The following is a 223657-nucleotide window of genomic DNA, read 5'->3' as shown; positions in this document are numbered from 1 at the left end:
ATGGCCTGTGATCCAACCCAGCAGATCCTGAATCCCTGTAAGAATTTGGACAAGCTCTGCTACAGGGTTCGCCTGGTCAGTTCTTTCTGCCACTGGAGGTGTACCAGGGCCCTTACAGACCATTATGAGTCCATCCAAGAACTGTTCACCATCTGGCTGTGGTGGACCAGGCTTTACATCACATGGGGGTGGAGGACATCACTTCTTTCATGACTTTCATGCCTTTTTTCGGCCTAGAACATAATACCAGGTGGACTTCAAAGTCTGTGAATCAGCTTCCCAAACCACACAGAGACTTTTTTGAAATGTAATACTTCACCTGAAACAATTATGAAACCAAATCTCTGCCATGTTCTGCTAGACAATTCAGGTATCTTAATTATCTATCAGCCTTTTGGAATTTAAGTGAATAGGCCTCTTTAAACTACTAAATGCTTGCCTACTTCTAAACTCAAAATGAGGTTTATAAAGTTTGTTTCAAAGGAGTTTTAAAAGGGGAAACCATATATTTTTACTTAATAGTTTTTAGACAGTCCCTACTTACATACATACTTCATTTCATAATTCTAATTCCCTCAAACAATGTTATTTCTTATACCAAGCCTGGCTGACTCTCTGACATGTAGTGCAGATATTTCCACTTGGTATCTGCTGTGTTTGTCCTTCACTGCGGCTGCCAAATGCTGACTAAACAAATCATGTTAGTCAGCTCCCAGCGGGGTTCTCCTCTTGCGTTCAGACTGGAGAGCTATCGCCATCTTTCCATCATATTTAGTTAACATCTTTTGTGCTTTGTGTAACTGTAAACAGTATTTTATTTAGAACTTTATAAATCATAAACAATGACATAATTTTAAACATACAGCTAATAACACATGAAAATAGAGTCAGGAAAAGAAAAAGCAAAAATATCTGTTTTTTGGAGTCATTTCTTTCTTTCTTCTTCTTCTTTTTATTCCTTTGCAGGGTGAGAGTACAGATGATTTCTAATGAAGCTCTCTCGTGCAACTGGAAAATTCCCACAGCTGAAAGGCTGCTGTCTCAGCCACAGAGCTGACAAAGGTTTCCTTGCACTGAGAGAAAATGGGAATGTGAGGAAAGTCAAGGAAGAATGAAGCCCTACTTCTTTCCTGCTTGATATTATGCAGGTCTTAAAAAGATGTCATCAAAGAAAAATTTGGCAAGGACTTCTGGGTTCTGCTGTTGATGTAAATCTCAGCAGTTAGGCCTCAGACAGGACCTTAGTGTGATTTCACGAGTTCCTTCTTCTGATGAAATTCATTGCCACCTCTGGGGTGCCAGTCTCAGTGCGCCACACTTGGGACCCAAAGTTGAATTGGACATGGTCCCCGTCCTCAGAGAATCTTCATGCCCCCTTACTGAGGCCTGTGCAACCCACAGGCTTCAAATTAGGTAGAAGAAATTCGTCTGGGAATGTTGGTTCTATGGAGAGTTGACTCATCCTAAAAGAATCACTACAGAGTATAAATCAGAATATGTATGAGCTGGCCCAACACCCCTAAAAACTCCTTCACTATTCACCAGCCAGGGCAATCCTCTCATCCTGGTCAGTATCCCCACTTCCACCATGAGCCCTCCCCAGCTCATTACATATGTGTGCATATATATGTATACATATTTCTTCTAAGTATATATATATATACTTATATATCTAAGTATAGAGTTGACTCTTGAACAACATGGGTTTGAACTGCACAGGTCCACTTATACACAGTTGTTTCCCAGTAGATACTATAGTACTACACGATCCACAATTGGTTCAGTCCTTGCATGCGGATACCAGGAACCACGGTTACAACTATAAATTATACAGGAAGTTTCAACTCCTCGGAGGGTTGTTGCCCTTAACCCCCACGTTGTTTGAGGGTCAACTGTGTGTGTGTGTGTGTGTGTGTGTGTGTGTGTGTGTGTGTGTATGTGTATATATATATATATATAAAATACACACCACGTATATATGTTAAATATAAGTACATATATGTATTAGTGGGAAGAAATGTGTGTGTGTGTATATATATGTATGTATATACACGCATATATATATATTCTAAGTAAGTACTTGCTATGCATGGAAGATGCTAACATCTAAACTGCTGTGCCCAGCATTGAGATAGATGTAGTTATCTCACCCAATATAGACTACATATTGATCTTATAAGACAGGTATTACTGTACTAATTTTGTCTGATGTAGAAACAGAAGCTGGCAGATGGTAAGTTGCTCAAGGTCACACTGCCAGCAAGGGGTGAAGCCCAGATTCCAGCAGGCCTGCCTGATTTCACAGCCCTTCCAATTCAATGAAACTGATCTCATTTAAATGATATTAAAGTCTAACTTTGCCTCTTAGGTCAGTAGCACTTTATTCTTTCTGTTTATTCCAAATGTCAACCACTTCTTTTTTTAATTTTTATTTTATATTGGAGTATAGTTGATTACAATGTTGTGTTAGTTTCAAGTGTACAGCAAAGTTATTTAGTTATACGTATACATATATCTATTCTTTATCAGATTATTTTCCCATATGGGTTAATTACAGAATTTTGAGTAGAGTTTGCTGTGCTGTATAGTAGGTCCTTGTTGATTATCTGTTTTATATATAGTAGTGTGTATATGTTAATCCCAAACTCCTAATTTACCCCTCCCCCCAACCTTTCCCCTTTGGTAACCATAAGTTTGTTTTCTAAGTCTGTGAGTCTGTTTCTGTTTTGTAAATAAGTTCATTTGTACCATTTTTTTAGATTCCACATATAAGTGATATCATATGATATTTGTCTTTCTCTGACTCACTTCACTTATTATGATGATCTCTGGGTCCATCCATGTTGCTGCAAATGGCATTATTTCATTTTTTTATGGCTGAGTAATATTCCATTGTATATATGTACCACATCTTCTTTATCCACTCCTCTGTCAATAGACATTTAGGTTGCTTCCATGTCTTGGCTATCGTAAGTAGTGCTTCAATGAACATTGTGGTACATGTATCTTTTCAAAGTATGGTTTTCTCTGGATATATGCCCAGGAGTGGGATTGCTGGATCATATGGCAACTCTATTTTTTAGTTTTTTTAAGGAACCTCCATACTGTTCTCCCTAGTGGCTGCACCAATTGACATTCCCACCAACAGTGTAGGAGGGTTTCCTTTCTCCACACCCTCTCCAGCATTTATTGTTTGTAGACTTTTTGATGATCGCCATTCTGACCAGTGTGAGGTGATACTTCACTGTAGTTTCGATTTGCATTTCTCTAATAATTAGTGATGTTGAGCATCTTTTCATGTGCTTCTTAGACATCTGTATGTCTTCTTTGTAGAAATGTCTATTTAGATCTTCTGCCCATTTTTTGATTGGGTTGTTAGTTTTTTTGATATTGAGCTGCACGAGCTGTTTGTATTTTGGAAATCAATCCCTTGTCGGTCGCATCATTTGCAAATATTTTCTCCCATTCTGTGGATTGTCTTTTCGTTTTGTTTATGGTTTCCTTTGTTCTGCAAAATCTTTTAACTTTAATTAGGTACCATTTGTTTATTTTTCTTTTTATTTCCATTACTCAAGGAGGTGGATCCAAAAAGATATTGCTGCAATTTATGTCAAAGAGTGTTCTGCCTATGTTTTGCTCTAGGAGTGATAGTATCTGGTCTTTCATTTAGGTCTATAATCCATTTTGAGTTCATTTTTGTGTATGGTATCAACAACTTCTTTACAGTCATATAATCTACTTTTCCCAAACAATTTTTCTAGAAAATTTGGATGCAATTTCTTCCACTTGGTTTCTTAACCATGGATGGAACAGAAATTTTCCCAATTTGGGGAATAATCTGCTAGGATCTAAACACAGGACAGGTTGGTTATTTCATCATGGTCTCATTGAGGAAAAAGGAAGAAACTGTAACATTTTTCCTTCTTTCCTTCCTCTTCCTTTCCCTCCCTTCTTCTTTTCTTTCTTATTGTCTCCTTTCCTTTCTTCTATTTATTTTTAATTTAAAAGCACCATATATTAAGCCCAATGCACTCCTATGTTACTGAGAAGAAACATATATGTACAGGTAATTATCAGGAAATATAATATGTACAATGATAGAAATATATTGAAAATATAGTTCCAGACCAGAAGAGGGTGTGATTAACTCCGTCCTGAAGATGGTGGTGCCGGTGTATCTAAGTGTTGAAGAATGAATAGGCAAGAGAAAGGGCATTTCAGGGACAGCACAGAGTATGAAAGGCCCAGGGGCATCTTTGTTGGGTACAGATTCCTATACCAGTGACTACTACATGCAATAATAAGAGGAATGAAGATGTAGAAAGGTCAGAGCTAAACAAATATTGTATTGATATTGGCAAAGTGTGTGCTGTTTCCAAAGACAAGGGTCCTGCTGCTCTCAGCATTGTTATAGTGAAAGGTGAAGCAGCTGCAGGGATGGCTCCAAGCCAGTCCATGTTGATGGAATGACTTCTCTCTCCTGGAAATTATGATACTAGATGTTTAATTTTTATCAGTATCATTTCTATTCATTATAAAAGCCATTTGACATGGTACAAATTAGAGCCAGGCTGTATTCAAAGCATTTATTTTCTCACAAATATTTAGTGCAAGGAGAATGGGATTTCATGATGAGTCAGAATAATCCCTGATGATGGGGTTGAGGCCTAGCTCCCCTGAAGCACATGGCTGCACAAGATCAGAGTTCTGTCAACAAGGAGAGAGAAATGGCTGTTGGGCAGGCATTCAACAATGTCCACTACAGAGTGAATAAGAATATGAAGGGACTATCAGGTTAACATTTGCAGTTAGTACAAATGAGGTACCTGTGTTCTAATGAAGACAGAGCATTGCATATTTTTTCTCTTCTTTGGCATCATGCAGGTCATTATAGGTCACATGTAATGCTTTGCAGAGGACTTTTTATTGGTTTTCACTTTGTTTTACTATATCTTTATCTATAATCTTCAAAACAGTACTTTATAAATATTAGTGCTTTTAAATTTCTATTTGTCATCTGCAAGATGCAGGAGATGTAAATTTGCCTCAATTTATTCAATATCTGAATATCTGCAGGAGGCAAAAAATTTGTTTTTTGGTGTAGGTAGTCATTTCTTTAATCAAAAATGTTAAATAAAAATGTTTCTTTTGGAACAAAAAATTAGAAGCCACCAGGTTCCTGGAGGACCTCAGATAGAGCCACCTATTCAGTTTGGATCACCTGCTCATCTCTGGACTATTATGTGAGAAAGAAAGAAATTTCTATCTTCTTTGAGGGACTATATTTTAGAGTCTATTTATTACAATAGCCTGCCTTAATTAGCAGACTTGTTGCTTTTTTGGAACGGGGGTGCAAATCTTCCAATTTTGTCATAAGAAACTACAATTTAGAATTTTGGACAAAATCTACAAGTCTTTTAAAAGAAAGGTTGATTGTTAATTCAATATTATTTGAAGCTCTGTTTAGGCCAAAACCACATGTCAGTGGATTACCACTGCCTGTTTTGGCATTGACTCTTGTCTCTGAGATTTCTTGACTGTATGACTAGATGCTTCTATGTTTGTGCCTTATGTTTTCCCTCTACCACAGGCACCACAAAATTTGCAGGAAGGCAGAGAGAGAATCCCTGGCTAACCTTTGAAAGGAGGGGTGAAATGTAGGTTGTGGACTCTCTATGTCACTTAATTGGTATTTTATAAAGAGACTAATTTATCAGGTGAAAGTACTACAGAGCATCCAGCTCCTCAAATCAAGGGTGTAGTAGATCATGGCAGATAGAAAGATATCCTACAGATAGAGGAATGCTGAGTGGATTAGATGAGTTAACATGTGTAAGGACTTAGTACTGGCAAACAGTAAATGCACATTTAAGGTTGGATATTAGTACCGTGCAGCTTGCCCAAGGTCACAACTAGTAAGTGGAGGAATATATGAACCTCCTACACTGAACTTCCATGTTTCAGTTTGTTTACACATTTTTGTCTGCCTTTTTGCTCTGCACCTTTGAGATTTCCTTTATTTTTACCTTCTATTCGACTAATTCTATCTTTAATCATGTTTATTACTCAAGTCAGTTTTTAGTAATTAAAAAAAATTTTGGCAATCATATTTTTAATTTTGAATAATTTTTATATTGCCCTAATGGCTCATTTTTTCATGGTGACCTATTCTTGTATTATGGATGTAATATCCTTTCTCTCTCTGAGGACACTAAATACAATTATTTTTTTAAAGTTCTCTTTGGTTTTCTGCATTATTTCTATTTTTCCCAGAGTCATCTGTTCTGTTTGCTTAACCCTTTGCTTAATCCTGGTCCTTTTCCTTTCTTCTACTGGCTTTTCTCAAATATCTGATGATGCTGCATTGGCCATTCATATTTATGAGTAAAAATTTAGGTCACTGTTTTGGGAGTTACCATGGTTTTCCAGCATGGTTTTCCCCTGCAGTTGCGTGGGTCTTTTCCCCCAGCAGGTCTTCTCCTGAGGGCTGACTGCATACTTTGTGTCAGTGTGCTGGTTGTGTTGACAGACTTCACTTTGGGGTTCATGGACAGACAGGCAGCCTGAAGACATCCTCCCATTACTGCAAAGGAGGAGTGACTGCAAAGGAGTGGAAGCCTTTAGTGTATTTCTTTCCTGAACAGATCTACTTCCCTCTCCAGTCTCTCTCCATATCTTTTTCCAGCCAGGAGGTGAGAGAGAGTGGTCCTAGGGCATTTCCAGCTCTCCTTCTCTTTCTGGTCCCAGTTTAAAAGCCTTTTCCAGGCAGATAACTCACATTCTTAAAGGACAACTGTCAGCATTTATCCTGTGGCTAAATGTTACTGTTCCACATGCAGTTTTTTCATTAATATGTGATGATTGCCCATGTTACCTATATTTATTGACCCCAAGCTTCCTCTCTACCATGCTTTACTCCACTCTTATTGTTTAGATCCCTTCTCTTTTTTATCTTCTTGTGAGTCCTCATAGTTTCTTGTCCAATTATGGCAGATACATGAAGATAACTTTCTAATGTATAATGTCTATATTTTAAACATCTATGTTTAAAATTTTTCTCTTTGTACAACTTTTTAATCATTTGAATGGATTTGGAAGTGTGTGCTTGGCCTGTTATTTTGATTAGTCTTTCCTACAAGTAATTTTAAAATATCTGTTCTCTATTGCCTTCTTAAAGTTTCTATTTAGGATTGACTATCTACACAGATTTATTTCGAAAAGCTGACAGTGAAGAAGTATGTTTGCTGATATAACTGATATGTGTAATATACAGAAAAACATGCTAGTAGTTTCACCTAATTTTGCCAATAACATGTAAATCCAGGTTTTGGAGTTCCTGGGAGAGCGTCAAGCTCCCATTAAATCGAGAAATAATCAAATGATCAGATGTGGAAGGCTGATTCTTTCTTGATTTACCTTCTACCACTCTCATATGGTTACCCCACTGGATCTCTGAGACAATGAGAGGGATCCTATATTCTGATCCTTCCATCTTCTTCAAGCCCAGTCACTCTGGGTCTTCACTGAGAAATTAGGGAGTGGTTTTAATGGCCCTGGTACTGATGCAAATGTTCAGGGAGCCCCGAAACTGGTCTAGGATTTCCCACCTGAAGGTCACTAGGTGCTGTTGTTATTTAAAGCTGAAGATCAATGTCTGAGCTTCAACACCTGATTCTCACATGCCAGTTGTGAATGCCAGGGGGATAAGGGGCATGCGTGTGTGTGTGTGTGTGTGTGTGTGTGTGTGCACACGCACTCATAAATCTGTCTGTTGGGAGGCAAGAAGTGTTTGTAGTTCTACAGTAAGAAGTTAGTTAATATTCATTGAATATTGTGGGCAGGCCTCTGAAGTCATGTATGTGGGAATACAAAGAGCTCGTAGATATTTTTTCCTCAATGCCTCACTGAGGAGCTGAATTTGGATGAAAACTCCCTTCCATCTTTGCAAATACAATCTGTTATGGACTGAATATTTGTGTTCTCCCAAATTCATATGTTGTAATCCCCCCAGTGTGATGATGATAGGAAGTAGGCCCTGTGGGGAGCGATTAGGTCATGAGGGAGCCCTCATGAATGGGATTAGCGCCCTTATAAAAGAGAGCCCAGACAGCCCCTCACCCTCTTTCCACTGTGTGAGGACAGTGAGAAGTCAGCAGTCTGCAACCCGGAAGAGGACTCTCACCAGAACCTATCATGCTAGTACCCTGATCTCGGAAGTCTACCTTCCAGAACTGTGACAAGAGATTTCTGTTGTGTATAAGCCACTAGTCTATGATATTTTGTATAGCAGCCCAAACTAAGACACAATCTAATTGCATTTTTAGAAATAGAAATAAGAAAGTAAGAAAAATGGTATAGAAGAGAACATCTGTACAGTTGAGAAGTAATGAGTAAAATGACTGTTTGGTTCTCTTTAAATGACAGTGTCATTTTCACATACGTCCAGCCTTCTTTCTCTGCCACAGAGGTTTCTGAATTTGATGATCATGGCCCAGATATTTAAGAATGTACCCCAGTGTGGTTTTCTTTGTTTGTTTATAAATTGTATTCTTGTACTACTATATGAATACATTATGAATATTAACATTTCCTATATTTGTATATGTTTTATAATATGTGGAGTAAAAAATGGGAAATTTGAAGAGTTTCTCTCCACATCCTAATAAATTTAGCACATTGCCTATTTCTTGTACCCTTTCAATTAGATTCATTGAGTAATTATAAAACTTTTTATAGTGGAAATGTTAAAAAAAAAAAGTAGACATGACAGCATAATAAATCCCATGTACCCATCACTTAGTTTTAATAAGTATCAATTTATGACCAATGTTATTTCATCTATATCCCCCATATCTCTCACTTAAATTATTTTTGAAACAAATCCCAGATATAGAATAATTAAATTAATTAATTTATATATTTATATTATATTATATATTTTATATTTTATTTTATATATTATATATTTATAATATATTTATATTATTAATTAATTTATTATATTCCACCTAGCTAACATAAAAGAAATGAGTGAAAGAAGAAATAGAGAAAGAAAAAAAGAGAGAAAATGAATAAATGAAGGAAGGAAGGAAGAAAGGAAAGAAGGAGGGAGGGAGAGGATGAGGAACATAGTTTAGTTATTATTTTATTCTTATAAATGTAAATTCAAATGAAGTAACAAGAGTTTGACCTGGTGCAAGTTAGTTTGCTTTATTTTGGAAATGATGCCAGTTAATGAGTATTTACCTTCAAAGATTTCAGTTCTTCTGCAAACCTGCTGACCCTGATTCCTGGGTACTTCAAACACTTTTAGATGGAATTCAGGCTCTGCAGGAACATTTGCTCTTACCCAGATGGTGGACATTATGGAACCAGAACCACTGTACTCTGTGTTTCCTTGCCACTTAATACAAACGAACGAACAAATTAAAACTCGGTATTTTTCTGATCTTTGGTTTTATTTTGTTGTGTTTTCACTTTGGCTAAAAGACTTCAATAAAGATAGGGAAATGTAAAGCTACAGAGATTAAATATCAGCACATAGCAATGATCAAATCACACCCATAATCAGGTAACTTTCCTACAATCTCACATACAGATAATCATTTCCTAAGCTCACAAATATAAGACCTCATTCTTGTGGGTGCTGGATGAAAAAACATGGGTTTATCCTGAGGCCAAGGCTATTTTACTAACTGACCTTGGACTCTGCTGACCTCCAGAGGGAGCCCTATGGCAGCCAAATCTGAGGCTGCCGTGAAAGATCCAAAATTAGTTTGAACTGCCAAGGCAATGTTCATGGAGTGTGGCAATATTTCTGATAACCAAAACTCAAATGTTGGCATTCAATGGTAGCAATTTCAGAATGGTGAGCAACTTTGATAAATAAGCAGTTTGGTGCTATGCCAGTGTAGCCTCCTGAATCTATTGACAGGAGTAAGTATTCAAGCAAAACAATCTCTAATACAACCATCTGTAACTCTTTTGTTTCTACAAATAGCAATCATGGGAGTCCAGCTAACTGTACTACTTGGGAAATTCTTTGAGCTAATAACATACAGTAACTTAGAGTAACACAACTCTGAACAGCTTCAAAAGCCTGCCTTGATGGTATTTTGTGATATACATGTTACATGAGTCATTGTGAGATTTTGAAACTCAACATTCTCATCTATAATGTCTTTGGTGGAAGGAAGAGGATTTCAAAAAAAAAAATCTACCACTGGCTGATACAGAGGAGCAAGGGATCTGTTATTTAAAATCAACAGAAAACCTAAAGTCTTAACACTAGTTCACCAGTCTTGAACTGCAATAACCATTTAATAATTCCTGCAGTGCTTTGGGCTCAGCCCAGGGCCTCATAGTTTTGTGTTTGGATTCTATTAAGGGTCTTTTACCTTATGCTCTAGGAATGAGAGTGATGAATGCAATACTACTGCTTTGCATTTATATAATACTTGTCATTCAAAACAGTCTTAAGACCCCCAAAGAGTAGGTAAACTTGTCAACTAGGTATCATACATACTTTTGAAACAAGGCAAGTTATTATTAAACAAGTAACTCACTTGTGAACTAATGTACAATGCATGTGTAACGTACAATACTTTTTAAACATGGTTCAATTGAACAAAGAAAATTCTCCTATAAACCGAGAACCATTTAGATTATAAAACTGATATCTTATGATTAGAATTCATAACTTTCTGAGAATTCTAATCATCAAATATCAATTTTTCCAGTATCACGCCAAAAGCACCAGCTGATAAGATCAACTGTTTACCTGTAACATGCCATTCTACTCTACTCTTGTGGGAGTACAAAGACACAGGTTAAGCAGAAAGGATATGGGAGGGAAGGAAGAACCTAGACCAAGGAAACTGGTGGCATCGTTTTGGCATCAGAGAGAGCTGATAAGAGAAAAAGCTTGGCTTTCAGAGGATTCTAACTCATTTTTAAACAAACTGCAAGCCAAGGTATTATTCACCTGTTTCTTGACCCAAGCAGACTTCACCTTTTGTATTCTGACTTTTTGCTTTTATTTACAAGCAAAAAGCAAAGTACAACATGCCCATCGTGTACTACTAACTTGGTGGTGTGTCTGAAAAGTAACGGCTATGGCTTATTATAGCTGATACTTACTATGGTTGATACATCTGATGTCATTTCACATACAGTACTCAGGTAACATACTGCTTTCGGCTACACTGGCTTATTTCCAATGGAAGCTGGTGACTCAAAACAGAGAGTCCTCCGAGAGCAGAAGTGTAACGGAACATGCAGTGTAAGAGCCTGCTCTTGTCTCAGTCACAGGGTCGCTGCCCAGGGCTCACTCAATGACACACAACAGTGGGACACAGAGGAACCAGGCAGTAAGCTTTCCCCGGTACTGTCCCTATACTCTTAGGTCGTGGACTGGGAACTACTATGTTTAGGGAGTGCTTGTTTGGTTTCATCAGTCCTCAGGAAAGATATAACGAATGAAGTAGTGGAGCCAACCAGATCTGTTTAAGCAGGTTATGCTTGTTTACTTTGATAAGAGGACTTTATACTGATGCCATCTAAAAAGAGCCAAACTCTGAGAAACAGAGTAGAGTGGTGGTTGCCAGGGGTTGTCGAGCATTATTGGTCAAGGAGTACAAACTTCCAGTTAGAAGATTAACAAGTTTGAGGATCTAATGTACAGCATGGTGACTATAGCTAATAGTGCTATATCATATACTTGAATATGGCTAAGACAGAGTAAACCTTAAAAGCTCCCACCACAAAAAAGAAATGGTAACTGTGTGACAAGATGGAGATGGTAGCTAATGCTGTGGTGATAATCATTTTGCAATATAAAATATGTGTCAAATCAACACGTGTACCACCTTAAACTTAGACAATGTTATGTTCAACTGCATCTCAATAATGCTGGCATGGGGGGGGGGTGGGAGTTACTTAAAAATTATACATATATAGATTTTTACTATATATATCCCATACCCCAGACTCTGAAATTGGGGCTCAAAACTCTCTAACTTTATCACATTCCCTGGGTAATTATGGTAGTCAGCCAAGTTTGAGACTTGAAGGCCTAGATTTTCAAATACACTCCCAAATTCTACTCAGATTCTCAGTTTTAAATCTATTTTTTCTTCTCAGGCTTTAGCCAAAGACAAAACAGGATACCCCTTCCCTTTCCAGGCCTTCATATCCACAGAGCGAGTGTTGAATACTTTCTTGCATTGCTTACTAAACATTTGTTTCATTTGACAAATGAAGACACAAACCCAGAGATGTTAAGTTCCTAGTTCAAGGTTACACAGTACACTAGTGGGAGTGCTGGGGCTAGAAAGCTGGCTCTATGGTCAGCTGACCATTCCTTTCCTTCTCTTTTCTCCCAGCTTTACATCCATTCCTGAGTAAGAAAAATGGAGGCATCTAGGGGACTTCTTTGAAACACTAGACCCTGCATTAGGGTAAATGTAGACGCTAATTTCCAAGCAACATTTCCTCTCAGAGAGAAACCTACAGAATAAAAAAGACTTAAAGAGACATAGCAACCAAATACAATGTGTGGACTTCGGGGTCCCAATTTGAGCAAAATACCACCTGGATGTTTAATCACATTAAGGAATCATGCTTAACTGTTAAAAAGGTGACACTTTTATTATGGTTCTATTTTTCAAAGTCCTTGCATTTTAGAAATACATATTGAAATATTTATGAATGCAATGATTTCTGGGATGCTTCAAATCCAGTGGTGGAGTGAGGGGGGAAAGTGGTTGCGATGAAACACACATTAGAAACGAGATTATCCATGAGCTAATAATGACTGAATCCAAGTGATGGGTGCATAGGGCTTATTATGCTATGCTCTCTTCTTATTCATATATACATATATACATATTTTTCTCATTGTAAAACACTTTTTAAAACATTCATTTCTCTCAAGGCCTGGCTTACAGTTGTGTGGGGTATTTGATTTACCTATATGATAATACGTTTAGTGAGGTCCACAACTAGATAGAATATATATTTTTTTAATATAGAGCACAATTATTTTATTTCACTAATGAATCAGAAGACATTTTGGATATTATAATAAGCGTTTCAATGAAAACAAACCCAATAAGCTATATGAATACTTTTTAATGTTGTTAGATTCTGTGATACCAACAAATGTGGGGAACACATAGTGTTGGTGCCCTCTTTCACTCTTACTTAATGCCAACATAGGCATCTTCTTTTTTCTTTTATATTTAAAATCTTTTTAATTTTTTAATTTTTAACACCTTTATTGGAGTATAATTGCTTTAGACAGAATATTGATAGCTTTATGTAATTCAGCAAGAAAATACCTCAGCCTCCTACCATGACCATTGTGAAGCAGGAGATAAATGCCAGCCATTTAAAGCAGAAACTATGGTTCTCTAGTAACAGGAATCTGTTTCAATGTAGCCAAACACTTCTATAACCTGTTACACTCTGAGGGACCTAAAAAACTGCAATAGGTAAACTATTTATTAAAATAGTAAAAGCAGTTTGATAAAAATCTTAAGAATTATGAAACAGCAGTTACATTCCATAAGAGTTTTCATAGCTCGGAGTATGCTTGGGGAACTGTTAATTGCCTCAAAGTGAAATGAGGATGCCCACCAGGATCTGGCTAGGAGGTAAATTTCTAGTTAGGGTGTCAAGCTTAGCACCAGTTTCCAAATGTGCACAGGAAGCTGTGATAACAGATTTTGAGGCTAAACAGCTCTGCCTTTCTCCTTGTCCTTGCCCACCACCTCATTTCTGAATCTACAAGAGCTGTGAATCTTTTTTTTTTTTTTAATTAATTTATTTATTTATGGTTGTGTTGGGTCTTCGTTTCTGTGCGAGGGCTTTCTCTAGTTGCGGCGAGCGGGGGCCACTCTTCATCGCGGTGCGCGGGCCTCTCACTGTCGCGGCCTCTCCTGTTGCGGAGCACAGGCTCCAGACGCGCAGGCTCAGTAGTTGTGGCTCACGGGCCTAGTCGCTCCGCGGCATGTGGGATTTTCCCAGACCAGGGCTCGAACCCGTGTCCCCTGCATTGGCAGGCAGATTCTCAACCACTGCGCCACCAGGGAAGCCCAGAAGCTGTGAATCTTGAAGGGTAGGATCTACCAGCATTCATTACAACTTCAGAGGTAGCAGGTTCCTAAGTTCAATGAAAGGTGTTTGGGGTTTGTCTTTAATCAGTAATGAAATACGTTATTATTTCAATGAAATATAAATGATTTTCAGTATTTCAATGAAGTATGCTATGTCAGCACAAGAAAACACTGGAAAGAGCTTTGTCTTATGACCTAGAAGTAGTAATAGATAATCTAAGGGGAAACAGATACAGCTCTCTGGAAAGATAATGTTTTGTGTTTTTATTTTTCTTCCAGGACTCCAAATAATTGCCTTGACAGCAGTCTCCTCTAAAACCGCCCCCTTCTGAAGACTCAAAGGTGTTTACAGAAACTGAAAGTTCCAGCAGTAGATTTCCATGAGCTCATTAGCAGTTCCTTTAGATGTCGGGTATACATGTCAATATCCATGCGGTATAAACCCCTGCTGTGAGCTTTCGTTTTAATTACAAACAAAGTAGCAGAAGGCAGATATGTGATGACTGCAAGGTTGGGGCATCTTTTTAGAATCCCTGCTTTGGTCACTATTATTCAAAGCAATTCCAACGCCATTTCTTGCCTGCCTCTATATGCTAATCAGCCTAGCCCACTCGGCTCCTCCCCCTTCCAGCCTCCTTTAAGAACTGTTCACTTTCAGCTGTTACGGAGGGTAATTCAGACCAGGCTTAGAAATCACTTGATTTAACTCAGCAGCATTTTTTTTTTTTTCCTTTGTGTATGTATTACTCTAGCAGTCGTCTCTAAATACTCGGGACATTAGACTTCATGTCAGCAGAAGGAGTCGATCATTGCAAAACTGCAATCTGTTAGAAATAGTTACTTTACTGGATTTTACACTATAAGGGGGGAAGCTTCAATGTGCTTTGAAATGAAAGAAGAATTAAGTTGTGTTTTTATCCAAATGAATTGGCATCTTTATATGTAGGAGAAACTACAAGTTGGTAAATACTTATTTCAAGAATCATGACTAGGAAACACTTGGAAGTTTATTAGAGAAGTAAATGTTTTTCCATGCAAGGACAGGATCTGCCTGTACCTCTGTGGTTCCGGGTATCGTGTGAAGACCATTCTAGGTGACTGGCCAAGGGAAGGAATACCCTACTGATACTGGAGCCACAGCCGTACTGCCAGTACCATGTCTACCATACAAAGAAAGGGCGGCAGCCACCTGTTCAACAGTTTGCACACCTGTAGACTGAAGATTCCAGAGGACCAGCTACATGAAGGTGAGTCAGTCAGGCTAATGGGTTGTGTGTTCTGTGATCTCCTGTCCATTTGCATTCCCGGAAGGATGGTGGGCTGGGGAATCTCTGCTGTGAAATGCTTTGCAATCTTCCATTTTAAAACTCTGAGAATAGACATAATAGTGATGTACAAGGGTGAGTCAACTTGCATTCACTATTGGTTTAGGACCAATAGTCCTTTAGTATAAGGACTATAGAAGACTACTGAGAATGCATATTCCTTGGAGTTGTCATTCTGAAACTTATGTGTTTACACTTCTAGCCACTGTCATTTTTCCAGAGTACTCTGGATTTCGTGTAATTCAAAACACCCATCTAGGCAAGGCTGAATCTGCTACAGGGGAAATTTGCTGAGAGTGGCTTTAAGTTAGTCTACAACGTTCTCCCTTGTCCTACCACTAATGGTATCATCTTGGACTTAAAGTTTAAGCCTAAATTTGTCTGGATCTCTGGCTCATTCATTTGTGGGAGAAATAAATATATTCTTGGCTCTTTCTCTTTTATGGTTCTGGAACAGATGGAGACAGACAGGGAAAAGTGTCGCATTTCACATGATGGGCACTCATTCAGACTGAACTATCTACCTTGCAGCCATTTTCACCATCAGTCTTAAAATTTCAAATCCACTACTCAGCCAGCTGCATCAATTAGCGGCAGATGGTTGACATGAATAGACAGGATGATCCCTTCAATCCATTCTGTCAGGGACACCAAGGACACTTGTAGAAAAGGCTGGGTGTCGGGGATGACGTCACCCCCAAGAGGTTAAGGATTTACCCCAGACATTTCTAACTTCTCCTCAACACCCTCAATAGACAGATGGATCTGTCTATGCATGGATCTAGGCTACAAGCGCTTTGTTTATTTTTCCATAGACACAGTTTTAGATTTCAGTGGCATGAAAAGTGTTGGCTGAAGGGCTGAAACCTCCCATTTCCAAGGTGGCATCTGTGTGCTAACATTTGTGTGAATGTGTCAGGCCACCTCCCTGCTTCAGTTCCTGGACTTCATGCTGTACAAGGCTTAGCAGAGTGTGGATATAAAATACTTCCTATTAAGTGAAAACAGCAAAAACTACTAAGACCCTTTTGTACCATCAGGGCTCATATAAATTATTTTGAACTAACTGCCTTAGAACGTAAAGTCCTAGAATGTGCCAGGGTTTAATCACAGCACTGTCAAATGTACTTGCTTCTCTATTAATAGACAATCTAATTCATCATAGGTTTTTTTTGTTTGCTGTTCATTTTGTTTGAAATGTTTAAAGCTACCTTCCCTCTCCCACAATGGTTGATGTAATATTTATTATGGTAACCTTGCTAGGGGGAGCATAAAGGAGATGGTAAAAATCACCTGTAAAAATCACCACCCAAAGATAGTTGCTAGCCTTCTAGCCTTTTCTTATATGCACATGTACAACTTATTCTTTTGCTTGATCTTTTAAAGCAAATATAGACTTATTTTGTACATAGAGTTTGCAAACTGCTTTTTAACTCAACAATAGATTATGAACAAATTCCCTTGTCATTATATGTTCTTCTACAACCTTATTTTTAACAGTTGTATACTATTCCTTCATATGGATGTAGCAAAATTCTTTTAGGCAATTTACTGCGGCTGGACATTTCATTGATTTCTAATTTTTCACTATTACAAGCAACACTGTGTTTAACGTACACTAATGGATAAATCATTACCGAGATAAGATTATTTTCTTGGAATACATTCTTAGAGATGGAATTGTGGAGTCAAAGGATATGCATGTTTTTAAAGATTTTTCAGGGTGGGGGAGGCAGATGGTCCTCTAATCAGCAGTGGAGAGATAGAGAGTCTCAGTAATACTGGGTATTATTTTTAAATTTTTTTTTCCAATTTTATAAGTGGAAAATAGTATCCCACTGTTGCTTTAATTTAAGGCAGGCTGTGTTGATGGTCTCTGCCTTACTGGCCATATCCAGAGCAGCCTGGAAATATCATTGTGATGACATACTTCCCAAAATATCAACAAGATTAGAAGTCTGGTCTCCTCTTGCAGACCAAAGCTTTGGCCTAGAATGTTTTGAAAGCAACCACACTCTTCCACAACTGAGTCTCAAAATATCTGCCCACATAAACCACAATCCATAAAGCTGTGAAGCATGCTAATGCAATCCAGACTGGCCACTGACTGCTACAAGAGATGGCATCTAGAGACCTGAGTTGACAAGTGACACTGGGCAGTGTTTGCATTCCAGTTACTGTCCTAGGGTTTAAAAGTATTCATTCAATGCAATGGTTCTGACTTTTCCACCGAGCTATATTTGTACCTTGTTATTATGCAAAGTTCAGCAAAGGTCCAAGGAAGCAAAGCCATTTGTTTCAGAGAGTGAGGGCTGGCTGTGGATTTATTCACTGAGGTACTCTGAGTTTGTGGCTTTGGCCTACCACCAGCCAGACTAAGATTCCAGCATACAGGTCAGGATTAATTGACATTTAACTCTTCTGAGGCATAACCAGGTTCATCACATGCGTACTTTCCAGTCCTCCATGCTAGATGCTGAAGTGCTTTATGTGAAGTCTGAGGTATTTAACTCTTTCCACCTAGTCACTCACAAAATGTGCTTTTCGGGTGACCACATAGATAACAGTCACTTCTTCTTCAGCAATTAGCTGGACAATGAGTATGAAAACACTGTGCCATTTGCTGGGTGTGTACGCTGAGCCAAGCCAGCTAAGCCGCATGCTTTCCTGTCCACAGAGACTTTACACTCTATGGCAACAGGTGCTACACTAGTCCAGAAGTCCAGAAGGCTAATCTTTCTACTGTTGCTTCTTCTGTGACATTTCAAATCCATTTGTCTATAACATTGATCTGAGACCACATTTGTAGACATTAATTTATATGTCTATAAAGCCTCAGCACAAAGTTCAGTACACATTACATGTACTAGGCAGACTTAATGATCCTTACATTTTACAGTGCTTTGAAGTTCACAAAGTAGTTTCACAGACATTATCTTACTTACTTATACAGATGTGTATACATATATACATGTGTGTATACATGTATGTAACGTGTCTACATACATGTAGGTATGTATGCCTGTGTGTGTACACATGTATGTATACATCCTATTGTTCTCTTTCTCTGCAGAAACTTGACTAATACACTACTTCACCTGGTTGTTATGAGAATTAAATAAGATAATGTATGTGAAACTATTTGTTAACCTCAAAGCATGTACATATATACATACTCTATATGTATATACGTGTGTGTGTATATTGAAATATATAGATACATATAGATAAAGATATAGAGAGAGGGAGAGAGGTTATTTTAAGGGACTGATCACATGATTATGGAAGCTAGCAAGTCCAAAGTCTGTTGTGTGGGCCAGCAGGTTGGAGACCCACGTGAAGATCCTACCGATGTTGCAGTTGAAGTCCAAAGGTTGTCTGCCGGCAGAATTCCGTCCTCCTTGGGAGAGGTCAATCTTTTGTTCTAGCCAGGCTTTCAACTGACTGGATGAGGCCCACCAACATTATGGAGGGCAATCTACTTTACTCAAAGTTCACCAATTTAATGTAAATCTCATTCAAAACACTCTCACAGAAACATCCAGAATAATGTGTGACCAAATATCTGGCACTGTGGTGCAGCCAAGTTGACACATAAAATTACCTATTACAGGTAAGCATCCTTAGCCTCATTTTTAAAGATGTGGACACTAGGAATCTTCAAGGTCAAGTGATTTTTCCAAGGTTACATAGTTATCAAAATCTACATTCAAGGCACTTTCTGTTATATATAGCTGTCTCATAAAATCCACGATTCTTAGTGTTACCATGATTAATTTTCTTCATTGGTCCATATTAGAAAACCTCTGCAGACCCAAGATGCATTGGGATTCCTCCTGATTTTCTTTGTGTGTTCTGACACCAATTTTTTGACACCAACTGGGTGTCCTACAATTCAATTCAATTCTAACACTACTTAGAGTTAGCAAAGACCCCAAAAGTTAAGGGCTCAGTCTCACAAGACTGCCCCCCTTAAAATGCCAGTTACAACTTTCAGGTGTCTCCAAGATACCTACATTTCTGCCTGGACAACTACAAATTCAAGGCTTCTCACAACCCTCTCAGGTTTTAAAATTTGCTAGAACAATTCATAGAACTCAAGAAAGCTCTATACTCACAATTGCCATTTTATTATAAAGGATACAAACGAACAGCCAGATGAAGGGATACATAGGGCAAGGTCTAGGCAAGTCCTGAGCACAGGAGCTTCTGTCCCCATGGAGTCTGGGTACACCACTCTCCCAGTACATCAATGAGTTCACCGACCAGGAAGCTCCATTGAGCTTGGTGTCTGGAGTTTTTATATGGGATTTCATTATGTGGGCATGATTGATTAAATTGTTGACCATTATTAAACTCAATCTCCAGAAGACCTACACACACTTCTGTTTTTCTTTCACCAAAAGGGAGCTTCAGAGAGATAGTTTTGTTCTATCTGCAAAGCATTTAAAGTCACAGATTGGTAGAAACAAATATAGATCATTTAAAAATTATTAGAAAGGGGAGAACTCATATTCTATTCATTTATCACGTCCAACCTCACACCCAGGATGGGAATCCTTTCCATAATAAGCCTTCCTAATGGATGGCACATATGTGAGGATTTGGAAAATAAATGTAATTATTTAAACTTCACTTTCCCACCTTACACTTGTTAGGATGGTTACTATTAAAAAAAGAAAACAGAAAATAACAAGTGTTGATAAGAGAGTGGAGAAATGAGAACCCTTGTGTTTTGTTGGTGGGAAAGTAAAATCATGCATCTGCTGTGGAAAATAGTATGGTAGTTCCTTACTATTTAAAATTTTAAAATAGAATTATTCTATGAACCAGATATTCTACTTCTGGGTATATACTCCCAAAGAAGTGAAAGCAGGGACTCAAACAGATACTTGCACACACAATAGCCAAAAATGGTAGGCAACCTATGTGCTCATCAACAAATGAATGGATAAACAAAATACATAACTGGATTATTATTCAGCTTTAAAAAGGAAGGAAATTCTGATACAGGCTACAACATGGGTGATTCTTGAGGATACTATGTTAAGTGAAATAAGCCAGTCACAAAAGACAAATGCTGCATGATTCCACTAATATGAGATATGTAGAACTGTTAAATTCATAGAGACAGAAAGTAGAATGGGAATTGCCAGAGGCTTGGGCAGGGGCAGGAGGAAGGGTGAGTGGGTAGTCATTGTTTAATGGTATATAGTTTCAGTTTTACAAGGTGAAAGAGTTCTGGAGATTGAACAACAATGTGAACAAAGTTAAAACTACTGTGCTGTACACTTAAAAATGGTTAAGATGGTACATTTTATGGTATGTGTATTTTACCACAATTTTTTTTACAGCTATGGCTGTCCAAAGCCATCCTTAATTACATTTCTGAAGTTAGACTTAAAAAAACAAAAATGAAAGTAAAAATAAACAAAAAAACTCTTTCATTTTCCTACTTCTAAAACCAAAGCTAGGAGGAAATATTCTACTCATCCCTGATTCCCAAAAGCTATTTCTTTGAAAACATTAATAAAATCCTAACTAGATTTATCAATAAAAAAGAGACAAAACAGGGATTACCCTGGCGGTCCAGTGGTTAAGATGCCACGCTTCCACTGCTCCACTGCAGGGGGCATGGGTTTGATCTCTGGTCGAGAAACTAAGATCCCGCATGCTGCGCAGTGCAGCCAAAAAAAAAAGAGGGAGAGACAAAACACATAATCCATTATCAGGAATGATATAGAGTGCCATTATAGATCCTTCAAATATTAGGATAACAAGGGAATATTATAAACAACACTGTGCCAGAAAGATGCAGAAAAAAAATCAACAAAATTCAACATTCAGTCATGAAAAATTTTAAAAGGATTTGGGATGGAAAGGAACTTACTCAACCTGATAAAGAACTTTACAAAAACCAGCATCTAACATCGTACTTTTAGTATCAAGTGAGAGGGTGAACACTTTCCTGCTAAGATCGGAAGATAACAAAGATGTCCGCTGTAATTCCTTCTACTCAGCATCATACTGGAGGTCCTAGCCAGTGTACTAAGTTAAGAAAAAGAAATCAAAAGGCTTACGTATTGGAAAGAAAGAGATAAAACTGTTGTTATTCACAGACAAGTGATAGTCTATGTAGAAAAATCCTTAGGAATCTACGTCCACTTCCCAAAACACTAGAACTAATAATAATAAATAACAAAATATGTGCCAAACCTGTACACTTAAGACAGACATTGCAGAGAGAAGCTAAAGAAAATGGAACTAAATACATGAAATGGAAGTCTCAATATTATTAAGGTATCAATCCTCCTCAATTGATCTAGAGAGCCAAGGCCATCCCAATCAAAATTCTAGCAGACTTTTATTTTTGGACAAGCTGATATAAAATTTATAAGGAAATGCAAAGGATCTAGAATAGTTAATCAACCTTGAAAAAGAAATATAGAGTTGACAACTTATACTTTGGATTTTAAGGTATAATAATCAAGATGGTATAATAATGGTGTAAGGATAGAAAATCAACCATTGCAACAGAAGAGGGAGCCAAGAAATTGAAATATTCATATGTGGTCAATTGATTTTGGACAAAGATACCAAGATAATTCGAAAGAGAAAAAGATAGTCTTTTCTGTAATAATCCTGGAACAAATAGATAAACATATTACTAAAAATGAACCTTAATACCTACCTCATACAAAAATTAACTTGAGATGAAATATACTAAAATGCAAAAGCAAATCTATAAAGCTTCTGAAAGAAAACAGAAAACTATCTTCACAACGTTGGAATAGGCAAGGTTTTAGGCAGACAGAAAAAGTGATAACCATAAAAATTAGACAAATCAGACTACCAACACTAAACGTATCTGCTCTTTAAAGCATAACATTAGGAAAAGAAAAGAGAAGACTGGGAGAAAATATTTGCAAAAAATGTACCTGAAAAAGGACTTGTAATCAGACTATATACAGAACTCAATGTAAACAATTTGACTAAAAAACGGAAAAATGATCTTGCAGGCACTTCAAAAAGAATATACAAATGGCCAGTAAGCACATCAAAAGATGCTCAACGTAATGATTCATCAGGAAAATGCAGTTAAAATCACTGTGAGATATTGTTTCACATTCACTAGAATGGCTAAAATTAAAAACACTGTTGATACTATGTGTTGGGGAGAATGTGGAGAAACAAGACTCCTAATCATTGCCGTGAAGTGGTATAACAACTTTGGAAAACAGTTTGGCGGTTTCTTATATAGTTAAATCTACACCTACCCTATGATCTAGCAATTATATTCTTAGGCATTTCCCCCAAGAGAAATGAAAATAATGCGTCCACAAAAAGCTTGAGCAAGAATGTTCATAGCAGATTTTACTCCTGTGAGCTTCAACATGTGAACAACCCAAGTGTATATAAACAAGGTAAATGGATAAGCAAATTGTGGTATATTCATACACTGGATAACTACACAGTAGTAGCAAGAAATGAATTACTGAAACATGTATCACAGAGATGAATCTCAAATGTGTATAACAGCTTGGGGGTAAAAACAGGAGGCTGACCCTGCGGGATGAAGGACCGAGATCTTGGCACACATGTTAACGCATACACCAGAATGCTGCCACACGTGGTGGGAAGCTCAGGCAACAGGATACCTTTTAACACTTATTGATATGCCGTGTTATGGAAGGCCATCTACTGAGGACACTCTAGACACCTTAGATGGTGAGTTCCACTAGGGGACCTATAGGACCCCTTTCAAAACTAAGATTCTATGATTTGTCCATAATTATTTCATTCATGTTAATGTTGTCTCCTTAACTGTGTTGTACAAGTTCTTTGAGAGCAGTAAACTGAGTTTATACCCTGGACTACACCACAGTGCTAACATGTCACTTATAAACAAATCACATTTACAGAGTGTTTGTCACAGGCCAGACACTGTTTTAAGTGCTTTTCATGTGTTAGCTCGTTTCTTTGCAAAAGCCTCATGAGATTGGTAATGGCCAAGACTTCACAGCAGGGGTGTAGAGGCAAGATCCTAACCCAAGAACCCTGACTCCAGAGCCTCTGCTTTAATCCACGCTCACTGCCTCTTATCGGGCACAAAAATAGATGCTCAGCTAAGCAATTACGAAGGGCCTGAGTGATGGCTGGCCCTTGAACTCAATTTGTGGTTCAGTTGTTCAAAATGTGTTGCTTTTGAAGTCACCGGTTAATTTCTATATAAACTACTAACCACATCCAACTGACTCAGAAGGGGGTATTTGTCCCTAAGAGAAAGAGGTGAGAAAATGCAGCTGTATCAATGCAAACACATCAGCCCAGAAAAAGTGACCTGCTTGCTGGGCTAGCAGTTTTCTTTTAACCAACAGCACAGTCCGTATCTCTCACACTGCATGAAGTGTGAAAGACAGCAATGCACTGTTTTTGGAACTGGACTGATATGGCCTTGGAGAAATCCTTTGTGCTTTTGACAAAATAAACAAGCAGTGTCCAAAACTCCAAATTAAAAAGGGCTAAATAATAGTCATTGTTATAATTCACTTTTTATTTAAATTGAGGATTCTGTTTAAAAAGTGCTGGCTCAACCACTATATTAAATCATTAACTTGACTTGAAATCTTAAACAACATTTCGGCAAGGTAAGTTTCACACCTGAGTTGCTTTTTAATGAAGTCTGTTGGCAAATCTAGTACAATATCCAAAAGTCAGGATTTAATATGCAATCAATACCTGTATTCAGTAGGAAGCTGCATTCCTTCTACCCAAATGTCAGATAGCTCACCCACTGTGGATGGCAATAAACAAGCAAGGCAGAAGTCATAGGTATAAGATCTAGACTGCTAACAAGTGATGATGGTCTGAAGATATATTTTGAAACTAACTAAAATAACATCAAAAGAGCATAAAACATGCATGTGTGAGCTGAGCCAGAAGGAGGACAGGGTTTAAACTGGAACTGAGGAGATGGGACCTGATCTCACAGGAGAGAGAAGGAAGAAATTTTTTAAGTGGCCTATATCGCCACAGAATGGGTTCAGGTCCTAAAAGAATGTAATGCTAACAGGACATAAATTCTTTTCCCTTAGCAGATCCAGAGAAACTACCAGACCTCTAGAAACTACAACTCAGTAACTTGATCACGCTTCTAGAGTAGTGATGCACCTAAGTGAAAAAACCATACTTCAGATCTATATAATGACTGGCTTAAGTAACTGGCACCAAATCCTTTCTCGTCCTGATTAAAGGAGGTAATTTGTAACAAAGAGGGATGCTGCCATCTAGAGACAGAGTGTAAAGTAAGGAGAAAGTTTCTGAATGTTGGAAATGGACTATTTTGGTCTAAGGTTGGCTGTGTTAAACTTTAGTTGTCTGCAGAGAAATGAAATTGCAGATCAAGATTTGTGTGCATGTGTGTTTTTATAAGCTGAGCATGGGTAAGACATATACCGGTGCTACAGATTATGAGGTTCTGTTTGTTCAACAAGACCAACTTTGTTATAAGGAGCTTCATTCTCAAGCTTTGGTGTTATTTGCCATTTTTCTTTTTGAAAATTGAGTAAGCTAAAATTAATTAGTAGAAGTGATTGTTTTGATAGTGGGATGAAGCAAAGTAGGTTTAGAGGGGTTTGTAGAAAACAACTAGCTACAAATTTAAAGATAAGAAAAAACCAAAAAGATAGAGAAAACAAATCTTCAAAAAGAACCCCACCATAGGGACTTCCCTAGTGGTCCAGTGGGTAAGACTCCCCGCTCCCAACGCAGGGGGCCTGGGTTTGATTCCTGGTCGGGGAACTAGATCCCGCACGCATGCCACAACTAAGAGTCTGCATGCCAGAACTAAGAAGTCCCCATGCTGCAACTAAAGATCCCGCATACTGCAATTAAGACCTGGTGCAGCCAAAAATAAATAAATAAAATAATAAATAAATAAATATTCTTTAAAAACCCCACCATAATAGATGTGCCAAACTTCTTTCTATCTTTGTGAACGTTTCTCACATTTTAAGGCTTAAACTCAAGATATTATTGTTCATTATCTTGCTCATAGCATGCAATTAACGCTTACCAAATAAATCAATATTTTTCTTCCCCAAAATTTCCTCCGAGTGATTGATATTCATAAATCATTGAATGTTGGGGCTTCAAAGATCACGTAGTACAACTGAATTTACATATTAGAAAACTGAAACCAGAGGAGCTAAGTCATCTACTCAAAGTTAGTAGTTAGTGCAGAGAGCTGGGACTACATGTCCATCTACATCTATCTAAGAATTTTATGATATGAGGACCATCATTATTAAAAGTATATAACATGGTTAAAAAATTAAGATGAGATAAACTTGAGTTTTACCTCTTTAAAAAAATACCCATAAGAAGAGTATTTACTTGGTATGTAATATTAATACATATTAAGCATGTAGAGAAAATGATGAGTATGTCAGGGAGGGAGGAAGGAGAAATGGGAAGAGTAGAGGGAGGGAAACGTGTAGGGAGACAAGGAAGATGGGTGTTAGAGAGAAATATGGAGCCAAATGGAAGCAAAGAAAGGACGAGGAGACAAATGAGGGAAAGCTGATTTTAAAAAAAGATCCAAAATGTGGTATACACATACAATGGAATATTACTCAGCCTTTACAAGGAATAAAATTCTAACATATGCTATAACACAGATGGACCTTGAAGACATTATGCTAAGTGAAATAAGTCAGACCCAAAAAGACAAATATTGTCTGATCCCACTTACATTAGGTACCTAGTCAGATTCAAGGAATCGGAAAGTCGAACAGTGGTTACCAAGGGCTGGCGGGAGAGTGGAATGGGGAGTTCATGTTTAATAGGTAGAGAATATCAGTTTGGAATGATGAAAAATTTCTCGAGATGGATGGTGTTGATAGTTATGTATTGTGAAAATACCTAATACCACTGAACTGTATTTAAAATGGTAAAATTTATGTTATGTATATTTTCACACAATAAAAAATGCTTTAAAAAAAGATATCACATAATTACAATATCTCCTCTGATCCTTTCATCTTGACTTGTCATAATAGCTCAATGATCATAAAAGCTTGAAGGAAAGAAGATGAATAAATACAAAGGATTGTTCTCAGGTTTTTTTGGGTTCTTTTTGAGACTTTCAAGTCATATACATTTGAAAACTGATTAAGTTTTTATCCTGTAATCTTCTTTAGCATGGTGAACAAATGTTTCTGGTAAGGTTTACAAATTGCTACCTGGCCTTTACTTCTCTCAAACTAGTGCTAACGCAGAGCAGTGAGACGTGTGTGCAGGACCATCTGTGGCAGGTGGCACAGTACCCCTGATCCATTTCTGTGCCCCGAGGGCGAGCAGGGCATTTCAGTTCTCACACACGTAAGGTGAGGATGAATGTTGACCTCCGGGGGCTTCTGCGAGTTCCCAAGAGGAGAATGGGGTCCAGGCCTTCCGGGCTCGTGAGGGCCTTGGGTGGCAGCCCTGCTCCTTTCTTCCTGCCTAGGCCTCCGAGGTCTTGTTCTCAGTGGAATAACATCCATTTATTCCTGTGAAACGGGAAAACAAGGAGCCTTTTCTCCTGCTTGCTCAAAGGCTCAGGGCAAAGAGGAGTGAGTTTAAGGAAAAGAGTTTGGGAATTGCAAGAAGTTGCAATCAAGCTTCTCTATCTGGCCTTGGAATCCATGAGGGAATTTAAAAATAGTGTACTTCTTTACTGAAGAGGAAGAGCTTAAATTTATCTGGATTCAATATATGAAGCAGCATTTCAGCTATATCTAATAGTCTTTGTGAAGAGTGATTTAATTATTACTAATATGATATTTTGTGTCAAAATCACCTCTAATTTTAGCAGTGCAGAAAAAGCTAGGGAATTACTTAAAATTAACAGATACCATTTGAAACCTGTACAATACTTATCTTCAACATGCCATGAAACCTAGACCATATTTCCATCCCCTCCTCCCTCAGCAAAATGGAGAGACCCACATATGGAAGCATTTTCACACTGCAAGTTATTCTGAGGGGAAAGTATGTGATTTATAAATGCTGTCAAATGAAATATGTATTTCCAAATGGTACCGAGTGGACCAGGCACATCACAAGACACGTTCTGCATCTTTACTACCCCATGGGCATAAACGAAGGAATGGTGTAGAGAAAGAGCAAACAGCTCTTTCTGACATTATCAATCCAGAGGGCCCACATTTGCTGCTGACAAACATATTCAAGTGATTAAAGATTACAGGTAATCTTATCACAAAGGCATACAATAGTTTATAGTCCATAAACTATATATATCTATAATACTTATAGATAAAATAACACCTTCAAATTTTGGAGAAATGGGTATGCTCTGTCAAAAGTAATACATTCTTCTGAGTCATTTTTGCCAGTGGCTGAAAATAAATATTGACATAGAGGTTTTAAACTGCTAGGCTCACCATGCCATTTGCCTGCCAACATTCTCAAACAAACCTTTTTAAAGTCAAAATACAAACAGAAAATGGTAAGAATAAGTGAAGCATCTTGCATGTTTATAGATGGCAAAACAAAAGTGCAGGAATACTCACACAGTCTGGGATGACATTTCAACTAGGCTCGTACAGACCACAAAAGCAGAAGGGCTATCACAACCCAGGTACATCACAGCTTCATAAGAAAAGAAGCTGTAAAATAGGCATTTAACTAAGCCAAGAGGGAGCCTTTCTTAGAGGAAAAAACATGAGATTCGGAGTTAGCTCTCATGTGTTTTAGTCCCAGATCTCTAAGTACTAGCTGCATGACCTTGCACACATCTTGTAATTCTGGAGGCTTAGTTGTCTCATGATCCAAGGGTTTAATAACTTACCTCTTGAGGATCGTATCATGTAGTAAGAGCTGCGGTTTACCGAGCATTTCTCATATGCCAGGTACTGTGCTTAGCATTTTATCTACATTACCTCGCTAAATCCTTACAACTTTGTGAAGTATGTCTTACTATTCCCATTTTACAGATGAGTAAACGTGGCCTCAGAGAGATCAAGTGATCTGCCCTAGCTCACAAAGTTAGTGAATTGAAGAGATGGAATTTGAATCCAGTCTAGTTTTTGCCAAAGTTTAGGTTTATAAAACCATGCATTCTGGCTCCTCGTAGTCATTTACTTAGTCACCAAAGATTAATATATTTAAACAAGTTTTATAATAGGTGAAGTATGATACAAATATACATTTTCACATTACACATGTGCATAAAAGAAGCATCATGGGAGATCAGCAAGGTCTAACTCTTAGGTCATATAAACTTAAACATTTCAAAAGGCAAAAGGTTAAAGACTAGTCATGACATGCGTATGCATGTCATATGGTACTGTTTTAAGAAGAAAGAAAAAGAAATAATTCAAAGAGTCATGTTTTGACACTGAAACAATAGTAAAATTTAATGGAGTATGCTGTGTTGGCTGTTGAAAAAGGTCTCTAGGAAAACAAGAAGGTCTTCATGAAACCGTTCAACTCACTGATCATCCCCAAATATACAGCACACTGCACATGACGACCATGTCTTTTGGGATACATTACAGAACACTCTCAAAAATATAAAGCCAGTTTCTTCCTTCATCATTGTATTTTGATCTGCAGAGTGATTTTGCCAGATGTTCTGTATCAAATGACTTAATGAAAGTTTTCTGTTTTTTAAAATCTGTGAAGTTCCCTATTTATAATGACATTAGTGAAGTACATGGCTTTAAGAAATGAGCAGAATTTTTCTTCAGTTGAATTGCCACAAATCTCCAGATTCTAAAATGCAAACGAAATCAAGTCACTGGCCATAGCCCACTACCACATATGACTGGATTATAAACTAAGCAGCATGGTTTGGTGTTGAGGTTGGGGTGAAAACGCATTAAACACAGAGTTTTCAGGGGCTTGGTCCGACCTCCAGAAGGGTAGCAAGGTCTGTGTGTGACACAACCTCTAGTTCTGGCTCACATCAGATACTTTAATTATTTTTATGTCTTGGTTTTTCGAAATTGATCTGTGTCTAGATTGAGACCAATATACAAACCAGTTGAGAAAAGAGTCTAAAGTCTTTGGAACTTACAATGAATGGATCTCTTGAAGACTAGCAGCATAAGAAGCAGAGGAGTTCAGAAAATCGGATGGATTAGACGAAGTTCTCAGTGGTAATGGCTGTATTCAGTGGGTTGCGAGATACTTTTCTCATCTTCTTCTCCAATGTCCTATTCAGAATGTCCCATTCTGAAAATGAGTAATTTCTTTATCAGCATGGTATTTATGAGAAAAGGGATAGCTTCCTTCGTTTTATTCTAATATTGATTCTTTTTTTTTCTCAAGTGTGTGCTCACATTGAATAAAACTAAGAAATTCTAGATTTCTTAGAGCAGGCAGTTTATAATTCCATTTCCAACAAAAATTTACAGCAGTTCAAAAAATTCAGAATTGGGTTGAAAAGTGTTTTCTCCTTTTACTTCCTATAATGTATATATTACAACACGCTTGTATTCATAGTACACAATTGGTTATAACTTCAGCAGGGACGACAAGGCTGGAATTGTTCCAGCAGGGTCCATTTATCTTGTGTCTCAAGTTGAGCTGGTGCTTTGTGAGTTCAGCCTGGCAATTTCCTATGTAAACTGCCTGTTTCTCTCTGGGGCCCTGGTTATTTTACCTTCAAGTCAGTCAGTACAAAGCATCTGATAAAGTAGAATCAAGAGTGTCCCCTCATAGTTAATAATGACTCTGTGGCCCTACCACCTCCTTCTGTAAAGACATATTTTTTAATATTTTGGTGGGTAATTTGTTGTTTAATTCATTCCTTTTGCATTTTTACAGAGTTCCTCCATAGATGGCTAGAAGTGAATACAGAATGTCTTATGCCTATAGTTCCTTCATGAATTGGCACAGATTCACTTTTCTTCTGGGGCAACAATTTGTCATTTCTTAAAACTATCTTAAAATATTTTAACATAGATTTGAGGCCTTTTTTTTAAAAATCAAGATTGTGATTCAGACCCTCTACATCTCCTCTTCCTGGGTCTCCTGGCATGATTTATCTTTTTTTCTACAGAAGATGTCATTTTTTATAGTTGAGACTTTAGATGTTTTAAATTCCTGTTGAAAAATCTTTGAACTATGACAAATGCTTTTGATGTAGTTTATGCTTTCAGGCTAAATTTTTGCTTTGCAGAAATAAACATTTTAACTGACATTTAATAATCCCAAGCAAAGATATTTTCTAAAAAAATTTCCATTACTCAGATTTCAGACATATTATTAAAACAGAAGACTCCTTGCATCAGAGAGGAAATCACTGTTTTAAGTAGAATATCTGAATAACTGATTTCAATATCAGTATCGACATTTCAATATCCTAACTACAGGCATTTCTTTTTAGGTCTTCAGAGTAGCCCTTGACTTCACCTTACATTGAATCACAATACTCATAGTGTGTGGTTTGGGTTGTAATTATTTTCTCGTTAACTGTCAGGTTACTCAGAACGTCTGGTGGTTTAGTCATTAACTCCAAGGGTCTCCACTGCCATCTTCCTAGATTTGGTCTCAGTGGGCAGACACCTGGAGGTGCTTTAGAGGACCGGTCCTCAAATACGTATACAGACCACCTGGGGATCTTGTAAAATGCAGATTCTGATGCAGTAGGTCTGGGGTGAGGCCTGAGAGTCTGCATTTCTAACAAGTCCCTGGTCAATGCTGCTAGTCTGTCTGGACCACACTTTGAGGGGCAACGATCTCTAAAACTATCAATGGGCCATGGGCCTGAATTCAGAAACTTCCTGATATTAAAAAAGGAAAAGAAAGATAGGAGTAAAACAAGGAAAAGTGAGAAGAAAACCAGGGGTAAGAATAAGGTAATGAGTGAAAGGAAAAAGAAAGACCTTTGAGAACAATTAAGAATTTTCCCCAGAGCTAACAGGGTAGCTAGGTGATGGCAATGACATAGGACTGGAGGGGAGGAGGGAAGGGAAGCTAACTTTTATTGAGCGTCTTCTGTGCAACCTGTGCTCTGACATACTGCCATGTGTTTAGGCATGTATGTGTAAATGTATATATATGGATGTATCTATCTGTGTATATATGGAGGATGGATCGATAGAGAGATAGATATTCTACCTTGTTCCAAAAAGGTTTGAAGAAGCTGTACCAGGTGCTCTTACATGCACACATTCCTTCAATCCTCATAACAAACCTTTTAAAATATATATCGAGAGAGATGAGAAAGCTAAGCCTTGCAGTAATTTTTTTAAAAGCACAGCTCTAGGACTATCTGACTTCAGAGCTCCAAAATCCATGCTTTGACCAGTCGGAGAGCCAGACACGAGTGAAAGAGGTGAAGAGGACAGTTTTGGAGCGTGAGGAGAAATGAGAAAAGAGGATGTGGCAGAGACACATGGAAAAATCCAGGAAGAAAGGGAGAGGAAAATGTAGGGCATGCCAGGGCTGCAGTCCAAGTGGATAATTCCAGTCCTGGTAGCAATTAGAGGCGACCCATTTGGCAGTGTCCGCTCCTCTGCAGGGGGGTTGTTGCTACCATCTTTCCTGCCAAGAGTGTTTCCACAACCTTTGTGGCCCTGGTTGCAGTAGCCTGGTTCTATCCAGGGCGGAGAACTCAGTTTTCACCTTAATCACCTTAAACTACCGAGCAGGATGAAGCAGTCTGCCAGACTCTCGGTGGGAGAAGCCATGTAGCAGAAACTTGCGACCCATAGAGCTTCCTGCCCCCATGCCCACTGGGACTCCATTCTCAGTCTCTTCCTCCTCTTCCGGATCTGCTTTTGGCTCAGTAGATACTCTTAAACCTCCTCCTCTGAGATGACTGAAAATCCTCCAGTTACTTTCCTACAAACAGGTGTGTCAGAGACTGAGTGCCAAAAAAATATATTGAAAACAAAAAGGTAGGAACAAGACCTTACAACTCACCCAAAATTTGGGGGGAAAATTATGGTACATATTAGAATAGGGAGAAAAGAAGTGTATATTTACTGTTAGCACTGACCACTATACTACCTTAGAATCCTGAAGAACAAAGCTTTTACATTATGCATAATGTTCTAGCTGAATTCTTGTCTGGAGATGTGAAGGAGTATTTTGAATGAAGGTGAAGGACAAGAACATAAAATGCCTTTCAGTAGATTAGACGGCATTATAAAGAGCAGATCTTTAGTTATTCAGAAGCGTGTTATTGCACTCTGAATTCAGTGAATCCATCTTGCTCACACATCTATTTCCATATATCTCTATGCAAAGAACAGGTAGGCCAAGGAAATAAGATACTGGGTACTTGTTAAGCAGTATAATTCAATAAGAAGTCTGTCGTTGGCCAGGAGCATGAGAATTGTCCTTTGATCATGAGTGTCTGACACTATGGTAGAAAAGAAATTATTTTCAAATTTGGTTTTTATTTTTTCAAAGTTACATATATTCATGTGGTTTAAGGGATCAAATGGTCCTACAAGACTTTTCTGGAAAAAAGTAGCAATCTCCTCCTGGCCCCTTCCTCTGCTTTCTTTTTTCTTGGTCCCCAGAGGTAACAGCATCCAACCCACAGCTGTTTCTTTTGTATTAACCTCCATATAACCAAATACCAGGCATTTAGGGCTACTTCTTTATATTTATGTTTAGGTGCTACTGGTTTGCAACTATGGAAGAATTTAGGTCCCTTTCACAGATTTTTCCGACCCCTTCAACCCACTACCACCATACACATGAATGCTTTCCATTCCCCCATCTTCCCAAAATCATTGCATCAGAAGTCTGATTAGATCAATATTCAGTATTCACATCGTCATGATTATGTAATATATTTTGATTACTTTTGTTTTCCTGCCCAACTTTTTGTTTTCTCTGGATTTAATAATTGTGTCATATTTTTGTTTTGTTTTGTTTTCTTAGTTCTCTATGTACTAGTTACCAGTCAACCCCCAAAGTCTCTTTCAATTATCTAAATATGCTTTCAAAATATTCAGTTACTTGAGATATTCAACTGTTTTTAGTTCCATCCTTTTGGAGACTTCTTTCCTGGAGTCTCCTCAGGGACCTCCCCCATTGTGGACTGGTTATTCTCTGCAATTGGTGTACTGCTATCGTTCTGGGCTGTCCTCTCACCATCATCCTGGAAGCTGCCTTCACCTCTTTTGAGTCGGTGCCCCTATTTCTTGGCTACTTAGTTTACTAGCTCTTTTGGTAGAGCACTTCCTTTAGAAGCATCCTGAGAACGGGTGCATGTGGGATACATACTTTGAGAGCTTACAGTTGGAAATGTTTTTATCATGTCTTTACACTTAATCAGTACTTTATATTAGCACATAATTCTAGACTGGAAATCATTTCCTTTCAGAGTGTTAAAAGCATTGATCCTTTGATTTCTAACTTACAAGATTGTTGTTGTGAAACCTAAAGCCATTCTGATACCTGACCCTTCATATGTGACTTTTTTTTTACCCCCTTCTCCATGCCAATAGGACCTTTTCTTAGTGGTGTTCTAAGATTTCATGATGTGCATTGGTACGGTTCTATTTTCATGTATTGTTCTGAGTATTGGATTGGCTCTTTCAAACTGGAAACATATGTCTTTTGATTTGGGGAATTTTAATGATCTATTTGTTGATAATTTCAAGCCCTCTTTTTCCTGTATTCTCTTTCTCTATAGCTTCTATTAGTCAGGCATTGAAGTGACTCTTGGACTGATAATCTGAGTTTTCTTATCTCTTCTCACATTTTTCATTTCTGTTCTTTTGCTCTGCTATGTGGACTATTTACTCAATTTTATTCTCTAAATCTTCTATTGATTTTTTAAAGTCAACATTGATTCTACTACCATATTTTAAAGTCTAAATTTCTAAAAGCTTATTCTTGTTCTGTGTTGCTCTTTTTAAAAAGTAGTATTCTGCTCTTGCTTTATGGATGTTTCATATTTGTGAGGATATTAATTATATACATATTAGACATATAATTATAAAATATATATGTATGAAAATAAATTATTTGTATATAATTTTATAAAATATATATTAAACTCTCTGCATAGTCTTTTCCCTCCAGTTTACTTTCCTTCTGTTTACTCATTCAATCACTGAATTGTATGTCTGGTGACCCTTGACTGCCTGCTTATATTTAAGAAAGGGGCACTCACTAAAAAGCTCATTGGCAGCTATGTGCACTTGCACTGGGGACTCATCATCTGGTTTGACCATTCACTGAAAAATTTGTTTGTCAATATCTTTTGTTCTTTTCTTTCGGGTTGGTCAGACTCTCCAGAGAAAAATCTTATAATTTCCTGCCTGGAGGAAATAAACCTTGCTGCCAGCATTCTGTGAACTGCGTAGAGAGTGCTCAGACAGAACCTCAATATTTTGTATGCGTGGTAGGCAGTATAACAGCTCCCTAAAGATGTCTGTATCCTCATGCTCAGAACCTGTAAATATGTACCTTATGCGGCAAAAGAAACCCAGTAGATGTGATTAAGTTAAGGATCTTGAGATGGGAAGATTATCTTAGATAATCCAACTTCATCTTCAGCCTCATCTTATACCACTGTCCTCTCTCTCTTACCTTGCAAAGTGACTTGTATACAGTCACCCCTCAATACATATTTGTTGAATAAGTGGATTGATCAACAAATATATTAGAAAGAAGAAAGGATAAATTTTAAAATATATCATTTTAAGGACCGTGATCTTTTTTTTTTTTTAGTTAATTAATTAATTTATTTTTGGCTGTGTTGGGTCTCCGTTTCTGTGCGAGGGCTTTCTCTAGTTGCCGTGAGCGGGGGCCACTCTTCATCGCGGTGCGAGGGCCTCTCACTGTCGCGGCCTCTCTTGTTGCGGAGCACAAGCTCCAAACGTGCAGGCTCAGTAGTTGTGGCTCACGAGCCCAGTTGCTCCGCGGCATGTGGGATCTTCCCAGACCAGGGCTTGAACCTGTGTCCTCTGCATTGGCAGGCAGATTCTCAACCACTGCGCCACCAGGGAAGCCCCAAGGACCATGATCTTATTTTCAAGTTTTCCTACTGGGTCAGGTTAGAAAACTGCTATGAACCCAATGGCTTGATAAATGTTTACTTTTGACTTTGTCTTTGGAGCCAAAGGACTGGTTTGAGAAAGGGAGAGAGAATCTAGATGGAGGAGGAGGTAAGGAGGTTACCTGTTTTCCAGCTAATGAGCTGGGCTGTGTCAGGGAGAGGAGGTAGCTGCACCGAGGCTAGTATACCTTCAATCAGACAATGTATACCTAGATCCTAGCAGAGCGGCTTGCACAAAAAGATACTCAATAAATATCTGTTGAACTGATGAAAAAAAATGGCCTTCCTACTTTACCACATGCCCTCCCAGCTACAAGTAACCCTTTATGATTTCCTACTTAATGCTGCCATTGAAGATCACCTTTGCCCATTTTTAGCTCCATGTTTTGATAGAGGAAAAGTCAACATGCTATTTGTCTACGGCTAGGTCAAGTCATACTATTTTAAGGACAACTATCCTAAGTCCAATTTATAAGAGGCCCATTTATTATTCCACTTCATAAGTATTCCACTGCACATTCACAAAGACTATGTCCTTTCAAAGTCATTAGAGATCTCATTTCTTAAATCTAATGTAATTGCTGAAAAAGGAGCTTGTTCTAAGAAAGAACAAAGAATTGAGCTACAGTTTAATATGGAAGGCAATGCCAATATGTTGTTGAGCATTTTCTGCTGTCGTTCACTTGGCTCCAAGGGCAGACAGCACAGTAAGCACTTGCATAAAAAAATGAAGCTTATCTTGCTGGACTGAAAGAAGGTACCCAAGTTCACAGGGTCCCCGGAGCTTGGCAAAGGGTGGTCTGGCAGAGTTTTGACACGCTATTATGGGATAAGATTGTGGGTAACTGGAAAACCCCTTCCTGGCATATAAAAGATGTAATTATCTGGTAGTTCCTTGAAATTCTTCAGCTAGACTTTTATTTATTCAGCCAGTGATGGCAAATTACCTCAGCTTCTATGCTGGCATGATACATCGGTAATGGCTGCTAGAAGACTATAATGATAAAAGTTCTGAGGTAATATTGGGGCTCATCAAGAAAGTGTTGTCATAGATTAGCAATGTCAGCTATGAGTTTTGGAATAGGGATTGGTGTCACGCCACATATTTAATATCCTTTCAGGCTTTTTTTTGGTCTTGTTAAAATCTAAGTAATTATATCTAAAAACCCATATAATTTTCACATAAATTCTGTAAAGTAAGTACTGTTATAGTCTTCATTTTTTTTTTCGGATGAAGAAACTTAAGGTACAGACATATTGTTTCCAAAAGTATATTGCCAATTCGCGGTGGAACTTATATTTGAGCACATGCCTCCCTAACTCCAGAGCCCCTCTAAGCTTTTAACAGCCATATAATCTTCCCTAAGAATTCTAGAGTGTTGACATTTAATGCTGTTATCACTCATTTATACCCTAGAGTGAATGAGTTCCTTTCTATCCTTACCTAAGATAGGAAAATATAAAAGATTAATAAGGTTGGCAGGGCTGAAGACAAACTACCTACTTTGCAATACTGTTTGAGACTGATTCTTAGTCTAAATATTGAAAACATGACTTAGTATATGACCAGTCAAGGAAATATGAATGATTCCTGGATCATTTAAGTACATCTGTACCATTTATATTTTGAGATCCAAACCAAGTAGAAGTATTATTCTCAGATGAGATTTTTCATCCTTTGAAATGTTTTATTCTAAAAGTAAGGCTGTTAATCACTATGTCACGATGAGTTTCCAAATGCAGGTAATTGTACTTTGTTTTCCTTAAACACTTAAAGGTTGTTCTTTTAATGGGATGATCTCTCTATTTATGGAAACATATTACTATCACTTTCCCCAAATATTTATTTCTCTAATTAATTGTTAAAATCATTTGTAAATATGCGATTTACAGCATTCATGTAAAACAGTTTGGATTTTACCCAAAGGCAGGGAAAAATACAAAACCAAAAAATCTTCAAATATTTGTAGTTGGTGTTAGAAATGTCAGAGTATTGTTTGATTTCTTGCATGTTCTTTTACTTTTACAGAAAAATCTGTCATTGCTAAACCAATATTTGTTTTTGAAAAGAGAAAACAAACTTTTAAGGTAAGATCAAGTTACTTTTCTTTGTCTGATTTTTTTTTTTAAGGTATTTATTTATTTTGGCTGCGTTGGGTCTTTGCTGTGTGCTGGCTTTCTCTAGTTGCGGTGAGCGGGGCCTACTCTTCGTTGCGGTGCGCGGGCTTCTCATTGCAGTGGCTTCCCTTGTTGAGGAGCACCGGCTCTAGGCACGTGGGCTTCAGTAGTTGCGGCGCGTTGGCTCAGTAGTTGTGGCTCACAGGCTCTAGAGCGCAGGCTCAGTAGTTATGGCACACAGGCTTAGTTTCTCCGCAGCATGTGGAATCTTCCCGGAGCAGGGAGTGAACCCGTGTCCCCTCCATTGGCAGGCGGATTCTTAACCACTGCACCACCAGGGAAGTCCCGCTTTGATTTTTACTTTGACAAGATTGTATTTCGAGAAGCTAGCTATACTAAATGATATCACTGCTGCATAAATTTATCCTCTGTTCTTCACTTAGAGGAGTAGTAACTCCAGAATATTTACATCGTAGGGATTTAATGACAGCAATTTGGCTGAAATGGGAAGCCAGAGGCCTTATCTTGAAACTATGGATAACATGCCATTTTTACCAAATTATCTGGTTTTTTTTTTTGGAGTGACTGGGAAAGGGGAGGGGCTGAAAGAGATTAGGAGGGCTAAGGCTCATCATGCGCTTCCCACCACTGACCTAGCTTAAAACTGGATATAAAATAAGTTCTAAACTGCAATATATGATTCAAAAGAAATCTTAAGGACTCTATTTGCTTTTTGAGCATCATATTAAAATCACTTGCTTTGAAAGACAAACGATAGCATTAGTAGCATTCTCACTTTAGCTTAACTAGTATTTTCTTGTTATTCATTCTTACTTATGGAGGTAATTTACCCTACTACCCACAAAACTAACTAAAGAAAAACTCAACTCCTAGTGAGTGAAGGTGAGCAGCTTTTCCTAGCCTAGCTGAATAGACCTGGCTTCGGAGAATTCTCTTATGAAGTGACAGGGTGAAAGTCTGATTTGAAAACAGCAGACACTCAGCTCTCACCGGTAGCTTTGTTTCCTTCCAGAGACCTGCAGAAGACACCCTGTATGAAGCAGCAGAACATGGTAATGATTTGTATCCTGTATTTCAAAAGCAATCTTTATGCAAAGAAATAAGGAGGCACAAGCATTTTGGCATGTGGCACAGACAATGTAAAATCGAATGGTTTTTCTTGTTTTTAAACATGCAAGTAGACTGGCTCCTGTTTTGAAAGATGACATGTAGGTCTTTGAGAACACTGATGTTAACAACGCTAAAATCCCATGATTCTCCACTGCCTGTACTTCAACCTTCCAAAAGCATTCTCTATGCAATCTCAGAATTTGTACGCAACTTCTTGCCAAAGCCACTTGTTTCTAATTGTTTCATAGTAGGATGATATGCCTATCGGTTTATAATCACCAAGTTATTAACCCCAATATCTAACACTGTGCTTCAGGAATTAACACATTGTCAAATGATGATATATCTAGAGAAAAGGAAATTCTGTTTCTCCTCTCATATCATGGATTGAGGCTAATTTGTTATTGCAATCAGTTTTACCCTTCACATTGAATTTCTTACAGAATGTAATGATTCTTCAAGAAAGCGTGTCCGGTCTTCATCTTTTACTTTGCATACTACAGATTCTCAGTCCCAAGGAGGTAGGTATAGCCTTGACTGTTGAGTGTTCACTGTTATGTTTACTCTGAGTGTGATACTACTAAGGGACTTTTCAAACAGGTAATGTTTAAAAATCTACCCATTGATAGTGTTTATAATATATTGTTGTATGAAAATAGCAGTCTATAAATGAATTGCACAGTGAGTTATTATTTAAAAATTCAATTAATCAACATTGGAAAAAAGACTGAAAGGATATAAACCACAGTGTTGGCAATGGTTATCTTAGGTAATGGGATTACAAGTGATTTGGTTCCCCTGTCCACCCCACCGCCCCCCCCCCAACCCCCCCCCCCGCTCCACCCCCCCACTCCGAACTTTGTATTTTGCTGTGTTCACAAAGTTTCTGCATTAAGCATGTATTAGCTTTACAATTAGGGGAAACTGCTATTTCCTCCTAAGTAAACATCTACTTAAATAAACAGATGTCTGCTTTTAAAAAAACACTTTATTCTAAGAACTTTATCATATGCTGTGTTTTGAATAAACCATTAACTTAGTTTGCCTCTCTCCTACACTCAAAGCACTCTGGTGACTCCTTTTATGATAGATCACACTGCCCTCTGCTGCGTCATACAGCTATTTATGTATATGTCTGTCTCCTCCACTGAGAGTTCCTTGAGGTCATCTTCATGCCTGGTAGAGTGTCTTACACACAGTGAACATGTAAATATTTACTGAATTGATATAATTCTCACCAGAGGCACTCTTTATTTTTAATTGATAAAAATACAAAGATTTTTCTAATCTGGTGATAAAGAAAATTTTCCAAAACAGCAAAAATCCAAATCAAAAGAAAAACAAAACCCACTTCCTTATTGACTCCAGTTTGCAATCTGCTTTTAGCATCAACCTTGTCCCAGAAGCGACTAAGATCATCATCCTTCACGGATCTCCCGACCTTCCCCCCTTCTGGGCCAGGTAATAAAGAACTTCTTAGAACCTCAAGCCTGACACTCTGACTTTTCAAAATTCATTCTTATTCATGATGAGCTTTCTTTTTCGGCTACTATAAAACTCTGACATTTTAGTGGCAAATAAAATAGGGGCCTTAGCGAAGTATGCATGGAAGAATACCTTCTGAATTCCAGCCCCACAAGTCTAGACAGTCTATCTGTTTATTTTTGGTAGAAAGTTTAAGCTTGATTACGTTTTTTAGGATTTCATGTTTATGATAGCATTATTTTATGTAAGGTAGCCCTATAAAATATAGTAACTTGCTTTATTTTCCTTATTATTGTCCATCTGTACAGTTTATAATATAGGTAGTACTCAAAATATATAACTATGTGTAGATTCTCAAAGTTTATGCTTTAAATTTATATTCTAAAGTTTAGAATATGATTCCTTTTGAATTTTTCACTAATTAAAGCATTACTTCTTTTTATTTGAAATTTGTAATACTTTGCTAAGTAAAACTATTTTATCATAATAAAATATTTGAAATGGTTGAAACATGCTCTACATCAAGATTATGATTTGTATTCTTGTATATTTTTGTATCTACTGAACAACCAACTGCCTTTTCCGAGTTAAGCTTACCACAAGAAACAGAAAATACAAGCTATTCACTTCCTTTTAGTGGATTCTACCCAGGAACCACAGAGTTTTCAAACTAATGAATTTATATTCTTATTAACAATTCCAAGCATGACTGAGCAACAATATGGTCAGACACCTTTCACATACAGAAAAGATAGGTTCTAGTTCAATAAGCCCCATCTATATCTGCCTGACAAGTTACAGACATTAAGAGGAATAGGGGTCTTATCCCAGAGGATTTGTTTTATTGCATTTGTGCGTAAAGTAAAGGGATGGCTTTAAATTATCTGGATAACTGCTTCAATTCATTTTCTAAAAATCAGACACACATACAAAAAGAATGAATAAAAAACCCACTGATATTACCAAGCACATCCCATTTTATGTTATGCAGAATCTTGGCGCTGTTGGAATGGAGACAAATAGTATAATTTTAAATGGCCCATTCAGTGTTACTTTTCAATAATAAAGATCATAAAAACCATGTAATTGAACTTTGAATTAGAGAAGCTATTCTACCTCAACATTTATAATACCTCGAAGAAGCAATCCTTATTCTTTTCTCATCTCCTTTAATCCAACGCTCAAAGGTTGCTATTTCTGCAATTTGCAACCAAGAGGTGATCTCTTTGAGATGTGTAGTACAGACATACCTCGTTTTATTGAGCTTCACAGGTATTGCATTTTCTACAAATTGAAAGTTTGTGGCAACCATACCTCAAGGAAGTCTATGGGTGCCACTTTTCCAACAGCATTTGCTTGCCTTGTGTCTCTGTGTCATATTTTGGTAATTCTCACAATATTTCAAACATTTTCATTATTATTATACCTGTTATGGTGATCTTAGGTGTTACTATTGTAATAGTAATTTTGGGGGGGCACTTAAACCATGATCATATAAGTTATGATGGCCAACTTAATAAATGTGTATGTTGACTGCTCCACCAACCAGCCTGCTCCCCCATCCCTCTCCCTATTCTCAGGCCTCCCTATTCCCTGAGATACAGCAATATTGAAATTAGGCCAGTTAATAACCTTATAGTGGCCTCTAAGTGTTTGAGTGAAAGGAAGAGTCACATGTCTCTCACTTTAAATCAAAAGTTAGAAGTGATTAAGTTTAGTGAGAAAGGCATGTCTAAAGCCAAGATAGGCCAAAAACTAGGCCTCTTGCACCAAATGGTTAGCAAATATGTGACTGTGAAGGAAAAGTTCCTGAAGGAAATTGAAAGTGCTACTCCAGTGAACACATGTATGATAAGAAAGTGAAACAGACTTATTGCTGATATGGAGAAAGTTCTAGCGGTCTGGAGAGAAGATCAAACCAGCCACAATATTCCTTCAAGCCAAAGCTTAATCAAGAACAAGGCCCTGACTCTTTTCAGTTCTGTAAAGGCTGAGAGAGTTGAGGAAGCTGCAAAAGAAAAGTCTGAAGCTAGCAGAGATTGGTTCATGAGGTTGAAGGAAAGAAGCCATCTCCATAACATAAATGTGCAAGGTGAATCTGCAAGTGCTGATGTAGAAGCTGCAGCAAGTTATCCAGAAGATCTAGCTCAGATCATCAATGAAGGTGGCTACACTAAACAACAGATTTTCAGTGTAGACGAAACAGCCTTATAGTGGAAGAAGATGCCATCTAGGACTTTTCATAGCTAGAGAGGAGAAGTCAATGCCTGGCCTCAAAGTTTCAAAGGACAGGCTGACTCTCTTGTTAGGGGCTAATGCAGCTGGAGACTTTAAATAGAAGCCAGTGCTTATTTAGCATTCTGAAAATTTAGGGCCCTTAAGAATTATGATAAATCTACTCTGCCTGTGTTCTATAAATGGAACAACAAAGCCTGGATGATGGCACACCTGTTTACAACATGGTTTGCTGAATATTTTAAGCCCACTGTTGTGACCTACTGCTCAGAAAAAGATTCCTTTCAAAATATTACTGTTCAGTGACAATATATCTGGTCACTCAAGAGCTCTGACGGAGATGTAAAACAAGATTAATGTCATTCATGCCTGCTAACACAACATCCACTTTTCACCCCATGGATCAAGGAGTCATTTTGACATTTAAGTCTTATTATTTAAGAAGTACATTTTGTAAGGCTATAGCTGCCATAGATAGTGATTCCTCTGATGGATCTGGACAAAGGCATTTGAAAACCTTCTGGAAAGGATTCACCATTCTAGCTGCCATTAAGAACATTTGTAATTCATGGGAAGAGGTCAAAATACGAACATTCACAGGAGTTTGGAAGAAGTTGATTCCAACCCTCATGGATGACTTTGAGGGGTTCCAGACTTCAGTGGAGGAAATAAGTTCAGATGTGGTGGAAATAGCAAGAGAACTAGAATTAGACGTGGAGCCTGAAGATGTGGCTGAATTGCTGCAATCTGATGATAAAACTTGAACAGATGAGGAGTTGCTTCTCACGGAGGAGCAAAGAAAGTGGTTCCCTGCTCATCTAGTCCGGGTGAAGATGCTACAAAGATTGTTGAAATGACAACAAAGGATTTAGAATAAACTTAGTTGGGGGTTTGAGGGGACTGACTCCAATGTTGAAAGAAGTTCTGTGAGTAAAATGTTATCAAACAGCATTGCATGCTACAGAGAAATCATTCGTGAAAGGAAAAGTCAACTGATGGGGCAAACTTCATTGTTGTCTTATGTTAAGACATTGCCACGGTCACCCCAGCCTTCAGCAACCACCAGCCTGATCAGTCAGCAGCCATCGACACTGAGGCAAGACCCTCCACCAGCCAAAAGATTATGACTCTCTGAAGGCTCACATGATGGTTAGCATTTTTTTAGCAATAAAGTATTTTTAAATTAAGATACATATATTGCTATTGCACATTTAACAGACTACAGTATAGTGTAAACGTAACTTTTATATGCACTGGGAAACTAAAGAATTTGTGTGACTCACTTTATTGTGATACTCATTTTATTGCAGTGGTCTGGATCCCAATCAGCAATATCTCTTTGGTATGCCTATAATTCTATTCTATTCTTGCAGCCAAGACCACAGTCTTATCCCATCAATTCACTTCATAGAAAAATGGCCTAGAATAATGGTCATCTTTACTTCTGTCTCCGGGTATCATTAAAGAGTGGGGAAGGGGCAGAAGTTTTATAACATTCTATAAGAAATATATATTAATGCACACAGATGGTTCACTACCAATTCAGATTTTATAATCTGTAGAATTTCTCTCAGTACTCAATTTCATGATTCTAAAGAAAACTGTCTATTTCACTTGTGACCTAATTTTCACTTATTTTTCTGAGAGTAAAAAGATTGTAGCGAAACTCATCTTGCCATCACACGTTTTTAGCAGAATCAGTGCTCTCATGAGCGCTGCCTACTACTCTGTTAGTGCCAACAGCGACATCTACTGGTAAGTTCAGTGCAAGACCGTTAAAACAGTAGAAACTGACAATAGGTTTAAAAATTTTTGTAAACATGTTTTTTACAGTGAAGAAAAACAATGTTTTTATGACATCAACTTTTGTGCAAAGGAATGTTGATATGAACAGTGCAGAACAAGGTATGTAGCTTCTCTTTATTACAAGAACCTCAGAAATTTTGTTTTACCATCCATATCTTAATCTCTGTGTGTGTGTATGGTGGTATGGTGGTTGAGTGGCAAAACATGAAGGAAAGCATTTGGTAAGCTAAGTCCCATGATCAAAATGAATAGTTACTGGGTAAAAGGTAGGCAGGAAGAAAGTACTAGGCAGCTCACTGGCTATTTTGACTTTGATTAGTTAACATTAACCCCTCATTTAATCATGACTTTAGAAAATTAGCATTAAATTAGTAAAAAAATAGAGAGGAAAAGTATTTCACTAAAGATATACTGACCCTTTAATTCTGTTCTTTTAAGGTCCTGTGAAACATTCTGAACATGTTCTAAGACCTGCTATCTTGCAGCCACCTCAAGCTCAAAAGTGTATAAAAGTAAGAAAATCATTTGGACACGATGTGTTGGAATCCTGCAAGAGTAGAGAAAAAAACAAAAATAAGGTAAGAAAACCTCCTATGTTAGGACTGACCTCAGTTCCCCATCCTTCTTTTGGTAGATTGTTGGGGGCCCCCATATCCAGAATTAGGGGCTGCCTTTGTTCTGTTGCTGAAGCAGCTACCAGGCTGGAAAAACAGCTGGACAAGATAGCCAAAAGCCCTCAGTAACCTTATTAAACTTGTCCTCTTAAACTGGAGGGTTGCTCCTGGGAACAAGTCTTGTGGTATCTCCTAAGCTGTAAAGCTGAGTCCTGTGCAGTGGGGACCCTTGGGGTCTTGTTCTGGTGCATTGATCCCATGTGAGAATAGGGGAGCAATGCGGTGGCAGGGGCCAGGAGTCAGACGTCAAAAAAAGGAAAGGGATTTTTTTTGTATCTTCAACTGGTGGACATGCTAGCGTGGCTTCCATTCCAGACCCATCTTCACGGAAACAGGAGTAACGAACTACCTCCACAGTGTAATTGGGAGGGCTTGGGAAGCCTCTGGAGACAGAAACAAATTCTCTCTTCCAACTGAATCACTTGCTGTGGGCCTTTCTAAGGAGGTATTAATTTTACTCAGGCCATGCAGATATGGGCTTGGGGATATTCTGTTGCTATAGTTCTATCTGTGTCTTCCAGAAGCAGACACTTGAGAGGAAGGGAACACAGGATCAACAGGGTGGAATTTGAGAGTTATTCCATCAGTCATTTGTTTCCAGCTAAACTATTGAGGGTTGATCACATGGTTTTGTTTTTTTTCCCAGACTGAACATGAGGACAGTGACACATGGAAATGTTAAAATACCAATCATTTAATCAATTCAGTGAAAATAATCCGATTGGTACTAATCCTACCTTTACTGCTATCTAACTGTGTCTGCATTCTTAGACAAAGCACCCAACCTTCTCTTTCTTATCAGTGAAGTGAGGGAGTTGAACTTGGTCAGCATTTGCCATCATTTTTATATTTCCAAATCTTTTTCTTTGTTAAGACATGATTTCATGAGACCCATTATGAATTTTAAAAATCATTTCATCATTTATGCATGATATATGATGTGACTTTTAGGTATAACATATTTTAAATTTCAAATCAGTATTTTATAAAACATTTTCACTTAAATATAGTCATCACCATATTACATACATTCTTTACCTATTTAAGGAGTGATGCATGTTGTTTAATTTGTTTTAAAGTATGTAAGAAAAAGTATGATGTGTTGACTAATTTCTAAAATGTTATTACATTGCTTTTGATTTTGGAATGGCATGTTCTATAAATTATAGATTAAAATTTTTATTGCACATTATATCAAAAGTTGATCAATATTTATTTTTGCCATGATTTTTTGAAATCCTGCATTGCATGTATTTAAAATAAAATTTGTAACAAAATAAAAATAAAGCATAAGATAAATTTTCAGGCTATTGTTTATAAGCATTTCATCTTGAATAACTTATTAAGGGCATAAATAGAACTTATTCCTAATAAGTGAAAAGCCTAATTGGATATGCCCATCATTGAATTTTCTCCATTGAATGATGATTTTTGAAGATCTAAAGATCAAACTATATATAAGATGCTATGTCAAATGGATAATTAATAAGAACCTGCTGTATAAAAAAATAAAATTAAATTAAAAAATTAAAAAAATAAGATGCTATGTCAGAATTCTGACAAAATGATATAATTTATAGATCTAGTAAGAATTATCTGTAGGTGAATTTTATAGAACACTTATTTTTATGATCTTTATTAACTTGTATATCAAAATTAGAGCAATTTTCATTCATCCTGTCATTAATTTTGGTCACTTATTGAATATAATTCAAATAATATATGCCTAATAACAACTATCTCAACCAACATAGAGTTAAAAACTACCATTTTGGCTGAGATAAATCATCTGAGTGACTGAGTCATAAGCATGTACTTTGATCTTTGCTAACCAACGGCACATACTCTCTTGACACATATTTCTCAGCTCTCAAATTCTGTTACGAAGGGAAAAATACTCAAAATTATTTTTATTGATTGATATAAAATTAAAGTAGAAACAGACCCCATTTACCTTTAAAGATAGGAAGTCCCTGCAACATCTCTGAAAATCCCTGGTGGAGGAAGGGATGTGTCCACAAAACACTGAGGACACTAGATTAGATAACTGATAGGGTTCCTTCCAGTTCTAAAACTGCTCACTCTACTGATGAGGATGAGTATAATTTTTGTGACTTTCTGTCTGAATTAAAAAAAAAAAAAAAAAAAATCCCACAAGGACTCAGAGGCAAAGAATATACAAATCAATTTTCACTGCAAAGTAAAGGAGCTGTTACAGTGGAGGATTACTGGACTGAATGTCAATATTATGACATAGTATGAGTGTGTTTCATGTTTGGTAATTGCAATCATTGTTGCTTTTGTTGTGGTCATCCATGTACAATGCTTGGTGTCAGTCTATTTATCTCTTGTAAAAATAAAATACAGTGTGTGTGTGTGAAAAAAAATAAAAATAAAAAAAAATAAAACTGCTCACTCCTTCATTTATACATTAATGCAGGTAAGGTGCATATGTATATACACATCAGATGGAGTAACTAACTGATTTAGTTACCAGTCGGAAGTTTCTAGAGGAAGAGATGGAGTTTTCTCTCACCCTGGGTGGCCATGATGGTGAAGTTCTTAGGGTGTTTCCAGGGATTAAATAGTCCCGAGAGATATTTACTAATCTAGAAATGAGAATTAACTCCACTTGGCTAAAGAGGTAAAAGTAACAAAAGGAGGTGGTGAATGTTCGTGCTCAGTCTCTGGTGTCAGGCAGACCCAGGCTCGAATGTCAGTCCCCTTTCCTTGTTGCCCAGGCCTGCCCCCATTATTTAAGCTTGTTAGGTCAGTTTACTTACCTGTAAAATGTGTTTAATAGAAGTACAAAGTGTATAGAGTTGTTCTGAGGAGCGTATGAAATAATGTATATAAAATGTTTAGGGTAGTACTTGAACAAAGTAAGTTTTCAACACATTTATATATCTAGTAAGGCAGTTTAAATGAACTTTTTGATGGATTTTTTTTTCTTTCAGATTTCTGAGGAGAACTCCTATTTGCTAAGTGAAAATTTCCCAAGTGCCAGAATTTCAGTCCAGCTGTCTACTAACCAGAATTTTTTAGGTCCTACATCAGTAGGGTAAGTTAGTGATGGGGAAACAGGTGTTGTTCTTTCATTCTTGCTTTCTTTTATCATTATAACCATTTCCGGGAAAAAATTTTCTGACATTGTACAGATAAATTGTCAAGATTTCTGTTTGAAAGGAGATTTTATAAATATACAAATCTAAAATGCTTTTTAAAACATCTCTAATATTTAAATATTATCATATTGATATTGGATCATCTCTATTGTTGACTTGGGTAAGTATGTTTCAAATAGGTACAGCTAAATTTTTATTTAGTTAGGCATTAATTATTGGCTAATAGATTAGCCTTTCCTTGGCATTCTTTCTTTCCCCTCTTTTAAATTATTTCTGGCATTATTATTTATTAACATAGGTTGGATAGACAACAAAGAAAGCAGTAGAAATATGCAAAATGAAAGTTAATATTTACTAGCATCACCAGTGATGAGGGCATGTTTGATCTGAGAGAAGATTACAACTAGCCGTGGACATTCTGGACTCGCGATTAGGGCCCACGCAGGTACCTCAGCCCTTACCTACTGTGCACACTGGGGATGCAATAGAGATCCCGGAGTCCATCTGCCAACAAAGAGAGGGCTGCATGTCTTTGAGTTTCTCATTATGCAAAACACTTAAAACACTAAAAAAAAAGTTTCTGGGAGGGAAAAACCAAATTAAACCACTGCACACTCAAGTATAACTGAGAAGATAGATTGGCTTTGCTTTTGCCCTGAGACCTTGGATCGCTAAAAGCATTGGCCAGTTGGGGAAGAGGAGAGTGGAGACTGGAGACTGGAGACGAGTCAGTGCTGGAAAAGCAAAAAGATAAGGGCTGGGCAGCTCCCCTGTTGATCACACAGCCTGTTTGGACTGGTCTTGGCCAGTGCTGTAACAGCTGTCAAATATTTTGAATAGCATCCCTAGAAGTACCTATCTCAATTTTTCCATCATTTCTCATTAACTTCAGATAAACAAAAGTTAGCAGATGTTTTTATGCTTTACATAAATCTATTAAATCGTCTGATTATTTCATGTGCTAACGTTTAAAATGGCTATATTCATTGCTACTATATTTAAAATAGCAAATGCTTATTTCTTTTCCTTAGATGTCAACCAAATGAAGATAAGTATTCTTTTAAAAGCTGCAGTTCTGATTTCGTTTTTGGAGAAAACATGGTAGAAAGAGTTTTGGTAAGATTTTGGCAAATGTTTCTATTATTATATAGAGAGCTGTCACTTCAAATTTCTGAAGGCAAATTAATTAAGACAATGTTAAAATGGAGCATACTTTTTAACTCCTGAGTTCAAAGGCACATTTCCTATCTTTAACTGGAAAGGTTCTCCTGGGAAGCAAGTTCTCGTTGTTAAAATAATAGACAAGAACCACAGAGGAAGGGAATTGTATAATTATAACATTATTACTGATAAGAAATATTAAATACTTCTTTGACTTGCATTAAACCAGAGGTACCCAAGGAAATCCCAGAACTGTCTGCAATAGTTAGATAAACTCAACTGGTCATGATATTTTAATACAGTTTTTCAATAGCATTTTTTATAACAAGATGCATTTAAAATCATTTGCCAAATTTTTCTCATTAACCACAACTTTCCCCTTCAAGCTTTTACACTGAAAAGCATTATTATAACTTTTTTTGCTAGCTGTAAGAGGAAAATCATAGCCTTTTACTTGCCTAGGAGAATGTACTTGCCAAGTGGAACCCCCTGATTATTATTACCATCATCCTTAATTAATACTGAGCGTCCTCCTACGTGAGGCAGTTGCTGCTCTGTCCTCCATAGGGCACATTTCTAAAACAGAGCATGATCTACTGTGGGGAATTATACAGCCAAGGGGAAGCTGTGCAGCAAATGTGCCCATGGTTTTATCTGGTCCAACACATCTTTATACTCTTTCCACTTTCACCCAGACCAGAATCTTGGCTGAGACAAGACAAGGAAGCTAGCTTGTCTCAGGGCTATCAGTTACGTGAAGAATCCCACAGAGGATGTACAGATTTTAAAACCTGTGCAAGGGCTCAGAATAACAAAAGGACCACCAACTCATGAGGCCTGTTTATTCCAAGATTTTAAGGGCTTTCACAAATCAGTTACTTTTAAGATCTAGCTTATTCTACACCTGCCTCAGGCTTAACCCCAATTCCAAGAGAAGTATCACACTTCTCAGCTTTGAGGCACCCTTCTGCCACTCCCAAGATGAAGGTCAGCTCCAGCAATCCTAGAGCTGTTGACCCACAGCTCTGGTTTGGATCTGAACCAGAATGGACCAACTTCCAGGCAATATATTTAGGCACATTTATTCTAGATTAGTCACAGCTTCTGTAAGATGTCACAGACACAAATAAAATACTCTTCAAACCTCATGGGATCAACTTTAACATTCAACTCATTTAACAGACATGGATTGTGTTCTTATGATATATAAAGCATTGGCATTGGTCTCAAGTTTGGTGGCATATTACAAGCATCTGGTGAGCCTTCAGAGGACTTCTTATGCCTGGTCATCGCCCCTAACGAATTAGATCTGGATCTCCGTGGGTGAGACCAGGTGTCAGGTGATTTGAATATACAGCCAGGATTGAAAACCACCTGGGTAAGTGGTTATGCAAAGCTAAAGAAGACCCTGTCCTCTAGAGATGTTTATAGTCCAGTAAGGGGAAAGAGAGAGATACCTATACAAATGAACTACAGTGGGAATTATAGATTTGGTGTGAGGAGGTAGGTACCTGTGTGCATTTCCTATGGGCACTTCAACTTTGACTTACAAAGGAACCTGAGCTTCCTGTCTCCTTAAGCTGATAACATGCTAGGATAGCAGGAGCTGTAGAGATCACCTGTGTTTGTCCTCTAGTTAATCCTGTAATCCTGTGGCTGTATGATTTGGGGGCCAGGACGCCCTCCTGATTTGTTTGCTGACCATGTGCTTTTAGAGTGAGTCATTAAACTTTCTGTGCTTTAGTTTCTGTTTTCTTAAAATGGAAATAGTTACACCCATCTCTACCAATTTTAACAGATTATCTTGATGTCCAGTTAAATAATGTGAAAGAATCTTGAATTAGTAAGGGAAAAGATATAAACCTAAGTTCTGAAGTATTGTCCAATTCTCCCTGTTCTGCAGGGATCTATGCAGGGGGCTGTACAGGAGGTTATAAATGGCATGGAAATTACTTGGTCTTTTTTCACACAGGCATTGATTACAACACATGTGCGAATCCCCAGGTACACAGCCTTAAAAAGTGATTGTTGGCAAAAATTGTCTTAGAGGAAAAGTTAGGATTCCTTCTGTAGTGATGATCTGAGACAGCTAGTGGGTTCTTTGGATAACTTTTTAATTTTTTAAATGAACTGGATAGAAAGAGTGGATTCTTGGGAATACTGAAATACCTTGAAAAAGTGACAACAGTTGCACCTCCTTCTGGGCATCAGGTTAGTGTGGTGGTAGCACGTAACAGCTGCTACCTCCTTTGGGGTCTCGAAAAGCTTCCCCATTGCCCCTGGAACTAGATGCCACCTGAAGTAGGCTGGTGGTAACTAGATTGTTTCCTGAGATCAGAACCAAGGTCTTCTAATAATGGGGAGGAATTCTCTGTTCAGCACAAAAGGAGCCCAAAACAAAAACAGAGCTTTTGGGTTTGTTTGCCACCCTGAGAAGAACAAAAGTATCTCTTGGCTTACTGCAAATATATGGGGATAAAATTAAGTAATACATCTTTTTCCCCCACTTAGGGTACTCAAAAACTCACTCAGCCTCAACTTGAAAATGATTCATACATCAAGGAAAAACCATTCAAATTCACTTTAAAATTTCCTATCAACTCTCCAAACTCAAGTAAGAATTATTTCATTTGTAAAACATCTGATTCAACTGGTGTATTTCCTGGTTTTCCATGTCATTTGTTTAATATCTATAAAATACAAAAACAATAGCCCAGTGTTTTAAAATGTTTGGTGAAGATTAAAGCATATAAACATGATATATAAGCTTTAATAATTGTCTGACTTAATGATATGGGAGATCGTTAAAGAGATCTGCCTCAACTCAAGCAGTTTGATTTTTTGGAAACACTCATTGTTATAAAAAGCTAAGGCTACATGCCTGTTAACAGGGGCAAGAAAGAACTTTCACGGTAGGGAAAATGGGGCGTTTTATGTGTTCTTTCCCCCTATTTTCTCTCAGGAACAGACTCTCTTAAGAATATACCCCTAACTGAATCAGCTGCTGCTTTCTCTTCTAAACCATCACCAAAATGTTTGCTGGAGAAAATTGATGTCATAACCGGGGAGGAGACAGAACACAGTGTGTTAAAGGTCTGTGCATCATGTATTGCTCTTCCTGGCCGCACCTCCACGTGTGGAATAAGCTATCCTTAGCAGAGAGAGCTTGAAAAATAAAGGCAGAAGTATACTTTTCAGAAAGACTGAGCTGCTTAGGTAAAAATGTTACAGGCTTCCAAGGATTAAACCAATATTTTGTTGTATTCTTACATTTGTATGTGTAATTTGCAGGAAAATGGATTGCTGTCTTTACAACCATGCCTGTTAGTCCCTTAGAAAGAAGACAACCAAGGACCCTGTCTTAAAACAACCTATGTTTTATACTTTTCATGTCAGCTTTTATAATTTGTTGTTATCATATGATATAAAATTCTATTTACACTGAAAGTTAAAAATGCAGATAAGATGAATTGATTTCAGGTCAAGATAATAAAAAGGTTTTTTGTTTTCCTTTAAAAGTTCCTTTTTTTAAATTGAAGTAGAGCTGATTTACAATGTTGTGTTAATTTCTGCTGTACAGCAAAGTGACTCAGTTATACATATATATACATTCTTTTTTAGATTCTTTTTCATTGTGTTTATCTCAGAATATTGAATATAGCTCCCTGTGGTATGCAGTAGGACCTTGTTGTTTATCCTAAAGGTTCTTTTAAATAAGTTTTGAATTTCACATGAATCAAGAATTTCACAGATGTAGTATATAGTATCACACCTAGAATTCAAATGTTGAGTGGTATAGCTGTCAATCTAGGCATACAAAATGTAATTACTACAACTTAATCATTTTCAACAAAGCACAGATTTCCCTTAGCCTTTCTCCATCTGCTTTATCCCAAACTCTCTTCATTCCTATTTTCTTCCCCTTTGATCTACTGATACACTTACTGTACAAGTGTGTCTCACAGCATAACTCTCAGATCAGATTAATCCCAGATTCACTGAAGTAATCACTAGGGGTGAGGCCCTGACATGCTATATTTTTAACGAGTCATCTAGGTGATTCTTGTACATAGTAGTATTTGAGAACCACTGGTAAGCATTAAATTATAGTATGGTACTCTGTGGTATCACATGCTAGTTCGGATGCTGTATTTGTTAAAATTTTTAAAGCGTACAAATAATTCCATGATTCCTTAACTTTCAGATAAATTACATGATTCAAATAACATTGTTTAATCTAAAAGTTGGTATATATAGATATACTGTTAAGTGAAAAAGAAAGATGCAGAAAGTATTTATGGTATTCTACCATTTATAGAAAAAATAGGAGAAAAATATATACATATTGGCATGTATATACATACAAATATCTCTAGAAGGATAAACAAAATATTAGCAACAGTGATTACCTGTTGTAGGTGGTGAAAACTGGTAGATGGGGAACTAGTGTTGGTGGGGTCACTTTTCACTTTGTACATCTTTTTGCTTTTTAATGTTTGAACTGTTCAAAAACTGTACTGTTTTAGAAGCTAAGTAAAATTTTAAAGCTGGTTTAGAAATCATTAACAAAGGTTATTCTGGTAAAATATCAGACAAATAAAAGTGTTATAGCATAGGAAAGAAATCACTTTGAAAAATTTTCTATATTTTGACATTTTAAAAAATTGTCCTTTAGATCAACTGCAAGCTTTTTATATTCAACAAAACAACACAGTCCTGGATTGAAAGGGGCAGAGGAGCTTTGAGACTGAATGACACAGCAAGCAGTGATTGTGGAACATTCCAGTCAAGACTAAGTAAGGAATCATTTTGTAAAGCGAGTCAGTATTTCTCAGGGAAATTTTTCCAACATAAGTACACATCATTTTCTGGAGATGTGCTATGTGTCAATAAATTAGACTGCTGTCAATAAGTTAAACAATATTATTTTTAATGTACTACAGGAACTTCCTATTTAAAGTAGGCTCTGATGTAAGACTATACAGGTTCTAGTTCTGGCTCCATCACTAACCGGTGACCTTGGACAAACTACTTAATCTCCTTCTGCCCCAGTTGCATCAGTTTAACATGGAGATAATAGAAGTCCATGACTTAGTGAGTGTGAGAATTCAGTGAGATAATGCACGTAAAGCATCTATGACCGAGCCCAGCACACACCTAAATAGTAATCTCATTATTATTTAAAGGAATGTGATGAATTTATTTTTGAAGTGGAATAGTTTTTCTAAAAGAGAATATTTGCCCTGTAATTTATTCTTGGCATCCTAAACACAGTGTGTGGGTTGGGATGAAAGGTCAATTTCCAAGTAAATAAATGTGTGTGGTTATTGAATCCTGCAGGCAGAGTGTTGGTCAGAAGTTGGTCAGCCAAACCAAAAGCCTGAGGAGGTTTCTGGCATCCAAAAGACACACTGGGCATTGTTCACAGGTCCAAACTGAAAGTAAGCACAGGCAGAGATGTGGGCAGGGGTGGATGGGTTTACTGGTCAATATCGGGTGGTCAAATCTTGTGGAGGAGACCACAAGTAGAAGCTGGTAAATGGATATTTGGTGAGTTTCAGATATCAAGCTCAAGAAGTGAGTAAGGAATAGAATTCAGACTAAGAGAGTAGGAGCACTGGCAAACAGGTTTCTAAATAACCTGACTGTCATTCCCAAGGCAGGTATTAGCTGTTTTCTACTCTGGTTTAATTTCACTCCTTCCACTACTTGCCAAAATAATGCACAAAACAACTTTTCTTTTAATTATACAGGTAATACATGTCCATTACAGAAGATGGAAAATATGGATCGACCAGAAGAAAAAAAATTAAATTACTCATAGGCCTATCTTCCTGTAGTAGCTAGTTTCTGTCAACAAAATATATTCTTGAGGACTTCGTATACAATACGTTGAAAAATTTGTGATAAATGGTGTTTATATTACTTTGTAACCTGATTTTTTCTTTTGCATAGTATACCATGGTCACCTTTCTACATTAATAATTATCTTTCTTTAGTATTCGTAATGAGTTCATAATATCCTCAATAGCTGTACCATCATTTATTTAACTAATTCCATTTTTTGAATGCTTAAAGTTTTCGTTTCAGTTTTCTCCACTGTAAACAATTCTTGGGTAAATATTCTTCAGACCATTATGTCCTCAAAGGAATTCTAAAATTTAACCATTTTTTAATATTATAGTAAAAAAATATAGCATTTTTAGCATTTAAGCTAAAAAAAAGTCCTCCAACATAATAAAGCCCAATTTGGAAACCAAATTATAATCTAGTCCATTAAATTACAATTTAGTAGTGAAAACAGAGTCTGAAAAACAACTACCAGATTTATTTGCTTTCCAAAATGGCAAATTCCTCTGAAAGGCTAAGGAATCAACTGTTCTAAAGTCTGATAAATTCACCTTCCTATTTTAGTTATGCGCAATCAAGGCAGCCTGAGGCTGATTCTCAATAGTAAACTCTGGGCTCAAATGGAGATTCAAAAAGCAAACCACAAAAATTTACGAATAACAGCTACTGATTTAGAAGACTATAACATCAAAGTGTTTTTAATTCAGGTAAGTGACAAATTTCAGTGATAGAGGTTTATCCTACTATATTTATAGATCTCTGCAGTCACTTATTTGTTGTTTTCATTTTATTAAAATAACGTATACCATTGGCAAAAAATCAGCCATTTATTATGGTTGTTTACAGTCTAATATAAGACCTAAATTTTGCATGAAATTTAGAGATTAACAACAATTTAAAGCAGTCAATTGGTACTGGTCCCAAGACATTTGTATTGGTATATGCTGTCAAACCCCTACATTTTTCTTTACTATTAAAATTGTGTCAACAATCTTACTAAATTCCAGACAGACTACTGTCAGGATTGGCTCCTAGGAGGCCAGCAGAATCCACACCCTGATGCTTACACTGCGTGCTGAAATTGAGGCTTTGAAATCACTGGAAAGGAACCAGTGAGAAATGGAAAAACACAGGGCTAGCAAGTTAAAACAACCAGTCCAATAGCAAATTCCAATTCTGGATATGAGTCAGTCTCCAAGGTAACAGGATGGGAGCACAGCTTTAGCTGTTCTGGCAGCAGGAATGCTTGACCTCAAATACAAGATCCAGGCAAAACAGACAGAGCTGACATGAATCAGGCGAGAAAAAAGGCTGGATTTCCCCCATAGGCCGAGTCTCAGAAGACTTGAGAAGACTGAATATCTAAGTGACTCAGGTAGAAGATGACAATACAAGTAAATTGGCTTCCATATAATAATGAAAAAAAAAAAGTTGGCAAGAGCCCACTGATGAAGAACCAAAGGTTTTATTAACCACCAGTAAGTGCACTGTTAGGTATAAGTGATGTTGAGTGTTAAAATCTTAGCGTAAGATGTCTAAACTCTGTTTACCATTTAGCGAGATAATACTGGATACTCTGCTAGGCCAGATGCCCCTGTCTTTGAGTGGGTGAAGCAGCCTGTCTGAGATTGAGACTATGATTAGATTCGATTCGATTTAACTATGACTAGATTCTGCTGCTCAACATCTGGCCCATGCCGACTTTTTAAACTGTAGGATAATTTTTGGAGATTAGCAAACAAAATGCAATAAAAATCACCCAAAATTCCACTCCCAGAGATGGTCACTATTAACATTTTGGTCTTATACTATATTTCAGTATATACATGTATGTGTGGGTATATATATACATGTGTACCATACTGTACATACTGCATGACTTTCAGGCAAGTTATTTAGCTCTCCTAAACCTGATTTTACTCATCTGCCAATGGAAGACAATAATAATATACTTTATAAAGTGATTGAGAAGATTAAATAGCTAACATTTGATTGTGAAATACACATATGTAACCTTTTCACTTATCAATGAAAATGAGTGTTTTCTGTTATTAAATAGTAGTTCATTCTTCAAGAATTCTTTTATAGGTGAAAATAAATTCTGTTCTATTATGTACCATAATTTATTCCATTAATCCCATTTTGTTAAATACTTAGGCAATTTACTGTGTTCATTATTATAAATTCTGCAAGGAATTCTCTATGTACATACATGTTAATTCTCTTGGGAAAAGGTTTTGACTTGTCTTGACACATTTATCTCCAGAAAGACTGAGCCAATTTTCATTCTCACCAGCATTTTCTTATGGTACTTCCTGGAAATTTTTTTTAAGCATTGCAAATTTGTTGTCCAAAAATATATATATTATTGTGCTTTTACTTCTTGTTCTGAATTTCTTGAATGAAAACATCTGAATGAATTTGGCTATATATATATTATATATATATATATATATATATATATATACACTAGTGAAAGGCATATGTAAAATTTAATGTAAAAATGTCAAGGCAGCAGAACTGTATTTATATTTCAATTACATATATTTTCAATATTTGTTATTAATTAACCTACTGAAGAAAAATTACACCCTTGTACTTAATATAAAAATTAAATTGGTCAAGAGTCAACAAATATTTACTCAACACCTGCTATGTAATATCTAACAATTAATATGAGAAACAAAAATATTTTATTTAATGTGTATTTTTTCCCCTAAAAATAATTAAGGCAACTTAATAACATACAAAAGAAAAACCATATTTTAAGACCCTTCTCCCCAAAAGTTGGCATGTAGTTGATTCAACCCTCAGTTCTTGGTTTTGAAATATTTGGTAGCTCTCTGAAGGATTAGCAAAGAGAAAAATTTTCCCAGATTTTCTTTGAGATTGTGAAAAGATACAAAAATGTAAGCCACTGACATGTTACCTTAAAGAGCACTGACTTTGACGACAAAAACAAAGTCCCAGCCAATCTGTCAACTAGCTGTTTAAATGCAGACAAACTGTGCCTTTCTGAGCCATAATTTTCTCATCTGTAACGGGAAGAGGAAACAAGTATTTACTGAATACCTGCACTATGTGCTTTTGCTAACATAAATGGAATAAATAACCTAAAGTTTTATTATAAGGATTGAAAAAATAAAAGGATATTATAACAGCAAATGTTATACCAATGTTATTGTTACCATCATTTTTTATATTAATAGCAACTGTAAAAATAGAAAAGTACTGAAAGCAAGGACTTCTGATGTGTTTATGGTACAACATCATAGACTATTCGAATGAGCTCTGCTTTTCTACAGAGCTATACAGCTTGCAGGGATGTCTAAGCAAGTGATGTAAAGGAAATGGAAGTCTTTTTCCCCCTAACCCTAAAATTTTCTACAGTATAACACAGTGAAGGAAGGATGGTCTTAAACAAATTCAAATAGAAAATGTAAATCACAAAATTTCATTTTCTCAGTTTAAAATGCACAAATTGGGACCTCATAAAATTATCTGCTCTAGGATTCAATTTGGTTCAAGATGAATTGGCTCTTTACCCTTTAGTTTCTAGGATTATTTATATTCTAGATTTATGCCATATAATTCCTTCCTTATTAATAGTGAAAGGTTACAAATGTGTAAAGTGTGGCTATTATTAAGTTACTTATATTCTTAACAACTTAATTTTCCTCTTGCAGGCCAGTGCCAAAGACACAGGAAGTATGCATGCAGCAATACATCACCGTCTTGTTGCACTTCGGAGCTTCTATAAGCAGAAAGATGCAAATCAAGCTGAAAGCCAGTCAGAAACAGTCCTCCAACAATTTAACTGTGATAGCTGTGATGAGGATGAGGATGATTTTACCCAAGTTACTAAAACTAGATCAGGTAAAGAACTTTTCTTTTGTTAGTTCAGAGGTTTAAGAAAGACATCTTATTCACAACCCTTTTATATGAAACACATTTTTAAAAAGTGGAACTTGTCTGTTCAAAGTGGACAGGGGTTAGAGCCCTAGATGTTTGGATCTGAGACGTGGGTTTGAAAATCACTGTCTTCTGCCTGTGGCCTTCATTGGGATTTCACCAGAAGTCAGCCTTATTGTAATACCTGCACATCATTTGCATATACATTTCATAAAAGACCATATTTACAATGTAAAGTATTAATTGCTACACTGAAACTAACCAATTATTAATATTTCTCTTCACTTGTTCTCATTCTCCTATTATTGGCCATAATAGAAGAAATTATAAATACTCGTAATGGAACCAGCAGGCAAATCTGGCTTATTCCCTTTTTGGAATTTGACTGTTTTACTTTCAAAGACCTTCTTTACCTAGGGCAAAAGGCGCTATTTCTTTTATTACATCCGGATTCATGAATTGAACAAGGTTGCAGTGGAACCACTGGTTAATGGATGTTTAGGTTTTAGTGCTTGTCCTGATGAGTGAATTTAAAACTAAAATTCATCATTATTTTTGGAGAAAACCATTGTCAAGGAAATAATAAGCCCAGCTTTGTGGGTTTTTTAAATAATTTTTATTGGAGTATCATTGCTTTACAATGTTGTGTTAGATTCTTCTGTACAGCAAAGTGAATCAGCTATATGTATATATATATATCCCCTCTTTTTTGGATTTCCTTCCCATTTAGGTCACTATGGAGCACTAAGTAGAGTTCCCTGAGCTATACAGTATGTTTTTGTTAGTTATGTATTTTATACATAGTATCAATAGTGTATATATGTCAATCCCAATCTCCCAATTCATCCCACCCCCCTTTCCCCCCTTGGTGTCCATACATTTGTTCTCTACATCTGTGTCTCTATTTCTGTTTTGCAAGTAAGATCATCTATACCATTTTTATAGATTCCACATATATGCGTTAATATATGATATTTGTTTTTCTCTTTCTGACTTAACTTCACTCTGTATGACAGTCTCTAGCTCCATCCACATCTCTGCAAATGACCCAATTTTGTTCCTTTTTATGGCTGAGTAATCCAGCTTTTTTATACAGATGTAGCTATTCCAATAAGTCATCCAAGTATTTTCAGTAATATTTTCATTTAGCCCTGAATTCCACTCTACGGAGGACTGACAAAGGACTTACAAAAATAGTGTGTTAGCAGGCATTTTCCCGATTTTTAATCATTTTAAATCTTAAAGCTATTTTAATCATACATAATTTAAGAATCTATCAAACAACATGTGCAGAACTTGATGAAATAGCTTCCTTGGCCTAATACTAAAAATGTAATCAAGAGGAAAAATGCACAAAACATGCAGAGCAGGATCATAAACTGCTAGACTCAGTGAGCCAGAGAACTAAGCGAATATGATTTTTCTTGTTACTGTTAAACAAGAGGTTTAATTTTTTTAAAATGTATGAAATGTATAAATAAAAACTATTATAATGTTTATATTGTCACAATAAAATGGGATCTATTAGAAAATGGGTTGGTATCCATTAAAAATGTTAACTTGCGGGGCTTCCCTGGTGGCGCAGTGGTTAAGAATCCACCTGCCAATGCAGGGGACACGGGTTCGAGCCCTGGTCTGGGAAGATCCCACATGCCGCGGAGCAACTAAGCCCGTGTGCCACAACTACTGAAGCCCGCGCACCTAGAGCCTGTGCTCCACAACAAGAGAAGCCACCGCGCGAGCCGCAACAAAGGAGCCTGCCTGCCACAACTAAGACCAGGCGCAACCAAATAAGTAAATAAAAATATTAAAAAAAAAAAAAAGAGAAGCCACCGCAATGAGAAGCCCACACACCACAACGAAGAGTAGCCCCCGCTCACCGCAACTAGAGAAGAAAAGCTCACGCACAGCAACGAAGACCCAACACAGCCAAAATTAAACAAATAAAATAAATAAGTTTTAAAAAAATGGTAACTTGCAGTTAGGATTAAATGGCAAAATTATTTCATCAACAAATGACACGTTTAAGAATAGGCTCTATATTCTACCATATTCCATTTTAGGAAAGGGGTGATATGCAACTACCTTCATACAAAATGAGAAACAATGGAAATAAGGCCAAGTAAATGCCAATCTTATGAACCCATCCTCTCCCCTCCTTACTTAGTACTTTCTCTAGGAAGTGTTGCACACAAATGCTAAATGTTATGGAAGCCATAAAATGTCTGACTTTTAAAACTTTGTTGTCCAGGAATCAAGGAAAGGTTTAATTATCTGAAAATGTCACATTTAAAATTAGGAACATTTCCAAACGTTACTTAAAAATATGGAGATTCTCTGCCTGCTAATGCAGGGGACACGGGTTCGAGCCCTGGTCTGGGAAGATCCCACATGCCACGGAGCAACTGGGCCCGTGAGCCACAACTACTGAGCCTGCGCATCTGGAGCCTGTGCTCCGCAACAAGAGAGGCCACGATAGTGAGAGGCCCCCGCACCACGATGAAGAGTGGCCCCCGCTTGCCGCAACTAGAGAAAGCCCTCACACAGAAACAAAGACCCAACACAGCAATCAATCAATCAATCAATCAATAAAAAACAAAACAAAAAAACAACTACCATATAAAAAAAAAGCAGATTCTATACATATTTTATTTCCTTGCTAGTAAGCGTATACATGAGTATTCATGTTCAGTTGTATTCAATATTAAACCTAACTGAATACAATATTGTATAATAAATTATTTTAAATTTATATCACAGATTCTTCTAGGTGGACCCACAAACAGTCGGTTGCCTGTTCATGAGTGCTACCTACTATAACCATGACAACATCTACAAAAAGATCACCTTACTGAAAAAATCTAAGCCATCCTAATAACTAAATGAGAAGATCCTATTCGTTCCTGGAACAGTTTTTATAGAAAAGTCCAAGAAATATAATTTGTTGCAATTAAAATGTTTCTCTGTGTAGTATAATAATTCTGAGGTTTTATATTTTGATTATTGTGGAGAAAATGACAGAATTTAAGAAACACATGGCCTTTGGAAGTTCAAAATTTTTCATTTCTGAAGAAGTTAATTTAGAATAAGATTTGGTAACTAATTTGGACTGTTCATCACATTGATGGATACAATAGTTAAAATTATAAATTGCTGGATTTGATAAATATCTGATATTTATTTTTTCAGTCATATATTGTCTGGCCATAAAACAAATATTTTACAAAACTTCCAGAGTCATTTCTTTGAAAAATATTATAACTGCATGTTAACACGTTATTAAATCATGTTTTTCTTCTGGGAAATGTGTATTTTCATTTAATCTTTGGACTTCCTAATTCTATAATATTATATATTCATGGTATGAATTCCTTTAAAGAGAATATCTGTTCTTGCACTTGTATCTATCGCACCTTGTATATGCTTGACTCATGGTCAGTATCCAATATTTGTTGAAGGAATGAACAAAATACATTACCTGTGTATCAAAACAGTAACTATACAAAAAGTGAAATATGTTAACTTGTTCTTTGCTTTATTTATGTAATTAAATTGCCATTAATATTCTAGTAGGTGAGGCTGTTCAGAGACCTTTTATAGCCAAATGACTTTTTTTCTTAAATGCCATTATTAAGGTAAAACACAGTAAATTCAACAATTGTGCAACAGAATTTTGATGTTCCTCTTTTGAGATTTGTTTCAGAGACACTTCAGGAGTTACACAAGAAAATTAGTCTCAGTACTTATAGACATATTTCAGTTTTCAATCCAGTATGATCACCCCATGGCTTCAAAATGACTTTTGATTGTGACCCCTATACAATTCCCCTATTAGAGGCATCTTAATGTGCTCAGGCTGCCATAACAAAATACCACAAATTGGGTGGCTTAAACAACAGAAATTTATTTCTCTCAGTTTTGGAGGCTGGGAAGTCTAAAATCAAGATGCTGGCAAGGTTGGTTTCATTCTGAGGCCTCTTCTCTTGGCTTTTAGGGGCCACCACCTCACTGTGTGCTCACATGACCTCTTTCTTGTGGGAGCACGGGGAGGTGGTAGGGAGAAAAAGACAGCAGGTTCTCTGGTGTCTCTTTTTATAAGGACATTAATCCCATCAGACCAGGGCCCTCATACCCTCATCTAACCCTAATTACCTCCCAAAGCCCCATCTCCAAATACCATCACATTGTGGGGTAGGCTTCAACATATGAATTTTGGGAGAACATAAACATCCAGTCCATAATGAGGAATAATTCACAGTACAAAATGATTTCTGAAAATGTTCTGAACAGTGACAACATATTTGGGATAAGAGTATAGCTTCATTTCTACTTTGAAGAACAATATTCACATGGAAGTATACATGTGAATATTTTTAAAAAGTTACGTTACTTTATTATAGTATATACCATAGATAATAGTAAAAGCAATTATATGTATGCATTTACTGTCAAATCTAATGCTTGAAAGTTTAGCATATGAAAGTTGAATTACTCTTTTAGACTACAATTTAGCTAGTATGTTATAATTGATGAAAGTTTTGCTCTTTCCCTATCACTAACTATAACAGTAAAATTTAGCTACTAAGAGTATCTAACTTTTGGGCTTCCCTGGTGGCGCAGTGGTTGAGAATCTGCCTGCCAATGCAGGGGACACGGGTTCGAGCCCTGGTCTGGGAAGATCCCACATGCCACGGAGCAACTGGGCCCGTGAGCCACAACTACTGAGCCTGCGCGTCTGGAGCCTGTGCTCCGCAAGAAGAGAGGCCACGATAGTGAGAGGCCTGCGCACCGCGATGAAGAGTGGCCCCCGCTTGCCACAACTGGAGAAAGCCCTCGTACAGAAATGAAGACCCAACACAGCCATAAATAAATAAAAATTAAAAAAAAAAAAGTGTGACATTTGAAAGCAAGTTTTCAGTGTTTGTAGATGTAATACATAGGACAAGTACAACATAAGGTGAGAGGTAAAGGATGCTATATGTGGATGGTTTTAACAGTTCTCTTGAAGTGGTAAAATATTAATTCTAAGTACACTGTAAAGAGCCAAGCATACATACTGTAATCTTTAGAGTAACCACTAAAAAAACTATACAGATAGCTCTAAAAAAAAAAAAAAAAAAAAAGAGTATCTAACTTTCATTAATTCTTCTAGTGACTCCAGAAGAAATACAGTAAATAAAATCCTTTACTTCTAAATTAAGCAATGACTCAGGAAGTGGAGAAGAAAAGTTAATGTAAGAGAGGAAGAGAGAAAAGTTTGAGAGAAGGAAAAGAAAAAAAACAGTAAAGAAGAGCTCTAACATGAAAGGAAGAATAAAAAGAATGGAAAATCAGAAGTTTTAAGTGTTTTCTTTTTAATTCTAAAAGAGTGACTCTGATGCAGAACAAACTAGGAGGAAAATTTTCATTAGAAGTGTAATATGAACAGGGAGACATTTGGAGAAGATATTAAAGAATTGGTTCTCTTATAAGATCTTAGCTGATATGGGAACATTGGGATTATGGTAAATTGTTAAAGTAAAGCAGAGAAACAGAGATTTTCCTTATCTTCCTGACATGTTCATTCTTGACCCCTCTTTAGTTGTGGAGATGAATTTTCTCAATGCCTCATTTTATTTAAGGATTATGACATGGCTACTAACAGCAGAAACATGATATTTAGCTTATGACTTTCAACCCATTTCCACTCTGCTATTCCTTCTTATACTCTTTATGCATATATTTAGTAATATTTTGGGGGGTAATAGAAATAGAAACATCTTATAGTTTCTCCGTGTCCTATATCTTCATCTAGCCTTCTCCTTTTTGGCTTTTCTATATCCTTTGTCCCCCCCTTTAATGTGGAGTGATCAATCATATAATGACATTCATTTTCACAAGTTACTAGGTGGGTGATTTCAAAGCATACATCTTCTTCCATAGAAGCTGCTTTTTAAAATAAATTTATTTATTTATTTATTTTTGGCTGCATTGGTTCTTCGTTGCTGCGCGCGGGCTTTCTCTAGTTGCGCGAGCAGGCGCTACTTTCCATTGCGGTGTGTGGGCTTCTCATTGCAGTGGCTTCTCTTGTTGCAGAGCTCAGGCTCTAGATGCATGGGCTTCAGTAGTTGTGGCACGTGGGCTCAGCAGTTGTGGCTCACGGGCTCTAGAGCGCAGGCTCAGTAGTTGTGGCGCACGGGCTTAGTTGCTCCGCGGCATGTGGGATCTTCCCAGACCAGGGCTCAAACCTGTGTCCCCTACATTGACAGGTGGATTCTTAACCACTGTGCCACCAGGGAAGTCCCAGAAGCTGCTTTTATTAAAAGTTACTTGGATAAATATTCCCCCAATACACAAGATATATTTAATATGATATCCGATTATATATATTATAATCTAAACATTCTTTTCTATCAACAGTACTTTTATACCAAGTTATTCAGCTTAATTGTAAACCAGCAAAATGTTCTCTCTTAAAACATTTTACATGCATTACTGCCAAAGCCAGGAACCCTTAGTTGTCAGGGCCTAATATCCTATACAGGCCTTAGAGTATGTGCATATCATTTTTTAAAAAGCCAGGGGGTGGTCGTATCTATCTTTCAGAAACAGAATGTACATGAAGTGAACTGGAGGGGGTTATAGGGATTGGGAAGGATAGATCTTAACCTTTGTAAATCTTCAAGTTGTGAATATCACGGTGATATATAATTTCTTCCCCATAAAATATTGAGAACAATTAAGCTTGCTTGAGATGTGGCTACTGGGTAGGCTTATTCACTAGAAAAGAACACCAGCCTTGTCATAGGTGGGGTTTGAGTTTGAAATTCAATAATACTACAGATTATTTTAGTTGTTTGAGGGTAGTTGAAACTGATATTAAATCCATGAATGCCAACACTTTGGTTTGTTTGTTTTGCAATGGCCAGATTATACCCACAGTACTGAGTTATTTTTGACATCATACTCGGAATTGACAAACTCGAGTATTTGAACATAGTTGAAATTTCTAACATGATATTTGGAAACTATGGCATTGGAGGAGTTATTGAAATAACTGGCAAATGTTTAGCCTAATAAATACTCGATGATATAATAATTTTCAAACAATTAGAGGATTACCAAAATTTCTTAATTTCTGCCAATCTAGTGGATGTAAAAGACTACTTCACTATTAGCTTAATTTGTATTTTTCTGACTTCTAATAACGTTGAGGATCTTTTAGATATGTATTCACTGCTTGTGTTTCTTCTAAGAAATTTCTGTTCAGAATTTTTGCAAAGCTAACCATGTCATTCTCTCCTTTCAGTGGCTTCCTAGCATATACAGGATAATAGCCAAACTCCTAAGCGTGGATATAACACTTCATGTCTTTCCCGCTCTCAGCCTCTCTAGCCTCACCTCCCACTGTTGCCTGCCTCTCTCTAAATGTTCTAGGATTTCAGAACTACTATTTTATTACTCCATATCTTTGCTCATACTGTTTCCTCTGTGGAATTCCTTTCTTACTCTTGCTGATTCTGGCTAATACCTAACTCATTCTTTAAGGTTTAGCTCGAGACATTTCCAGAAAGCTTTCCCTAACTCCACTTAGGCTGAATTAAGACCGGTTCCTCCAAATTCCTACAGCACCCTGTGAATAATTTTACCATTGCACAGACTGTATGTTCTTCAAGGGGAGAGACTACTTATTTATTTACCATTTTATCTCCAACACCTAGCAGGGTGCTTCACCCATAGCAGGCAATCAAATATAATTTGATCTCCATTGACGTGTTGTATACATAAGACTCAAGAGATGCTATCCAACAGGAAGCTAGAAATAAGGATGTAAAGCTCTGGAGATAGTCTGGGCTAAAGATACTGGTAGTAGCTGAAGTCATGGAAGGGGAAAAGGGCTAATATTTGCCAAGTGTATACTTCGTAATGGGCATGTGGCTAGGCATTTGTACATATATTTACAGCTTTACAAGGAAGCTATTACATTTTGTAAATGAAGAAGTAGGCTCAGAAAGATTAAGGGAACAGTCCAAGGTTGACAAAGGTAATAAATGGTAAAGCTGGGATTTGAACCAAGGTCTTTTTAAATACCAAACCCAAGCTCTTTTCATTACACAAGAGTAGATAAGCTCATGCAGAAGAGTGGAGAGAGAGAGAAAGAGACAGAGAGAGAGAGAGAGACAGAGAGAGAGAGAGACAGAGAGAAGGGAAGGTAAGGATAGGGAAGGATAGATCCCAAATATGAGCTTAGGAAGAACCCAGAAAAGGGACAGAAAGATGGGAGGACCACCATTAGGGACTGGTGTGCTGTGAACCAGAGTAAAAAATTTCAAAAGGAAATGATAACCATTTCAAATGCTGCAGAAAGACCAAGTCAGTTAAGGGCTGATAAATGTCTTCTGAGTTTACAATCACATCTTTGGTCACCATGGAAATAGCAGTAATTAGTAAAGTAGCACGGAGAAACTAGATTACAACAGGTTGACAGATGAATAGGCAGCAGGGATGTTGATCAATGATGAACCAACTACTCTTTCAAGAATCTTAGCTGTAAAGGGAAAACAAGCAATATATAAAAGCTAGGGCATAAAAGGTTTCTTTGTTTGTTTGTTTGTTTTTAATTTAAAGATGTCATAGACATGAGCATGTTTAAACAGTGAGGAGGAAAAGTCCAATAGAGAGGGATAATTAAAGGTATATTAAAGGTGATAACCTGACAGAGTAATATTTCTGAGCAGGTGGAAGGAGATGGGATCCCAAAATAACAATGGACAAAGAGATATACCAAATGAGAAGATGTCAGTGTAGACAAGTTTGCAGCTGGAAACGGGGGAGATCCAAAAATTTGAGTACTTATCTGTGAAATGGGAAGAAAAGGGGTCTGAAATTTTGCATATGCATAACAAAACTCATAGACTTTGATCCAGAACAGGTTTTCTAAATTCATTTTTTCTGTCAAATGGATCAACTGACATTCTCCTAGTCACCAAACTTCAAAGCTCAGTGTCATCTGTGACTTCTCCCTTTTCTTCCTTCCTAGTATCTAAGGAATTATAAAGTGTTGAACTAGTAAGACTAGAAAGGACCTTGAAGATGTTCAAGGTTACAAATGAGTAACTCACATCCCACAGAAGTTAAGAGGTGCGCTTTAGGGTGCACTATGAGTCACTATTAGCAGCTGCTGTGAGGCAAAGTTCCTGGCCAGAAGGGGTCAGTGACCTACTAAAAGCAAACATCTATCAGACTGCACTGTGTATTTCCCAGTCTAATACACTACCTGGCACGTAGAAGGGACTCAGTAAATATTCAGTGAACCCAATAGTGGATGCTGGCGTTGGTGGCTAGCTGAAAAGTAAAAGTCACAGATTTGGAATCAATTTGGGCTTGGCAGAACCTTGGAATCACTCTAGTTCAACTCCCTCACTTTATAGATGAGGAATCTGAGGCCCAGAAAGATGAAGCAACCTGCCCAAAGTCCAAAAGCTAGTTACTGATAGTGCTAGGACTACAAAGAAGCAAAGAGAGTGCCAAAGCAAAAGGATCTAAAGAGCAGTAGGGATAAACACTAGGCTGTGCACTGCCATTTGATTCTCCTCTTGTAACAGGAGCATTTTCTTCCATTTCCATACTTTTACTCTAGCTTCGATCCAAGTGTAACTATTCCAAGAGCGCCCAAGTCTCCCTTCCTCCTCTTGCCTCCCAATTTGTTCCACATTCGAAAGCCAGATCAGTAGTCATCAAACATTGCTCTCAGGACTCATTTCTTTCCAGTTAAAAGCCTTCAAAAGGCTAACCAGTGCCTACAGGATAAGGTCCAAATTATTAACATTCTTAACCCTTCACTCTTTTCCTATCTACTTTTTCAACCATATCTTCCCATCTAGAAATTTTCCACTTCGCCAGACTCGTCTATCCATCATCCTCTAACTTTCTCAAAGGCTAACACCTCCCCTCAGCCCCAATAGTTTTTTGGAGGTTAGCAGGAGCTGTACCACCTGCGCAGTCCCACAGGGTACCATGCTTAAATGAGCCCGGTGCTCGGCTTACTGCTCTCTATCCCTCTTGCAATTCTTAGCAATTTCTGAACAAGGGACTCTGCGTTTTCATTTTGCACTAGGCCCCGCAAATTGTGCAGCTGGTCCTGAGTCCGTCTCCTCAATCCCTGGCCCAGGGCTGGACATATCAGCCATCCAATACGCTGGTGGCTGAATGAACGAACAAAGGGTCTAGTCTTATGTGCAATAATGAAAGAGTCTAGTCTTATGTGCAATAACGAAAAAAAGAACTGACCCCGAGCAAGAAGCTGCAACCTCACGCACGTTCCCGCCAAGCCCTTAAAACCGCACTCGCAAGCCCGGCGCAGCCTCAGACCGGTTCCAGCTGGGTTCAGCTCCATCACCAAATAGAATTCCGGCCCTTCCCCCGGCCGCAGCCAATCCCTGAAGCTCCTCGGCCCCCGAAACCGCTGCGGGCTCTGATTGGCTGGCAGGGTTGGCCTGGGGGAGGGTGGAGACCGCGGGGGGAAAGGGGTGGAGCTGGAGGTCGGTCCCAGGGCGGGGAAGCGGCTACTGCGCAGGCGTCGATGGAAAAGGCTTCCCAAACAAACACAACCCACCACCTGGAAGCCTCCAGCTTTTCCCCGCCCACCTTTCCCTCTCGAGGGCTCTCCCGACTCCCAATCGCCCGGCTTTCCCCGCCCCCGTCAACGTCTGGGCACGTCCCCTTCGCGGCGCCGGCCACGCACGGCTGTGCACTTAACCTCTGCCCGCCCGGCTGGAACGTAGAGGCCGGGGCGGTGCGAGCGGCGCGCACTGCTGGCGGCTGGAAGCGGAGGCGGGAGCCCGGGCCTGCAGCCGCTGCCGGGCTGATGATGACTTGTTACCGAGGCTTCCTGCTGGGCAGCTGTCGTCGCGTGGCTGGCGGCCGGGCAGCGGCGCTGAGGGGGCCAGGGGCGGGAGGCCCCGCCGCGCGGCCGCGGCTTGGCGGTGACGGCGGCGGCCGGCGGCACCTGGGGCAGGGGCAGCTGCGCGAGCTGGCGGGCTGTGGCAGCCGCCCCGACGGCGGCTTCCGCCCGTCCCGGGTGGTGGTGGTGGCCAAAACCACCCGGTACGAGTTCGAGCAGCAGCGGTACCGTTACGCGGAGCTCTCTGAGGAGGACCTGAAGCAGTTGGTGGGTCCCCGCCCTTGTGCCTCGGCCCGGCGCTGGTTCGCTCACTGGCTCGGCCGTGACTTTGGCGGGGGGCGCGTTATGGGAATCGCTCCGCAGGCCGCCCCTGGGGAAAGGGAGCCCCTGGGCGCCGCTGTGGGCAGCGGAAAAGAGGCTGTGGTACCGCAGACACACCCCCTTTTACTGGGCAGGACTGCCAGGCCTGGGCACGCCGGGAGCCCATCTGCTTGAGCCTTTTCCGCGCTGGAACGTGGTTCTCAGACAAGGTTCCAGGAGATTGTTTCAAAAGCTCACGTGTCTCCAGTGCTGGGCAGAGCAGCGGGGAAAATTTGAATGTATGTTGTTAAGTAGAAAGGTCCAGACAAAAGGCAGGTAAACACGGTAATTATGAAATACAGCGTCTAGGTCGATATAATATAGTAGTGCCTCCACAACAGACTATATTTGGTATAGATATTTACTGATATCTTTGCCAAGTATATAAATACACCTAAGGGGGGGAAAAAAGACCCTGAATCTTATTTGCCTTCACTCTTATTTTTGGAACTTCTGATCCCGTGTCCCCACCCACTTTAAGGAAAGGAGAGTGATGATGCTACCATGAGCAATGTGTCCAGAAAAATCTCCACTGGAAATCTCTAATTGTTGACACTGCACCAAAAGGCTTTGGAATAAATTGCCTTTAACCATAATCCTGTAGAATTCTGTGCAAGAGTAGACAGCCTGTTCTAAACTTCTGGTTCGTAATCATCAGCAGTCTTTTGGTAATATTTTGTGGAGGTATCAAAATGAAATTGTAAATCATCCTTGTTTAAGTACTGACCGTTTTCAGCATTTAACTTCTTGACTGTTTAATGAGTTAATTGAGGAGGGCCCCTGTATTCATCGGGTGGCCATGCTAGGTGCAGATTTCTCTCCTTTTCCCGAAGTGTTTGAAGGTAGCAATTTATAGAAGACATTTGCATCATTTAAAGAGTAAATCAGCAAACAGTTGGAGCAGGAGGTCGGAGTAGTTGAGTTTGTGTTAGGGAGTGAAGTTGAGGGTGAGGCAGGGAATAAAAATGTCTGAAGCAAGCGTTTCAGGGAATTGGTGATTTGGGAAAGAGGTGTGCCATATGGATTGTACTCCTAATTTTGCAGATCTACTTTTTAGAAGTTGTCAAATGCCATATACCCATAAATATGTTCTTCATACAATTTTATGGAAGCCTCTCACGACAAGTAAAAATAGTACACTTGACTGGCATGTTCAGCGTGTGGGATTGGGGGTCAGGAGCTTGGAGCCAGGCCCAGGTTCTCTGTGGTTAACTTCCTCTACTTCTTTTTAACTTCCGTGGGCCTCCTTGGTGACAACGATACTTTTTGTGTTGTGCTGTCGTTTTCAAAGTGCTTTCATCTAGTTCAGTGTGTGAAATACTAGGATTGGACTAGGTAGCCTCCAAGGCCCTTTCTGGTATTTTAAAACTGAAGAATTTTTACAAGGCCTCGAGAATATGAGTGGCATCTGAATTAGATTAATTCTTGGACCTCTGAACTAGATTGACACTAATCAAAACTTTTTAAATGTAAGGCAAATCAAGTCTTTAAAAATCGAACTACCTAGTACACCCACTTTGAGTATCTGAAGAGAAATCTGTAATAGGTAAATATTTGCCTATTGCTAAGTATGCTGTTTGGAGTAAGAAAACCTTTGAAGTAAAACTTCTGGACTGTAGGACACAGTTTTGAGATAGTTGTTGTTGCTATCATTTCAATTAAATTTTATTGGATTTGTTTCTTACTGATTTGAGTTTTATCATTTATGTTAAGGCCAGTATTCAGAATGGCATAGTATTAGGTGGAGCCCGGAGCAGAGATCAGGAACAGACCAAATAATACTAGGCTGTGTGAAGTTGTTCTAAAATGGGATTCTGTAATAGGAATGATAAGATGATTAATACTGTTTGCTGTTTTCCTGGGGTAAAAGATACTAAGGTATATGAATCATGTGAATTGGGTATAAAAGAAAGTGGCCAAGTGCTTACTTGAGTCTTCTGGCACCGTGGCTGGCTGTGTCTGTGGTGTCCTGGTAAGTTTTGTATCAGAGGATTCTCTTTTGTTGTGGTGGTGGTGGTAATTGTTTTGTGGCAAAATAGATCTCTATTAGGTTACTTGTTAAAATGCAAATGGAAGAAGAGGGTTGGAGTGCCAGTATAATTTCATACCCTGAAGCCTTGTGGTTCTCTAACTTTGTAGAAACTTAAACAATTAGAGGAAATACTTCTTAGCTGATAAAGCATGTACAGACTGGGTCGAAGTTTGGCTTTCAGTTGCTCTTTCATATTGGTTTTACATTGGTTTATTTTTAATTCTTGCATTTCCCTTCCCCCTAACCGATTAGTGACTTTTCTTGTGAATAGAGGATTTCTAATCAGTGATTTTACATCTACTGGCTCAAGACTTTGCAAGGGCTAATTGAACTATTATTACAGTTTACTTGCATCATAAGCGATGTAGCTGTTGGTGGATGTGGAGCTTATATTAACAGGGTTGATGACACTCACAGACTAGCCCTTTAGGTGAATCAAAGCTGATTGGAAAGGGTTTTGACATCATAAACATGCCTTATTGGCCAAAGAATGTTTCATTTCAAAGTATTTTAATACATACCAAATAAGAAATGAGCAGTTTCCACCCTTCTCTGCCCCCGCTCCAAGTCTTACAACCCCAGAAGCAACCCCCTTTAATGGTTTCCATTTTTAGTTTTTTTAAAAAAATTAGTTTCCTAATGGGATAGAATAATTTCATTTAGTCGTCCCTCTATTATTGGCTTACATTCTTCCTAGTGATTGTCTTCTTAGCAGATTTGGGAGTTGCTGTGCCTTGGATTTTGTTTCCCTTACTCAGTTTCCTGAAAACACTGGTGTAGCTTAGGTTGTAGTTCTTGGGTAGATAATATTTTTGCCACATGTGCAATGAGTGTAGTGTATGCAATATGAGTATTTATCAAATTAAAGAACATGATCTGGAGTACTGCCAGAGAGCCTTCTAACAGAGCCTCACTCCTTTCAAATCTTCCAGACACAGGAACCAGAATGGTCTATCCAAAGTGAACATCTGGCCCCTTTACTCCTCTGCTTAGAACCCCTCAGAAGCTCCGTATAACCTATAGAGTCACCCAGGGAATTCGTTAGAATGCAGGTACCTGAACCTTATTCTCATCCCCCTCAATATAAAGATTCAGTTTGTGGAGAACTCCCAGACTCTGCTTCTCTGAACCATACCCTTCAGGTTGCTGATGCTTTGTCCAGGGCTTTGCATTTTTAACAAGCTCTCCATGTTTGCAAGGGGTCCCCAGATCAGACTTCGAGAAACAGTATTGTAGGTGAACCTTTATTATCCTTAGTGTGCTAAAACAAGGCCTTTCATGAATTTACTCCTGTCCACCTGTTGAGCTTCATTTCTAATCAGTTCTTGTCTAGAACTTCATTTTCCATTGATTTCAAACTGCTTTAATTTCCATTAGATGTTGTGCTTATTTAATTACTTATGGATCAGTAGCACATTAAAATGGTTCAAAATGTGAACGATACGGAAGAGTATGCAATGAAAAGTCTTTTTCTTATTCCTGTCGCCGGGCACTCAGTTTTTGTCCCTGGAAGTAACCAATGTTAATCAATTTCTTGTGTTTCCTTCCAGAAATAATATATACATTCAAATCAACAGGGTGAAATATTCTTTTTCTTTATCCCATCCCTTTTTACTCAATGATAACATATTATTTAAGCTATTCTGCACCTTGTTCTTTTTTTAATAGTATGTATATAGTACTTATTGTATGCAGATGCTTTAGTTTATTAAAATACACTGTGTAATGAATAATATTTGTGTTAATGAATCAAACTCTAAAATACTTAAAAGTGGACTTGCTGAGTCAGGAAGTATGTGGATTTGAAATTTTAATAGGTATTGCCAAATTGCTTCCCTTAGAGGCTGTGCCAGTATATACCTTCACCAGCAATATATGAAGGTGCTTGTTTTTTCATAAACAGTTTAGCATATTTTGGGGTCTTTGCCAACCTGGTAGGTGAAAAATGGTATTTCAGGGTAGTTTGATTTGCATCCATCACTGTCTTTACCTTTGTAGCCCCTTTTGCTCTGAATGCTCCTCCATCCTTTAGCCAATTCCTGTTCTTGCTTTGAGGTGAAGCTTACACATTACTCTCACAGGAAGCCGTCCTTGGTAACCTTGCTGGGCCTCTCTCTGGCCACCAAGCTTATGTTAGGTATTCTTCACTGTATTTTCATAATATATATGTTTTTGAGCTTTCCATTTTAGTATATTATCTGTGGTTATTTTCTTCTCTGGAGTTGAGGACAAGGACTGTATCTTACTCATCATCCTCTCTGCCTTTCCATCCCCACTAGGTAAAGGTGGTGAAATGTTGCTGAATTTAAAAAAAACATTTTTAGTTCTTTTCACCCTGAGGCTGCCAGTCCAGGGCCTTATTTCCGGCTGTCAGGCTTCCAAAAGATGTTAGTTGCTAAAAACTTAAGGTAGAGATTACTGATGTGAGTGCCCTGAAAGAGGTTTCATGGTTAAATATGTTTGATAAACATGAGCCTAAACAAAAGATGATTTTTATTTGACCATGAAATTTTTTTTGGGGGGGGGGTGCCTAAAATGTTTTTAATTCTGTGGAACACAACTTGGAAAATAGAGGCTTAAGTATACTCCCGTAAATATTTGCAGTTAAATAGGAGACTCATAAAGATGTAAAAGGATTAAATATCACAGTAGCTGGAATTCACCGTTAACAGAATCATTGACCAATATGTTTTAGAGCCCTGATTTTCAACCTACACTATGTATCAGGCTTACCTGGGGGAGCCTGTAGCCAGCCATGAAGTTGTAAATAACATAATTTTTTTTACTGTGATCAGTTTTTCTGTATTTTTAATTATATGACTTAAGCTCTAAGTTAAGATATTATGCACATTAATATCTTCTCAGCTAGTAAAGTATAAGTTGACTTTATTTTAATATTGTTTTGTGTCTTTAAAAAGTTACATCAGTAATATATTCTTTAGAATGTATTTTTTAGAAATTTTCTTTTCTTATTCACTATTGGTTTTGAAATTTATCTATGTTGATATATGTTAATTCATTTTAATTGCTGTATAGTATTCCATTGTTTGGATAATTAGGTTGTTTCCAGTTTTTCCACTATTTAAAAAAAATGCTGCAATTAAAAATACAAATAATTTTTCCATAAGCATTGAATAACTCCCTGATTCCCACTGTTCTCATGAGCACTTGGTAGACTTTAACATTTTTGCCAATGTGATGAGAGTGAAATTGTATCTTTTAATTTTAAGATACTTAAAGAATAAGGAAGAATTTATAGGTGAAGGGGAGAGAACAGTACTAGTAAGACAGTGGGAAAGGTCATCTTTTTGCCAGTAAAAAGAACTCAAACATTGGTGACTTTAATTCACAGTCAGAAAAATCTTACATCATGATGTACTCATATTTGAAATAGAAGATAACATGAAGCAGTTTACCCTTGTTACATGTAGTATAGTTTATTTTCTCTTTAATAATAATGCTGGTTGTGATCACTAGGTTGGTATGGTACCCATTCTAAGGGCAATTTGAAAATCATTGCTCAAGAGGAAGTATTATTGAGGCTAAACAGGTAAGTGGGCTTTATAAAGTTGTTAAATGCCATGGTTTTATCTCCTAGTGGTTTTCAGTCTTACCACAACCCTTGCTCAGCCCTACTCTCTTCCCCACAGGAGTGGAGGGATGGGTCAGCTTTTCTGAGACGTCACCATTCTGGGACTAGTATGAAAGCAGGCTTCTGGTGGGAGTGGTTAGATGACGAGGGGAATAGGAAATACTTTTTAAGGAAGAAACTCATTTAGAAATTCCAGAGGCAAGCTATTGCATGAGACCAGATAAGAGTTGATGTTGCCCAGAACTCAAGCAGTGGCAGCATGAATGTAAAGGACAGATTGGAGAAACAGTTTACAGGTATAATTATGGGACTTCACCATTGGCTGGCTGTGGAGATTGAGTGTGAAGGGAGAATTAAAGGTGACACCTGGGGTTTACTTTGTTGACTAGGTAAATGGAAGTATTATTGACTGTTATATGGGATTAAGAAAAGCAAATTAGAAAGGGGAATATATAATCAGATTTAGATGGTTTTGGGGAGAGGTACTTGATCTACCTGTGGGTGAATATAAAGGTAGGCATTTGAAAATTTGAGCCTGTAGCTCAAGAAACAAGCTTGCCCTAACAGTTTAATTTCATAGGTAGTGGTGTATACTTGGTAGATCAAGTCCCTAGAGTGGGGAGATAATGAAAATGAAGTGGGAACGAATAAGCAAGCCAAGGAAGGTAACTTGAGCAATCCCAACATATACGGGAGTAGGTAAACAGAATTAAGGGGAGTGCAGAAGTAGGAATAAAACAGTGGGGAAAGTAAAGGTGGGAGTCTGAGATAAAGAATAAATGGAATAGAAATGATCCAAGATAAATACCAAATATAGCTGAAGAAATATTCAGGGTTCCCTGCACCTGGCCTGATCATACTAGGTAAGTAGTTTACTCTAGCTGTCAATTAGGTACCACTGATCCTTTTAAGGCAATTTTGAATGGTGCTTGGTGTACCATTTAGTTAAGTGTGTTCTTCTAAGAGTGCTTAAATTATGCCTAGTGAGTTTACATACCAAACTGTCATTGTCTCACAAGTTGGTGAGACTGTGTGTTAAATTTATGTGTTAAATTTAAAAAGACATATTTTCTTCCCTTACTGGAGTACAAAATAGTAATGCTCATCTGACTAGTAAAACAAGTTTAAAAAATTTGTATTTGTAATAGATTCAGTTTTGGTCAAGTAAAAATGTCTGTGATACTTTAATAAAAGTGTTTGGACCGTTTAGAAAATAGCATGACTATCACCTCTGACCTTAAGGTGTGGTGAATTTCTGTCCCTTCAGAACCCTCTTTTTTTTCCTTTCATGCTGTGTTGTGTTTTAACCTCTGAGCCGCATGGGGAGAAGTGATCTTGGCTTTTGGAGATATTATAAGAAAATTCTATTGCTAATACTGAGTGTGTCTGTCTGTAGAGCTTTTAGATTCACACTGCTTTTTCCAAGTATCCTAGTGAATAATCATAAAAAAAAGTTTTTTTGTGTGTGTATGTTTTTTTTAATGCCGATAGGAACTAACAAGCTTTTGGGGAAAAAAAGGAAGAAAATATTAAGAACTTTGTTACTAATACCTAAGGTGTAGCATTGCAGAATTGAGATTGTATTCTAAATTTCAGTAATTTCTCTAATCTCTTAATTGTAAGACATTTTACAGAGAATTCACGTGTTCTTGTTTTTGTCTGATTGAAGTATGTTTTTAAATCTTTGAAGTGTTGTTATTTTCTGAGGGGGTAGCTCGAAATTCTTACTAGCCTTTGAATATTAAAAAAAAAACTTAAAAAAAATATGAGCCAGTTGGTGATTTAAGACTTTCTAATTGATGCTTTTTATTAGTGATTTTTAAAAATGCCTTATCTCTTAGCTGCCTAGTTAGCCAGTACATGTTAATGCAGCTTACTAGCCCAACCAGCTAGATTGTTTATGAAAATAATTAATGAAAGAACTTGTATTCTCTAAATAAATGTATCGAGCATGAGTTGTTAAAGAATTAGTTCACAAGAAGAAATGTGAGTGGGAATAAGAATTTATGAAGTGACATTTCTGCTCCGATATTAAGTATTGTAATGCTAAATGAACTTTGTCTTTAGATTTGGAACTTCAGTGTTGCTAGCAAAACATCTTAAAATCGTGGAAAACTTAGTTTTCTATTAGTTCTCTATAATTTTTCCCCCGCAAATTCAGACCTCCTTCACCATGTCAAACTGAAGTTTCATAAAACTCAGCTGCTGAGTAATCGTAATTTTCTGGAGTTTTCTGAGAGCCAGGAAGTAAGCACCAAAGCTCCTGAACCACCAGATTAGAATTAATAGTACCGATATGCAGGATTTATGTTCTTTATTCCTGGGTACATGTTCTATATTGTCCAAGCCAAAAATGGGAACATAAGGTAAAAAACTGGACAGTGAATTGAACTCTGAAGGCCAGTTACCCTTAAGTTTTATTTATAGCAGGTTAGAAGCGGTAAATTTGATGAAAATATTTTAATAGACTTTTCTGCCTTTGAATGAGTTCTCACTGTCTGAGTTTTCAGTGCTGCGTTTAATGCATTTGATTGAGCTCAGCTAATGTTTACCTGAGCACAGTAGTAGCCACTCACATATCTGAATGAATGAATTTAATTTTTTAGATCTTAATTTCTAGCTATTCAGTGTTTACTCGTGAAATGGCTTCATGAGAGGTAATTATTGTAAAAAAATATTATAGTGTGGTAACTAATCTGCTAGAAAATCAGGGGCTTGATGTTGAGCAGGTTAGTTTGAGATGCCTGTTAGATATCCAGAGAAAGATGTCAGAGACGCAGTTGGGTACCTTCACCTGGAGCCCTAAAGATAGGCCAGGATTAGAGATTGCAATTAGGAGTCATCAGCATTAGCATACAAGATCTCTTTTAAAGCCTTGAAACTAGAGGTCCCCAGGGAGAGAGCAGAGAAGAAAATCACTGCGATCCATATTTACTGAAAGGTGGTTAGTGCAGTTTTAGTTAATCTATGGTTGGGTAATGGAAGTAATAATCTGAATATTAACACTATGTTGATCCATATTTAGAAATGATACTCTTAGGATAGTTTTTCAACCCTGATTTTCATTGATTTGTTGATCAAAGTAAATGAACGATATCTAATTATTACCTTGCTTGCTGTTTTCCTTTAGAGAAAATATTCTTAACATTGGTTTGCTCTGTCTAAATATAATGAGGTTTATATCTAGGCATTAAACTGTTGTACAGGCTGTCTCATTTAGTATATATGAGTTAACATCTGTGGATTAATTTTTTTTTTCTGTGTGTGGAATTCAGTTTATTTTTTTTTTCCCTTTAAAAAGTTTTTATTGACGTATAGTTGATTTACAGTGTTGTGTTTCAGGTGTACAGCTAAGTGATTCAGTTTTATATATATATATATACACACACGCACATATATTTATATACATATATATATATATAAATCGTTTTTAGATTCTTTTCCATTATAGGTTATTACAAGATATTTTGAGTATAGTTCCCAGTGCTGTACAGTAGGTCCTTGTTGGTTATCTATTTTAGATATAGTATTGTGTATATTTTAATTCCAACCTCCTAATTTATCCCTCCCCATGCCTTTCCCCTTTGGTAACTATAAGCTTGTCTTCTATGTCTGTGAGTCTATTTCCATTTTGTAAATAAGTTCACTTGTATCATTTTTATTTTAGATTCCACATATAAGTGATATCATATATTTGTCTTTGTCTGACTTAGTTCACTTAGTATGATAATCTCTAGGTCCATCCATGTTGCTGCAAATGGCATTATTTCATTCTTTTTTATGGCTGAGTAATCTTCCACTGTGTATATATACCACATCTTCCTTATCCATTCATCTGTTGATGGACACTTAGGTTGCTTCCATGTCTTGGCTACTGTGGATAATGCTGCTATGAACATTGGGGTGCATTTGTCTTTTCAAATTATAGTTTTCTCTGGATATATGTCCAGGAGTGGGATTGCTGGTTCATATGATAACTCTATTTTTAGTTTTTTAAGGAACCTCCATACCGTTCTCTATAGTGGCTGCACCAATTTATGTTCCCACCAACAGTGTAGGAGGATTCCCTTTTCTTCACACCCTCTCCAGCATTTATTATTTGTAGATGGACTGATTTTCAAATAGCCAAATGTGTCCTCAGCTCCTCTTCTGAAAAACATATGTTTCCCTGTAGATTATAGAGTGAGGACAACACTATTTTAAAAGTCTTAACCCATTATTCATAAACAAGATTGGGAAGGTAGGTATCAAAATATTAACACTAATTATCCCAAGGTAATAAGATTATATGTAGTTTTAACTTTTTATGAATGTATCTTCCATGTTGTATTGTTTTTATAACCTTTTTAAAAAGAAAAATACATATTATTAAAAATACTATCTAAAAATTGGTTTTACTTTATAATTCGGTAAGTAATGATTTAAAACAAAAGAATATATTTAAGATTGTATTTTGGACAGGTACTTGAAAAACAGATTTTGTATCATAAAGAGGCAAGGCGTAAGGGAATTTGGAAAAGGAAAGAAAACATGCTTTTTTTTTCCTTCCAGTTTTATTGAGATGTAATTAATACACAGCACTGAATAAGTTTAAGGTGTACAGCATAATGATTTGACATACATACATCATGAAATGATTATCACAGTAAGTTTAGTGAACATCTGTCATCTCATATAAACATAAAATTAAGGAAATAGAAAATTTTTTTTTCTTGTGATGAGACCTCTTAGGATTTGCTCTCTTAACTTTCATATATAACATAGAGCAGTGCTAATTATAATTACCATGTTGTCCATTACATCTCTAATACTTATTTATCTTAAAACTTTGTACCTTTTGATTGCCTTCATCCAACTCCACGTCCCTCCATCCCCTGCTTCTAGTAACCACAAATCTTACCTCTTTTTCTATGAGTGAGTTTGTTTTTGAAGTATAATTGATCTACAACGCTATGTTAGTTCCTGTTACAGAACATAGTGATTGGTATTTCTGTACATTTCAAAATGGTCACCACATGATCATTTCATACCTGTGACCCATTTATTTTGCAACTGTAAGTTTGTACCTATTAATCTCCCTCACCTATTCTTTCCTTCCCCCACCCCTCTCCCCTCTGGCAATCACCTGTTTGTTCTCTGTATCTATAACTGTTTCTGTTTTGTTATGTTTGTTCTTTTTTTTTTTTTTTGATACCGCATGTAAGTAAAATCATATAGTATTTGTCTTTCTCTGTCTGACTTAATTGAGTTAGCATAATAATACCCTCTAGGTTCATCCATGCTGTCGCAAATGGCAAGATTTCATTCTTTTTTTTTTCAAGGCTGGGTAGTATTCCATTGTGTATATATAGGCAGCATAGATATGGGCCTTATTTTTGTATCCATTCAGCCACTCTGTGTCTTTTGATTGGAGCATTTAGTCCATTTACATTTAAAATAATTATGGATAGGTGTGTACTTACTGCCATTTTGTTAATTTTGGGGGGTTATTTTGTAGTTCTTTTTTATTCCTTCTTTTCCTTTGTGATTTGATGACTGTCTTTAGTATTATCTTTGGATTCCTTTCCTGTTTGTGCATGTGAATCTATTGTTGATTTTTGGTTTGTGTTTACTGTGAGGTTTATATCTTGCAGTCTATATATACGTGTGCCTATTTTAAGTTCAAACTCATTTTTGCTCCTTCCTCTCATGTTTACTGTTGGGCATCATGTTTTACATCTTTTTGCATATCTCTTACCTACTTATCGTGGATATAGATGATTTTACTATTTTTGTCTTTTAACCTTTTTACTAGCTTTGTACGTGGTTGATTTACTACTTTTACTGTATATTTGCTTTTACCAATGAGCTTTTTCCTTTTGTAATTTTCATATTTCTAGTTGTGGCCTTTTTTTCCTCCTCTGCTTTGAGAAGTCCCTTTAACATTTGTTGTAAAACTGTCTTAGAGGTGCTGGATTCTTTTAGCTTTTGCTTGTCTGTAAAACTTTTGATCTCTCCATCAAATCTGAATGAAAGCCCTCCTGTGTAGAGTATTTTTGGTTGTGGGTTTTCCCTTTCTTAACTTTAAATATATCATGCCACTCCCTTCTGGCCCACAGAGTATCTGCTGAAAAGTCAGCTGATAGCCTTATGGGAGTTCCCTTGTTCGTAACTTGTTGTTTTTCCTTTGCTGCTTTTAATATTCTCTCTTTATCTTTAATTTTTGCCATTTTAATTACAGTGTGTCTCGGTGTGGTCCTCTTTGGGTTAATCCTGTTTGGGACTCTCTGTGCTTCCTGGACCTGGATGTCTGTCCTTTCCCATGTTAGGGAAGTTTTCAGCTGTTATGTCTACAAATATGTTCTCTGCCCCTTTCTCTCTCTTTTCCTTCTGGGACCCGTATAATGTGAATGTTAGTATGCTTGATGTTGTCCCAGAGGTCTCTTAAACTATCCTCATTTCTTTTTATTTTTTTTTTTTCCCTTTTTCTGTTCAGCTTCAGTGATTTCCACTACTATATCTTTCATCTTTCTGATCCATTCCTTTATGTCATCTAATATAATGTTGATTCCTTCTAGTGTATTTTTCATTTCAGTTATTGTGTTCTTCTCTGTTCGGTTCATCTTTATATTTTCTAACTCTTTGTTAAAAACTTCTAACTTCTCACCCTTTTCATTTCATCTTCTCCAGAGTTCTTTGAACAACTTTATGATCATTACCTTGATCTCTTTATCAGGTTTAGATTGCCTATCTCCACTTCACTTAGTTCTTCTGGGGTTTTATCTTGTTCATTTATTCGGTACGTATTCCTCTGTTGCTTCGTTGTTCCTAATTTGCTGCTTTTATTTCTATGTATTTGGTAGGTTGGTTATGTTTTTCCAACCTGGGAGAAGCAGCCTTTTTTAGAAGATGTCCTTTGCATGCCAGCAGCACACTCTGCTCTGGTCACCAGACCTGTGTGCTCTAGGGGTGCCTCCTGTGATGGGCTAACTACTGTGGGTGGTCTGGAAGGCGTGGCTGGCCCCAGGTCTGGTTGGTTGTCAGGCCCTGCCTTGCGTGGTGGCTGCCAGCTGCTGTTGGGTGGGGCTGGGTCACGAGGCTGCTGGCTGTGGGGCCCTGGGGCTCCTTGCGTTGGTGGGCAGAGCTGGGTTCTCGAGTAGGTGGTTACGGGGCCAGGGGCCCCGGGTCTAGTCTCGGCCTGCCGATGGGTAGGGCTGGTTCTCGACATGACTGGCTGTGGGGTTGGGGGTGTCTCAAAGCTGGTAGGAGGGGCCGGATCCTGGGGCAGTTGGTTGAGAGGCCCAAGGTGCCCCAGAGCTGGTGTTGGCGCACTGGTGGGTGGGGCTGGGGTCAAGAGGATCCCCAGGCTGGTGCCTTCCCACTGGTGGGTGAGGCCAGGTCCTGGGGTTAGTGCCATCCCACTGGTGGATGCAGGCGGTCCTGGAGTCTCTGGCTGCAGGGCCCTGGAGGTCTTGGAGTCGGTATTTCAGCCCACCGGTGGCCAGGCCCAGGGCCCAGGGGGTCCTGGGACTGGTGCCTACCCACTGGTGGGTGAGGCTGGCCCCCAGACTGTTGCAGCCCCACTGGTGGGCAGAGCCGGGTCCTGGGGTCTCTGGTTGCAGGGCCCCGGGGGTCCCAGGGCTAGTGTGAGCATACTGGTGTGTGGGCTGGGTCTTGGGGTGTCTGTGGCCTCGGGATCTTAAGGCAGCAGACCTGTGGGTTCACATCCTGGCAGTAAAAAGCTAGAAGGAGGATTCCAAAATGGTGCTTGCCGTCACCAGCATCCTCGTGGTAGAACGAGCTTCCCAAAATGACTGTCACCAGTCTGTGTCCCCAGGGTGAGCTCTAGTTGCCTCTTGTCTCTTCAGGAGCCTCTCCAGGATCAGCAGATGGGTCTGACCCAGGCTTTTTTCAAATTACTGCTTCTGCCCTGGGTCCTGGAGCGTGTGAGATTTTGTGTGTGCCCTTTAGGAGTGGAGTCTCTATTCCCCAAAGCCCCGGCTCTCCTGAAAGTAAGCCCTGCTGGCCTTCAAAGCCAAATGTTCTGGGGACTCGTCTTCCCAATGCAGAGCCACTGGGCTGGAGAGCCAGTGTGGGGCTCCAACCCCTTGCTCCTTGGGAGGAACCTCCGCAATTGTAAATTATTTCCCCCCGTTTGTGGGTTGCCCACCCAGGGGTATGGGTATTGACTATACTGCATCTCTGAACCTCTTACCTGTCTCGTTGTGGTTCTCTTTTATATCTTCAGTTGTAGATGATCTTTTCTGCTAGTCTTCTGGTTTTTTTCTTGAATAGTTTCTCTGTAAGTAGTTGTAATTTTGTTGTATGCGGAAAATAACATGCTTTTTAATTCTAGCATTCACTCTAGTGGACATATTTCCTACTTGATGATTAAATGGATGTTTCTAAACTTCTCTCTCAACATTTTACTTTATGGATTATTTAGAAGACATGTACTTTAAAAGAATATTAATGATAAGATAGTGACATTATAAAATATTCTAAATGACTAGGAAAAATAATCCTTGAAGGCTGTATGTCTTTATATCTAAAAGTTATCCATTCTCAAGCAGCTAACAAGCCATTTGTTTGGATTGTGTAAATTCCAAATAGAGTTCATAAATCTGAATACAAGAGAGCTGAAAATCCAAGTAGAACAAAGGTCATCTAACTGCCTTCTAAAATACTAGTTCATCTATGGTCTTCAGTAGCCATGTGCAGTATGTTAAAAATCCATTCAGGAAAAAAAAGCACTCAAGCTATAAAACATGAGAGTTTTGCGATCCCGTTGACCACGTGATTCAGGAAACTTACTGCTGTATTTGATATTAAAACCAAGTTATGATTTTCTGGAACCAGACTTTCTAATTAAGTTTATACGTGTAGGTTTCACAGATAGTCATTAAAATGTATCTTCAAAAAAAAAAACCCATTCTGTTTTATATAGGGCTTTTTAAAGAAATATAATATGTAATATATATTATGTAATAAGGCAAAACTTGTTTTATTTTGATATAGCTTGCATTGAAAGGCTCTAGCTACAGTGGACTGCTTGAACGACATCATATTCACACCAAAAATGTAGAGCACATTCTTGATAGTTTACGGTAAGTCTGTGGGATCAGGTCTTGAGTGGGACTTGCAATTTTTATTTTTACTAGCAGCTAATACTTAGATTTTTAGTAAAGATGGCCATTATAGAATCATTTTAAGAAAATTATATCATGGCTAATGGACCTGATATTATAGTGTTTTTAAGGAAATTTTTATTGTACTCTGAAAATTTCACAGATTTTCAGTTATTATTTGGTCTGCCCAAGAAGTGCCTTTTCTACAAAGAGTTAATTTTGTACACAGCAGGCTTCAACTGTAGTGCAGTGTTTTATTTCTTAAACAGAATAGTGGATTATGTAGGTGTTCATTATAATAGTCTTTGAATGTCTAAAAATTATAAGTACAGAAACTTCAGTTAATTAGGGGCTAAATGAGTCAGCAGATAAGTTTCTGTGTATGCAAGAGAATCAGTGTGAGAACACGCAAATTAGAAAGTATTTTAATCACTTTCAGTGTCTGGCACTCAATATTTGTTGAATTTAAAATAACAGCTATTCACTTTTATAATTTAAAAAATTGTCTCTTGAGGTGTTAGTCTTCTAGGCCGTTTTGTATTAATGAATTTTAGTATCAGAAAGAGTAGAGAAAAGGAAATGCAATTGTAACTAATCAATATTGCTATTCGTCAAGGACTTTAAGAGATGTTTTTAAAGCACATGGCGATTTGGGATAGTTTATTCATATGTTTCCTATAGTTAATAGTTAATTGGTTGTTGTGGTTAAGTGAAAATGAAGCTGACCTTACAAAGCTAAACATAAATTTGTTTATAAAACAAACTTGTTTATTTATTTTAAATCTCTATTGTAATAATTTGCCCTCAAAAAACATACTCCTTTATGTTAGTGGAAATTTTATACACGCTTTACTTTTTTTATCTTAGGAATGAGGGGATTGAGGTTCGTCTCGTAAAGAGGAGAGAATATGATGAAGAAACTGTTCGATGGGCAGATGCTGTCATAGCTGCAGGAGGTAATACTTTTGCAGAGGTAAAGGTGCTGGAATATGGAAATGCTCTTTAATAATCATATTGCCAAATACCCTGTGGTCTAGCTGTGATGAAGCTTTCAGAGTCCTACCATAAGACAAATTTTTGGATTTTTAAGATCAGGTTTTAAAAGATGTGCTTTATACAACATTTTATTTTTCTAGTGAACGATGTTACTGTGAGGTTCTGTGCATGTATTTCTGTGTGTATATTTAAAGTGTGTATTTAACTTTAAGTATGATTCAAAGGATTATTTATAACTATTTTGGTTTAGTTATGGCAGTCTTTAAAAAAAAGTTGAGTTTAAGAATTTAATGAGATTAGATAAATTCCATCCCTCTTTGGCCCCAATATACTTACACTTACACTTGTTTTTTCCTGAGCTTTATTATTATGTTAGTGACTAAACCTTTACATTTTTTTTGGAGAGAAAAATCCAAAGCTGGACACTTTTGTTGGATGTATTCTCATCAAAATAATTTATGAATTGGGACTGATGTTATGCGAGAGGGAAAGAGGATTGGTTAATAGAAGTGGTAGGGTTAGAATAACGGTTCCCAGTTGGAGGCTACTGCTGGCATCCAGTGGGTGGCCAGGGATACTGCTCGCCACCCTACAAAGTTCAGGACAGCCCTCACAGCAAAGAATTATCTGGCCTGAAGTGTCCATCTTGCCACTGTTGAGAAATTCTGGATTAGAGTGGGAGAGATAATACAGAGGGATAGTGGGTAGAAAGGAGTAGACTGTGGCAGCCAACAGGATGGGGTACGGGTGGGATTATTAAAAGAACTAGTGTTCAAAATGTTGTTAAAAACTAGTTTTGTAACAAGTCTGGTTATGTCTTATGTCCTTTAGGTGATGGCACAATGCTTTTGGCAGCAAGTAAAGTCTTGGACAGACTTAAACCAGTTATTGGAGTAAACACTGACCCAGAACGGTAAGGAGAAACTTTTTTGTGCTTTGCTTTGCATAGTACCTATTTATGATAAATCTTAAATTTGGAAGCTCCTTATCCTATTGGTACAGGGTGTTTTCTATGGTGCATGCTGTGTAAGTGGAAACATCACCGTTCCTGGCTATCGTGAATGTTAGAACCATGTTCCAAAATCATTTCAGTGATGAAATTTAGGCATGTAGAATTGATCTCTACCTTTAGTAGATTTCTCTTCTTTGTCGTTATTTTCAAGGACATTGCTCTCTTCTTTAGCTTAGGCATGAGAAATATACGCATTTAGCTGGCGTTGGTGGCAGAAAATTATGATATGGGATGGACAAGTTCTCACATTTGACTTCCCGGGTAGTTTGGGAGTAATATCTGTGGGAGAATAGACTTGAGCCCTTGACCCGGGTGAGTACTCGTGACTTCGGTGTTGCTGGATGGCTGAGTTAATGATGTCCCATCTTCTGCCCTTCCTTCTGGCTCTCATCTACATTCCTGAATATGCCTCCACTGATTTCCTGGGTGACTTCGTTGACTTAATAAATAGACCAAACCCTATTATCACTTTTTTTTCCTTTCCTAAGCTTCACTGACATTTATCCTCATTCTGTTCCAGCCACCCACAGCCATGATCATACTTGGACTTTGTCATCACCTAGAATTTCCCCACCTCTCAAATCACTCTGACCATAGCTGCCTACCTTAATAGCAGTCCTACTTCCTCAATTCTAGTAAATCTGCCCTTTGACTTTCAGTGTGTTGATCCCCTCTATTTTTTTTTCTTAATTCTCCCTTACTTCATTCACTTTCCTGACAAATTTCTTAAATATTTTGTACCATTATGTTTCTGCTCAATCATGGGTGAGTCTTTTCTACTCCTGTCTGTGCTGTCTCCAGAATAACTGATTAACATCTGTCGTTTTAACTTAGATGCTGGTGACTCCAGAATCTGTATATCCAACACTGATCTTGCTTCTACTCTTACACTATAGTCTCTTCTCCCCACTGCAGCCACAGTGATTGTTTTATAAAAGTTTGATACATTATGTGACCTCTGCTCAAAGTCTTACTGTGGTTCCCCATCAAACTCAGAATAAAATCTAATTTTTACTATGACTGGGGTGACCAACTCATCCTCATCCTGGTTTGCTTCGGACTTTCTCAGTTTAACACCGACAGTCCTATGTCCTGGGAAAATTGTAAGTCTCAGGCAAACTGGGACAGTTGGTCCCCTTCACTGTGACATTCAGGACTCTACATTATCTGGCCCCTGACTATTCTGTGTCCTTATGTCCTATCATTTTCCCTTTCTTCATGCTATTCTAGCCATACTGGCCTCCACTTGCATGTATCCGGTGGCATTAAAAATGTAACATGTCTACAGATGAACTTATCTCCTTCCCCCCACCCATACTTGATAAATGGAATCATAATGGGTGCTGAAGCTGTGATGACCCATCCCTCACCGCCTTCCCTCACTCCCTTCGTCGTATTGGTCTGGGGATTTAGTTCTAAGTTTTAGAGATCTTACCTTTGAGTCCATCTCTTGCCCTCCTCACTGTATTTAAGCATAGCTTTATAGTTTGGGGTTTAAATTACTGTAGTAACTTCCAGTCTTGCTCTTTCCAACCCATTCTTTATACTTTGCCTTAATAGTCTTTCCAAAGTACAAATTTGATTGTATCCACTCCTTAATTAAAGTCTTTCAGGGTTTCCTTATGACCTTCAGGTTATATTGCAAATTCCGTAGCATAGTATATATGATCTTTCACCATCTGTTGCCTATCTGCTTTTCTAGTTTCATCTATCCTCATTTACCTGTAGGCACTATACATTCTTCAGCTTAAAAAAAAGACTGATGCCTCTCTAGGAACATTCTAGGATCCTTCCTAAAGTCTGTTCTTTGGGGTTTTTTTAATTGTATTTTTTTCACAGTTTTATTGAGATATAATTGACATAAAGCACTGTATAAGTTTAAGGTGTACAGCATAATGACTTGACTTACATGTGTTGTGAAATGATTACCACAATAAGTTTAGTTAACATCTGTCAACTCATATAGCTGGAAAAAAAAAAAAAAAAAGGAGGGGAAAGTTTTTTTTCCTTATGATGAGAACTCTTAGGATCTACTCTTTTAATAACTTTCAAATGTACCGTACACCAGTGTTAACTATAGCCATCATGTGGTACATTACATCCCCAGTACTTACTTATCTTATAGATGGAAGTTTATACCTTTTGACCACCTTCATTCAGTCCCCTCTCCCCTAACCTCTGAAGGTTGTTCTTAAGTGCAGTGTAATGTATGAGCATCCTAATGTCATGATTGAAGGCTCACATATGGGAGTTTTTGCTCTGGTGAGGAGCTTTGTTGATATCAAGAAAGAGTTTGAAAGAGTAAGTGAAAGAGTTCTCCAGATGTCCATGTGCTTTTCATGCCTTTGTTTGTGCTTTTGCCTAGTGTGCCCTTACGACACTTACTCAATTGTGTAGTTCTTTTTCATTCAAGACTGGTACCTCTCCTGGGCTCTGACTATGATTCCTTGTACAGAGAGCACTTATCTCTTCATATTATTTTCTGCTTGATTGTTTGTCTCTTCCATGAGACTATAAATTCCTTGAGTATAGGACTTAATTTCTCTATTGCTAGCATTTTAATTGCCTTTAGTATTTGTGCACGTGTATTTTAGAACTTTGCAATGACATATCTTTACATCATTAAAGTAAGAGATTCTTTAGTGATCATATTTTATACAGTTTGTTGAAATATATTTTCCTTTAAAAGCTGGCTTAATACTCATTAGCCTGTGGGGATTTTGAAACTGGTAAGCAACAGGTGTTGCTTCTCTAATTTCTGCCTAAAATGATGTGTTCTAGAAGTCCTCTGGTTTTTCTTTTTGCCTTCAGGCAGAAATGAATTAAGCACCTGGCTTGTTCCATAATTCAGGTTGCCTAAATTCTTTTTCTTAAGCACTGAGGTGTCTCACAATCCTTAAATAAGCCCAGAAGTTAATGTTCAACTTAAGTTTCTTCTTTTCTGTAGTAGTTGTCAAATGCAGCATAACAAATCATCCCAAAACTTAGAGGCTTAAAACAATAATAATCATTTATTATCTCTCATGGTTTCTGTGTGTCAGGAATCCAGGAAGAGCTTGGCCGGGTGGTTTTAACTTGGGATCTTTCATGAGGTTATAGTCGTCAGATGTCAGCTGGGGCTGCAGGCATCCGAAGGTTTGACTTGGGTTGGAGGATCTGCTTCTAAGATGGCTCACTTGTGGACTCATCTAAGTTAAATATACAATTTCGGTTTTCTCTTTTGTATTCTGTACTCACTCTACTGACCCCTGTAAATAATTATGACATTTAAATGCTTAATGATCAAAATGGGATGGAGGGCATGTGATAGCCAACCTCCAAGGTAGCCTCTTAGTATTTACACCTTTATGTGGTTCCCTTCCCACTTCTGTATTCAATCAGGGCCGGCCTGTGGGACCAATAGAATATGGAATAACGTGTGTGAATTCCAAGGCTAGGTCATAAATGGTATTGCAACTTCTGTATTGGTCTCTTGGATTGCTCATTCTGGAGTAAGTCGGCCACCGTGATGTGAGGATACCAGAGCCGCCCTGTGGGGAGGCTCACGTGGAGAGACTTGAGGCCTCTTGCCAACAGCTAGCACCAGTGAGTAAGCCACAATGAAAGTGAATCCTCCAGGTCAGGTCTAGATTCTTCTCTCTAGAGTGTTTTAGACCTGCAGTTGACCTCCATAGGTATTCTATCAAATGTTGATTATCTTTTATAATCTTAGCACTGTAGAGAAGTATTGCAGTAAATATAAAAATTTTAAAAATTTAGTCCCCTGCCTAAGTTTCTTAACCACAATGTTGACCCTCTCAGATAAATTGATTAGTCACACCTTTGTAAAAGCCTTTTTCTCTGCTCTTCACATTTATGTTAATTTACAGTTATTATTAAGGGTTTGTTTTGCCAGGCCTACTCTCAACATTTCCTTCAAGATTGAAGCATCATATAAATGATGATGATTGAACTTTCTGGACACCTTTCCTCACATTAGGTGCCATATCCTCTCATCTTCCTGTATCAACCTATAGGCAATCTTAACACTTTGTAATTTGCAATTTTAAAAAAAATTTGTCTTCCACGTAAAGCTGTTAACTCCTTGAAGGAGCTCATCCTTATATATTTTTTGAATAAATGAAGGGTTACATTAGATTAAGCTGTGAGTTCTCTTTTGGTTAAGAGAACATCTTAAATACATTTAAAAGGGATTTATGGTTCAAAAAACTTTCACATAAATAGTTTGATTCCTCAGAATAACCTTTTAGATTAGTGGTTTTATGGCCCTTTTAGAGATGAGGAAGCTGATGCTAAAGTGACTTGCCCAAAGTTATAGTTAAATAATTTAAAGGTAAGATGCAAGTACCACTATAACATTAGATAATTTTACAGGGAAATCAATCAGTGGCAAATTCGCTGTTATTTTTAGTTTTACTGTAATGTGGAAACTTAAGTTGTATTATGGCATTAAACCTGGATTTAAAGTACTATTTCTATTTGGTCTTTTTTTTGTTCTTGTTGAAAGTATAGACAATTTGTGGCAAAATGAATTATAGAAGTAGAAATTCAAAAAATTTCATATCTGATTTTTGTAGTTCAGTGATACCTTTTGAATTAAGTACTTTTTTTTCTTCTTCCCTTTACACCACGCAAATTCCTTTTAAAATAAAGGTCTGAGGGTCATTTATGTCTTCCTGTTCGATACACGCATTCCTTCCCAGAAGCCTTACAGAAGTTCTACCGTGGTGAGTTCAGGTAGGAATTTCTTACTATTGCTCTATCATTATCTTATTAAGATAATATTATTATTATTATTATATAATTATATTATTATTGTGTGCCATTAAAAATGCTGTTAAACAGAACAAATTAGATAATATTTGGATTAGTCCATAGTTGTAACAGTAGCCATAAAAAATAATACATTAGCTGAGTCACAACCACATCTAACTTCCCTTTTTCCAGCCCGACTGGAACTGTATGGAGAAACCCTGCCAAGTGCCACTTGGCCTGTAATGTAATTGCAATTAGAGGTTTTTCTCCTTCAGTGAGATAGAGGCCATTTCTCTACTTTAACCTCGTTACATGTTTTTAGCAGTTTGGTAGAAAGATGATTAAAACTGTTGGTGAAAAATTAAATGTTCAAATTCTCTGAGATTTTATTTTTTTTATCCTCATCTCCCGTCCAGAATGACTGAGGGTTAGATTTACTCTAACCATGCTGAGATTCCTGGTATCTCTGTCTTACATGTTAGGTATTTCTTAAGCAGTGGAGATGTTTTTTCATATTTCTTTCACTTAATTTGTTCAGTGGTCAGACTGCCCTGAAAAGAGAAGGGTGGAAGGAGGAGCTGAGTTGAGGTTGGCCGATTAATTGGAGAGAGCCAAGTTGGACTTTTCTTTCCCTGACTTAGCCTAGATTTTATAGTTTGAGAAAACTTTTTTTCTCTAGGTATTTGTGAAATTGTATTAAATCTTCTTGACTTCTGGAATCATTTTTTTAAAATTTATTTATTTTATTTATCTTTGGCTGTGTTGGGTCTTCATTGCTGCACGCGGGCTTTCTCTAGTTGCAGCGAGCGGGGGCTACTCTTCGTTGCGGTGCGTGGGCTTCTCATTGCGGTGGCTTCTCTTGTTGCGGAGCACGGCCTCTAGGCGTGCGGGCTTCAGTAGTTGCAGCATGCAGGCTCAGTAGTTGTGACACGCGGTCTCTAGAGCACAGGCTCAGTAGTTGCAGCGCACAGGCTTAGTTGCTCCACGGCATGAGGAATATTCCTGGACCAGGGCTCGAACCCATGTCCCCTGCATTGGCAGGCGGATTCTTAACCACTGCACCACCAGGGAAGTCCCTGGAATCATTTTTTTTAGTAACGATTCCAGTTTCTAGTCATTTCAGAAGTTTAGCACCTTCACAAATGACTAATATACTCCAAGTAGGAGTATATTTTTGTATACTTACCTAGTAGAATCTGTCCCATTGGCTTTTTCATATGTTAGTTTTTGATTTTGAAATTAAACCTGATTCTTGTTTTCTTTACTTTTACCAAAAAGTCATTTAAGTTTTAGGTGTAATCTTAAGTGTTATAATATTTGTTATTGATCTCTTATTGTAAAAAACAGAAAAACATTATTACAGAATTTCAGGGAAGGGATTTTTTTTATCTAATCTGACCACCTTAACATAATAGTGTTTTAATTTCAGAATGCTTTCTTTTTTATATATGTGTTATATACTTTTTGATGAGCAAAACACAACTATTAGCTAAGTATATAGGATTTAATGAATACTTGATAAAGAGTTTGACTTTAATTCAAGTTATTTGGGAGGTTTTATACAAATACATTAGATATTTCCATTACAGTAGAAAAGAGAAATAAACATCTAAATCTGTCTTTGATCAGGAACCTGTGGGTTTTAGGTGTTTCTGGTATAATAAATTCATGGAATAACTAGTTTTTCAATATGAATTTTTTAATTTGGAGAAATTATAATGTCTAATCCTTTGTTTAATTTATTCTATTTTAATATAATTTGCTTTTCCTTCACTCTTCTAAGATGGTTGTGGAGGCAGCGAATCAGGTTATACCTTGAAGGGACTGGCATCAACCCTGTTCCTGTGGACCTTCATGAACAGCAGCTAAGTTTGAATCAGCATAGTAGAGCCTTCAACATTGAGAGAGTTCATGACGAAAGTAGGTAGATTGGGAATTAAGTGTGTTTGGGGCAATATGTAATTTATAGTTCCTTTGATCTCTAATTTCTAGAAGTAATAATTTATAATTAACTTATTTGGGGATTTCGGTGCCACTGACAACACTTAAGGAAGTGCAGTGAACTACTTGAGTTGTAAAATTTATTATGATTAGATTCTGAAATAACAAATATAGCATATTTCCATGTGAAATTTTTTCTAGGGTGGGTTTGAAAACTCACTGATTAGGGAAGGACTATAAAATGTCCAAGAGGATAGTTAATACTTAGGGAAAGATTCTTGGCCTTAATCTTTGAAATGTCAGAAAGAAAAAAGAAAGTGGTAGAAAGAAAATGAACTAATCTGTGGAAGATTTCATAATAATTATACATTTATATATTTACATTTAATTATATTTCCCATGGTTCTAGTTATGGATTAGAATCGTTTTGTTAGGAAATTTTCGCATCCCAGCTTTAAGATTTGCATTTCAAATACTTGTGTAAGATGCTAAGAGAATATTAGCATAATGTGATATGCAGGTTTTTTGTTGTGTTAAGATGAATGCTCAGTTTTGAGCTAATTTGTGGATTATAATTTAGCGATATTTTCCCACTTTTTCCAGTAACTGTAAGACTTTTATGATGCAAGAAGATCCCAAGAGATATCCTAAATGTCTGTGGACTGTATAAAAGGATATTTTTTCCTCCTGCATTTCATTTCTTGGCTAAACTTATCAGCAAAAGCTATCTTTACATATCTGCTTTCTGTCTTTGTTTCTGTCTTTTCATGGTATCTTAATGTTTACTTATGTTTATTTTTTTTTCAGAGTTTTTCATGGTGATTTATAGCTTTATAGGTTAACATGTTCCTAGACTGAGTTAATGCCATGTTTAAAAGATGCTTCTTCTTCCCCGGGAAAAAAAAATCATTTGATTTTTTGAAAGTTTTTAAGTAATTATTTTAAAAATCTAGACATCTTTCAAGTAATTCATAAGCATATGATTTCTTATTATCATTTTTGAAATATTACAGTAAATATTAAGATTAAAAAAAATTTTTTTAAGATATTAAAATCTTAGCTAGAAATTTTACTTTATACCTCACCAAAAGAAGTTATTGCTGTCTCCAAAAGATGTTCAGGATTTGGTTTTTTTCACCAACAGCATTATAGGAAAGATGTAGATTGGTATTTAAAGATTCATTGCTCAGATTCCTATCTCAGATTCACTGTTTTTAGTTTATAAGCTAAATTAATATATCATATATGAAACAAAATTACATATAAACTTAGTAATATTCAGGATGTTCCTATCTCATTAGTGTTAGTTCTAGAAAAAGAACAGAAAATGTTCAAAATAAAATATATATAAGAAAATTTCTCAAAACTTAGGCACCAGTTTTTGAATGTAAGGACCCACAAAGTACTTAATATAGTCAGTGGTAAGAGGTCCCACACCAAGGTATGTCAGAATACTAGGGATAAAGCAAACCTCTTGCAAGCTTCCAGAAAGGAAGTGATGGTGGTGTTGGTGGTGATTGTTGTTGGAACAGGTTATTTGATATATAAAGAATCTGGAATCAGAGTAGTTTCAGATTTCTCAATAATAACCCTGGAAATTACTTTACTTATATTAATTATTAATGTTGTTATTAGCAATTATATAACATTTACAATGTCTAGGCACTATTTTAGTGGGCTTGTTAGAGGGTTTTTTTGGGTTCTTTTTTTTTATAAAAGAGCTTTATTTTCTGAGAAAAATTTAGAAGGATTTCAAGGTATAACTCATATTTGCTATTTAAATTCTCTTCAAGTTGGCAGGGAACATTTCCTAGGAAGCTGCCATTTGGGATTTTTGAATATAGGAGTAGGTTTGAGATTGTAAATATACCACCATGTTTGATCCCTGATCGCTTTCTAATTTAGAACAAAAGATTACAGAGAAAAACAATCCTAGTTGTTTTTTTTTAAACAGCTTGCAAAAGGGATGATATAACTTTTAAGCAAATAAAATTTTCTATCTAGTGTTATCTATCCTTAACTAGGTTATATTTGTATACAAGTTAATGAAGAAGAATTCACTTTTATTACCTTTATACCTTCAAGGGAAGGTAGGGTTGATTTATTAGTTATTTTTTTAAAAACTTTTAATCACATAAACTAGTAACTTCCTTATTTGCAAGCCTGGTTGTATTAATTCGGATAAGTGAATTGATTTGATAAACAATCCCATAATCTCAGTGGCTTAACATACTGAAGGTCTATTTAGAGCTCAGCTCACTGTCCAAGGGGTGTTCAGGCAACCTCTGAACAATGGCTTCTACCATCTTCTAAGGCCTCTGAGTCTTCTGTTGGGTCCTCTGTAGCTTGTGGGGAGAAGAAGACAGTGAGAGCATGGAGGATGCTTAGGGAAGTTTTAGGAGCCAGGCCTTTTCACTACTTTTGCTCATATTCTACTGGCTATTACTAGTCCCATGGGTATACCCAATGCGAGTAGACCTGGAAACATAGTCTAACAGTCTGACAGTGTGAGGGAATTGCACAGGGTTGCAGCCTCTGTCACTAGTATAACAATTCTATACTTAAAAATACAAATTAATACTTAATTTTGTAATGCATTCTCTTGGATAGAAAATTGTTAATTGGTATTGAGTCCATCTTATCATGTCCTGTTGAAGCAAGTTGTAAATGAACAGTTCATGATTAGATATTGTTTGGTAGTCAATTAGCATGAAAGAAAATATAAGCAGAATTAAGATGATTAATGAGACTCGAAGCAATTTTATGTTTTCTCTTCCTTCTTTGATAAAAGATTTCAAGTGAAATTCAGCAAGCACACATAATAAAAGTGCAATACAGAAAGGAAAATTAGGATGAGGAAAAACGGGTATAGAGATTAAAAAGTCAAGACCATATAAAATAAAAATATATGGTTACAGTTTGATGGTGAGATTTCAGATTTATTAGTAATATTTAGTGAGTACTTACTGTTAGTTGAGCATTTGCAGAAAATCTGTGGGGAGATGTAAAACATTCCATTAGTGATTTACCCTATGCAAAGAAAAATAATTTAAACAATAAATTTTAACTTTTTACATTGGTAAAACTTGTCAGATATGAAAATGTGAATATTATCTAGTACCAAATTAAGAGTTTCAAAAGTTAGGTTTTGCAGTCTGAAGTACAATCAAATTTGATTAAACACAGCAAATTTTCTATATACCTTTTTGTGTCACGTTCTTTCTACTATATTAATGAGATTTAGCTGATAATGTTAACCCATTACATAATTTAGTCAAATAAGTTTTCAAAGGTTCCTTGGTATTGTAACAACAGCTTATAATTGAAAGAATAGTTGGGCCACTTTAGGCAGTTATAATCCAAAAGATATGAGGTACATGTAATTAACATTCAATAAATATAAACAAATAGGCTACAAGTCAGAGGAGAATAATAGATTGGTGGTTGTGTTGGTGACAGTGGTGGAAAGTTTTATTAGTGTATTAAGTGTCTAATGTGTATTAGATATCTATACACATTACCCCGAAACATAGAATCTTAAAACGTAACAAATTACCCCAGAATTGAGCATCTTAAAACAAAATATTTATGATTTCACAGAGATTGTGAAGGTCAAGAATCCAAGAGTGGCTTAGCTTGTTAGTTTGAGTTTAGGGTCTCTCAGGAGGTGACAGTCAAGCTGTTGGCCGGGACAGCAGTATCTGAAGACAAGACTGTACTGGAAGATATGCGTCACAACTCGTCACATGGCTGTTAGCTTCAGTTCCTCACTATGTTGGCTTCTCCATTGGACTGCTTATGAAATATCTTCCCCCAGAGCAAGTGATCTGAGAGAGAGTGACCAAGGTAGAAGCCAGGGTGTCTTTTTTAACCAAAGCACAGAAGTGACGTACCGTCACTTCTGCCATATGTTGGTCACATAGACTAATCCTGGTGTGATGTGAGAGGGAGAGTTGTACAAGAATGTGAATACCAGGAGGCAGGAATCACTGGGGACCATCTTAGAGGCTAGCTGCTGCCACAGCTGAGGTGGACTTTTAAGCTTTGACTAAGGAAAAAAATGTGGAGGAGACAGAAAAGGGAACTTGTTCCATAGTGCTTGCCCAGCAGGAGATTCTTGGGTGCAGTGAGTCTGCTATTGGTGACACTGAGAGGAAGGGCCTGGCATTTCCATTTGGAGACTGGTAAAAGATAAAAAGTAAGAGAGACCATTTGAAGGTGACAATCACAAGTTTGATCCAGAAAGCAGTGGGAATTCTTTGGAGGATTTTGTGTGATGGAGTGATGTTTAAGTAATCATCAAGGAAGATTACTTAAGCTGTGCATACAACCTTATAGAGTAAAAAATAGATGACATTTTTTTAGGAGTCATAAAAGGAGATGTGGCTCTGTTCCTCCAGTGCTGCCATTGCTAAAAATCACTCTTGAGGTTTTCTATTTGAAAAAATAATCTGATTTTTAACATAACTGATTTGGTTTCCTATATGAGCCATTCATGTAATTTGCTGCTTAAATCCAGAATGGCTCTCCTTTGGAAGTACTTGATCATTTCTACTTCTGAAGCTTCCAGAGTAAAACTAAGTCAAGTGTGACCACATGAATCTTATGCTATGGATAAATATATTTTATCACTCTTGAAAAATTGTTTCAAGAAGACCTCAGGTTTATTTTGGAGAGACAGGGGCTTCATTGCTTCATAATGTTTAGATGATTTTGTGGGTCTGTATTATGAATACTTTAAATATGATTGAATTTATATGTTAATAATGTTAAGGTATAGACACTATTAAGACAAATATGAATATATTAATGTTTTATAAAATTTATATGATAAAATTTCTAAAGTTTAAGGAGCTGTCTTGGATTTTTTTTCCATTACCTTCAGGGTTTGAGGCTTCTGGACCCCAGCTTTTGCCAGTGAGAGCGCTAAATGAAGTCTTCATTGGAGAGAGTCTATCATCCAGGTACTTTTAAACCTGTGATCTTGAGTTTGAAATTTAATATTTTAGTAATTTTTAAGCTATTTATTTCTACAACCTAAGATTTGTGAATGATTAATACTGTATAAGTAAGAGAAATGAATTATTTAATGAAATATTTCCAAACCTTTGTACATGTTAATACATGTTAAGAGGAAAGAAGGTGTTATTACCAAAAAATTTGTGAAACCCTAGGTTAAACAAAGTTATTCAGATTTCTTTACTGCAGTATTTCTCAGAGCCTTTAATCTATCATATAGGTGCTTTATAAATGTTTAAGAGAATGATATATAGGCATACATTTGCAATTGATATAAAACATTGATCTTATAGACAGTCCATATTAAAATTGCCCTACTGACTGTCTTAATGTTTTTTAATGCTGATTTATTTGTTTGCTTGTTTTGGTCCAGGATGCAGTTAAGGAGAACACATTTGGCTATCATGGCCCTTTAGATTTAATTAAGAACAGTTCTTAGCCCCACCCCTGTTTTGTCATCTATGATTTTAACATTTTTGAATGGTCTAAGCCAATTGGTTTGCAGAATATTCCTTTTTTTAGATTTGTATGATTTTTTTTTCTTCTCTGCACGATAAGATTCAGAATAAGCATTTTTGGCAAGTATACTACATAGGTAATATTGATCCTTCTTAGTGCAACATCATAAAGCAAGTGTATTGACAGCTTAAGATTTGTAACCATTATTACCAAAAATTAAGGTTAGTGAAGTTCTTTACTAGGAATATAAAAATACAGTATTTTATTACTGATAAAATCTATTTTGTGAGTGTTGAATATAATTTAGGCTTAAATTGTCAGTAGAATTTTTTTGCAAAAATTTTTTTGTGTGACACCAGTTACCAGTTATAAAGTGACTGCCATAATATAAAGTTAATTTAACTCTTGGTAGTATGTTAGAACTTTCCTTCTCATTTTTGTTGATGTAAGTGAATTAGGGGTGGAAGATAGAGATGAATCTATATCCTACTTTCCTGCTTCCAGAACCATGTGACCCTTTGAAGGTCACGTAATTGATTCCCTAGTTTACCGAGAGTTTCATATATTCTGAAATTCTCTTTATTATAAGTCATATCCTTTTATAGGAAGTTTAATTATGATGAGAAAAATTTGTCTTAAAAAGCCACATTTTAGCCAATAACTTAACTGAGGTAGGTAGTACTGAAGAGAACAAAGCCTTGATTCAACAGAATGATTTGAATGATGTTTTTGAGTTGTAATTATTTTGATTAATATAATTTTAAATTTATGCAATAAAATACATTGTGCACCCACTAGGGATATAAAGATGAATAAGGTAAAGATAGTGGTATCTCACATAAAGGTAGTAAAATACATAATTTAAAAATTATTAAAAGTAAAATGTATTCTTCAAAGAAATCAAATAAAAATATATTACCTAAAGAACTTTAAAATATGGTAAAATGTAAAGATGTATTTAATATAGTAAGACTTATGCAGCAACGGAAAAACTTTGTGTATAGCATATCAAGTTTGAAACAGCATGGAAATGAGTAATGGATACATTTGTGTCATAAGAGAGAAGGAAGAGAATGTAACTCTAATTAGTGATATAATCTAGTCATTATTGCTAAAGAGGCAGAAGAGAACAACTTCAAAATGAGATTGGAGGAGGTCTGCATTAAAATAAATAGATGACAAAGGTAAAGATGTTTTGTGAGTTTATGCTTAATTCTAGGGAAGCCATTTAATGGCTTACATTATTCTGTTTGTATTATTTTAAAGGTCATAACTTCTGAGAGCTTCTACTAGTGTTGCTTTATGATTTGTACTTACTAAAAAATAACTTATAAAAGGAGGAAAATTGGGGTCAATTGATAGATTTTTTGGAAATTCAGTGAAGTCCCATTAGGAGGTTTTAGATTGAATGCTTTTATTTTTTTGTGGTGGTTGTGGTTTGGTTGGTTTACCCCGATGTCTGATGCTTGTTCTTTTTGTGATCTTAGATGCCTCACCTGATATCTTTACTAAGATAAGGGCAGCAATGGGTTGGCTTCTGATGCTACTGAAAAAGATTTAACTACTGGAAATGTTAGAACTTATTTTTAAAGATTCTATGACATAGACCCTTAGGCAGAAAGGAAATGAACACTTATTGGATGCCTGCTATGTGTCAGGCACTGTGCATGCTGTATAAGTTGTCACATGTATGCTCATAGCAACTCTGTGAGAAAAGTAGTTGTATTTATCAGTGAAAAATTGAGATTTGGAGAATTCAAATAACTTGCCCAAGGTCATATATTTAGTTAATTAGCATCAGAACCATCATGTAAACCCAGAATTTCTGATTCCAGATCCTGTATTGAGTTGTCATGAAAACTTGTGAAGTATTGCCAATTTTTTGAACTGCCCCTGCCTGTACACGCCTTCCCACTGGCAGTGCTATCTCAAGGTCATCTTGTATTATTTCTTATATAGTATCTTGTTTACTGCTTAAAGCAGAAAACAGCACTCTAAATAGTTGGTAATTATTATTTACTTTAAAATTTCTGACCTACTTACTAGAATATGAAGGTCAAGAAGATCGTGTCTATTATGTTTGCCATTAAATCCCCAGTACCAACACAGTGCTTATTAAAACATATTAGGCACTTAATAATGTTTATGGAATGAATAAATATTGAGTCCTGCCAAATGTTATCATTATCTCCATTTTATAGGGAAGTCTGTGGCTCAGAGAAGTGAAGTAAATTGCCCCAAATCACACAATTAATAAATAACAGAGTCAGGGTAAGCCTGTGCTCTTCTTCAGTGTATACAGTAGAACTGTGGTCTTCCTGAAAACTGAAGTGCTTTGCTTGGAAAATATGAAGTGCAGCAATATTATTCCTGCCTCATTTTTAATGTTCTTAGACTTAAGAACATTTTAAAAGCCCAATTTTTTTTCTTTTCTCCTATTTGTTCTAACCTAGAATGTCTTATTCTTGGGCTGTAGCAGTGGACAATTTAAGAAGAAGTATACCCACTCTAAAGGGACTGTGAGTTTTATTGCTGCCTTAAAAAAATAATCTCCCTGAAGCCAAAATTCTGAGTTGACTAATCTTGATAAACCTGCATGTGGGAATGACACTAAATTTGTTCATTGTTTTGGGCTCAACGTCTCTCACCTGACTATACTTTCCTTTCTCTTCACCTCTGCTTCTCTTCTATCCCCACTTACCTATAATCTCTGGTTCTATGTGATTCTGGCATAATAGCAGCCATTCCTATGGATTCAGATGGCTTGTCTGTGTATAATAGGCTCCTAATGTACCTAAAATTCCTAATTTTCTAGGAAGATATAACAAAGCTATGAAATAGATTAAATGTGAATATTAGGCTTGCTATCTTTTATTTTTGTAGAGAATGCTGACTTTAGAGAAAAAATGACATGGAGTTATATCATGTAAAACGTTCACAAACCAAGAGCTTGGCAGGAGAAAATGAAAGGGTTAGAATAAGAGATAAATTATCCATTGAATGTTAGTATTTGCAGGCATGTCTAATAATTGTCATTATTTTGAAAAGTTGTATTTTGTTAAAGGTTTATTTTAACTTTTTTATTTGCTGGAGAAAAGTAACCCATTGTTGACCAGTGACATCATTATTTTAAGATATAGTTCACAAAATAGGCTTTTACGTGTTTCAAAAGCTCTTTGAATAGTTGCAAATCATTTATACATTCATGCAGTTAAAGAATAGTGTCATTATTGCTGGTGTGAGAAGACTCAGTTAATTCCATATTTATTAAATAAGAAATATAAATCTTTAAAAAATTTACAGTTCTTGTTCCCTAGTTTCGTCCAGTGATCCAGGACTGGTTTAGATTTTTCTTTACAACTTCATTATCTCTGCTAGCTTACTAGCAATTCAAAAGGCACATTAGTATGTAACTTAAGAAACAAGAGTTTAGCAGAAACTATTGGTAACTTGAAGGATTAGATGCAGACTTAGATGTATCAAGGACTAGCTACCAAGAATGAAACTCCCTTAGGAATGGTATTTTCTTTTTGAATTCTGAAATAAGGTTCTGTATGTTTCCATAAAAGCAGTAGCAGCAATGCTAGGTAAAAATTTACAAGAAGCTCCTGTTTGAAATGTTAAAGTATTGATAGAAAGGAGGCGCATATAGATCAGAGAGGGATGCAGACATGCAGATATTTTAAAATTTTTTTCACTTAATTAGTATTGAAATTAGCATCATGATGTGTGTGCCGACTAAGTCAGGTATGTCTGAGTCAAGCTGGCCTACTTAGATTTCATCAGCGCTGAAAGACTATGTTTATCTCATTTACCATGAGACATAAGTTCAGCCAATCCACTTTTATATTCTCAATTCACAGGGCTTCCTACTACGAGATTTCAGTTGATGATGGTCCATGGGAAAAACAGAAGAGTTCAGGGCTCAATTTGTGTACTGGAACAGGATCAAAGGCCTGGTGAGTAACTTGGGATGTTGCTTATCAACTTTTGTGAAATACTTTAAGTATTGTAATTTAGTTGCTATCTCATATCGGTGTATCTAAGGCCTCTAATACACAAGAGGTAGCTAGCCTGGTGTTATTATATCGGTTGGCTCAGTTTATGCTACACTCATTGATTGGGTCCAGGAGTCCAGCTTTGACTTCTTAGATTATAGTGCAGCCTGGATCTGGTCATTTTTTAGCTTCCCATACTAGGTTTGTAAAGAGAAAAAAGAAAATGAGACATGTTTTTAGGGACTATATATTTTTAAAAATGAATATTTTAAGTAATAGTAAAGAAATGAAAACAAAGTACAGTACCAAAAAATACGCTGGAGGTTTGTGCATTCAAGACCTAACTGGAGATAACCTGGGACATCCTGCAACTTGTTTACCCTGTGACCTCTCTCTGGGAAGTCTCTTCTACTTCTTAGTACACACATGCACATGCCTCCCAGACCTTTATCTGTAGCTGTCTTCTCTTGAGTATAAACTCATATTGTAAACTTACCTACTATATAGGATGTTAATAACATTTCAAATTCAACACATTTAAAACTGAATTTATTGTCTTCAGTTGTTCTCCCCGTGTTCCCTGTCTTGCTTAATAGTATCACCCTTAACCTCGACTTCATATTCTCAGGAAAGCACATTATTCCTTAAAACCTTGCTCTTATCTTTGAGTCTCCCTTTTCTCCCCTATGCATTTACCAGTCTCTAAATCCTGTCAGATATAATTCAGAAGCTCTAGCCCCCTTTTTTAGTTGCTATTGCTATTTCTTTGGTATAGGGCCCCATCTTTTCAGTGAATATTCTTTGTGTCTCACACTTTATTCTTCAGGCTGTCATTCATACTACTACCACAGAGTAATATTTCTAAAATGTAGGTATATCTCACTGTTTCCTTCTGTGCTTTAAAACTTTCATTGACTCCTATGTTCACATTGCTCAGACTGTCATATAAGGCCCTTTAAGTATGACCTCCTTGCCAGCCTACTCCTGCCTGACCCTAACCCATCACACTGGAGACACTGCAAGCTACTTGCAATTCTTAGCACAAGCCATGTTCTCTCTGGGCTTTTTGTTTTTGCTCAATGCAGCTTCTTCCTGCATTGAATGCCTGAACACTCTCCCCTTTCCATCCACTGGCTGAAAATTCCAATCTTCAAATGTCATCTTCTGTAGGAAACCTTTACTTAAGACCTAGTTCCTTTCATAAGCCTAATTAATTGATCCCCTTTTTTGCCCTTACCCAGCACTTTTTCCTCATCGCACTGTTATAGCACTTAGCACATTATTAGTTTCTGATAAGCTCATACCCAGTTAGTTTGAGCAACTTGAGGCACATGGGGTAGTGACTAGTGTTTTTTTTTCCTGCTTAATTTTTTGTGTGCATAGCACAGTGCTTAATACAAAGTCACTTAAATACTTTTTGAATAAATGACTACATGCTCACAAATACAGCTAAAACAGTGCTTATCAAACTGACTTTAAGTTTGGATGCTTTAAAATTGAGTTTTATGTCCCCTACCACACACTTTATAATTGAGTCCTGTTTTGATGTTGCATTTAAGTAAGTATGGCTGAGACTAGAATTTCAGTCTTCTCTGTGTTGCTTATTAAAGTCTGCTTTGTCTCCTGTGCTCTAGTATAGAACCAACTCTCTCTGTCTCTCTAACTATATCCTGTCCCTGCCACCTTGGTTAACTCAGTCTCTTTTCTTCTCTACTCAGCCCTATGTAGCTTACTTGCTTCTAACATGTTCTACTGTCCTCCCTGTCATAACTGATAATTCTTTCGTTACGATTGCATTTCCCATGTATCTTTTGATCCTTTTTCTCTTCAGAAAGTAGGGGGAGAAAAGAGAAGCCTTGGGGGCCAGAGGGACTGAGGGAAAGTTATATGTTCTATATGTTAATAATTTCAACTTACTGCAGTACCATCTTTGAGCACTTTCTTTGTCCCAAGTAAGTATATTGTCTTATTTAAATTCTCAAAAATACTCTGGAATTAAGTGATTTTATTTTCATTAATAGAGTTTAAAAAGTCTCAGAAGTTGGCTCACTTGCCCAAAGCCATGTGGCTAATAAATGGTGGAGGCAGGATCTAAATTCTGGACTTAACTATAAGCTGTAGACCTCATGAGCCACAGAAGGAGGAAAAGCATGGACGGTCCCCTGTGGGAGGTTGTGAGACATGCTTAGAAGTGTTGCCCATGATAGCCACTCTTGTTCCTTTAGCTAGAGCTTAGTTACATGCTATGTGGCAAGAGGGGGTGGGAAATATAGCCTAATCATGTGTCTGGGGTCGGGGGGGGAAGAGAGTTCAGGGATTAGCTATCCCATCTTTGCATTTCCAAAAATTCTTGCACAAGACATAGGATGTAATGGTTATGTTGCATAGCAAGTGTCTCTGAGTTGTTGCATTCTCATCTCGGTCCTCTTCCCAGTGTGGAATGTGATCGGTAGCACACACCAGGAGAAGTACCACAGAGCGGGATTATTTATGTTTCCATGAGTTCTTAAGACTGTTGCCAGTCCTCCTCCTCCATACATTCTGTCCTCGCAGACTTAATTAAGGGTGAGGAGGTGTTCTTAAGAGAAAGTTTTACTAGCTGAGGAAGATATGAGACTCCTGTCTTTCAGTTTGGTTGTCTTTAGTAGAAGTTATGTCCGGTTTCAAATCAGAACTCTTAGAAGGGTCAAGGTTGTAGATCTAAGGAAAAAGTTGTTGTGTGCTAGCTAACACCTGCTTTGGCACATAGTTTGTCTTTGATATAGAATGTAAACCACTCCTAAAGGTAGAGTGAATTGGCTGAGATTTAGATTACAACCACAGGAAATTAGTTTTAATTTAACCCCAATTCAGAGAACTTAGTTTGTGTTGATTTGTGGTATCTCTAATAAGTCATAGTTCTAGGAATGTTAGAGCATGTCTTATAAGACTTTTCTCTTAAACTAAGTCTTATCTACAATAAGGAGATATAAGTCATTAATATCTTTTGCCCTAAACATATTTTAATTCAGTGGCACCCTAATAAATAGCTTATTTTTATGTGACTTTTAATTTAAAGTATAATTCCGAAACAGTATCTTTCAGGAAAGGGTATATTCAGAGGAATTAGAGTATAACTCATACATATTCCTTGCATTTGACATTTTCATTCAGTGTTGAGTTCTTGCTGTGAGCCAGGTAGTGCCCTAAGGGCCTTATGTCTTGTAGTGTGTGACAGTAATGCGAATGAGATAGGTTTTGTGAACCTCATACTAAACAATAAGAAAGTCAGAACACTCAAAGTATTTTGCTTTATACCACATAGTAAGTATGAGCAAAGGTACAGAGGCGAGAATGAGCCTGGGGTGTTTGGAATGTGAAATTGGAGGGCAGATAATGGTGAAAAATAGGAAAGGCAAGGGCTAGATTTTAGATTTTTTTAGCATAGGGGTATGGTCTGTGAATGACCCCAATTTTTTAATGTAAAAATTTGTGTATCTGCATTTTTCTTTAGAGAATGTCCAAAATGTTTTCATATTTCTCAAAATGTGGAGGCTACTGGATTAGAGGGTATACGGAGTATCTCTTATTCCTCCTCCTCAAAAATGTTAAGAGCCACTGAATTAGGTCTGGAGTTGTGTGACTATGCAACATTGTTCCTGTTCATGTGGATTATCTACTGAGAAGAGTGAGAAGAGTTAGAGGCAAGAGAATTCCAAATTACCTGGAAGAGTTTTTTTTTTTTTAAACGTTTCCTTAACCATCTTTTTAGACCCCAGCACAGAGCTTCTTTTAAAAGTTATTCAGGGACTTCCCTGGTGGCGCATTGGTTAAGAATCTGCCTCCAGTGCAGGGGACACGGGTTTGAGCCCTAGTCCGGGAAGATCCCACATGACGCAGAATAACTAAGCCTGTGCGCCACAACTACTGAGCCTGCACTCTAGAGCCCACGAGCCACAACTACTGAGCCTGTGTGCCACAACTACTGAAGCCTGTGCACGTAGAGCCCGTGCTTCTCAACAAAGACAAGCCACCCCAATGAGAAGCCTGCGCACCGCAGTGAAGAGTAGCCCAGCTGGCCGCAACTAGAGAAAGCCTGTGCGCAGCAACGAAGACCCAACGCAGCCAAAAATTAATTAATTAATTAATTAATTTTAAAAAAAGTTATTCATGTTTGTGTTAACGTTTGTTCCTAAGTGGTTAAGCAAGGCATCTTGCTAGTAAAAGATTTCTCATCTTCAGAAACTATTTTATAATTTGAAGAAATACACATTTTAAAATATGTGAAATAATACAAAGAGTATACAACAAAAAGTTAGTCTCTTTCATTTCATATCTCTAGTACTAATCTCCAGATATAACCACTCTGTATATGCATATATTTTTTTAATATAAGTAAAACAGGTAAGTTTTATATATATATGCACACATACATACCATATAATGCTTTTGGTTTTTTAACTTAACATATTGTTATCTTTCCATTATCAGTACATATAGTTGTATTTTAGCCTTTTTAATATCTACATAGTATTCTACTGAGTGGCTATAATATAATTTATTTACCCAGCTTCCTGTGGTTTTGCTATTATGTGCTTCCCAGTTGTTTTGCTATTATAAACAATGCTTCAGTAAATATCCTTGTATTTGTCTTTGTGTATTATATGTACAAATATATTTTAGGATAAACTACTAGATTGAAGAATATGTTCATTTTAAATCTTAATAGAGCAGAATTGCCCTCCAATTGCAATTTCTATAATTCCATTAGTATATGAGAATACTTCTTTTCCCATACCCATGTCAATACATTGTCAGTTTTTAATCTTTAAAATCTGAGAAAAATCTTATTTTAATTTGTATTTCCTCAAGTGTGAGTAAGATTGAACATTTTTTTCATATAGACCCATGAACTATTTGCCCATATACTTTGCCCACTTTTTAAAACTGTATAAGGTGGCTCTTGTCTTTTGGTCATTTTTTTTTTTTTCCCTGATAATTTCTAAGAGTTCTCTGTACATTAAGTAGATTATTCCTTTTTCATTTTTCGTATGTTTTTAGAACTAAAATAAGAAAAGATGTATATGGTGTTTGTTTCTAGGTCATTCAATATTAACAGGGTTACACCTCAGGCTGTGGAAGATGTTCTAAATATTGGTGAGTACCAAATAGCTCTTATATGTTACTATTATAATATGCTAAATATATTTCATTGTATGTTAGCTGTATTGTACATTATAAAATATTTTATTTAATCAAGATATTTCCCCCTTTCCTTTTTCAATAGCAAAACGACAAGGAAATTTAAGTCTTCCATTGAACAGAGAATTTGTAGAGAAAGGTCAGTGACCAATGATCATAACCACTAACACTTTCAGTTAAGTTCTGTTCATATTTTGAGGATGTTATTGTGAAGTGTACTTGTCTAATTAAGCAAAGCGTAGTACTTTTTTGACTCAAACATGCTCTTAATATATACCCCTTAAAATGTATTTTAAACAATAAAAAGTTTAAAGCTGGAATTTTATATTATGATTTTTGTCAACCATGGAAATATAACCTCTGTGTCAAAACAGTGTGACTGCAAACATGTCCTGGGGGATAGGAAAATGTAGAAAAATACACATCTGGAAATTAGGAAATGCACACCTAAACACAGTGTGCCATTAATATCCTCTAAATGAGAAGGAATTCACTGAGCTCTGATTGCTTACCTTCACGTTCACTAAAATGTTCTCTTTAACCTTCTCCTATATATTCCTGCCCAGTTATTTCAGGGTTCCTTTAAGAGAACCAGCACAGTTGGAGAAAGGATACTGATCAGCGAATTTGAAGACCTAGGTTCCAATCCCAGACCAACCACTCACTGTGAAACGATGGGCAAGACTTTCTTTGCTCCTCTGCTTCCTCAACTGTGGAATGAGAGTGAACGTAGATTGCTGGGGCATAAGAATTTTTCAAATTTATTTGTTAAATTTTTTTTTTAATATTTAAATTCGTAAACTGAAAACCACAATCATTTGATTTGCATATGAAATTTTAACACACTAAAGTCTACTCATCTGCTAGGATCATTTTCAAAAGTATGGACCTCAAACTAAAGCTAAATCATGCTGTCTCTGTTTAATTGAAGAGTATCCTAAGATTTCAAGGTAAATTATTTTTAAAAAACAACAAAAAATCCAAACTTGTTTATAGTTGCATCTATTTACCTGTGCTGCAACTGTCATCCATAAACATTTGAATTTGAGAGTTATCAGAACAGACATGTTCTTACTGGTCGCTTTTAAAATGATTTAGCGATACATGATAGAATATATTAACAGTGTGAGTTCATTTTATTTATATATTTTGGATTCTCATAAGACTTTCTTTGTTGGGGAGATAGTTTGTCTTTAAAATATAGTTTGTAAACAGGACTAAATCTCTTGCAGTTACTTTCAGCTCTCTAAAATGGACTGTTTTCTCCCTTTCTCAATTTGAGACCTAAAAGATTATTTTAATCATGGCTTTGAGCTAGAATTAGTGTTAAATCTGCATCAAAGAAAGGAAAGTTAGGCATTTATAGTAATTGATTCTTCATTATATAATTTAACTTAAAGCATAATGTGTATAAAACAACTGAAATTTATATCAGGTATACAAATTAAGGGTATATATAAAATACAGTGATTGATTTTTCTTTTAATAAACATACTGCTTTACTGAATGAATATTATTCCTTTGAAGATTTGACTATCTTCAGAAGCAATAGTGAACGCCAATGGTGCAGTCACTGTTACAGACACTTCATTTAATTCAAATGAAATTTTGGTATATAAGGTAGATTATCTAATAGTCTTGCAATGTCTTTTAATGCGGTGCTCAACTAAATGTTCTTTCAAGCCCAGTTTCTTTGTACAGTTGTTTTTAACCAGTTTGTGCTCTGCATGCCAACTCTTGTGTGCCTCTTGGTTAGAGAGAAAGCAGATCCAAAAGACTTCTAGAAATATCTTGAGTAATAGCAGTTTCATTAGAGAAAGCATATTGCCTGCCATTGTTTGAGACTGAATTTTATATCAAAACTATTAACTTATACTTATGAACTCTTTGGCGTGGTATTTTGGAAAGGAACTTATTAGCAAGAGATTATGGCAACTTAAGGTGCATTTTCGAGTGCCTCAAACTAGTTTCTCTTTTTTTTGTTTGATTACTAGCTTTACAGGTCCCCCCAAGCCCGCCCAATGCACTGATTTCCGCTATATTATGGGTCATGCAGGCGTCTGGGGCGGGTCTTGGAACACAGTCCTCATTTATAAGCGTTGTTTTGTTGGTTTTTTTTTTAATGGAACGTGTTGTGAGTTCCAAGAAACTTGCTGCCCACCAGACCTTTGGAATAGAACTGTGCTTGTAAATTGGGGATGGCATCCATTTTCATTTTGCACTTCTCAGAAGTGACTGTCTTTCCATCGAATGTGCTAATATTTGTTTTTTTTCCTTTATAGTAACAAATGAATATAATGAATCGCTGCTCTACAGTCCAGAAGAACCAAAAATACTTTTCAGTATTCGAGAACCAATAGCAAACAGAGTTTTTTCAAGCAGTCGTCAGCGTTGTTTCACCTCAAAGTAAGCTTCCAGAGTTGTCTTGTGGCTGTTTTCCTCCCTTGTAATTATAAAGCACAGTTGGCTTTAAAAGTGTTCAATTTCATTAAATTCACTCCTTCAAACTTAATCTAGCAGGGAAAGTAGAACCTGCAGAACTAAAGAGGTGTCATGCTAACCTGGCTACAGTAATATTTTGTCTAAAACTTAGGGTTCCATTTTAGAGAAACTAAAATTTAAGTTAATAGGAAGGAGAGCATAGTATTTAATTGGGTGATGTGGGCTTGTTTGTTTGTTTACTCTAGTAAGACACAGTAAGATCAAATAATCACTTCAAAAGAAACTGACTGGAAAGCAACATTTTTTTTCATATGCTGTGGCATAAAAGCAGGACATGCATTCATTACAAAGTCTAACCTGTACAGCAATATAACTTTAGAGTAGGATTCATTGCTTTCAGCTTTTCCCTAAAAGTGAATCCCCCCCATCCCCACATTTATTAAATTTGCCTTGGATTCTTTTTTGAGGGGAAGAGGATATACAGAAATGTTTGTAATTTCTTATTTTGTAAAGGTTGCCCAATTTTCCAAACTAACAAGAAAACCTACTATAATTCTGAAAATCTGTCATCTATATCATGGCAAGCAAAGAACAGTTTAATTACAAATCGCTGCTTATAGTGTGCATATAGTCTTTTGAAAATACACAACTGAATTTTTCCAGGAAAGACACAAAAAAGGAAACTCGTCATACTTAAAAATCACTTTATCATTTGAGAGTTAATTTTGATTAATCAACGAATCTATACGCAGTTTGGGTGAAACTATAAAGATTCATTTAAATGTTTGCTCATATAAGTAGGAGAATAGCTTTATGACTTTGGTGGTTGGAAAATATTTCTTAGCAACAAGATTGATAAATTGAACTACATTAGAGTTAAGAACTTTTGTTAATCAAGACACCATTAAGAAAATAAAAAGGCAAGCCACAGAGTGAGATAGTCTAGCAATGGACTCATATCCAGAATATATTTTAAAAATTCCTACAAGTCAATAAGAGAAAGACAGGCACCCCAGTAGAAAAATGGCTGAAAGTCATGGACAGGCATTTCACAAAAGAGAATATCCAAATGGCTGATAAGTATATGGAAAAATATCCTTGACCTTATTATTCATCTGAGAAATACAAATTAAAACTACATAATATGATACCACACACACCAGAATAGCTAAAATACCAGTATTGATAAGGTGAAGCAAGTGGAACTTTTATGTACTACCATTAGGAATAGTTTGGAAACTTGTTTGGCAGTTACCTACCAAAGCTGAATATAGCGCATGCAGTGACCCAGTAACTCTGCTCCAAGATATATATCCAGCAGAAATGTATACACTGACAAGAAATGTGTGCACCAAAAGACATGCTGAAGAATATTCATAGTAGCACTATTCCCAATAGGTAAAAACCCAAATGTCCATGAATAGTAGAAGAGATACTTAAATTTGGGTATTTTTGTACAATGCAAGTGTTTTCAGACAGCAATGAAAATGAATACACGGCTGCTACAGGTAATAACATGGATGATTTCACAAACATGCTATTGAGCAAAAGAAGCCAGACACAGGCATACCTATTGTGTTCTTCCATTTATATAAAGTTCAAGAATAGACAAAACTATTACTACTATGGTGATTGAAATTACGATAGTGGATATGCTTGGGAAGGGGGTGCTGTGGTTAGAGACTGGGAGATGGGAGTAAGAGCAGTGAGGGAGCTTCTGGGGAGCTGGGTAACAGTTCCTAATTTGGGTGTTGATTACGCAAGTGTGTTCATTGAGCTGTACCCTAATAACTTGTGCCTTTTCTGTATGTTGTACGTAAATAAAAATTCTACATGAAAATAGTTACCTTCTTGCTCACTACTTAAAATACTTGTAATAACTCAACATTCAAAAGCCTATGAATTCCATCTGAACTTGTTCACAGATAAATGTTTGGGTGAATGGAGCTCTCCTGAACATTTAAGTTTTGAGATTTTTTTGATAATGTACCCACATATTCACATAGTCACTAATTCTCTCATACCAAAGAGCAACTTGATGTTTAAAATCAAGGCCAAATGATCTATCTGCCAATTTAGATGAAAATGAAGTGTTTTAAAGAAACTGTAATTTAGGATTAAGAAAAGTGTTAATATTTAATGAGATGTTTCTTTCTGCTTAGGGTTTGCGTTCGTTCTCGTTGTTGGGATGCCTGCATGGTTGTAGATGGAGGAACTTCCTTTGAGTTTAATGACGGAGCAATTGCTTCAATGTTGATCAATAAAGAAGATGAGCTTCGAACTGTTCTTCTAGAACAGTGAAGGATTTCCTCAGATGACAATTTTGATTACTGGAAAAAATAGTTTTATTGTGGAAACAGACTGCCAGTCATAAGGCTACATTTTTTTGGTTATTGTTGAGACTGGTTGGCCTTGGGCTCAAAGGTGATCAAGAAAGAGATTTGTGTTATTCTTCTGTTGGATTCTGATGGAAAAGATACTCACTGTGTAAGAAAATGGATGGACTAAATTGATTAGAATTCATACCAGTGAAATTTCTGTAGTGCTTACAGTTGGTTTCCAAGAGTGCTGATATCTTTAAATTTAGAGAGGTAGGCTCCAATAAAAGATTAAATGTTTAGGATTTGGAATTTAACTGTACAAGCTTTTTTTCCTTCCTTTTCCTCCTAACTTTGTGGAATTGGTCAGACCAAACACATCTCATTTGATTAGTGTTTTTTTATAGTACCTAAAAGTCAAGATTTTTTAAAAGATTTGATGATGGAGAATTTTGATAAATCCTGACATTGACCTAATTGAAGTAGGTAAATGTTTTTTATATGCTAAGAATTTTCTAATTTCAGAACACAATGATATTGTTATGACTATTGATTTAAAAAATTCAAACAATCATTTTTGAAATTATTTATAGATGTTTTCATTTAATTGACTGTCAGGTTAATTTTGACAGTGCTGGGTGAAATATATCTGGACAAAATCATGACACCGTTTCAAATGTATTAATTATCCAATAACTATTTTAGGTCTTAGGTAATTTTTTTTTTAATGATTTGAGTGTCTAATAAAGTTCTTCCTTATTTACAACTATCTAACATGGATTCAAAGAGTAAAAGGATGAACTAATTAGACATATTCTATTAGGAGTTTGGTAAAACCGTTTAAAAAATATTTTCATCTAGTGTAGGAGTATTGTCAGAAAGAAAATGGATTATTTAATAAATATGCAAAACACTTTAGTTTTGGAATTGCCTTACTTATTATCATGGTAGTTTTCACCTAGCTCATATTCCAAGTTTTACACATTAGCTTTGGAGGATAAAATGTTATGGCTTTTCTTTTTTTCCCGTTAAGACAGTTTCTTTACCTAATTCCTGATCTACTTATAAGTAATCCTAGAATTATCACAGAAAGTACCTCTTGCTGCATCATGAGACAATTGGTATTCTCATTCCAGTTATTCAAAGTTGTATTTTTTTTTTTTTTCACTTGCTGTTAAAAGCTTTTCTTCAATCACTGAAATATTTATTGAATAGCCACTCTGTGCCATGTACTGTGTCAGGTGCTAGATATACATTGGTAAAGTAAACAGACTCTATCGTATAGAACTTGAGTCTAGTGAGCTCAGAAGTAAATTCTGTGAAAGCTAGGATGTATTATAATCAAATTGAGTGCTCTTAGTTCTGGCAACAATTATCATGTTCTTGTCAAAATTTTTATATAAATGTTACTATACAAAGATAATCTAAGTTTTGTTGTATATCCAGAACAAGAATCTGGTTTTTTTTCCTTAGTTAAGAGTACCTGCATAGACACTAATAGCAAGGAGTTTACGTGATGCATACAATAAAAATTGGTGTTTTCCCAGAGATGGATCTAATTTCTTGTTTGGTTTAAAAATGATATACTTAAGATGCCACTTTAGAAAGAAGTGAAATTCCACACTATAGAAACTCCCTAACAGGTTTAAAATACCTTTTTGACAAAAATGCCAACTCCATCTTTAATATCAAGGAAATCTGATTGTCCAAAATGGTACCAGAGATCTGTTTAATATGTAACATATTAATAGGTAACCTGCTATGTAAAATTGTTCATAAGCCATATTTTAAAGGTTTTAAAAATACTTAATGTGCTTCATTTGTGATATAACTTCTAACATTTCTGCTCTGTGGTGGGGATTTATTTGTAAGAGATGATGAGAGGCAAAGGATGTTTGAATAGCAAAAATGTTTTTATGAATGAGTTAACCTTTTCATGGCAACTACATGTGAATAAAATTAAACCATTGTTATCTTTTCTTTTTTAGTTCATTTCTTTAGCTCTTATGGGTCATTATTTGAAAACCAGATTTCCCCAAAATGTTATGTTTCAAGAGTTTTTTCCCCACTGCTATGTATTATTCTGTACGCTTTGACTTCATTCCCTGCTAATGTGACACAGTGCTTCCTGGTAAATGTAGACTCTTCAGATAATTTTGAGTTAATATTTTTGATGCTCTGTATGTATTTATATTCATGGCCCTAGTAAATCAAATCATATTACATGAACTGCTGAACTAGAAAGAGGAATTGTTTATTTCAAATGTAGTTTATTCTTGTTAACATTAAAAATAACCATGAAGGATTAGTGTACTGTAAGTCAATAAGAAGGCTTATATAAGTTTTCTACATGAAGGAAGGTATAAAGAGTATTTTTTTTAAGTGTCATGGGCTTTGTTTTATGATAAAATTTTTGGAAAATTACTGACTAACCAAGGAGGAGCTAAAAGGAAAAAATAGAAAAGAATGTTTTAAGTGTTAATTTGAATATTTTATAGGATAGCAAAGGCATGGATTATAAATAATTTTGTTCTCCCGTTTTAAAAAATCAAACATCAACAGTGAAAAAAATTTTTCAAAACTTGGGATCCTGAAAAGACTGTTGAAGAGATCTATCTGAACAGTACACAGCTTTTTATACCAGTAGATTGTGAGTTCACTGGGAGTAGGGATTATGAGTTCTGATTTGTACCTTCTCCCAATGAATACTTGAAACTGGCATAGCTAGAGAAGAAATTGCCTATTATGATAATAAATAATGGTTTTACTCTGCTGAAACAACATTCTTAGGGAGTCTGTGTGTGTTTGTTGGGGGGCGATGTATGGATAGTTGAAGTAAGTAGGACAGTATTTGAGAAACAGGTTTTTACAAACCGTTTTTTTTTTTATTTTATTTTTTATTTTTTAAATTTTTAAAAAAATTTATTTACTTTTGGCTGCGTTGGGTCTTTGTTGCTGCGCGCGGGCTTTCTCTAGTTGCGGCGAGCGGGGGCTCTCTTCGTTGCAATGCACGGGCTTCTCATTGCGGTGGCTTCTCATTGTGGAGCACGGGCTCTAGGCGCACAGGCTTCAGTAGTTGTGGCTCGTGGGCTCTAGAGTGCAGGCTCATTAGTTGTGGCGCATGGGCTTAGCTGCTCCATGGCATGTGGGATCTTCCCGGACCAAGGCTCGAACCTGTGTCCCCTGCATTGGCAGGCGGATTCTTAACTGCCGCGCCACCAGGGAAGCCCTCAAACCATTTTTTTAAATGTATCTCTCCCAACTGCAACTTTTTTCTTCCCTACACTTATTTTCTTTAAACGATTGAAGAGAGCTTGAATGGTTTGTCAGGTTGTCACCATACTAGACTGGTTCTTCTTGGCTTTCACAAGAAAATAATCTATTTAAAATACCTTTGGTAATTAAGCTTTGTTACATAGCTATTTCCTCCTGCCTCAGATCTTTTCTTCAAAACATCATTTTTTTTTAATGTCTTTTTTTTTTTAATTTATTTTATTTTTGGCTGTATTGGGTCTTAGTTGCAGTGCATGGGCTTCTCATTGCGGTGGCTTCTCTTGTTGCGGAGCATGGGCTCTAGGCGTGCGGGCTTCAGTAGTTGTGGCACGTGGGCTTAGTAGTTGTGGCTTGCGGGCTCTAGAGCTTATGCTCAGTAGTTGTGACACACGGGCTTAGTTGCTCCACGGCACGTGGAATCTTCCCGGACCAGGGCTCGAACCCGTGTCCCCTGCATTGGCAGGTGGATTCTTAACCACTGTGCCACCAGGGAAGTCCAAAACATCATTTCTTGATGAAATGATTCTTCACAAAATCATTCTATTAGGTTGGCCAAAAAGTGCCTTCGGTTTTGAAGTAAAAATAAAAGACACATTTTTCATTTTCACCAAGAACTTTATTGAACAAGGTATTCATCCTTTTGTTCCACTACCTTCTGCCATTTTCAGGCAACTTCATAATTCTATCTTCCCAAAACTTTTTATCTTTTTGAGCAAAGAACTGTTCCAGGTGCCTTTTACAGTCTTCCAGGAATGGAAATTTTTTCCATTAAGAGAATTTTGTAAAGACCAAAATAAATGGAAATCCGAAGGTGCAATGTCTGGTGAATACAGCAGGTGAATCAGAACTTCCCAGCCAAGCTGTAACAGTTTTTGCCTGGTCATCGAAGAGACATGCAGTCTTGTGTTATTCTGATGGAAGATTATACGTTTTCTGTTGACTAATTCTGTATGCTTTTCGAGTGCTGCTTTCAGTTGGTCTAACTGGGAGCAGTACTTGTTGGAATTAATCATTTGGTTTTCTGGAAGGAGCTCACCATAGAGGACTCCCTTCCAATCCCACCATATACACAACATCACCTTCTTTGGATGAAGACCGGCCTTCGGTGTGGTCGTTGGTTCGTTTCCCCCACTATCTCTTCCGTTCCATATTATTGTACAGTATCCACTTTTCATCACCTGTCACAATTTGTTTTAAAAATGGAATGTTTTCATTACATTTCTGTAGAGAATTGCATACGGAAATAGGGTCTAGAAGATTTTTTTTCACTTAACTTATGTGGAACCCAAACATCAAAGCGATGAACATAACCAAGCTGGTGCAAATGATTTTCAACACTTGATTTGGATATTTTGAGTATGTCAGCTATCTCTCGCGTCGTATAACATTCGTTGTTTTCAATTAATGTCTTCGATTTGATTGCTGTCACCTTCAACTGGTCTACCTGACCATGGAGCATCGTCCAGTGAGAAATCTCCAGCACGAAACTTTGCAAACACTTTTGACACATTCGATCAGTGACAGCACCTTCTCCATACACTATGCAAATGTTTTTTTGCGTTTCAGTCGCGTTTTTACCTTTCTTGAAATAATAAAGCCTAATATGCCGAAAATGTTGCTTTTTTTCTTCCATCTTCAATATAAAAATGGCTACAGAAAAATTCACCAATTTTGATGTCCTTTTTTAAATGCAGGGTAATATGACAGCTCGCATACAATCTAACAAAATTGTTTCAAATAATGTTAAAGACAACTAAGTGCTACTAGAGCCATCTTATGGAAAAAACCGAACAAACCTTTTGGCCAGCCCAATATTAATCTTTTAAGCATTTCCATTAGTCTTTTAAATGGGTTGTGGATTATCCACTTTACATGAGTAAATAGTTTTGAGTAAAAAGGCATTTTAAAAGCCAATGTAATATACACCAATATGTATAAAATAGATAACCAATAAGAACCTGCTGTATAAAAAATAAAATTTTTAAAAAAGCCAATGTAAATGACTATGGCCAGTTTTTGTTTAAAAGACAATATAAATGCATGGTAATGGTTGGGATATGATACATTCCAGTGTGCCTATTAATTTTAAAATGTATGGCTATGGAAAAAGCCTGCCTTACTGTCTCTCATCAATCACAGCCCCTGCCATCTGAAGACCTTAAAATATAGTGATCTTAATGCTCAAATGTGCAAGGTAGATGTTTTGATATTTGGCTTAAGGAATACTAAAATATCAGCATTTTGATATTTAGATTCACTAAAAAGTAAAAATAAATATTAAAGAAAACAAATCCATAAAATAAGTTTAGTATAGGCTTTAGGGCTTCAACCTGTATTGTAAGGAGCTAACCTCTTGGTGAAAAGAGCTTTTTGACTTCCTGGGACATTAGGCCAGGTGGGGATGGGAGAGAGGAGGTTGCCTTTTTGTTTATTCCAAGGTTAGGGTAGCCAGTGGAAAGGTGTTTCTTTCTAGTTTTCCTGGACTACTTAGTGCCTTTCCTCATGCCTGTACCTCCCCCGTCCTCTACACTGTACATTGTTAGTCAATGTTGGATTGTAATTGAGTTCACCATGATAGAAGGGACATAAGTCACGTTACCCAGAAATAAAAATTTTGCATTTGGCCAGACTTTACATAATATCTTGGGAACTTGCGGCTAGGGTATAGGAGAAAAATCAAGGGCCATAGGCAGATGTTAATATCATAAAAAGAATGACAGCCAGGTGTTATGTGCCTCTTGAAGGAAGACTAATACTACCTATCAAGTATCTCCTTGCTAAAACAAAAAACATTGATAGGCAAAGCCTCTAGATCAGGGTCTCTCAACACTGACACTTGAGGTTTTGGATCAGATCATTCTTTATTGTGGGAGCTGTCCTAGATACTGTAGGATGATTAGCAGCATCCTTGGTATACAAGTGCTAGACGCCAGTAGCGCCTCTCTACTTGCGACAACCAAAACTGTTTTCAGGTGTTACCAAATGTCTCTCGGGTAGCAAAATCACTCTTGGTTAGGAGCTTTTTGCTGCTAGATCTAACTACCAGTTTATGGAAATAGGGGACAGATTAACCTGTTAAACATTATTCCAGGGATTGATCACATCTGCAAAATCCAGAATGTGGAACACTGGATAAAAAACCTAGTTTCTTCAATAAATAAATTGTAAGGATAATAAAGAAGGGGAACTCTAAGATTAAGAGACTTGAGGAAATGTCAATGTCAACCAAATGCAATGTATGGACCATGTTTGGAGCCTGATCAAAACAAACCCATGTAAGAAAACACTTCCAACAGCTAGGGAACTTTCAACACCATCTCCGTATTTAATGTTTCAGAATTAATTCAGGAGGGTATCTTTTAGAGGTAGATACTGAACTATTTATGATGTCAGAGTTCTGGGTTTTGCATCAAAATAATCTGTGAGCCTAAGTTTGGTGCGTGTGGGGTGGGGGAGATGGATGAGATGATGGATGAAATGAGATTGGCCATGAGTTAATGACCTTTGAAAGTGGATAATGAGGTTCATCATCTTCTCTACCTTTTGCATTTGACTTTTTTTATAATTAAAAACAAAAAAAGGAAACATAGTACTGATAATATCAAAAAAGAAGCAAAACTGGGTAATAATTAGGAAGAATCACCGTTCTACCATTTGAATGGACGAGTTCAAAAGGAATTAATTCCTAGAAGATCTCTGGGTATAGGGTGACCTATTCAAATAGTTTCCTAATGAGAGTAAAATACACAGTATAAGCTGATCAAGTCTGTATTTAAAAAGTGCTACTAGCTGACTTTTATTGATAATACTTATCATATTTATCACTTAAATCTCAAATGTTTTATAAACATGTTAATACTTTGAGAGGCACTTTAACCATAACAGCCTGTATTCAGCCCCTTGTCAAAGAATTATAAACATTTTAATTTGACAACACATGAAGTAGATGAGGCAAAAAGGGACCATGTTAGGGCTTAATTTTTCATTTTTTTTAAAAACGGAACTTGTTTTGTTTTTTTTAGGTTTTTGGCTGTGTTGGGTCTTCTTTGCTGTGTGCGGGCTTTCTCTAGTTGCAGTGAGCGGGGGCTACTCTTCGTTGTGGTGCGCAGGCTTCTCATAGCGGTGGCTTCTCTTGTTGCGGAGCACGGGCTCTAGGCGTGTGGGCTCAGTAGTTGTGGCTCGCGGGCTTTAGAGCACAGGCTCAGTAGTTGTGGCACACGGGCTTAGTTGCTCCGTGGCATGTGGGATCTTCCCGGACCAGGGCTCGAACCTGTGTACCCTGCATTGGCAGGTGGATTCTTAACCACTGCACCACCAGGGAAGCCCTAGGGCTTGTTTTAAAGTGCCTTATTCAGAGGGCTGAGACAAATCCCACACCATACCAAATGTTCATTTTAACCAGAGTACTTAAGAAAGAGAAAGAAAAAAGGAATACAACTTAGCTGAAGTATTCATTTTTATAAAAATGTGTTTTATTTTAAAACAAGTCTATAAAAGTAGAAATCCCATACAAAAATACAGATTACTCTGACATGTTAGCAAAGTAGCTTACGGCTGGACTTGAGTTTGGAAGTACTGTATGTTTGAGGGCATCCGGAAGTCAGAGGCCAACCGGATCCTACCTCCAGCCCTTGTCACTAATCTGTAAACAATAATTTCAAGTAGTATTTAGCACTTTTTAACTACTATGGAATTGAAACCTAATCATTTCCTGTATAACACTACTTTAAAATGTTCTTCCTTAGGTCTGAGCAGATAAGGGCACTTCATACCATTGTTTCTAACATTTGAAAAATCTGATTTAGAAAAAGCAATTTTAATAGAAATGATGAGTTTGGGCTTTTTGTTCCATTTTGAACATATTGGGGAGGTCATCAATTTAAATAAGAAATTAGTGTTTTGTGTTTTTTAAAGTAGAATTTAATCCTTTTGCTTCCATGTATCATTAAAAAAAAAAAAATCACTGATGCCATCAAAAGGTTCAGCACCTGAGCCTTAACTTTTATGCAGGTGCCAGCTGTGCTAACTGCTCTGAAACTGCGTGGAACATACACGTGCTTCTACTGTGTATTTCTGATTGAAAGGAACAAGGTTCTTCTTAGGGAACTCTAGGTCCAGTAACCTTATAAAATGGGTTGTTTCAATCATTGTGGGAGGCCATTTAAAACAAAAAAAGGATAATTTAAAATACTTGATTCCAGAGTAATACAAAAATAACTTCAAGAACCTCAGTGATAAAGGAAAACAACAGGTAACCTCAGTTCAGCATTCCATCCGTTTTAAGAATTAGAGACTGACTGGTTCCTACCACCTTTCTAAAACAAAGCAAGTCACTTTAAAGCTAAAGAACCTATATTAACATAATTTGATCATAAAGTCAGAAGTCCACAATTAAATTTCCTCAGCTAATTTAGAATGCTGGGAACACAGTACATAAAGGAGACTTCATTAATGTGCATTAGAGGATCCCCCAGGTTAACCTGTCATAGAGAATTGCCTCTCGAGCCTGTAAATTCTAACCAATTCTATACTTCTGGTTGGCCGGTTGTTTTTTTATTTAGGTTTTAAGGTGAATAACCCGGGGCTATTTGTTTCCATATACCTAATTGCAAATCTAAAGGCCAAGTTGAAATGTGTATTTTTCTTTCTATCCTCAGCAGACTGCCACAAATCTGATTCTCATTCTGTTCAGCTTACACTACAAATAGCTTATTATTTTTTGCAACCTACGTCTTATAAAGCATTACTGAAAAATTAAATAGAAGAAAGTTCAGTTGCCATATAGGCTATGAAAATGATTTGCTGGTGGTGATTTTTAAGCTTGATTCTAAATAGATTTAATAAGAAGGGCACTTGGAAGAGGTGGCTCAAATTTTGCTCTTTAGGGTATCTTGAAATTATAGGCTCACTCTCCTAAAATTTCAAAAGGCATACAGCTTAGGCTCTTAAGGATATAGCAGTGATAAAAGCTTTCATAGTCATTTTTCAAAAGCAACACTTCATAGTTTTCTCTCTCCAACGGTTCTCTAATATACTTGTAGAATGAAGGCAAGAGAAAACCAAGAATAAAAATAGCTGAGCTCTCCACAACTGGGCTTCCTGCCTACTTTCCCTGTTCAAAGAAAAGAGGAGACACCATCCTGCAATAGATACTTCATAGACAACTGGGCTTCTGCAGTGTCAGTCGGCATCTGATGCCCCATATCTCCTGGTTCTTTTTGTTGCCAGTGGTTGGCCTGGCGATGGTGGTGAAAGGGGAACAATTAATTTGTAGATGAGGAAGGGCTTCCTTTAATAGTTGAAGGGTACTGTCTGGCACGATTCCAAAGACTTGTAGTGTTTTTAGTGTGGGAATTTCTCCAAGTTCACTGGAAAGGAAGAGAGAGACTTTCAGAGTAGCAGTATCTATGGTAACTGTTCCCCTAGAGTAACATGACCCACTTTTTACAATTTGTATTATATTTTATAAAAATGCAAACTGAAGGCAAAATTTGCAATCAGTGATTTGAGAAAATTGTACAGGTGAATCAAACCACAAAGCACAGTCCACAGCTTGGGCAACACAGCGTAAGGAAACACACAAGTGCGTTTTGTTGAATTTCTAATAACTGGAAAACTCCAAGGTTTATTTAAAGTCCAACCATATTTTCTTCCTTTCTCCATTCTTGGTTTAGACTGAAAAGTATCACCGTGTTGTGAGAAGCCAGCAAGCTAGTGGTGGTAAAAGTAAATGTTTTACTGTGGCATCAGATGGAGTCACCAAAGGTTACATGCAACTTAAGGATACGGACTTGACCTTTATTTGAACTAGGCTCGCCCTCTCAAAAGGAGATGTGAGCAGAGCCGATAACTTCTAAATAATGGTTAATACTCAACAAGTCCATTACACGTGATGAAACCTAACAGTGACTTCACGAAGATATTTTAAGGTTATGTGTTGGGTGCAGATAGAGACAGTAGACATCTTACTTCTCTACATATCACCATTTTTTTTTTCTGTCACATGTATCGCAGTCCTCTTCCTAGGTATTTCACATTAAGTAAAACACAACTCTTGTCAAGAGTGAAATTCTGTTCCACAAAAAAGGGAGCCTGTTTTCCCAAAGTAAATACTCTTTGGTAATGATTCTTTTTTTTTAACCCAGGTCTGTGTGCTTAGAAATTCATCTCTCTGATCTGTATGTGCGCCAGGTTGGAACACACAGTACAAAGTCTCAGGAAAGGGAATATTTAGTTTGGAGTTTCAACAAAATCCCACTGCAGATCGATGAGCACATCAATCACCTAGAATTAGAAGCATCCGTTGTATTTTCATATTGCCAATAATTACTTAAAAAAATAAACCTTCCTGATAATAACTGTCATCTTGCCTCCAATCTTTCTTCCTTTCAGCTTAGTGTATATACCAATGACCAAGGCATCTTCGTAAAGCCTAGCTCAGACTATGTCCTTCCCATGCTCAAAAATCTTTGATACCTCCCTCATGTTTACAGAACTCAAACCATTCTGTTGGCCTTAGGCCCTTCATTGCTAAACCTGCTCTCCCACTCTTCCCACTCCCCCTCTAAGCGTATTTATTCTACATTCAAGAAAGTGTTTTAAACCCCATAGGTGTTTATATACATTAGCTGAAAACAAGAGGAAGGGTAATTTAGAAAATAAAAGTACTATCCAAGTAAAATAAATATGCTTGGTGTTCCTAAGGGGCCGGTAAGATCCAGAGATCACAACAGACCGAAAAGAAAGTCAGCGAGAACAAACTGTTGTTGTTCGTAAAGTAAGCTAATCTCTGGAACAGAAACAGGAGTGCACGGGGCTTCCCTGGCGGCACAGTGGTTAGGAATCCGCCTGCCAAGGCAGGGGATGCGGGTTCGAGCCCTGGTCCGGGAAGATCCCACATGCTGCGGAGCAACTAAGCCCGTGCGGCACAACTACTGAGCCTGGCGCTCTACAGCCCGCAAGCCACAACTACTGAGCCCACGAGCCACAACTCCTGAAGCCTGAGCGCCTAGAGCTTGTGCTTCGCAACAAGAGAAGCCACCGCAACGAAGAGTAGACCCCACTCGCCGCAACTAGAGAAAACCCACGCACAGCAATGAAGACCCAACGCAGCCAAAAATAAAATAAATAAACTTATTTTAAAAAAAAGAAAAAAAAGAAACAGGAGTGTAAAGAAAGGTCAGTATACATAGGTGTTTATACTTATTATCACTGAAGATGATAGCAATCCTGCCCCAAACTTAAATCCCTCTTATGTGAAATCTGAATACGAGAACTTTGTCATAGCCATGAGAATTCGGGTTCTGCGATCTCCAGATCAGCCAAATTGTAAGACATTCTGCAGTGGATAGTATTTAAAAGAAGAAACTATAGGTGGGAGTGAGGAGGGATGGCAGATGATAGAAGAGGAAATGTTCTTGCAACAGCACTTCAAAAGAGCTTGGTGAGGAAGGAAATTACACCAGACACTTAGAAGACACTCAGGTGTTTACCTGTGAGTAAGAAGTGAGCGGTATAAGATGGGATGGTGGACGAATGATCATTCCCAAGTCGAAAAACCAAAAAGTCTCTAAAATTTTAAGGAGAACCAAAAAACAAACAACAACAACAAAAAGCCTCTTGTATGTGTATCACCTACAACACAGCAGAACACATATGCAAGTATCTCTTTGAAACTACAAGGTAAGAGACTGAAAAGCCAACGAAGGGAGAGTAAATCGGTATGAATAGTTTAAGAGCCATGATTTCTAACTTAAGAAGTATAAAATGACACTGATGTCTTAAAGTGTCTCTAGTTAGTAAAACAAAAGGTATTTATAAACCCTTTCACAGGTTCACTGCTTACCTCATCTACATAATCCCATTTTCCTTATAAAATCTTAAATTCCTCAACTACAAATTCTCCTACAGGAGTTATTATTTAGTCTCTCCTAATCTCAGATCACTTTACTATCTCCAGCTTGGATTTCTTACTTGAATGAGAAATACAGAATAATTAGAAGGACTTTTGGATATAAGGAAATCAGACCAGTTAAGGAGTAAGGGAATAAATACAATGAGGGTATGTCCTGCAGACAAAAAACCTATAGTTTCCCAAGTATTTTAAAGCATTATCATTACAGAAGAAACACACTCAAATTTTATTTTCCCACTTCTGAGATAAGAAATGAAAATTCTTTAGCACAAATGACTTTCTGGAAATTATTGTTGAGGATCCTAGAATTCTTACTAAGCATTTCACAGACATCAGCCGGCAGAATGACTGAAATTGGAGAGCAAGACATTTTATCTGGAGAAACTTTTAAGGATAGGGTACTAGCAAACTCATCTTAATGGATTCACAAGGTAAACCAGTATACTATCTACATAATGTCTTAAGAGACATACTCTTTTACCTTAAAGTTCAAGGACAGCATCTTTCTTCTGTCTGTTCTCACTCTATTCTGGTGGTCTGGCTTGTCACTAAACTCCTGATGCCCCTGTTTCCCTTATTTCGAGACAATATTTAGACAAATCAGTTACAACAAAGCTGTGAGGGTTCACACCTAGGTCTGTGACTTCAGGCCCACGCTCTGAACCATCAATTCACACTGCCTGCAGATATTACTATGCAAGCATTATCACCCCACTGGATAAAAAATATGTGAAGGCTCACAGCCTCCTCTTAGCCTCTGCTCAAGAGAAAGCATCTGGGTATTCTCTGCTTAGCTTCTTTCTCTCTGGAGAGAAAGAACAAAAGTAAGACATGTGGATAGATTCTCTTGAGAAAAGCAACCAAAAAAGAATGATCACTGCACTCCAGGGCGCTGCACAGGCAATGAAGCTGAAGCCTAGATAGCAAGGACGGGAAAGAATGGTTGACAGAGAAACCTCTTTGGGTGGACACTGCAGGCTCCTAGGAGTTCTGGATGCTAGAAAATTCAAGTGGCAGGAGATTTTAATAAGAGCTCCATGCATATGAATTGAGACTCCAACATCTGAGAGCCCTGAAACTAAATACTAGCATTCCTTTTAGGCAGTGCTTTCCCAAATGAGATACCTGCTCAGACCCTGAGCCCCAAGATTAATTATAGTTATTTATTAAAAAATGTAATTACCAGATTCCCTAATTCTACTAGTTAACTCTATGTAAGTGAAGTATCTGATTTATTCATTAATTCCTTTTTTATAAAAAAATTATTTTTTAAAAATTGAAGTATAGTTGATTTACAATGTTGTGTTGGTGTAGAGCAAAGTGACTCAGTTATGTATATGTATACATATATTCTTTTTCAGATTCTTTTCCATTATAGGTTATTACAAGATACTGAATATAGTTCCCTGTGCTATATTACAAGATACTGAATATAGGTCCTTGTTGTTTATCTATTTTATATATAGTGGTGTGTATCTGTTAATCCCAAACTCCTAATTTATCTCTCCCCCCTGCTGCCCTTTCCCCTTTGATAACCATAAATTTGTTTTCAATGTCTGTGAGTCTATTTCTGTTCTGTAGATAAGTTCACTTGTATCATTTTTTTAGATTCCACATATAAATGATATCACATGACATTTTCCTTTTTCTGTCTGATTTACTTTACTTAGTATGATAATCTTTAGGTCTATCCATGTTGCCGCAAATGGCATTATTTCATTCATTTTTACAGCTGAGTAATATTCCATTGTATGTATATATGTGTGTGTGTGTATATATATATATATATATATATATATATATATATATATCACATCTTCTTTATCCATTCATCTGTTGATGGACATTTAAGTTGCTTCCATGTCTTGGCTACTGTAAATAGTGCTGCTATATTCATTAATTCTTGAAACTAACTTACAAGATCTAAACCAGTAATTTGAGAACTACATAAATTCTGTGTTCAAACTCACCACCTTTCTTTGGTAGGAACCAGAAGCTTGATTACCTTCATATGGATAGTGAGTTTAAATGAGGTCAGCAGCCTAATTCAGGGCATACTGGTTGGAATGAGAAAGAAGGGCACCAGGCCAAATCCAAGATACTGACTTCTTGAGGTTTTTAATAAAACTGCTATACACTTATATTTGAACCAGGGAAGAATTTTCCAGCCCTTTGAAATATAGGAAAACTTCTTAAAACTAAAGAGATGATGTTATTTCCAGGATGACTTGGGTATAGCACTTCTTAAAAGGAAGATGGACCCGATTCTGTTTTTGTTTGCACTGCCTTGATTTTGTGGAAGTTGCTGAGCAGGGACAAAATTAATCACTGTAACAGCTACCAGATTAGATACAGACTACTTTGCACATGTCCAGGAGACCTGGAATGCAGACCCAGCGCAGCCAGTAACTCACTATTCAGCTTTGGGTAAGTTACTTTACTCTTCTGGATCTCAATCTCCCCCCTTTTCAAAGAGAGCATCACTCTTACAATACCTACTATTTAAATTGTTTATTTTTTTCATTCCTTGACCATCCAGGACAGATGCCACTAGAAGATTACAGAATTTTTCCTCTAAGCTCAGATGAAAGTTTTTGGAATCAACTCTAGTAGACTTGAAAAGTTTCGGAAACACACACACGCACGCATGCACACACGCACACACACTGGGTCTGCCTACCCCGTCATATAATCTGAGCTTCCTGGGAGTAAAGGCTATCTTCTCCCGCTTTTGTAAGTTCTCAACAAGTACTAGTACAGTATTCTAATATTTAAACTCGCTCACAGCTAAATAAATGTTTAGTAAACTACCTCAATCCACTCAACTCTACTAGACATTTTCAGCAAAAAATTTTGCCTTGGTTTTTCTATTTTGCTAGTCTTTCCTAACCAGTGTGTGGTACACTAATTTGATGTTTAAGTAAGTTTTAAACATCTGCTGTTAATAATGGATTTTACCACCAAGTGACATCTCTTTTGGTCCCTGCCCTCTGCTTGCTTTAGAAAACAAAAGTACTTACAGTAAAGTTTCAGGTATTATGTCATAGCACCGACTGAGTGATAGGTGTTGGAGGTAGTTGAGCTGGAAGAATTCCGGAAAGCAGTCACTTTTCAGCATGACACTATCGCTGTAACAGAAGGAAAAATTCAAAATCTAGCCATCAATCCCAGATGGAGAAGACAGGAATAGTCTATTGCTTAGTTCCTTCAATTCAACATATTAAGATCCTTTCTTCATTCAGTGAGCAATCATGAATTTTCATTTTTAAAAAAATTTTTTGTCTTAAATAAAAACATACCTTAAGTCTAGGTGGACAAGACTGGGACATCTTCCAACTAAGGTAGAGACATCTAGAAAAAAAATGATGGTCACTATCAAATGAGGAATCAGACAAGGATCCCTGCTGTCAATACTTCATTTCACATTGTGCTGGAAATTCAGAATGGTGCAATTAGAGTCACTCACTGTTAGAGACAAAAAACAAAATTATCATCTTGGCATATAAGACTTTCTACCTGGAAAATCCAAGAGAATCATCTGAAAAACTACTGGAAATACACAGTAAGAGAACTAACTGTGTAAAATGACTGGAAAACAAACTCCTTAGCTTATCTATGTGTCAGCAATTGCTGACTGGAAATAGGGAAAAACAAGTCCTATTCACAATAGCAAAAAGCAAAACCAAACAGCACAATATATAAACAAACAACATATCATAAAGGTAGCACTCAAAATCAGTGGGGGAGATCATGGATTATTAAAAAATAATATGGTTACCACAACTGGAAAAAACTTACTTCTCCAGCTCAAATAAAATATCCAAATAAATTCCACATATGTTAAAAACTTCCAAATGCAAAAATGAATAATTATTCATTGCATCTTGGGATAGGTAAGGAGTTTCTAAACATAAAGTAAAACATAAAGGGAACACTGATAATTTACTACATAATTTTTTTTTTAAATTTTTATTTATTTATTTTGGTTGTGCTGGGTCTTCATTGAGGCACGTGGGCTCCTCTAGTTGCGGCGTGCAGGCTCTACAGCACGCAGGCTTCAGTAGTTGCGGCGCACGGGCTTAGTTGCAGTGTGTGGGATCTTGGTTCCCTGACCAGGAATCGAACCTGGCCTCCTGCATTGGAAGTGCAGAGTCTTAACCACTGGACCACGAGGGAAGTCCCCTGCTACATACATTTTTTAAAAACTCTACCATGTTAAAGCAAAACAGAACACAAGCAGAATTAAAGAGGTATCAGAAAACTGAGAATAAATGTTTCCAACAGAGTTAATGGTCATTATATAAAGAGTATTAAAAAAAAAATGGGCAAAGAACATAAACAGATACTTTGCAAAATACAGACATAATAAAAATGGAGCAAGAAATGCAAAATAAAATTAAAATATTGCTTTTCTGCCATCAAATGAAAAACAAATCCTATTATAATGCCCAGAATTGATGAACTATCATAAAGCAGGTCCCTCCATATACTAAAAGTGGATATTTAATTTTATGCAGCCTTTCAGAGGACCTGATTTTTTTTTAAAGTGAACTGATCTTTTTTAAAACAAGTGTTCAGGGCATTACACATTTAGCTCTTTGGCTCAGTAATTCCACTTTTAGAAAAATAATTAGAGATATGCATTACGATATTCATTGTAGTGACAGTTACAAAAGCCCCTCCCCCTGATTACTTTAATAGGTTAACCTGCGTCCAATCTATGGAACACACTGCTAACAGGAGCTATTAAAAAGCTTTTTAATAACATTTTGTGACATGAAAAAATATTCAGGATATGTTGTATAGTGAAAACAAAACAAAATATATATAATGCATTATAATCTCAATTTAGTTAAAACACACAAATTCATATTTATGCACAAACACACACAGAAAGAAAGGGGGCTGGGGGTTGGAAGGCTGGAAGAAAATAATCCAAATGTTAACTACAGTCACCAATGATGGTAGGATCAGAGATAACTTTTCAGAATTTGGAAGAAAGTCACATGCGGTACTTTGTAATCAGAACATGAATCAGTGTTATTTACTTTGAAAAAGAGACAAATTTTATTAATGTTTGAGGGGTTTTGTTTTTTTTTTTCCCTTCTCACAGCTACATCTTCAGTCCCATCCCCTCCCCTGAATCCTAGACTTGCATTTTCAACACAGCCAACACGCCCACAGGGCTATGTGATAAGCATCTCAAATTTATGCCTAAAACCAAACGCTTGATTTCTCCTCTCAATCCGCTCCTTCCCTAAAGTCTTCCCCATCTTAGTAAGTGGGAACTTCACCAATCCAGTTGCTGTAGCCAAAACCCTGGGAGTCGTACTTGACTGTTTCCTCATATCCCACATCCAATCTGTTACCAAATCCTGTTAGTCGGCTTTCAAACTGTGTCTGAAGTCGGATCACTTCTTTTTTTTTTTTTTTTTTAAATTCCTTAGCAAGAGGCCCTGAATTTTTTTTTTTTAATAGGAGCACACCGTTTTTGTTTGTTTGTTTTTTTATTTGTTTATTTTTGGCTGTGTCGGGTCTTCGTTTCTGTGCGAGGGCTTTCTCTAGTTGCGGCAAGCGGGGACCACTCTTCATCACGGTGTGCGGGCCTCTCACTATTGTGGTCTCTCTTGTTGCGGAGCAGAGGCTCCAGACGCGCAGGCTCAGTAATTGTGGCTCATGGGCCCAGTTGCTCCACGGCATGTGGGATCTTCCCAGACCAGGGCTCAAACCTGTGTCCCCTGCATTGGCAGGCAGATTCTCAACCACTGTGCCACCAGGGAAGCCCTCGGATCACTTCTTACTTCCTCAAATGTTACCACCCTAGTCTCCAGCAGCCTTTTCGCAGCACAGCACCGGAAGGAGACTTCAAAGGTGAGTCAGATCATTTCACTCTTGCTCAAAACACTCCAATGGCTTCCCATCTTACTCAGGAAAAAAATGGAAACAGAGTTTTTGCCTTGGCTTAGAGAGAACCCCCCAGCTATCTCAGCTCCTACGACTGTCCTCCCCGCCTCCCCCCTCACTGGCTCCCATTCCGAGAGGAAGAAACCTCACACATTAATAAAGTTTGCCTATTTTAAAAAATAAATAACATTTATTGATTCATTTTCCGATTACAAAGTAGCATGTGTGACTTTCCTCCAAAGGCACTTGCTGGTCCTTAGTTCTAGAATGTTCTTTCCTTATGTATCTACATGGCTCACTCCTTCACTCCTTCAGGTCTGTGCTCAAGTGTCACTTCCTCAGGAAGGCCTTCTCTTTGACCATTCCATCTGAAAAGAGCCCCCTACCTGCCACACTCTACCTCAGCACTCTACTTTAAATTCTTCCTCCTTGCATTTTCACCTCCTTTTATCACATTTAATTCCTTGTTGATTGTCTGGCTTCCCCACCAGAATGGAAGCTTCACAAGGATGACTTTCTCTGTTCTGTTCAAGGCCACGCCTCCCAAGTCTGAACAGGGCTTTATGCATTATAGGGGCTCAATAAATTGGAATAAATTTGTCTCATTAGTCACTAAAAAATGAAGAAGTGCACAGCACAATTTTAAGTGACCCATCATCTCGCCAGCCAGCCAGCCATCCACAAAATCCACAACCAGATACAACCTTATTTTGCCACCACCTGGGAAAGAACGAAACCTTGGGGGATAAAACTGGTCAGTCTCTGTCTCCAGCCCTTGTTGAAGCCGCGGTCTTCCCTCGGTGGGAAGAGTTAGTAAACAGCAGTCCCTGCCAAGATTCCTCTTCACTGTCTCCTTCATTTCACTTGAGTTAGAAGGGATCTTAGAAACCACGTAATCTAACCTGTCATTTTAAAAGAGAGACAATTTTAGCTAGAGAAGTCCAAGGAAATCCAAGACCAAAAGCTAGGTCCTCCAAACCTCATTTGGTGCTCATCTGGGTAGAGAATGAAAACATCAACAGCCAACCATTACTGATCTCTCATTATGTGCCAAGAACAATTCAGCATCCTGTACACCTATTAACCCATTTATTCCTTACTCTAAGAGGTGGGTTCTGTTATCTCCATTTTATTGATGAAGAAATGGAGGAACAGAAAGGTTAAGAGACTTGCTCAAGGCTCCCCAGTAAATGGCAGAGTGGGTACTTGAACCCAGGAGGTCTGGCACCAGTCTTGGAGCTAAAATACAAAATCTGTATTACCATCTAAACAGTGAAATAGTGTGTGCCACTGCTAAAGACATCCATTTAAAAATCTTTGACTCCCATCGTATAATTAAGGAAACTAACACCTCAACGTCTACCCCGCGTCTTTGTCCTTGCCCTGAATGTGTCTAGCAAGCAGGATTTTACTACCTATTATTCCTGCCAAAACTCAGTAAAAAGGCGATTTGTTCTTTTTCGGAGGAACAAAGAGAAGGGTTTTAAGCCAAACTTGGACACAATTTACAGCAGTCTGCCTACAGCAGAACTTCTCGACCTTGCACCCAGAACCTTGGTTCATTACAGAAAAACTCTCAATAAAGAAGTGGGAAATTGAGATATGGGCAGAAATGTACATAGGGCACTGTCTTGTCCTGGGGATGAAGAGGGAAGAACCAGGGGTGGGATTCAACGTGAAGAGCATGCTCACTGGTGGGAGTTTAAAATCCTTGGAAGGCAACTCGGCAAGAACTATCCGAAACCTGAGAACGGAACCTAATCCCCGAGCTGGCAATTCCACTTAGAAATGCACTCAAAGGTTCACTTCTGTCCCTACCAAAGCTGTTTATAAAAGGGAAAAACTGCAAAGATTCTAAACATTCATTACAACGAGAGCAACTGAATAAGTTATGAATGAATCAACACAAATATATTTGATGGAATATCACACAGCCACTGAAAATGACATTTGTGTAGCTACTAAAATGGGGTTACCTGAAATAAAAAGGTGTTACAAAGAATTCCATACACCATGTCCCATTAAAAAAAACACTTTTTAACAGGAAAAAAGACTGGCAAAATGTTAGCGGGACTATTCATTTGTTTTTGTGTTTTTACATGTTTTGGGTATATTTGAGAATGACTAGATAATACTATAACCAGATTTAAAATTGTGTTTAAAGGGAAAAAATGTAGAACAGAACATTTTTCGGTAAGACACATTCTGCAAATGTTTGGTTCAAATCTTTTTAAGTATATTAAAAACTATAATAAATAAAAACGCTTATACTCAGATGAGCTGACACCACCAAGACATGAGGGTAGGGCTGAGGTGTGTGGCTGGCTTAACTAGGCTTTGTGCAGCCCACAGCCTGAGATCACGAAGGGAAGCTGTTAAAATGCTAAGTGAAATAAGTCAGACAGAGAAAGATAACTACTGTATGCTATCACTTATATGAGGAAATCTAAAAAATACAACAAACTAGTGAATATAACAAAAAAGAGGCAGACTCACAGATAAAGAGAACTAGTGGTTACCAGTGGGGAGAAGGAGGGGCGAGGGGCAATACAGGGGTAGGGGATGAAGAGGTACAAACTGTTAGGTATAAAATAAGCTACAAGGATATATTGTACAACATGGGGAATATAGCCAATATTTTATAATAACTATAAAAGTAGTATAACCTTTAAAAATTGTGAATCACTCTACTGTACACCTGTAACTTATATAATATATATCAATTACACTTTAATAAAAAAAACCTTGCCATTTGCAAAAACTTATCTTTGCAAATTAAGATTCTGTCAATATTAGACAAATAAGACAAAGCATAACTGAACGTTGAGGCTTATAAAGACTTTAACTGTCACCTGTTACCCCTGATTTCAAATGTCTGTGTTCATCTAAAAAACCTCATTGTCGGGGATTCCCTGGTGGCGCAGTGGTTGAGAATCTGCCTGCTAATGCAGGGAACACGGGTTCGAGCCCTGGTCTGGGAAGATCCCACATGCCGTGGAGCAACTAGGCCCGTGAGCCACGATTACTGAGCCTGCGCGTCTGGAGCCTGTGCTCTGCAACAAGAGAGGCCCGACAGTGAGAGGCCCGCGCACCGCGATGAAGAGTGGCCCCCGCTCGCCACAACTAGAGAAAGCCCTCGCACAGAAATGAAGACCCAACACAGCCAAAAATAAATAAATTAATTAATTAATTAAAAAAAAAAAAAAAGGAGGCGATCGGATTTGGCATTTGGGAGTTAATTAGAGAGTTCTGAGATGATTTTAAAAAAACAACAACAACAACAACAAAAAACCCTCATTTTCCTCTTAGACTGACTTGAGAGGAATTAGTTATAAATATGAAAGAGGGTTTATAAACAGGGTTTTTCAACCTTGGCGCTACTGACATTTAGGACCAGATTCGTTTTGGTGTGTTATTCTGCTGTCCTGTGCGTTGTTCACCAGCATTCTCGGCTTCTACCCACTAGATGCCAGTAACACCCCTGCAGCCGTGAGAATCAAAAATGTCTCCAGACTTCGCCAAATGTCCCCTTGCAGGCAAAATTGTCCCCAGTTGAGAACCACAGCTTAATACTGATCAAACGCTGCACCGATCGATTTTTAATGTTGGGGTTTTACCTAACAATTTAGTTAATGAAAAGAACTTCTTCTGCTTAAACATAAATTGCTTTAAAGGATAAAGGTTTCCACTTTCAGATTCTGGATTCCAACCCTGCTACCCACTAGCTGTTGGCATTTACATGACCCTTCTGATCAGCCAGCTGCTACCTCATCTGAAAAATAGGAATAGGAACACATGCGCTGGATTAAATGAAACAACTTATGGAGGACCACACCTAGGAGATGCTCGAGAAATCAAACCTGCTGTTATTGTCATGGCTGCTGTGGTTAAGGGGCCAGCAGCCCGGCGGGTCTTACCCGATCTCTGCAGATTCTTTCGGTACCCGCTGAGATTCAGCTGGGTGACAGTCTCTGACACGTGTGCGACAGCCACCTGCACATGCTTTTCAGTGAATTCATAGCACCAGGAGAGGTTCAGTTCATCCAATCTGCACACAAGAGGGGTGATAAAGGAAAGCATGAAACCATCACCCAGAATGAGTTCTCGACGTAGCACCGCCTAAAGCTGCAAACCAAGAACATACAAAGCTGTCGATTCCTTACCATTTTCTGCACAGAACCTCTGCTCCTCTAAGCAGCTACATTCGCTCACCTGAAACTGCTTTCTCCCATCTTGTTCCAGTGTGTTCCAGAAACTTGCCAGGGGATATGAGCCAAGGGCTTAGTGAATGCTGCCCCCTTCTGGAAGAGGAGGGAAGCGCTCTCCTCTCCTGCTCAAACCTCATTGCAGGACTAGATGGAAAAATTCTAGTCTCTATGCTTTCTTTCTCAATCACCCGGGTTGTTAGCAAACAACTACACAGTATGAGCAAGCGCCGGAGATGCTTTAAAAAACTGTTGGATTGTACCGGGGATTCCTAATAAAGAGATGCCGACATTACAAAAACCCACTTTACCTTATTGGGCCTCTGCTAACTGAGCAAATGAGGGCTTCAGAGAAAGAGTCCAACCATTAAACTATACATCCCATTCCTGGCACTGCTGAGAAAATGTAGGGCTACCATTTTACCTCATTGATAACATTCTTATCCAAAGGCAATCTACTTTCAACAGATCATTAAGTAGAAATAAGTACAATGCTATTAGCACAGAGACCAAGGGATATTAAAAAGGACACAGACACAGACACACACACAGTACTGGGTATTCTGTGAACCATGTCCCTCCCTCACTTATTAATTTCTATAACTCTGTAACCTTATTTATATACTGACATTACCACATAATATAAAAGATGTTTTTAATGGAATCACCCAAATTCATGGTGTATTCTGCAATAACAAATTTAATCCAAACTGTTAAGTTAGGTCTACAGGTATTATAGGGAAAAACGCCTGACCGTACAGTCAGGTATAAACAGATACTGTTTGTACATATTGTTGATAAACACACTACTACATTTTCCGTATTTTAATAGTCACAGAAAAAAAAGAGATCACTACACAAGTATCCTTTGGAAACTTAATCGATTTGACTTCTGAGTTTGGATGGAAAGTTTGGAGGGCAAAAGGCATTGCATTATCCAAATCAAGAGCTTGGAGAGTTAGGAATAGCTTAAAAATTTTCCCCGATTCTATTCTGATGTGAAAGGTAACTGTATATTTGAAACAACAGTTCTATAATCAAAATCTCAAATCTCTCCTACCTGCAACAGCTGCTCAGCAAAGTCTTCAGGGCAGATTCAGAGAATCCAGAACACCCAGAAAGGTTTAATCGCGCTAAATTTGTGTTCTGAGCAAGATTACTGGAGAAAGAAGACAAAGTCATAAGAACACCAACAAGACACTCTTACTCAATCAACAAGCATGAGGCTAAGTGAGACAGTTAAAAGCACACAGGCCTCTGAGTCAGAAGTGAGTTTAAATTCACATCTTACTATCTCCATGACACCAAGTAGGACGTTTTGCCTTAGTTTATCATCTGTGAAATGGCAAGATCAGTACCTTTTTGGTAGGGTTGTTAAAATTAAATGATATAATGTAATAAAGGCCTTAACAGTGCCTGGCACAGAGAGTAAGTCCACAACAAACACGGCTCAATGTACTTTAAAAAAAAAAAAACAACCCAGCAATGAAATAAACATTTTTCCATTTCACCCACAATTGGTAAACTTCTACTTATAAAGTCACTAGGTTCTTTCAATTCTGCCCTCTCCTCTACATTCCCAAATGCCTCATGTTAGTGAAATAGTGATTAACAGTGAGAGTTCTGGAATCATACTATATTGCCAGGTTCAAATCTTGGTTCTGCCACCTATTAACTGTGTGACCTTGGACAAGTTATTCAGCCTCTCTGTTCCTCAGTTTCCACATCTGTAAAAAGGGAACAATAAGAACATATTTCATGAGGTTGCTGTGAGGATTAAATCAGAATACCTCTAAAGAATCTAGTATCTGGCACATGGTACGTGCTCAATAAATGTTAGCTGCTATTATTATCATTATTCTATTTTTTCCCATCAGGTGTCATCATTTCTTACCTGAATGAATACAATAGCATCTTAACTAATCTAGTTTCTTTTATGTCTGACTGACCCTCTGAGATGCCCAGTGAGTTAATTTTCTAAAATTCAACTCTGACATGTTCCTTCCATCCTCAGAACCACTCTCCTCTCTTCACCACGCTTCCCTCTTTACAGTGCACAACAGAATCCAGACTTCTTCCAGCGTGGCAGGGGCCCACTCCACTATGATCTGGTCCCTGACCACCCTCACCTGTCACCTCCCTCACTGGGCCCCACGCTCCAGCAATTCCCGACCACTTCAGAGTTTAGACCCAACCAGACTGCTTCCTTCCCCATATCATGGGGAGAACTCCTACCTACATATTTGCAATACTCAGCTTAAGAGTCACTTCCTCCGAGAAGGCTGCCTTCTCGAAATTTAATGAGGTCTCTGTGTGTTGCCACATATTCGCCAACGCACCTAACAAACACACAGCACTGTAATTACTTGTTTCTCCCACAAATGAGGGAGGGACCATGCCTTGATTCATCCCTGTATGTCTAGAACCTAGCACGAGCCCCGGCAATATAGTTAGCATGCAAACTTTGGTTGCCTAGGTGAGTCCTAGAAAGTTTTGTGGAAGCTGGAACACTGCACTGGATATTTTCTGAGTCCATCTGGATATGGACAGGACACCCCAGGTATGCTCAGGAAACAAAATTAACAAAACAACTGACTTTGTGACACGCTCCTGGCTGCCACTCACTTGACAATGGGATCCGAAAGCCGCAGGCCTTCTAAGCTGAGATTCTGCAACTTGGAGCAATGAGACAGAAGGCCGTGAAGGGTAGACACATCGATCACCGAGTTCGACAGGTCCATGTGCTGTACACGAAAAGGGCTGAACACAGAAGGAATAAAAAGAGGTTCCACAAGGTGGCTTACACCAGCACATCCAGCTCACAACCGACCCTTTTCTCCTCCCCACCTGGGCAGTCCATCACAGACAAGACCCTAAATACGCATTTCAAATATTAGCTATAGTTTTGGTCATAAAATAAGTTGCTACTAGCTAATTCCCACCCTCGTTTGTTTTAAAATTCGAGAGCATTTTTGCCAAGTCCAGATGTTGTGCCAGTATAGTCCCAGGTAGAAAATTAACTAATGGGCATCGTGAGAATGAGCTGGATGTGGATGACAAAAAGGTTACGCCTATGATGACTCCCAGCAAGGGTGAGTGGGTAGAGTGCCAAAACAGGGAAGACTGTGGACGGTAAGTTGTAAAGGGAGGCTAATATCGTGGTTCTTGGTATGGCTATGCTAATATTAAGGTACTTGGAGGAAATCCAGGTGTGGAGGTTTTTAGGTAATTAGAAATAAGAGTTTGTTTGAAAGAGAGGGCGGGGCTAGAGATGAGACTGTGAGAGTCTTGGCATAAACATGGGTGTACAGGACACAGCTTGTCCGAAGACAGTGTGTGGATCAGGAAGAGAAGGCAGCCAGGCACAGACCCTAGAGGAACAAAGCCAAGCACGCACGTGAAGGAGACCAAGAAGGAAGAGCCGCAGGAGAAGGATAAACACCCGTGGGAGAGGAGTGTCGCCATACGACCCCGGCGAGAAGGCAAAAAGGCCTCGAGTCGGGATGCGTGTTTCATCCTCAGCTCTGCTTATTTTTCTGTTCAGTACCTAGTTATTCCACTCAAGTGTGAGACGGCACTGAACCACACTGCAAAACTATCAGTAATACTTTTTCAGAACAGTCTACAAAACACACCAAGAGAGGGCCTTTTTTTTCAGGATGCAAATTTGTCCACGATAGGATCAGAAACTCAAGAGTGACAAAACCTGAAAGGATGCCTCACATTTTCTCTTGATCAGAAATGGGCAGTGGGGAAATAACTACGCTGCCTTGCATCTGTTGGTGAGGGCTCTGCTTGGCTCCTGCCTCATGGGACTCTGGACGCCCATCTACTGAGGACCCCAAGTGCATCTAAGACCCTGGGAAGAGCCCAAGAGCAGCCCTGAGTTAAAATGGGAATGATGTCACTGAAACCTGTGCCATGTTTCAACACAAAGGCCACACGGCAAAATATGCAACTAACTCTCCATTATGCACAGATGACCTGTCATAGGGCATACAGCTGAATATAGGAAAAAAGACATTTTGATCTGTTTTCCATCCCAAGATTTTCCAGGGATTTTCCTTTCTTACCTGAAACGTTCAACAAACGGTTGGTCCATAAACGATCGTGGGCAGCGGAAGGCAACCACCCCTCGAGACAGCAGCCGACCAACCACATCTGGGTGGAGGTTTCTGCCCGTGAGGTCTAAGGTCTGCCAGAGAGACTCATCAAACCTGGAAAAGAGGAGGTGCTGTGTTTGGGAAGCCGGGGCACTGGTTACTGGAGGCCCTCGCCACCGTTACTAACGTGAGGACACGGCCACTAAATCGCCTTGAAGCAAATTCCAAAGGCATCTTTGTTTTTGACTATACAATTACCTATGATTTTTTTTTTAATTAATCAATTTATTTATTTATTTATTTATTTATTTTTGGCTGTGTTGGGTCTTCGTTTCTGTGCGAGGGCTTTCTCCAGTCGCGGCCTCTCCCATTGCGGAGCACAGGCTCCAGACGCGCAGGCTCAGTAATTGTGGCTCACGGGCCTAGTTGCTCCGCGGCATGCGGGATCTTCCCAGACCAGGGCTCGAACCCGTGTCCCCTGCATTGGCAGGCAGATTCTTAACCACTGCGCCACCAGGGAAGCCCTACCTATGATATTTTTAAGGCATTATTGAATATCTCCTGGTCCTATCACGGATCAGCTTTTATTTTCCTCTTTATATGGATTTCCAATTTAGCTGGTTCAATGCTATCAGGAGCAATGCAATGATCTAGAACCAGAGAATACAATTGCAGGTTTCAAATCAATTCGATAACTTTAAAAATGATTGTTCAAATCACTCAACTGATTATCGAACGAGTAGATAGGTTCAAAATGGCTCAAATGATCCCATTTGCCATTTTTGTGAAGCATGAACAGGCTACCTCTATTACCCTAACGAACGTGTAAATGTACCTAAAAGAAGGAAAGTTTTTACGACTTTATTATGAGACACAGTTATCAGATATCTATTAGGAAAAAGTCATAGTTCAGCTCTGTTTTACAATACCTTAAAAGCTTGAAAAATATATATACGCACAAAAATATAGGTATATACATATGAACTAATGGGAAGGAAAAAGGTAAAAATATTATTTAGATTTTAGATAGTGTTTCTGAAGCAAAAAGGAGGTGCCAAAATGTACGAAACAACACGATAAAGGAGCTTTAATACCCAGAGACTAATTCAATTTAACAAAAAAGAAAACATGAGATCAAGCCCATGAGGGAACATTTTAAATATCTACAAGAATTTTACTTTTTAATACTGCTTGCAGACCACTGGCTAGAGCTTCAAAATAATTCTACACAAACAGATTGTCAACATGTTATTCGACCTCTATTATTAAGAAGGCAGGACTGCAGTGCCTGGCATATAATAAGTGCTTAATAAATGTCAGTTATAACTTTTATGACAGTTGAAATGAAGATTAATAGACTCTGCATGGAGAGGACAGCTGGTGGAAAAAGAAAATCAAGATGGGGTCACTTGGGCAGGGATAAGTGAAAGTCAACCGCCATTTACCTGCTCCAGTATTGCAGGTGTGCAGACCTCTCTGTGGCTCTTCTAAGCAGATACAGTCGGCCCTCCCTATCCACGGGTTCCGCATTCGCGGATTCAAGCAATCACACATCCCCGGATACAGAGACAGACTGTCCTACGCCATTTTATATAAGGGACTTGAGCATCCGTGGATTTTGGTATCCACAGGAGGTCCTGGAACCGATACCCAGCGGATACCAAGGGACGACTGTAGCCCTGTAAATACCTAGAGTGTCTTATTTCCAGCACACCCGTGAATGGAAGGGTAGGGGCTCCTGCGGTCTCACAACGAGAGTCCTAGATGTGTGGAGGGGGGAGAGAGACAGATGGCCTTTAAGCACAAAGCAAAGCATGGCCAGAGGTTAACGGGTAGGAGAAAAGGTGAAGATGGAAAGGCAGTCATTTCCCCCCCCCCACCCCGCTTCTGGCCCGTTACTGCCGTCCCAGCTCACCAAGACTCCCCCCGTGCAGCTCACCGTCCACACTTGAAAAGTGCTGCCCCCGAACCAACAAAAACCCCAACAACTGTCGGCTGCCATGCGCTGAACGTTTCTACGAGCTGAGCACTGCCCTGGCATCTTTATACCGCATCCTCACAGCGGCGCTGTCCTGAAGGTACCATCACCCCCATTTTATATATGGGGGGGACTGAAGCTCAGAAGTGTCAAGAACCTCGCTCAGGTCCCCCAGAGCCTAAGCGGCAGAGGCTGGCTTCCCACTCAGGTCTAATGCCAGAGCCGCGAGTTCTCTCTCCCACTGCACTCACTGCCCAGCCCAGCCGGCGCGTGAGCAGCAGCTATGCCTTCACGCACACCCATCACTCCCCTCACTCTCGGTACGTTGCCCAGTAAACACGGGCTACACCGAATACAGGGAAAGGAGGTTTTCAGAAATGGGGTAAGTCACTTCCAGTAGCTCCCTCCCTTCACTCTGAAATAAGACACTGATTATTAATAAAAGGGAGAAGATACCTAGTTTGCTTTGTGCTGCCTTATTTTTCTTGGTTTTCAGCTTCACCAGACCCAAATGAATAAATAAATAACCCTTCTTTTCTCCTCCTCCACATATACCAGAAGGGGTGAAAAATACTTACGCTAGATGATACCATCTCTTACAAACACTGGAGACTTTCAGAAGTTCAGGGAGGCACAGACAGGAGAAGATTCCTAAGAGCAGCTCGTCTGGAAGGGAGTCCCATGAAACACCTTTGAGGGGAAAAAAGAAAAAAAAAAAAAAAAGTGTCTTCCCATCACCATTCTTTTGCCCTATCAAGTCTACTGAGCCTTTTCATGCACTTAAAGCATATACAACACGTAGCTTAAACAGGGGAATTTAATGCTAAATGAATTCCTCATCCTCACAAATGTTTTTCTGTTCACCCACTGTCTGTGTACCCTGAAGTGGGTACCATACTTTCTCAGCAAAGGAGAAAAGAGAATATCAAGAATACTTTTCATAACATTCTTCTCTTCAGTGCCCACCAGCCAGTCTTGGGCAAGAACTATACTAACAGTGGTTCACAGCAAGTCCCACGCTGCTCAGATCTCAGACAGCAATGTCTAAGACATCACGATGCTTTTGGTTGCTAAGGAACGCCTCACTTCTCTCTGAAGTGGATTCAGTGGTGCATTTATCAAGTAGTGACCTTATTTAAAAGGCAAACGAACCTTCCTCTCTCTTCTTTCAGGTTTACAGAAAGCACTCAGAAGTCAATTTACCTAAAAGTGCAATATCAAAAGGGTGTTCTCATCTATTAATTCAACAAATATGTACTGAGCACTTAACTCTGACGCCAGGGATCGTTTCAGGTGTTGGGGAGAAAGCAGAAAACAAGACAGACAGAATACTTTTTCACGGAACTTACATTCCGGCAGGAGGAAACGATCACATGATATTAGATGATACGCTAAAAATTGTTCAATATGTTAAAAAGTACATGATATGTTAAAATTGATTAGTGCTATGCAGAAAACTTACGCGGGGTAAAGGACAGGACGCGGAGTACGGGGGCCAGTGTTCAAAGTCTGAGCACAGCGGCCAGGGAAGACCTTACCGAGCCGGTGATCACTGAGGAAAGGCTGAACAGAGAGGGGGCCAGCCTTGTGAGTCTCTGGGGTGTGTTCGAGGTGCAGGAACAGCATGTCTGTTTTAAGGAACAGCAAGGAGGCCAGTGTAGAACAGAGTGAGCAAGTTGTGGGAATGATGGAAGAGGTCAGCGAGGTGAGAGGGGGCCGGGTCAGGCAGGGCTAGAGAAGCCTCAGCTTTGACTCTGAAGGTGCTGAGGAGACACCAGGGGGTTCTGAGCACAGGAATGACAGCATCTCACGGAGGCTTTAAAAGGATCACTCTGGCTGCTGTGTGCAGAATAAACTGGAGGGAGAAAAAGGTGCATGCAGGAAAACCAGTTTTCTTAGTCTTATAAAAGCAAACTCTAAACAGCTATTCAACAAGTATTAAACTCTTACCTATGAATGTACAGAATAACCCACAAGATCGGGTTAACATGACAATGGCCTAGAAGGAAATAAGTATGCACCAAAGAAATACTGAGTGATTTAGATTAGATTTAGAGTGGTTAGATGAGTTCAATAACTTGCCTTCTCAGTCTCTCTCTACCTCCAATCCATCTGCTACACCAATTCTAGCGCTATCCTCTCCTCTCTGTGATGGTTAATTTTAGTATCAACTTGACTGGGTCAGGGGGTGCCCAGATATTTTGGTTAAACACTATTCTGGGTGTGTCTGTGAGGGTGTTTCAGGATGAGATTAACATTTGATCAATGGACTGAGAAAAGCAGATTGCCCTCCCCAGTTGTGGGCGTGCCTCATCCAATCCAAGGCCAGGTTAGACCAAAAGGCTGATGAACGGAGACCTGTCTCTCTCTCCTGTCTTTGAGCTGGGACCTGGGTCTCCTCCTGCCTTCAGACCTGGATTGAAACTTGTACCATCTGCTCTGCGGGGTCTCAGGTCTTTGGGACTGAAGATCTTGGGACTTTTCAGATTCCAGGACTGCGCAAGCCAATCCCTTATTAATAAATCTCCCTATATCTCCTATTTGTTCCGTGTCACTGGAGAACCCTAACACTCCCACCTCCCCATTTAAAAGGTGTTAACGGACATTACACCAGGCTCTGTGGAGAACATGATGGAGAGCTGGAGAGAGCATGGAGGAGAGTGATAAACATGGCAGTCCGACTCTTTTCTCCTATTCCTGGGCAATCTTTTGAAAACGTCTATGCCCGTCCCTCAATAAGACCCTTCAGTGGTGTCCCTTGAATATTCACTCTAAAGTCTATACTGCTTAGCATGAAATTCAAAGCTTTCTGGCAGTGCCCCACTTATTTTTCTAGGTTCATTATCTAGAAATATGTTCCAGCCATTTGGAGCTACTTGGAATTCTCAGAATGAGTCATTCTTCGTCACATCTCAATGCCTCTGTACATGCTGTGCCCGCCCCCGACTGCTATTAATTTAACATCAAGTGGCCATTAATGCCCCAACTCCTATGGACGGCCTCCCGTGACATCACCAAGAACAGGTTGCTTTTTTAACCACGATTTCATTATTTGCTTAGTCACCTGTGTAGGCCCCCACGAGGCCATGAGTTCTTGAGAATGAGAACCCGATTTTTTTCTTTTTTTAAATAGTCTTTGTATTCTAAGGACACAATGTCTGATACATTCATCCATTCATATATTTATTGAACATGTACTACATGCTGGGATCTGTTCTACAGACAAAGATGAGCAAGGCATGGCCTGCTCAGACTTTCAGAGACACAGATAAATAAACAGGAAATTCCAAGCAAGTATCACCATGGGCTGCAGTAGGGTTCAGGGTGCTGTGCTGTGCTGCGCAGGGTATGGGGGTGGAGCAGTGGTCAGGGAAGTAGCCTCTATGGAAAAATGAGGAGGAAAGATGCAGCTGCTCAATGAACCCCTGCCCCCCCCCCCTCTAGAGAATAAAATAAAGGACTGACTGAGGCTCTGAAACCTAGGGGCAGAGGGATGAAGGCAGATAGATCATCCATGCTGCGCCTGGACCATGTTCTGGGGAGGCAGCTCCAACAAACCTCCATCACTGCCACAAAGCTCCTGGTCCAAGGTCAGTGTGGATAGAGCTTCTCCAACAGGGCTCCTGTCCTGCTCCCCAGATTGGGGAAAAGTTTTTCTTCCATTAATTCTTCTTAACTCCCTGACCTCTGCTGCTTCTCACGTATACAGATCAGATGCTGGCATTTCATTCGGCAAAAAAATCATATACTTAGTCACTTCCAACCTAACGTGTTGAGATTTTTACTATGATCTGCACAGACCATCCTGACACCACGTACTTGGCCCCCGCCACAAGTGTGAGGATTACTGGATTGAGGAAGGAGCACAGCTTCGACTGGAATTCGACTACATTGCCTCCAAGACTACGAACCTTAGGCAAGTTACTCAATCCCTCTGGGGCTCGGTTTCTTCATTTGTAGGAATGGGAATCAAAAGGTTTATCTTGCAAAGTTGTTTACTATGAAGACTAAATAACTTATGACAAGAGGTTAAGCAGCAGAGAGTCAAACTTTCTCTTCTTGCCTCTATTCCTCTCCTTTCTCCATAAAATCTGTACATTTTCCTCTTGTAACCTTTTCTTTTCAATGCTGCTTGGGATTTTCACCTACGTGAAAACACCCACGGTGGGAGTAGGGTTTGGACAAGGGCTGCCTGGTATGATTTACTGAGACCCCCCCCAAACTGTCCTCTACCCAAGTTTGGGATCCCCAGAAGCAGATCCTGAGGACATGAACTAAAGTAGTTTATTTGGGAAGGGATCTCAGAAGTACTGGAAAGAGCGAAACGAGACATGGAAGGGCAGGAAGCCAATTTGGGTATGTGAATAAGCAGATTACCGCTATGGGCAACTGGGCTTCAAATCTGCAGGGCACTCCAGGGAAGCATATGGCACCTGCCCCAGAGTGGCCCCAGCCAAGGGCACAGGTGTTGGGGCATTAATCCACCAACTGCTGTCAGTCATTGGTTGGCAGCTTCTGGGAGAGGGCAGGAATGTTGACTGCCTAGCACCTCTGCCCAGAGAAAGCCCTCAAACACAGAGTGTCATCTACATGGAGGAGAAAGCCTTCGGCATAAAAGGGAATGGTGAGCTTCAAGGAGCTATGGATGGGGCACCGAAGTGTCTACCAAAGATGGTGAGGAAAGGAAATAGGGAAGCTTGTTGTGAAGTGTAGGGCAGGAGAAATAAATAAATTAATGAACTTGGTGCTTCCCATTTTATTAGAAAGACATAAGAAATCAAGAACAATTAGAATACGAGATCAGTAATTCAAACGCTAGAAGGAAAATGTGGCAAGCGATGAATGCAGATGTTTGCCGAGGACAGCAAAGCCAGGCAATGAAGCCACACAAGTAAGCTAAGTCTAGAATCAGGAGGGCTTTGCACTGCAACGTCCATCTTCACCTGCCCAACTCCTAGTCATCCTTCAGACCTCAGCTTAAGTGTCACTCTCTCAGAGGAGCATTCCCAGGTCACCACCACAGCCCCCATACCCAGATTTGCACATCTAGCACCCAGCACAATACCTGACACATAACAGGCATTCACTAAATCATTGCTCAATGCATTATACCTTTTACTCCCCCTTCACGCAAACTGTGAATGTGCTAATTCTGTATCTGTGTGACTGGTTAACCTTCCTTAACCTATTAACTGCTACACCTGGCGCCTAGGACGAACCTGGCGATGAACATTAGAAAGTACTCAACTGATATTACACAAAGGAATGACTGACACCCAAGAGAAGAATGCTGGCTTTATTTTATAGACAGGCAAGACTGTCAGCCTCTTAGGACCAGTTTCCTCACTTGTAAAATGACAAGGCTGGCCTAAGGCGCCACTTCAATATACATTCCTGGGTGCCTAACTAATGCACGAGTGTGTAAGCACGGTCCCTGCCTGGCGGCCTCAGTGGGAGACAAACTAATCAACAAAAACATAACCTGACATTTAAAACTGCCATTTACTGAGAGCCCTAAAAAGTCTCAGACATTTATTAATGCACACTGATTCTAATGTGTCCATGTCCTAAGTCGTAGTATCCCGTTTTATAGATGAGGAAGCTTGTCTTAGTGGGGTTATTAATTAACCTCACCGAGGTGCTATCAACGATTAGGTGGCAGAGCCAAGAGGCCAACGTGGGTCTCTTCTGTCTGTTTCCAAACCCCACATCCTGAGGTGAAGGCACAGAGCCACACAGGAGGATGCCTGAAGGCTGGCCAGGTGGCACGGGGCACAGCACCTGCAAAGGAATGGCACGGCCCTGTAGGTGTTTGGGGGGATGAGGCTAAAGATAGAAACCCGGGGACAAAGGTGGTGTCCTCTGTCAGCAAGCAGTCTTGGAGGTGGGGGGAGGGGCTTCACGAGAAGATGTAACTGTGACTAAAGGGACAGGTCACACAACCAGCAAAGGGCCGGGTGGGAATCCAAACCCAGGTCCGACTCCGAATCCTGCCCTCCTGCTACCCTAGGATTCTCTCTCCTATTCTGAGTACTTAATTTTCTACAAGTTTTTTAAAAGGTGAGAATTAAATCTGACTTGCTACAGAAAAAGGAATCTATCAGGGCTTGGGAGGGAGGGGAGAGGGCAGAGGGAGTAAGACAGAGATGCGGAGAGCTCTCAGCGGGTCAGCGAGCAGATAGAAGGCGCAACAGCCGAGAAAATGCACAGCCTCCGCGAGCAGCCAAGTACCCAGGGCTCCACGGAGCCGATCGCAGGACCACACTGACACTGATTCTAGGGCCCCTGGTAGGGGTGAAGGCCAGGGGGCGTTTCACAGCCTGAAACTGGGTACTGTTCCAGCAGAAGAGGCAGAGTCTGTCTTCATGTAGCTGCCCCAGGGGCTGGTATCCAGGCTTGGGATATGCTTAATCTAATTTTACTTGCCATATTTAACTCTCAAAACATCGACCATCTGTTTCCTGGATTCCTGACTACACTGCTGCCTGGTCTGTCTGCCCAGAGAGGATGAGAAAGTCCAGAGCAAGTCTTTCTTCCACTCACCTCTTCTAAACCCTCCAAGGCTGCACACCAGACCTGCACAGTAAGGAAAAGAATTAACCCCACGGACTCTAGTCTTCAACGACACAGAAGCAGTTAAACATACTTCGGAGCCATGAAAGGTGAAAACTGGCCAGATTCACAAACCTGCTAGTCACCACCCTCAGCCACCAGTATCACCACTTATTCCTCTGGTGTAAAGCCAGCTGTCCACTTCTGTACCCTCATCACCTCCCATGCCTCTTAAAGTCCTCTGGAAACAGTGCTTGTTGAAGAGTTTTCGATGCATTAGGACTTTGCAGTATAGGTAACATCTTATTTGACATGTTTATTTCTTGGAACATCACCTACACTCAGATGCAAATTCAAACTCCAAAGCCATCTCAGTCTTTGATCCTTAAAGTCACTCGTCTCTTTAAGCACAGATAAACAATTATATGTGAAGAATAAGCAGATACAGGTATTCACATCTACTGTTTTCTGGGGTTTTTGTTTGTTTGTTTGTTTGTTTTTTAAGGGCGGAGGCTCACCTCATGTTCATGCTTTTGCTAGCTTGTTTTAAGTATTAACAACCCATGCTTCCTTTCTGGGAAACTACAAACGGATTCTGCCATCCGGGATGAGGTTTCCTTCCTCTTCCTACAAATCATGAAGAGAAACACTAGACCACGCTAGCTCTTGGTATTTTGGGTTTTTTATTGTTATTTTTTGGCTGGCTAGACAAAACTGAAAAAAGCAAAACAGGGAAAAACTAAAACAGGGGTCCTTGATGACCCCTCTCAACCCCATATTTCTATGCTCAACCCTGGGATGTGGGAAGAGTAACTAAGAAACCATGGAAATTGGGATTTGGAGAATTAGGTACAGGGTACAAGCTCTAGGAGAGCAAGATCTTTGGTCCGTTATGTTCACTGCTGGATCCCCAATCTCTAGAATGACGCTCCATCAACATTTGCTGAATGAATGAACGGAAGCTAGAGGGCAAAGAAAGGTGCCTGGGAGGGTCCTGTAAAGGCTCTTTCAGAGCTGAGTTTTGGGAGCTGAGGGCTGAGATTCATCGGTGAGTCATGAAATCAATTTATTTGACGAGCATTGTTTTGAAAGAATGGAACGGAAGAGAATAGGAAACATCTTAGTAAGGAGAAATCTAGATTTGTGAAATTGTGGTTCCAGATACACACCCAGCATTGCAATGTAAAATGTATTTCTTATTGGTTATTAAAAAACAAAAAAGAAAGAAAGAAAGAAAGGGAGAGAAAGGAGGAAACACGTTTGCCTGGGGATATTGAAAAGCAGATTCCCAGGCTCAAGGCAGGACTTCTGGGATCAGAATCTCTGGAATTTTGCACTTTGAACATGTTCCCTTGGGGATACCAGCAGGCTCTAAACTTTGGAGTCTCCAGTCTGAAAACCACTGTGGGGCTTGGAATCTGAAGCAGTTTAACAGCCACGGGAGAGCTGATCAACAAATCAGTTCAAGAGCGTTTCCATGGCTGTGCCCTGTTTGGGAGGTCGGGGGTGGGGAGATGGGGGGTGCAGAAGACAGGGGGCCAGGACAGGCATTTAACAACCGTGAATAAAATGCAGTTGTTCTCTTTCTGTCCATTACTGACCTCATCACTGGGCCATTTCCTCCTCCCGATTCCTTCTACACACTCACCCCAAAGGTCAATCAGACCTGTCCTGGTATGGCTTGGCCACAACGTTTTCGTCTTCCACAATAAACAGATGAAGAGGATTTAGTGACCAGATGTGAGCCTGGCTTGGGGCCGGCAGAAAAGAGAGACTGACAAGTGAAGAACCAAGAACAACTCACACAGCCCAAGGCCACTGTCATCAGATAGCGATGGAAAGCAGGTGTGGCCTGTTCCAGCCGAATCCTGCAGCGCTCTTAGCCACCTGTCCCGACAACTGCAGACAAAACTCACTTGAATGACGATCCAGTACCACTGGAAGCCTAGTGGGCACCCTCTACACCAGCTGTCCCTCCCCCTGCACCCCTGGCTCTGCCCCTCCACCCTCCACACCAATTAACCCATCTCTACTGTGCGTAATTCCACGCACAGACGCAGCATAGAACTGGTGTCCCTCCCTGCCTCTCCCTTAGGTCACAACAAACATAAAACTCACGATTTTTTTCCTCTCACTTCAGATAAATACATAGTTTTGAAGTCAATTTTAACAGTCTAGACTCAGTGACTGGACCATTTCCAGATCCTTCTCTCTTTTCTCAGAGCCTCTGCTTTGCTGAGTAGAAGGAGGAAGCGTGTCTATGTCCAGTAGGGATCACCATGGAAGCTCTGGGTCATTCTGGCACAAGGGGCTCCCTCCCTCTGGCCTCCTAGAGCATCTGCTGCCTGAACCACTCAGCAGCTGCTACCGCATGAGCTGCCATCTTTTGCTGTGAGCTTCTCTTACTATGTATTCTCTTTTCTCCTCAACTTGACTTGCAATTTCCTAGAAGACGGCAGCCATCCCTTGATCTTCTGCCTTGTTTCCATAATGCCTTGCTTTAAAAATGTCATTTGTATGTCCACCTGTGTGTGTGAATGCGGAAGGACACACAGCAATCACTCCATGTCAGAAGCTATCGGCACTGGACAAAGTCATCAAAAGCTGCTCATCTTAGCAGGAAGTGTCTTTCACCACATTTGGTTAGTCAAGCACCAAATTGCTCGTGCTGCATTCCAGACACTAAAAATAGCAGTGACATTCAATTTTGAAGCAAAAAGATCTACGGGAACAGGGTCAGGCGAACAGGATTAAGGGCAAAAGACAAGTGAAGTAGCCTCTCAACTGGGTGTCACCTTGTCCACCAAATTAACTGGATTTACTTGTTGAGTGTTATGTGCAGGCAGCATTCTAAGGGCTGTATGTGTGCTCTTTCATTTAATCTTCACAGTAACCCATGAAGCGGGTATTACTATTCCATTTCACAAAGAAACTAAGGAACAGGTAGCTCAAACAACTTCCCAAGGTTGGTAAACAGCACAATTGGAATTCGAAGCCAGAGGCGCCTGACTTCACCACAATCCTTCACTGCCTTTCTAATTAATCCAACACCAAATATAGATCCTCATAACTTGAAGGTTCTCTTTCCCTAAAGAAACGGTCAAAAGCCAAAAAAACAGATTTTTTTTTTTAAAGCAAGCGAGCAACCAACCAACCCATCAACCTTCCTCAAAGAAAGCCAGATGGGGGAATTCAGGAATATACTTCTTTACCTTGGCTCTGCAAGACTTCATTTTTATTTCTTGACTCTGTCTCTTCTTCTCCATCATGACCCACCCAATTTCAGTTTAGACTATGATCACCTCTTCTACAGACAATTTCAAAGTCTCCTAAGTCTGTCCACTCTAATGTCAGGATCTATCCAGAAGCTGACCGCTGCTTATACTACTCCCACACCTCTCGACAAGTCTCTAAGTTTTTATCCTCAACTCCCCAAAGTTTAGTCTCAACACACCAGTGTGTCCTTTTAAAAGGTCACATCACAACTCTGCTCAATGGCACCTCTAGCCCGTCTCCCACTACTCTCCCCTTTGCTCATCCACTCTGGAAATATGGCTTCCTTATTGTTCCTTGAACAAACATAACATTCCTCTGCCCCAGGGTCTTTGCACTAGCTGCTCCCTCTGCTTGGGGCTCTCTTCTCCAAGATATTTGCGTGGCACGTTCCTTCATCTCCTTTAAGCCTTTGTTTAAAGTTCACTGTCCGAGCCAGGCTTTCCCTTAATACCCTGCAAACCAGCTTCCCACCCCAGGACCATCAATCCCTCTTGGCTTGTTCTATTTTTGTTTTTAGCCATAGCACTTATTCTCATATACTAGACACCAGATTTACGTTTACTGCATCCTCCCTCTAGAACAGAAGCTCCATGAGGGTAGAAATGCTTTTGTTTTGCTCACTGCTGTATCCCAGCACCTAGAACAATGCCTAGCACACGGAATGTGCTCAGCAAATATTTGCTGAATTAATGTTTTACATGGCTTGCCAGCAAGAAAAACTGATAACCCCGGGTCAATGCACTATGTTTACCCTATGGCTTTGAGTACTCCCGGGGCTCTGATCCACTCTGGGAGGCATTTATTCACCTGCTTGAGAAGCCTGGGAACTGGGAGCTATTAAGAGTGGAACGATGTGGTGAGTTCTACATTTCAATCAGTTCACTCTAGCTCTGGGGGATGGATCTGGGGAGGATAAGGCTGGAATTATGAGTCCATTCCAGTAATCAGGCAAGAGATGATGACAGCTTGAGAAATATTTAGGAGACAAGAGGGAAAGATTCAATGATTGGTTGGATGTTGGGGGATGGTGGGAATCTGACTAACCTTCAGGTTTTGGGGTTGGGGAACTGAACAGATAACACGGTTAGTAATGAAGACAGAGCATCCAGAAGAATCCCACTTGGGAACGGACCTGGGAAGATAAGTCTCCTCCCCTTAGTTCAACATTCACTTTAGCAGCCCCTTGACAAATAACTAAAGTGATTACAGCAAAAAGCTCAACCGGGGCTACAGAGCAGCAGAATATAAACAAAAAGAATCCTAGAGGATCACCGCTTTGTTCCCAGTTGTCAATGGCAATGAGCTGGCCTTTGACCAGGCAGAGTCCCTCATAAAGAAAAAGTATGGAGTGTCTTTTCATGGGTTAAAAGTCGGTCGTGCCCCTTAAGAGATACACATACCAACATTTCTGTAAACTTCAGAGACAATGAGTTGTCCCATTTCTTTGGAAAATAACTTCAGAATTCAGCAATTTTAAAAGGGCCCCATCCTAAAGGCCCCTGAACAAAGGTTTACCAACAAAACAGTTTAATCCACCACTTACTGGACTGATAGTTTTACCCTCATACCTTACCTGGAAAGTTCTCTCGATTTAGCTTAGGTCTGCGGACAATCACAAAGTCCTTGTCATTCCCTTTGCTCTTCAGCCGTTTTCGTGGGGGGCTCTGCGGGTGGCCCAGGTTTGAAAGCAGTTCCTGGGGGATGTTCTCACTGTCCACCTCCTCCTTCTCCAGGGCGGAGACCCCCATGCCTGAAAGCAGTTCAGAAGTCTTGCTAGAATCCCATCCCCACGTGAAGCTGGTGGTAACGTTGCTACTCTGGTCGGGAATCTCCTGGAGGTGTTTCCTGCAGAAACGCACAATAGCCCCACGTTCCTTTCAAAAACACACCCGTAAATAATTCCAAGGTAGGCCTAAAGGAAGCTGCAAGTTATGCATTGCAGAAAACTTTCACAGCAGCTAACTGAATTGCATTTCTACGCGCCGGCGGCGAGTTCCCAAGAATAAAAGAGAAAATAACCAAACAAATCGAACACATCGAAAAGTCTTTTCGATTTACGATCATGCAGAAGGCCTCAAGAATTTCTTAAAGTGGAAGGAACAGACAAGGAAAGAGGGAGGGCAATCATACAGTGATTGAAAACAGCAGCCGGAAAGCCCAATAAGGGAAGCCAAATAAAATCGCACGCTGATCACCGCGCTAAAGCATCCACCCATCCACGTTTTCCCAAAGAAGAGGCTAAGCAACCATTCACATTACAGCATTACTAACAATACTAGCAAGTAGCAAAATTCGCGGCCTCAAAGAATTAGGACGGTCCATTCATGTCTGCCCCTTTTTGCAATCGGTTTACCTGTGCATGGCGTCCGCAGGTTCGGGAGTTTTAAATGCGTGCATTAATTGCAGAGGTGCCCGCCTCCCGGATTCCCGCTTTGGCGCGCGGCGGCGCACTGCGTGCGGCTCCTGCCCCCAGCAGCTAGACCCGCGAACTCTATCAACGTTCCATCCCCGCCGCGCGCGCAGAATTCTTCTGCCCGCTCTCCTCCGCGGCCGCCGTCTGCGGCTCCGCTGCCTGCTGGGAATTGTAGTTTCGGCCCTGCCTGGTGGTCCGGCTGCCTCGCCACTACTTCGTTTCCTTGCAGCTTTGCCCGCCTTCAGGATACCCACAACCCCCTGCGGCTGCGGGACCGGACGGCCCACAGGGTAGGCGGGGAAGCGGAAGCGGGCGGTACTCCGGCTGACTGGGAAATGTCAGCTGCTTGATTGGGGTCGGGTTTTCCTTTCCCCGGACCCCGCAGGCCTTCAGGTGACCGCCACCGCCGTCGCCAGGGAGCGTGGGTCCCAGACCCTGGACGGCTGTGGCGGACGCGGGGTTTCCCGGTCCTTCTGGACGCTGTCCGGCGTGATCGGACGGTGAGCCTGAGGGGGAGAGCGTGAGGCACTTTGGGGTCTGGGGCGGAGCGCGGGCGGAGAGAGGGGGACCCCGGAGACCCAGAGAGGCCGCCGCCGCGGGGCCCACGTCCCCGGCAGCGGAGTGGAGGCGGTGACCCGCTCCGCCGGCCAGGTGAGAGGTTGCGGCCGCGGGCGTCACACCTGTTCGCCCCGCTGCCCGGAGCTGCGTTCTCCACCGGGGAGAGGACGGCCCTTAGGACTAGGTCTGTGGACAGGATCCTTTCTTCATCTGTAAAATAGGCACTGTGGCAAGCGACGCTCATTTCACAGGCTTGGAGTCGGCGTCAAATCGGATAACGCGTGTGAAAGCGCTTTGTAGACGAAAACGCGGTTCAGACGAGAGGCGGCGGTTTAATTTTAGGGCAGCAGGAGATCACGGTGGTTCCTGTGTGCAGTGGCAACGCTGAGCATCCCCTTGCAGCCTCGAGAAGACTCATACATGCTAACATGAGAACAAATAAGGTGAGTAATTGTTTGCAAAGGGCTTTCAGTGCAACGCTAGGCGCCGCCAGCAAAGCCATTCGGTTGCTCACTCTCAACCGGCTTCTTTCTGTTTGCCTCGCCTCCTGAAAGCACGCTGCTTTTAGCCTCTGTCCGCGGAGAAGAGTTTGGAGCTGGTTGGAGTAGAGCGAGTGCCGTACTCCGGGTAGGATGACCGTGCGAAATGCATTAGGCAAACTGTACTGTAACCGTGACCCTGGGAAAACAGTGGAAGAGAGATAGGGGAATAGCTTCCAGCCCTAATAAAAATGGAGAGGATGTATAAGGTTCAGAAGTAAGCAACCCAGCGTCATAAATATATTAGAATATTACTTAAGTATGCTGTGTAGCATGCCTTTTTATTTCTTTAAAAAAAAAAAAAAAGCTTCGATTTACACTGGAATTAAACCTCCCTTGCTTGGGTACGTGCTTGTTTCAGGCTTGATGCTTAGCTTGAAAAATAACCACCTTTTGACAGAGGAAAACATTCATGAACCTTTAGTTTGTTCCTGAAACTAGGTGAAATTGGTGTAAAGAAGGGATCTGTTCACAGATTGAGTCTGATTGAAACCAGGTGAAGAATACGAGGCTGAATGTTCACAATTCATCAAACTAATGTTACCTGGAAAATATTTTTAAATGCAGTGTTCTGATTTTTTACATCAAGTGACCTTTAAGCAGTTACCTTCGCTTGAAATCTACATCCTTTTCCCTTAAAATTGCAACTTAGAGGAAATATCTTTAACATAAAAAAGTTATAGTCTCCTTCAGGAAAGTGAACAAGACAGAGGCCGCTTATAAGCTAATGGAGGAGAAAAAATAAACAAGAAAAAAATATTTAAAATACCATGATGAGAATAAACAAAGTTTTGAGGTATAAAGTAATTGGGAGAGGCCACTTTAGATAGAGATCTTATAGATAGGAAGTTCTAACAGATGGGATGATTCTAAATTTAAACATGAGAAATATCCTCATACTAGGATTTAGCCTGAGAGCTAGGGAACATTTCTAGTTTTCAGAATACTTGAAATATCTGAATTAGTGGGCACAAGGTCCTTTATAGGACTTCAGAGAGAGCCTGTCAACCTGGAAAATCAAAGTCTTCAAATTGTAGAATAGATATTTCACTAACAGTTTGCTCTGGCAGCAGAAATATTTTAGCTTACTAAAATGGGAATAATTTTTTTCTGCATTCCTTCTAATAATGGCTGTTCTCTTAGTATAGTAAGTAGAAGTTTAACTTGGTAAATTGGTACTTTAATATAAGGAATTGTGTCCATTGAAGACTTGAGATTACCGGCTACATAGAGGTTGCTGTTTGGTCTTTTCAAGAACTGCATTATGATTGCTACTGATGTGGATTATTTTGTTTTCCTGATTAATTTTATTCTTTTAACCTACTCAGCACACCCCATGTCCCATTTTAGTGAGAGAGGTATACCATATTTCTAGAAGTAGAATTACTAGATCAGTATCTAGGACAAATCAATTACATTTTTTTTTTTATGTCTGCAAATGACATTAGAGTGAGTAATTTCTAGTACTCTTTAGAAGTTTCAGATAGAGTACAAAGTGACTTTGTAAATTGGGAAAATGTTTTTCATACAAGAGGCAAGAGCATAGTTAGTTACAAGATATTCAATATTAGGGCATAGGACAGGCCAAAAAGGACTAGAAATTACATTCAGCTATAAGCTATGTATATAGCTTATATGTGTATATATATTCAGTAGTATATTATTGTTCTTTTTGAAAATCAAATGTGACAAAAGAGGTTCTATTTAAATAGAAGTGTGATGTGCTTTTTCCTTAGTTCCATCATAGCATGAAGTAAATCTTAAGATTCGTTAGTGTTTTTTTATGTTATTTAGCTTAGGTGAACAAAAGACTAAGAACAGTTACATAGCAAGAAGTTTCTATCTGCTAATCAAATTTCAAAAGATTCCTTTTCCCTCAATTAATTTTATTTTTATTTATTTATTTTTAATTTATTATTTATTTTATTTAGTTATTTTTGGCTGCATTGGGTCTTTGTTGCTGCACGCAGGCTTTCTCTAGTTGTGGCGAGCGGGGGCTACTCTTCGTTGCAGTGCACGGGCTTCTCCTTGCGGTGGCTTCTCTTGTTGCGGAGCACAAGCTCTAGGTGCACAGGCTTCAGTAGTTGTGACGCATGGGCTCAGTAGTTGTGGCTCACGGGCTTAGTTGCTCCGCGGCATGTGGGATCTTCCCGGACCAGGGATCGAACCCACGTCCCCTGCATTGGCAGGCAGATTCTCAACCACTGCGCCACCAGGGAAGTCCCTCAATTAATTTTAAAGTAGATCTAAAAGATCTACTTTTTAAAGTAGTTCTCTGCAGTTTAATACTCTCTATAATGGGCAGATTGGGGCAAGAACAGAAGGGCTCTTTCCCAATTCTGATATGCTCTGTTTTCTTTTTTACTTTCCCCATGTAGATTAGAGTCATATATTATCCTTAAGTTATGGCAACCTTAAACCTGCAAAGTTAAAAAGGCTTAGTTAAATTCTATATTAAACATGACTTTATTAGCACTCTATCTTTATATATATAAAGAAATAATAGGAGAACGTTTCTACTTTGTTCATTGAAATGAAATGAGCAAATGAAAACTGAGCAAAAGAAATGATTTAAACAGCCTAAATTGCATTGAGAAAGTATGTCTGGACTGGAGCAGAGAGTCTGGTATCCTAATTGTGAGCCTGGCTCTGTAGTCAGGATGCCTCTGAATCCCAGTTCTTACCCTCTCTGTGCCATTTTCTCCTCTACTAAACAAGGATATTAACCTTTCTTACTGGGCTGTGAAGTCTAATTCAATACAGCATGTTAAGCGCTAGCACAGTGCTTGGAATCTAGTAAACTCACACAAAATATTAACTACTTGCTTTTTTAAAAAATTATTTTGTTACTAGGAAGGATTCTAAAGATTATTTTCTAATTACCAAAGTAAGTCTTATAATCTCTTTACCTAAAATCTTTAAGGACCCGTTACAATTCCAGTTGTTTTCTTCTTGCCTACTTACTGGTTGCTACCTCTCTCATGTCTTGCCAAAGGTGGAACAGTTTGTATATGTCCATCTTTCTTCAAAAGGGCTGTTGCTCTTTGGAATTCACTTCACCTGGTTGGTTTGCCAACTCAGCTCATTTTTTAAGATGGCTTCAAAAGATATTATGCCTTTTTTGCATTTTTAGAGTGGGAGTTACATTCTTTTGTGGTATTCTATCTGTATCCTAAGCTGAATTCTCCCTATACCTGAAATCGTTAAACATGGGATTAATGATTATCTTTGGAAGGTTTAAATTTTGATTGGTGGTAAAGAATTGTTGACTTTCATTATTTACATCTAGTTCTGATTCTTTTGATTTTTCATTATTTGGATCTCGAGTTGTCTCCTAGTTTTTATTCACATGTCTGAGTAAAGATACATATTTAAGTTAACACAGTCTGTCTGATGAATCATTAGGTTCTAGATGGAAATTTTTAATTCAGTTCAGAATCTTAGGTTTTGACAAAATTTTTGTCCTGTTCTCTTGTTCAGTTGATACCAATCTTTCCTTCCTGTCTTTTTCTTTTCTCCCCCCACCCCTTTTTTTTTTTTGAAAATATTTGGGATGTTTCAGATTCCAAAATGATCTTAACCTCTAAATTTTCTGCTTAAAGTGTGTTTAGCCTGAAAAACTATTATCAACCATAAAATACTCAGGAAATAGTACTCCAAGTCAGTAACATTAGCAAACTAATTATGAAACGCATTTGAAGGTAGTATTGTATAATATCTTGATGATTGGTAAAAGACTGAATTGGATTTTAAATGTTTAAAACTTTCAGAACTGATATTTTGAAAGGTAGACTGTGCCTGCATATTAGGTACTAAAATATGAGTGAATGAATTGGCATTTTGATTTTAAGTAAAATCTACTTTTGCTGCTGTGGTGTTAATGCCCACCTATGATAGCTTTATGCCTCTTTTTCATTTCTAATCACATGCAACTAAATTTGGATTTGCCTCCAAATTTTAGCATTTTCTTGTTTTATTTTTGCCTTTTAGCCTAAACACATTATTTTGATAAAGAATATCATTAGAAGGACCATTGTTGTGGTCAAAGGAATATTTGCCCTTTTGCCCCCAAGTATAGTTTTGCATAGCTGCACATCGTTACAGTTCAGCAAATGATCCATTTTGATTCACCTCCATTTTGATCATTTGCCTAGAAGAATGGCATTGTCTTTCTATATGACATTTGTGTGTCAAGTGTACCTTCTTGACATGGCTTTGAGATGTGTTCTATCTCTTCACAATGGACAGAACCCAAAGGACAGATGAAGGGGTGTTTGGGCTATCTTACAGACCTAGAGAGGTAATCCCACTTTGTCACGTGAGGCAAGGGGAGCAATTTCTGTGAACATGAACATCATTTTTTGTTTTATAGGAATGAGTGTGGGTCCAAGCTGTGCTAACCACAGAGAATGAGAAACAAAAAGCATTTGGTATCCATCCATTCATGGTTTTTTGGGGGTTGGGGGGGAAGACCATTTAGGGTAAAGCTATGCTTTGAGACCATTGAGGCGACTAGTTATCTTCTGGAAGCACACAGTATGAAGGAGGTGGAGATTAGCAACTAGCATTTATTGAAGACCTAATCTGGAACTCCTGTTGGTGTTTTACTTTTATAACTCACTTGATCTTCATAGCAACCTATGTGAGGTGATCATATATCCTCATTCAACAGCTTAAATTGCATACAATTACACAATTATTAAATAGAGTTGGGATTTGGAACCCAGGTTTACCGTAATATAATAAAACATTTGTGTTTTAAAATAGTTGTAATTCTAGGCACTTGGTAACACTACAGCAAAATTTTTCATTGTCTAGTTGCTATGTGTTTTACTTTCATATTACTACACTGATTTTTAAATAGTATTAAAATGACAAAAAACCCACTTATCATTTGAAATTAAAAGCACACACATACAAAGAAAGATCAAGAAAGAAAATAGAATTCATCTCTTTACTACGTTGTGGCACCACTGTTAGCATTTTGATGTATATTTGTCCATGCATATATGTGTGTTTCTTATGTATACTCCCTAAGATCCCACCCATGCCCCTTTTTACATCTCTAAAGTGTCCCTCTGGATCTCACCTTTCTTCTGGGCTGGAGGAATCTGGTGGGCCCCTTTAATCATTGTCTGTAATGGAGTCTTTCTGTTAGGTGGTCCTTGACTCAGACACAGATCCCTGCTCCCATAGGTCATGGCCAGGTTAGCAGGATTAGTGATTTATGAAACCCTTGGCTGCTTTTGTCAAAAAGGTAATGGACAACAATGAGACTGGTGGACATTTTTAAGACTTGCTGAACTATTTAGTACAAACATTTAAGTTGTTTCTATGTTTTTATGTTTAAATAATGCTGCTGTGAAAAATAATATTGTAGATAAATCTTTGTTCCCATTTTGGTTTTTCTCTAAGTTATTTGAAGAAGTGTTGCTAGGGCCACAAGGATATATACCTTTTTTAAGTTCTTTGATACATAGTGCCAAATTGCTGTCCACCCTGGCAATGAGGGTTTTTTTAATACACCAAACTTGAGTTGTCCAATCTTTATTTTTATTAGATTTTAATTGATAATTATTTTATGAATTTAATATACAAATAACTAAATCAGATGGAGAATACAGCACCCCTAGCTTTGAACAGAAAATTATTCAGTTGAAACAACTAAAACAGGCTATAGGAATTCGTAAAGAACCTTGGAAACTACTATCATTCTGGACCGTAAAAAAAAATTCCTTATTTGAAATTAGGTACAAGGTCAAAGATATGTACTTTAAAACTATTATTTTCTCATCTCAGGTTAGGGAAATCCCAACTTTCATTTCTAGTTTCATGGGACCCCCTAGGCATAACCTTGTGTCATAACAAGGCAACAAGTGTTCAGTTTGAACAGAAATAAATGGTGTGATGAACAGAATAATAGACCCCCAAGGATATCTATGCTTTAACCCTTGTGGAATCAGTAAGTATGACTAGATTATCCAGGTGGCCCCAATAAGATCAGATGAACCCTTAAAAGCAGAGCTCTCTTCAAGCAAAGGGCAGAAGAGAAAGTTAGCAATTTCAAGCATGCGGAGGATTTGACAAGCCATTACTGGCTCTGAGGTATATAGGGCTGCATGCAAAGACTAGAAAGAAGCCTCTAGAACTAAGGGCAAATGCTAGCTGACAGCCAGCAAGGAAATGAGGATCTCAGTCCTATAACCATAACAAACTGAATTTTACCAACAGCCTGAAGGAACTTAGAAATGGATTCTTCCCCAGAGTCTCCAGAAAGGGGCCCCTGCTGATACCTTGATTTCAATATTGAGAACTCAGTTGAGCCACACTGTGCCTAGACATCTGACCCACAGAAACTATGAAATATCTAACCTTCAGAAACTATGACACGTGGGTGTTGTTTTAAGCCACTAAGTTTACAGTAATTCTTTACAACAGCAATAGGAGACGAATACACTGAGTATGGGAAGAGATGTAACCAAATCATTTCTTTATACTAGAATAAAGGGTCCATAATTCTGTTTATTCACTATAACATTTAAAAGTACTGGCTATGAATCAGACTGAAAAACTGACAGCTGTTGTAAAAAAAATTAGTAACTAGCAGCAAGTTTATAACTGATTGTGTTGTTTGCTTATACCCATAATCTTATTACGTAACTATTATCGATGTTTCCACATATTTCATTGTTGTTCATTCATTCTTATTTTTATGCATGTTATGTAAAAATCTGTGAATCTAGTTTTTCAGTTAATGTTATGGTAGTTTTCTAATGTTATTGAATAATCTTAACAAATATCATTTCTTATACTTCAATAATAGTCCATCAATGGTTCTGCCATGCCTTAGCATTTCCTTGCTAATCTCTGATATTCATTCTTTTTTCTATGGTTGTCATATTCCTTGCACTGGACAATTTCAGGCAAAATAAATATCTAGGTCCAACCATAAAGGGATTTTCATATGATAATTATATTAAATTCACATTGAGTGATTTTTTCTTAAAAAAGCTGTATCTTAAAGATGGTAACAGTTTTCATCAGCACATTCTACATCGAGCTGTCACCTAACCACTTAATCTATTCTTGACTTAAAAATAAGATTTGACTTAATGTTATTGTAATGGTACAAGTTGTTTCTTTGAAAATGAAATTTGAAATTTTGAGTAGTAGTAATGAGCAGAGTTATAAGCCTTTTGACTTGTAATAAGTATTTGTAAAATCAGTTTTGGGGACAATAACAAGAGTTTTACATTGCCTTTGAAGTCAGCAGTAATAAAAAAATAGTGTATATACTAAAGCATACAGTAATGTTTTTTATTCATTGGCCTATTCATTCAAGAGATATTTTTTGAATAAGGACTGTATGCCAGACACTGTATTAGAGACATGGGGTACAGTACTGAATAAAATAGTCAAGTCTCTGCTCTCATGGAGTCTGTGTGTGTGTGTGTGTGTGTGTGTGTGTGTGTGTGTGTGTGTGTGTTAGGGGGTGTTTTCAGGGAGACAGTAAAGAATATACATTATATCAGGTGGATAAGTGCTTTGAAGAAAAATATAGCAGGATATGGTGATGGAGAGTGACAAATGGGGTTCAATTTTAGATATTTAAGAATGAAAATATTGGTTGAAATCCACAGAGGAATGGAAAGAAACTACTTCAATAATATAAAGGAATAATGAAGTAAATAGTTTATTAAATGTGATTTGTATTTGTGTTATTCCATATAGAAGTATTTCTTATGTAAATTTAAATTTAGCCTATTAAAGTACCCAAATTTCTTTATTCTTTTAATAACTAGTTTTGGTTGGAGATGTTTGTTAATTTGACATATTTTATTGATTCTACCTTATTTTATTTTGGTGGGTTGCATCATAATCTTGATTCTCTATGTTAAGATGTTGGTTCATTCCTTGGGATATTGTAGTTAATCCATAGACAAAGAAAAATGCCTGACATTGATTTTATAGAGGTGGAAAGCACATATATTTTCTTCCGTTAGTGAAGGTAAATTATTTTATAAGAGTAGAGAGACATCAAATAAACCATTTTCTGCTATCTGTATCATCAACATTTATAATTAAAAATATTTTTGAATGTATGACTTTATTCAGTAATCATTGATAAATCTTTCTGCCTATAAAATAGGTGAAGTAACTTTAAAGAAAATAAGATTTGTATAGATAGATGGAAAGTGATGAGTATATTGAGTATATTTTGTGGAGCAGTAAATGAATAAGAATTTCAGGTCCCAAAAGTTAGACAAGATGAGGACGAAAGAAAGAAAAATACTATTTCAAACAAAGGAAACGTTACTTTCAAATGGTCTGTCTCTTTCTGGCTCTCCCTCCCTCTCTTTTAGAAAATCTTAAGTAATGACTATGGATACTTAGAAAACTTTATTTTACAAAATATCTAATTTCCTAGAATCCAGTCACTAGTGTATTTAATAGAAAATATTCTGTTAGGACTTATAATATTAAGGAACAAACTTCAAGTGATGCTGTATTGAAACTGTTCATATCTAGTATTCTTACTTTGTAATATTTTTGGAACTAGTGTGGTTTTTGCTAAAATAGTTTTTTTTTCCTGAAGATGCAATTTATGTGAAATTTTCAACATATGATTTAAAAAATAAGACATAAGTACTTGAGGGTAGGAATTATCCTTTTCATCTTACTCATGGTCCAATGTAAAGCCTGACAGTTTTCTAAAGACTCTATTAGTACATTAATAAAAAAATAATTAGGAGATTTCCAAGTGGTCATTTCCTATGTTAACACTTTTTTTTTTTTCCCCCAGTTTACAGATATGATCCAGGCCTGTATGTGAATTACTTTGGTTAATCAGAGCAAACATTGAATAATGAGTGGTGCAGCTTTGGGACTCGAGATTGTTTTTGTCTTTTTTCTGGCATTATTCCTACTTCATCGATATGGAGACTTTAAGAAACAACATAGACTTGTAATTGTTGGAACACTGCTAGCTTGGTATCTCTGCTTTCTAATTGTCTTCATACTGCCTCTGGATGTTAGTACGGTAAGAGGTGAAACTGATTTTCACAATTTAAAAGGCAGTTGTAGTCATAAAGCATGTTTGAGATATGTTTTTAAGACAACCAAGTCATGTAAAAGTTAACTTATATTTTAAACTTAAGTGTTACTCTATGAATTTGATCACTAAAAAGCATAGCCAGGAAGGTACTTTTGGGTAGATAGGTTGATACACTTCAATATCCCTTAAGTACTTGGTAACTTTTTGGTTTTCATTTTTAAACCATACCTTCATTGCTTTAGACAATATACAACCGGTGCAAACATGCTGCTGCAAACTCGAGCCCTACTGAGAGTAGCAACATTACAGGATTGTATGCAGCTGCTACCCCAGTTCCAAGGTACTTTCTTCTTCTTTTTTTTTTTTTTTTAATATTGTAGGGGGCAATTTGTTTAAAAATTGTCAGTTTTTACCATCTGGATTTTATATTTATAAAAGTTTATCCTCATTCTCTATTCACCTCCCTTCTTCATCCTTTGCTAATAGACTTTTAATTACCTTGTATCTTATTTAAGTTTAAATCGTAAATAAATTTTAGATATTTATTGGTAAACAAGGCCTTTCAGTAGATGCTAATGAGAAGCTTGGAGAAGACCTGATTTTTTTTAGTCCCTTACTAAGAAAGTGACTTCCAAAAGCTATTTTTCCTCTCAGCCTCTCCCTTATCAAAAAAAATGGGGCATGCATTTTCTCATTTGCCTTAATTTACAGGGTTGTAATAAAGGACGAGGAGGTTATTCTGTATGTAGGATATTCCTTTCATATTGCACATCCTTTGATATCATTATAGTTTTAGACTGAGAATAAAGTTCAAATTATCAAAAGGTTATATTGAATTCATATCAAACTTCCAAGTAAAAAACCAATAAATATTGGTTATAGCTTTTACCAATGCTTCAAGTAGTATTCACATGCTTCTTTATGCAGCTTTTATTTTTTTTTAATCAAAGCTGGATAAGGGTAAATTTTAAATGTAGTTGTTATTCCCTTTTGAAGAACCATTGTGGATTGTTGGAAGCCCTTGGGCTAAAGGATAACCTTACAGTCTAGGCAGGCTGACTATTACTGGAAGAATCTATGGGCAGATACACATATATTCAGAAACTTCAAACAGAATTATGTATAGATGCTGGCATCTATCTCCATAAGAGATATGCTATATGACTGATGAGTTAGGGTTCCAGTTTCTAGGAATTAATCACCTAACGTCTTTCTCTCCTTCCTGCCATAACCAGCCCCACAAATGGGGTGAGTGTGTATTTTAAAGGTAATCATCAACCCTAAAGGTAACTAAATCAGAGATTTGATTTCATGATGCATTTGCTTTTAAAGACTGTCACTTTATTAGTCTATTAGAACATTCTATCCTCTTTTTACTCTATGACTAAAAAAAACACTGAAAGTTGAAAATTTAAACGCATTCCTCTTTAAAACAGTTTTATTCCCTTTTTGTATGTTTTTCCGACAGTGAGCTTTGAATTTTAAGTTTCCTATGAAATTTTACAAATTAGAATCAATAATTTAAAATCTGAATGTAAGTGAACTTTGCCACGTACAAATTAATTGTGCAATTCATGTAAGTAATCATTTATGATTAATTGGCTTTAAATTGTTATTGAATAGCCCACATCCGTGTTTCAAGCCATGGAGTTATATTCCTGATGGAATCATGCCAATTTTCTGGAGGGTAGTATATTGGACATCACAATTTTTAACATGGTAAGTGGTAGTGAAGGATAAAATTTTTGATATTTTGGCTAAATTTTTAGAAGTGATTATTTTTCCAGTGAACTTTCATATTTTAAATTTATTCAAGTGTCATTATTTTTTCCCTTAAATCTGTAACCTGTCTCTTTCTGCTCATTTGGGTCTCTCACATCTTAAAAGGAATGAAAAGAAAAAAACAAACAAGAAATAGAGAACAGAAACAAAAAATTCTCCACGTCACCATTCCCTTTAAGTTATTGCCTTCTCTCTGGACGTTCTTCAATTCAGTTTTCTTCAAGTCCCATTGTTATATGAAACTGGTCTCTTGCTAAGGTCATCATTACCCCCTGGTTTTCTTTCTATGTGCTTCTCCCAACCTTCTGAATTTCCTTTATGGGCTCCATTTCTGTGGCGCATTTCCTAAATGTTGGTGTTCCCTAGGGTCCCATCTTTGGTCATCTTGTTATCTGACTCTCCCTGAATAACTTTAATTATAGCCATGGTTTCATTAACCTGTGATGCATTCCAAATCCTTCTTTCTACCTGATATAGCTTTGTCTTTCTGCTGTGCTCCAGACTCATACTTTTTCCACTGCCTACTGAGCATTTTAGATATTATGCGGGTAACTAAGCTCTAAAACTGGAGGTGGTGAACATTGCAAGAGAAAAATCACATAGCAGAGTATAGTGCCCCTGTAGCATGTTCACTGAACTTGACTAGGCCCTCAACACTGCCAGACTTTTCATCTTTTGTTTCTCTTGTCTGCTTGCTCTTCATTCTCCACAACAAATCTTTCCAATCACTACAAACCTCAGCTCTTCCCTTTGTGACTCTCTCTCTCTTACATCCTAGAAACAATCGCCTTCTCTCCTTGCAGATGACTTGACTTCCTGCCTCCCAGTGAAAAAAGAAGTCATCAGATGGCAGCTCTTTTCAGCTTCTCACCAACAAACCTACCTACCTACCCATCCTTTCTTTCCTTCCCTCCAAGAATGGAAGAGTCCCTCCTCCTGAAATATGGACCCATCCCCTTCAGCTCTCGTTACTTATACTTCTAGCTTCCAATTTCAACCAAGCATGTACAATTCTCTCATCCTTAAAACCAAAACAAAACTGTTTCAAATCAGAACCCTTTCCAGCTTTCTATCTTCCCCCTCAATGATCTACTCATCACAGCTGAATTTTTTAAGAGACACTTTTTTGGGTATGAATTAGTACAGTAAATTGCACAGATTTTGTTTAGTTTGACTTTTTTCAAAGTGAATACACCCATGTAATCAGCACTCAGATCATGATATAGAACATGAACAATATCCCCAGAAGCTTCCCTCATACTTCTCTCCCAGTCATTATGCTCCCCAAAGGTAACCATCATTCTGACTTTGATCACCATAGATTAGTTTTGCCTGCTTTTCAACTTTATAAATATGGAGTTATACAGTATGTACTTTTTTGCCTCTCTCTTTTTGCTCACATATTTGGAAGATTCTTCTATGTTGTATGTTTCAGTATTCTTTTCTTTTTCATTTCTGTAAAAGATTCCATTTTGTGAATATACCATAGTTTATCCTACCCAGCCAAACTTCTTGAATTGTCTGCCTCAGTGTCTCCATTTGCTCCCTGCTTACCCTTTCCTCAACCCATTGAGCCGTATTTTCTACCCTCCCTTCTCCACTCACACATACAGGCTCTTAATTTACTTGACCTCTTGGCAGCATTTGATTCTATTGTTTTCTCTCTCCACTTTCAACTACTTTCTTCTCCTGGTTTCTGCTCCATATACTCCTTAGTTTTCTTCTGTAACTCTCGACTGCTCTCTCAGTTTCCTTTGCTGGTCTCTCCTGTTTGTCGGCCTTTCCTTTAAAAGTTGATATTTCTCAAGGTTCCGTCTCAGATCTTTCCTTCTCATTCATTCTAAATCAGTTTTTGTTTTTTTTAATTTGTTTATTTTTAATTTATTTTATTTTTGGCTGCGTTGGGTCTTCATTGCTGCATGCGGGCTTTCTCTAGTTGCAGTGAGTGGGGGCTACTCTTCATTGCAGTGCGCAGGCTTCTCATTATGGTGGCTTCTCGTTGCGGAGCACGGGCTCTAGGCGCGAGGGCTTCAGTAGTTGTGGCTCGTGGGCTCTAGAGTGCAGGCTCAGTAGTTTTGGCGCATGGGCTTAGTTGCTCCGTGCATGTGGGATCTTTCCAGACCAGGGCTTGAACCTGTGTCCCCTGCATTGGCAAGCAGATTCTTAACCACTGCACCACCAGGGAAGCCCCTCATTCATTCTATATACTCACCCTTCCAGATCTCATCTACTGATGTTGTTTCAGTACCATAGATATGGTGATGACTCTAAAAGCTACTTCCTGTGCATCTTCTTTGGGATGTGTCCTAGCTACTTCAACATCAGTGTACTGACAGCCACCCTTCTCTCCTGCTTCTTACCACAGCACCACCCCTTACCCTCTCTAAATAGTTCCAGTTTGGTTCCATTTAAGTACATTCTCCATGTTGAAGCTTTATCAGTGCTTAGAAAACTAAAATTTGATCATGTCTCCTTTCTGTTAAAGAAAATGATTCCTCATTATTCTTTGGATGCAATCTAAATTATTCATAAAAGCATTAAAGGCCTTTTTTTAGATTCATTGTAAGTCACCCACACTGTTGTACTCTCTGTTGGTCATTGTGGCCTCCTTTTGCTCCCAGGGATGTGCTTTGCTCTCCCCAAAATTTAATATTAGAAAAATATTCAGCTATCTATTATAGTTTGGTTCAGTATTAATTATTACTCAAAATCATATTTATTCATGAAAAGAACCACACATTAAAATTGAGATTCACATATTTTCAGTATTTTGAGATTATACAGACATGTCAAGTGTTTTTTAATCATATTTTTTCTAATCATCCAGGATTCTGTTACCTTTTATGCAGTCATATGCAAGATCGGGAGGGTTTTCTATTACTGGAAAGATCAAAACTGCACTGATTGAGAATGCAATCTATTATGGCACCTACTTGCTGATTTTTGGAGCGTTTTTAATTTATGTAGCTGTAAACCCACACTTGCACTTAGAATGGTAAGAAAAACCATGTTCTTAACATTGTTTCTGTGTACATTTGCATTTTTTAAAATTAATTTTTATCTCATATGCAGGTAAACAAACACTTCCTTGAGAAACCTACCATTATATGTTTTATAGAGTCCCCCAAAAGAATATCATAATAATATATATTAATAAGAAGGAAAATATGGAATAACATCTTTGAACATATATGTTAGACAAGGGACTGATGCTTTGTCTAACAGCTATATGTTAAAAGTATTAACTCCCATGATTTTTTGATAGACTTTCCAATTCTGTGTATGACTAAATACCTAGATTTCTTTCTCATTGGGACTTGTGAATACTTTTCTTTTGTTCTGACTATAATTTGAGGGCATATTTCTCTTTAACTTTGGATTTATCATTGCAATAAAATTGAAATCTGTATTATACTTGTGGTCTATTATAATATACGTGAAGAGTCAGAGCTGAGAAGTTTAGGAATGGAGTAGCGATGATAATCCTTACTGTTGCATTCTTGAGGTTTGCGTGCATCTGCCTTAAAACAAGTTAAAATTTTTTCAGGCTTAAAATTTTTTTCAAGCTTCTCTTGGTTAATATTAAATATGAAAGCACCTAATGAAAAATATATTTTCTTCAGGATAATTTTTGCCATGAATTTTCCTAGATTCTAATTTTAACTATAATAGAAGCCGTGTTTCCTGTGTTAAAGTCTGTTTCTGCAGTCACACTCTAACTTTTCATTAAAACACGTTATCTGCTGTTACTAAAAGAGTAGCTGAGGATTTGAAGGTCGAATTTTTTCATATAAAATTGGAGCCATCTTGTAGGGCAGTTGTTTTCCGAAAAACCATTTAACACTAGTTAGTTCCATTTGACATTTTTGTTGCAAAAATTTACCTGTCACAGCTATCTGCTTATGTTTTCTTCCTTAGGAACCAGCTTCAGACAATTGGGATAGCTGCTGCAAATACATGGGGTCTTTTTCTTCTGGTGTTGTTGTTGGGGTATGGCTTGGTAGAAATCCCTCGGTCATACTGGAATGGAGCAAAAAGAGGTTATCTACTTATGAAAACTTATTTTAAGGCAGCCAAATTGATGACGGAGAAAGCAGATGCGGAAGAGACTTTAGAAGATGTCATGGAGGTAAGCAAGTTTAAACCGTAGAGTCAACAGTCATCAAGTTGTGTGTATCTCCTTTTGGACATACTGTTGGTTTTGTTGTTGTTGTTGGCACACTGATGGGCTTTAAAATAAAAATTTGGTGATGTACAGTTTTTAAGGATGTCTCATCATTCGAATGACTTCTTATTGGCAGTTCAGCTTCATGATATATCATCTCCATCTTCTAACCGAAAAAGATGCAGGGAGAATATATTCAGCAGTGCAGGGTTAACGCTTGTTGTCTTGGGGTAACTTTTATTTTTATTTTATTGTTTTGGCCGCGCCAGGTCTTAGTTGCGACACACGGGATCTTCGTTGACGCATGCAGGATCTTTCGTTGCGCTGCGCGGACTCTTTGTTGTGGTGCACGGGCTTCTCTAGTTGTGACGTGTGGGTTTGCTCTCTCTCGTTGTGGTGTGCAGGCTCCAGGGCGCGTGGGCTCTGTAGTTGTGGCACGTGGACTCTGTAGTTTGTGGCATGGGGGCTCTAGTTGAGGCACACGAGCTCAGTAGTTGTGGTGCGCGGGCTTAGTTGCCCCGCAGCAGGTGGGATCTTAGTTCCCTGACCAGGGATCAAACCCATGCCCCCTGCATTGCAAGGCGGATTCTTTAGCACTGGACCACCAGGTAAGTCCCGTGGGTTAACTTTTAATAGTTAAAAGTTAAGACTCAAAAGTTTCCCAGATTAGATGGTAAGTTATATTGTTACTGTGACATAGTAGAAGTGAAAATAGAAATTAAAGGATGCATCTTCCTGAAAGTTTGACCCAAAGTAATCCCACCAAGTATGGAAACCTCTTCAGAGACCAATATACATGGGAATTTGTGTCCCTAAGTTTTGTTTCCTGTCTGTATTCTTAATAAGGCACTTCATTTTACTCACTTGTAAAATTCATATGACTTGAACCAACTTCACAAAGTTGTTGAAAGTATAAATTTCAATAATATACACACAAAAAATACAACAAATTATAAAATTTTGCTGTTTAATAATTTCGTTGTTGATTTTAAAAAAGATTGTAGTCACCTCAAATTTTGCTCTTCTGGGCAAATATGCTATTCCAATAATGTTATTCTTCAGCTTAAAACCTTATGTTGAAGGCTTTCGTTCACTTTAGAGTAAACCAAAATGCTGTAATGTGGCCTACCAAAACATGATTTGGCCCACATCTAGCTCTCTCTTATCTCTCTGTCTTCCCCATGCTGGTCAACTTTGGTTCCTCTAACTTAAAAATGGTGATGATAATAGCAAACAAGTATGTAGGCAAACAAGTATATAGAGTCACATATTTGCCTATGACTTTCTAAGCACTTTATATATATTAATACATTTAATTCTCAAAACAACCTTATAAGGGAGATTTTTTTACCCTTGTTTTATAAATGAAAATGAGACACAGAGAGGGTGAGTTTCCCATGTTCACATGGCTACTGAGTGATAGAGCCACTGTGTGACTCTAGTTCATGCTTTAACAGGGATCGGCAAACTTTCTGTAAAGGGCCAGATAGTAAATATTTTGGGCTTTCTGTGCCATATGGTCTCTGTTGCAACTACTCCATCACTGTAGCATGAAAGCAGCCGTAGACAGTATATCAATGAATGAGCAATGGATGTGTTCAAACAAGAACAGATGTTGGGCCTGATTGGATCTGGTTTGCCGACCCCTGCTCTTAACCGTTACATTCTTTGGCACTCTATTCTGTCTTTGAGTATGCTATTCCCAAACTTTTGGAATGCTCATTTCTCCAGTCTCTTTAGCTAATTCCTACTTCATTTTCAGGTCTCAACTCAAGTGAGAATTCTTCAGCGGAGTCTTCTGTGTTAGTTTCCTGGGGCTGCCATAACAAAGTACCATGAGCTAGGTGGTTTAAACAACAGAAATCTGTTGTTTCAGAGCTCTGGGGGCTGAAAATCCAAGATCGAGGTGTCAGCAGGGTTGGTTCCTTTAGAGGGCTATAGGGAAATTTGTACCATACCTCTCTTCTATCTTCTGGTAGTTAACTGACAGTCTTTGGTGTTCCTTGGCTTGTATTATAGATCTCTGTCTTCATATTTGCATGATATTCTCCCTGTGTGCCTGTGTCCAAATTTCCTCTTTTTATAAGGACACCAGACAGATTATGGGCCCACCCCATTCCAGTATGACCTTATCATAATTTAACCAATTATATCTGCAACAACCCTATTCCCAGATAAGATTACATTCTGAGATACTGGGGCTTGAGACATCAATATATGATTTTTGGGGGAACACAGTTCAACCCGTAACAACTTCTTTGGTCCTCCAGATTCTTAGATACTCAGCAGCCATTTTTAAGTGAATGAATAAATGAACAAAAGAATGAATACTGATTCTTTAATTGTGGTTGAAAATTTTTATGTTGACTTCTCAGCATTTATTTATAAAATGTTAAGAACTGTAGCAGAAGACATTGATTCAAAATATAGGAATAAATCTCCTATAAATAATACTCTATTACATTTCCTTAGGCATGTGATGGATATTATTACATTTTTCAAGAGAAGTTAATTTATATTTGGTATTTTTTATATTTGAAAATTTAAATTTTGAAAAAAATATTTGAAAATTTATATTTGTAATAAAATAATTAAAAGGAGATCATTTAAATTTGATAATGTTCCCCTCAAAAGTTGGTATTAAATTCAGTTGTTTCAGATTTAAGGAATATGGATTTCACCAGTTCATTCAAAATTCCTTGACCAAGTATAAATTAAATGCAGTTTATTATTTTAGATCTGGATTCTGCTAGGAGGAATCTTCAGTGTCTGAATAAAGATAGATTTTGTTGTTGTTGTTGTTAAATAGGAGCCCTCTACTTAGAAATAGGATGTAGAAAATTAAGGATTGGAGTTGATACCTTCTTTGCTATTTTAGTGTAGGTTTAAGGTGTGAGGGATTTAAAAAATTTTAGATAAGAGAAATTTTTCCATGTAAATAAGAAACCACTCTTTTTATTGAATATATCTGATGTAAAACATTGTGTAAATTTAAGGTGTACAAAATGTTAATTTGATCCAATTTTATATGGTAAGAAACCACTCTTTTCTTAATGGATCTTTTGAAAATAGCAGCAAGTCCACATACATAGCAAGAGAACTCTCGACCTTTTGTGCCCCCTCAAAAAATGCATGATTTAGCAGGTATGAATTTCTTTGTCCATATGTTTAAAGGGAATTTGGGATCCTTCCTGTTTTTCTGAATGTCTGAAAATTTATAAACTTGTGGAGAAATTTTTTTCATCATTTTTTAAATACCTAGTGTCTTCCTGCCATGTTAAGCACTATGTGGAACTGGCCATTAGGATACTAACTGTCTAGAATAGAAAATTGTACAGTCCCTCACAGCATATGATAAATGCATACATGCTGTAAATGATACATGCTCTAGTGTAGAGAAGTTTCGCTTAGAGGAAGAGGTGAAATGGAGGAAGTGAAATATGACCTGGGCCTTGAAGAATGGGTAGAATTTTCATAGCTGACAGCATTCTGGTCAGGTATCAGGAGGTTTTAAAACCAAATTAATTATGCATAAGCTAAAAGATAAAGTTTATAAGGTTTGAAAGATAGATAGCCAGATAGCAGGGCCTTGAATGTCGGACTCAAAAGTTCAGAGTGTATTTTGAAAGCAGTGAGGAATCATTGACACCTTGCATGCAGGGAAGAGACATAATCCTGTATGTGGTTTAGGATAATCAATCTGATGGAGGTGGGCAGAATAAAGCATGAACAAGAATACTGATAACTTAGTTTGAGAGAAAACTTTTAAAATACACTGGTTTTGAATACGTCTTTTAAGAGATCACAATCACCTTTTTTTTTTCTGGTAATTACTAATTATATTTTTCATCTATCCATAAAATCTTCCAAATGCAGTTTTATAAAAACCAGTTTAGTGTTTTATTATATGTTTTCTGTGGAGTGAATGTATACATCTGTGTGTCTGTTACTTTTCTTTGAAGCATTAATAAAACTTATAAGCCATGTCAAACCATTCAAAAAGAATTTTTGCTAGATGACCAGAGGTCACCTCTACCTGCTGTCATTTTTCGAGGTAGAGGATTTGGAGAGGGACAAATAGCTACTTATTCCACTGAAAATTGCCTTTTAGTCTGACTTGATATATTTTGTCTGGTAAAGAATTGATTGGGCACAATAATGACAGAGTTCAAAATTATGTTATTTGATATGAAGAAAATAAGCTATTATTTCAAATACTTTCTACACTTTATAAAAATTATGAACCTTGAAGGAAACTTAAATTTATAAGATATAGCAAATATCAATGTTTCAGTACTTGCTTTCGTTTAATATGCTAAAGAATTTAGAGGAAAAATATGATTTTCATATATAATATATAATCAGACTGTATAGTTTATATTCAAAGTTATGCTAACTAGTCAACAAAACTTTAAGGTAGCTTAGAAGTGGAAGAGTGTAATGTAGTGATGCTTCAAGCACCTTTTAAAAACCCAAGTCCTTTTATTCCATTTTTAGGCCTTACTCATTGACCTCAAAATGAAATGTTATTAAGGCCTTCTGGAATACTTTGCTCTTACCCTACAGCCTGATCAAGCACAGCGCAGACCCTTGCTCTCCTTTCCCGTTAGTCACTGGAGTTTCTTTTCCTAAAACTCCTTGTTCACTTCTGCTTGGAGGCCTTGGTATATGCTGTCTCTCTGTCTGGAATATTCTTGCTCCTCCCTTTGGTCGGCTGACTCCTAACCTCAGTTTAGCTTTTTATCTCAGTTTAAATAATCAGTTCACACTAGATTATACAGCAGTTTTCACACCATTTCTATTTGAATAATGTCTGTTTTCTTCACTAAACTAAGCTCTTTGACAGGAGCAATGTCTGTTGGTACAGATTATTCATGGGGTCTGCATATTTTAAATTTTGATGGATATTGCTAAATTATCTTCCAAATAGGTTATATCACATTTTACTGTGTATGGGGAAGCCTTTTCTCCCGCAATCTTACCTCATTACATAAGAGCAATTTTTTATAATTTTACAAGAAAACTGTCCTCATTTTTAAAAGTTGTAGTTTTTTTAGTGGGATTGAACATCTTTTCAGATATTTATTGGCCAATTGCATTTCTTCTGTATCTTCCCATTTTTCTTTTGATTTTTAAGAGCTCTCCATATATTAAGGATAGTGATTTTTTTTCCATATGCGTTATATTTTTTCACAACTTTTTCTATATGCCCTATGGTTTCCCTGCCCCCCAGTTTTACATCTCTTAAGGCCATCCTCTACCCTATAATCAGCATGTTATTTTTAATATCCTGGTTGGTTCACTCTTGCCTCCCAGCCTTTGAACATGCTGTTTCTTCTTCCTAGAACAGTGGTTCCAACTTCTCAAAAATTTCATTAATATTATAGAATATTGTGATTCTTTTAGAACTACTGAGTCTAAAGATTCCCTTCTCTAACCCCTTTATTTCTTTCATATGCACTGAATTGTTGATTTAATTATCTCATCACCGCACTGCAATCTTAGTGAAAGACTTATAACACAATGTCTTCCCACTCCACCCTCCAGTATGGATTGTGGTGACCTTACATCTAGCACAGTGCTGGCACATAGTGAACTCTTAATTTTAAAAATGTGGAATGAATCAGTTGTGACTGCTGTAAAGTACTCGCTCATTGGAAAGGAGCAGGTGCTTTGTGACATTTTTAGCCTGTTCTGCTTCCTCTGGTTTCTCTGCTGTATTTTAGATAATGAGATAATTGAGCTCGAGGAGCAAGATGGAGAAACGTAGTCCTGTTCTTTTAGAATCGCAGTTTGCCTGATCCTTCATGACTTTTTATAATGTTTATTCATCTTTGTGTACCAAGTAAACAAATGGTAAGGCAGTAAATCTAGAAAGTTATAAAAAGTGTGAGGGTATAGGTATAGCTGTTCTATAATTTTGTGTTTTTATTTGTGTTCTTAAGAGTTTTTATTCAGAGAATAGAACTTTATTATATGCTGAGTAATTTGGGTTGGAACTAAAGTTGTGAGAATATATATAGTACCTAGAGCATCCTGATTGGAAACATCTAATCTACAGAAATGGAAATATTTTTATTTCTCTTACTGTTTTCATAGGAAGTTCGTAAAGTGAATGAGAGCATCAAGTATAACCACCCACTGAGAAAATGTGTTGACACAATACTTAAAAAGGTAATTAAATAATATTCTCATCTATTTTCTTTTGAAATGTAAATTTATATAATATAATATTATAATAAAAGCATCAGAAAAGTATGCAAACAGCCTATGATTGAAGTCTTCCAACTCCTTTCCATTTTCATGACAATATTAACCATAAACTCCTAGTAATTTGTACATAGAATTTGTTCTTTTGTTACTATAGGTTTAACGTTATTTTTTAGCAGTGTTTTCCATTGAAATGTGGCTATAGAGGTTATGTTAAATAATGTAAAATTATTGCCGTGACACAGTGATGGAGATGGACCTTTATAGGTTGTAAAAGTGTCATTAAATGTGGTCACTAAAACATATTTCCTATAAGAAAATAAATTAGGTCCTCAATAATCACTTTTAATCAGCTTTGTACATGGTATTTTATAATATATTTCATAAAATGAATGATATTATGAGATATTTAATACAGATATTTAATAAGAAACCATACAATTAAGGTTTTGATGCATTAGTATTGAATTAGAGGTATTCATATACTTCCAAAAATGATTATTCCAGAAATGAGTTCCCCAATTGTCTTCTCTGCAACCACAGAGCCAATGAACTATTCCTTTTCTTGTATTTAGTTTACTTTATTTTTAAAGACTTGTATGTAAGCCTTTATTTTTTTATTGCGGTAACATTGATTTATAACATTATATGAGTTTTGTGTGTACAACATTATATTTCTACTTCTAGATACCCTATACCATCCTTACCACCAAAAATTTATTTTCCATCAGTCACCATACAGTGGATCCCCTTTACCCATTTCACCCTATCCCCCACTACTACTCTGTTCTCTGTATCTACATGTTTGTTTTTTATTTGGTTTGGTTTATTCATTTATTTTCTTTCTGTTTGTTTATCAGCTTTTTATATTCCCCATATGAGTTGAATCATATGGTATTTGTCTTTATCTGACTTATTTCACTTAGCATAATACCCTTAAGGTCCATCCATGTTGTTACAGATGGCAAGATTTTATCTTTTATTTAATGGCTGAGTAGTATTCCCCTGTATGTGTGTGTACCACATCTTCTTTATCCATTCATTCATTGACGGGCACTTAGATTGTTTCTTTATCTTGGCTATTGTAAATAATGCTGCAGTGAACATGGGGGTGCAGATATCCTTTAGGATTAGTATTTTCATATTCTTTGGATAAATTCCCAGAGGCAGGATAGCTAGATCATACGGTAGTCATAGTCTTAATTTTTTGAGGACTCTCCATACTGTTTTCCATAGCGGCTGCACCAATTTACATTCCCACCAATAGTGTATGAGGGTTCTGTGTTCTCCACATCTTCACCAACACTTGTTATTTCTTGTCGTTTTGATAATAGCCATTCTGACAGGTATGAGGTGATAATCTCATTGTGGTTTTGATTTGCATTTCTCGAATAATTAGTGATGTTGAACATCTTTTCATGCACTTGTTGGCCACCTGTATGTCTTCTTCGGAAAATATCTATTCGGCTCCCCTGCCCATTTTTCAATCAGGTTGTTTGTTCATTGTTGAGTTGTATGAGTTCTTCATATATTTTGGATGTTAATCTCCTATTGGATATATCATTTGTAAATATATTCTCTCATTTGGTAGGTTGTCTTTTCATTTTACTGATGGTTTCCTTTGCTGTGCAGAAGCTTTTTAGTTTGATATAATCACATTTGTCTATTTTTGCTTTTGCTTCCCTTGCCTGAGGAGACATATCTAGAAAGATATTGCTAAGACCAATGTCAGAGAGCATCCTGCCTATATTTTCTTCTGGGATTTTTATGGTTTCAGGTCTTACAGTCAAGTCTTTAATCCATTTTGAGTTGATTGTTATGTATGGTATGCAATAGTGGTCTAGTTTCCTTTTTTTGCATATGGCTGTCCAGTTCTTTTCCTATATTTTAAATCTATTATACTAATTATTAGCTAGTGCTCCTTTTGGTTAACATGAGAATCAATTCTCTAATCATTTCTCTTATATTTGCTACCTTTTGAGATCTATTCAGGGAGGTTAACCAACTTGCCCAAGTTCATAGAGGTAATAAATGACTAATAGTGGGATAGACGACTTCAAATCTGGAAGATGTTTGCAAGAAAATTAGATATGCTCAAGAATGAAAGATTTTTAATAAAAATAAAATTTTTATCTTTTTTGCAAATAAAATCTCTAAAAATCTACTCATTCCTTTTAGTGCCCTTTAGAGTATCAGGAAAAAATGGGTAGGAACATGGATGATTATGAAGATTTTGATGAAAAACATAATACCTATCCAAGTGAAAAGAGTCTGGTAAAACTACATAAACAGGTAACTTTATATAGCCTTTTTACCTTCTGATGATTTTAGTTAGATTTGTAATTACTGCCCACAAAAAAGGAAGTTTGAGTGAATGTGTATCAGAAACTTCCTTTGATCCTGTCCTTATCATTATTCTTTGAAGTGTTTTAACTTCGTTTTTCTCGACATGGTTACTGTTGGCATTTGGGGAGGGAGAACTATTCACTAAGCATAAGTGTTATATGTATTATATAATATTAACATCCTTGACTCCACTCAGTAAATGCCACGAGCCCTTTCCTATTGTTGTGACAACCAAACATGCTCCTAAGTGGGGAGTTGAATCACTGTTGGATCAGAACACTGACAGGTATACCCTTGCTCTCTTTGTCAGGTGATTTATTCAGTTCAGAGACACCGTCGAACTCAAGTACAATGGCAGATTCTTTTGGAACAAGCATTTTATCTAGAAGATGTAGCAAAAAATGAAACTAGTGCTACTTGTCAGTTTGTTCATACCTTTCAATCGCCGGAGCCAGAAAATAGATTTATTCAATATTTTTATAATCCTACAGTTGGTATGTAATTTGATGTACATTTCAAAGTTTAATGCTGATAATTTTTCTGACGGAAAGTGTATATTTTCACCAATGCAGAGTTGAATTATAATTGTGTTATTTGACTTATACCATATGGTAATACTATGTATTTGATAAACCTCCCCCCAAAAAACTATTTTACTTGTCATATAACATATAAACTATTAGCTTCCACTCTTTCTTCACAGATAACCAAAATTCTATGCAAAATATATGCAGTACATCAAGCATATTTTGTATACATAATATATACTTAAAACAATTAGAATTTTAAGCAGTTTTATATCACAAACGTGGATCTCTTCTTTAGTCTTGACATACTACTAAAATGTTCCCTTAAGATGTCCTCTTTGATTACTTACATTTATTAGTCTATATACAAAACCTACATTCAATAGTCATAATTATTTTATTCTCCTTTATGATTATTTATGACACTTTCTTCAAATGTTATCAAATTTAGTATGCAGAACTGAATGAATATACCAAAGTGTCACAGTATTAGAACTTCTGTTTACCTTATTTATTCAAATAAACTGTTAAGTTCACTTGATTTTCTTTTACATGTTTGGTCTTGAGTATGAAAACATAATGGCCATAACAAATGTCTCAATGAAGATCTTTTTTTTAATTAAATAAAGGAATGATATGATACTTGTTTTCATTCATTCAACAAATATTTGAGCCTATATATGCTATGAATTGTTGGGTGCTTGGTATATATCAGTGAACAAAAAAGACAAAAATTCCTGCCCTTGCAGAGTGAGAAAAACAGGCAATATATACATAAAGGTATGAACAGAATGCTGAGTAGGTAGTTGGCTATAGATATTGGAGTTCAGGGAAGAAGTCTGCTCTGCAAATATAAATTAGGGTGTCATTAATGTATAGGTGGGCCATGGGTTAGGATAAAGTCAGTGAAGAAGTGATGGGATAGAGAAGAGAGAAAATCTGAGCACCAAGCCTGAGGTACTGCCAATTTAGACATCAGGTTGATGCGGAGGAACCAGCAGAAAAGACTAGAAAAAGAATGGCCGGTGAGATAGGAGGAAAACCAGGACAGTGAAATGTTCTGAGAAAAAGGGTGTATAAAGTACCTTTTCAAATGTTTCAGATAGGTAGATTATTAGGAATATTAAGACTTGACAATGGGATTTCAGAGAAATGAAGTGGGGGGGAAGGATAAAAAAGCCTGATCGAAATTTGAAAGAAAAAAGAGGGAAAGCAGTTAGAGACACAATAGAAAAAAATCTCAAAATGTTTTCCTTATAAAAGGGAATAAAGAGGGAGTAGCTGAAGGAGGGTGGTAGGGTCAGGAGAAATTATTGCATGTAATTTGCAAATGACACCTTCGAGGAAATATGTTGAGACAGAAGAGAATGTACATTTACAGGCGAGATGAAATGAGAAATAGTGAATACTGTGAGAAAGGCCTTAGTTTAGGAGGTAAAGCACAAATATACTTGAGCAGGTGTGAAAAGATATAGTGGCGGGCCCTTGGGGAGGTTCTGTTCTTCCAGCTTCTGTTTTCTCAGTGAAATGCTGAGAGTAATTATAGGGCAAAAGATTTTGGAGATTCGAGGAAAGAAGGTGCAAAATAGTTGCTTAGGGAGAGTAGGCATGGGAGAAGATTGGTGAATTACAGTACACTAGCCAAGCAGTGCTCAGGGGCCACTTGAAGCTATTGATTAAGAATTTAAAGTGAGACGAGTCAGAAGAGTTGTGTCTCTTACTCTTGCAATGTGCAGTTCCATGGGTGCAGGCTCAGGGTAGCCAAGGAGTTGAATCTAACCACAGCGTGCTTTAGCTTAGCAAGTACAGGGAAGCAAGAGAGGCCACAGGAATTGGGATATTGGAGAGTGATTATCCTCAAAGACTATGGAATCTGAGCTGGGTAAAGAAAGTAATAAGGACATCAGGTTAAGTGGCAAGAAAAAGGTAGTAGAATAAATGGACTGTTGGTCAGGGGGAAGTCAGTCAGTGGAGCTGGAATACTAGATGAAGGTGTTGCTTGGGGACAGGGATCCTATTCTTTAATGAGATTATAAGGGTTGGAGTTATCGGTAATAAAAGATTTAAAGGATGAGTAGTTGAGGTAAGTTGGAGGACAGACTCATTGGAGGAGAGTAGGTCGAGGAAGTGAAAGACCAGGATGTTGAAAGGAGGATCACCTGTGTGGATATTGAAATCACCAGGAACTACCCTGTGAGTAGAGTTGAAAAGATTTAGAGTGAGCCAGGAGCTCAACTCTTCAATGAATGAAATGAAGTATAACCTTTTCAATTTTGTGAGCTTTCTTCTTTTTTTTTCTTTAACTTTTTTTTTTTTTTTGCCTAAAGTCAGACTTAACAAAAAGTTGCCAGAATAATACAAAGAATTCCCATATGCCCTTCACCCAGATTCTTTAAATGTTAACATTATACCTTATTCATTTGCTTTATCTTTTTCTCTCTATATACATATTTTTCCTTTATCTTTTCAAAGTTAAATCCAGACATGATAACCTCTTTACCTCTCAGTGTTTCAGTGTGTATTTTCTAAGAATAAAGACGTTTTTGTACATAACCAAGTACAATGTGATCGAAATAAAGAAATTAACATTGATACAGTACAGTTATCTACAGACCTTGTTCAGATTTTGCTAATTGTCTCAATAATATTCTTTGTAAAAAAATCCCAGATCGTGCATTGCATTTAGTTGTCATGTCTCCTTAGTATCCTTTAATCTGGAACAATTTCTGCATCTCTGTTATTATTTTATGACATTGATGTTTTGGAGAGTACAGTTCAGTTTTTTATTGAATGCCCCTGAATTTGAGTTTGATGTTTTCTCATAATCAGATGCAGGTTCTGCATTTTTGGCAGGAATACCTCAGCAGTGATGTGGTCTTATCAGAGGCACATAATATCAGTTAGTCCCATTACTGGTGATCATTTGCTTAGGATGGTGTGTGCCTGGTTCTGCCACTGTTTTTCTCTTTGCAATTACGTATCTTGTATTGGAGGTATTTTGAAACACTGTAAATACGCTGTTACTCCTTTATGGTTTTCCTAATCATTTTTTTCTTTTATCTTCCAGAGTGGTACTGGGAATGTCTTTTGCGACCGTGGTTTTATAGGGTACTTGCTGTGGTGTTGTCCATCTTCTCCGTGATTGTTGTGTGGTCAGAGTGCACATTCTTTAGCACTACACCTGTCTTATCCCTCTTTGCAGTCTTCATACAGCTGGCCGAAAAAACATACAATTATATTTATATCGAGGTCAGTTTATTTTATATCGGTGGTAAATAAATGTCAGCCATAGTATAATCCTTAACTGTTGTATCTTTTCTCCATACATTTCTTCTAGTAATAATGAAAACAGTGAAGTTTCCCACAGTGTTATTATTCAGACTTCCAAAAATGAGCTTCATCATTTTACCCAGAATATAAAAACTAAGAACTATTTGAGGAGAGATGAAAAGATGTAAAGTAGTGCAAAGTACTTTTATGAGAATGCTTTGATCCTCTTTATGCCAGTGAAGCTACATAACTTATAGTCTTCATGTGAAGAGTTGCCAAGGGAATGGGAGAACAGGCTCACTTCAGGAGGTAGCTTTGAAACTTATGGATAGGATGTGGGACTGATTAAGATGTAGATTTTTTTCATAATTTCATTTTCTTAGGTGGTTAAAAATTTATACTGTTACTGTGTATAAATTTTAGAATGTCAATAAATGTTAGCTGGAATTAAAAGATAATGCTTGTGATAGTATATAAATATTGAAGTCTGTTAGTCTGAAACTGGGTTCTTTGTTTTTTTTAGATTGCTTGCTTCCTCTCCATCTTCTTCCTCAGTATCTGTGTTTATTCTACTGTGTTCAGGATTCGTGTATTTAACTATTATTACCTGGCTTCACATCACCAGACTGATGCTTACAGCCTTCTTTTCAGTGGCATGTAAGTAGATTGTGTGTAGAAACAAGGGAAATGTCTCCATTACATGTATTCTTATGGATCTCTCTTTTATTTCTTTTTGTTTATGGGTCTTTCACTAACACCCGTATTTCTATGAGCTAATTGATTAGGTTTAAGTATTAATTAGGTGCTTGTTGATTGCTAGCTAAATCCTGCTTGAAGCTTAGGGTTAAAATGGGTATGCTAGATTAGGAAGGAAGAGAAAGACATAGTGAGCGTGGATTTACCAATTAGAGGGTCAATAAATAGGTTAGTAATAATACGAACATTTGAGAGTTTAGAGACTAAGTCAGACCTAGAAAGTGTTCTGAGGTTCAGTGGCCTCAAACTGAATTGTGGAGGACCAAGAACACCAAAAGAATAATTTTTGCTAAGAGATTTAGTAGAAGTTTAGAGATGTTTCCAGCTTGGGCTAGGTTGCACAATCTACTATTTGTCTGCATTGTTAAATTAGTTATATTAGATTTTTAGGGCTGGACTTTGGGAACTTCAAGAGGAATCAATATCTGAGGCATCTCTAAGACTTTTTTTTTTTTTTTTTACCTTTTTTTCCCAAATAATTATAGACTCGAAGTTGCAAATATAATACAAAGGGTTCCATGAAACCCATAGTAACCCTAGTAACCTTCACCCAGCTTCCCCCAGTGGAGACATTTTATATTGCTGTTGCACAAACACAGACACACTACTGTTAACTAGACCACAGACCTTATTAATTTTCAGTATTTTTTGTCCTTTATTCGTGTGTATGTGTGTAGATTCCCATAACCACCACCACAATCAAGATACAGAACTATTCTGTCACCACAAAAGAACTCCTCATATTACCTCTTTGTATTCACACCCTCTCTTTATTTTTGTCTCTTCCTACCCTCCAACTCTGTAGTTCTGTAAGGTTCTCTTTTTATCTGGTCAAAACTGAGCTCCAACAATTATTTGTACCTGTAGTTGTCAGAGTTGACATACTTTGATAAAACTTCAAATCTTCTACGTACTGAGTACAGTTCACCTTGAGGATGTTACTGTCCTCGTCATGCTATTGAGACAGATTTAGATTACACAGATGGCAGACGTGGAAGAGGCACATACAGAGGCACTCTGCAAATTCTTGGGATAAAGCAGTGGCATACACCACCGAAGGAGATATCCTGAGGCTGGAGTTTTGCCTTGTAGCTGTTGATGTTTTTAAGGAAGATGTGATTAATAGGATTTTCAGAATGTCTCAAAAGTAAGGGCAGTTTGTATTAAGAATTAAAAATACAAATGATGAGAATAATAGCTACAGTGATCTGAAATATTCTTAATGTATTTCAACATAATATATAATGTATCTTGCTGCTTTATTTTTTATATATTGTGTTCGTTAATGCTTACTGCAGGTTATTTTGCCGTTTGACTCCTCCTTTATGTCTTAATTTCTTGGGTTTGACCCATATGGATTCATCCATCTCTCACCAGAATACACAGCCAACTGCTTATACATCTGTAAGTATTGTCAACAAAGAGTTCTTTAGATTCATTATCTATATAGGGTGCTATTATTGTGAAATTTCTTTTTACTGCTGGCGGAAAAGTTCTGTTGCATTATTAGGATCTTTTTAAAAATTACTAAAACTTTCTTTTACAGATTGTATATGTAATTACTAATGACTGAATAAAAGTGATATTGCTTTCTCTTATAAAAAATTATTTTTTGGTTCATATAAGTTGTCCAGATGAGCAGTATCAGTAGACCTGACCTATAATAATATTAACCTTTATGTTTATGGTCTTAATGTATTTGATGATTTTCAGTAGTATTTATAAAATATTAATATTTGGGGAGAAAAATCTTAATAAATAAGCAAATTATGATATAATAGACATATAACATTGTATTAGTTTATGGTGTACAACATAATTGGTGTATGTATATATTGTGAAATAATTATCACAATAAGTTTAGTTAACATTCATCACCTCACAGTTACAATTTCTTTCCTCTTGTGATGAGAACTTAAAAATCAGTCTATTTAGTGCTTCATTTCTACTTTTCCGAAAACTCCAAATTAATTGATATAAATGATTATGGGTGAATTTTCTAATGATGAAAAAGAATGAAAGATATAGAACTGTACTGATTTAATTTTTTCTTGCTCCTCAGATTATGGGTTCCATGAAAGTTTTATCCTTTATTGCAGATGGGTTCTATATATATTATCCTATGTTGGTGGTAATTCTCTGCATTGCTACTTATTTTAGGTAAGAAACTTAACATTGCTTATTTTCCATATACGCTTAGCCTGATCTGGATAACTTTTCTCCTTAAAGCTCTTTTAAATATTCACTGATTGGGTTCTGGTTGTTTGTTTTATTGTGGCTTTGGGGGTGCTGGGCATAGTTAAAAGGGGTCGCTTGAGTGACTGGGTCAGGTTCTCCCTCCAAAGATATTTTCAAGAAAAGAGAGAGAGTTATTCTGTTACACATATTTAGTCTACAGAGTGATAGGATTAATTACAGAATGTTAACTCTGAGTCCTGGCCTGTGATACTGGCAGCCAGTGTAGCTTATAAAGCACCCCCATACCCAGCTTCTATCCAGTAACATATATTAGTCTTAGGGCTTTCCCCACAATCATTTTTGGGTTTCTAAATGTTTCAGATCATAGCCAGAACAAAGGGTCAGGTGAGGAACAGTTGAAATCAGACAGCACGTGTAAGGCAGGAAAGTACTTGGGCTGCTCTTTTTATAGGATCAGAAAAAGTGGTAGAACCTTGGCAGAGATCAGACTCAAAAGGAGTTAAAAGACAGGTGTACTTGGCTTCTAGCCCCCTGTCTTCCCTACTTCCACGTGTTAGGTGCCCACATCCTGTACTCTGCCTACCCTCTTCACTGCTTAAGTGTTCCATGACACACCAAAAATGCCACTTAAAAAAAATTTTTATTGATAATAAGTTTCATCCAACCACTTTTCATTTAAATCTTTCAGTACCATTATATAGTTATTGCAAATAATGTACATTATTGTACTGATATTCTAACACTAGGATATTGAGTAAACAGACAAGTTTTGTTTGAAATAAATTCTCTATTGAATTTTGTAAAACATATATATTTTACCTTCTCATAAGTAAAGGAACTAAAGGATTATAATTTAAAATAAAACGGTTAATTTGAACTGATAAAAAAATCTAATATTTTCAATTTTTTTCCATAAGGTAGAAAAGACAGAGGTTTATACTGTGAAAATGATGTATTAAAGGAAGAGACCAGTCATCCTTTGGATATCCAAAATTAAATTTTTATTATATGCTTATTCATTTTAACAGTTTATAAACTACAAATGGAACATTAAGAGCTTGTGATATATATATAAATCATATCTTCTCATGTTAGTAGTTATGTTGGTAAGATTAGCATCTCTTCTTATCTTATTAGATTGTTATACTGATCGAGGAGTAGATGGGTGGGATAGTGTCTTGCCAACTATAAAATCTTAAACAAATGTAAGGAATTATGTCTAAAAGGTAAATTGTTGAACTTAAAAATAATTCCTTAAAAGTGTTGTTTTAGAGTTAATTAAGATAAATTTTGAGTGCCTGTTTGTCTTTAAGAGAAAAAATGGTCATATTCCTCAATTTTCGAATTATAAAAATACTCTATTATAGTAGTATATGAAACAATGCCTTGCTGACATTTCAATGGTAACTTGACTTTATAGGTCAATTTTCTTTTGAAATGCTGCCATAATTAGTCTAATTCCCATATTACTAGCACACAGCCATACCCAGAGCTAATATTCAGACTTAACTGCCTAGAGAATGTAAAGCTGTTTCCTGACACTTTAGACAAAGCTAAGACCTTCCCAGAGACAATGATCTCATCCTGGAGTATAGTATTCCCACAAGAATATGAAGATGGTAAGGGAATATTTAACGTCACGGAATTAGCATGACCATCACCTGAAACCCCAGTTTTATTTACTGTTAAGTCATACAGAGCATTCCTTATATATTAAAACAGGCAGATAATTTATGAATTAGCCAGATTTTTACACATCACTAATGTAAAATGGGAGATCTTCACTTTTTTTAAATTGCTCCGCTGTTTTCTCTTCCTCCTAACATACACACACACACATACTTCTTCTCCCTTTCTCCTTCTTCCTCTCTCCCCGCCTTGCTCCATGTATGGTGTTGAGGGCATTAGTCTGCTGTGGCCCCCTTTGCCTGGCAAAGCAATAAAGTTATTCTTCTCTACCTCAAAAGAAAAAAAAAATGTACATCAATGAAAAAGTTTGAGAACTAAGGTAATAAAAAGAGCTTGGTCTTTGTTTTGTCTTAGATTTAAATCCTCAGGTCTAAAATTTATTAATTGATCTTTAGCAAGGTTTTTAACCCCTTGTACCTCTGTTTCCTTATCTGTAAAGTGTTATTATCTCTTAGAATTATAGTAAGAATTAAATAAGAGTATCTGTAAATTGTCTGATGCATAATAGGAGTTTAACAAATATTAATCCTTCCTTCCTTGCGTGCCATATTTTCAGAGTATTTCTGTCCTGTACAACAGTGAGGTTTAAAGTAAATAGTAAATAAGATATAAAATGATAACCCCCAGATAAGCTATAGTAATGAATTCTGAGTTTATAGTAACACCTATTTAAATAGAATTGACTAGTTCTCAGGATAAAAAAAAATAAAATATGAAAATCAATTTGCATAACTAAGACTTCTAAGCCAGAATATTCTGCACTTGTAAATACTAGTTGTGTATGTGTATTTTCAGTATTAAAATTGCTGTTTGAATATAAGAAAAGAATAAATTGCTTTTGTATTATAGCCATTGTTTAGCATCCTGCTATAATAATCTTCTGAAGGTACGCCAAAGGCCTAACTTAATTTGTGTCTGTAAGAAATATGGCTTTGGTGCATACCCTAGTTAGTGGAGTACTGGGCATATAAGCTTCTTAGAAAGGGAAATAAGTACTTCTTAAAGAAAGACAAATGTAGCTCTAGGTAACTTGACATAATAGCTAGTAATAAACCATAGGCTTCTGTGGGGTGCAAATACTAAAGAACAATTAATTTATCTAAACATTTACAGTGTGAAATAATGCTTATCTTTTTGAAAATCGACTTTTATTAGCTTGGGAACTCGTTGTTTGAATCTACTTGGTTTCCAGCAGTTCATGGGAGATAATGATATGACATCAGACTTAGTTGATGAAGGAAAAGAATTAATCAGACGAGGTAAGATTTGTCTTTTAAAATAAATGAAGGGAAAGCGCTAAGACTGAGAATACAAAATTAATGTTTGTATGATTTGAAATTTTTAATCTAAAGAAATTACAAATTAATATGTTTTAGCTAAAATTCTACAGAAAGCTTTCATAGCAAAAATAATTCGAAAACATAAATGATTGTTTCATCTGTCTTTAAGAAATTCTGCAGAGGATTTAATAATTAATATGTCTACAACTAAAGAACGCCCTTGTTTGGTGTTGGAGTCATTTTCCTGTTTGCTTTGAAATAGATTTGCCAAGTTAAATACAATTAGAAAACTCATTAATTTAAAGAATCATCATAAAAAAAAGGTAAAGAATCATCATTAGTTTAATGCTGCATAGGAAATCATTCAGGCCAAGGCTGGTTTTTAGAATGTGGTAATCATTAACAACCTGTTAGAATACATGGCACTCTGTTAGAATCTAATCTCAAAACTGAGTGTATCAAATTTCCTGATGTTCAAGTGATGGTAGAATAGGGGGAAAAAGGAAAACAAAACTTGAGTTTTGGGACATTGGTTCTTAGACATTCTCCCTACTTGGGTCTGGGGTTTTTGTGTGATCTTATTTAAATGTAAGCCAAAATGTATTGTGGCTCTAAAATAAGCCAGCATAGCCTTCACATGCTCTCATAGGAAGGTGGTATCTAGTTAATGTAATAGTTCTGCTGCTTTTTGCATTAATTAGACTTCATCTGGAGTATTATATCCAGTCCTGGGTAAGATTTTCAAGAGTAAGACTGATAAGTCTGAAGGAATCTAGGACAGCCAGAATGAGTGTGAAGGGCATATCTTATGGAAAAAAACCACTGAGTATATAGCCAGAAGAGAGTAATGGAAAAGACTCTTATGCAGAAAGAAGTATGAACTTAATTTAGAAGACAAGACATAAAGAAAAAGAGAAGTTGCAGAGAAACAAATTTCAACTCACCATGGGGAAGAAGTTCTTCCTCACTAAAACTGTTTAGGCAGAGCCTAAAGGGCCATCTCCAACAAAAGTAGAGAAAGTATTCTCTGTGGAGTTAGGTGACCTCTCCAGTTCTTTCCAACAATAACCTATTACCTTTGACTTCATAGTAATTTAAAGGAAATTGGTCATAGCCTGATACCTTTACTTCAGTTACTCTACATCTAATTAAGCCATGTTATACCAAATTTGAGACCACTTTTCTGTCTCTAGAGAAGAGAAAAAGGCAACGGCAAGAAGAAGGTGAAAATCGACGAAGAGTAAGTGCCGTACTTATTAAATTTCTGTAACCTAAAAATTAATGTAAAATATCATAAGAATCTTATTGATTTAGAATAATTGGCTAAAAACAGTGGGAAAAAGACATAGGATATATTTTTACAGAAAAGCAGTTTTAATAGTTTCAGATGTACATGTAGGTATCCTGTCAGACCTGTTCTAAAAAGTCATTAGTAATAAATTACTTCATGTCCAGCATCTAGCAGTTTCTTGCCTAGAGTAGGTGCTCAGTAAATATTTATTGAATAAGTGAATAAATTCATGCAATCTTGCTATTAAAGTGATTTTGATTGCTTGAAAATTATGTAATATGACATAATTTTTTTTGTAATATGGCATTAATTTTATTCCTCTTTAATTTTTCCTTAGTCCTTTGTTTCCTGAGGCAAACTGACCTCCTAGAGAATTGAAAAGGCAAAAAATGAGAAAAATCTAGTCACAGTTACCACAAATTTTCAACACCTGAGTGTGTCCATTACCGGAGAAGTGAAGACTCAGGAGACATGATAGTTGTCTTCGTGTATTTTAGTGTATGTTATGTAAAGGGAGACTTGGTCTTTATTTCAGAAGGCATAACTAGAACAAAAGAGCAGAAGTGACTGGAAATAGAGTTCACCTCTTTGTGAAAGCTTCCACAGTTTACCAGAATTGCAGTGGGATGATCACACATAGAAATGTCCATGTCTTCTAGTAAGAGAGCCAAATGGTATCTGGCATGGTTATTTTAGAATGAAACCCTGCACTGCATAGGAGGCTTAATTAGGACCTCTAAAGTTCCTTTCAATTCTAAGAATTTAATGAGTAGAATCCCAGTTAATAAGGTTTTAGTGCAGTTAAGACACAATGCCACGTGAGTCATTACCTAATTATGTTTGTATACAACTCTAATTTTGCTATCAGAAATGACTTTTCAAGTCTCTACGATTTGTAGTTTATTTGGGTGAGAGAAAATTTTATTAACATCTCATTAATTACTATGAGTTATCATAACTCTTACATGGTCAAGGTAACCTTATTGTAGTTGTAAAATTATTTTGACATTTTAGATAGAATTCAATAACTTAAAATAATCATAGCTAGCAAAAATGTCTATAAATATCTTCATTCAAGTTAAGTTTGGCAACTATTAAAAGCATTTAGAGATAAGAAAAGTATCTATGATTTCTAAAGGCACTGTGCTAATTATACTGATTATCTGATGAATTCCTGATGAAAAAGAATTAGATTATGTTACTCTACATATGTAATCTAAATCTGTTATCACTGATGAATTATTTTCTGACTGTGTGTTCTTGTGTTATATAATCATTTGTGTTTCTTTCCTAGGAATGGAAAGAACGTTATGGACACAGTAGAGAAGATTCCACTAGAAACAGAAATGTTCATATTGACCCAAAAGAATCAAACTTCTCAGATATTAGTACCAACCGATGTAAGTAGTTTATTGTCTAGTTTTCTAAGAAATTTTTTTCTTATGCTTGCTTGCATGGAGACAGGATTAGTTACCCATCCAGAAATGCCTTTATAGACCATAAATGTGGTTCTGCAGTGACTTTACTTTTTTCATCCCTCAGTGTATGAGAGGAAGGAGAAACTCAAATATGCATTCTGGTAGAAGAAGGAGACATCTGGGACATCAAGTGAATAGTTGTAATTACACTACCTAAATAATAGTACTTATCCCAGGCACATTGTAGGCAGGTACTGATTTCTATTTACCTAGATGTTTTTCAGGCTATTCAGTCATTTTTATAATAAGTTACTGATTGACCCATATGTATCAGGTACTTTCCCAGGAATACAGGAATACAAAGAAGATAACTTCCATCCTTGGTTTGCCTATAATTTAGTGAGGGACCAATATCAGGTAGAAGACATTGGTCAGTGGGTTGGGTTTGGAAACCTCCCCACATCCTTGACCCTGCCATCTGCTTCTGGGAATGTGAATTCCCAGGATCCAGCACTGAGTAGAAGGCAGAGGTTGTTTGTCTTTGGGGGAGATGCAGGGATGCTGAGAGAGTGTAAGGGTGCATGCCTGATGCTGAGGGAACTCAGCTTAGGGGATGGAAAAAGAATTCTTTATTGGGAACAGATTTCTGTTATAAAGAAACACTATTTAGGAATAAGTAATACTTAGCCAGGTGAAGGGGTTTTAGGCAGAAGGAAGAATGAGTGACATGAGAGAACCTTTGGGGAAATGTAGGTTTTTCTCTATGACTAGAGCCTAAAGTATGAGAGGCCTGATGAGAGGCGAGGCTACAGAGATAGTCGGGAAACAGGTATTATCATGCTTAGAAGTTTAGATTTTATCCCAAAGATAAGATTTCAATATGGAAAGAAGCATGCTCAGATTTTTGGTTTAGGAAGATGAGGTTGACATCTATATAAAGCATGATTTCCAGGGAAGTGAGACAGAAACCAGTTTAGTGTCTGTTTCAGTAATGCAGTCAAAAAATGATGAGGGCATAAAATAAGCACCCTTGAGATGACCCTGGAGATAAAGAAGAAAGGATGTGTTTGGATGAGATTTAGCGTAGAAGAAGTAGGAGAAAACTAAAGTTTCAGTTAAAGCTAGAAAATAGAGGGAGGATTCCACAAAGAGATTTGGAAGTTTATCATGGATTTGGAGTTAACAGAGTGCAGAGATCTGGGAGTATGCAGAATGGTTAAGAGAAGAGGAAACACAAAGCCTTAGGATAATGAGTTAGAAACTGGCATGTGGTAGGCAACCAATATTTGCTGAATGAATGAGAGAAATGGTAAAGGGCAGAGTCCAAGATGACAGAAATATGAGAGAATTGGCTTGCCTTAAATTTTCAAAAAGACCTATATTATAGTTTTTTTGAAGCTGTTGAGCTGCTCAAAATAACATTGTGAAAATTTAGGTTGTTTATGAAGAAAACCCCATTCACGTAGAGAAGGGATTAGTTCTCTAGATCTGTGCTGACCAGGATGGTAACCATTAGCCACATATGGCTGTTGAGCATTTGCAGTGTAGCTGGTGCCCCATATTGAAATGATAATATTTTGGATATACTGAGTTAAATTAAATATATTAAGATGAATTTCACCTATTTCTTTTTACTTTATTAATGTATCTACTAGTAAAAAGTAAATACGGGACTTGGAATTTATTTCTGTTGGACATTACTGCCCTAAACTCTTGCTTCATGGGAAAAAGACTCAGGCCTTTTTTGAAGAGTTTGAGTTGATTACACCTTAAAATCCTAGCTGAGAAGTGAGATGTAGCACCCCCTGTATTCAGTGTGCAACCAGCTGAAACTTAATTTGATTATGAACAATTTCACTGTTATGATACCATAGTTAAATACTAATTCTGATTCATATTGAGTCTTTGCACTATAGCTGCTTCTGAGCTTAGACTACCTACAAGGGAGAACTTTTCCTTGTTATTTTCTATCATACTATTAATCATTTTAATCTAATTTTAAGATAACTACGTAGTTATCTTTTCTTAATATTGTCTTTACAATCAAAATTCAGATCCTTTATAATCTTGACTTTTCTTTCTGTGAGTCCACAGACTGTGACCCGTAAAGGCAATAGAAAGTGGACATTTTTTTCTTCTTTTGCAGCAGCATCCAAATATACCAGGGCTAATAATAGGACTGAAAGGGACCGAATAGAACTCCTCCAGGATGCAGAACCTTTGGATTTTAATGCAGAAACATTCACTGATGATCCTCTTGAATCTGAATCAGGAAGGTAAGTTCCAGCTTATCATTTTGGCTCCAGCATTCCTCTGAAATGTTAATAACATTCTGACTTGATGAGGTAAACATAAGGAAAGTATTCATCTTTACTACTAATAAAAAGCATATTAAGCAACCTTTGAAACCTTTTTAACACCTTCTAATGCTTTTGTATTTAAAAAATTATAGCATCTATGGTGGTGATTGAAATTAGTATCTTCGCAAACTACTACTAGTAGTATGATAAATAACAAAAAAGAATTGAAATCATTTGGTAGAATCTTAACAATATTTATATGCCTATTTCTGACAATCCCATTTATGAAATGTATCATATTTAGCAATAGTTTACATAGGTATAACTGGGTGGCACACTATTCTAAGCACTTTAACAACAGTAATTGTATTTTATGGTTATAAGTCCAATTGAATTTGCATCCAGAGAGGCTCAGTAACTTACCCAGGATCACACAGCTTGTAAATGACAAAGTCAGGCATTTAAACCCCAGGACTCTGGCTACAGAGTCTGTGCTTTTAGCTACTACACTATGTAGAAATAATTAAACAAAAGCAAAACATCATATGCATGAAGATATTTGCTATAGTATTGCCTATAAATAGCAAAAAGAATATTCTATTTATATTCAACAATCTAGAGTAGTTATTAAATCTGTTAAGTTCCATGATGTATTTTACATCTCCCCACTCCTTTCTTTTTACATCTCTCACCCCACCATATGTGTCATATGTCATAGGCTCTAAAACAGTCATTGGTTGATTTATAATTAGGTAAATCCCTTTGGGATAATATTCTTGGATAATAGGTTCCTGATTTCAGCTACTGAATAGATTTTACAGTTCTTACAAATTATGTAGCCACTTCCTTTTAATGTGTCCTTGTTTTTCTCTCCTTCTTTATTTTTGATGCCTCAGATCATTTCTTTATCCACCTTTCAGGTATCAGCCTGGTGGACGATACCTCTCAATGTCTCGCAGCAGAATATTTGATGATGTTTAAAATCTCTAAGAATATATGGAATAACTAACCAAGATCAACACATAAGTTCAGTCTTTATGAACATCTGTGTGCCCTAGAATTTACACTGAACTCTCAGTGAAAAGTGTCAGGATAAAAAAGGCACTAAAAATTAATGGGATCTTAGTAATAATAGTTTATTGTTCATTGAATAGAGTATCATCTTTTCTAATAAGGTTTGTTACATACCATTCCTGAAGTGTCTGCCTTAGAAGTACAGTTACAGTGGAAGGATTTAATTCATGATTAAGATCAGTATATGTTGAAAACATGTAGTTCAGTTTGTTTCAGATTAATTTTTTTCAGGAAAGTTGTTTCAAAGGTCCAAGGAAGCCATAAGTTATAACTGAATAATATTATACAGTTTTATTATTGTGATTTACATATTTGCTGTTTCTAAAGAGTATGTTGATCCTTTATTTCCCAGAGAGATGGACACCTCAATAACAACCATATTTACAAAACCCATGTCTTAAAACACGGCTTACTTACCAGACATAACTGAATGTAGAAAGCTCTTTTTCACTGCTGTATGCAAATTAGTTAGGTTTTTGCATGTATAATTAAGATTATCCTTCAACTGATAGTGTTTGTATCTTCAGCATGTGTACTATAATCAGGTGATGTATTCTTTCAGTCTTTGGTGGTAACTGGAAATTGTCTTATGCCTTTGGTATTGCTTTGTAAAACATTTTCATTTCAGAGAGAGGTGTTCACCTTTGTCATCTAGCATATTGATTTGAGTTGATTATTCCATTCAAGGAGAATCGTAATTATTAATGGTAAATAGTGGGGTTTTTTAATAACCAAAGAGTCCCACAAAATTCTCTGCTTTTGAAAGGTGCCTGTTTATTCCTTTTGAAAAACAATATCTGGTTATTCAAAGGTAAAAAGTCAATCCATTTACTGTTGTTACTAACAGTTAAATTATAGTTTATAGAAAACAGAAAACAAGTTTAGAATGGAGATGTGTAGTAACTTGTTGGTTAAACATGTTATTATTTAAAATTGAATTTTTTAAACTTTGTGTTTAAGCCAAAGTTAGGTATTATGTTTTAAATCATCAGTGTTTTATTGCACAGTGACTATAGTTGAGCACAACATGTTTGCAGAGAGTTATGTCCCTGAAATATTTGCAACTCTGAGAATCCGTACCTTGGATTCACCCAGTGGTGACTCTACTTGAGCTTGCCCATGGCTGTCTTAGTTTAATACCTATTATCCCACGTAACTTTTAGTAGTGGCCCAGTTTGAAGATGAATTATATAGTCAAATTTGATTATATGTTTCTTGAGGGTAGTTTTTCCCTGAATCATAATTTTAAATGTTTTATTTTCCTCTTTTCTTAATGTTATCATGTAAATTTTTTTAAAGCCACAGTTTTATGCAGTTACTGAGAGGAATAGTGTATCATCCTAATTACCTGATTTTCTTAAATTTTTATGAACTTTGAGATTAGATCCCTTTTAAAATAATTATCAATGGATAGATTTTACTCTCAACTGAAGATTATATAGACTGCTTATTTAAGAACACACACACACACAGCCTTTTATTGTGAAGCATGGTTAGAGAGCAGTAGGCCAGGAGCAGAGATAATTTAACACTGTTTGAAATTCCATGATTGACCATTGAAACCTTGGGCAAATCATGTAACCATTCAGTGCCTCAATTTCTTCATTTTCAAAATGAAGAGGACTCTTGCTCTTTTACCTACTGATCTACCTCACAAAGCTATTGTGAGGGTATTGAGTTGATGTTTGTTTATATGGTGCCGTTTAAAAAGACAAATAAGTTGTTAGCTCAGCTGGTTTTGTTATTTGAAAATAGTGGATGGGAAAAGGATAACCCCAGGAAGGGGTCCAGTTTCTTATTATTACAGAGACGCTTACAAATTCCCAGAGCAAAAGCTCTTTTGGGAATAATTAATCAAATCCTGTGAAAGTAATATTGTTTTATTATTCAGTCTTTGGGTTTACTTTGGAATATTTTCCTTAAGTATAATATTGTTTCTCATCAGGTTTTATCATGAAACTCAGATGCTATTGTAGAAATAGAAGCAGAAAAAGAGAAGAAATGATCCAGTTACGTTTATAACTTATAATACCCTAAGATATATTGATAGAAATATGTAAAGGAATGTACTACTTTATTTTATTGTTAAATTTTTTATGATTATAATAACTTTTGAGTTATTTCCAAAATAATTTTTGGTTGTTTAAGTGATCCAGAGTATTCAACTTTTTAAGCAGAATTTATCTTACAGGATTTCATATATAATCATATAAGAAGGTTACCTAGCTAGGTAAATTTGTGTTTAGAAGGTAATGCTTTAACCCCTGAAGACTAAGAGTTCATTGCTGGGGAAGTGAGTTAATGTTCATTAAGCCACCTTGTAAAAACCTGTAATAAGAACAAAAGTTTTCTGTTTTGAGAAGCTTATTAAAATATAATGATATCTACTGCAAAACGTTACTACCAAATTCATACACTTTACATGCAAAGTACATTTCTTGAAGAATTACTTCTGGCAATTACCTTGTGAGGTGTTGCTTACATAATAATAGATATCTGGTTAAATTTTCTAAATTATTTTTCTAAATAATGTTAGGTAAGGATATTCTAAGCCAGTAGTTCAAAATAACCATTGCAGAAAATAACAATTAATAATCTATTAATTTCATGAATCTGTAAGTTGCTCATTAACTTTTGTAACTATATCAGTAATTTCTTATTATCAATAGAGCACTTTTCTAAAAATCATTATTAAAATAAGCCTAATTATTAGAATTTGTTCTCTTACCAAATGAACGCAGGGGCTTTGGAATAATTTCATCACACAAGAGGCCCTCATTTCACAAGAGTGTTAAGAGCTAAATCAGAACATTCAAGGGTTTTTCATTTATAAAGAATAGATCAGAGAGTTTGACAATCGAAACTTTCTTTAAAAAAATGCTGCCAATTGATTTGTTTTTGGACACTACTATTTGATTAGATTATCAGTTCTTAAATTTATGCTGGTTGTGTGCCCAAATGAAATTAAATGTGGATAGGAAAGTCAGTGTGAGTGTTTTTTAAGTATATTTTAGAATATCAATGAAGGGATTCTTTGATGTACAATAGCAAACCTCATTTTTTTATACCTTTAGTAGATTTAGAGAATGTTCTTGATTTTTATGTTGATTACTATTTTAAAGGAAAAATAAGCTCTCTATAATTATAATTCATACTGTTCAGTAATGTGAGATTTATACTTGTGATTTGTGTGGGCAATGCCTGAAAAATCACAGGGATAAATATATTTGCACTAGAGGCAAAACATGTCCCTGAAAAATCTTAACATACTTGAATCTCCAAAATACAATGGATTGTATTGTATTAAATTCTAAATGTTGAGAAGTAAATGAATTTAGAGTTTTATCTTTCCTTTCTTTTCTTCCTTCTTCCCTTCATTCCTTTTATACCTTCCTTCCTCTCTGAAGCCTCTCTTTATAGTATGACTTCTAATGTGCTGACAGAGTTTTTTTCCATTTGTTTTTTGTGTACAGTTGTTTTTGATGACAGTACACTCAGAAGGTTCTTACTACAGATCCCACTACTTGAATAGCAGTATTGCACTTAAAGTAGTGAAATAGATTTTGCTAGACAACTAAGCAACATCTGAATGTAAATGTGATGGATGCTAGCTCAGTGTGTTGTCTTTTTCTCCACTAAGTAGGACACTTCAGTAAAATGAATTATTCTCAGTGTAAATGTTTTAGCATAAAATTAGACTTCCAAAACCAGTAATTGTTAAAAACAAAACAACCAAACAAACCCAAAACATTAAGAACCTTGAGGCCTCTTTTTATGAAAAAGAGTTCGTAAATAATATACATCATTGTCAAAGTTTTCATTAAAGAGAGGTTGGAACAATATGAGAGGGTTACAGGAAGCCTTCTGAATTGTGAATTCCCTTTGTGTGGGGTACTTCTTTCCAACTCAGTGACTTTTTTCCTGCTCAGAGACCTGGAAGACTAGGCAGTGTTATCCCCTGTACTAACTCCTGGAGACCAGGTCCTGTGAGCCATCTCCACCATCAGAGCAGCCACTAGCCCTGTCCCATCGCCAGTCCCATTGCAATGGGAACATAGCCTCACCCCTAATTCCTTTCATGTTCAGCCTGGTTTTCCTAACATTTTATTTTCACTTTCAAAAGATTTGTCCATTGAGGTTGATCACAATTTTAAATTTGTTAATAAAGCAAGAATATTGGCATGTTCCTCTTCTCATAGATATCCTAAAAGACTTTTGTTTTTAACACACTTCCTGGTGAGAATTAACCTTTTTTCCTGTGAAAATCTTTTCTTTTGTGATTATCCTGATCTCACATCATTTTGCAAAAGGAGATTTTTACTGTACTTAGTGCAAAAGAGTAGAAAGAATGGTTTACTGTGGCAGACATATGGAGAATAAAGTCATAATTTGTTCATCTGACTGTACAACACCATTTTGGAGTTGATATTATTGACATAAATCTTATCAACCTAATCACTTAGAGCTGTATTTCTCAAAAGAATGCTGGCTAGCATCTTCCCTACTTAGTACACCAAATTGTAGGGGAGAGACTATTTTTTTTTTTAAAGCAATCCAATGGATTTGTTTTTGTCCATATTTTGAACACAACTTGAAGGATTTTTCTCGTTTAGAAGATAGAGAACATGTGGACCTGTCTTTTAAATTACTGTAATCTAATATATATGTTTATAAATTATAGCATTGAAAAAAGAGCTCTAATATTGATGTTGTTACCTTCTGGTATTTAATTTTTATAAAATGTTTTTGTAAGTAACTAATTGTAGCATTGCTTTTAAGTAGTTTAAAAATCTTTCTCAAATAAGTTCTGCCCAGAACCTGATTCCTTAGGGCAATACTCTAAAGTTCAGTAGTCCAGTATGAGTTTGAAATACTCCTACATCTCTTCAGTATCTTTTTATATATACCAGTACCCAAGCAAAGTATACCAAATGCCTAATTTCTGTGTTGCATTAATAAAGTACTTGTTATTTATCTAATTCAGTGGATTAGGTGAAATAGAAGATAAGTCTTTCAAATGTGCATCTGATCATAATTTTCAAAATGTTCATTATGTTCATTTCTGGTGCATGATGCCAATTTATCTTTAATCAGCTACTACTACCTGGTATGTAATGGCACATGTTTTCCTTTCTGACTAATGGGTTGTAGATGTAACTATTTTTCTCTGCAGATTCTCACTAAATATGTATTTGAACAAACCTGCAAAGTGCTACCTATAAGTAAGTTAGCATCTTTGACCTTATCTATGCATAATGTTCTCTTAGTTTGGTTTTGACAAACTCATGGACTTGGAATTGCTTTGTAGTATTTTAACTTATTGTGATGTAATGAATTTTTTGAAATGTTTATTTGATTAGCTGTTAAAATATCGGATTATGTAGCTTTGCATGAAATAAAGTACATTTCTACAAGTTAACTAAGAATTTTGCTGATTATGTGTTTTACTTCATACCACCTTTGAGATTAAACTCTTTTTAGTAGACTAAGGCATTTTTTGTTCCTTACAAATTTATTAACAGCTATCACAAAAGAAATGTTTTAAGATAAATAATTAAATACTGTACTTTAGGTTCCACATTACTTTATCTTGTGTTTATAATTAAAATAAATAATTGTTATAAAACAAATATATATTAATGCATATACGTGGAATCTAGAAAAATAGTACAAATGAACCTATTTGCAGGACAGGAATAGAAACGCAGATGTAGGGAATGGATGTGTGGACATGGGGAGGGGGGAGGGGAGGGTGGGATGAACTGGGAGATTAGGTTTGACATAATTACACTACCATGTGTAAAACAGATAGCTAGTGGGAACCGGCTGTATAGCACAGGGAGCTCAGTTCGGTGCTCTGTGATGACCTAGATGGGTGGGATGGGGGGTGGGGAGGGAGGGCCAAGAAGGAGGGGATATATGTATACATATAGCTGATTCACTTCACTGTACAACAGAAACTAACACAACATTGTAAAGCAATTATACTCCAATTAAAAAAAAAAAACTAGAGCAGAAATCAATGAAGTTGAAAACAGGAAAACAATAAAGAAAATCAGTGAAACCAAAAACTGAGTGTATGAAAAGATCAATAAAACTGATGAAACCCTAGCCGGGCTGACAAAGGAAATAGAGAGTTGCTTACCCATATACCAAAAAGAACAATGGAAATTTGAAATTAAAAACACAACACCATTTACATTCATCCTAGCTAATACAATAAGACAAGAAAAGGAAATAAAAGATAAACAGGTTTGGAAGGAAGAAATAAAACCGTGTTTGTTTGCAGATGATATGATCATCTTTGTAGCAAACTAAAAGAATTGACCAAAAAAAAAAAACTTCCTGGAATACGTAATTATAGCAAGTTTGCAGGATATAAGATTAATATGCAAAAGTGAATCACTTTCCCTTTTACCAACAATGGAGAAGTAGAATTTGAAATTAAAAATAATACCATTTACATTAGCACCCCCCAAAATGAAATACTTAGGTATAAATGTAATAAAATATATCTAAGATCTATGTGAAGAAAACTACAAACCTCTGTTGAAAGAAATCAAAGAACAAAATAAATGGAGAGAGATTCCATGTTCATGGATGGGAAGACCCAATATTACTGGGATGTCAGTTCTTCCCAAATTGATCTATAGATCCAATGCAATTCCAGTTAAAGCCCCAATAAGTTATTTTGTGGATATTGACAAACTGATTCTAAAGTATATATGGAGAGGCAAAAGGCCCAGAAGAGCCAACACAATACTGAAGGAGACCAAAATCGGAGGACTGACACTACCCAACTTCAAGACTTACTATAAAGCTACAATTATCAAGACATTGTGGGATTGGTGAAAAAATAGACAAATAGACAAATGGAACAGAACAGAGAGCCCAGAAATACACCCACGTAAATATAGTGAATTGTTTGACAAAGGAACAAAGGCAATTCAATAGAGGAAGGATAGTCTTTTTAACAAATGATGCTGGAACAATGGATAACCACGTGTAAAAAGTCTAGACACTAACTTTACACCTTTCACAAAAATTAACTCAAAATGGTTCATGAACCTAAAACTATAACACAAAACTTCTAGAAGGTAACATAGGAGGAAATGTAGGTGAACTTGGGCTTGGCAACCAGTATATATATCACACAAAAATGTGTGTATATGTGTACCCAGAGACATGTACAAGGATGTTCATGGTGCTACTCACAGTTACTTCAACCATAAATAATTCAATCAACAGAATGAGTTTATTTATTCAACATGATGGATATATGCATGAATAAGTGGAAATGATTAATTACAGCTATGTAACAACACGGTTGAAACAGATAATGTGGATCCAAAGAATTCAGATGTGAAAAAATAATATAGTGTGATCCTGTTTATATAAAGTTAAAAAAAGATAAAACTAAATTGTAGACTTAAAAGATGAATGCTTTGTAGTAAAATCATAAAGAAAAAAGAAACAAGGAAAAGATTACCATACGTGTCATGCTGTTGCTTACCTTTGAGGAGGAGAAAGGGATTAGTGATTGCAATAGAGCACAAGAGAGGTTTCTGGATTGCTGCCTGTGTTCTCTTTCTTGACTTGGGTGGGTGGTTTTACAGGTGTCCACTTGGTAATGAATCACTGAATAGTACGTGCTTTTATGTGTGCTTTGCTATATGTACCTTTTATTTCATAATAAACTTAAAAAATATAGAGATTTAAATTACATAACTTATACCATATAAGTTGGGAGTGGAGGAAACTGCATTATAGTGTTCTAAGGGAGTAGTAAAGAGGTTGCTTAAGCCAGATTTTCAGCTGAGGATGCATGCTACAATAATCATTAAAAGAACAGAAATAGGATATAGATACAAATAAAGGAAAAATGGAATGATAAAAAATTCAAATCAAAACAGCAAAAGAATAAAAATAACCCTAAAACTAGACTTTATTGTTTTGAAATGCATACATAGTTGAGAAAACTATAAAGAAAGTCATGTGAAGTGATTTACTATATTATTAAGTCAGTATGCTTCTGATAGGGATGGGACATTCAAAGATATCACTCAGAGAGGCTCTCGGTTACTAAGGGCAATGTTTTGTTTCTTATACTTGGGCATTTTTTACAAGCATTTTTCTATTTATACTTATTTACTATACATTTATATTTTATGCACTTTTCTGAATGTGTCTATATTTCAAAATGTAAAGGGTTTCTAAAAAGAAAAATCAGCTTCTGTAAATCACATTAATAGTTGAAAGAGTAAAATTGCATGATCATCTCAAACAGATGCAGAAAACATTTTGATATAATTCAGCGCTTATTTTTTTTTTTAATTAATTAATTTATTTATTTATAGCTGTGTTGGGTCTTCGCTTCTGTGCGAGGGCTTTCTCCAGCTGCGGCAAGTGGGGGCCACTCCTCATCACGGTGCGCGGGCCTCTCACCATCGCGGCCTCTCTTGTTGCGGAGCACAGGCTCCAGACGCGCAGGCTCAGTAATTGTGGCTCACGGGCCCAGTTGCTCCGCGGCATGTGGGATCTTCCCAGACCAGGGCTCGAACCCGTGTCCCCTGCATTGGCAGGCAGATTCTCAACCACTGCGCCACCAGGGAAGCCCCCAGCGCTTATATTTTTTAAAGTTCTATTTTTTAAAAAACATTTTTTTCTGATGAAGAATGGATATCTGCATGCATATGTATAGACATGTATATGTATAAATAAGAACCCCAAACTACTGCAAAACAATCTTGAGAAAGAAGAACAGAGATGAAGGAATCACACTCTCTGACTTCAGACTTTGCTACAAAGATACATAATCAAAACAGTATGGTACTGGCACAAAAACAGATACCTAGAACAATGGAAAAGAATAGAGACCCCAGAAATAAACCCATATACTTACAGTCAATCTATGACAAAGGAGGCAAGAATATACAACAGTCTTCAATAAGTGGTGCTAGGAAAACTGGACAGCTATGTGTAAAAGAATGAAATTAGAATATTCTCTAACACCATACACAAAAATAAACTCAAGAGGTATTAAAGACCTAAATGTAAGACTGGAAACCATAAAACTCCTAGAAGAAATCATAGGGAGAACACTCTGACATAAATTGTAGCAATATTTTTTTGGATCTGTCTCCTAAAGCAAAGGAAATAAAAGCAAAAATAAAATGAGACCTAATTAAACTTAAAAGCTTACGCACAGCAATGAAAACCATAAACAAAACAAAAAGACAACCTACAGATTGGGAGAAAATATTTGCAAATGATACTACTGACGGATTAATTTCCAAAATATACAAGCAACTCATATAACTCAACATCAAGAAAACAAACAACCCAATTTAAAAAATGGGCAGGGACTTCCCTGTTGGTGCAGTGGTTAAGAATCCGCCTGCCAATGCAGGGGACACAGGTTCAATCCCTTGTCCAGAAAGATCCCACATGCCGTGGAGCAACTAAGCCCGCAAACCACAACTACTGAAGCCCGTGCACCTAGAGCCCGCACTCCTCAACAAGAGAAGCCACGGCAATGAGAAGCCCACGCACCGCAACAAAGAGTAGCCCCCACTCACCGCAACTAGAGAAAGCCTGTGCGCAGCAACAAAGACCCAGTGCAGCCAAAATTAATTAATTAGTTAATTAATTTTTTTGAAAAATGGGCAGAAGACCTAAATAGACATTTTCCCAAAGAAGGTATATAGATGGCCAACAGGCACATGAAAAGATGTTCAACATCACTAATCATCAGGGAAATGCAAATCAAAATCACAATGAGATACCACCTCATGCCTGTCAGAATGGCTATCATCAAAAAGAACACAAATAACAAGTATTAGCTAGGATGTGGAGAAAAGGGAGCTCTTGTACACTGTTGGTGGGGATGTAAATTGGTGCAGCCACTGGGGAAAGCAGTATGGAGGTTTCTCAGAAAACTAAAAATAGAGCTACCACATGACCCAACAGTTTTACTCCTGGGTATATATCCAGAAAAACACAAAAACACTAATTTGAAAAAATACATGCACCCCAATGTTCATAGCAGCATTATTTACAATTCCCAAGATATGGAACCAAACCTAAGTGTCCATCAACAGATGAATGGATAAAGATGATATGGTATATATACATACAATGGAATACTAGTCAGCCATTAAAAAGAATGAAATTTTGCCATTTGCAATGATATGGATGGACTTGGAGGGTATTATGCTAAGTGAAATAAGTCAAAGACAAGTACTGTATGATATCACTTTTATTTAGAATCTAAAAAATACAACAAACTAGTGAATATAACAGCAAAAACAACAAGAACAGACCCACAGATATAAAGAACAAACTAGTCGTTACCAGTGGGGAAAGGGGGAGGGGCAATATAAGGGTATGGGATGAAGAGGTACAAACTATTATGTATAAAATCTACAAGGATATATTGTACAATACAGAGAATATAGCCAATATTTTATAACTATAAATGGAGTATAACCTTAAAAAATTGTGAATCACTATGTTGTACACCTGTAACATATATTGTACATCAACTATTTCAATTAAAAAATAATAAATGAAAAAAGACAACAATGAAAATATAAGCATACTTTTTTTCTGATAAAGGATGCATATCTACATGCATATATATAGACATATATATGTATAAACATGAATGCAAAACTACTGCAACTGTCATCCTTAATGCTATAATCTTTACCTTTAAGACCCAGAGCGGGGCTTCCCTGGTGGCGCAGTGGTTGGGAGTCTGCCTGCCAATGCAGGGGACACGGGTTTGAGCCCTGGTCTGGGAGGATCCCACATGCCGCGGAGCAACTAGGCCCGTGAGCCACAGTTGCTGAGCCTGCGCGTCTGGAGCCTGTGCTCCACAACAAGAGAGGCCGCGATGGTGAGAGGCCCGCGCACCGTGATGAAGAGTGGCCCGCGCTTGCCGCAACTAGAGAAAGCCCTCGCACAGAAACGAAGACCCAACACAGCCATAAATAAATAAATAAATAAATACTTAAAAAAAAAAAAAAAAGACCCAGAGCAAGCCAAGGATGCTTACTGTCACCACTTCTATTCAACAGTGTATGTTCCATAATCATAAGAAGAGAGAAATAAAAGGCCTAAGAATGAGAAATGAAGAAACAAACTTTTATTTACTCTGACATGATTATGTATGTGGAAGATCCAAAAATACACAAATTATTAGAATTGATAAGAAAGTGGCATCTCTTAAGGTGGTGTTTGGAGCCTCTGAACCCTGGTTAAGTCACAGACCTCCAGTAAACCCAAACCTCAGTCTCATATTTGTTTTAAAAAAGGGTGAGTGGTGAGTGGGATGGTTTATAATACAATGCTTATCAGTGTAGCTGTGAGGATTATAATCAAATAATGTACTTGGAAGTCTCCAGCAAAATGTTACCCCACAGTAGATATTCATTTATTAAGAAACACCAATCAGGCTTCCCTGGTGGCACAGTGGTTGAGAATCTGCCTGCTAATGCAGGGGACATGGGTTCAAGCCCTGGTCCGGGAAGATCCCACATGCCACGGAGCAACTAGGCCCGTGAGCCACAACTACTGAGCCTGCGCGTCTGGAGCCTGTGCTCCGCAACAAGAGAGGCTGTGACAGTGAGAGGCCCGTGCACCGCGATGAAGAGTGGCCCCCACTTGCCGCAACTGGAGAAAGCCCTCGCACAGAAACGAAGACCCAACACAGCCAAAAATAAAGTAATTAATTAATTAAAAGAAAAAAAAAAAAGAACAATTACTAAAACTTAAAAAAAATCAAAAAAGAAACACCAATCATCTGTGTGGTTAAGCTCATCCTCTTCCTTCAGGCTCTTATCTGGAAGTCATTTCTGAGGGAACATCCCTGCTTAATTTTTTCTTCCTAGCACTTAGCACTATCTAACATAATATGTGCTATTTCTCATCTCTCTTCTCAGACATAAGCTCCAAGAGGAATTATTTTTGTTTGCAGAACCACCTGTGCCTGACCCATAATAAGTGCTCAATAAATTTGTGTTGAATCAGTAGATAGATGGGTTAATTTACACAGTCACCATCCTGCCCTGATCTGAGCTACTGCATTATAGTAGGTAACGGGGAGTATTTACTAGGATACTAAATGGGAAGAGCCTTGTGACACCTTTTAAACCTCACCACCTGTCAGTCTCTTCCCTGTGGAGAGAGGGGAGGGTTGGAGATTAGATGTGTGACTATTAGAATTAGTAAGAAGGGTAATGGAGCGCCCAAAATTTGGGAGAGAGGTCCAGAAAGGGAGAGCTGGGAATACTGAAGGCAGACTCCGGGTATCCTGAGTTGGCATTCTGGGCCAGCGCTGCTCAAAGTGTCACTTGCCCACCTTGAAGAGGAACTTTTCTTTTCTCTACATGAAGACTTGCTTTTTGTAGAGACTCTCCAGCCCTGGATTTCTAGGCAGGATTTCTCAAAACTATCCCACATGTTTTTAACTGTTTTTTTAAACATAATTAAAGTCTCCCAACTGATTTACATGAAATAGGTAGTAGCATACAGACAGAATCACTATACTAACTGCTAGACTAATTAGATTGTGTCTACACTTTCATAATGCCTAGTTCTTTCCTTTGAAACCCTTAACATACTTATTATTGTTTAATCTGTTATTTTTAATGATTTGCTCAATATCTCTTTCCCAGTCAAACTGTAAGCTCCATGAGGACAAAGGTCATGTTTGCCTTGCTTACTACCAGGTCCACAGAATGTATCATAGTGTACAGCACATAGTAGGCAGATGGTAAACATTTACTGCACTATCTAAAGATCGAGATTTATAGACATATTAGACCAAAGTATAAATTACATCTTTCTTGACTAGGATTTTGCAGTTAATGAAACCTTTGCTACTGTTCCAGGTATAACTTGGAAAATTATTCTCATTCAGTCACTGAATTCAAGAAGACTCCTTACACTATCTCTTTCTGGCCTTAAGCTAGCTGTCTGCTTTTTTTTTTAACCGATCCAATCAGAAGACCCTCATCAAACCTAGTATAGCCTAAACTGACTATGCATTTGGTCACATTTATTCTCCCCTCATAACCTCGTGTTCTTTTGGAAGAAGCCTACCTACCTGTCCCACTGCTGAAATGACAAGCCAGCTTCCTCTTACTTGCTCCCAATAATTATCAGTAATTATCCTCAAAGGAAAGATTTCTTATTGAAACAGAAATTTTAACAACTTTTGTCCCAACGTTAGTTCACTCCATCTTCTTCTTTCTCTTGAACCAATTGTAAATGTACTTGAATCATTTAAATATATGTGAACGGTGATATACCCTGTGTCCTTATGTTAGGGTAAATGCATGTTTGCCTTCTGTCTCCCTCCAGAACAGTTACTGTCAACCCTGGCTTCATATTAGAATCACCTGAGGAACTTTGAAAGCATACTTATGTCTGGGTCCCATTTCAGAATGTCTTATGTAAATGATTTTTGGTGAAGTCCAGGCATAGATGTAAAAGTCCCCAGGAATTATAGCCCACAAAGTAGAGACTCTACCCTCCACAAGCAATGATTCTATCTCCCCCAACATCTCTTACCAGGGAGCACAGGGCAGGGCTCTCTCCTCAGGGTTTTCTCTAAGTGTCGGGCCTTCTCTTTAGCAAAAGTGGTCATAGTTGTTTGCTGGTCATTCAGTTCATCAGTTGACTGCCTGATTCCTGGGCTTGGGAAGTGAGAATCTCACTTTTCAGCCAATATACTGGGTCCTGAGATCATAAGTGTAGAATCCCTTAGGTGGGGCATTTGTCAAATGCTCTATAAACTAGCAAATGTTTAAACATTATTAAAAGAAAAGAAAATGAAGCCCCAATAAAACAAAGTAAAACCTCAAGTAAACGCTGACACAGAATATTAATCCTCAGCAGGATTTTCAGAATCTGCATCACAGAAGAGGCCCTTAGGGATGAAGAAAAATATGAAGTCCTCATTCACTGCCTCTTAAACAGGACCCCCAGGCAAGTGACTTTTTTGAAGGATTTGCTGCCAATGGAATGTGAAGACATCTGTTGGCCCAATAGTTGAAAGCAAGAGACTGGCAGATGTCACTGGCACACAGCTTTTAGAGTCGTTTCAAAAAAAAAAAAAAAAAATTGCTGTTCCTTCACTTGTGTTCATGAGACCCTGTGACATCTCCCAGAGCAGGAAGACCATTAAATGATGGGTACAATTTAGATGAGGGGAAGAAGGAAGAAAGCATAATGGCAGAAGGAAGAAAGCAGGAACACTCTAAGCACCAGAAAGAATTGTAGCAAAGACAAAAACAAGGAAATGGGTAAATGCGGGTTTATCACTTAAAGAAATTGCTAAATAGTTCTCCAACCTTTGGCCCTGTACACATCCTTACCAACATTTGGTGTTGTCAGCCTTTTTAATTTTAACCATTCTGGTGAGGGTGAAATGGTACCTCTAGTTTCAGTTTTCATTTCCTTCATCTCCAATGATGTTAAACATTTTTTCAGGTGTTAGTAGCTGTTTTTATATCTTCCTTTTTGAAATGTCTGTTCATCTTTAGCTACCCCCCCCCCTTTTTATTTTTTGAGTTCTCTCTCTCAGATCCTACTCAGGTCCACACACTCAGCTCCAGAAACCTCTATCATAGAGGAGGTCAAGTCAGTCTACCTCTTTCCTTCCCCTTTGCCTTATAAAACAAAACAAACAAACAAAATAGCCCAGTTTTTAGTTAGGTTGTTTGTCTTTTTATTATAGTTTTGTAGAAGTTCTTTTTATGTTATGGATAGAGATCTTCTATGGATTGCCTGTTTATTTTCTTACTAGTCTTTTGATGAACAGAAGCATTTATGTTTGATGAACCCTGGTTTATCAGTTTTTTTGTTTATGATTTAAGAAATCTTTGCTATCTCCAGATCAGAAGGGTATTCTCCTATGCTTTCTTTTTCTATGGGTTTTATAGTTTTAGATTTTACATTTAGGCCCATGATCCATCTTGAATTAAAGTTTGTGCATAGATGTTTTAGGGGATTATGATCTTTTTAAAAATATAAATATTTAGTTCTTTTGTCTTCAGAGCAGCTTTCTGGGATTGTGTGTGTGTGTGTGTGTGTGTGTATGTACGTTGAATTTATAGACAAGTTTTGGGAGAATAGAGATCTTAACAATTTTGAGCTTTCAGAGCCATTAACGTTGCACATCTTTTGATTTCGGTAATGCTTTGTAGAGTGTAGAGGTCATGAACTTTTTTTTTTTGGTTAGATTTAATCTTAGGCATGTAAAGTTTTTATATTTCAATTTCCATTAGTTTTTGCTATTAGATAGAAATACAACTGATTTTTATACATCAACCTTGAGTCCTGCAATTTTGATGAACTGACTTATTCTATTGGGACTTTTTGTAGCTTCCAGAAGGGTTTTCTATGTACACAACAGTGTCTCTGACAATATCAGTTTTCTTCTTCCTTCCCGATTATTTAATTAATTAATTAATTAATTCATTTATTTATGAACTGGCTAGAGTTTCTACCATGTTGTTGAATAAAAATAGTAAGAGCAGGCATTTCTGCTTTGTTCCTATCTTAGATGGAAAAAGTTCAATGTTTCACCATTAAGTATGATTATAGACCAAGATTTATAAAATATATGCCTTTTATCACATTGAAGAAATTACTTTCTATTGCTAGTTATGCTGAGAGTTTCTATCATAAAAGGGTATTGAGTTTTGTCAAGAAAACAAAGTGGCTTCTCATATATTTAAAGAGAACAACACATACAGTGTAAGTTTTATGAGTGCTACATGAGTTGTGATGTCAATGAATGTGTCAGAAATTTGGAGAAGAGGGATATTATTTGGTGGGTGAGAAAAGTTTGCTCAAGGAAAGGAAGAGACAGAGACAGAGATAGACATAGGGAAACACAAAGAGAAAACAGATGAGAGAAGCAAAGAGACATGAGGGGATAGAGAGAAGGAATGGAATAATGGAATGGATAGATGGAATGATGGATGGATGGATGGATGGATGGATGGAGATATATGCCTTGCCTAGCACTATTCTCTACAGAATTCCCTGGGTTCTAGTCTTCCCTGGGTTCTGGCTGAGTCAAGGAGTCTCTATACAGAGGCAAGGCTTGGAATCCTTGGGTGTGTAGCAAGCAAAGTCATCTTCACAGTGGCTCCAACACACTTTAAGTCCCTTTGGTATTTTCTTCTGCCTTTTCTGCTTTCCTTGTTGTTCTGAAACTTTTCATCCTGGAATGTTCTGCCGTCTTTGTTATTTGCAACAGGGCACCCTCACGTTCACCTTTTTGTCACCCATGGTGGGATAAATAGTGTCATAGAGGCCATCCAACATGGCATGCCCATGGTGGAGATTTCCCTCTTTGGAGACCAGCCTGAAAACCTGCTCCGAGTAGAAGCCAAAAATTTCGGTGTCTCCATCCAGTTAAAGCAGATCAATGCTGAGACATTGACTCTGAACATGAAGCAAGTCATAGAGGACAAGAGGTGTGCAGCGCTCTGGGCTTGTGGTTACTTACACTGAATGAAGACGTAAACCACAATGGGCACCGTGTGGGTCTTCTTTGCAGTAAAACTGAAATTTCCAGGATGTGAAATAATATGTGTGTGATGCTAACAGCTGACTTGTTTCCTATGAGAGGAAGACTAGAGCAGTTTAGGTTAGATGCTGAGAATTTTATACCTTCTAGTTGTGAGGAACCTGAACTACTGACACAGGGTGTCTTTGAGAGGTCTTCTACTTTGGAGGTGCTTATAGTAGAATTCCAACTGAGGCAGGAGGTTGCCTTTCTGTTCCCAATATCCCACACTGCTCCCCACCTCAGCCGTTTTGCCTGTGCTGCTCCCTAGAAAACACATTCCCTTCTCTTCACAGGGTTGGCTCCTTCATGACATCGAGGTCTCATCCCAATGTCACCTGCTCAGAGAGACCGTCTTTCTCTGATAGTCCTAAAGCCTTCTCTCCTATCCACCTCAATTATAGCACATTATTTTTTTCTTAACATGTCACAGGATCTGTAATTACCCATTTCTTTATGTTTTAATTTATTGGCTGTCCCCCACACTAGAAAGTAGAGAGTAAGCTCACCCAGGACAACAGCGTGTGTCTCGTGTTTTCTGCTATGTTCCCAGGGCTCAGCACAGGGCTTGCCACAGAGTAAGTTTGAATGGATTCCTGTTAAGTGAGTCAATACAAAGGGGCCCATTGATCACTTAAGAAATTTTCCAACCAGCACAATAATCTCATGTGAAGAGGAAAAATATATTTTCTTTCTTATAATGAAGAAGGACTAAAAAAGTTAGAGCTTCAAGGGCACAAACCCAAATCATATCTCAAGACTTAGCATTACTGCACAACGTTATGGCACATAGGAGAACTGCAAGTAGTTCTTGTTAGGTGACTGAATAATAACCACATTGCATGTGACTCTTAGACCCAGAAAAGTTGTTAACCTCTGGGGGTCAGATAACCCAGAAACTTTACACATATTTGGTATCTCATGTGTTTAAAATATTCCTTTTCTGATGAATGGGTTTGTAACTTTCACTGGATTTTCAAAGATCTAAACTCCAAATGTGCATGATCCACTGGCCCTGTGAAGGAGTCATCTGGGCTGGGATAGTCCACAGACATTGGACATCAGGGCTGGCTACATAATTCATGTGCCCTTATGTGAAATGTGGAGACCCTTGTCATAAAGTTTAAGGATTTCAAGAAGGTGACAGCAGAGAATTAAATCAAGCACAGGCCCATTTGAGGGTGGGGCCCTGTGCAAATATGCAGGCTCATAGCCCATGAAGCCAGTGCTGGTCAACATGATGCTTTGAAGGAGCAGGAAAATGCAGATGTCTTCCTGGGCTGCAGTCCCCAGAGTCACATTTGTTATCTAGCCAAGACACCAGCACAAAGTAGATGCTCAATAAATATAATGGTTTCCTGTAGTATATCTTAAGCCTCCTTGGGGTAGAGATTAGTCCTTACAGACTTAGTCACTTTTTTTATAGTTTAGCACTTCCAGCACCAAGCATGGATCTTTGCATGCAAATATCAGTTTGAACTTTTTAAAGGGACCCAACTAGACCATACCAAGGCCAGGCCAACAACTTTTCCTTGAAAGGGAATCTTTTGTGCATAATTTGGAAAGTGTGTGTGTGTGTGTGTGTGTGTGTGTGTGTGAGATGGAAGGTCTCTAAGACTTCTGAGACCACTTGAGTAACACCTCCCCCTGTCTCTGCCAACAGGCAGAAATCTGCCATGGTGGACACCAGCATCATGAAGCGCTCCCACCCCCTGACCCCCAGCCAGCGGCTGGTGGCCTGGATCGACCACATCTTGCAGACAGGTGGTGCGGTGCACCTCAAGCCCTACACCTTCCAGCAGCTGTGGCATGAGCAGTACCTGCTGGACGTCTTCTTGTTCCTGCTGGCGGTCACCCGGGGCACCACGTGGCTGTGTGGGCAGCTGCTGGGCCTGGCGGCCAGGTGCTGTGTGGGGCCAGGAAGCTAAAGAAGGCCAGAGACCAAGTGGAGCCTTGGAAGGTGGTGTGTTTGGGCAGAGTCAGCATTTCTTGGCATCTCCCACCAGTTTTGTCAACCCTCATTCTCCACATCCTATCCACTTGCTATTGTGCTACAAATTCCTACTCACTGGCTTCTTCCCATTGTTGACTTTAAAAAAATATATGCACAACGTGAGAGTTGCGAGTTAAGTTTTATTTGGGGCAAAATGAGGACTGTATCCTGGGAGACAGCGTTTCAGATAACTGAGAAACTGCTCCGAGGCGGCGAGGGGAGGGGCCAGGATATTTAGGAGTTTTGCAACAAAGATCAGGTAATTGGGAACATCAAAAGAGTATTGTTGGTCTTCCCTGGTGGCGCAGTGGTTGAGAATCTGCCTGCCAATGCAGGGGACACGGGTTCGAGCCCTGGTCTGGGAAGATCCCACATGCCGCGGAGCAACTAGGCCCGTGAGCCACAACTACTGAGCCTGTGCGTCTGGAGCCTGTGCTCCGCAACAAGAGAGGCCGCGACAGTGAAAGGCCCGCACCGCGATGAAGAGTGGCCCCCGCTTGCCACAACTAGAGAAAGCCCTCGCACAGAAACGAAGACCCAACACTGCCATAAATAAATAAATAAATAAATAAATAAACCCGAAGTTTAAAAAAAAAAAAAGTATTGTTAAATAAAGAAAACCAGATATCTCAAGTTAAGGAATTTAGCACTTTTCTATGTATGGGAAGATGCAAGAGTCTGGGCTCACCGAAATCATTCCTTTGATAATGCACCTCAGCTGTCTGGGGCCTGTATTTTTACGTCCTGAGTTTCCTCAGGGCTCACTGCAGGGAGTGGCTGCAGTCTGATGGCTGCTAGATGGTAGGTATTCTTTTCAGACCTGAGTTTCCTCAGGGCTCACCAGCTCACACTGGAGGGCAGCAATCACTGGTGACTGTGACATCCTTTGTTTATTGATATGGCAGGAAATATTCCATTTATAAATACTCCATTCCATTTATAAATAGTCCATTTATCACCATGATTAGAATACTATACTGAGCCCTTGTGGCCTTCTTTATTTTCAGTCAGCAAAGGCTGTTCTGTGATTCCGTCCCTGGATAATTTGGACCAGTGACCCTCAGATCTGAAGCTCTGAAGCCACCTTCCTTATCACGCCGTTCTTCACGGCACTGAGCCTGAACCATTCCAGCCTCCATGCCCAGCATCTTCTCAGTCTCCTTCCCTAACTCCACTCCACCCCTTATCATGGAATAACCCCTAAGGCAGGCGCTTTGCTGGTTCTTTTGTTTTCTATTTGCTTCTCCTGCAAACTCTTGTCAAAGCTCAGGAAGCCTGTCCTGGGCATGCGCATTCAGTGCCAGACACACCCTTGCCTGTGTCCGTGGTCTCTGCCTTGGTTTCTGCTGAGCACTCCTTCTTTGCAGATCGGGTGTGGAGACTGCAGGTTGGTCATGGGCTGAAATGTCCCTGGTCTCCGCTTTTCATAGCTGTGAGCTGTCTTCTCAATTTTCCTATTAAAATAAATGAAGTCATGAGAAAGAAGATAATTTCTTCTTTAAGAAGAGCCTCTCCATAGCTGAGCCTTTCTGTACTTGACATACTGTTGGGAATTGCATTCACTTGATAGTAACAGAAACCAGAAAAAAGTGACTGGAACAGCTTAGAGTTTTCTTTTCTTTTCTTTCTTCTTTTTCTCATGTAAAAGAAATGTGTATTGGAATTCCCTGGTGGTCCAGTGGTTAGGACTCTGCGCTTTCACTGCTGAGGTTGCGGGTTCAATCCCTGGTCAGGGAACTAAGATCCCACAAGCCATGCAGCATGGCCAAAAAAAAAAAAGTGTAGGTAGGCAGGCCGTCCAGCGCTGATGTGGCAGCTACATGATGTAATCAATAGTCCGGATTTCTTGTGTGGTTGATCTGCCTTCCTTAGTAGGGGGCTTCATCCTCAAGATCACCCTGATTTTCAAGGTGGTCATTTTAGATCCAGTCAGCACATTGGAATTTCAGGCAAGACAAGGGAAACTTAAGGAAAGGGCATAAAGCAGGTTCATACCAGCTGAGTTAGCTTCTTTAAAGAGGTTTCCCGGACACCGCAGCTACCCAAAGACTTCCAGTGAAATCTCACAGACAGACCTGAGTCACGTGACCATTCCTAAATGCATAAAATGTCTAAGAAGTGTCCTCCAGCCCCGACTTCCCTGCTGGGTACATTACTACTCCAAGTCACTGGGGGGTGGGGAGGTGGCGAAGAGGTGTTAGAAAGAAAAAAAAGGACAGTGGATAACGGGAGGAAAGTAGAGCCTTGGTCACATGTGGAAGGAAGCAGGGAGGGGCTGGATTGAATGTTACGTTTCACCTGTGACCTGGTGACTCAGTGACCTCAGGGACAGTCTTATACCCACTGTAACTGCCTGTGGGTGGAAAGCAGACCTTTCTGAGTAGTGAACATTCAAAATAAGAACAGAAATCTTTTACTAATGTGACATGTGTTATGCTTTCGAAGTTCTTTCATCTCCTTTCTGCCATTTGACGGGATACATGTGTCTAATTCATCCAACCAGAAAGAAGCAGGTACCACTGGGGCAACCACAGAGAGACAGGAGAGCCATTGTGCTAATTAAGACAACAGCAATAAAACTTGTCCTCATGATGGATGCCTCCTCCCGCCAGAGCACAGGGCTTGGAGAGTGGATGGGTTGGTTTTAGCCCCACTGGCCCCTCTTGTGAGCACCTCTTTGCCATGAATAATCTGCTCTGCCACAGGGGGTCCTGGCTGGTGTATCCCTCCCACCCAGGGTGATTCCATGCACATGCATGCAGAAGGCACCTGGATCCGCTAAGGAATTCTCTTGGGAAATTTTGTGGGGTTTTTTTTTTTTTTTTTTTGCCCCTAAGATCCAGGAAGGCTCCTTTCTCCATGCTGGGCTTTAAATTAGTTAATCATTTATTTTTTATTTTTTATAAGTCCTTAAATAAAATGTTCCAAATTTAGAGACACACATCTGTCAGAGTGGATTTTAAACAAATTTCGTCTCAAGGTAACAGTGAGTAATAATCAGATAACACTTGCACTGGTGATTCAGTCCCTCGGGTTTTATTTTTTCCTGATTTAAAAATCCAAGATGGTACAGATGAACCGGTTTTCAGGGCAGAAATAGAGAACAAACATATGGACACCAAGGGGGGAAAGTGGCGGAGAGGGGGGGTGGTGGTGGGATGAACTGGGAGATTGGGATTGACATGTATACACTAATATGTATAAAATAGATTACTAATAAGAACCTGCCATACAAAAAAATAAATAAAATTAAATTAAAACAAAAAAATCCAAGATGAATTTTGAGAGATCTTTTTGTGTTAGAACATGTACAAAGAAAAGAAGGTTCCACAAACAAGGGCTGTGGACACCCCCTGGTGGCGGGACCACCTCCCTTGACTGTAGATGAGACCCTTGGGAGCAATGGCACCTGGTGACAACTCTTCCTTTCTCATTTGTGTTACTGAGAACTGATCTGCGTCTGTCCTCTAACTGATTTTACAAATGAGTAAGCCTACAAAACAGAGCAGAAAAGTGTGCCAGAGCTAAAGACCAAATAATAGTTCATTTCATTTCACTCCTTCCCCTTTTTAAAATTTATCTCATGGAATTTTATCGAGCTAAGGCTTGCCATTACATCCTCCTTTAGTGACCATTTATGAGCTTTATATCATCTCAGATGAGAGTTACTGTTACTAGAAAGTCAATTGCAAGCAATAGCAGAAAGCCTCAGTAGAGCAGCTTAAGCCAGTAGCCTTCAAACTGGGCTACCTTCACCATAATGTGTACATGAAGATTTCCCAAGGGCTACATGACACAGAGTTTGGAAGTGGTAAATTTCCGCCTTTGTTTACTCTAGTTTCCTAAAACTGGTCTGCCTGACAAGGTGTTGTGTTTGGTTGGCAGATCCTCTGTCCTGCCACACTTTCCACAATTTCCTGACTCTTATTTTACAGAAGAAATGGACACCTTTCACCCATCCCCATTCTCTGCATGGTACATTGCCCCAGGGTGGAAAAGTAGGGGTACCAAAAGAACAATTCAAAATCTAATGACTGAACCAGAAAGTGTTTATAATTCAGATGATTTGTAATTCTTTGTTTTTAACAAAATCCAAAGGTGAATTGTGATTTTTCAGCTGACAGACCTTTAAAAGTAACTTTTGGTGGTAGACTGCTGTGAGAATAGCATATTCATGGGACATATTATTCTGAAGGTGTTCAAAGAATGAAGGTGCATCATTTTCAAGGTGGTTCATAACAAAACTCTTAGTGTTCCTGCTACTTATCTATGTGAATAGTTTTTCAGTGTTTATGTAACTAAGAGATATTGATACAAAACTGTCTCATTTCAGAAGTAGATGATGTTTATCTACAGATATATAAAATAATTTTCAAAGAATTGAAAAAACAACCCCTCATCTCATTGTGAGATATGTCTCCAATAAAATTTTATAGTTTGTGTTAGGTGACTATATGTTTTGAAATATGAAATATGTTTATGTAGCTTTGACCAATTTAATGCAAGTATTAAAACAAAGAATGATAATTTAGTAAAAATATTAGGCTCTTAGAGGCTTATTGTTATAGGAACTATAAATATTAATTTGAATACGTATCTTTGATGCTTAAGGCTATGAGAGAATACTCTATACAATTCTTTTAAGCATAATGGTACATAGATTAGAAATAAATTACCTGGGGAAAGTGGAAAATAAATAAAAATTCAAGAAGAAAATGGAATGATGTAAAATCCCCTGCCCCAAATTATTCTGAAGCAAATCCAAAACATCATAATACTTCATCTGTGTCCCAGAATGTATCTGAAGAGCCAAGGTATCTCTTTTTAAATAACCATAATAACATTGTGATGCTTCTCCAAATGAATAGTAACTATTTAATATCGTCAAATATTGTGCTCCTATTTCTCTGATATTAATAAATTTTTAGAGATCGTTTGAATCATGTCATCTAAAATTTTAATACTCCTGATATCTGACCCTCCCATCTCCTTCCTTGTGTGATTTTCTTAGCAGCATTTGCCATTAACATACTATATATTTTATTTATTACTGTGTTTAGCATTTGTCTGCCTAGCAGAAGACTACCTGAAATAAAATTGGTTAGCAATATAATTGTTGAATACAAATAAGATTGGAGTTAGACAAAAAAAAATTATTTTGCTGATACATTATGAGAGGTACAAGATAACATTTGGGCTGGAGACTTGTAATGCCTATAAAGGTCCACTTCTCTCTCTCTTTCATCACAATGGCCATGGTTGTGTAAAGGATGCATCATCAGGCGCTCCCACCCCCTGACCCCTGCCCAGCACCTGGGTGCCATCCTCCAGACCGGAGGTGCAGCACACCTGAAGCCCCACACCTTCCAGTAGCCATGGTATGAGCAGTACCTGCTGGACGTCTTCTTGTTCCTGCTGGCGGTCACCCTGGGTACCTCGTGGCTCTGTGGGCAGCTGCTGGGCCTGGTGGCGGGGTGACTGTGTGGGACCAGGAAGCTGAAGAAAGCCTGAGGCCAAGTGGAGCCTTGGAGAGGGTGTGCTGGAGAGCCACTGGTTCTTCGAAGGCTTCCCGCAGCCCTGTACACCGCTGGCACCCTCCCCTTCACTTTCTCTTGATAGGACACCGCTTTCTCTTATTTTCTGCCTCTTTAGAAATCTTTATGAAGAACTCTTGGGTTTCTTTTTAAAAATATTGTGGTAAAATATACACCACATGAAATTATCATTTAAGGGAGGGGATGAGGAGACAAGGGAGGAGCAGTGAAGAAACAATAGTATAGCCTTGGGGGCAGGGTCCTGATTCCCCCTCAAGAGATATACAGTAAGTCCCCTACATATGAACCTTCAAGTTGCAAAATTTCAAAGATGTGGACGCGTGTTCCATCAACATCAGGCATGAATGAAATTGCAGCTTGCCCTCCATCTCCTATTGCTGACAATCCTTCAGCTCTACCATCTCCCACCTCCTCTCCCTCCTCCAGTCAGTAACTCTTCTTGCCTGTTCACTCGATGCCAGCCCCTGGATGCCAGCTGTTGTACCGTACTACTGTACTTTTCAAGGTACTATACTGTAAGATTAAAAACATTTTCTTTATTTTTTGTGTTTGTTTTTCATGTATTATTTGTATGAAAAGTATTATAAACCTATTACAGTACAGTTCTAGCTGATTGTGTTGGTTGGGTACCTAGGCTAACTTTGTTGGACTTACAAACAAATTGGAATTATGAATGCGCTCTCGGAACGGAACTAGTTCGTATGTAGAGGACTTACCATACATAACGTTATCTGTGAGCTCCTCTGCAGAGCTAAAACCCCCACCAAATGGAAGACCTGATGAAGCACTCTTCGTTCCAGAGAAGGTCACAGTTCGCCCATCATCACCTGACGCCAGATGATCTCTGGATTGAAGGAATGTGGGCCCTGCACACACCCTGATCCTTATCAGCAATCCCGCCCCTGGACTATAAGACTCTCACAGGCACCCCCCACCCCTGGGTCGGGACACACAGTTTTGAGGGCATTAGCCCACTGTGGCCCCCTTTGCCTGGCAAAGCAATAAAGCTATTCTTTTCTACTTCACCACCACCCCACCCCCCCAGATATTGTGGTAAAATATACACCACATAAAATTACCATTTAACCATTGAGTATACAGTTCAGTGGCATTAAGTACATTCACATTGTTGTGCAAATGTCACTACCATCCAATTCCAAAACGTTTTTCATCTTTCCAAACTAAAACTCCGCACAGGTTAAAGGATAGCTCCCCATTTCCCATCCCCCTTAACTCCTGCTAAGCTTCTAGCAACCCATGATCTACTTTTGTGTCCATGAATCTGAACTTGAGCTTCTGTATTGCTCCTGACCAGTGGACACTTCTACTCAGACCAGCCTGCTTCAGCCTCTCTGTCCAAGAGCCTTCTCAGGCTCTTTCCCAATTTCACCTTCTTTCACTTTTCATAGAACTCACATGAGCTATTTGGCTGATTCTTCCATGTGGGCCTTCTTGCATCTCCTTTTCATCTCGCCTCACAGCCCGGGAAGCCTGGTCTCCGTCCTGCAGGTCGGCAGGGACACCCCTCCCAGGACCCCGTCTTTGGTCTCTGCCCGAGTCCCGTCCTGCTCAGAGCACCTCCTTTGCTGTCAGGCCTGGAGCCCGCCTTTGGTCCACAGCTGATGCTGCTTGTTTCCCACTTTTCACAGTTGCCTCCTCAAGATCCCCACTCGAATAAACAGGGTCATGGAAACCTAAGTGGAGAAATGGAACTTACATGTAAGGCTTGGGGCCTCAGGTCCAAGAACCATGGCCGTGCCCAAGCCTCTTGATTTAGGAAACATTCCATCTGCCACCTCATGTAGCAGAGAACATCCCTACGCGTGATAAACCCTTAAGGATGACATTCAGTTCCTAGTAACAGAAACAAGAAAAAAAGAATGGCTTAAACACTCTGGAGTTTTTGGTTGTTTTTTCTTCCCTGGGCACAACCTGGAGACCGGACTTGGAAGGCTGGCGTGGTGACTCATCCTACTGTCCACAGCTTTTTTCTTTTCTCTGGACTTTTGACCTCCTGTCCTATACTATTCTCCAAGTTGCCTCTCAGGTTTGTTGCTCTCATGAAATATTTTACCTTCAATTATCGTGTCCTCCTATTTGCTTTTGCATTCTGAAATGGAATTAAATTCCTCCTTAAAAGTTCTAGTGTATGGTATCTAGTAGATTAAAACATGGTGAAGAGAATATTAGAAACAAGGGATGGCCCTGGAAACTGCAGTTCTGGATTGCTTAATTCTGGGTTGTGAAACACATCTTGAAATAATTCAGATGAAAACATGAAACAGTTACTACAAATGCTCCCTGCAGAAATAGGAAGATGCCCACACCTGCCAGTGCCGGGATGGGATTTGCCTGGTTGTGTGGACAGCCGGGTGCCTGCTCTCCACCCATTTCTGTGAGTTCGCATGCTGCAAGTGTGTCCCACACGGTCAGGAGCATGTCACATGCAGAAATGTGTGTGTGTGTGTGTGTGTGTGTGTATGTGAGCTAAGGTTTTATTTCCACAATTCTTATAAAACCTCTTAAACTGGTCTTTGGCATAAGTTCCTTGAGGGATAGATATGCAGCCCTCTCTGTGTTGTCATTGAATGAATGGCCAGAATTGTATTCCCCTCGTAAGCAGCACAGGGACCTAGGGATGAGGCTCCCTGGCTTGTAACTCCCTCTCTCCTGCTCTCACTACAAAATCCTTCCTGATCATCTGGTAACTCAGTGAGGCCAACTCTTTCTGGTGCTTTCTAGGCTCTGCCCCAATCCATGAAATCTGATCAATAGCAGCCAATGGGCCAGAACGATACCTCCAGTTTGTTTCCGCCAAGCATCCTACACAGGGCTGGCTGCCAGCATGGCCTTGATGACCTGGAAATCCGATCTCATCACTCCGTGATTGAAATCCTTTGTTGGCTCCCACTGCAGGGAATACAAGGCCTCTGTGATCTCTCTCTGGCTACCACAGCAGGCACGTCTCGAAAATTCTGAAATAGACCCCCAAATATGTTCAGTTGATTTTTGACAAAGGTGCAAAGACAGTTCAATGGAAAAAGAAAAATCTTTTCAGCAAACTGTACTGGAACAATTGCATTGGGTTGGCCAAAAAGTCCGTAGTTACCACAACACACCTACTAAAATGGCTAAAATTTAAAAGGCTGACAATACCAATAGTTGACAAGGACATAGAGCTACTGGAATCCATACGTTCCACTGTTGATGGGAATGTAAAATGGTACAGCCACTTAGGAAAATCTCCATACAGTTTCCCCAAAACAGTTAAGCATCTATGTGCCAAATGACTAAGCCATTCCAATTCTAGGTATTTACTCAAGTTAAATGAAAATATGTGTCCACCTGAAAACTCGTACACAGTTATTCATAGCAGCTTTATTTGTAACAGCCTTAGCCTAAGAAAAAACGAAATGCTCATAAACAGGTGAATGGATAAACAAGTTGTGGTATATCCATAAAAAGGACTATTGCTCAGCAGTAAAAATGAACATGCTACTGATGTACACAACTATATACATGGATCTCAAAATGATCTTGCTGAGCGAAAGAAGCCGGACTCAAAGAAGTGCCTCCTGCATGATTCACTTACATAAAATTCAAGAAAATGTAAACTAATCTCTATGACAAAAAGGAGGCTAATTGTTGCATGGGGCTGTGGGCTGTGGGCGGGCGGACTGTGAATGGGGTGATGGAAATCTTTCCAGTGGTGGCTTTGTAAGTGTATATATCTATCAAAACTAAGTGGATACACTTTGTTGTACACAAGTTAGACCTTAAAATTGATTTGAAAATCTCTATGGGTGAGATATGCTTTTAAGTGTTTTTCTATTTGGGTACCTTAAATTTTAGGATTTGGGAATTATTGTTCCATTTGAATATAACTGAAAATGTGAATACATTATAATTTCCAAAACAGTAGAGCTGGTATAGTTTTGAAAAGGGAGGAGATATGTGTGTACAAGAAGTAAGGTCATTTCCTGGAGAATCAGAGGGACTAATGGTAAAAGCCTAGGATTAGGGGTCAAGTTCACATACTCAGACCTAATGCATGTTTATTTTATGAGTGGAACCTGGGGTCTTCCATAATGATAACACACAATTACACATTTGAAAAATTATAAGCACAGGCAAGATATTTAATTTTTGAGCTTTAATGGACATTAAACATGACATAAACTAAGGATTTAGGTATAAAATACCTATTTTTGGAGGTGCATTTTAAGATTCTGAAAGGAAGTTCAAGATGCCATTTATGTTTCCTTTCATTGTTCTGCTTATCTGTTTCTACATTACCACCATCTCATATTGATTCTTTGTGTACCTGTCTACCCCGATACTGTGTAGATGTGGTTTTACCTCATGTCAGTCTTTCGTTGTTTTGTTTATCACATCCTAATTGCAGGCTATTAAGAGATGGTTATGTTAATTATTTAAATGTCAAAAAATTATTCATGTAAAAGGAAGTAAATGAAATGTCTATGGTCCTACACAAACTTTTACTTAGTACAAGGACTTAACTACTTCTGAAAAGCAGACTTTGTATTTTAAATGTCCTTCATATAAATACATTTTTTTTTTTAAACAACAGTTCCTGTTTATTTATTTATTTATTTATTTTATTTATTTTATTTATGGCTGTGTTGGGTCTTCGTTTCTGTGCGAGGGCTTTCTCTAGTTGCGGCAAGTGGGGGCCACTCTTCATCGCGGTGCGCGGGCCTCTCACTATCGTGGCCTCTCTTGTTGCGGAGCACAGGCTCCAGACGCGCAGGCTCGGCAATTGTGGCTCATGGGCCTAGTTGCTCCATGGCATGTAGGATCTTCCCAGACCAGGGCTCGAACCCGTGTCCCCTGCATTGGCAGGCAGATTCTCAACCACTGCGCCACCAGGGAAGCCCATAAATACATTTTATCCAGTTCAAAAATTTGATTCAACCAACAATGACTGATTTCATATCTGTACATGGTACTGGGCATTTTGGAAGATGCAAAGATGAACCAGACTCTTTCTCAGTCCTCTAAGAGCTCTCAGTTGGCTTTCCATTGTCTTACTGATTAATTAAAAGGCAGATTTATCTGTCATTGGTGGTGCATCTTGTCTAAGTGATTGCTCCTTAATAGCTTATTAGTTTAGCTTAGTAATTTCACTTAGTGAAAGTCAAATGAACAGCTTGATACCATGAGGTCAGCTGCAGCAGGAAGGGGTATTTTGGGATGAAATGGCTAATGGTGTGTGGAGAAGAAACTCAGAACTACCCTGGGGTGGAGGTGGGGAGCACATCTAATCCATGTCAGTGTCAGCACCATCTTCGAGCTTGGTAGCGGTCATGGGCCATAGGCAGGAACCTTCTGGAAACAGTATCTAACCCCCAAAGA

The 223657-nt window shown here is 37.7% G+C and overlaps 4 protein-coding genes across 15 annotated transcripts; 3 read left to right on the top strand and 1 right to left on the bottom strand.

The window, feature by feature from the left end:
• The first annotated feature begins 14764 nt into the window (after positions 1–14764).
• Positions 14765–62645, top strand: RANBP3L (RAN binding protein 3 like). 3 transcript variants are annotated; one of them, XM_082382388.1, is made up of 15 exons: positions 14765–15364; positions 37507–37565; positions 38629–38668; positions 39170–39247; positions 40113–40187; positions 44280–44351; positions 44691–44830; positions 47884–47987; positions 49083–49167; positions 51724–51826; positions 52175–52305; positions 53888–54008; positions 55627–55769; positions 58749–58938; positions 61735–62645. In XM_082382388.1, exons 1-15 carry the CDS (start codon positions 15274–15276, stop codon positions 61776–61778), a joined length of 1476 nt encoding a protein of 491 aa, XP_082238514.1. In that variant the 5' UTR covers positions 14765–15273; the 3' UTR covers positions 61779–62645. The 3 variants fall into 3 exon arrangements, with proteins under 3 accessions (XP_082238514.1, XP_082238515.1, XP_082238516.1); XM_082382389.1 differs by lacking the exon at positions 44280–44351 and having other exon boundaries at positions 14769–15364; XM_082382390.1 differs by lacking the exons at positions 40113–40187; positions 44280–44351 and having other exon boundaries at positions 14769–15364.
• Positions 29405–153918, bottom strand: SKP2 (S-phase kinase associated protein 2). 3 transcript variants are annotated; one of them, XR_014241858.1, is made up of 12 exons: positions 153627–153880; positions 152847–153118; positions 142024–142135; positions 139438–139581; positions 137990–138124; positions 136425–136523; positions 135077–135207; positions 128555–128606; positions 128276–128383; positions 96619–96643; positions 57992–58097; positions 29405–29680 (listed from the first exon to the last, which is right to left on the bottom strand). XR_014241858.1 is itself a non-coding variant. In XM_082382411.1 (11 exons), the coding sequence occupies exons 1-11, from the start codon at positions 153668–153670 to the stop codon at positions 95961–95963; spliced, it is 1158 nt and encodes a 385-aa protein (XP_082238537.1). In that variant the 5' UTR covers positions 153671–153880; the 3' UTR covers positions 93637–95960. The 3 variants fall into 3 exon arrangements, 2 of the variants coding, with proteins under 2 accessions (XP_082238537.1, XP_082238536.1); XM_082382411.1 differs by lacking the exons at positions 29405–29680; positions 57992–58097 and adding an exon at positions 93637–95996; XM_082382410.1 differs by lacking the exons at positions 29405–29680; positions 57992–58097; positions 96619–96643 and adding an exon at positions 120792–122709 and having other exon boundaries at positions 153627–153918.
• Positions 69695–115047, top strand: NADK2 (NAD kinase 2, mitochondrial). Of its 2 annotated transcripts, XM_082382363.1 has the most exons (13): positions 69695–70123; positions 84838–84926; positions 85815–85903; positions 86775–86856; positions 91609–91692; positions 93494–93630; positions 98537–98615; positions 101583–101648; positions 102993–103088; positions 108208–108263; positions 108394–108447; positions 110591–110714; positions 112913–115047. In XM_082382363.1, exons 1-13 carry the CDS (start codon positions 69821–69823, stop codon positions 113049–113051), a joined length of 1398 nt encoding a protein of 465 aa, XP_082238489.1. In that variant the 5' UTR covers positions 69695–69820; the 3' UTR covers positions 113052–115047. The 2 variants fall into 2 exon arrangements, with proteins under 2 accessions (XP_082238489.1, XP_082238490.1); XM_082382364.1 differs by lacking the exon at positions 101583–101648 and having other exon boundaries at positions 69697–70123.
• Positions 153919–153978: 60 nt separating the features above from the next.
• On the top strand, positions 153979–210558 carry LMBRD2 (LMBR1 domain containing 2). Of its 7 annotated transcripts, XM_082382294.1 has the most exons (19): positions 153979–154186; positions 154496–154687; positions 163587–163823; positions 164081–164178; positions 165462–165557; positions 168448–168615; positions 169539–169749; positions 175885–175959; positions 178174–178287; positions 178652–178835; positions 181936–182117; positions 182662–182795; positions 184193–184298; positions 184957–185054; positions 187938–188041; positions 189256–189302; positions 190648–190753; positions 192918–193047; positions 193992–199571. In XM_082382294.1, the coding sequence occupies exons 3-19, from the start codon at positions 163650–163652 to the stop codon at positions 194050–194052; spliced, it is 2088 nt and encodes a 695-aa protein (XP_082238420.1). In that variant the 5' UTR covers positions 153979–154186; positions 154496–154687; positions 163587–163649; the 3' UTR covers positions 194053–199571. The 7 variants fall into 7 exon arrangements, with proteins under 7 accessions (XP_082238420.1, XP_082238422.1, XP_082238417.1 ...); XM_082382296.1 differs by lacking the exon at positions 193992–199571 and adding an exon at positions 210422–210558 and having other exon boundaries at positions 153988–154687; XM_082382291.1 differs by lacking the exon at positions 193992–199571 and adding an exon at positions 204864–210407 and having other exon boundaries at positions 153988–154687.
• The last annotated feature ends 13099 nt before the right edge of the window (positions 210559–223657 follow it).

This window comes from Balaenoptera borealis, assembly GCF_965194805.1.
Source record: "Balaenoptera borealis genome assembly, chromosome: 2".
Classification (NCBI taxonomy): Eukaryota; Metazoa; Chordata; class Mammalia; order Artiodactyla; family Balaenopteridae; genus Balaenoptera; species Balaenoptera borealis.
This window is presented reverse-complemented; position numbering and strand designations above follow the sequence as displayed.

Bases quoted from the DNA above. Each gene is read 5' to 3' on its own strand.
- RANBP3L (XM_082382388.1), top strand. From the start codon at position 15,274: ATGTCTACCATACAAAGAAAGGGCGGCAGCCACCTGTTCAACAGTTTG. The intron at 37,566-38,628 runs GTAAGATCAAGT...GTTTCCTTCCAG, and splicing joins AGAGAAAACAAACTTTTAAG to AGACCTGCAGAAGACACCCT. The intron at 44,831-47,883 runs GTAAGAAAACCT...TTTTTCTTTCAG, and splicing joins GAGAAAAAAACAAAAATAAG to ATTTCTGAGGAGAACTCCTA.
- NADK2 (XM_082382363.1), top strand. From the start codon at position 69,821: ATGATGACTTGTTACCGAGGCTTCCTGCTGGGCAGCTGTCGTCGCGTG. The intron at 91,693-93,493 runs GTAGGAATTTCT...CACTCTTCTAAG, and splicing joins TTCTACCGTGGTGAGTTCAG to ATGGTTGTGGAGGCAGCGAA. The intron at 108,448-110,590 runs GTCAGTGACCAA...TTTCCTTTATAG, and splicing joins CAGAGAATTTGTAGAGAAAG to TAACAAATGAATATAATGAA.
- SKP2 (XM_082382410.1), bottom strand. From the start codon at position 153,670: ATGCACGCATTTAAAACTCCCGAACCTGCGGACGCCATGCACAG. The intron at 153,119-153,626 runs GTAAACCGATTG...GCGTTTCTGCAG, and splicing joins CCTGCGGACGCCATGCACAG to GAAACACCTCCAGGAGATTC. The intron at 136,524-137,989 runs GTGAGTGGCAGC...TTCTTTCTCCAG, and splicing joins CTTTCGGATCCCATTGTCAA to TAATCTTGCTCAGAACACAA.
- LMBRD2 (XM_082382291.1), top strand. From the start codon at position 163,650: ATGAGTGGTGCAGCTTTGGGACTCGAGATTGTTTTTGTCTTTTTTCTG. The intron at 163,824-164,080 runs GTAAGAGGTGAA...TCATTGCTTTAG, and splicing joins TGCCTCTGGATGTTAGTACG to ACAATATACAACCGGTGCAA. The intron at 178,836-181,935 runs GTATGTAATTTG...TTTATCTTCCAG, and splicing joins TTTTTATAATCCTACAGTTG to AGTGGTACTGGGAATGTCTT.